The sequence below is a fragment of the Pleurodeles waltl genome, chromosome 4_1 (assembly GCF_031143425.1).
Source record: "Pleurodeles waltl isolate 20211129_DDA chromosome 4_1, aPleWal1.hap1.20221129, whole genome shotgun sequence".
NCBI lineage: Eukaryota > Metazoa > Chordata > Amphibia > Caudata > Salamandridae > Pleurodeles > Pleurodeles waltl.
The window spans coordinates 39,847,348-40,135,705 of NC_090442.1; the positions used below are offsets into that span (position 1 = coordinate 39,847,348).

At 40.7% G+C, this 288,358-nt stretch overlaps 56 non-coding genes across 56 annotated transcripts; all 56 read right to left on the bottom strand.

The window, feature by feature from the left end:
* Positions 1-8,512: 8,512 nt before the first annotated feature.
* TRNAR-UCG (transfer RNA arginine (anticodon UCG)) lies at positions 8,513-8,585 on the bottom strand. Its single transcript has one exon. It is a non-coding gene; the product is annotated as a tRNA-Arg (tRNA).
* Positions 8,586-10,336: 1,751 nt separating this feature from the next.
* On the bottom strand, positions 10,337-10,409 carry TRNAR-UCG (transfer RNA arginine (anticodon UCG)). The gene has a single exon. It is a non-coding gene; the product is annotated as a tRNA-Arg (tRNA).
* A 5,246-nt stretch (positions 10,410-15,655) lies between these two features.
* TRNAR-UCG (transfer RNA arginine (anticodon UCG)) lies at positions 15,656-15,728 on the bottom strand. The gene has a single exon. It is a non-coding gene; the product is annotated as a tRNA-Arg (tRNA).
* A 1,745-nt stretch (positions 15,729-17,473) lies between these two features.
* Positions 17,474-17,546, bottom strand: TRNAR-UCG (transfer RNA arginine (anticodon UCG)). Its single transcript has one exon. It is a non-coding gene; the product is annotated as a tRNA-Arg (tRNA).
* Positions 17,547-19,292: 1,746 nt separating this feature from the next.
* On the bottom strand, positions 19,293-19,365 carry TRNAR-UCG (transfer RNA arginine (anticodon UCG)). The gene has a single exon. It is a non-coding gene; the product is annotated as a tRNA-Arg (tRNA).
* Positions 19,366-21,120: 1,755 nt separating this feature from the next.
* On the bottom strand, positions 21,121-21,193 carry TRNAR-UCG (transfer RNA arginine (anticodon UCG)). The gene has a single exon. It is a non-coding gene; the product is annotated as a tRNA-Arg (tRNA).
* A 1,752-nt stretch (positions 21,194-22,945) lies between these two features.
* TRNAR-UCG (transfer RNA arginine (anticodon UCG)) lies at positions 22,946-23,018 on the bottom strand. The gene has a single exon. It is a non-coding gene; the product is annotated as a tRNA-Arg (tRNA).
* A 13,478-nt stretch (positions 23,019-36,496) lies between these two features.
* TRNAR-UCG (transfer RNA arginine (anticodon UCG)) lies at positions 36,497-36,569 on the bottom strand. Its single transcript has one exon. It is a non-coding gene; the product is annotated as a tRNA-Arg (tRNA).
* A 1,750-nt stretch (positions 36,570-38,319) lies between these two features.
* TRNAR-UCG (transfer RNA arginine (anticodon UCG)) lies at positions 38,320-38,392 on the bottom strand. Its single transcript has one exon. It is a non-coding gene; the product is annotated as a tRNA-Arg (tRNA).
* A 1,751-nt stretch (positions 38,393-40,143) lies between these two features.
* Positions 40,144-40,216, bottom strand: TRNAR-UCG (transfer RNA arginine (anticodon UCG)). Its single transcript has one exon. It is a non-coding gene; the product is annotated as a tRNA-Arg (tRNA).
* Positions 40,217-41,968: 1,752 nt separating this feature from the next.
* On the bottom strand, positions 41,969-42,041 carry TRNAR-UCG (transfer RNA arginine (anticodon UCG)). The gene has a single exon. It is a non-coding gene; the product is annotated as a tRNA-Arg (tRNA).
* Positions 42,042-43,793: 1,752 nt separating this feature from the next.
* On the bottom strand, positions 43,794-43,866 carry TRNAR-UCG (transfer RNA arginine (anticodon UCG)). Its single transcript has one exon. It is a non-coding gene; the product is annotated as a tRNA-Arg (tRNA).
* Positions 43,867-47,438: 3,572 nt separating this feature from the next.
* TRNAR-UCG (transfer RNA arginine (anticodon UCG)) lies at positions 47,439-47,511 on the bottom strand. The gene has a single exon. It is a non-coding gene; the product is annotated as a tRNA-Arg (tRNA).
* A 1,751-nt stretch (positions 47,512-49,262) lies between these two features.
* On the bottom strand, positions 49,263-49,335 carry TRNAR-UCG (transfer RNA arginine (anticodon UCG)). The gene has a single exon. It is a non-coding gene; the product is annotated as a tRNA-Arg (tRNA).
* A 1,752-nt stretch (positions 49,336-51,087) lies between these two features.
* Positions 51,088-51,160, bottom strand: TRNAR-UCG (transfer RNA arginine (anticodon UCG)). The gene has a single exon. It is a non-coding gene; the product is annotated as a tRNA-Arg (tRNA).
* Positions 51,161-52,912: 1,752 nt separating this feature from the next.
* TRNAR-UCG (transfer RNA arginine (anticodon UCG)) lies at positions 52,913-52,985 on the bottom strand. Its single transcript has one exon. It is a non-coding gene; the product is annotated as a tRNA-Arg (tRNA).
* A 1,752-nt stretch (positions 52,986-54,737) lies between these two features.
* Positions 54,738-54,810, bottom strand: TRNAR-UCG (transfer RNA arginine (anticodon UCG)). The gene has a single exon. It is a non-coding gene; the product is annotated as a tRNA-Arg (tRNA).
* Positions 54,811-62,029: 7,219 nt separating this feature from the next.
* Positions 62,030-62,102, bottom strand: TRNAR-UCG (transfer RNA arginine (anticodon UCG)). The gene has a single exon. It is a non-coding gene; the product is annotated as a tRNA-Arg (tRNA).
* A 1,752-nt stretch (positions 62,103-63,854) lies between these two features.
* TRNAR-UCG (transfer RNA arginine (anticodon UCG)) lies at positions 63,855-63,927 on the bottom strand. The gene has a single exon. It is a non-coding gene; the product is annotated as a tRNA-Arg (tRNA).
* Positions 63,928-65,679: 1,752 nt separating this feature from the next.
* TRNAR-UCG (transfer RNA arginine (anticodon UCG)) lies at positions 65,680-65,752 on the bottom strand. The gene has a single exon. It is a non-coding gene; the product is annotated as a tRNA-Arg (tRNA).
* A 1,745-nt stretch (positions 65,753-67,497) lies between these two features.
* On the bottom strand, positions 67,498-67,570 carry TRNAR-UCG (transfer RNA arginine (anticodon UCG)). The gene has a single exon. It is a non-coding gene; the product is annotated as a tRNA-Arg (tRNA).
* Positions 67,571-71,148: 3,578 nt separating this feature from the next.
* Positions 71,149-71,221, bottom strand: TRNAR-UCG (transfer RNA arginine (anticodon UCG)). The gene has a single exon. It is a non-coding gene; the product is annotated as a tRNA-Arg (tRNA).
* A 5,393-nt stretch (positions 71,222-76,614) lies between these two features.
* TRNAR-UCG (transfer RNA arginine (anticodon UCG)) lies at positions 76,615-76,687 on the bottom strand. The gene has a single exon. It is a non-coding gene; the product is annotated as a tRNA-Arg (tRNA).
* A 6,417-nt stretch (positions 76,688-83,104) lies between these two features.
* On the bottom strand, positions 83,105-83,177 carry TRNAQ-UUG (transfer RNA glutamine (anticodon UUG)). The gene has a single exon. It is a non-coding gene; the product is annotated as a tRNA-Gln (tRNA).
* A 3,581-nt stretch (positions 83,178-86,758) lies between these two features.
* Positions 86,759-86,831, bottom strand: TRNAR-UCG (transfer RNA arginine (anticodon UCG)). Its single transcript has one exon. It is a non-coding gene; the product is annotated as a tRNA-Arg (tRNA).
* An 8,242-nt stretch (positions 86,832-95,073) lies between these two features.
* On the bottom strand, positions 95,074-95,146 carry TRNAQ-UUG (transfer RNA glutamine (anticodon UUG)). The gene has a single exon. It is a non-coding gene; the product is annotated as a tRNA-Gln (tRNA).
* A 3,581-nt stretch (positions 95,147-98,727) lies between these two features.
* On the bottom strand, positions 98,728-98,800 carry TRNAR-UCG (transfer RNA arginine (anticodon UCG)). The gene has a single exon. It is a non-coding gene; the product is annotated as a tRNA-Arg (tRNA).
* An 8,242-nt stretch (positions 98,801-107,042) lies between these two features.
* On the bottom strand, positions 107,043-107,115 carry TRNAQ-UUG (transfer RNA glutamine (anticodon UUG)). Its single transcript has one exon. It is a non-coding gene; the product is annotated as a tRNA-Gln (tRNA).
* Positions 107,116-110,696: 3,581 nt separating this feature from the next.
* On the bottom strand, positions 110,697-110,769 carry TRNAR-UCG (transfer RNA arginine (anticodon UCG)). Its single transcript has one exon. It is a non-coding gene; the product is annotated as a tRNA-Arg (tRNA).
* Positions 110,770-116,171: 5,402 nt separating this feature from the next.
* TRNAR-UCG (transfer RNA arginine (anticodon UCG)) lies at positions 116,172-116,244 on the bottom strand. Its single transcript has one exon. It is a non-coding gene; the product is annotated as a tRNA-Arg (tRNA).
* Positions 116,245-130,726: 14,482 nt separating this feature from the next.
* Positions 130,727-130,799, bottom strand: TRNAQ-UUG (transfer RNA glutamine (anticodon UUG)). The gene has a single exon. It is a non-coding gene; the product is annotated as a tRNA-Gln (tRNA).
* A 3,576-nt stretch (positions 130,800-134,375) lies between these two features.
* Positions 134,376-134,448, bottom strand: TRNAQ-UUG (transfer RNA glutamine (anticodon UUG)). The gene has a single exon. It is a non-coding gene; the product is annotated as a tRNA-Gln (tRNA).
* A 7,228-nt stretch (positions 134,449-141,676) lies between these two features.
* TRNAR-UCG (transfer RNA arginine (anticodon UCG)) lies at positions 141,677-141,749 on the bottom strand. The gene has a single exon. It is a non-coding gene; the product is annotated as a tRNA-Arg (tRNA).
* Positions 141,750-143,501: 1,752 nt separating this feature from the next.
* On the bottom strand, positions 143,502-143,574 carry TRNAR-UCG (transfer RNA arginine (anticodon UCG)). The gene has a single exon. It is a non-coding gene; the product is annotated as a tRNA-Arg (tRNA).
* A 1,735-nt stretch (positions 143,575-145,309) lies between these two features.
* On the bottom strand, positions 145,310-145,382 carry TRNAR-UCG (transfer RNA arginine (anticodon UCG)). Its single transcript has one exon. It is a non-coding gene; the product is annotated as a tRNA-Arg (tRNA).
* A 1,735-nt stretch (positions 145,383-147,117) lies between these two features.
* Positions 147,118-147,190, bottom strand: TRNAR-UCG (transfer RNA arginine (anticodon UCG)). The gene has a single exon. It is a non-coding gene; the product is annotated as a tRNA-Arg (tRNA).
* A 5,384-nt stretch (positions 147,191-152,574) lies between these two features.
* Positions 152,575-152,647, bottom strand: TRNAR-UCG (transfer RNA arginine (anticodon UCG)). The gene has a single exon. It is a non-coding gene; the product is annotated as a tRNA-Arg (tRNA).
* A 9,036-nt stretch (positions 152,648-161,683) lies between these two features.
* On the bottom strand, positions 161,684-161,756 carry TRNAR-UCG (transfer RNA arginine (anticodon UCG)). The gene has a single exon. It is a non-coding gene; the product is annotated as a tRNA-Arg (tRNA).
* Positions 161,757-168,970: 7,214 nt separating this feature from the next.
* Positions 168,971-169,043, bottom strand: TRNAR-UCG (transfer RNA arginine (anticodon UCG)). Its single transcript has one exon. It is a non-coding gene; the product is annotated as a tRNA-Arg (tRNA).
* Positions 169,044-170,795: 1,752 nt separating this feature from the next.
* Positions 170,796-170,868, bottom strand: TRNAR-GCG (transfer RNA arginine (anticodon GCG)). Its single transcript has one exon. It is a non-coding gene; the product is annotated as a tRNA-Arg (tRNA).
* A 1,752-nt stretch (positions 170,869-172,620) lies between these two features.
* On the bottom strand, positions 172,621-172,693 carry TRNAR-UCG (transfer RNA arginine (anticodon UCG)). The gene has a single exon. It is a non-coding gene; the product is annotated as a tRNA-Arg (tRNA).
* A 14,510-nt stretch (positions 172,694-187,203) lies between these two features.
* Positions 187,204-187,276, bottom strand: TRNAR-UCG (transfer RNA arginine (anticodon UCG)). The gene has a single exon. It is a non-coding gene; the product is annotated as a tRNA-Arg (tRNA).
* Positions 187,277-190,848: 3,572 nt separating this feature from the next.
* Positions 190,849-190,921, bottom strand: TRNAR-UCG (transfer RNA arginine (anticodon UCG)). Its single transcript has one exon. It is a non-coding gene; the product is annotated as a tRNA-Arg (tRNA).
* A 1,752-nt stretch (positions 190,922-192,673) lies between these two features.
* TRNAR-UCG (transfer RNA arginine (anticodon UCG)) lies at positions 192,674-192,746 on the bottom strand. The gene has a single exon. It is a non-coding gene; the product is annotated as a tRNA-Arg (tRNA).
* Positions 192,747-194,498: 1,752 nt separating this feature from the next.
* TRNAR-UCG (transfer RNA arginine (anticodon UCG)) lies at positions 194,499-194,571 on the bottom strand. Its single transcript has one exon. It is a non-coding gene; the product is annotated as a tRNA-Arg (tRNA).
* Positions 194,572-196,323: 1,752 nt separating this feature from the next.
* On the bottom strand, positions 196,324-196,396 carry TRNAR-UCG (transfer RNA arginine (anticodon UCG)). Its single transcript has one exon. It is a non-coding gene; the product is annotated as a tRNA-Arg (tRNA).
* A 3,575-nt stretch (positions 196,397-199,971) lies between these two features.
* Positions 199,972-200,044, bottom strand: TRNAR-UCG (transfer RNA arginine (anticodon UCG)). The gene has a single exon. It is a non-coding gene; the product is annotated as a tRNA-Arg (tRNA).
* A 1,749-nt stretch (positions 200,045-201,793) lies between these two features.
* TRNAR-UCG (transfer RNA arginine (anticodon UCG)) lies at positions 201,794-201,866 on the bottom strand. Its single transcript has one exon. It is a non-coding gene; the product is annotated as a tRNA-Arg (tRNA).
* Positions 201,867-210,901: 9,035 nt separating this feature from the next.
* TRNAR-UCG (transfer RNA arginine (anticodon UCG)) lies at positions 210,902-210,974 on the bottom strand. The gene has a single exon. It is a non-coding gene; the product is annotated as a tRNA-Arg (tRNA).
* A 1,752-nt stretch (positions 210,975-212,726) lies between these two features.
* TRNAR-UCG (transfer RNA arginine (anticodon UCG)) lies at positions 212,727-212,799 on the bottom strand. The gene has a single exon. It is a non-coding gene; the product is annotated as a tRNA-Arg (tRNA).
* A 1,749-nt stretch (positions 212,800-214,548) lies between these two features.
* On the bottom strand, positions 214,549-214,621 carry TRNAR-UCG (transfer RNA arginine (anticodon UCG)). Its single transcript has one exon. It is a non-coding gene; the product is annotated as a tRNA-Arg (tRNA).
* Positions 214,622-223,656: 9,035 nt separating this feature from the next.
* On the bottom strand, positions 223,657-223,729 carry TRNAR-UCG (transfer RNA arginine (anticodon UCG)). Its single transcript has one exon. It is a non-coding gene; the product is annotated as a tRNA-Arg (tRNA).
* Positions 223,730-229,126: 5,397 nt separating this feature from the next.
* Positions 229,127-229,199, bottom strand: TRNAQ-UUG (transfer RNA glutamine (anticodon UUG)). Its single transcript has one exon. It is a non-coding gene; the product is annotated as a tRNA-Gln (tRNA).
* A 3,535-nt stretch (positions 229,200-232,734) lies between these two features.
* TRNAR-UCG (transfer RNA arginine (anticodon UCG)) lies at positions 232,735-232,807 on the bottom strand. The gene has a single exon. It is a non-coding gene; the product is annotated as a tRNA-Arg (tRNA).
* Positions 232,808-240,925: 8,118 nt separating this feature from the next.
* TRNAQ-UUG (transfer RNA glutamine (anticodon UUG)) lies at positions 240,926-240,998 on the bottom strand. The gene has a single exon. It is a non-coding gene; the product is annotated as a tRNA-Gln (tRNA).
* Positions 240,999-256,365: 15,367 nt separating this feature from the next.
* Positions 256,366-256,438, bottom strand: TRNAR-UCG (transfer RNA arginine (anticodon UCG)). Its single transcript has one exon. It is a non-coding gene; the product is annotated as a tRNA-Arg (tRNA).
* Between the last annotated feature and the right edge of the window lie 31,920 nt (positions 256,439-288,358).

The window sequence follows — 288,358 nt, forward strand, 5'->3', positions numbered from 1 at the left end:
ATTTTCGGTCCCCTCATTGTCTGGAATGCATTGACATCGTTGTTTTTCTGACCAACACCTGCACCTTCCTGCACCACCATCGGGCACTCGCGTTTCCAATGACCGACGATTCCGCACGCGTGACACGGCATCACCCTTTTCATTGCCTGCACACCATTCGGAATCGCAACAGTGTTCAAATCCGGACCATTACTCCCAAAGCCTCCTCTGCCTCTGCCTCTCGCCTGTGGCTGAAACACCATATTTCCCTGTGGCTGCGGCTGCGGTATCTGCTGTTGGAACCCTTGCAACCCTTGCAGACCTGTCTGAGCTGCTTTAAGTTGCATCACCATCACTTTCTCTTTCAACCTTTTCTGTTTCACTTCAATTTCGTCGCTACAGTATTTCGCATAATTCAACACCTCATCAATAGGTTTCGACTGCCAACAAATCAAATGCGTCTTTATCATCTGACTTATCTCTGGTCTCAGCCCTTCCACAAATCTAAACACAAAATGAAGCATGTCCTTCGCCTCTATTGTTTCCGTGCCACTGTAGTTCTTGAACGCCTTCAACAACCTCTCATAGTAACCATGAATCGACTCTTTAGCCTCTTGGGCAGTTCGATCAATCTTCTGCCAATCCACATTTTTCGCGGCAACCTTCGTCTTCAAATGCTCAATCACCTTATAGTACAAGCTCATTACCATAGGTGATGGTGCACCCGTATCCCTGTCTCTCTCTGGTTCACTTGTCGGCCAACCTACAGCCCTTTTGCAGTCTTCCCACAAATCTGCCGGAACCACAATCTCAAAGAGGGTGTTCAGGTCTTCCCAAAGACATTTTGCAAGCTTCACAAACCTATCAGTCTGTTGATACCATTCAATCGGTTTCTCTCTCAGTTTGGGAAAATCATCCGTAAAAGACTGAATGTCGCTTCTGTGCCACGGTACATGTATTAATTTTCCCCCTGCTGTCTCCCTCATTGGTAACATGGTTATTGCATCACTACTCTGTGATCTTTTCTCGTTGTGCTCTGGGACACTGTCTTTCCTCTTTTCCTTTTTCTTTGCCCATCTGCTTTCCCATTTGTCTAAGCACCCCCACACTTGTGCACTCTGCAGCAATTCTCTAAGGTGCGTTTTCATGCCTGCTGACCTCATGTGTTCAAAGTCTGTGGTCCCGAAATCCAATCTATAGCTCCTGCTCAAGTGTTTTGTCTTGTCTATCTCAACCCCGTTTTTGTCAGCTATTTCTTGCAACCTTCTATGTACCTTGTTCACTTCTCTCGTAATCCTAGGACATAGATACCTCAGCTCTTCTTCCGAGTAGGACTCTAACCTATTCAAACCCATAGTCCCTTCCACCAATTCTTCTGCTTCCATGTTCAACCTGACCCTATTCAGATAGTCTTCTCCCTTCCCACTGGCTGAGCTTTGTGTGGAATTCATACTGTTGAACCACTGTGTCAGCTGTTGCGCATTCAACCCCATCAGTGTAGCATTCACATCGACTGCCATTGATGGTTGCGGCAACTTTTCAGTGTTCGATGATAGCGGTATCATCAGTGGGGGACTCGACCTCACCACTGTTGACTGAGCACATATGGGACTAAACTCCATCAAGGACCCAGATCCAGTTGGCAGAGCCGCTGGAGTGTTTTGTATGCACCTCCTTTCCGTCCCACTCTGCACCATTGATCCTTGACCGCTCATACCTGAGTTAGGCTGAATGTACAAAGGTACCGGTGGACCTACAGAAATGGGTAGGGATATCGCATCTATGTTCTGTCCATTCCCCATGTTCTGAGGCATGTTCATTCCCACACTATGGGTCATCATTGCCGGCATGCCCGTCTGACTCCCCGTCATCTGAGCATGTGCGGTTCCCCCCTGCATCTGCTTTTGAGGCATCAAAAACTGGGTTGATTCAGCTTGTGCCAATGTTGGGTTGCGACCATTCTGTACTCCCATTACAGTTGGATCTAGGGTCATTCCCGTACTGTTGTCACTGCTGTAGTACCTTGGGACCTGCGGCTGATAATTTTCTGCTGTTTTCAATATAGGCACATCTGGATATATTCTCCTAACCTGCGGTATCTGCGGGGTGAACAGTAAACTCGGGTCCTTAGATCCCGATGGCGTTTCTGAACTCGGAGTTTCATTATTCTGTACCGGTGCCGGAGGGGCAGACCTGGTACTTGGACCTCGTCCACTCTCTGCATAAGGTGGTGGACGGTCGTTCAGCAATTGCATGATTAACTCCTCATCCTCTAACTCTTCTTCTCTCCTTAACTTTTCCTCGTCCTCTCTATCTTTGGAACACCTCCTGTTTGTCTTACAGGTAGCTTTCTTGCCTGTCGCCTCTTCTTCCTTAGCAATTGCGGGAAACAATTTTATCCCCTGCAATATATCTGACCTCCACACCTTCTGTGCATTATCCCACCTAGCGTCCGCTAGTGTCTTTTCTACCTTTCTTATCCTGGTCTCGAACTTCTTTTGCTGTTGCTGTCTAGCCATTAGTTCCCAAATCGCTAGAGCCTCAAACTGTGCTGGCCTTGGAGGTACCTTCATGTCGTACATCGCGAATCTCAAATTCTCTAGGATCCTTATATTGAATGTCCCATGGATCGGGAACGCTACGCTCCCATGTTTCTCTGTCAGCTTGTGCCATTGCTTTAGCCAAAGGCACGGAGCTACCCCTTTTTCCTCCATTACAATGTAAGCTGGTGTACCTTCGGGTGGCGTCTCCTCTCCTACGCTCGCTTTAATGTAAGACTCCCCCTTCATCGCACTCTTTAATGCTTTAAAAAATTTCATTTTCTCGTCTTTTATTTCACAAAGTTTGTAATCAATAAGTGACTTTAATTCCCGGAATACTCTTCGCCTGCCTTTCCCCTTCCAATCGAGCCCCACGGACTGCGTCCAATCCGTGCACGGCCCTTCTTTGCAACCAACCTATCCCAGCGCGGCTCCTAGTGACGTCACACTCACACACACTGCGGCTGACAAAGCCTCGCGGCTTGTCCTCCTTCACTCCGCTCCTCTCGTAACAACTTCTGGCATGTATCGCGAGCAACCAAATAATAATAAAACAGATCTGTCGGTTTACTACAGGAAGGGTAACACAATCGCTTCAGGACCTTAGTGATTTTTCACTAGCCTCGGCAGTTATTCCATCTTTCTCGGTCCCCACTTTCGCAAGCAAATCCTGACCCGCAGACTCTGCTCTCAACTTGTCAATGATCTATTCTAGTGCACTTAGAATTTGTCAAAGCCCGAAGTCGAAGTTTTCTTTCACTCCCTTAACACACGTACCGACTCGTTGACCACGCCCGGTCAACCTATTAAACCGACCAGACCACAACATAAAACAAGTGTCTCATACACTTTTCAACATACTCCGGAGTCTCTTGACCTCGCAGGGCCCGTCTCAACAACAACAACCACGTGGACCTTTTTCTGCACAAAGCGCCACATGCACATGAAGTTCGACGACTTCCCTACTCTCACACTCAGAGTCGCACCTCCGCTATTCTCTAAAATCCTCGCAACCTTTTCAAACAATCTGCGGCAATAAGCTGTGCAAGCGCAAAACCCTGACTTCACTCATACCGTCACTAGTACCGCCAACGCCGATTTCACACCTCCATTCTCTCCATTCGCAAGCTCCGAGATCCCGGGAAAGTCGCGGGGGACTTAGGGCATCATCATTCTCTCAATCTGTTTTACCCAAGAAAAAATCTAATTCAAAACCATATACCTCTCGAGTGGGGGTCCCAAAGGGCGTAACCGTTACCTCTCGAGCAGGGTCCCAAAGGGCAAAACCATTACCTCTCGAGTGGGGTCCCAAAGGGCGAAACCATTACCTCTCGAGTGGGGTCCCAAAGGGCGAAACCGTTACCTCTCAAGTGGGGTCCTACCATCTACTGATAGAGCGTTCCTTCCTAATAAATTACCTGTATTTGGACGCTCTTGGGTCGATGAATCTTTTGACCAAGTGGGGCTCTCTTCACCCGAGATTAATCAATTTAGTCAAATCAATAATCAATAACGAACATAAGCAATGCCCTGATCAACATAACACTTCACAATTAATCCAGAAAACATTTCGGCGAACCATGACCTTTCGGCCATGAATAACCACACCAGTTTATTCAAAGTTAATGAATTTATTTCCCTATATTAACAAAGCTAGCACGATATAAATGTGTCTCAACACCAAATGATAGATGTAAATGAACATTAATAGCTGTCCATAACGGCGAAAAAGATGCAATCTATGCAGCATTTGAATAACAATGCATTCGATAATAGCAACGCAAACCACTAAAACTATAATCTGTAATGAGCTAATTGCATACATTAGTCAGCATAACAAGGTCTCAAATTGCATCGTGCAACAAATGAATCCTCATCTAACCTCAAATTAGCATCTGCATGTGGGACTTCATGCAAAAACAATTTAGCAACATTGATTTGGAAAACTCCTAACTAGGGCTCTTATCAAAAATCAGCAGTTGGTTACCAAAAAAAGAAACACAATGCAATTGTACATTTTCCTTTCATATTTACCAAATTCAATCAGCATTCAAGGGTTTCCGATCAGCATGGGACGGGGCAAAGGGGCGGGGTGGACGGGGCAATTGCCTCACAGCGGCAAGATAAAAGGACAAAACTACTACTTTATGCAAAGGGACAGATCAAAGTTAAAGTCTCTAGGGCGAGAATTTCTTAAAGTCTCTTTCTCTCGATTAGAGAAAGCATCAAAGTCTCATTCAAAATGGCGTCGAACATCAATTGGCATCGTAGAAGATGGCAAAATGACGAGGTCGGTAAGATGGGCCATAATGGCTGCAATGTCCTGCCAATGGCGGGTAATGGCTAATGGGCAATAATGTCCTCCATGGGTGCAGTGGGTAATGGCCAAAGGCTGATGGCTAAAAATGGCAATGGCTGCTTTCTTCTTGTGCACCAGGTTTAAATAAACAACAGTTCAAATCCAGTAGGGTCTTCCATTGGAGGGCTCATAGGTTGGCTTCAAATTGTCCAATCAAAAACAACAATTCACAAGCTTCTACCTAGCCATACATTATCCTTGGAGTCGGGAACGTAAGTTGCAACATATTTTACCAATTAACTCACTTTCAGAGCTTCCATTGTCTGCACCTGCAGATTGACCTTGGAGCAAAGAAGAAGATGCCAGGCTGGCACGAAACCTTAAAGATAAGCATGTGAACCGATCTCACTGGAAAAGTACAGCTTCAAGCAGGAATACACGTTTATTAGCACATTAGAAAAACACGAGCATCTAAACCGTGAGACAAGGCAACTAGGCCGAAGCCTCCACTGAAGTTATGCTAAGTTAAAACATTTCAAACAAGCAAATCATGGCACACGTTTACGGTTATCTCAGATTAGTACAATTCTAATACATCACGTTATATAAAGCACGCTTATAAATGTTGGCGAACTACTCTGAGGGCACATTTGTCCCCGTACAATCTTTATTAGTTCGGTTAAAGTCACACTTGATTATTGCAGCACTACGTTTATGCGCTAATAAATGTAAAACCTTCATTTCTGCGTCATCAGCACCTCAGATAGACTTAAACTTACACACCCTGGTCTGTGAGAGTAGTGCCCTATCCATTGCGGCATTGAGGGTAATCTGCAAGACAGAGTTCCAAAATCATCCTTTCATCTCAGTTCATGGCCACATACAGTATTTCTGCAGTCATTCGATTCACTTTTCTGTCTTTAATTAAACTGACCATTTTAAACCTCCGGCACCCACCACTTCAATCTTACCGTTTTTGTGCTATCATAGGGCCTTGGAACTTTTGGCAAGTGGACAGAAGCAGTCAGAGAACCACATCACAATACATACTCCTTTGCCTGATACCTTTCACAACAAACTGCTCTTGGAAAAACACGTTAACCGGTCCTTGCTCTCAGACAGACACAGAAAGCCTATCACCACCTCTATGAACATATTTCAATCTAACCAATATATATCATTCAACAATTATGCCTCTGTATCAATATAACTACAACTAGAGACAGAAAGGAATTTAAAAAACAATCTGCCCATTTGAATAACCAGCATAGTTTTAAGGACGTACAAATTGGAATGTGACAATTTCAGAGTTCCTCATTCATAAGAAGTCTGTGAGATAGTATCTCAGAAAGATCTCAAGTTTATAGCAAAAATGGTTGTAAGGGTGATTTTTACCACACAATTGCAACTAGGTGCCTCAATCTGCAAGAGACCAGTCCTTGACAGATTACACAACTGGGGCAACAGCAAAGGCAGCAATTGTGTCAATCCTTTATGATTCTTCTCTAGTACTATACTTTTTCTGAGGGACAATTTGCATTATTCCTGGAGAAAATCATAGAGCTTCTACGCATGCATAGTTTCTGCTTTCTGCACGCACACACTCCCTGCACTGAATCTACCCACAGTTCTGTTCGGAATGATTGTGCCATGTCATATTGTTGTATACGTATTGCATATCCGTGGCATTTATGAAGAGGTACTTTGGTATGGCAGAAAGACAGAAAAGTAGCAATGCTGAAGGCATAACGTGACTGATTGTGCAGTTTGCATTGGGCTTTCTTAATGAGTGAGAGTGAAAGGAGTATTGTAAGAGTGTATTTCCAGTTTGTATGTAAAGATAAGTTGGGTGCTGTGATGAAAAGTCTCAACCATGAAGGTACTCAAACCCTCAATCTTCTGATCCGAAGTCAGACGCCTTATCCATTAGGCCACATGGTCACCGACAGCAATATGTTTATGTGTTTAGGGTTAGGTGGTATGAATGGATGTGGAACATATCAATTACAGGTGCGCAGGACAGGATCCCATACCGTTCTTCATCTTCTTTCCATCAAAGGAGTTTTTTCAAACAATATCTAGATAATTTCCAAAGTTTCATATCTTATGATGTGCTTTTTTGCTGTTAATCCTCCTTTCTTCTTTTATTGAATACTCTGTTTTATGCTGCAATGGTATTTTTGGATGATTTGAAAAGAGAATGAAACTGCTTTGACAGTAGTTCAGACTTCCCATTTCTTGACTTGCTAATTTGCTCCCTGAATTAGCTTATACAAGTGACATGAACAGGGCCTTGACCTAAGCACGTACCTGAAAGCCTGTCACCACCTCTAGAAATAAAATTCACAGCAGCTCAAAACATTCATTTTGAAAGAGAATATTTCAAGTGAGTCCAAGTTTAATTTCAATAAAGAAAGCTGTATAAGATGACACGCTGCACATTTGGGTAACCAGCATGACTCTTTTCAGTGAAGAAGTGGAATGGTTCTGTTGCAATATACTATCACCCTGGCAAGCTGCTACGAGGAAGAGTAAACAATATGATTAGGTTTCAGCAAAAATGTATTAGTTTAGGGTGTGCACCTCAGATAGACTTGAACTTACACACCCTGGTCTGTGAGAGTAGTACCCTATACATTGCGGCATTGAGGGTAATCTGCAAGACAGAGTTCCAAAATCATCCTTTCATCTCAGTTCATGGCCACATACAGTATTTCTGCAGTCATTCGTTTCACTTTTCTGTCTTTAATTAAACTGACCATTTTAAACCTCTGGCACCCACCACTTCAATCTTACCGTTTTTGTGCTATCATAGGGCCTTGGAACTTTTGGCAAGTGGACAAAAGCAGTCAGAGAACCACATCACAATACATACTCCTTTGCCTGATACCTTTCACAACAAACTGCTCTTGGAAAAAGACGTTGACCGGTCCTTGCTCTCAGACAGACACAGAAAGCCTATCACCACCTCTACGAACATATTTCAATCAAACCAATATATATCATTCAACAATTATGCCTCTGTATCAATATAACTACAACTCGAGACAGAAAGGAATTTCAAAAAACAATCTGCCCATTTGAATAACCAGCAGAGTTTTAAGGACGTACAAATTGGAATGTGACAATTTCAGAGTTCCTCATTCATAAGAAGTCTGTGAGATAGTATCTCAGAAAGATCTCACGTTTATAGCAAAAATGGTTGTAAGGGTGATTTTTACCACACAATTGCAACTAGGTGCCTCAATCTGCAAGAGACCAGTCCTTGACAGATTACACAACTGGGGCAACAGCAAAGGCAGCAATTGTGTCAATCCTTTATGATTCTTCTCTAGTACTATACTTTTTCTGAGTGACAATTTGCATTATTCCTGGAGAAAATCATAGAGCTTCAACCCATGCATAGTTTCTGCTTTCTGCACGCACACACTCCCTGCACTGAATCTACACACAGTTCTGTTCAGAATGATTGTGCCATGTCATATTGTTGTGTACGTATTGCATATCCGTGGCATTTATGAAGAGGTACTTTGATATGGCAGAAAGACAGAAAAGTAGCAATGCTGATGGCATAACGTGACTGATTGTGCAGTTTGCATTGGGCTTTCTTAATGAGTGAGAGTGAAAGGAGTATTGTAAGAGTGTGTTTCCAGTTTGTATGTGAAGATAAGTTGGGTGCTGTGAGAAAAAGACTCAACCATGAAGGGACTTGAACCCTCAATCTTCTGATCCGAAGTCAGACGCCTTATCCATTAGGCCACATGGTCACCGACTGCAATATGTTTGGGTGTTTAGGGTTAGGTGGTATGAATGGATGTGGAACATATCAATTACAGGTGCGCAGGACAGGATCCCATACCGTTCTTCATCTTCTTTCCATCAAAGGAGTTTTTTCAAACAATATCTAGATAATTTCCAAAGTTTCATATCTTATGCTGTGCTTTTTTGCCGTTAATCCTCCTTTCTTCTTTTATTGAATACTCTGTTTTATGCTGCAATGGTATTTTTGGATTATTTGAAAAGAGAATGAAACTGCTTTGACAGTAGTTCAGACTTCCCATTTCTTGACTTGCTAATTTGCTCCCTGAATTAGCTTATACAAGTGACATGAACAGGGCCTTGACCTAAGCACGTACCTGAAAGCCTGTCACCACCTCTAGAAATAAAATTCACAGCAGCTCAAACATTCATTTTGAAAGAGAATATTTCAAGTGAGTCCAAGTTTAATTTCAATAAAGAAAGCTGTATAAAATGACAAGCTGCATATTTGGGTAACCAGCATGACTCTTTTCAGTGAAGAAGTGGAATGGTTCTGTTGCAATATACTATCACCCTGGCAAGCTGCTACGAGGAAGAGTAAACAATATGATTAGGTTTCAGCAAAAATGTATTAGTTCAGGGTGTGCACCTCAGATAGACTTAAACTTACACACCCTGGTCTGTGAGAGTAGTGCCCTATCCATTGCGGCATTGAGGGTAATCTGCAAGACAGAGTTCCAAAATCATCCTTTCATCTCAGTTCATGGCCACATACAGTATTTCTGCAGTCATTCGTTTCACTTTTCTGTCTTTAATTAAACTGACCATTTTAAACCTCCGGCACCCACCACTTCAATCTTACCGTTTTTGTGCTATCATAGGGCCTTGGAACTTTTGGCAAGTGGACAGAAGCAGTCAGAGAACCACATCACAATACATACTCCTTTGCCTGATACCTTTCACAACAAACTGCTCTTGGAAAAAGACGTTAACCGGTCCTTGCTCTCAGACAGACACAGAAAGCCTATCACCACCTCTACGAACATATTTCAATCAAACCAATATATATCTTTCAACAATTATGCCTCTGTATCAATATAACTACAACTCGAGACAGAAAGGAATTTAAAAAACAATCTGCCCATTTGAATAACCAGCATAGTTTTAAGGACGTACAAATTGGAATGTGACAATTTCAGAGTTCCTCATTCATAAGAAGTCTGTGAGATAGTATCTCAGAAAGATCTCAAGTTTATAGGAAAAATGGTTGTAAGGGTGATTTTTACCACACAATTGCAACTAGGTGCCTCAATCTGCAAGAGACCAGTCCTTGACAGATTACACAACTGGGGCAACACCAAAGGCAGCAATTGTGTCAATCCTTTATGATTCTTCTCTAGTACTATACTTTTTCTGAGGGACAAATTGCATTATTCCTGGAGAAAATCATAGAGCTTCTACCCATGCATAGTTTCTGCTTTCTGCACGCACACACTCCCTGCACTGAATCTACCCACAGTTCTGTTCGGAATGATTGTGCCATGTCATATTGTTGTATACGTATTGCATATCCGTGGCATTTATGAAGAGGTACTTTGGTATGGCAGAAAGACAGAAAAGTAGCAATGCTGAAGGCATAACGTGACTGATTGTGCAGTTTGCATTGGGCTTTCTTAATGAGTGAGAGTGAAAGGAGTATTGTAAGAGTGTATTTCCAGTTTGAATGTAAAGATAAGTTGAGTGCTGTGAGAAAAAGACTCAACCATGAAGGGACTCGAACCCTCAATCTCCTGATCCGAAGTCAGACGCCGTATCCATTAGGCCACATGGTCACTGACAGCAATATGTTTGGTTGTTTAGGGTTAGGTGGTATGAATGGATGTGGAACATATCAATTACAGGTGCGCAGGACAGGATCCCATACCGTTCTTCATCTTCTTTCCATCAAAGGAGTTTTTTCAAACAATATCTAGATAATTTCCAAAGTTTCATATCTTATGCTGTGCTTTTTTGCCATTAATCCTCCTTTCTTCTTTTATTGAATACTCTGTTTTATGCTGCAATGGTATTTTTGGATTATTTGAAAAGAGAATGAAACTGCTTTGACAGTAGTTCAGACTTCCCATTTCTTGACTTGCTAATTTGCTCCCTGAATTAGCTTATACAAGTGACATGAACAGGGCCTTGACCTAAGCACGTACCTGAAAGCCTGTCACCACCTCTAGAAATAAAATTCACAGCAGCTCAAAACATTCATTTTGAAAGAGAATATTTCAAGTGAGTCCAAGTTTCATTTCAATAAAGAAAGTTGTATAAAATGACACGCTGCACATTTGGGTAACCAGCATGACTCTTTTCAGTGAAGAAGTGGAATGGTTCTGTTGCAATATACTATCACCCTGGTAAGCTGCTACGAGGAAGAGTAAACAATATGATTAGGTTTCAGCAAAAATGTATTAGTTCAGGGTGTGCACTGATAGAGCGTTCCTTCCTAATAAATTACCTGTATTTGGACGCTCTTGGGTCGATGAATCTTTTGACCAAGTGGGGCTCTCTTCACCCGAGATTAATCAATTTAATCAAATCAATAATCAATAACGAACATAAGCAATGCCCTGATCAACATAACACTTCACAATTAATCCAGAAAACATTTCGGCGAACCATGACCTTTCGGCCATGAATAACCACACCAGTTTATTCAAAGTTAATGAATTTATTTCCCTATATTCACAAAGCTAGCACAATATAAATGTGTCTCAACACCAAATGATAGATGTAAATGAACATTAATAGCTGTCCATAACGGCGAAAAAGATGCAATCTATGCAGCATTTGAATAACAATGCATTCGATAATAGCAACGCAAACCACTAAAACTATAATCTGTAATGAGCTAATTGCATACATTAGTCAGCATAACAAGGTCTCAAATTGCATCGTGCAACAAATGAATCCTCATCTAACCTCAAATTAGCATCTGCATGTGGGACTTCATGCAAAAACAATTTAGCAACATTGATTTGGAAAACTCCTAACTAGGGCTCTTATCAAAAATCAGCAGTTGGTTACCAAAAAAAGAAACACAATGCAATTGTACATTTTCCTTTCATATTTACCAAATTCAATCAGCATTCAAGGGTTTCCGATCAGCATGGGACGGGGCAAAGGGGCGGGGTGGACGGGGCAATTGCCTCACAGCGGCAAGATAAAAGGACAAAACTACTACTTTATGCAAAGGGACAGATCAAAGTTAAAGTCTCTAGGGCGAGAATTTCTTAAAGTCTCTTTCTCTCGATTAGAGAAAGCATCAAAGTCTCATTCAAAATGGCGTCGAACATCAATTGGCATCGTAGAAGATGGCAAAATGACGAGGTCGGTAAGATGGGCCATAATGGCTGCAATGTCCTGCAAATGGCGGGTAATGGCTAATGGGCAATAATGTCCTCCATGGGTGCAGTGGGTAATGGCCAAAGGCTGATGGCTAGAAATGGCAATGGCTGCTTTCTTCTTGTGCACCAGGTTTAAATAAACAACAGTTCAAATCCAGTAGGGTCTTCCATTGGAGGGTTCATAGGTTGGCTTCAAATTGTCCAATCAAAAACAACAATTCACAAGCTTCTACCTAGCCATACATTATCCTTGGAGTCGGGAACGTAAGTTGCAACATATTTTACCAATTAACTCACTTTCAGAGCTTCCATTGTCTGCACCTGCAGATTGACCTTGGAGCAAAGAAGAAGATGCCAGGCTGGCACGAAACCTTAAAGATAAGCATGTGAACCGATCTCACTGGAAAAGTACAGCTTCAAGCAGGAATACACGTTTATTAGCACATTAGAAAAACACGAGCATCTAAACCGTGAGACAAGGCAACTAGGCCGAAGCCTCCACTGAAGTTATGCTAAGTTAAAACATTTCAAACAAGCAAATCATGGCACACGTTTACGGTTATCTCAGATTAGTACAATTCTAATACATCACGTTATATAAAGCACGCTTATAAATGTTGGCGAACTACTCTGAGGGCACATTTGTCCCCGTACAATCTTTATTAGTTCGGTTAAAGTCACACTTGATTATTGCAGCACTACGTTTATGCGCTAATAAATGTAAAACCTTCATTTCTGCGTCATCAGCACCTCAGATAGACTTAAACTTACACACCCTGGTCTGTGAGAGTAGTGCCCTATCCATTGCGGCATTGAGGGTAATCTGCAAGACAGAGTTCCAAAATCATCCTTTCATCTCAGTTCATGGCCACATACAGTATTTCTGCAGTCATTCGATTCACTTTTCTGTCTTTAATTAAACTGACCATTTTAAACCTCCGGCACCCACCACTTCAATCTTACCGTTTTTGTGCTATCATAGGGCCTTGGAACTTTTGGCAAGTGGACAGAAGCAGTCAGAGAACCACATCACAATACATACTCCTTTGCCTGATACCTTTCACAACAAACTGCTCTTGGAAAAACACGTTAACCGGTCCTTGCTCTCAGACAGACACAGAAAGCCTATCACCACCTCTATGAACATATTTCAATCTAACCAATATATATCATTCAACAATTATGCCTCTGTATCAATATAACTACAACTAGAGACAGAAAGGAATTTAAAAAACAATCTGCCCATTTGAATAACCAGCATAGTTTTAAGGACGTACAAATTGGAATGTGACAATTTCAGAGTTCCTCATTCATAAGAAGTCTGTGAGATAGTATCTCAGAAAGATCTCAAGTTTATAGCAAAAATGGTTGTAAGGGTGATTTTTACCACACAATTGCAACTAGGTGCCTCAATCTGCAAGAGACCAGTCCTTGACAGATTACACAACTGGGGCAACAGCAAAGGCAGCAATTGTGTCAATCCTTTATGATTCTTCTCTAGTACTATACTTTTTCTGAGGGACAATTTGCATTATTCCTGGAGAAAATCATAGAGCTTCTACGCATGCATAGTTTCTGCTTTCTGCACGCACACACTCCCTGCACTGAATCTACCCACAGTTCTGTTCGGAATGATTGTGCCATGTCATATTGTTGTATACGTATTGCATATCCGTGGCATTTATGAAGAGGTACTTTGGTATGGCAGAAAGACAGAAAAGTAGCAATGCTGAAGGCATAACGTGACTGATTGTGCAGTTTGCATTGGGCTTTCTTAATGAGTGAGAGTGAAAGGAGTATTGTAAGAGTGTATTTCCAGTTTGTATGTAAAGATAAGTTGGGTGCTGTGATGAAAAGTCTCAACCATGAAGGTACTCAAACCCTCAATCTTCTGATCCGAAGTCAGACGCCTTATCCATTAGGCCACATGGTCACCGACAGCAGTATGTTTATGTGTTTAGGGTTAGGTGGTATGAATGGATGTGGAACATATCAATTACAGGTGCGCAGGACAGGATCCCATACCGTTCTTCATCTTCTTTCCATCAAAGGAGTTTTTTCAAACAATATCTAGATAATTTCCAAAGTTTCATATCTTATGATGTGCTTTTTTGCTGTTAATCCTCCTTTCTTCTTTTATTGAATACTCTGTTTTATGCTGCAATGGTATTTTTGGATGATTTGAAAAGAGAATGAAACTGCTTTGACAGTAGTTCAGACTTCCCATTTCTTGACTTGCTAATTTGCTCCCTGAATTAGCTTATACAAGTGACATGAACAGGGCCTTGACCTAAGCACGTACCTGAAAGCCTGTCACCACCTCTAGAAATAAAATTCACAGCAGCTCAAAACATTCATTTTGAAAGAGAATATTTCAAGTGAGTCCAAGTTTAATTTCAATAAAGAAAGCTGTATAAGATGACACGCTGCACATTTGGGTAACCAGCATGACTCTTTTCAGTGAAGAAGTGGAATGGTTCTGTTGCAATATACTATCACCCTGGCAAGCTGCTACGAGGAAGAGTAAACAATATGATTAGGTTTCAGCAAAAATGTATTAGTTTAGGGTGTGCACCTCAGATAGACTTGAACTTACACACCCTGGTCTGTGAGAGTAGTACCCTATACATTGCGGCATTGAGGGTAATCTGCAAGACAGAGTTCCAAAATCATCCTTTCATCTCAGTTCATGGCCACATACAGTATTTCTGCAGTCATTCGTTTCACTTTTCTGTCTTTAATTAAACTGACCATTTTAAACCTCTGGCACCCACCACTTCAATCTTACCGTTTTTGTGCTATCATAGGGCCTTGGAACTTTTGGCAAGTGGACAAAAGCAGTCAGAGAACCACATCACAATACATACTCCTTTGCCTGATACCTTTCACAACAAACTGCTCTTGGAAAAAGACGTTGACCGGTCCTTGCTCTCAGACAGACACAGAAAGCCTATCACCACCTCTACGAACATATTTCAATCAAACCAATATATATCATTCAACAATTATGCCTCTGTATCAATATAACTACAACTCGAGACAGAAAGGAATTTCAAAAAACAATCTGCCCATTTGAATAACCAGCAGAGTTTTAAGGACGTACAAATTGGAATGTGACAATTTCAGAGTTCCTCATTCATAAGAAGTCTGTGAGATAGTATCTCAGAAAGATCTCACGTTTATAGCAAAAATGGTTGTAAGGGTGATTTTTACCACACAATTGCAACTAGGTGCCTCAATCTGCAAGAGACCAGTCCTTGACAGATTACACAACTGGGGCAACAGCAAAGGCAGCAATTGTGTCAATCCTTTATGATTCTTCTCTAGTACTATACTTTTTCTGAGGGACAATTTGCATTATTCCTGGAGAAAATCATAGAGCTTCTACCCATGCATAGTTTCTGCTTTCTGCACGCACACACTCCCTGCACTGAATCTACACACAGTTCTGTTCAGAATGATTGTGCCATGTCATATTGTTGTGTACGTATTGCATATCCGTGGCATTTATGAAGAGGTACTTTGATATGGCAGAAAGACAGAAAAGTAGCAATGCTGATGGCATAACGTGACTGATTGTGCAGTTTGCATTGGGCTTTCTTAATGAGTGAGAGTGAAAGGAGTATTGTAAGAGTGTGTTTCCAGTTTGTATGTGAAGATAAGTTGGGTGCTGTGAGAAAAAGACTCAACCATGAAGGGACTTGAACCCTCAATCTTCTGATCCGAAGTCAGACGCCTTATCCATTAGGCCACATGGTCACCAACTGCAATATGTTTGGGTGTTTAGGGTTAGGTGGTATGAATGGATGTGGAACATATCAATTACAGGTGCGCAGGACAGGATCCCATACCGTTCTTCATCTTCTTTCCATCAAAGGAGTTTTTTCAAACAATATCTAGATAATTTCCAAAGTTTCATATCTTATGCTGTGCTTTTTTGCCGCTAATCCTCCTTTCTTCTTTTATTGAATACTCTGTTTTATGCTGCAATGGTATTTTTGGATTATTTGAAAAGAGAATGAACTGACAGTAGTTCAGACTTCCCATTTCTTGACTTGCTAATTTGCTCCCTGAATTAGCTTATACAAGTGACCTGAACAGGGCCTTGACCTAAGCACGTATCTGAAAGCCTGTCACCACCTCTAGAAATAAAATTCACAGCAGCTCAAAACATTCATTTTGAAAGAGAATATTTCAAGTGAGTCCAAGTTTAATTTCAATAAAGAAAGCTGTATAAATGACACGCTGCACATTTGGGTAACCAGCATGACACTTTTCAGTGAAGAAGTGGAATGGTTCTGTTGCAATATACTATCACCCTGGCAAGCTGCTACGAGGAAGAGTAAACAATATGATTAGGTTTCAGCAAAAATGTATTAGTTCAGGGTGTGCACCTCAGATAGACTTAAACTTACACACCTTGGTCTGTGAGAGTAGTGCCCTATCTATTGCGGCATTGAGGGTAATCTGCAAGACAGAGTTCCAAAATCATCCTTTCATCTCAGTTCATGGCCACATACAGTATTTCTGCAGTCATTCGTTTCACTTTTCTGTCTTTATTTAAACTGACCATTTTAAACCTCCGGCACCCACCACTTCAATCTTACTGTTTTTGTGCTATCATAGGGCCTTGGAACTTTTGGCAAGTGGGCAGAAGCAGTCAGAGAACCACATCACAATACATACTCCTTTGCCTGATACCTTTCACAATAAACTGCTCTTGGAAAAACACGTTAACCGGTCCTTGCTCTCAGACAGACACAGAAAGCCTATCACCACCTCTACGAACATATTTCAATCAAACCAATATATATCATGCAACAATTATGCCTCTGTATCAATATAACTACAACTCGAGACAGAAAGGAATTTAAAAAACAATCTGCCCATTTGAATAACCAGCATAGTTTTAAGGACGTACAAATTGGAATATGACAATTTCAGAGTTCCTCATTCATAAGAAGTCTGTGAGATAGTATCTCAGAAAGATCTCAAGTTTATAGCAAAAATGGTTGTAAGGGTGATTTTTACCACACAATTGCAACTAGGTGCCTCAATCTGCAAGAGACCAGTCCTTGACAGATTACACAACTGGGGCAACAGCAAAGGCAGCAATTGTGTCAATCCTTTATGATTCTTCTCTAGTACTATACTTTTTCTGAGGGACAATTTGCATTATTCCTGGAGAAAATCATAGAGCTTCTATCCATGCATAGTTTCTGCTTTCTGCACGCACACACTCCCTGCACTGAATCTACCCACAGTTCTGTTCAGAATGATTGTGCCATGTCATATTGTTGTATACGTATTGCATATCCAAGGCATTTATGAAGAGGTACTTTGGTATGGCAGAAAGACAGAAAAGTAGCAATGCTGAAGGCATAACGTGACTGATTGTGCAGTTTGCATTGGGCTTTCTTAATGAGTGAGAGTGAAAGGAGTATTGTAAGAGTGTGTTTCCAGTTTGTATGTAAAGATAAGTTGGGTGCTGTGAGAAAAAGACTCAACCATAAAGGGACTCGAACCCTCAATCTTCTGATCCGAAGTCAGACGCCTTATCCATTAGGCCACATGGTCACTGACTGCAACATGTTTGGGTGTTTAGGGTTAGGTGGTATGAATGGATGTGGAACATATCAATTACAGGTGCGCAGGACAGGATCCCATACCGTTCTTTATCTTCTTTCCATCAAAGGAGTTTTTTCAAACAATATCTAGATAATTTCCAAAGTTTCATATCTTATGCTGTGCTTTTTTGCCGTTAATCCTCCTTTCTTCTTTTATTGAATACTCTGTTTTATGCTGCAATGGTATTTTAGGATTATTTGAAAAGAGAATGAACTGACAGTAGTTCAGACTTCCCATTTCTTGACTTGCTAATTTGCTCCCTGAATTAGCTTATACAAGTGACCTGAACAGGGCCTTGACCTAAGCACGTATCTGAAAGCCTGTCACCACCTCTAGAAATAAAATTCACAGCAGCTCAAAACATTCATTTTGAAAGAGAATATTTCAAATGAGTCCAAGTTTAATTTCAATAAAGAAAGCTGTATAAATGACACGCTGCACATTTGGGTAACCAGCATGACACTTTTCAGTGAAGAAGTGGAATGGTTCTGTTGGAATATACTATCACCCTGGCAAGCTGCTACGAGGAAGAGTAAACAATATGATTAGGTTTCAGCAAAAATGTATTAGTTCAGGGTGTGCACCTCAGATAGACTTAAACTTACACACCCTGGTCTGTGAGAGTAGTGCCCTATCTATTGCGGCATTGAGGGTAATCTGCAAGACAGAGTTCCAAAATCATCCTTTCATCTCAGTTCATGGCCACATACAGTATTTCTGCAGTCATTCGTTTACCCTTTTCTGTCTTTAATTAAACTGACCATTTTAAACCTCCGGCACCCACCACTTCAATCTTACCGTTTTTGTGCAATCATAGGGCCTTGGAACTTTTGGCAAGTGGACAGAAGCAGTCAGAGAACCACATCACAATACATACTCCTTTGCCTGATACCTTTCACAATAAACTGCTCTTGGAAAAAGACGTTAACCGGTCCTTGCTCTCAGACAGACACAGAAAGCCTATCACCACCTCTACGAACATATTTCAATCAAACCAATATATATCATTCAACAATTATGCCTCTGTATCAATATAACTACAACTCGAGACAGAAAGGAATTAAAAAAACAATCTGCCCATTTGAATAACCAGCATAGTTTTAAGGACGTACAAATTGGAATATGACAATTTCAGAGTTCCTCATTCATAAGAAGTCTGTGAGATAGTATCTCAGAAAGATCTCAAGTTTATAGCAAAAATGGTTGTAAGGGTGATTTTTACCACACAATTGCAACTAGGTGCCTCAATCTGCAAGAGACCAGTCCTTGACAGATTACACAACTGGGGCAACAGCAAAGGCAGCAATTGTGTCAATCCTTTATGATTCTTCTCTAGTACTATACTTTTTCTGAGGGACAATTTGCATTATTCCTGGAGAAAATGATAGAGCTTCTATCCATGCATAGTTTCTGCTTTCTGCACGCACACACTCCCTGCACTGAATCTACCCACAGTTCTGTTCAGAATGATTGTGCCATGTCATATTGTTGTATACGTATTGCATATCCATGGCATTTATGAAGAGGTACTTTGGTATGGCAGAGAGACAGAAAAGTAGCAATGCTGAAGGCATAACGTGACTGATTGTGCAGTTTGCATTGGGCTTTCTTAATGAGTGAGAGTGAAAGGAGTATTGTAAGAGTGTGTTTCCAGTTTGTATGTAAAGATAAGTTGGGTGCTGTGAGAAAAAGACTCAACCATGAAGGGACTCGAACCCTCAATCTTCTGATCCGAAGTCAGACACCTTATCCATTAGGCCACATGGTCACTGACTGCAACATGTTTGGGTGTTTAGGTTTAGGTGGTATGAATGGATGTGGAACATATCAATTACAGGTGCGCAGGACAGGATCCCATACCGTTCTTCATCTTCTTTCCATCAAAGGAGTTTTTTCAAACAATATCTAGATAATTTCCAAAGTTTCATATCTTATGCTGTGCTTTTTTGCCGTTAATCCTCCTTTCTTCTTTTATTGAATACTCTGTTTTATGCTGCAATGGTATTTTTGGATTATTTGAAAAGAGAATGAAACTGCTTTGACAGTAGTTCAGACTACCCATTTCTTGACTTGCTAATTTGCTCCCTGAATTAGCTTATACAAGTGACATGAACAGGGCCTTGACCTAAGCACGTACCTGAAAGCCTGTCACCACCTCTAGAAATAAAATTCACAGCAGCTCAAACATTCATTTTGAAAGAGAATATTTCAAGTGAGTCCAAGTTTAATTTCAATAAAGAAAGCTGTATAAAATGACAAGCTGCATATTTGGGTAACCAGCATGACTCTTTTCAGTGAAGAAGTGGAATGGTTCTGTTGCAATATACTATCACCCTGGCAAGCTGCTACGAGGAAGAGTAAACAATATGATTAGGTTTCAGCAAAAATGTATTAGTTCAGGGTGTGCACCTCAGATAGACTTAAACTTACACACCCTGGTCTGTGAGAGTAGTGCCCTATCCATTGCGGCATTGAGGGTAATCTGCAAGACAGAGTTCCAAAATCATCCTTTCATCTCAGTTCATGGCCACATACAGTATTTCTGCAGTCATTCGTTTCACTTTTCTGTCTTTAATTAAACTGACCATTTTAAACCTCCGGCACCCACCACTTCAATCTTACCGTTTTTGTGCTATCATAGGGCCTTGGAACTTTTGGCAAGTGGACAGAAGCAGTCAGAGAACCACATCACAATACATACTCCTTTGCCTGATACCTTTCACAACAAACTGCTCTTGGAAAAAGACGTTAACCGGTCCTTGCTCTCAGACAGACACAGAAAGCCTCTCACCACCTCTACGAACATATTTCAATCAAACCAATATATATCTTTCAACAATTATGCCTCTGTATCAATATAACTACAACTCGAGACAGAAAGGAATTTAAAAAACAATCTGCCCATTTGAATAACCAGCATAGTTTTAAGGACGTACAAATTGGAATGTGACAATTTCAGAGTTCCTCATTCATAAGAAGTCTGTGAGATAGTATCTCAGAAAGATCTCAAGTTTATAGGAAAAATGGTTGTAAGGGTGATTTTTACCACACAATTGCAACTAGGTGCCTCAATCTGCAAGAGACCAGTCCTTGACAGATTACACAACTGGGGCAACAGCAAAGGCAGCAATTGTGTCAATCCTTTATGATTCTTCTCTAGTACTATACTTTTTTTTTCTGAGGGACAAATTGCATTATTCCTGGAGAAAATCATAGAGCTTCTACCCATGCATAGTTTCTGCTTTCTGCACGCACACACTCCCTGCACTGAATCTACCCACAGTTCTGTTCGGAATGATTGTGCCATGTCATATTGTTGTATACCTATTGCATATCCGTGGCATTTATGAAGAGGTACTTTGGTATGGCAGAAAGACAGAAAAGTAGCAATGCTGAAGGCATAACGTGACTGATTGTGCAGTTTGCATTGGGCTTTCTTAATGAGTGAGAGTGAAAGGAGTATTGTAAGAGTGTATTTCCAGTTTGTATGTAAAGATAAGTTGACTGCTGTGAGAAAAAGACTCAACCATGAAGGGACTCGAACCCTCAATCTCCTGATCCGAAGTCAGACGCCGTATCCATTAGGCCACATGGTCACTGACAGCAATATGTTTGGTTGTTTAGGGTTAGGTGGTATGAATGGATGTGGAACATATCAATTACAGGTGCGCAGGACAGGATCCCATACCGTTCTTCATCTTCTTTCCATCAAAGGAGTTTTTTCAAACAATATCTAGATAATTTCCAAAGTTTCATATCTTATGATGTGCTTTTTTGCTGTTAATCCTCCTTTCTTCTTTTATTGAATACTCTGTTTTATGCTGCAATGGTATTTTTGGATTATTTGAAAAGAGAATGAAACTGCTTTGACAGTAGTTCAGACTTCCCATTTCTTGACTTGCTAATTTGCTCCCTGAATTAGCTTATACAAGTGACATGAACAGGGCCTTGACCTAAGCACGTACCTGAAAGCCTGTCACCACCTCTAGAAATAAAAGTCACAGCAGCTCAAAACATTCATTTTGAAAGAGAATATTTCAAGTGAGTCCAAGTTTAATTTCAATAAAGAAAGCTGTATAAAATGACACGCTGCTCATTTGGGTAACCAGCATGACACTTTTCAGTGAAGAAGTGGAATGGTTCTGTTGCAATATACTATCACCCTGGCAAGCTGCTACGAGGAAGAGTAAACAATATGATTAAGTTTCAGCAAAAATGTATTAGTTCAGGGTGTGCACCTCAGATAGACTTAAACTTACACACCCTGGTCTGTGAGAGTAGTGCCCTATCTATTGCGGCATTGAGGGTAATCTGCAAGACAGAGTTCCAAAATCATCCTTTCATCTCAGTTCATGGCCACATACAGTATTTCTGCAGTCATTCGTTTCACTTTTCTGTCTTTAATTAAACTGACCATTTTAAACCTCCGGCACCCACCACTTCAATCTTACCGTTTTTGTGCAATCATAGGGCCTTGGAACTTTTAGCAAGTGGACAGAAGCAGTCAGAGAACCACATCACAATACATACTCCTTTGCCTGATACCTTTCACAATAAACTGCTCTTGGAAAAAGACGTTAACCGGTCCTTGCTCTCAGACAGACACAGAAAGCCTATCACCACCTCTACGAACATATTTCAATCAAACCAATATATATCATTCAACAATTATGCCTCTGTATCAATATAACTACAACTCGAGACAGAAAGGAATTTAAAAAACAATCTGCCCATTTGAATAACCAGCATAGTTTTAAGGACGTACAAATTGGAATATGACAATTTCAGAGTTCCTCATTCATAAGAAGTCTGTGAGATAGTATCTCAGAAAGATCTCAAGTTTATAGCAAAAATGGTTGTAAGGGTGATTTTTACCACACAATTGCAACTAGGTGCCTCAATCTGCAAGAGACCAGTCCTTGACAGATTACACAACTGGGGCAACAGCAAAGGCAGCAATTGTGTCAATCCTTTATGATTCTTCTCTAGTACTATACTTTTTCTGAGGGACAATTTGCATTATTCCTGGAGAAAATCATAGAGCTTCTATCCATGCATAGTTTCTGCTTTCTGCACGCACACACTCCCTGCACTGAATCTACCCACAGTTCTGTTCAGAATGATTGTGCCATGTCATATTGTTGTATACGTATTGCATATCCATGGCATTTATGAAGAGGTACTTTGGTATGGCAGAAAGACAGAAAAGTAGCAATGCTGAAGGCATAACGTGACTGATTGTGCAGTTTGCATTGGGCTTTCTTAATGAGTGAGAGTGAAAGGAGTATTGTAAGAGTGTGTTTCCAGTTTGTATGTAAAGATACGTTGGGTGCTGTGAGAAAAAGACTCAACCATGAAGGGACTCGAACCCTCAATCTTCTGATCCGAAGTCAGACGCCTTATCCATTAGGCCACATGGTCACTGACTGCAACATGTTTGGGTGTTTAGGGTTAGGTGGTATGAATGGATGTGGAACATATCAATTACAGGTGCGCAGGACAGGATCCCATACCGTTCTTCATCTTCTTTCCATCAAAGGAGTTTTTTCAAACAATATCTAGATAATTTCCAAAGTTTCATATCTTATGCTGTGCTTTTTTGCCGTTAATCCTCCTTTCTTCTTTTATTGAATACTCTGTTTTATGCTGCAATGGTATTTTTGGATTATTTGAAAAGAGAATGAAACTGCTTTGACAGTAGTTCAGACTTCCCATTTCTTGACTTGCTAATTTGCTCCCTGAATTAGCTTATACAAGTGACATGAACAGGGCCTTGACCTAAGCACGTACCTGAAAGCCTGTCACCACCTCTAGAAATAAAATTCACAGCAGCTCAAACATTCATTTTGAAAGAGAATATTTCAAGTGAGTCCAAGTTTAATTTCAATAAAGAAAGCTGTATAAAATGACAAGCTGCATATTTGGGTAACCAGCATGACTCTTTTCAGTGAAGAAGTGGAATGGTTCTGTTGCAATATACTATCACCCTGGCAAGCTGCTACGAGGAAGAGTAAACAATATGATTAGGTTTCAGCAAAAATGTATTAGTTCAGGGTGTGCACCTCAGATAGACTTAAACTTACACACCCTGGTCTGTGAGAGTAGTGCCCTATCCATTGCGGCATTGAGGGTAATCTGCAAGACAGAGTTCTAAAATCATCCTTTCATCTCAGTTCATGGCCACATACAGTATTTCTGCAGTCATTCGTTTCACTTTTCTGTCTTTAATTAAACTGACCATTTTAAACCTCCGGCACCCACCTCTTCAATCTTACCGTTTTTGTGCTATCATAGGGCCTTGGAACTTTTGGCAAGTGGACAGAAGCAGTCAGAGAACCACATCACAATACATACTCCTTTGCCTGATACCTTTCACAACAAACTGCTCTTGGAAAAAGACGTTAACCGGTCCTTGCTCTCAGACAGACACAGAAAGCCTATCACCACCTCTACGAACATATTTCAATCAAACCAATATATATCTTTCAACAATTATGCCTCTGTATCAATATAACTACAACTCGAGACAGAAAGGAATTTAAAAAACAATCTGCCCATTTGAATATTCAGCATAGTTTTAAGGACGTACAAATTGGAATGTGACAATTTCAGAGTTCCTCATTCATAAGAAGTCTGTGAGATAGTATCTCAGAAAGATCTCAAGTTTATAGCAAAAATGGTTGTAAGGGTGATTTTTACCACACAATTGCAACTAGGTGCCTCAATCTGCAAGAGACCAGTCCTTGACAGATTACACAACTGGGGCAACAGCAAAGGCAGCAATTGTGTCAATCCTTTATGATTCTTCTCTAGTACTATACTTTTTCTGAGGGACAATTTGCATTATTCCTGGAGAAAATCATAGAGCTTCTACCCATGCATAGTTTCTGCTTTCTGCACGCACACACTCCCTGCACTGAATCTACCCACAGTTCTGTTCGGAATGATTGTGCCATGTCATATTGTTGTATACGTATTGCATATCCGTGGCATTTATGAAGAGGTACTTTGGTATGGCAGAAAGACAGAAAAGTAGCAATGCTGAAGGCATAACGTGACTGATTGTGCAGTTTGCATTGGGCTTTCTTAATGAGTGAGAGTGAAAGGAGTATTGTAAGAGTGTATTTCCAGTTTGTATGTAAAGATAAGTTGAGTGCTGTGAGAAAAAGACTCAACCATGAAGGGACTCGAACCCTCAATCTCCTGATCTGAAGTCAGACGCTTTATCCATTAGGCCACATGGTCGCTGACAGCAATATGTTTGGTTGTTTAGGGTTAGGTGGTATGAATGGATGAGGAACATATCAATTACAGGTGCGCAGGACAGGATCCCTTACCGTTCTTCATCTTCTTTCCATCAAATGAGTTTTTTCAAACAATATCTAGATAATTTCCAAAGTTTCATATCTTATGATGTGCTTTTTTGCTGTTAATCCTCCTTTCTTCTTTTATTGAATACTCTGTTTTATGCTGCAATGGTATTTTTGGATTATTTGAAAAGAGAATGAAACTGCTTTGACAGTAGTTCAGACTTCCCATTTCTTGACTTGCTAATTTGCTCCCTGAATTAGCTTATACAAGTGACATGAACAGGGCCTTGACCTAAGCACGTACCTGAAAGCCTGTCACCACCTCTAGAAATAAAAGTCACAGCAGCTCAAAACATTCATTTTGAAAGAGAATATTTCAAGTGAGTCGAAGTTTAATTTCAATAAAGAAAGCTGTATAAAATGACACGCTGCTCATTTGGGTAACCAGCATGACACTTTTCAGTGAAGAAGTGGAATGGTTCTGTTGCAATATACTATCACCCTGGCAAGCTGCTACGAGGAAGAGTAAACAATATGATTAGGTTTCAGCAAAAATGTATTAGTTCAGGGTGTGCACCTCAGATAGTGAAGAACCAGAACCTTATGGGCCTGGCGGCGCAGGGTACGCCTGAAATCTCCTTGGATTCACCTGCCTCAACTAACAGAGACACGGGACACTCTGTCAGGCGTAAAAGATCAGATTTTATTAGCTGCAGCTAGTACAGTTGTCCAAGAAGTACACAAGGTATGTTCTCAGGAGACTGCCACTTTACTTTGTGGCGCACAATCTTATATACCGTATAAAAACCATTTATTAACTACATACACTCCCAGAACACATAGAAAGGAGCCAGTAAGAATAATGTAAAGATAGAACAGAGCCAATAGAAATGTCGGAAAACAAGACAGCACCAATAGAAGGAATTGGAAAACAAAGTATCAAGTGACTTAAGGTTGCCTCCCCTCCAGCTGTGTTTGTCACCCCTCCCTTGAACTAATTCATTAACCGATCCACAACGAAGTTGCATGTGGTGCGATAAGTTTGTGTGCGTTTGGAGGACAGTTGTGAAATGAGAGATTACTAGCAAAGGACAGCGAAGGCCAGACGATAAGATAAGATCGGCGGAGAATAGTGTGAGCCTACAGATAGTTGAAACAAGGATTAGAAAACCAGACAGGGATTAGTGTACTCGGTCAGACCTTAATACCAGCCTTGAAGAGATAGAGGCAGAAGGCTGTTTTGAACACCATGTTGCAGAATAAGCAGAAAAGGCAGAATGGACTTCGTTCGCTGTGCTGCCTGAGTGAAGGCAACATAAAATGGCGGCGGGCCACAAAATGGCGGGTCGATACGATCGTATTAAAAATCGAATTTCCTCAGACCCTCCTTTTGCCAGAACTCAGGCAAGAAACACAAACTCATGTTAATCTGAGTCGATGTCTATGGCCATGAGGTCATCAAGCTGTTGCTGTACCATCATTTTGATATTCTCTGCTCTTTGTGACTTGGGTTTGGGAATACATGCAGTAGCACATAGGTTGCAGATGGCAGGACCGCAGTGCATACAAAGACAACAAGAGAATATAAAAGCTAAAATTACTCCAAAGAATGTCAATACCTTCCAACCCCATTTGGACAGTAATCCCCAAAACCACTCTGAAAAGGACCAATCTCCTTCGTCCTGATGAATCGACTCGGAGATTATGTGTAACTTAGAGATAGCTTGGTATACTGTCGGAGCGTCATTAGGTATGAAAATACAGCAACTTGATCCGATCAATTTGCATACTCCACCACGGTCCGCAAGAACAAAGTCTAAGGCAACACGGTTCTGCAAGGTCATAAGACGATCAGCCTGTAGTTCAGCTGTAATGTTACTTAAAGCTCCTACAGTGATGTCTATGGTGGTTTCTACGACACGAACCAATTGCCTTATATTTCTGCTGTTGGCCATTGGACCCCAGAAGGGAAGAAATCCTTTGAGGAAATCTCCTCCCTCTTGTCCTGCTGTGTCTTTCGAATCCACAATCCCTCTGCCATATCTATTTTTATGATGGTTCGCAGGAGCGGTGTATGTAGGGGGAAGAAGAAAGGCTATATAACAAGTACCAGAGAAATCAGCTGGCAACCATGTATAAGCCCTATCGTGGCAAACGAAGTATGTACCTTGAGATGGTACTAACAGCAGTGAATTCAGGGCTGAATAAACATATGTATGGGAACATAAACTTTCTCTTTGTCCGGTGTTTGGAGTTCTACCATTTATTTGCAGACAGAAATTTCCTTGTTGGGGTATGACCCGTATCGGAGGAGATTTTCTTTGCTCAACCTTATCATTGAGGCTGGAAATGTAATTAGTTATGTTCCAATTGGTATATGCTTTTCTTTCATCTATGGAAGCTTCACTTTTTTCCATGATTTTAGCCATAGCTACCATTCCCTTTATCAATAAATTATGACTGAAATCTGAACCAACACTATGTGAACTGACAGGTTGTTTAATTTTACTTTGATATGCATTATTGAAAATGACAAAATAAGCCCAAGCGGAACCTTCATAGGAGAATGGAAGAACTAAATATGGCATTCCTTTTTCTACCGTATGTGGTATGAGTCCACACACCCAACAGTCAGTTGTATTGATCACTAACTGATGTTGATGTAACAACTGGACGAAGGAATTGTTAAAGTATTCAGTTCTTCTGATGAGTTCATGCTGGGGAAGAGTGTGAAATAGGTGCGGAGAGATAGTAGAAGAAGATGTAGAGGTAGGAGAAGAGACAACTTTTTGCTGCAGAGTAATAATGATCCAGTTTACAGATGCCAAAAGAATACACGCCAATATAATGACGCATAGAGCAATACTACAACGACTACATATTTCTTTACAATTATTCTTTACATTTTTACTTTCTCTTTTATCTAATGTAGCCTCCATCTTTCTAAGTGGATGCTCACGGCAATCTTCCTCAATCACTGTAGTCACGATTATCTACCGTCCTATGACACTGTGAGGTCCTGCAGGCCTATTGCCACTTACTCAGGTCGTAACTAAGACTCCTACCGTGACCCTGCAACCGGGATAGAGTACTACATAGGAGAGAAATTTACAAGTTCTTTGGTCTTGGTCTCAAATTATAGCGTTCCTGTCCAGAGGCAGTCTGGTTTTGAAACAATGTTCCTGGATTTGTCGTGTTCAAGCGACGATGCGATGGTATTGCTTCTTGAAGGATGTCGTCGTCCTCTTTCTCAGAAAGTGTTCCAATTAGACGCGCATCACTGAATGGTAAAAATTGCGGAACTTTCTCACTTTCAGAGTCACTGATGCCTCTACGGACCCACTGATCGAAAGGCAAGGGCAAAGGCACTTTCTTGCAGTGCACGGCATGCACCCAGTTTTTCTTTCCTTCGACTTTAACTGCTGTTCTTGTGGTCAAAAGAACCAGGCGTGGCTCTCTCCATCTGGGCTCCAAATTTCTCTGTTGTTGGAAATTTTTCGTGCAGACCCAGTCACCTGGTCGGATGGAATGACCTGGGTCTGTGGAAGCCTCTGGTAGAGCACTCTGAACCTGTTGATGAAGAACACGCAATTTAGTTGTAAGGTCATGCAAGTAGTCAATCAACATCGGGTATGGCAAGTCTGAGTATTTCTTAGGGCGAGGAACTCCCCATACATTAGCTGGGCGACCAAATATCACTTCGTAAGGGCTAAGCCCCAAACGAGAGTGTACTGCTGTTCTGGTGGACAGAAGAGCCAATGGTAAAGCATCAGGCCAATTAAGTCCTGTGCTAGCTTGCACCTTAGCAATTTTAAGCTTCAAAGTTCCATTGTAGCATTCTACTAAACCAGCCGACTGTGGGTGATTCGCCGCGTGGAACTTCTGTTTTATGCCAAGACCTGCACAAACTTTTTGCATGACTTGACCCACAAATTCGCTCCCATTGTCACTCCAGACAATGCGCGGCAAACCAAACCTAGGGAAGAATTCTTTCAAAAGTATTTTGGCAGTTGATAAAGCAGTATTGTCCTTCAGAGGGTAGGCTTCTACCCATCTAGAAAAAGCACATACTACCACCAGAACATATTTGAGGTTGTTGCATCGTTCCATGTGAATATAATCGATCTGCAACACCTCAAATGGATATGTTGGAGGAGCAAAATGACCTGCTGGAGTTGAGGTTCCCTTTCCTGGATTGTACATCAAGCAAACAATACAATGTTTTACTACATTATTTGCACACTTTGGGATCCCCTCATTTTGCCACACTGGAGCCAGAAGTTTACATATTCCTTTTGCACTTAGGTGAGCTGGACCATGTGCCATAGTAACTACAGGTAGTACATAAGCATCTGGTAACAGCCAACGTTGATGTTCTGATAATTCAACCCAACATCCCATCTCATCTAACATTCCTGTACTTTCCTTCCACTTTCTCAACTCATTCTCCGTAGTCTCTCCTTGAATTGATTTCACACTCTCTACTGTATCTTCACACATTCCCTTTTCTCTTACGCAGTTTGCGGGACCTGCAACATACATTCGACTTGTGTTGTCTCTGGCTGTCTTTTTCGCTACCTCATCTGCAAATGCATTTCCTCGACCAACATCGTCCACAATCTTTTTGTGTGCACTACACTTCACGATTGCTATCTGAGTAGGCATTGTAAGTGACTCAAGAAGTTCAGTCACTAATTGACCATGTTGTATCTTAGTACCATGGGAAGTAAAGAATCCTCTTTCCTTCCATAAGCGCCCAAAGTTAAACGCTACACCAAAAGCGTATTGGCTATCAGTGTACACGTTTACTCTTTTTCCTTTGGATAACACACACGCTCTAGTTAAGGCTATCAATTCAGCTGCCTGAGCTGAATTATGTCTAATGCGTGCTGTCTCCACAATCGTATGCAAAGTAGTAATAGCGTAGGCTGAAACTGTATCTCCATTCGGGAGCTTGAAACAAGAACCATCTACCCATAGTGTTCCATCTGGATTCACTAATGGCGTGTCTTTTAGGTCAATTCTACCCTTAGTCTCTTCTTCAGTACGGAGAAAACAATCATGCTGTTCAGAGACATCTCTCTCTTCTGGAAGAGGCAACAAAGTAGCTGGATTCAGGGTATTACATCGTTTGATGTGTATGTGACTAGCCAAAAGCGTCAGCTCATATCCGGACAACCGAGCACTCGTAAGATGCTGCGTTTTTGTCCTATTTAGTAAAGTATCCACTGCATGTGGCACCATAACAATGAGAGTATTATCTAGCACTACTCCAGCAGACTGTCGAATAGAAATTGCTGCTGCCGCTGTCGCCTTAAGACAACTAGGCAATGCTTTAGCTAGTGGATCTAACGTAGCTGAGAAATATGCGCATGGTCGCTGTTGATCTCCAAAACGCTGCGTTAAGACTGACAATGCACAACCCTCTCTTTCGTGGACATAGAGCGTAAAGGGCTTACTGTAATCAGGAGTACCCAATACAGGAGCAGAACACAAAGCAATACGCAAATCAGTAAAACTCTTCTGACACTCGTCAGTCCACGGAAGAGGCTGAGGCATATCTTTTAAAGTTAGCGCCAACAGCGGTTTAGCCAATAAAGAGAAACTCGGAATCCACTGTCTACAATAAGAAGTAATGCCCAAAAAGGCACGTACCTCTCTTTGTGTGGATGGCACTGACATTTGTGCAATTGCCTGAATTAGTTCGGGGGTCAATCGTCGTCCCTCCTTTGACAAGAGATGACCCAAATAAGTCACCTCGCGACAGACATATTGTAATTTAGAAGGAGAAACCTTGTGATTCAGATCAAACAAATGACGCAACAGTGCAACGGTCACGTTTTTGCAAATCTCCTCTGAATCAGCTGCAACTAATAAGTCATCCATGTACTGAATGAGAGCGGCACCGGACGGTAAGGAAAAGGCATCAAGATGACATTTTAGAGCTTGACTGTAAATAGAGGGACTTTCACAATAACCTTGAGGTGCGCGTTTAAACCGGAAGCTTCGGCCTCCGAGGGAAAAACCAAAAATATCTCTACTCTCTTCGGCGATGGGAATACTAAAGAAAGCATTCTTTAGATCAATAACTGAAAACCAAGTCGCTGTAGAAGGTATCATCGTCAACAGAGCAGTGATATCTGGGACTACAGGAAACTGCGGTACGACAATCTTGTTTACCTCCCGAAGATCAATTACAAAACGATAAACAGGAGGCTGAGAAGGATCAGTGCGTTTAAGAACCGGAAGAACAGGACTGTTACATGTATTTCCTCTCGTTTCCTCAACCACACCCTTCTGAATCAAATCATGGACAATTTCCAGAAGTGCTTTCTCACCTTCAGTAGAGATTCTGTATTGCGGAATACGTGGCATTTCAGCATTGGGCTTAAGAGTAACAACATAAGGTGGGATCTCAAGACAACCAACGTCATTCGGACCCGTAGCCCAAAGCGTTTCGGGAAGAGAAAGCAATTCAGGTGGGAATTGATCTTTTGATAAGTACATTGGACTAGTCATTTTCTGTCCTAGAGTGAGGTATACACCAGAAGGTGAACAATATATCGTAGCATGCATTCTTTTTAATAGATCTAAACCCAACAGATTTTCACCACAACCATTCGTCAGAAGAAGCGGAGCTTCTAAATCATAAGGGCCTATTGAAACAGGCAAAGGGCAAGAAACTGGATTGCGAACAGGGGCGCCAGAAAATCCTACAGATACATTCGTTAAGCCAGACAAAGGTGCGCCAGGGAGTTTAGAATGAATGATAGAGCTTCTCATGGCACCAGTATCTAAAAGAAATGGCTCTGAAACACCCATTGTAGTGACATTAACATAAGGTCCATTCTGATCCACTGGAATTGACGTAACCCCCTTACTTTGTCCATGGCTGTCCTATTCAAAATGAAGACTTTCATTCCCTCCTTCAATATACTGATCCTCACTGTAATACTGTGTAGACCTAACATTTTGCTGGTCAAAGTAATTTCCGGAATTTGGAGGAACAAAAGAACGCTGCTCTTGGGTTAACACACCTCGACCTCTACCTCTATTTGCTGACTGAGGACCACCACGACCTCGTGAAGCAGATGTTGCTCCATTACGCTGCAACAATGCCGGACAACTGTTCTTAAAATGACCTTCCTCCCTACAATAAGCACATTGATTTTTACCTAGCAAAGGTCTTGAAATGAATGGTTCAGGCTTTTGATACAACCTCTGAAACTGCGGAGGCTGTTGAAACTGAGGCTGAACATAACGAGGAGGATAAGCCTGTTGCAAGAGAACTTTAGTTTTTAATTCTTTCGTCTTTTTCTCTTGTTTTTCCCTTTCTTCTTTGTCTCTATTTTCATAATATTGTGCAGTAGCCAATATCTGGGCGGAAGAAGAAACTGCCCATGAACTCTCGGAGTCTTTTAGCTTGTGTGATAGTTCAGGAAGCAAGTTATATACGAACTTATCCACAAATAATCGCTGTCCCCCTTCTGTAGCCATATCTTGACCGCTGTGATCAATGAATGTCTCCTCGAATCGGGTAAAGAAATCGGAAACACTTTCATCTTTCTTTTGTTTACATGCTGCTAGCTTATCCCAATTAACTCTCAAAGCAGGCATCATTGTTTTCATTAATGTAATAATCCTACCAGGGAGTTCTGAGATCAAAGCGTCGGGCTTTGCACCACCTACTTGACCTCTATCTGCGGCAATAATAGCGTTCCAATCGCCGCCTAATTCTTGAGCGTGATCCTCTCTACGAATTTTAGCCCATATTGTCTGTGGAACTACATTTCCCATCAACATGTCAATATCTGCTAGATTCATAGTACATGCATCAACTGTTTGCGACAACTCTTTATAGTAACCAGCAGGATTTTTGCGTGAATCTGGTAGTGACTGTTTAAGTGCTAAAACTTCAGACCTTTTCCAGGGGACATGTATCCATATGCGCTGAAAATGCGCAGGAATAGCTGGATTAGCACCTGCTGCTGCAACTTCTTCCTTCCATATTGGAGAAACCTCTCTCATGGGATAGTTTTTCAGTGCTGTCCTAACTGAAGGATCAGAATCAGGAAAAGTCTGTGAGAACAATAGGGATCTGAAAGAAATAAGTGTTCTGACAGCGTTTTCAACCTTAGGACCCACAATAAGTCCTTTGTCAAAGTCAGCCTGAACATCTAACAGATCCTGTGGGACCGAACCCAAATTCATATCCTCCCATTCTTTAGCGAGAGTATCGCACATAACTTTAAAAACATATCTCTGCGTAGGTGCATTCCATTGCAGAAAGGTGGACATAATATCAGACGTACTATATTGAGGACCCTTCTTGATCCATCTATAAGCAAGTGAGTCCAATTTTTCTCGCTCTTCGGAGTCTGGGAATTGACTACGAGACTGTCTTCGAGAAAAAGCTGGAGACACATTTAAAGCTTCAAAGAAAGGTGATAAGAGACCAGAGACAGTATCTGCAAATTGCTTACGCATAGATGGAGAATTTGACATAAGGATAGGGGACAAGGTATTAGGTGAATTAACTAAAGGAGCATTAGGAATTGCCAAAGGAGCAGAAGGCAAAGGAGTTAAAGGCAAAGTTGGCATAGGCAATACTTGAGGAGGCAAATGTGGAAAAGCTGGAGCAGGCGGAAGCACAACTGGCGGCTGAACAGGCTGTAACATCGGGGGTGCATTAGCACCTTGTACATAGGGCGGAGGCAATTTCAATAAGTGGGACATTAAGGAATCTTCCTCAAAATCTTTTCTCTTATCAAGGGAAGAGATAGGCAACGTCGGATAGCATTTATCTATTGCCATTCGATGCTGTCTGTCTGAAATTTCCATTGCATTATCTATTTCATCATCTTTGAATTGCTGAGCAGCCTGTATAATCGTCATTCCCTGTGTTTTCCTATCTCGTTTCGCTTGTTTAATTTCTCTCTGTTTGGCTTCCTTACGCCAAAGGCGAAAAGAGTCAAACATTGCCGGCCGGGCTTTTCTTTTAAATAACGTTGCTTCTAAATTATCTAGCACATCAGTTTCGAAACTACCATTTTCTGGCCATTTTAAAACACCATCTTTCTTTGTATATCGGGTCCATGTCTTATTAAAGGCAATAGGACCAACACCATGTTTAGAATAGAGCTCATATGTGGGAGTTCCAACCGAAGGAATCGGACAGGAGTCCTCAAGCTGGGAGTCCCTATTACAACCAAAGCAACAAAGTTTTCCAAACTTAGTCAGACCAGACATCTCACGATTTTTACTGGCTGTTCACAAACATCAAGGGGGTAAAACTTTCAGTTTACACAGCACAAATGCACTTACCCCTCGGCTTTGGCCACTGCAATGGCCAAATCTAAGGACCTAAGGACAAAACAAAGACCAAAATTTGTGGGCGCGACCCACCAAATACTTAACTAAGGATGTCTTCTTACACCAACAGAGGCCCGTCTATCGTCTCGCTTTACCATACATCATCAAAGAAAGGGCCAAGGCAGGGCGGCAGTCAGGGCAGCAGTCGTCAGTAGCCGTCAGGAAGGAGTAACCGCGCTGAAAAAGACCTTCGGACCACTTCGACATACAGGGGTCGCTTGACGTGGCTCGCGATTCCTCCAGAATTTTCTTGCGGGGTTCCTCACGACCTTCAGGCAGAACCGGTACCGCTGAAGCCGCCCCACGTTGGGCGCCAGTTGAAGAACCAGAACCTTATGGGCCTGGCGGCGCAGGGTACGCCTGAAATCTCCTTGGATTCACCTGCCTCAACTAACAGAGACACGGGACACTCTGTCAGGCGTAAAAGATCAGATTTTATTAGCTGCAGCTAGTACAGTTGTCCAAGAAGTACACAAGGTATGTTCTCAGGAGACTGCCACTTTACTTTGTGGCGCACAATCTTATATACCGTATAAAAACCATTTATTAACTACATACACTCCCAGAACACATAGAAAGGAGCCAGTAAGAATAATGTAAAGATAGAACAGAGCCAATAGAAATGTCGGAAAACAAGACAGCACCAATAGAAGGAATTGGAAAACAAAGTATCAAGTGACTTAAGGTTGCCTCCCCTCCAGCTGTGTTTGTCACCCCTCCCTTGAACTAATTCATTAACCGATCCACAACGAAGTTGCATGTGGTGCGATAAGTTTGTGTGCGTTTGGAGGACAGTTGTGAAATGAGAGATTACTAGCAAAGGACAGCGAAGGCCAGACGATAAGATAAGATCGGCGGAGAATAGTGTGAGCCTACAGATAGTTGAAACAAGGATTAGAAAACCAGACAGGGATTAGTGTACTCGGTCAGACCTTAATACCAGCCTTGTAAAGATAGAGGCAGAAGGCTGTTTTGAACACCATGTTGCAGAATAAGCAGAAAAGGCAGAATGGACTTCGTTCGCTGTGCTGCCTGAGTGAAGGCAACATAAAATGGCGGCGGGCCACAAAATGGCGGGTCGATACGATCGTATTAAAAATCGAATTTCCTCAATAGACTTAAACTTACACACCCTGGTCTGTGAGAGTAGTGCCCTATCTATTGCGGCATTGAGGGTAATCTGCAAGACAGAGTTCCAAAATCATCCTTTCATCTCAGTTCATGGCCACATACAGTATTTCTGCAGTCATTCGTTTCACTTTTCTGTCTTTAATTAAACTGACCATTTTAAACCTCCGGCACCCACCACTTCAATCTTACCGTTTTTGTGCAGTCATAGGGCCTTGGAACTTTTGGCAAGTGGACAGAAGCAGTCAGAGAACCACATCACAATACATACTCCTTTGCCTGATACCTTTCACAATAAACTGCTCTTGGAAAAAGACGTTAACCGGTCCTTGCTCTCAGACAGACACAGAAAGCCTATCACCACCTCTACGAACATATTTCAATCAAACCAATATATATCATTCAACAATTATGCCTCTGTATCAATATAACTACAACTCGAGACAGAAAGGAATTTAAAAAACAATCTGCCCATTTGAATAACCAGCATAGTTTTAAGGACGTACAAATTGGAATATGACAATTTCAGAGTTCCTCATTCATAAGAAGTCTGTGAGATAGTATCTCAGAAAGATCTCAAGTTTATAGCAAAAATGGTTGTAAGGGTGATTTTTACCACACAATTGCAACTAGGTGCCTCAATCTGCAAGAGACCAGTCCTTGACAGATTACACAACTGGGGCAACAGCAAAGGCAGCAATTGTGTCAATCCTTTATGATTCTTCTCTAGTACTATACTTTTTCTGAGGGACAATTTGCATTATTCCTGGAGAAAATCATAGAGCTTCTATCCATGCATAGTTTCTGCTTTCTGCACGCACACACTCCCTGCACTGAATCTACCCACAGTTCTGTTCAGAATGATTGTGCCATGTCATATTGTTGTATACGTATTGCATATCCAAGGCATTTATGAAGAGGTACTTTGGTATGGCAGAAAGACAGAAAAGTAGCAATGCTGAAGGCATAACGTGACTGATTGTGCAGTTTGCATTGGGCTTTCTTAATGAGTGAGAGTGAAAGGAATATTGTAAGAGTGTGTTTCCAGTTTGTATGTAAAGATAAGTTGGGTGCTGTGAGAAAAAAACTCAACCATGAAGGGACTCGAACCCTCAATCTTCTGATCCGAAGTCAGATGCCTTTACCATTAGGCCACATGGTCACTGACTGCAATATGTTTGGGTGTTTAGGGTTAGGTGGTATGAATGGATGTGGAACATATCAATTACAGGTGCGCAGGACAGGATCCCATACCGTCCTTCATCTTCTTTCCACCAAAGGAGTTTTTTCAAACAATATCTAGATAATTTCCAAAGTTTCATATCTTATGCTGTGCTTTTTTGCCGTTAATCCTCCTTTCTTCTTTTATTGAATACTCTGTTTTATGCTGCAATGGTATTTTTGGATTATTTGAAAAGAGAATGAAACTGCTTTGACAGTAGTTCAGACTTCCCATTTCTTGACTTGCTAATTTGCTCCCTGAATTAGCTTATACAAGTGACATGAACAGGGCCTTGACCTAAGCACGTACCTGAAAGCCTGTCACCACCTCTAGAAATAAAATTCACAGCAGCTCAAACATTCATTTTGAAAGAGAATATTTCAAGTGAGTCCAAGTTTAATTTCAATAAAGAAAGTTGTATAAAATGACACGCTGCACATTTGGGTAACCAGCATGACTCTTTTCAGTGAAGAAGTGGAATGGTTCTGTTGCAATATGCTATCACCCTGGCAAGCTGCTACGAGGAAGAGTAAACAATATGATTAGGTTTCAGCAAAAATGTATTAGTTCAGGGTGTGCACCTCAGATAGACTTAAACTTACACCCCCTGGTCTGTGAGAGTAGTGCCCTATCCATTGCGGCATTGAGGGTAATCTGCAAGACAGAGTTCCAAAATCATCCTTTCATCTCAGTTCATGGCCACATACAGTGTTTCTGCAGTCATTCGTTTCACTTTTCTGTCTTTAATTAAACTGACCATTTTAAACCTCCGGCACCCACCACTTCAATCTTTCCGTTTTTGTGCTATCATAGGGCCTTGGAACTTTTGGCAAGTGGACAGAAGCAGTCAGAGAACCACATCACAATACATACTCCTTTGCCTGATACCTTTCACAACAAACTGCTCTTGGAAAAAGACGTTAACCGGTCCTTGCTCTCAGACAGACACAGAAAGCCTATCACCACCTCTACAAACATATTTCAATCAAACCAATATATATCTTTCAATAGTTATGCCTCTGTATCAATATAACTACAACTCGAGACAGAAAGGAATTTAAAAAACAATCTGCCCATTTGAATAACCAGCATAGTTTTAAGGACGTACAAATTGGAATGTGACAATTTCAGAGTTCCTCATTCATAAGAAGTCTGTGAGATAGTATCTCAGAAAGATCTCAAGTTTATAGCAAAAATGGTTGTAAGGGTGATTTTTACCACACAATTGCAACTAGGTGCCTCAATCTGCAAGAGACCAGTCCTTGACAGATTACACAACTGGGGCAACAGCAAAGGCAGCAATTGTGTCAATCCTTTATGATTCTTCTCTAGTACTATACTTTTTCTGAGGGACAATTTGCATTATTCCTGGAGAAAATCATAGAGCTTCTACCCATGCATAGTTTCTGCTTTCTGCACGCACACACTCCCTGCACTGAATCTACCCACAGTTCTGTTCGCAATGATTGTGCCATGTCATATTGTTGTATACGTATTGCTATCCGTGGCATTTATGAAGAGGTACATTGGTATGGCAGAAAGACAGAAAAGTAGCAATGCTGAAGGCATAACGTGACTGATTGTGCAGTTTGCATTGGGCTTTCTTAATGAGTGAGAGTGAAAGGAGTATTGTAAGAGTGTGTTTCCAGTTTGTATGTAAAGATAAGTTGAGTGCTGTGAGAAAAAGACTCAACCATGAAGGGACTCGAACCCTCAATCTTCTGATCCGAAGTCAGATGCCTTTACCATTAGGCCACATGGTCACTGACTGCAATATGTTTGGGTGTTTAGGGTTAGGTGGTATGAATGGATGTGGAACATATCAATTACAGGTGCGCAGGACAGGATCCCATACCGTTCTTCATCTTCTTTCCATCAAAGGAGTTTTTTCAAACAATATCTAGATAATTTCCAAAGTTTCATATCTTATGCTGTGCTTTTTTGCCGTTAATCCTCCTTTCTTCTTTTATTGAATTCTCTGTTTTATGCTGCAATGGTATTTTTGGATTATTTGAAAAGAGAATGAAACTGCTTTGACAGTAGTTCAGACTTCCCATTTCTTGACTTGCTAATTTGCTCCCTGAATTAGCTTATACAAGTGACATGAACAGGGCCTTGACCTAAGCACGTACCTGAAAGCCTGTCACCACCTCTAGAAATAAAATTCACAGCAGCTGAAAACATTCATTTTGAAAGAGAATATTTCAAGTGAGTCCAAGTTTAATTTCAATAAAGAAAGTTGTATAAAATGACACGCTGCACATTTGGGTAACCAGCATGACTCTTTTCAGTGAAGAAGTGGAATGGTTCTGTTGCAATATGCTATCACCCTGGCAAGCTGCTACGAGGAAGAGTAAACAATATGATTAGGTTTCAGCAAAAATGTATTAGTTCAGGGTGTGCACCTCAGATAGACTTAAACTTACACCCCCTGGTCTGTGAGAGTAGTGCCCTATCCATTGCGGCATTGAGGGTAATCTGCAAGACAGAGTTCCAAAATCATCCTTTCATCTCAGTTCATGGCCACATACAGTGTTTCTGCAGTCATTCGTTTCACTTTTCTGTCTTTAATTAAACTGACCATTTTAAACCTCCGGCACCCACCACTTCAATCTTTCCGTTTTTGTGCTATCATAGGGCCTTGGAACTTTTGGCAAGTGGACAGAAGCAGTCAGAGAACCACATCACAATACATACTCCTTTGCCTGATACCTTTCACAACAAACTGCTCTTGGAAAAAGACGTTAACCGGTCCTTGCTCTCAGACAGACACAGAAAGCCTATCACCACCTCTACAAACATATTTCAATCAAACCAATATATATCTTTCAATAATTATGCCTCTGTATCAATATAACTACAACTCGAGACAGAAAGGAATTTAAAAAACAATCTGCCCATTTGAATAACCAGCATAGTTTTAAGGACGTACAAATTGGAATGTGACAATTTCAGAGTTCCTCATTCATAAGAAGTCTGTGAGATAGTATCTCAGAAAGATCTCAAGTTTATAGCAAAAATGGTTGTAAGGGTGATTTTTACCACACAATTGCAACTAGGTGCCTCAATCTGCAAGAGACCAGTCCTTGACAGATTACACAACTGGGGCAACAGCAAAGGCAGCAATTGTGTCAATCCTTTATGATTCTTCTCTAGTACTATACTTTTTCTGAGGGACAATTTGCATTATTCCTGGAGAAAATCATAGAGCTTCTACCCATGCATAGTTTCTGCTTTCTGCACGCACACACTCCCTGCACTGAATCTACCCACAGTTCTGTTCGCAATGATTGTGCCATGTCATATTGTTGTATACGTATTGCTATCCGTGGCATTTATGAAGAGGTACATTGGTATGGCAGAAAGACAGAAAAGTAGCAATGCTGAAGGCATAACGTGACTGATTGTGCAGTTTGCATTGGGCTTTCTTAATGAGTGAGAGTGAAAGGAGTATTGTAAGAGTGTGTTTCCAGTTTGTATGTAAAGATAAGTTGAGTGCTGTGAGAAAAAGACTCAACCATGAAGGGACTCGAACCCTCAATCTTCTGATCCGAAGTCAGATGCCTTTACCATTAGGCCACATGGTCACTGACTGCAATATGTTTGGGTGTTTAGGGTTAGGTGGTATGAATGGATGTGGAACATATCAATTACAGGTGCGCAGGACAGGATCCCATACCGTTCTTCATCTTCTTTCCATCAAAGGAGTTTTTTCAAACAATATCTAGATAATTTCCAAAGTTTCATATCTTATGCTGTGCTTTTTTGCCGTTAATCCTCCTTTCTTCTTTTATTGAATACTCTGTTTTATGCTGCAATGGTATTTTTGGATTATTTGAAAAGAGAATGAAACTGCTTTGACAGTAGTTCAGACTTCCCATTTCTTGACTTGCTAATTTGCTCCCTGAATTAGCTTATACAAGTGACATGAACAGGGCCTTGACCTAAGCACGTACCTGAAAGCCTGTCACCACCTCTAGAAATAAAATTCACAGCAGCTGAAAACATTCATTTTGAAAGAGAATATTTCAAGTGAGTCCAAGTTTAATTTCAATAAAGAAAGTTGTATAAAATGACACGCTGCACATTTGGGTAACCAGCATGACTCTTTTCAGTGAAGAAGTGGAATGGTTCTGTTGCAATATGCTATCACCCTGGCAAGCTGCTACGAGGAAGAGTAAACAATATGATTAGGTTTCAGCAAAAATGTATTAGTTCAGGGTGTGCACCTCAGATAGACTTAAACTTACACCCCCTGGTCTGTGAGAGTAGTGCCCTATCCATTGCGGCATTGAGGGTAATCTGCAAGACAGAGTTCCAAAATCATCCTTTCATCTCAGTTCATGGCCACATACAGTGTTTCTGCAGTCATTCGTTTCACTTTTCTGTCTTTAATTAAACTGACCATTTTAAACCTCCGGCACCCACCACTTCAATCTTTCCGTTTTTGTGCTATCATAGGGCCTTGGAACTTTTGGCAAGTGGACAGAAGCAGTCAGAGAACCACATCACAATACATACTCCTTTGCCTGATACCTTTCACAACAAACTGCTCTTGGAAAAAGACGTTAACCGGTCCTTGCTCTCAGACAGACACAGAAAGCCTATCACCACCTCTACAAACATATTTCAATCAAACCAATATATATCTTTCAACAATTATGCCTCTGTATCAATATAACTACAACTCGAGACAGAAAGGAATTTAAAAAACAATCTGCCCATTTGAATAACCAGCATAGTTTTAAGGACGTACAAATTGGAATGTGACAATTTCAGAGTTCCTCATTCATAAGAAGTCTGTGAGATAGTATCTCAGAAAGATCTCAAGTTTATAGCAAAAATGGTTGTAAGGGTGATTTTTACCACACAATTGCAACTAGGTGCCTCAATCTGCAAGAGACCAGTCCTTGACAGATTACACAACTGGGGCAACAGCAAAGGCAGCAATTGTGTCAATCCTTTATGATTCTTCTCTAGTACTATACTTTTTCTGAGGGACAATTTGCATTATTCCTGGAGAAAATCATAGAGCTTCTACCCATGCATAGTTTCTGCTTTCTGCACGCACACACTCCCTGCACTGAATCTACCCACAGTTCTGTTCGCAATGATTGTGCCATGTCATATTGTTGTATACGTATTGCATATCCGTGGCATTTATGAAGAGGTACATTGGTATGGCAGAAAGACAGAAAAGTAGCAATGCTGAAGGCATAACGTGACTGATTGTGCAGTTTGCATTGGGCTTTCTTAATGAGTGAGAGTGAAAGGAGTATTGTAAGAGTGTATTTCCAGTTTGTATGTAAAGATAAGTTGAGTGCTGTGAGAAAAAGACTCAACCATGAAGGGACTCGAACCCTCAATCTCCTGATCCGAAGTCAGATGCCTTATCCATTAGGCCACATGGTCACTGACAGCAATATGTTTGGTTGTTTAGGGTTAGGTGGTATGAATGGATGTGGAACATATCAATTACAGGTGCGCCGGACAGGATCCCATACCGTTCTTCATCTTCTTTCCATCAAAGGAGTTTTTTCAAACAATATCTAGATAATTTCCAAAGTTTCATATCTTATGATGTGCTTTTTTGCTGTTAATCCTCCTTTCTTCTTTTATTGAATACTCTGTTTTATGCTGCAATGGTATTTTTGGATTATTTGAAAAGAGAATGAAACTGCTTTGACAGTAGTTCAGACTTCCCATTTCTTGACTTGCTAATTTGCTCCCTGAATTAGCTTATACAAGTGACATGAACAGGGCCTTGACCTAAGCACGTACCTGAAAGCCTGTCACCACCTCTAGAAATAAAAGTCACAGCAGCTCAAAACATTCATTTTGAAAGAGAATATTTCAAGTGAGTCCAAGTTTAATTTCAATAAAGAAAGCTGTATAAAATGACACGCTGCTCATTTGGGTAACCAGCATGACACTTTTCAGTGAAGAAGTGGAATGGTTCTGTTGCAATATACTATCACCCTGGCAAGCTGCTACGAGGAAGAGTAAACAATATGATTAGGTTTCAGCAAAAATGTATTAGTTCAGGGTGTGCACCTCAGATAGACTTAAACTTACACACCCTGGTCTGTGAGAGTAGTGCCCTATCTATTGCGGCATTGAGGGTAATCTGCAAGACAGAGTTCCAAAATCATCCTTTCATCTCAGTTCATGGCCACATACAGTATTTCTGCAGTCATTCGTTTCACTTTTCTGTCTTTAATTAAACTGACCATTTTAAACCTCCGGCACCCACCACTTCAATCTTACCGTTTTTGTGCAATCATAGGGCCTTGGAACTTTTGGCAAGTGGACAGAAGCAGTCAGAGAACCACATCACAATACATACTCCTTTGCCTGATACCTTTCACAATAAACTGCTCTTGGAAAAAGAGGTTAACCGGTCCTTGCTCTCAGACAGACACAGAAAGCCTATCACCACCTCTACGAACATATTTCAATCAAACCAATATATATCATTCAACAATTATGCCTCTGTATCAATATAACTACAACTCGAGACAGAAAGGAATTTAAAAAACAATCTGCCCATTTGAATAACCAGCATAGTTTTAAGGACGTACAAATTGGAATATGACAATTTCAGAGTTCCTCATTCATAAGAAGTCTGTGAGATAGTATCTCAGAAAGATCTCAAGTTTATAGCAAAAATGGTTGTTAGGGTGATTTTTACCACACAATTGCAACTAGGTGCCTCAATCTGCAAGAGACCAGTCCTTGACAGATTACACAACTGGGGCAACAGCAAAGGCAGCAATTGTGTCAATCCTTTATGATTCTTCTCTAGTACTATACTTTTTCTGAGGGACAATTTGCATTATTCCTGGAGAAAATCATAGAGCTTCTATCCATGCATAGTTTCTGCTTTCTGCACACACACACTCCCTGCACTGAATCTACCCACAGTTCTGTTCAGAATGATTGTGCCATGTCATATTGTTGTATACGTATTGCATATCCATGGCATTTATGAAGAGGTACTTTGGTATGGCAGAAAGACAGAAAAGTAGCAATGCTGAAGGCATAACGTGACTGATTGTGCAGTTTGCATTGGGCTTTCTTAATGAGTGAGAGTGAAAGGAGTATTGTAAGAGAGTGTTTCCAGTTTGTATGTAAAGATAAGTTGGGTGCTGTGAGAAAAAGACTAAACCATGAAGGGACTCGAACCCTCAATCTTCTGATCCGAAGTCAGACGCCTTTACCATTAGGCCACATGGTCACTGACTGCACTATGTTTGGGTGTTTAGGGTTAGGTGGTATGAATGGATGTGGAACATATCAATTACAGGTGCGCAGGACAGGATCCCATACCGTTCTTCATCTTCTTTCCATCAAAGTAGTTTTTTCAAATAATATCTAGATAATTTCCAAAGTTTCATATCTTATGCTGTGCTTTCTTGCCGTTAATCCTCCTTTCTTCTTTTATTGAATACTCTGTTTTATGCTGCAATGGTATTTTTGGATTATTTGAAAAGAGAATGAAACTGCTTTGACAGTAGTTCAGACTTCCCATTTCTTGACTTGCTAATTTGCTCCCTGAATTAGCTTATACAAGTGACATGAACAGGGCCTTGACCTAAGCACGTACCTGAAAGCCTGTCACCACCTCTAGAAATAAAATTCACAGCAGCTGAAAACATTCATTTTGAAAGAGAATATTTCAAGTGAGTCCAAGTTTAATTTCAATAAAGAAAGTTGTATAAAATGACACGCTGCACATTTGGGTAACCAGCATGACTCTTTTCAGTGAAGAAGTGGAATGGTTCTGTTGCAATATGCTATCACCCTGGCAAGCTGCTACGAGGAAGAGTAAACAATATGATTAGGTTTCAGCAAAAATGTATTAGTTAAGGGTGTGCACCTCAGATAGACTTAAACTTACACACCCTGGTCTGTGAGAGTAGTGCCCTATCCATTGCGGCATTGAGGGTAATCTGCAAGACAGAGTTCCAAAATCATCCTTTCATCTCAGTTCATGGCCACATACAGTGTTTCTGCAGTCATTCGTTTCACTTTTCTGTCTTTAATTAAACTGACCATTTTAAACCTCCGGCACCCACCACTTCAATCTTTCCGTTTTTGTGCTCTCATAGGGCCTTGGAACTTTTGGCAAGTGGACAGAAGCAGTCAGAGAACCACATCACAATACATACTCCTTTGCCTGATACCTTTCACAACAAACTGCTCTTGGAAAAAGACGTTAACCGGTTCTTGCTCTCAGACAGACACAGAAAGCCTATCACCACCTCTACAAACATATTTCAATCAAACCAATATATATCATTCAACAATTATACCTCTGTATCAATATAACTACAACTCGAGACAGAAAGGAATTTAAAAAACAATCTGCCCTTTTGAATAACCAGCAGAGTTTTAAGGACGTACAAATTGGAATGTGACAATTTCAGAGTTCCTCATTCATAAGAAGTCTGTGAGATAGTATCTCAGAAAGATCTCAAGTTTATAGCAAAAATGGTTGTAAGGGTGATTTTTACCACACAATTGCAACTAGGTGACTCAATCTGCAAGAGACCAGTCCTTGACAGATTACACAACTGGGGCAACAGCAAAGGCAGCAATTGTGTCAATCCTTTATGATTCTTCTCTAGTACTATACTTTTTCTGAGGGACAATTTGCATTATTCCTGGAGGAAATCATAGAGCTTCTACCCATGCATAGTTTCTGCTTTCTGCACGAACACACTCCCTGCACTGAATCTACCCACAGTTCTGTTCAGAATGATTGTGCCATGTCATATTGTTGTATACGTATTGCATATCCATGGCATTTATGAAGAGGTTCTTTGGTATGGCAGAAAGACAGAAAAGTAGCAATGCTGAAGGTATAACGTGACTGATTGTGCAGTTTGCATTGGGCTTTCTTAATGAGTGAGAGTGAAAGGAGTATTGTAAGAGTGTGTTTCCAGTTTGTATGTAAAGATAAGTTGGGTGCTGTGAGAAAAAGACTCAACCATAAAGGGACTCAAACCATCAATGTTCTGATCCGAAGTCAGACGCCTTATCCATTAGGCCACATGGTCACTGACTGCAACATGTTTGGGTGTTTAGGGTTAGGTGGTATGAATGGATGTGGAACATATCAATTACAGGTGCGCAGGACAGGATCCCATACCGTTCTTCATCTTCTTTCCATCAAAGGAGTTTTTTCAAACAATATCTAGATAATTTCCAAAGTTTCATATCTTATGCTGTGCTTTTTTGCCGTTAATCCTCCTTTCTTCTTTTATTGAATACTCTGTTTTATGCTGCAATGGTATTTTTGGATTATTTGAAAAGAGAATGAACTGACAGTAGTTCAGACTTCCCATTTCTTGACTTGCTAATTTGCTCCCTGAATTAGCTTATACAAGTGACCTGAACAGGGCCTTGACCTAAGCACGTACCTGAAAGCCTGTCACCACCTCTAGAAATAAAATTCACAGCAGCTCAAAACATTCATTTGGAAAGAGAATATTTCAAGTGAGTCCAAGTTTAATTTCAATAAAGAAAGCTGTATAAAATGACACGCTGCACATTTGGGTAACCAGCATGACACTTTTCAGTGAAGAAGTGGAATGGTTCTGTTGCAATATACTATCACCCTGGCAAGCTGCTACGAGGAAGAGTAAACAATATGATTAGGTTTCAGCAAAAATGTATTAGTTCAGGGTGTGCACCTCAGATAAACTTAAACTTACACACCCTGGTCTGTGAGAGTAGTGCCCTATCTATTGCGGCATTGAGGGTAATCTGTAAGACAGAGTTCCAAAATCATCCTTTCATCTCAGTTCATGGCCACATACAGTATTTCTGCAGTCATTCGTTTCACTTTTCTGTCTTTAATTAAACTGACCATTTTAAACCTCCGGCACCCACCACTTCAATCTTACTGTTTTTGTGCTACACATAGGGCCTTGGAACTTTTGGCAAGTGGGCAGAAGCAGTCAGAGAACCACATCACAATACATACTCCTTTGCCTGATACCTTTCACAATAAACTGCTCTTGGAAAAAGACGTTAACCGGTCCTTGCTCTCAGACAGACACAGAAAGCCTATCACCACCTCTACGAACATATTTCAATCAAACCAATATATATCATTCAACAATTATGCCTCTGTATCAATATAACTATAACTCGAGACAGAAAGGAATTTAAAAAACAATCTGCCCATTTGAATAACCAGCATAGTTTTAAGGACGTACAAATTGGAATGTGACAATTTCAGAGTTCCTCATTCATAAGAAGTCTGTGAGACAGTATCTCAGAAAGATCTCAAGTTTATAGCAAAAATGGTTGTAAGGGTGATTTTTACCACAAAATTGCAACTAGGTGCCTCAATCTGCAAGAGACCAGTCCTTGACAGATTACACAACTGGGGCAACAGCAAAGGCAGCAATTGTGTCAATCCTTTATGATTCTTCTCTAGTACTATACTTTTTCTGAGGGACAATTTGCATTATTACTGGAGAAAATCATAGAGCTTCTACCCATGCATAGTTTCTGCTTTCTGCACGCACACACTCCCTGCACTGAATCTACCCACAGTTCTGTTCAGAATGATTGTGCCATGTCATATTGTTGTATACGTATTGCATATCCGTGGCATTTATGAAGAGGTACTTTGGTATGGCAGAAAGACAGAAAAGTAGCAATGCTGATGGCAAAACGTGACTGATTGTGCAGTTTGCATTGGGCTTTCTTAATGAGTGAGAGTGAAAGGAGTATTGTAAGAGTGTATTTCCAGTTTGTATGTAAAGATAAGTTGAGTGCTGTGAGAAAAAGACTCAACCATGAAGGGACTCGAACCCTCAATCTCCTGATCCGAAGTCAGACGCCGTATCCATTAGGCCACATGGTCACTGACAGCAATATGTTTGGTTGTTTAGGGTTAGGTGGTATGAATGGATGTGGAACATATCAATTACAGGTGCGCAGGACAGGATCCCATACCGTTCTTCATCTTCTTTCCATCAAAGGAGTTTTTTCAAACAATATCTAGATAATTTCCAAAGTTTCATATCTTATGATGTGCTTTTTTGCTGTTAATCCTCCTTTCTTCTTTTATTGAATACTCTGTTTTATGCTGCAATGGTATTTTTGGATTATTTGAAAAGAGAATGAAACTGCTTTGACAGTAGTTCAGACTTCCCATTTCTTGACTTGCTAATTTGCTCCCTGAATTAGCTTATACAAGTGACATGAACAGGGCCTTGACCTAAGCACGTACCTGAAAGCCTGTCACCACCTCTAGAAATAAAATTCACAGCAGCTCAAACATTCATTTTGAAAGAGAATATTTCAAGTGAGTCCAAGTTTAATTTCAATAAAGAAAGCTGTATAAAATGACAAGCTGCATATTTGGGTAACCAGCATGACTCTTTTCAGTGAAGAAGTGGAATGGTTCTGTTGCAATATACTATCACCCTGGCAAGCTGCTACGAGGAAGAGTAAACAATATGATTAGGTTTCAGCAAAAATGTATTAGTTCAGGGTGTGCACCTCAGATAGACTTAAACTTACACACCCTGGTCTGTGAGAGTAGTGCCCTATCCATTGCGGCATTGAGGGTAATCTGCAAGACAGAGTTCCAAAATCATCCTTTCATCTCAGTTCATGGCCACATACAGTATTTCTGCAGTCATTCGTTTCACTTTTCTGTCTTTAATTAAACTGACCATTTTAAACCTCCGGCACCCACCTCTTCAATCTTACCGTTTTTGTGCTATCATAGGGCCTTGGAACTTTTGGCAAGTGGACAGAAGCAGTCAGAGAACCACATCACAATACATACTCCTTTGCCTGATACCTTTCACAACAAACTGCTCTTGGAAAAAGACGTTAACCGGTCCTTGCTCTCAGACAGACACAGAAAGCCTATCACCACCTCTACGAACATATTTCAATCAAACCAATATATATCTTTCAACAATTATGCCTCTGTATCAATATAACTACAACTCGAGACAGAAAGGAATTTAAAAAACAATCTGCCCATTTGAATAACCAGCATAGTTTTAAGGACGTACAAATTGGAATGTGACAATTTCAGAGTTCCTCATTCATAAGAAGTCTGTGAGATAGTATCTCAGAAAGATCTCAAGTTTATAGGAAAAATGGTTGTAAGGGTGATTTTTACCACACAATTGCAACTAGGTGCCTCAATCTGCAAGAGACCAGTCCTTGACAGATTACACAACTGGGGCAACAGCAAAGGCAGCAATTGTGTCAATCCTTTATGATTCTTCTCTAGTACTATACTTTTTCTGAGGGACAAATTGCATTATTCCTGGAGAAAATCATAGAGCTTCTATCCATGCATAGTTTCTGCTTTCTGCACGCACACACTCCCTGCACTGAATCTACCCACAGTTCTGTTCAGAATGATTGTGCCATGTCATATTGTTGTATACGTATTGCATATCCAAGGCATTTATGAAGAGGTACTTTGGTATGGCAGAAAGACAGAAAAGTAGCAATGCTGAAGGCATAACGTGACTGATTGTGCAGTTTGCATTGGGCTTTCTTAATGAGTGAGAGTGAAAGGAGTATTGTAAGAGTGTGTTTCCAGTTTGTATGTAAAGATAAGTTGGGTGCTGTGAGAAAAAGACTCAACCATGAAGGGACTCGAACCCTCAATCTTCTGATCCGAAGTCAGATGCCTTTACCATTAGGCCACATGGTCACTGACTGCAATATGTTTGAGTGTTTAGGGTTAGGTGGTATGAATGGATGTGGAACATATCAATTACAGGTGCGCAGGACAGGATCCCATACCGTTCTTCATCTTCTTTCCACCAAAGGAGTTTTTTCAAACAATATCTAGATAATTTCCAAAGTTTCATATCTTATGCTGTGCTTTTTTGCCGTTAATCCTCCTTTCTTCTTTTATTGAATACTCTGTTTTATGCTGCAATGGTATTTTTGGATTATTTGAAAAGAGAATGAAACTGCTTTGACAGTAGTTCAGACTTCCCATTTCTTGACTTGCTAATTTGCTCCCTGAATTAGCTTATACAAGTGACATGAACAGGGCCTTGACCTAAGCACGTACCTGAAAGCCTGTCACCACCTCTAGAAATAAAATTCACAGCAGCCGAAAAAATTCATTTTGAAAGAGAATATTTCAAGTGAGTCCAAGTTTAATTTCAATAAAGAAAGTTGTATAAAATGACACGCTGCACATTTGGGTAACCAGCATGACTCTTTTCAGTGAAGAAGTGGAATGGTTCTGTTGCAATATACTATCACCCTGGCAAGCTGCTACGAGGAAGAGTAAACAATATGATTAGGTTTCAGCAAAAATGTATTAGTTCAGGGTGTGCACCTCAGATAGACTTAAACTTACACCCCCTGGTCTGTGAGAGTAGTGCCCTATCCATTGCGGCATTGAGGGTAATCTGCAAGACAGAGTTCCAAAATCATCCTTTCATCTCAGTTCATGGCCACATACAGTGTTTCTGCAGTCATTCGTTTCACTTTTCTGTCTTTAATTAAACTGACCATTTTAAACCTCCGGCACCCACCACTTCAATCTTTCCGTTTTTGTGCTATCATAGGGCCTTGGAACTTTTGGCAAGTGGACAGAAGCAGTCAGAGAACCACATCACAATACATACTCCTTTGCCTGATACCTTTCACAACAAACTGCTCTTGGAAAAAGACGTTAACCGGTCCTTGCTCTCAGACAGACACAGAAAGCCTATCACCACCTCTACAAACATATTTCAATCAAACCAATATATATCTTTCAACAATTATGCCTCTGTATCAATATAACTACAACTCGAGACAGAAAGGAATTTAAAAAACAATCTGCCCATTTGAATAACCAGCATCGTTTTAAGGACGTACAAATTGGAATGTGACAATTTCAGAGTTCCTCATTCATAAGAAGTCTGTGAGATAGTATCTCAGAAAGATCTCAAGTTTATAGCAAAAATGGTTGTAAGGGTGATTTTTACCACACAATTGCAACTAGGTGCCTCAATCTGCAAGAGACCAGTCCTTGACAGATTACACAACTGGGGCAACAGCAAAGGCAGCAATTGTGTCAATCCTTTATGATTCTTCTCTAGTACTATACTTTTTCTGAGGGACAATTTGCATTATTCCTGGAGAAAATCATAGAGCTTCTACCCATGCACAGTTTCTGCTTTCTGCACGCACACACTCCCTGCACTGAATCTACCCACAGTTCTGTTCGCAATGATTGTGCCATGTCATATTGTTGTATACGTATTGCATATCCGTGGCATTTATGAAGAGGTACATTGGTATGGCAGAAAGATAGAAAAGTAGCAATGCTGAAGGCATAACGTGACTGATTGTGCAGTTTGCATTGGGCTTTCTTAATGAGTGAGAGTGAAAGGAGTATTGTAAGAGTGTGTTTCCAGTTTGTATGTAAAGATAAGTTGAGTGCTGTGAGAAAAAGACTCAACCATGAAGGGACTCGAACCCTCAATCTTCTGATCCGAAGTCAGATGCCTTTACCATTAGGCCACATGGTCACTGACTGCAATATGTTTGGGAGTTTAGGGTTAGGTGGTATGAATGGATGTGGAACATATCAATTACAGGTGCGCAGGACAGGATCCCATACCGTTCTTCATCTTCTTTCCATCAAAGGAGTTTTTTCAAACAATATCTAGATAATTTCCAAAGTTTCATATCTTATGCTGTGCTTTTTTGCCGTTAATCCTCCTTTCTTCTTTTATTGAATACTCTGTTTTATGCTGCAATGGTATTTTTGGATTATTTGAAAAGAGAATGAAACTGCTTTGACAGTAGTTCAGACTTCCCATTACTTGACTTGCTAATTTGCTCCCTGAATTAGCTTATACAAGTGACATGAACAGGGCCTTGACCTAAGCACGTACCTGAAAGCCTGTCACCACCTCTAGAAATAAAATTCACAGCAGCTGAAAACATTCATTTTGAAAGAGAATATTTCAAGTGAGTCCAAGTTTAATTTCAATAAAGAAAGTTGTATAAAATGACACGCTGCACATTTGGGTAACCAGCATGACTCTTTTCAGTGAAGAAGTGGAATGGTTCTGTTGCAATATGCTATCACCCTGGCAAGCTGCTACGAGGAAGAGTAAACAATATGATTAGGTTTCAGCAAAAATGTATTAGTTCAGGGTGTGCACCTCAGATAGACTTAAACTTACACCCCCTGGTCTGTGAGAGTAGTGCCCTATCCATTGCGGCATTGAGGGTAATCTGCAAGACAGAGTTCCAAAATCATCCTTTCATCTCAGTTCATGGCCACATACAGTGTTTCTGCAGTCATTCGTTTCACTTTTCTGTCTTTAATTAAACTGACCATTTTAATCCTCCGGCACCCACCACTTCAATCTTACAGTTTTTGTGCAATCATAGGGCCTTGGAACTTTTGGCAAGTGGACAGAAGCAGTCAGAGAACCACATCACAATACATACTCCTTTGCCTGATACCTTTCACAATAAACTGCTCTTGGAAAAAGACGTTAACCGGTCCTTGCTCTCAGACAGACACAGAAAGCCTATCACCACCTCTACGAACATATTTCAATCAAACCAATATATATCATTCAACAATTATGCCTCTGTATCAATATAACTACAACTCGAGACAGAAAGGAATTTAAAAAACAATCTGCCCATTTGAATAACCAGCATCGTTTTAAGGACGTACAAATTGGAATATGACAATTTCAGAGTTCCTCATTCATAAGAAGTCTGTGAGATAGTATCTCAGAAAGATCTCAAGTTTATAGCAAAAATGGTTGTAAGGGTGATTTTTACCACACAATTGCAACTAGGTGCCTCAATCTGCAAGAGACCAGTCCTTGACAGATTACACAACTGGGGCAACAGCAAAGGCAGCAATTGTGTCAATCCTTTATGATTCTTCTCTAGTACTATACTTTTTCTGAGGGACAATTTGCATTATTCCTGGAGAAAATCATAGAGCTTCTATCCATGCATAGTTTCTGCTTTCTGCACGCACACACTCCCTGCACTGAATCTACCCACAGTTCTGTTCAGAATGATTGTGCCATGTCATATTGTTGTATACGTATTGCATATCCAAGGCATTTATGAAGAGGTACTTTGGTATGGCAGAAAGACAGAAAAGTAGCAATGCTGAAGGAATAACGTGACTGATTGTGCAGTTTGCATTGGGCTTTCTTAATGAGTGAGAGTGAAAGGAGTATTGTAAGAGTGTGTTTCCAGTTTGTATGTAAAGATAAGTTGAGTGCTGTGAGAAAGAGACTCAACCATGAAGGGACTCGAACCCTCAATCTTCTGATCCGAAGTCAGATGCCTTTACCATTAGGCCACATGGTCACTGACAGCAATATGTTTGGGTGTTTAGGGTTAGGTGGTATGAATGGATGTGGAACATATCAATTACAGGTGCGCAGGACAGGATCCCATACCGTTCTTCATCTTCTTTCCACCAAAGGAGTTTTTTCAAACAATATCTAGATAATTTCCAAAGTTTCATATCTTATGCTGTGCTTTTTTGCCGTTAATCCTCCTTTCTTCTTTTATTGAATACTCTGTTTTATGCTGCAATGGTATTTTTGGATTATTTGAAAAGAGAATGAAACTGCTTTGACAGTAGTTCAGACTTCCCATTTCTTGACTTGCTAATTTGCTCCCTGAATTAGCTTATACAAGTGACATGAACAGGGCCTTGACCTAAGCACGTACCTGAAAGCCTGTCACCACCTCTAGAAATAAAATTCACAGCAGCTGAAAACATTCATTTTGAAAGAGAATATTTCAAGTGAGTCCAAGTTTAATTTCAATAAAGAAAGTTGTATAAAATGACACGCTGCACATTTGGGTAACCAGCATGACTCTTTTCAGTGAAGAAGTGGAATGGTTCTGTTGCAATATGCTATCACCCTGGCAAGCTGCTACGAGGAAGAGTAAACAATATGATTAGGTTTCAGCAAAAATGTATTAGTTCAGGGTGTGCACCTCAGATAGACTTAAACTTACACCCCCTGGTCTGTGAGAGTAGTGCCCTATCCATTGCGGCATTGAGGGTAATCTGCAAGACAGAGTTCCAAAATCATCCTTTCATCTCAGTTCATGGCCACATACAGTGTTTCTGCAGTCATTCGTTTCACTTTTCTGTCTTTAATTAAACTGACCATTTTAAACCTCCGGCACCCACCACTTCAATCTTTCCGTTTTTGTGCTATCATAGGGCCTTGGAACTTTTGGCAAGTGGACAGAAGCAGTCAGAGAACCACATCACAATACATACTCCTTTGCCTGATACCTTTCACAACAAACTGCTCTTGGAAAAAGACGTTAACCGGTCCTTGCTCTCAGACAGACACAGAAAGCCTATCACCACCTCTACAAACATATTTCAATCAAACCAATATATATCTTTCAACAATTATGCCTCTGTATCAATATAACTACAACTCGAGACAGAAAGGAATTTAAAAAACAATCTGCCCATTTGAATAACCAGCATAGTTTTAAGGACGTACAAATTGGAATGTGACAATTTCAGAGTTCCTCATTCATAAGAAGTCTGTGAGATAGTATCTCAGAAAGATCTCAAGTTTATAGCAAAAATGGTTGTAAGGGTGATTTTTACCACACAATTGCAACTAGGTGCCTCAATCTGCAAGAGACCAGTCCTTGACAGATTACACAACTGGGGCAACAGCAAAGGCAGCAATTGTGTCAATCCTTTATGATTCTTCTCTAGTACTATACTTTTTCTGAGGGACAATTTGCATTATTCCTGGAGAAAATCATAGAGCTTCTACCCATGCACAGTTTCTGCTTTCTGCACGCACACACTCCCTGCACTGAATCTACCCACAGTTCTGTTCGCAATGATTGTGCCATGTCATATTGTTGTATACGTATTGCATATCCGTGGCATTTATGAAGAGGTACATTGGTATGGCAGAAAGATAGAAAAGTAGCAATGCTGAAGGCATAACGTGACTGATTGTGCTGTTTGCATTGGGCTTTCTTAATGAGTGAGAGTGAAAGGAGTATTGTAAGAGTGTGTTTCCAGTTTGTATGTAAAGATAAGTTGAGTGCTGTGAGAAAGAGACTCAACCATGAAGGGACTCGAACCCTCAATCTTCTGATCCGAAGTCAGATGCCTTTACCATTAGGCCACATGGTCACTGACAGCAATATGTTTGGGTGTTTAGGGTTAGGTGGTATGAATGGATGTGGAACATATCAATTACAGGTGCGCAGGACAGGATCCTATACCGTTCTTCATCTTCTTTCCATCAAAGGAGTTTTTTCAAACAATATCTAGATAATTTCCAAAGTTTCATATCTTATGCTGTGCTTTTTTGCCGTTAATCCTCCTTTCTTCTTTTATTGAATACTCTGTTTTATGCTGCAATGGTATTTTTGGATTATTTGAAAAGAGAATGAAACTGCTTTGACAGTAGTTCAGACTTCCCATTTCTAGACTTGCTAATTTGCTCCCTGAATTAGCTTATACAAGTGACATGAACAGGGCCTTGACCTAAGCACGTACCTGAAAGCCTGTCACCACCTCTAGAAATAAAATTCACAGCAGCTGAAAACATTCATTTTGAAAGAGAATATTTCAAGTGAGTCCAAGTTTAATTTCAATAAAGAAAGTTGTATAAAATGACACGCTGCACATTTGGGTAACCAGCATGACTCTTTTCAGTGAAGAAGTGGAATGGTTCTGTTGCAATATGCTATCACCCTGGCAAGCTGCTACGAGGAAGAGTAAACAATATGATTAGGTTTCAGCAAAAATGTATTAGTTCAGGGTGTGCACCTCAGATAGACTTAAACTTACACCCCCTGGTCTGTGAGAGTAGTGCCCTATCCATTGCGGCATTGAGGGTAATCTGCAAGACAGAGTTCCAAAATCATCCTTTCATCTCAGTTCATGGCCACATACAGTGTTTCTGCAGTCATTCGTTTCACTTTTCTGTCTTTAATTAAACTGACCATTTTAAACCTCCGGCACCCACCACTTCAATCTTTCAGTTTTTGTGCTATCATAGGGCCTTGGAACTTTTGGCAAGTGGACAGAAGCAGTCAGAGAACCACATCACAATACATACTCCTTTGCCTGATACCTTTCACAACAAACTGCTCTTGGAAAAAGACGTTAACCGGTCCTTGCTCTCAGACAGACACAGAAAGCCTATCACCACCTCTACAAACATATTTCAATCAAACCAATATATATCTTTCAACAATTATGCCTCTGTATCAATATAACTACAACTCGAGACAGAAAGGAATTTAAAAAACAATCTGCCCATTTGAATAACCAGCATAGTTTTAAGGACGTACAAATTGGAATGTGACAATTTCAGAGTTCCTCATTCATAAGAAGTCTGTGAGATAGTATCTCAGAAAGATCTCAAGTTTATAGCAAAAATGGTTGTAAGGGTGATTTTTACCACACAATTGCAACTAGGTGCCTCAATCTGCAAGAGACCAGTCCTTGACAGATTACACAACTGGGGCAACAGCAAAGGCAGCAATTGTGTCAATCCTTTATGATTCTTCTCTAGTACTATACTTTTTCTGAGGGACAATTTGCATTATTCCTGGAGAAAATCATAGAGCGTCTACCCATGCATAGTTTCTGCTTTCTGCACGCACACACTCCCTGCACTGAATCTACCCACAGTTCTGTTCGCAATGATTGTGCCATGTCATATTGTTGTATACGTATTGCATATCCGTGGCATTTATGAAGAGGTACATTGGTATGGCAGAAAGACAGAAAAGTAGCAATGCTGAAGGCATAACGTGACTGATTGTGCAGTTTGCATTGGGCTTTCTTAATGAGTGAGAGTGAAAGGAGTATTGTAAGAGTGTATTTCCAGTTTGTATGTAAAGATAAGTTGAGTGCTGTGAGAAAAAGACTCAACCATGAAGGGACTCGAACCCTCAATCTGCTGATCCGAAGTCAGATGCCTTATCCATTAGGCCACATGGTCACTGACTGCAGTATGTTTGGGTGTTTAGGGTTAGGTGGTATCAATGGATGTGGAATATATCAATTACAGGTGCGCAGGACAGGATCCCATACCGTTCTTCATCTTCTTTCCATCAAAGGAGTTTTTTCAAACAATATCTAGATAATTTCCAAAGTTTCATATCTTATGATGTGCTTTTTTGCCGTTAATCCTCCTTCTTCTTTTATTGAATACTCTGTTTTATGCTGCAATGGTATTTTTGGATTATTTGAAAAGAGAATGAACTGACAGTAGTTCAGACTTTCCATTTCTTGACTTGCTAATTTGCTCCCTGAATTAGCTTATACAAGTGACATGAACAGGGCCTTGACCTAAGCACGTACCTGAAAGCCTGTCACCACCTCTAGAAATAAAATTCACAGCAGCTCAAACATTCATTTTGAAAGAGAATATTTCAAGTGAGTCCAAGTTTAATTTCAATAAAGAAAGCTGTATAAAATGACAAGCTGCATATTTGGGTAACCAGCATGACTCTTTTCAGTGAAGAAGTGGAATGGTTCTGTTGCAATATACTATCACCCTGGCAAGCTGCTACGAGGAAGAGTAAACAATATGATTAGGTTTCAGCAAAAATGTATTAGTTCAGGGTGTGCACCTCAGATAGACTTAAACTTACACACCCTGGTCTGTGAGAGTAGTGCCCTATCCATTGCGGCATTGAGGGTAATCTGCAAGACAGAGTTCCAAAATCATCCTTTCATCTCAGTTCATGGCCACATACAGTATTTCTGCAGTCATTCGTTTCACTTTTCTGTCTTTAATTAATCTGACCATTTTAAACCTCCGGCACCCACCACTTCAATCTTACAGTTTTTGTGCTATCATAGGGCCATGGAACTTTTGGCAAGTGGACAGAAGCAGTCAGAGAACCACATCACAATACATACTCATTTGCCTGATACCTTTCACAACAAACTGCTCTTGGAAAAAGACGTTAACCGGTCCTTGCTCTCAGACAGACACAGAAAGCCTATCACCACCTCTATGAACATATTTCAATCAAACCAATATATATAATTCAACAATTATGCCTCTGTATCAATATAACTACAACTAGAGACAGAAAGGAATTTAAAAAACAATCTGCCCATTTGAATAACCAGCATAGTTTTAAGGACGTACAAATTGGAATGTGACAATTTCAGAGTTCCTCATTCATAAGAAGTCTGTGAGATAGTATCTCAGAAAGATCTCAAGTTTATAGCAAAAATGGTTGTAAGGGTGATTTTTACCACACAATTGCAACTAGGTGCCTCAATCTGCAAGAGACCAGTCCTTGACAGATTACACAACTGGGGCAACAGCAAAGGCAGCAATTGTGTCAATACTTTATGATTCTTCTCTAGTACTATACTTTTTCTGAGGGACAATTTGCATTATTCCTGGAGAAAATCATAGAGCTTCTACCCATGCATAGTTTCTGCTTTCTGCACGCACACACTCCCTGCACTGAATCTACCCACAGTTCTGTTCGGAATGATTGTGCCATGTCATATTGTTGTATACGTATTGCATATCCGTGGCATTTATGAAGAGGTACTTTGGTATGGCAGAAAGACAGAAAAGTAGCAATGCTGAAGGCATAACGTGACTGATTGTGCAATTTGCATTGCGCTTTCTTAATGAGTGAGAGTGAAAGGAGTATTGTAATAGTGTATTTCCAGTTTGTATGTAAAGATAAGTTGGGTGCTGTGAGAAAAAGACTCAACCATGAAGGGACTCGAACCCACAATCTACTGATCCGAAGTCAGACGCCTTTTCCATTAGGCCACATGGTCACTGACAGCAATATGTTTGGGTGTTTAGGGTTAGGTGGTATGAATGGATGTGGAACATATCAATTACAGGTGCGCAGGACAGGATCCCATACCGTTCTTCATCTTCTTTCCATCAAAGGAGTTTTTTCAAACAATATCTAGATAATTTCCAAAGTTTCATATCTTATGATGTGCTTTTTTGCTGTTAATCCTCCTTTCTTCTTTTATTGAACACTCTGTTTTATGCTGCAATGGTATTTTTGGATTATTTGAAAAGAGAATGAAACTGCTTTGACAGTAGTTCAGACTTCACATTTCTTGACTTGCTAATTTGCTCCCTGAATTATCTTATACAAGTGACATGAACAGGGCCTTGACCTAAGCACGTACCTGAAAGCCTGTCACCACCTCTAGAAATAAAAGTCACAGCAGCTCAAAACATTCATTTTGAAAGAGAATATTTCAAGTGAGTCCAAGTTTAATTTCAATAAAGAAAGCTGTATAAAATGACACGCTGCTCATTTGGGTAACCAGCATGACACTTTTCAGTGAAGAAGTGGAATGGTTCTGTTGCAATATACTATCACCCTGGCAAGCTGCTACGAGGAAGAGTAAACAATATGATTAGGTTTCAGCAAAAATGTATTAGTTCAGGGTGTGCACCTCAGATAGACTTAAACTTACACACCCTGGTCTGTGAGAGTAGTGCCCTATCTATTGCGGCATTGAGGGTAATCTGCAAGACAGAGTTCCAAAATCATCCTTTCATCTCAGTTCATGGCCACATACAGTATTTCTGCAGTCATTCGTTTCACTTTTCTGTCTTTAATTAAACTGACCATTTTAAACCTCCGGCACCCACCACTTCAATCTTACCGTTTTTGTGCAATCATAGGGCCTTGGAACTTTTGGCAAGTGGACAGAAGCAGTCAGAGAACCACATCACAATAAATACTCCTTTGCCTGATACCTTTCACAATAAACTGCTCTTGGAAAAAGACGTTAACCGGTCCTTGCTCTCAGACAGACACAGAAAGCCTATCACCACCTCTACGAACATATTTCAATCAAACCAATATATATCATTCAACAATTATACCTCTGTATCAATATAACTACAACTCGAGACAGAAAGGAATTTAAAAAACAATCTGCCCATTTGAATAACCAGCATAGTTTTAAGGACGTACAAATTGGAATGTGACAATTTCAGAGTTCCTCATTCATAAGAAGTCTGTGAGATAGTATCTCAGAAAGATCTCAAGTTTATAGCAAAAATGGTTGTAAGGGTGATTTTTACCACACAATTGCAACTAGGTGCCTCAATCTGCAAGAGACCAGTCCTTGACAGATTACACAACTGGGGCAACAGCAAAGGCAGCAATTGTGTCAATCCTTTATGATTCTTCTCTAGTACTATACTTTTTCTGAGGGACAATTTGCATTATTCCTGGAGAAAATCATAGAGCTTCTATCCATGCATAGTTTCTGCTTTCTGCACGCACACACTCCCTGCACTGAATCTACCCACAGTTCTGTTCAGAATGATTGTGCCATGTCATATTGTTGTATACGTATTGCATATCCAAGGCATTTATGAAGAGGTACTTTGGTATGGCAGAAAGACAGAAAAGTAGCAATGCTGAAGGCATAACGTGACTGATTGTGCAGTTTGCATTGGGCTTTCTTAATGAGTGAGAGTGAAAGGAGTATTGTAAGAGTGTGTTTCCAGGTTGTATGTAAAGATAAGTTGGGTTCTGTGAGAAAAAGACTCAACCATGAAGGGACTCAAACCCTCAATCTTCTGATCCGAAGTCAGACACCTCATCCATTAGGCCACATGGTCACTGACTGCAATATGTTTGGGTGTTTAGGGTTAGGTGGTATGAATGGATGTGGAACATATCAATTACAGGTGCGCAGGACAGGATCCCATACCGTTCTTCATCTTCTTTCCATCAAAGGAGTTTTTTCAAATAATATCTAGATAATTTCCAAAGTTTCATATCTTATGCTGTGCTTTTTTGCCGTTAATCCTCCTTACTTCTTTTATTGAATACTCTGTTTTATGCTGCAATGGTATTTTTGGATTATTTGAAAAGAGAATGAAACTGCTTTGACAGTAGTTCAGACTTCCCATTTCTTGACTTGCTAATTTGCTCCCTGAATTAGCTTATACAAGTGACATGAACAGGGCCTTGACCGAAGCACGTACCTGAAAGCCTGTCACCACCTCTAGAAATAAAATTCACAGCAGCTCAAAACATTCATTTTGAAAGAGAATATTTCAAATGAGTCCAAGTTTAATTTCAATAAAGAAAGTTGTATAAAATGACACGCTGCACATTTGGGTAACCAGCATGACTCTTTTCAGTGAAGAAGTGGAATGGTTCTGTTGCAATATACTATCACCCTGGCAAGCTGCTACGAGGAAGAGTAAACAATATGATTAGGTTTCAGCAAAAATGTATTAGTTCAGGGTGTGCACCTCAGATAAACTTAAACTTACACACCCTGGTCTGTGAGAGTAGTGCCCTATCCATTGCGGCATTGAGGGTAATCTGCAAGACAGAGTTCCAAAATCATCCTTTCATCTCAGTTCATGGCCACATACAGTGTTTCTGCAGTCATTCGTTTCACTTTTCTGTCTTTAATTAAACTGACCATTTTAAACCTCCGGCACCCACCACTTCAATCTTTCCGTTTTTGTGCTATCATAGGGCCTTGGAACTTTTGGCAAGTGGACAGAAGCAGTCAGAGAACCACATCACAATACATACTCCTTTGCCTGATACCTTTCACAACAAACTGCTCTTGGAAAAAGACGTTAACCGGTCCTTGCTCTCAGACAGACACAGAAAGCCTATCACCACCTCTACGAACATATTTCAATCAAACCAATATATATCATTCAACAATTATGCCTCTGTATCAATATAACTACAACTCGAGACAGAAAGTAATTTAAAAAACAATCTGCCCATTTGAATAACCAGCAGAGTTTTAAGGACGTACAAATTGGAATGTGATAATTTCAGAGTTCCTCATTCATAAGAAGTCTGTGAGATAGTATCTCAGAAAGATCTCACGTTTATAGCAAAAATGGTTGTAAGGGTGATTTTTACCACACAATTGCAACTAGGTGCCTCAATCTGCAAGAGACCAGTCCTTGACAGATTACACAACTGGGGCAACAGCAAAGGCAGCAATTGTGTCAATCCTTTATGATTCTTCTCTAGTACTATACTTTTTCTGAGGGACAATTTGCATTATTCCTGGAGAAAATCATAGAGCTTCTACCCATGCATAGTTTCTGCTTTCTGCACGCACACACTCCCTGCACTGAATCTACCCACAGTTCTGTTCAGAATGATTGTGCCATGTCATATTGTTGTGTACGTATTGCATATCCGTGGCATTTATGAAGAGGTACTTTGGTATGGCAGAAAGACAGAAAAGTAGCAATGCTGAAGGCATAACGTGACTGATTGTGCAGTTTGCATTGGGCTTTCTTAATGAGTGAGAGTGAAAGGAGTATTGTAAGAGTGTGTTTCCAGTTTGTATGTAAAGATAAGTTGAGTGCTGTGAGAAAAAGACTCAACCATGAAAGGACTCGAACCCTCAATCTTCTGATCCGAAGTCAGATGCCTTTACCATTAGGCCACATGGTCACTGACTGCAATATGTTTGGGTGTTTAGGGTTAGGTGGTATGAATGGATGTGGAACATATCAATTACAGGTGCGCAGGACAGGATCCCATACCGTTCTTCATCTTCTTTCCATCAAAGGAGTTTTTTCAAACAATATCTAGATAATTTCCAAAGTTTCATATCTTATGCTGTGCTTTTTTGCCGTTAATCCTCCTTTCTTCTTTTATTGAATACTCTGTTTTATGCTGCAATGGTATTTTTGGATTATTTGAAAAGAGAATGAAACTGCTTTGACAGTAGTTCAGACTTCCCATTTCTTGACTTGCTAATTTGCTCCCTGAATTAGCTTATACAAGTGACATGAACAGGGCCTTGACCGAAGCACGTACCTGAAAGCCTGTCACCACCTCTAGAAATAAAATTCACAGCAGCTCAAAACATTCATTTTGAAAGAGAATATTTCAAATGAGTCCAAGTTTAATTTCAATAAAGAAAGTTGTATAAAATGACACGCTGCACATTTGGGTAACCAGCATGACTCTTTTCAGTGAAGAAGTGGAATGGTTCTGTTGCAATATACTATCACCCTGGCAAGCTGCTACGAGGAAGAGTAAACAATATGATTAGGTTTCAGCAAAAATGTATTAGTTCAGGGTGTGCACCTCAGATAAACTTAAACTTACACACCCTGGTCTGTGAGAGTAGTGCCCTATCCATTGCGGCATTGAGGGTAATCTGCAAGACAGAGTTCCAAAATCATCCTTTCATCTCAGTTCATGGCCACATACAGTGTTTCTGCAGTCATTCGTTTCACTTTTCTGTCTTTAATTAAACTGACCATTTTAAACCTCCGGCACCCACCACTTCAATCTTTCCGTTTTTGTGCTATCATAGGGCCTTGGAACTTTTGGCAAGTGGACAGAAGCAGTCAGAGAACCACATCACAATACATACTCCTTTGCCTGATACCTTTCACAACAAACTGCTCTTGGAAAAAGACGTTAACCGGTCCTTGCTCTCAGACAGACACAGAAAGCCTATCACCACCTCTACGAACATATTTCAATCAAACCAATATATATCATTCAACAATTATGCCTCTGTATCAATATAACTACAACTCGAGACAGAAAGTAATTTAAAAAACAATCTGCCCATTTGAATAACCAGCAGAGTTTTAAGGACGTACAAATTGGAATGTGATAATTTCAGAGTTCCTCATTCATAAGAAGTCTGTGAGATAGTATCTCAGAAAGATCTCACGTTTATAGCAAAAATGGTTGTAAGGGTGATTTTTACCACACAATTGCAACTAGGTGCCTCAATCTGCAAGAGACCAGTCCTTGACAGATTACACAACTGGGGCAACAGCAAAGGCAGCAATTGTGTCAATCCTTTATGATTCTTCTCTAGTACTATACTTTTTCTGAGGGACAATTTGCATTATTCCTGGAGAAAATCATAGAGCTTCTACCCATGCATAGTTTCTGCTTTCTGCACGCACACACTCCCTGCACTGAATCTACCCACAGTTCTGTTCAGAATGATTGTGCCATGTCATATTGTTGTGTACGTATTGAATATCCGTGGCATTTATGAAGAGGTACTTTGGTATGGCAGAAAGACAGAAAAGTAGCAATGCTGAAGGCATAACGTGACTGATTGTGCAGTTTGCATTGGGCTTTCTTAATGAGTGAGAGTGAAAGGAGTATTGTAAGAGTGTGTTTCCAGTTTGTATGTAAAGATAAGTTGAGTGCTGTGAGAAAAAGACTCAACCATGAAAGGACTCGAACCCTCAATCTTCTGATCCGAAGTCAGATGCCTTTACCATTAGGCCACATGGTCACTGACTGCAATATGTTTGGGTGTTTAGGGTTAGGTGGTATGAATGGATGTGGAACATATCAATTACAGGTGCGCAGGACAGGATCCCATACCGTTCTTCATCTTCTTTCCATCAAAGGAGTTTTTTCAAACAATATCTAGATAATTTCCAAAGTTTCATATCTTATGCTGTGCTTTTTTGCCGTTAATCCTCCTTTCTTCTTTTATTGAATACTCTGTTTTATGCTGCAATGGTATTTTTGGATTATTTGAAAAGAGAATGAAACTGCTTTGACAGTAGTTCAGACTTCCCATTTCTTGACTTGCTAATTTGCTCCCTGAATTAGCTTATACAAGTGACATGAACAGGGCCTTGACCTAAGCACGTACCTGAAAGCCTGTCACCACCTCTAGAAATAAAATTCACAGCACCTGAAAACATTCATTTTGAAAGAGAATATTTCAAGTGAGTCCAAGTTTAATTTCAATAAAGAAAGTTGTATAAAATGACACGCTGCACATTTGGGTAACCAGCATGACTCTTTTCAGTGAAGAAGTGGAATGGTTCTGTTGCAATATGCTATCACCCTGGCAAGCTGCTACGAGGAAGAGTAAACAATATGATTATGTTTCAGCAAAAATGTATTAGTTCAGGGTGTGCACCTCAGATAGACTTAAACTTACACCCCCTGGTCTGTGAGAGTAGTGCCCTAACCATTGCGGCATTGAGGGTAATCTGCAAGACAGAGTTCCAAAATCATCCTTTCATCTCAGTTCATGGCCACATACAGTGTTTCTGCAGTCATTCGTTTCACTTTTCTGTCTTTAATTAAACTGACCATTTTAAACCTCCGGCACCCACCACTTCAATCTTTCAGTTTTTGTGCTATCATAGGGCCTTGGAACTTTTGGCAAGTGGACAGAAGCAGTCAGAGAACCACATCACAATACATACTCCTTTGCCTGATACCTTTCACAACAAACTGCTCTTGGAAAAAGACGTTAACCGGTCCTTGCTCTCAGACAGACACAGAAAGCCTATCACCACCTCTACAAACATATTTCAATCAAACCAATATATATCTTTCAACAATTATGCCTCTGTATCAATATAACTACAACTCGAGACAGAAAGGAATTTAAAAAACAATCTGCCCATTTGAATAACCAGCATAGTTTTAAGGACGTACAAATTGGAATGTGACAATTTCAGAGTTCCTCATTCATAAGAAGTCTGTGAGATAGTATCTCAGAAAGATCTCAAGTTTATAGCAAAAATGGTTGTAAGGGTGATTTTTACCACACAATTGCAACTAGGTGCCTCAATCTGCAAGAGACCAGTCCTTGACAGATTACACAACTGGGGCAACAGCAAAGGCAGCAATTGTGTCAATCCTTTATGATTCTTCTCTAGTACTATACTTTTTCTGAGGGACAATTTGCATTATTCCTGGAGAAAATCATAGAGCTTCTACCCATGCATAGTTTCTGCTTTCTGCACGCACACACTCCCTGCACTGAATCTACCCACAGTTCTGTTCGCAATGATTGTGCCATGTCATATTGTTGTATACGTATTGCATATCCGTGGCATTTATGAAGAGGTACATTGGTATGGCAGAAAGACAGAAAAGTAGCAATGCTGAAGGCATAACGTGACTGATTGTGCAGTTTGCATTGGGCTTTCTTAATGAGTGAGAGTGAAAGGAGTATTGTAAGAGAGTGTTTCCAGTTTGTATGTAAAGATAAGTTGGGTGCTGTGAGAAAAATACTCAACCATGAAGGGACTCGAACCCTCAATCTTCTGATCCGAAGTCAGACGCCTTTACCATTAGGCCACATGGTCACTGACTGTGCTATGTTTGGGTGTTTAGGGTTAGGTGGTATGAATGGATGTGGAACATATCAATTACAGGTGCGCAGGACAGGATCCCATACCGTTCTTCATCTTCTTTCCATCAAAGGAGTTTTTTCAAATAATATCTAGATAATTTCCAAAGTTTCATATCTTATGCTGTGCTTTCTTGCCGTTAATCCTCCTTTCTTCTTTTATTGAATACTCTGTTTTATGCTGCAATGGTATTTTTGGATTATTTGAAAAGAGAATGAAACTGCTTTGACAGTAGTTCAGACTTCCCATTTCTTGACTTGCTAATTTGCTCCCTGAATTAGCTTATACAAGTGACATGAACAGGGCCTTGACCTAAGCACGTACCTGAAAGCCTGTCACCACCTCTAGAAATAAAATTCACAGCAGCTGAAAACATTCATTTTGAAAGAGAATATTTCAAGTGAGTCCAAGTTTAATTTCAATAAAGAAAGTTGTATAAAATGACACGCTGCACATTTGGGTAACCAGCATGACTCTTTTCAGTGAAGAAGTGGAATGGTTCTGTTGCAATATGCTATCACCCTGGCAAGCTGCTACGAGGAAGAGTAAACAATATGATTAGGTTTCAGCAAAAATGTATTAGTTCAGGGTGTGCACCTCAGATAGACTTAAACTTACACCCCCTGGTCTGTGAGAGTAGTGCCCTATCCATTGCGGCATTGAGGGTAATCTGCAAGACAGAGTTCCAAAATCATCCTTTCATCTCAGTTCATGGCCACAAACAGTGTTTCTGCAGTCATTCGTTTCACTTTTCTGTCTTTAATTAAACTGACCATTTTAAACCTCCGGCACCCACCACTTCAATCTTACCGTTTTTGTGCAATCATAGGGCCTTGGAACTTTTGGCAAGTGGACAGAAGCAGTCAGAGAACCACATCACAATACATACTCCTTTGCCTGATACCTTTCACAATAAACTGCTCTTGGAAAAAGAGGTTAACCGGTCCTTGCTCTCAGACAGACACAGAAAGCCTATCACCACCTCTACAAACATATTTCAATCAAACCAATATATATCATTCAACAATTATGCCTCTGTATCAATATAACTACAACTCGAGACAGAAAGGAATTTAAAAAACAATCTGCCCATTTGAATAACCAGCATAGTTTTAAGGACGTACAAATTGGAATATGACAATTTCAGAGTTCCTCATTCATAAGAAGTCTGTGAGATAGTATCTCAGAAAGATCTCAAGTTTATAGCAAAAATGGTTGTAAGGGTGATTTTTACCACACAATTGCAACTAGGTGCCTCAATCTGCAAGAGACCAGTCCTTGACAGATTACACAACTGGGGCAACAGCAAAGGCAGCAATAGTGTCAATCCTTTATAATTCTTCTCTAGTACTATACTTTTTCTGAGGGACAATTTGCATTATTCCTGGAGAAAATCATAGAGCTTCTATCCATGCATAGTTTCTGCACACACACACTCCCTGCACTGAATCTACCCACAGTTCTGTTCAGAATGATTGTGCCATGTCATATTGTTGTATACGTATTGCATATCCATGGCATTTATGAAGAGGTACTTTGGTATGGCAGAAAGACAGAAAAGTAGCAATGCTGAAGGCATAACGTGACTGATTGTGCAGTTTGCATTGGGCTTTCTTAATGAGTGAGAGTGAAAGGAGTATTGTAAGAGAGTGTTTCCAGTTTGTATGTAAAGATAAGTTGGGTGCTGTGAGAAAAATACTCAACCATGAAGGGACTCGAACCCTCAATCTTCTGATCCGAAGTCAGACGCCTTTACCATTAGGCCACATGGTCACTGACTGTGCTATGTTTGGGTGTTTAGGGTTAGGTGGTATGAATGGATGTGGAACATATCAATTACAGGTGCGCAGGACAGGATCCCATACCGTTCTTCATCTTCTTTCCATCAAAGGAGTTTTTTCAAATAATATCTAGATAATTTCCAAAGTTTCATATCTTATGCTGTGCTTTCTTGCCGTTAATCCTCCTTTCTTCTTTTATTGAATACTCTGTTTTATGCTGCAATGGTATTTTTGGATTATTTGAAAAGAGAATGAAACTGCTTTGACAGTAGTTCAGACTTCCCATTTCTTGACTTGCTAATTTGCTCCCTGAATTAGCTTATACAAGTGACATGAACAGGGCCTTGACCTAAGCACGTACCTGAAAGCCTGTCACCACCTCTAGAAATAAAATTCACAGCAGCTGAAAACATTCATTTTGAAAGAGAATATTTCAAGTGAGTCCAAGTTTAATTTCAATAAAGAAAGTTGTATAAAATGACACGCTGCACATTTGGGTAACCAGCATGACTCTTTTCAGTGAAGAAGTGGAATGGTTCTGTTGCAATATGCTATCACCCTGGCAAGCTGCTACGAGGAAGAGTAAACAATATGATTAGGTTTCAGCAAAAATGTATTAGTTCAGGGTGTGCACCTCAGATAGACTTAAACTTACACCCCCTGGTCTGTGAGAGTAGTGCCCTATCCATTGCGGCATTGAGGGTAATCTGCAAGACAGAGTTCCAAAATCATCCTTTCATCTCAGTTCATGGCCACAAACAGTGTTTCTGCAGTCATTCGTTTCACTTTTCTGTCTTTAATTAAACTGACCATTTTAAACCTCCGGCACCCACCACTTCAATCTTACTGTTTTTGTGCTACACATAGGGCCTTGGAACTTTTGGCAAGTGGGCAGAAGCAGTCAGAGAACCACCTCACAATACATACTCCTTTGCCTGATACCTTTCACAATAAACTGCTCTTGGAAAAAGACGTTAACCGGTCCTTGCTCTCAGACAGACACAGAAAGCCTATCACCACCTCTACGAACATATTTCAATCAAACCAATATATATCATTCAACAATTATGCCTCTGTATCAATATAACTATAACTCGAGACAGAAAGGAATTTAAAAAACAATCTGCCCATTTGAATAACCAGCATAGTTTTAAGGACGTACAAATTGGAATGTGACAATTTCAGAGTTCCTCATTCATAAGAAGTCTGTGAGATAGTATCTCAGAAAGATCTCAAGTTTATAGCAAAAATGGTTGTAAGGGTGATTTTTACCACAAAATTGCAACTAGGTGCCTCAATCTGCAAGAGACCAGTCCTTGACAGATTACACAACTGGGGCAACAGCAAAGGCAGCAATTGTGTCAATCCTTTATAATTCTTCTCTAGTACTATACTTTTTCTGAGGGACAATTTGCATTATTACTGGAGAAAATCATAGAGCTTCTACCCATGCATAGTTTCTGCTTTCTGCACGCACACACTCCCTGCACTGAATCTACCCACAGTTCTGTTCAGAATGATTGTGCCATGTCATATTGTTGTATACGTATTGCATATCCGTGGCATTTATGAAGAGGTACTTTGGTATGGCAGAAAGACTGAAAAGTAGCAATGCTGATGGCATAACGTGACTGATTGTGCAGTTTGCATTGGGCTTTCTGAATGAGTGAGAGTGAAAGGAGTATTGTAAGAGTGTATTTCCAGTTTGTATGTAAAGATAAGTTGAGTGCTGTGAGAAAAAGACTCAACCATGAAGGGACTCGAACCCTCAATCTCCTGATCCGAAGTCAGACGCTGTATCCATTAGGCCACATGGTCACTGACAGCAATATGTTTGGTTGTTTAGGGTTAGGTGGTATGAATGGATGTGGAACATATCAATTACAGGTGCGCAGGACAGGATCCCATACCGTTCTTCATCTTCTTTCCATCAAAGGAGTTTTTTCAAACAATATCTAGATAATTTCCAAAGTTTCATATCTTATGATGTGCTTTTTTGCTGTTAATCCTCCTTTCTTCTTTTATTGAATACTCTGTTTTATGCTGCAATGGTATTTTTGGATTATTTGAAAAGAGAATGAAACTGCTTTGACAGTAGTTCAGACTTCCCATTTCTTGACTTGCTAATTTGCTCCCTGAATTAGCTTATACAAGTGACATGAACAGGGCCTTGACCTAAGCACGTACCTGAAAGCCTGTCACCACCTCTAGAAATAAAAGTCACAGCAGCTCAAAACATTCATTTTGAAAGAGAATATTTCAAGTGAGTCCAAGTTTAATTTCAATAAAGAAAGCTGTATAAAATGACACGCTGCTCATTTGGGTAACCAGCATGACACTTTTCAGTGAAGAAGTGGAATGGTTCTGTTGCAATATACTATCACCCTGGCAAGCTGCTACGAGGAAGAGTAAACAATATGATTAGGCTTCAGCAAAAATGTATTAGTTCAGGGTGTGCACCTCAGATAGACTTAAACTTACACACCCTGGTCTGTGAGAGTAGTGCCCTATCTATTGCGGCATTGAGGGTAATCTGCAAGACAGAGTTCCAAAATCATCCTTTCATCTCAGTTCATGGCCACATACAGTATTTCTGCAGTCATTCGTTTCACTTTTCTGTCTTTAATTAAACTGACCATTTTAAACCTCCGGCACCCACCACTTCAATCTTACCGTTTTTGTGCAATCATAGGGCCTTGGAACTTTTGGCAAGTGGACAGAAGCAGTCAGAGAACCACATCACAATACATACTCCTTTGCCTGATACCTTTCACAATAAACTGCTCTTGGAAAAAGACGTTAACCGGTCCTTGCTCTCAGACAGACACAGAAAGCCTATCACCACCTCTACGAACATATTTCAATCAAACCAATATATATCATTCAACAATTATGCCTCTGTATCAATATAACTACAACTCGAGACAGAAAGGAATTTAAAAAACAATCTGCCCATTTGAATAACCAGCATAGTTTTAAGGACGTACAAATTGGAATATGACAATTTCAGAGTTCCTCATTCATAAGAAGTCTGTGAGATAGTATCTCAGAAAGATCTCAAGTTTATAGCAAAAATGGTTGTAAGGGTGATTTTTACCACACAATTGCAACTAGGTGCCTCAATCTGCAAGAGACCAGTCCTTGACAGATTACACAACTGGGGCAACAGCAAAGGCAGCAATTGTGTCAATCCTTTATGATTCTTCTCTAGTACTATACTTTTTCTGAGGGACAATTTGCATTATTCCTGGAGAAAATCATAGAGCTTCTATCCATGCATAGTTTCTGCTTTCTGAACGCACACACTCCCTGCACTGAATCTACCCACAGTTCTGTTCAGAATGATTGTGCCATGTCATATTGTTGTATACGTATTGCATATCCAAGGCATTTATGAAGAGGTACTTTGGTATGGCAGAAAGACAGAAAAGTAGCAATGCTGAAGGCATAACGTGACTGATTGTGCAGTTTGCATTGGGCTTTCTTAATGAGTGAGAGTGAAAGGAGTATTGTAAGAGTGTGTTTCCAGTTTGTATGTAAAGATAAGTTGGGTTCTGTGAGAAAAAGACTCAACCATGAAGGGACTCGAACCCTCAATCTTCTGACCCGAAGTCAGACGCCTTTACCATTAGGCCACATGGTCACTGACTGCAACATGTTTGGGTGTTTAGGGTTAGGTGGTATGAATGGATGTGGAACATATCAATTACAGGTGCGCAGGACAGGATCCCATACCGTTCTTCATCTTCTTTCCATCAAAGGAGTTTTTTCAAATAATATCTAGATAATTTCCAAAGTTTCATATCTTATGCTGTGCTTTTTTGCCGTTAATCCTCCTTTCTTCTTTTATTGAATACTCTGTTTTATGCTGCAATGGTATTTTTGGATTATTTGAAAAGAGAATGAAACTGCTTTGACAGTAGTTCAGACTTCCCATTTCTTGACTTGCTAATTTGCTCCCTGAATTAGCTTATACAAGTGACATGAACAGGGCCTTGACCTAAGCACGTACCTGAAAGCCTGTCACCACCTCTAGAAATAAAATTCACAGCAGCTCAAACATTCATTTTGAAAGAGAATATTTCAAGTGAGTCCAAGTTTAATTTCAATAAAGAAAGCTGTATAAAATGACAAGCTGCATATTTGGGTAACCAGCATGACTCTTTTCAGTGAAGAAGTGGAATGGTTCTGTTGCAATATACTATCACCCTGGCAAGCTCCTACGAGGAAGAGTAAACAATATGATTAGGTTTCAGCAAAAATGTATTAGTTCAGGGTGTGCACCTCAGATAGACTTAAACTTACACACCCTGGTCTGTGAGAGTAGTGCCCTATCCATTGCGGCATTGAGGGTAATCTGCAAGACAGAGTTCCAAAATCATCCTTTCATCTCAGTTCATGGCCACATACAGTATTTCTGCAGTCATTCGTTTCACTTTTCTGTCTTTAATTAAACTGACCATTTTGAACCTCCGGCACCCACCACTTCAATCTTACAGTTTTTGTGCTATCATAGGGCCATGGAACTTTTGGCAAGTGGACAGAAGCAGTCAGAGAACCACATCACAATACATACTCATTTGCCTGTTACCTTTCACAACAAACTGCTCTTGGAAAAAGACGTTAACCGGTCCTTGCTCTCAGACAGACACAGAAAGCCTATCACCACCTCTATGAACATATTTCAATCAAACCAATATATATCATTCAAGAATTATGCCTCTGTATCAATATAACTACAACTAGAGACAGAAAGGAATTTAAAAAACAATCTGCCCATTTGAATAACCAGCATAGTTTTAAGGACGTACAAATTGGAATGTGACAATTTCAGAGTTCCTCAGTCATAAGAAGTCTGTGAGATAGTATCTCAGAAAGATCTCAAGTTTATAGCAAAAATGGTTGTAAGGGTGATTTTTACCACACAATTGCAACTAGGTGCCTCAATCTGCAAGAGCCCAGTCCTTGACAGATTACACAACTGGGGCAACAGCAAAGGCAGCAATTGTGTCAATCCTTTATGATTCTTCTCTAGTACTATACTTTTTCTGAGGGACAATTTGCATTATTCCTGGAGAAAATCATAGAGCTTCTACCCATGCATAGTTTCTGCTTTCTGCACGCACACACTCCCTGCACTGAATCTACCCACAGTTCTGTTCAGAATGATTGTGCCATGTCATATTGTTGTGTACGTATTGCATATCCGTGGCATTTATGAAGAGGTACTTTGGTATGGCAGAAAGACAGAAAAGTAGCAATGCTGAAGGCATAACGTGACTGATTGTGCAGTTTGCATTGGGCTTTCTTAATGAGTGAGAGTGAAAGGAGTATTGTAAGAGTGTGTTTCCAGTTTGTATGTAAAGATAAGTTGGTGCTGTTAGATAAAGACTCAACCATGATGGGACTCGAACCCTCAACTTTTTGATCCGAAGTCAGACACCTTATCCACTAGGCCACATGGTCACTGACTGCAGTATGTTTGGGTGTTTAGGGTTAGGTGGTATGAATGGATGTGGAATATATCAATTACAGGTGCGCAGGACAGGATCCCATACCGTTCTTCATCTTCTTTCCATCAAAGGAGTTTTTTCAAACAATATCTAGATAATTTCCAAAGTTTCATATCTTATGATGTGCTTTTTTGCCGTTAATCCTCCTTCTTCTTTTATTGAATACTCTGTTTTATGCTGCAATGGTATTTTTGGATTATTTGAAAAGAGAATGAACTGACAGTAGTTCAGACTTCCCATTTCTTGACTTGCTAATTTGCTCCCTGAATTAGCTTATACAAGTGACATGAACAGGGCCTTGACCTAAGCACGTACCTGAAAGCCTGTCACCACCTCTAGAAATAAAATTCACAGCAGCTCAAAACATTCATTTTGAAAGAGAATATTTCAAGTGAGTCCAAGTTTAATTTCAATAAAGAAAGTTGTATAAAATGACACGCTGCACATTTGGGTAACCAGCATGACTCTTTTCAGTGAAGAAGTGGAATGGTTCTGTTGCAATATACTATCACCCTGGCAAGCTGCTACGAGGAAGAGTAAACAATATGATTAGGTTTCAGCAAAAATGTATTAGTTCAGGGTGTGCACCTCAGATAGACTTAAACTTACACACCCTGGTCTGTGAGAGTAGTGCCCTATCCATTGGGGCATTGAGGGTAATCTGCAAGACAGAGTTCCAAAATCATCCTTTCATCTCAGTTCATGGCCTCATACAGTATTTCTGCAGTCATTCGTTTCACTTTTCTGTCTTTAATTAAACTGACCATTTTAAACCTCCGGCACCCACCACTTCAATCTTACCGTTTTTGTGCTATCATAGGGCCTTGGAACTTTTGGCAAGTGGACAGAAGCAGTCAGAGAACCACATCACAATACATACTTCTTTGCCTGATACCTTTCACAACAAACTGCTCTTGGAAAAACACGTTAACCGGTCCTTGCTCTCAGACAGACACAGAAAGCCTATCACCACCTCTACGAACATATTTCAATCAAACCAATATATATAATTCAACAATTATTCCTCTGTATCAATATAACTACAACTCGAGACAGAAAGGAATTTAAAAAACAATCTGCCCATTTGAATAACCAGCAGAGTTTTAAGGACGTACAAATTGGAATGTGACAATTTCAGAGTTCCTCATTCATAAGAAGTCTGTGAGATAGTATCTCAGAAAGATCTCAAGTTTATAGGAAAAATGGTTGTAAGGGTGATTTTTACCACACAATTGCAACTAGGTGACTCAATCTGCAAGAGACCAGTCCTTGACAGATTACACAACTGGGGCAACAGCAAAGGCAGCAATTGTGTCAATCCTTTATGATTCTTCTCTAGTACTATACTTTTTCTGAGGGACAATTTGCATTATTCCTGGAGAAAATCATAGAGCTTCTACCCATGCATAGTTTCTGCTTTCTGCACGCACACACTCCCTGCACTGAATCTACCCACAGTTCTGTTCAGAATGATTGTGCCATGTCATATTGTTGTATACGTATTGCATATCCATGGCATTTATGAAGAGGTACTTTGGTATGGCAGAAAGACTGAAAAGTAGCAATGCTGAAGGCATAACGTGACTGATTGTGCAGTTTGCATTGGGCTTTCTTAATGAGTGAGAGTGAAAGGAGTATTGTAAGAGTGTGTTTCCAGTTTGTATGTAAAGATAAGTTGGGTGCTGTGAGAAAAAGACTCAACCATGAAGGGACTCGAATCCTCAAGCTTCTGATCCGAAGTCAAACGCCTTATCCATTAGGCCACATGGTCACTGACTGCAACATGTTTGGGTGTTTAGGGTTAGGTGGTATGAATGGATGTGGAACATATCAACTACAGGTGCGCAGGACAGGATCCCATACCGTTCTTCATCTTCTTTCCATCAAAGGAGTTTTTTCAAACAATATCTGGATAATTTCCAAAGTTTCATATCTTATGCTGTGCTTTTTTGCCGTTAATCCTCCTTTCTTCTTTTATTGAATACTCTGTTTTAGGCTGCAATGGAATTTTAGGATTATTTGAAAAGAGAATGAAACTGCTTTAACAGTAGTTCAGACTTCCCATTTCTTGATTTGCTAATTTGCTCCCTGAATTAGCTTATACAAGTGACATGAACAGTGCCTTGACCTAAGCACGTACCTGAAAGCCTGTCACCACCTCTAGAAATAAAAGTCACAGCAGCTCAAAACATTCATTTTGAAAGAGAATATTTCAAGTGAGTCCAAGTTTAATTTCAATAAAGAAAGCTGTATAAAATGACACGCTGCTCATTTGGGTAACCAGCATGACACTTTTCAGTGAAGAAGTGGAATGGTTCTGTTGCAATATACTATCACCCTGGCAAGCTGCTACGAGGAATAGTAAACAATATGATTAGGTTTCAGCAAAAATGTATTAGTTCAGGGTGTGCACCTCAGATAGACTTAAACTTACACACCCTGGTCTGTGAGAGTAGTGCCCTATCTATTGCGGCATTGAGGGTAATCTGCAAGACAGAGTTCCAAAATCATCCTTTCATCTCAGTTCATGGCCACATACAGTATTTCTGCAGTCATTCGTTTCACTTTTCTGTCTTTAATTAAACTGACCATTTTAAACCTCCGGCACCCACCACTTCAATCTTACCGTTTTTGTGCAATCATAGGGCCTTGGAACTTTTGGCAAGTGGACAGAAGCAGTCAGAGAACCACATCACAATAAATACTCCTTTGCCTGATACCTTTCACAATAAACTGCTCTTGGAAAAAGACGTTAACCGGTCCTTGCTCTCAGACAGACACAGAAAGCCTATCACCACCTCTACGAACATATTTCAATCAAACCAATATATATCATTCAACAATTATACCTCTGTATCAATATAACTACAACTCGAGACAGAAAGGAATTTAAAAAACAATCTGCCCATTTGAATAACCAGCATAGTTTTAAGGACGTACAAATTGGAATGTGACAATTTCAGAGTTCCTCATTCATAAGAAGTCTGTGAGATAGTATCTCAGAAAGATCTCAAGTTTATAGCAAAAATGGTTGTAAGGGTGATTTTTACCACACAATTGCAACTAGGTGCCTCAATCTGCAAGAGACCAGTCCTTGACAGATTACACAACTGGGGCAACAGCAAAGGCAGCAATTGTGTCAATCCTTTATGATTCTTCTCTAGTACTATACTTTTTCTGAGGGACAATTTGCATTATTCCTGGAGAAAATCATAGAGCTTCTATCCATGCATAGTTTCTGCTTTCTGCACGCACACACTCCCTGCACTGAATCTACCCACAGTTCTGTTCAGAATGATTGTGCCATGTCATATTGTTGTATACGTATTGCATATCCAAGGCATTTATGAAGAGGTACTTTGGTATGGCAGAAAGACAGAAAAGTAGCAATGCTGAAGGCATAACGTGACTGATTGTGCAGTTTGCATTGGGCTTTCTTAATGAGTGAGAGTGAAAGGAGTATTGTAAGAGTGTGTTTCCAGGTTGTATGTAAAGATAAGTTGGGTTCTGTGAGAAAAAGACTCAACCATGAAGGGACTCGAACCCTCAATCTTCTGATCCGAAGTCAGACGCCTTATCCATTAGGCCACATGGTCACTGACTGCAATATGTTTGGGTGTTTAGGGTTAGGTGGTATGAATGGATGTGGAACATATCAATTACAGGTGCGCAGGACAGGATCCCATACCGTTCTTCATCTTCTTTCCATCAAAGGAGTTTTTTCAAATAATATCTAGATAATTTCCAAAGTTTCATATCTTATGCTGTGCTTTTTTGCCGTTAATCCTCCTTTCTTCTTTTATTGAATACTCTGTTTTATGCTGCAATGGTATTTTTGGATTATTTGAAAAGAGAATGAAACTGCTTTGACAGTAGTTCAGACTTCCCATTTCTTGACTTGCTAATTTGCTCCCTGAATTAGCTTATACAAGTGACATGAACAGGGTCTTGACCGAAGCACGTACCTGAAAGCCTGTCACCACCTCTAGAAATAAAATTCACAGCAGCTCAAAACATTCATTTTGAAAGAGAATATTTCAAGTGAGTCCAAGTTTAATTTCAATAAAGAAAGTTGTATAAAATGACACGCTGCACATTTGGGTAACCAGCATGACTCTTTTCAGTGAAGAAGTGGAATGGTTCTGTTGCAATATACTATCACCCTGGCAAGCTGCTACGAGGAAGAGTAAACAATATGATTAGGTTTCAGCAAAAATGTATTAGTTCAGGGTGTGCACCTCAGATAAACTTAAACTTACACACCCTGGTCTGTGAGAGTAGTGCCCTATCCAGTGCGGCATTGAGGGTAATCTGCAAGACAGAGTTCCAAAATCATCCTTTCATCTCAGTTCATGGCCACATACAGTGTTTCTGCAGTCATTCGTTTCACTTTTCTGTCTTTAATTAAACTGACCATTTTAAACCTCCGGCACCCACCACTTCAATCTTTCCGTTTTTGTGCTATCATAGGGCCTTGGAACTTTTGGCAAGTGGACAGAAGCAGTCAGAGAACCACATCACAATACATACTCCTTTGCCTGATACCTTTCACAACAAACTGCTCTTGGAAAAAGACGTTAACCGGTCCTTGCTCTCAGACAGACACAGAAAGCCTATCACCACCTCTACGAACATATTTCAATCAAACCAATATATATCATTCAACAATTATGCCTCTGTATCAATATAACTACAACTCGAGACAGAAAGGAATTTAAAAAACAATCTGCCCATTTGAATAACCAGCAGAGTTTTAAGGACGTACAAATTGGAATGTGACAATTTCAGAGTTCCTCATTCATAAGAAGTCTGTGAGATAGTATCTCAGAAAGATCTCACGTTTATAGCAAAAATGGTTGTAAGGGTGATTTTTACCACACAATTGCAACTAGGTGCCTCAATCTGCAAGAGACCAGTCCTTGACAGATTACACAACTGGGGCAACAGCAAAGGCAGCAATTGTGTCAATCCTTTATGATTCTTCTCTAGTACTATACTTTTTCTGAGGGACAATTTGCATTATTCCTGGAGAAAATCATAGAGCTTCTACCCATGCATAGTTTCTGCTTTCTGCACGCACACACTCCCTGCACTGAATCTACCCACAGTTCTGTTCAGAATGATTGTGCCATGTCATATTGTTGTGTACGTATTGCATATCCGTGGCATTTATGAAGAGGTACTTTGGTATGGCAGAAAGACAGAAAAGTAGCAATGCTGAAGGCATAACGTGACTGATTGTGCAGTTTGCATTGGGCTTTCTTAATGAGTGAGAGTGAAAGGAGTATTGTAAGAGTGTGTTTCCAGTTTGTATGTAAAGATAAGTTGGTGCTGTTAGAAAAAGACTCAACCATGATGGGACTCGAACCCTCAACTTTTTGATCCGAGGTCAGACGCCTTATCCACTAGGCCACATGGTCACTGACTGCAACATGTTTGGGTGTTTAGGGTTAGGTGGTATGAATGGATGTGGAACATATCAATTACAGGTGTGCAGGACAGGATCCCATACCGTTCTTCATCTTCTTTCCATCAAAGGAGTTTTTTCAAACAATATCTAGATAATTTCCAAAGTTTCATATCTTATGCTGTGCTTTTTTGCCGTTAATCCTCCTTTCTTCTTTTATTGAATACTCTGTTTTATGCTGCAATGGTATTTTTGGATTATTTGAAAAGAGAATGAACTGACAGTAGTTCAGACTTCCCATTTCTTGACTTGCTAATTTGCTCCCTGAATTAGCTTATACAAGTGACCTGAACAGGGCCTTGACCTAAGCACGTACCTGAAAGCCTGTCACCACCTCTAGAAATAAAATTCACAGCAGCTCAAAACATTCATTTTGAAAGAGAATATTTCAAGTGAGTCCAAGTTTAATTTCAATAAAGAAAGCTGTATAAAATGACACGCTGCACATTTGGGTAACCAGCATGACTCTTTTCAGTGAAGAAGTGGAATGGTTCTGTTGCAATATACTATCACCCTGGCAAGCTGCTACGAGGAAGAGTAAACAATATGATTAGGTTTCAGCAAAAATGTATTAGTTCAGGGTGTGCACCTCAGATAGATTTAAACTTACACACCCTGGTCTGTGAGAGTAGTGCCCTATCCATTGCGGCATTGAGGTTAATCTGCAAGACAGAGTTCCAAAATCATCCTTTCATCTCAGTTCATGGCCACATACAGTATTTCTGCAGTCATTCGTTTCACTTTTCTGTCTTTAATTAAACTGACCATTTTAAACCTTCGGCACCCACCACTTCAATCTTACCGTTTTTGTGCTATCATAGGGCCTTGGAACTTTTGGCAAGTGGACAGAAGCAGTCATAGAACCACATCACAATACATACTCCTTTGCCTGATACCTTTCACAACAAACTGCTCTTGGAAAAACACGTTAACCGGTCCTTGCTCTCAGACAGACACAGAAAGCCTATCACCACCTCTACGAACATATTTCAATCAAACCAATATATATCATTCAACAATTATGCCTCTGTATCAATATAACTACAACTCGAGACAGAAAGGAATTTAAAAAACAATCTGCCCATTTGAATAACCAGCAGAGTTTTAAGGACGTACAAATTGGAATGTGACAATTTCAGAGTTCCTCACTCATAAGAAGTCTGTGAGATAGTATCTCAGAAAGATCTCAAGTTTATAGCAAAAATGGTTGTAAGGGTGATTTTTACCACACAATTGCAACTAGGTGACTTAATCTGCAAGAGACCAGTCCTTGACAGATTACACAACTGGGGCTACAGCAAAGGCAGCAATTGTGTCAATCCTTTATGATTCTTCTCTAGTACTATACTTTTTCTGAGGGACAATTTGCATTATTCCTGGAGAAAATCATAGAGCTTCTACCCATGCATAGTTTCTGCTTTCTGCACGCACACACTCCCTGCACTGAATCTACCCACAGTTCTGTTCAGAATGATTGTGCCATGTCATATTGTTGTATACTGTTAGAAATGGGGTTTCTGGTTGGCTAGGGTATGCACCTCAGCCAGGCAGAACTTACCCACTCTAGTCAGGGCAAGGGAGTTACACGTCCAAGATAACCCCTGCTCACCCCCTTGGTAGCTTGGCACGAGCAGTCAGGCTTAACCCGGAGGCAATGCGTAAAGCGTTTGCACAACACACACATACATGTGACGCAATATCCCCACCACAAAGGAAACACAACACCAGATTATATGAAAATACACTGTATTGTACACAACGTAATTATTATACCAACATCACATAACAGTACAATCCTGCTACCTTAGCAGTTGTCAGAACGTTACACATTAGTTACTCTGCAAACTAGCAGTAGTCACACATAACACACAGGTTACTCAGTATTCTGCAACATAAGCAGTAGTCAGGAAACACGTTATCACATTAGAACACTTGTCATAAGCATATCATAAAACGCCCATAGTAGGAACATTAGAAAACCTATGGCAAGTTAGGGAAACATATTAGCAAGTCATGCCCATAAAAGGAACATGTGCACACATATGTAAAAGCATCATAGTACAGGCAGGTAATATAACACAATTAAGAAAGTCTGTAGCAAGAACTTTTAAATCATAATTATATTTGTCCATTTAAAAGTACCTGGGAATGATGAAGAGGCACTTCCAGTGCCTAAAATGAATCATGGGGCCCCCGGCGCTCTTCTGCGCAAAACGGGGGCCTCCCTAACTTGGCAAATAGAGAGGGGCGGCACGCACCCTCTCTGCTTCCTTGACGGGCCCCTTCTGGGACCCGTGCTCATTGGAGGGCCCCCCGGGCCTCCACCGGCCCTCTCCAAGGGGGGCCCAAGTCAGGGAAATCCTTGGGTTCAGGAGGGGGGCACCACGCACCCCCTCCGATCTGCGAGCGGGCCCCCATTTGTGATGGTCTCGGGCCCACGAGGGGGCCCACCAGAGAGTTGGCGGCGGGGGCGAGCCTCCGATGAGGCTGTCTCCCCCGGCCGCGCACTGCAGAGCGAGCCCTCCGGGGCTGGAGCAGGGGAGGGAGAGGCGTCCTCCTCTCCCTCCTCCTCCGACGGCAACACCGGCACCAGGTCGGGCCGGCCGGTGCCCCGGGGGCGCTCCTTGGAGCGATCCCTACCCCGGGGGCACCGCTAGGAGCAGACTTGCTCCTCGTTATTTTGGAAAGGGGTTTCTTGTGCCCCGGGGGCACTGAGCTGAGCGCGATCCTCGCGCTCGGCAATAACTTGAAAACCCGGCTGCGGCGGTGATCCTAAACAGCAGGAGAGCGCTTTTCAGAGCGCTAGGACACATTTTAAATCCCGGGCTGCGGCGGTGATTTCCTTGCACGAAAGAAAAGCGCCTTCAAAGCGCTAGAGCACATCCACAAGCTCGGGCTGCGGCAGTGATTTTTCTGTTAGCAAAAGAAAAGCGCTTTCAAAGTGCAATGGCCCCTCAGCAGCCTCAGTCATTAAAAGAATGCCTTATTCCTCGTAAAAGCAGGATCGTAGCAGGGGTCAGGGGCCACAGCACCCTGCCCCTGGGAACAATTAAACAAGAAGGAGCACAGGGCTGGTGGGCCCAGCTACAGGCCAGCACAAGGGGTGCAGATGGTGGCAGTTCCTCCTAGTGACCAGGCAGGTCACAGGTCAGCACAGCAGCAGCAGTCCATGGCGGTTTCCTGGTGAGTCCATTCATCAGCGTTCTGTGTCCAGTTTCAAGTTCCAAGAGTGTTCAAATTGTGGGGAAAATTCCCCTGTACTTATAGTCCTTTTTTTACAGTGTTTTACAATGACAGGGAGAGGAGGTTCCAGCCAGTTACAACTGGTTCTGGGAGTGCCCCCTCTCTCCTTTCAGCACAGGCTCCAAACATCAGTGGGGGGTTAACGACCCTATTGTGTGAGGCCAGGGCACAGCCTTTACAAATGTAGGTGTGCCCCGCCTCTCCCTTCTCTCAGCCCAGGAAGACTATTCAGTATGTAGATGCACCTCAGTGACACCTCCACCCTCCCTGTGCACAGGCTGTCTGAAAAGTATGCACAAAGCCCCAACTGTCACTCTGCCCAGACGTGGATTGGAGTCAAGCTGCAAAACACCAGAATTATAAGCACAGATAAATGCGCACTTTCTAGAAGTGGCATTTCTGTGATAGTAATAAAAAATACACCCACACCAGTAAGCAGTATTTATTATCACCATCACAACCATACCAAACACGCCTACGCTACCCCTCATAAATCAGACAATACCCTTTACACATAAGGCAGGGCATTTCTAATGCAATCCTATGAGAAGGCAGCACTCACAGCAGTGAGACACCAAGTTAGGCTGTTTGTCACTACCAGGACAGGCCAGGCAATATGGCACATGTCCTGCCTTTCTACATACATGGCACCCTGCCCATAGGGCTAGCTAGGGCGTACTTTAGGGGTGACTTACATGTAGTAAAAGGGGGGTTCTGGGCCTGGCAAGTAAATTTAGATGCCAGGTCCCTGTGGCAGAAAACTGCGCACACAGGCCCTGCGCTAGCAGGCCTGAGACAGGTTTGAAAGTCTACTTCAGTGGGTGGCGCAAGCAGCGCTGCAGGCCCACTAGTAGCATTTAATTTACAGGCCCTGGGTATAGAGATACCACTGTACAAGGGACTTATAGGTAAATTAAATATGCCAATTAGGTATAAGCCAATCATACCAACTTTAGATGGGAGAGCACCTGCACTTTAGCACTGGTCAGCAGTGATAAAGTGCTCAGAGTCCTAGAGCCAACAGCGAGAGGTCAGAAAAACCAGGAGGAAGGAGGCAAAAAGACTAGGGATGACCATGCGTATGGCCAAAAGTCCAACATATACGTATTGCATATCCATGGCATTTATGAAGAGGTACTTTGGTATGGCAGAAAGACAGAAAAGTAGCAATGCTGAAGGCATAACGTGACTGATTGTGCAGTTTGGATTGGGCTTTCTTAATGAGTGAGAGTGAAAGGAGTATTGTAAGAGTGTGTTTCCAGTTTGTATGTAAAGATAAGTTGGGTGCTGTGAGAAAAAGACTCAACCATGAAGGGACTCGAACCCTCAATCTTCTGATCCAAAGTCAGACGCCTTATCCATTAGGCCACATGGTCACTGACTGCAACATGTTTGGGTGTTTAGGGTTAGGTGGTATGAATGGATGTGGAACATATCAATTACAGGTGCGCAGGACAGGATCCCATACCGTTCTTCATCTTCTTTCCATCAAAGGAGTTTTTTCAAACAATATCTAGATAATTTCCAAAGTTTCATATCTTATGCTGTGCTTTTTTGCCGTTAATCCTCCTTTCTTCTTTTATTGAATACTCTGTTTTATGCTGCAATGGTATTTTTGGATTATTTGAAAAGAGAATGAAACTGCTTTGACAGTAGTTCAGACTTCCCATTTCTTGACTTGCTAATTTGCTCCCTGAATTAGCTTATACAAGTGACATGAACAGGGCCTTGACCTAAGCACGTACCTGAAAGCCTGTCACCACCTCTAGAAATAAAATTCACAGCAGCTCAAACATTCATTTTGAAAGAGAATATTTCAAGTGAGTCCAAGTTTAATTTCAATAAAGAAAGTTGTATAAAATGACACGCTGCACATTTGGGTAACCAGCATGACTCTTTTCAGTGAAGAAGTGGAATGGTTCTGTTGCAATATACTATCACCCTGGCAAGCTGCTACGAGGAAGAGTAAACAATATGATTAGGTTTCAGCAAAAATGTATTAGTTCAGGGTGTGCACCTCAGATAGACTTAAACTTACACACCCTGGTCTGTGAGAGTAGTGCCCTATCCATTGCGGCATTGAGGGTAATCTGCAAGACAGAGTTCCAAAATCATCCTTTCATCTCAGTTCATGGCCTCATACAGTATTTGTGCAGTCATTCGTTTCACTTTTCTGTCTTTAATTAAACTGACCATTTTAAACCTCCGGCACCCACCACTTCAATCTTACCGTTTTTGTGCTATCATAGGGCCTTGGAACATTTGGCAAGTGGACAGAAGCAGTCAGAGAACCACATCACAATACATACTTCTTTGCCTGATACCTTTCACAACAAACTGCTCTTGGAAAAACACGTTAACCGGTCCTTGCTCTCAGACAGACACAGAAAGCCTATCACCACCTCTACAAACATATTTCAATCAAACCAATATATATCATTCAACAATTATGCCTCTGTATCAATATAACTACAACTCGAGACAGAAAGGAATTTAAAAAACGATCTGCCCATTTGAATAACCAGCAGAGTTTTAAGGACGTACAAATTGGAATGTGACAATTTCAGAGTTCCTCATTCATAAGAAGTCTGTGAGATAGTATCTCAGAAAGATCTCAAGTTTATAGCAAAAATGGTTGTAAGGGTGATTTTTACCACACAATTGCAACTAGGTGACTCAATCTGCAAGAGACCAGTCCTTGACAGATTACACAACTGGGGCAACAGCAAAGGCAGCAATTGTGTCAATCCTTTATGATTCTTCTCTAGTACTATACTTTTTCTGAGGGACAATTTGCATTATTCCTGGAGAAAATCATAGAGCTTCTACCCATGCATAGTTTCTGCTTTCTGCACGCACACACTCCCTGCACTGAATCTACCCACAGTTCTGTTCAGAATGATTGTGCCATGTCATATTGTTGTACTGTATACGTATTGCATATCCAAGGCATTTATGAAGAGGTACTTTAGTGTGGCAGAAAGACAGAAAAGTAGCAATGCTGAAGGCATAACGTGACTCATTGTGCAGTTTGCATTGGGCTTTCTTAATGAGTGAGAGTGAAAGGAGTATTGTAAGAGTGTGTTTCCAGTTTGTATGTAAAGATAAGTTGGGTGCTGTGAGAAAAAGATTCAACCACGAAGGGACTCGAACCCTCAATCTTCTGATCTGAAGTCAGACGCCTTATCCATTAGGCCACATGGTCACTGACTGCAATATGTTTGGGTGTTTAGGGTTAGGTGGTATGAATGGATGTGGAACATATCAATTACAGGTGCGCAGGACAGGATCCCATACCGTTCTTCATCTTCTTTCCATCAAAGGAGTTTTTTCAAACAATATCTAGATAATTTCCAAAGTTTCATATCTTATGATGTGCTTTTTTGCCGTTAATCCTCCTTTCTTCTTTTATTGAATACTCTGTTTTATGCTGCAATGGTATTTTTGGATTATTTGAAAAGAGAATGAAACTGCTTTGACAGTAGTTCAGACTTCCCATTTCTTGACTTGCTAATTTGCTCCCTGAATTAGCTTACACAAGTGACATGAACAGGGCCTTGACCTAAGCACGTACCTGAAAGCCTGTCACCACCTCTAGAAATAAAATTCACAGCAGCTCAAAACATTCATTTTGAAAGAGAATATTTCAAGTGAGTCCAAGTTTAATTTCAATAAAGAAAGCTGTATAAAATGACACGCTGCACATTTGGGTAACCAGCATGACTCTTTTCAGTGAAGAAGTGGAATGGTTCTGTTGCAATATACTATCACCCTGGCAAGCTGCTACGAGGAAGAGTAAACAATATGATTAGGTTTCAGCAAAAATGTATTAGTTCAGGGTGTGCACCTCAGATAGACTTAAACTTACACCCCCTGGTCTGTGAGAGTAGTGCCCTATCCATTGCGGCATTGAGGTTAATCTGCAAGACAGAGTTCCAAAATCATCCTTTCATCTCAGTTCATGGCCACATACAGTATTTCTGCAGTCATTCGTTTCACTTTTCTGTCTTTAATTAAACTGACCATTTTAAACCTCCGGCACCCACCACTTCAATCTTACCGTTTTTGTGCTATCATAGGGCCTTGGAACTTTTGGCAAGTGGACAGAAGCAGTCAGAGAACCACATCACAATACATACTCCTTTGCCTGATACCTTTCACAACAAACTGCTCTTGGAAAAAGACGTTAACCGGTCCTTGCTCTCAGACAGACACAGAAAGCCTATCACCACCTCTACGAACATATTTCAATCAAACCAATATATATAATTCAACAATTATGCCTCTGTATCAATATAACTACAACTCGAGACAGAAAGGAATTTAAAAAACAATCTGCCCATTTGAATAACCAGCATAGTTTTAAGGACGTACAAATTGGAAAGTGACAATTTCAGAGTTCCTCATTCATAAGAAGTCTGTGAGATAGTATCTCAGAAAGATCTCAAGTTTATAGCAAAAATGGTTGTAAGGGTGATTTTTACCACACAATTGCAACTAGGTGCCTCAATCTGCAAGAGACCAGTCCTTGACAGATTACACAACTGGGGCAACAGCAAAGGCAGCAATTGTGTCAATCCTTTATGATTCTTCTCTAGTACTATACTTTTTCTGAGGGACAATTTGCATTATTCCTGGAGAAAATCATAGAGCTTCTACCCATGCATAGTTTCTGCTTTCTGCACGCACACACTCCCTGCACTGAATCTACCCACAGTTCTGTTCGGAATGATTGTGCCATGTCATATTGTTGTATACGTATTGCATATCCGTGGCATTTATGAAGAGGTACTTTGGTATGGCAGAAAGACAGAAAAGTAGCAATGCTGAAGGCATAACGTGACTGATTGTGCAGTTTGCATTGGGCTTTCTTAATGAGTGAGAGTGAAAGGAGTATTGTAAGAGTGTATTTCCAGTTTGTATGTAAAGATATGTTCGGTGCTGTGAGAAAAAGACTCAACCACGAAGGGACTCGAACCCTCAATCTTATGAACCGAAGTCAGACGCCTTATCCATTAGGCCACATGGTCACTGACTGCAATATGTTTGGGTGTTTGGGGTTAGGTGGTATGAATGGATGTGGAACATATCAATTACAGGTGCGCAGGACAGGATCCCATACCGTTCTTCATCTTCTTTCCATCAAACGAGTTTTTTCAAACAATATCTAGATAATTTCCAAAGTTTCATATCTTATGCTGTGCTTTTTTGCCGTTAATCCTCCTTTCTTCTTTTATTGAATACTCTGTTTTATGCTGCAATGGTATTTTTGGATTATTTGAAAAGAGAATGAAACTGCTTTGACAGTAGTTCAGACTTCCCATTTCTTGACTTGCTAATTTGCTCCCTGAATTAGCTTATACAAGTGACATGAACAGGGCCTTGACCTAAGCACATACCTGAAAGCCTGTCACCACCTCTAGAAATAAAATTCACAGCAGCTCAAAACATTCATTTTGAAAGAGAATATTTCAAGTGAGTCCAAGTTTAATTTCAATAAAGAAAGTAGTATAAAATGACACGCTGCACATTTGTGTAACCAGCTTGACTCTTTTCAGTGAAGAAGTGGAATGGTTCTGTTGTAATATACTATCACCCTGGCAAGCTGCTACGAGGAAGAGTAAACAATATGATTAGGTTTCAGCTAAAATGTATTAGTTCAGGGTGTGCACCTCACATAGACTTAAACTTACACACCCTGGTCTGTGAGAGTAGTGCCCTATCCATTGCGGCATTGAGGGTAATCTGCAAGACAGAGTTCCAAAATCATCCTTTCATCTCAGTTCATGGCCACATACAGTATTTCTGCAGTCATTCGTTTCACTTTTCTGTCTTTAATTAAACTGACCATTTTAAACCTCCGGCACCCACCACTTCAATCTTACCGTTTCTGTGCTATCATAGGGCCTTAGAACTTTTGGCAAGTGGACAGAAGCAGTCAGAGAACCACATCACAATACATACTCCTTTGCCTGATACCTTTCACAACAAACTGCTCTTGGAAAAAGACGTTAACCGGTCCTTGCTCTCAGACAGACACAGAAAGCCTATCACCACCTCAACGAACATATTTCAATCAAACCAATATATATCATTCAACAATTATGCCTCTGTATCAATATAACTACAACTCGAGACAGAAAGGAATTTAAAAAACAATCTGCCCATTTGAATAACCAGCAGAGTTTTAAGGACGTACAAATTGAAATGTGACAATTTCAGAGTTCCTCATTCATAAGAAGTCTGTGAGATAGTATCTCAGAAAGATCTCAAGTTTATAGCAAAAATGGTTGTAAGGGTGATTTTTACCACACAATTGCAACTAGGTGCCTCAATCTGCAAGAGACCAGTCCTTGACAGATTACACAACTGGGGCAACAGCAAAGGCAGCAATTGTGTCAATCCTTTATGATTCTTCTCTAGTACTATACTTTTTCTGAGGGACAATTTGCATTATTCCTGGAGAAAATCATAGAGCTTCTACCCATGCATAGTTTCTGCTTTCTGCACGCACACACTCCCTGCACTGAATCTACCCACAGTTCTGTTCGGAATGATTGTGCCTTGTCATATTGTTGTATACATATTGCATATCCGTGGCATTTATGAAGAGGTACTTTGGTATGGCAAAAAGACAGAAAAGTAGCAATGCTGAAGGCATAACATGACTGATTGTGCAGTTTGCATTGGGCTTTCTTAATGAGTGAGAGTGAAAGGAGTATTGTAAGAGTGTATTTCCAGTTTGTATGTAAAGATAAGTTGGGTGCTGTGAGAGAAAGACTCAACCATGAAGGGACTTGAACCCTCAATCTTCTGATCCGAAGTCAGACGCCTTATGCATTAGGCCACATGGTCACTGACTGCTATATGTTTGGGTGTTTAGGGTTAGGTGGTATGAATGGATGTGGAACATATCAATTACAGGTGCGCAGGACAGGATCCCATACCGTTCTTCATCTTCTTTCCATCAAAGGAGTTTTTTCAAATAATATCTAGATAATTTCCAAAGTTTCATATCTTATGATGTGCTTTTTTGCCGTTAATCCTCCTTTCTTCTTTTATTGAATACTCTGTTTTATGCTGCAATGGTATTTTTGGATTATTTGAAAAGAGAATGAAACTGCTTTGACAGTAGTTCAGACTTCCCATTTCTTGACTTGCTAATTTGCTCCCTGAATTAGCTTATACAAGTGACATGAACAGGGTCTTGACCGAAGCACGTACCTGAAAGCCTGTCACCACCTCTAGAAATAAAATTCACAGCAGCTCAAAACATTCATTTTGAAAGAGAATATTTCAAGTGAGTCCAAGTTTAATTTCAATAAAGAAAGTTGTATAAAATGACACGCTGCACATTTGGGTAACCAGCATGACTCTTTTCAGTGAAGAAGTGGAATGGTTCTGTTGCAATATACTATCACCCTGGCAAGCTGCTACGAGGAAGAGTAAACAATATGATTAGGTTTCAGCAAAAATGTATTAGTTCAGGGTGTGCACCTCAGATAAACTTAAACTTACACACCCTGGTCTGTGAGAGTAGTGCCCTATCCAGTGCGGCATTGAGGGTAATCTGCAAGACAGAGTTCCAAAATCATCCTTTCATCTCAGTTCATGGCCACATACAGTGTTTCTGCAGTCATTCGTTTCACTTTTCTGTCTTTAATTAAACTGACCATTTTAAACCTCCGGCACCCACCACTTCAATCTTTCCGTTTTTGTGCTATCATAGGGCCTTGGAACTTTTGGCAAGTGGACAGAAGCAGTCAGAGAACCACATCACAATACATACTCCTTTGCCTGATACCTTTCACAACAAACTGCTCTTGGAAAAAGACGTTAACCGGTCCTTGCTCTCAGACAGACACAGAAAGCCTATCACCACCTCTACGAACATATTTCAATCAAACCAATATATATCATTCAACAATTATGCCTCTGTATCAATATAACTACAACTCGAGACAGAAAGGAATTTAAAAAACAATCTGCCCATTTGAATAACCAGCAGAGTTTTAAGGACGTACAAATTGGAATGTGACAATTTCAGAGTTCCTCATTCATAAGAAGTCTGTGAGATAGTATCTCAGAAAGATCTCACGTTTATAGCAAAAATGGTTGTAAGGGTGATTTTTACCACACAATTGCAACTAGGTGCCTCAATCTGCAAGAGACCAGTCCTTGACAGATTACACAACTGGGGCAACAGCAAAGGCAGCAATTGTGTCAATCCTTTATGATTCTTCTCTAGTACTATACTTTTTCTGAGGGACAATTTGCATTATTCCTGGAGAAAATCATAGAGCTTCTACCCATGCATAGTTTCTGCTTTCTGCACGCACACACTCCCTGCACTGAATCTACCCACAGTTCTGTTCAGAATGATTGTGCCATGTCATATTGTTGTGTACGTATTGCATATCCGTGGCATTTATGAAGAGGTACTTTGGTATGGCAGAAAGACAGAAAAGTAGCAATGCTGAAGGCATAACGTGACTGATTGTGCAGTTTGCATTGGGCTTTCTTAATGAGTGAGAGTGAAAGGAGTATTGTAAGAGTGTGTTTCCAGTTTGTATGTAAAGATAAGTTGGTGCTGTTAGAAAAAGACTCAACCATGATGGGACTCGAACCCTCAACTTTTTGATCCGAGGTCAGACGCCTTATCCACTAGGCCACATGGTCACTGACTGCAACATGTTTGGGTGTTTAGGGTTAGGTGGTATGAATGGATGTGGAACATATCAATTACAGGTGTGCAGGACAGGATCCCATACCGTTCTTCATCTTCTTTCCATCAAAGGAGTTTTTTCAAACAATATCTAGATAATTTCCAAAGTTTCATATCTTATGCTGTGCTTTTTTGCCGTTAATCCTCCTTTCTTCTTTTATTGAATACTCTGTTTTATGCTGCAATGGTATTTTTGGATTATTTGAAAAGAGAATGAACTGACAGTAGTTCAGACTTCCCATTTCTTGACTTGCTAATTTGCTCCCTGAATTAGCTTATACAAGTGACCTGAACAGGGCCTTGACCTAAGCACGTACCTGAAAGCCTGTCACCACCTCTAGAAATAAAATTCACAGCAGCTCAAAACATTCATTTTGAAAGAGAATATTTCAAGTGAGTCCAAGTTTAATTTCAATAAAGAAAGCTGTATAAAATGACACGCTGCACATTTGGGTAACCAGCATGACTCTTTTCAGTGAAGAAGTGGAATGGTTCTGTTGCAATATACTATCACCCTGGCAAGCTGCTACGAGGAAGAGTAAACAATATGATTAGGTTTCAGCAAAAATGTATTAGTTCAGGGTGTGCACCTCAGATAGATTTAAACTTACACACCCTGGTCTGTGAGAGTAGTGCCCTATCCATTGCGGCATTGAGGTTAATCTGCAAGACAGAGTTCCAAAATCATCCTTTCATCTCAGTTCATGGCCACATACAGTATTTCTGCAGTCATTCGTTTCACTTTTCTGTCTTTAATTAAACTGACCATTTTAAACCTTCGGCACCCACCACTTCAATCTTACCGTTTTTGTGCTATCATAGGGCCTTGGAACTTTTGGCAAGTGGACAGAAGCAGTCATAGAACCACATCACAATACATACTCCTTTGCCTGATACCTTTCACAACAAACTGCTCTTGGAAAAACACGTTAACCGGTCCTTGCTCTCAGACAGACACAGAAAGCCTATCACCACCTCTACGAACATATTTCAATCAAACCAATATATATCATTCAACAATTATGCCTCTGTATCAATATAACTACAACTCGAGACAGAAAGGAATTTAAAAAACAATCTGCCCATTTGAATAACCAGCAGAGTTTTAAGGACGTACAAATTGGAATGTGACAATTTCAGAGTTCCTCACTCATAAGAAGTCTGTGAGATAGTATCTCAGAAAGATCTCAAGTTTATAGCAAAAATGGTTGTAAGGGTGATTTTTACCACACAATTGCAACTAGGTGACTTAATCTGCAAGAGACCAGTCCTTGACAGATTACACAACTGGGGCTACAGCAAAGGCAGCAATTGTGTCAATCCTTTATGATTCTTCTCTAGTACTATACTTTTTCTGAGGGACAATTTGCATTATTCCTGGAGAAAATCATAGAGCTTCTACCCATGCATAGTTTCTGCTTTCTGCACGCACACACTCCCTGCACTGAATCTACCCACAGTTCTGTTCAGAATGATTGTGCCATGTCATATTGTTGTATACTGTTAGAAATGGGGTTTCTGGTTGGCTAGGGTATGCACCTCAGCCAGGCAGAACTTACCCACTCTAGTCAGGGCAAGGGAGTTACACGTCCAAGATAACCCCTGCTCACCCCCTTGGTAGCTTGGCACGAGCAGTCAGGCTTAACCCGGAGGCAATGCGTAAAGCGTTTGCACAACACACACATACATGTGACGCAATATCCCCACCACAAAGGAAACACAACACCAGATTATATGAAAATACACTGTATTGTACACAACGTAATTATTATACCAACATCACATAACAGTACAATCCTGCTACCTTAGCAGTTGTCAGAACGTTACACATTAGTTACTCTGCAAACTAGCAGTAGTCACACATAACACACAGGTTACTCAGTATTCTGCAACATAAGCAGTAGTCAGGAAACACGTTATCACATTAGAACACTTGTCATAAGCATATCATAAAACGCCCATAGTAGGAACATTAGAAAACCTATGGCAAGTTAGGGAAACATATTAGCAAGTCATGCCCATAAAAGGAACATGTGCACACATATGTAAAAGCATCATAGTACAGGCAGGTAATATAACACAATTAAGAAAGTCTGTAGCAAGAACTTTTAAATCATAATTATATTTGTCCATTTAAAAGTACCTGGGAATGATGAAGAGGCACTTCCAGTGCCTAAAATGAATCATGGGGCCCCCGGCGCTCTTCTGCGCAAAACGGGGGCCTCCCTAACTTGGCAAATAGAGAGGGGCGGCACGCACCCTCTCTGCTTCCTTGACGGGCCCCTTCTGGGACCCGTGCTCATTGGAGGGCCCCCCGGGCCTCCACCGGCCCTCTCCAAGGGGGGCCCAAGTCAGGGAAATCCTTGGGTTCAGGAGGGGGGCACCACGCACCCCCTCCGATCTGCGAGCGGGCCCCCATTTGTGATGGTCTCGGGCCCACGAGGGGGCCCACCAGAGAGTTGGCGGCGGGGGCGAGCCTCCGATGAGGCTGTCTCCCCCGGCCGCGCACTGCAGAGCGAGCCCTCCGGGGCTGGAGCAGGGGAGGGAGAGGCGTCCTCCTCTCCCTCCTCCTCCGACGGCAACACCGGCACCAGGTCGGGCCGGCCGGTGCCCCGGGGGCGCTCCTTGGAGCGATCCCTACCCCGGGGGCACCGCTAGGAGCAGACTTGCTCCTCGTTATTTTGGAAAGGGGTTTCTTGTGCCCCGGGGGCACTGAGCTGAGCGCGATCCTCGCGCTCGGCAATAACTTGAAAACCCGGCTGCGGCGGTGATCCTAAACAGCAGGAGAGCGCTTTTCAGAGCGCTAGGACACATTTTAAATCCCGGGCTGCGGCGGTGATTTCCTTGCACGAAAGAAAAGCGCCTTCAAAGCGCTAGAGCACATCCACAAGCTCGGGCTGCGGCAGTGATTTTTCTGTTAGCAAAAGAAAAGCGCTTTCAAAGTGCAATGGCCCCTCAGCAGCCTCAGTCATTAAAAGAATGCCTTATTCCTCGTAAAAGCAGGATCGTAGCAGGGGTCAGGGGCCACAGCACCCTGCCCCTGGGAACAATTAAACAAGAAGGAGCACAGGGCTGGTGGGCCCAGCTACAGGCCAGCACAAGGGGTGCAGATGGTGGCAGTTCCTCCTAGTGACCAGGCAGGTCACAGGTCAGCACAGCAGCAGCAGTCCATGGCGGTTTCCTGGTGAGTCCATTCATCAGCGTTCTGTGTCCAGTTTCAAGTTCCAAGAGTGTTCAAATTGTGGGGAAAATTCCCCTGTACTTATAGTCCTTTTTTTACAGTGTTTTACAATGACAGGGAGAGGAGGTTCCAGCCAGTTACAACTGGTTCTGGGAGTGCCCCCTCTCTCCTTTCAGCACAGGCTCCAAACATCAGTGGGGGGTTAACGACCCTATTGTGTGAGGCCAGGGCACAGCCTTTACAAATGTAGGTGTGCCCCGCCTCTCCCTTCTCTCAGCCCAGGAAGACTATTCAGTATGTAGATGCACCTCAGTGACACCTCCACCCTCCCTGTGCACAGGCTGTCTGAAAAGTATGCACAAAGCCCCAACTGTCACTCTGCCCAGACGTGGATTGGAGTCAAGCTGCAAAACACCAGAATTATAAGCACAGATAAATGCGCACTTTCTAGAAGTGGCATTTCTGTGATAGTAATAAAAAATACACCCACACCAGTAAGCAGTATTTATTATCACCATCACAACCATACCAAACACGCCTACGCTACCCCTCATAAATCAGACAATACCCTTTACACATAAGGCAGGGCATTTCTAATGCAATCCTATGAGAAGGCAGCACTCACAGCAGTGAGACACCAAGTTAGGCTGTTTGTCACTACCAGGACAGGCCAGGCAATATGGCACATGTCCTGCCTTTCTACATACATGGCACCCTGCCCATAGGGCTAGCTAGGGCGTACTTTAGGGGTGACTTACATGTAGTAAAAGGGGGGTTCTGGGCCTGGCAAGTAAATTTAGATGCCAGGTCCCTGTGGCAGAAAACTGCGCACACAGGCCCTGCGCTAGCAGGCCTGAGACAGGTTTGAAAGTCTACTTCAGTGGGTGGCGCAAGCAGCGCTGCAGGCCCACTAGTAGCATTTAATTTACAGGCCCTGGGTATAGAGATACCACTGTACAAGGGACTTATAGGTAAATTAAATATGCCAATTAGGTATAAGCCAATCATACCAACTTTAGATGGGAGAGCACCTGCACTTTAGCACTGGTCAGCAGTGATAAAGTGCTCAGAGTCCTAGAGCCAACAGCGAGAGGTCAGAAAAACCAGGAGGAAGGAGGCAAAAAGACTAGGGATGACCATGCGTATGGCCAAAAGTCCAACATATACGTATTGCATATCCATGGCATTTATGAAGAGGTACTTTGGTATGGCAGAAAGACAGAAAAGTAGCAATGCTGAAGGCATAACGTGACTGATTGTGCAGTTTGGATTGGGCTTTCTTAATGAGTGAGAGTGAAAGGAGTATTGTAAGAGTGTGTTTCCAGTTTGTATGTAAAGATAAGTTGGGTGCTGTGAGAAAAAGACTCAACCATGAAGGGACTCGAACCCTCAATCTTCTGATCCAAAGTCAGACGCCTTATCCATTAGGCCACATGGTCACTGACTGCAACATGTTTGGGTGTTTAGGGTTAGGTGGTATGAATGGATGTGGAACATATCAATTACAGGTGCGCAGGACAGGATCCCATACCGTTCTTCATCTTCTTTCCATCAAAGGAGTTTTTTCAAACAATATCTAGATAATTTCCAAAGTTTCATATCTTATGCTGTGCTTTTTTGCCGTTAATCCTCCTTTCTTCTTTTATTGAATACTCTGTTTTATGCTGCAATGGTATTTTTGGATTATTTGAAAAGAGAATGAAACTGCTTTGACAGTAGTTCAGACTTCCCATTTCTTGACTTGCTAATTTGCTCCCTGAATTAGCTTATACAAGTGACATGAACAGGGCCTTGACCTAAGCACGTACCTGAAAGCCTGTCACCACCTCTAGAAATAAAATTCACAGCAGCTCAAACATTCATTTTGAAAGAGAATATTTCAAGTGAGTCCAAGTTTAATTTCAATAAAGAAAGTTGTATAAAATGACACGCTGCACATTTGGGTAACCAGCATGACTCTTTTCAGTGAAGAAGTGGAATGGTTCTGTTGCAATATACTATCACCCTGGCAAGCTGCTACGAGGAAGAGTAAACAATATGATTAGGTTTCAGCAAAAATGTATTAGTTCAGGGTGTGCACCTCAGATAGACTTAAACTTACACACCCTGGTCTGTGAGAGTAGTGCCCTATCCATTGCGGCATTGAGGGTAATCTGCAAGACAGAGTTCCAAAATCATCCTTTCATCTCAGTTCATGGCCTCATACAGTATTTGTGCAGTCATTCGTTTCACTTTTCTGTCTTTAATTAAACTGACCATTTTAAACCTCCGGCACCCACCACTTCAATCTTACCGTTTTTGTGCTATCATAGGGCCTTGGAACATTTGGCAAGTGGACAGAAGCAGTCAGAGAACCACATCACAATACATACTTCTTTGCCTGATACCTTTCACAACAAACTGCTCTTGGAAAAACACGTTAACCGGTCCTTGCTCTCAGACAGACACAGAAAGCCTATCACCACCTCTACAAACATATTTCAATCAAACCAATATATATCATTCAACAATTATGCCTCTGTATCAATATAACTACAACTCGAGACAGAAAGGAATTTAAAAAACGATCTGCCCATTTGAATAACCAGCAGAGTTTTAAGGACGTACAAATTGGAATGTGACAATTTCAGAGTTCCTCATTCATAAGAAGTCTGTGAGATAGTATCTCAGAAAGATCTCAAGTTTATAGCAAAAATGGTTGTAAGGGTGATTTTTACCACACAATTGCAACTAGGTGACTCAATCTGCAAGAGACCAGTCCTTGACAGATTACACAACTGGGGCAACAGCAAAGGCAGCAATTGTGTCAATCCTTTATGATTCTTCTCTAGTACTATACTTTTTCTGAGGGACAATTTGCATTATTCCTGGAGAAAATCATAGAGCTTCTACCCATGCATAGTTTCTGCTTTCTGCACGCACACACTCCCTGCACTGAATCTACCCACAGTTCTGTTCAGAATGATTGTGCCATGTCATATTGTTGTACTGTATACGTATTGCATATCCAAGGCATTTATGAAGAGGTACTTTAGTGTGGCAGAAAGACAGAAAAGTAGCAATGCTGAAGGCATAACGTGACTCATTGTGCAGTTTGCATTGGGCTTTCTTAATGAGTGAGAGTGAAAGGAGTATTGTAAGAGTGTGTTTCCAGTTTGTATGTAAAGATAAGTTGGGTGCTGTGAGAAAAAGATTCAACCACGAAGGGACTCGAACCCTCAATCTTCTGATCTGAAGTCAGACGCCTTATCCATTAGGCCACATGGTCACTGACTGCAATATGTTTGGGTGTTTAGGGTTAGGTGGTATGAATGGATGTGGAACATATCAATTACAGGTGCGCAGGACAGGATCCCATACCGTTCTTCATCTTCTTTCCATCAAAGGAGTTTTTTCAAACAATATCTAGATAATTTCCAAAGTTTCATATCTTATGATGTGCTTTTTTGCCGTTAATCCTCCTTTCTTCTTTTATTGAATACTCTGTTTTATGCTGCAATGGTATTTTTGGATTATTTGAAAAGAGAATGAAACTGCTTTGACAGTAGTTCAGACTTCCCATTTCTTGACTTGCTAATTTGCTCCCTGAATTAGCTTACACAAGTGACATGAACAGGGCCTTGACCTAAGCACGTACCTGAAAGCCTGTCACCACCTCTAGAAATAAAATTCACAGCAGCTCAAAACATTCATTTTGAAAGAGAATATTTCAAGTGAGTCCAAGTTTAATTTCAATAAAGAAAGCTGTATAAAATGACACGCTGCACATTTGGGTAACCAGCATGACTCTTTTCAGTGAAGAAGTGGAATGGTTCTGTTGCAATATACTATCACCCTGGCAAGCTGCTACGAGGAAGAGTAAACAATATGATTAGGTTTCAGCAAAAATGTATTAGTTCAGGGTGTGCACCTCAGATAGACTTAAACTTACACCCCCTGGTCTGTGAGAGTAGTGCCCTATCCATTGCGGCATTGAGGTTAATCTGCAAGACAGAGTTCCAAAATCATCCTTTCATCTCAGTTCATGGCCACATACAGTATTTCTGCAGTCATTCGTTTCACTTTTCTGTCTTTAATTAAACTGACCATTTTAAACCTCCGGCACCCACCACTTCAATCTTACCGTTTTTGTGCTATCATAGGGCCTTGGAACTTTTGGCAAGTGGACAGAAGCAGTCAGAGAACCACATCACAATACATACTCCTTTGCCTGATACCTTTCACAACAAACTGCTCTTGGAAAAAGACGTTAACCGGTCCTTGCTCTCAGACAGACACAGAAAGCCTATCACCACCTCTACGAACATATTTCAATCAAACCAATATATATAATTCAACAATTATGCCTCTGTATCAATATAACTACAACTCGAGACAGAAAGGAATTTAAAAAACAATCTGCCCATTTGAATAACCAGCATAGTTTTAAGGACGTACAAATTGGAAAGTGACAATTTCAGAGTTCCTCATTCATAAGAAGTCTGTGAGATAGTATCTCAGAAAGATCTCAAGTTTATAGCAAAAATGGTTGTAAGGGTGATTTTTACCACACAATTGCAACTAGGTGCCTCAATCTGCAAGAGACCAGTCCTTGACAGATTACACAACTGGGGCAACAGCAAAGGCAGCAATTGTGTCAATCCTTTATGATTCTTCTCTAGTACTATACTTTTTCTGAGGGACAATTTGCATTATTCCTGGAGAAAATCATAGAGCTTCTACCCATGCATAGTTTCTGCTTTCTGCACGCACACACTCCCTGCACTGAATCTACCCACAGTTCTGTTCGGAATGATTGTGCCATGTCATATTGTTGTATACGTATTGCATATCCGTGGCATTTATGAAGAGGTACTTTGGTATGGCAGAAAGACAGAAAAGTAGCAATGCTGAAGGCATAACGTGACTGATTGTGCAGTTTGCATTGGGCTTTCTTAATGAGTGAGAGTGAAAGGAGTATTGTAAGAGTGTATTTCCAGTTTGTATGTAAAGATATGTTCGGTGCTGTGAGAAAAAGACTCAACCACGAAGGGACTCGAACCCTCAATCTTATGAACCGAAGTCAGACGCCTTATCCATTAGGCCACATGGTCACTGACTGCAATATGTTTGGGTGTTTGGGGTTAGGTGGTATGAATGGATGTGGAACATATCAATTACAGGTGCGCAGGACAGGATCCCATACCGTTCTTCATCTTCTTTCCATCAAACGAGTTTTTTCAAACAATATCTAGATAATTTCCAAAGTTTCATATCTTATGCTGTGCTTTTTTGCCGTTAATCCTCCTTTCTTCTTTTATTGAATACTCTGTTTTATGCTGCAATGGTATTTTTGGATTATTTGAAAAGAGAATGAAACTGCTTTGACAGTAGTTCAGACTTCCCATTTCTTGACTTGCTAATTTGCTCCCTGAATTAGCTTATACAAGTGACATGAACAGGGCCTTGACCTAAGCACATACCTGAAAGCCTGTCACCACCTCTAGAAATAAAATTCACAGCAGCTCAAAACATTCATTTTGAAAGAGAATATTTCAAGTGAGTCCAAGTTTAATTTCAATAAAGAAAGTAGTATAAAATGACACGCTGCACATTTGTGTAACCAGCTTGACTCTTTTCAGTGAAGAAGTGGAATGGTTCTGTTGTAATATACTATCACCCTGGCAAGCTGCTACGAGGAAGAGTAAACAATATGATTAGGTTTCAGCTAAAATGTATTAGTTCAGGGTGTGCACCTCACATAGACTTAAACTTACACACCCTGGTCTGTGAGAGTAGTGCCCTATCCATTGCGGCATTGAGGGTAATCTGCAAGACAGAGTTCCAAAATCATCCTTTCATCTCAGTTCATGGCCACATACAGTATTTCTGCAGTCATTCGTTTCACTTTTCTGTCTTTAATTAAACTGACCATTTTAAACCTCCGGCACCCACCACTTCAATCTTACCGTTTCTGTGCTATCATAGGGCCTTAGAACTTTTGGCAAGTGGACAGAAGCAGTCAGAGAACCACATCACAATACATACTCCTTTGCCTGATACCTTTCACAACAAACTGCTCTTGGAAAAAGACGTTAACCGGTCCTTGCTCTCAGACAGACACAGAAAGCCTATCACCACCTCAACGAACATATTTCAATCAAACCAATATATATCATTCAACAATTATGCCTCTGTATCAATATAACTACAACTCGAGACAGAAAGGAATTTAAAAAACAATCTGCCCATTTGAATAACCAGCAGAGTTTTAAGGACGTACAAATTGAAATGTGACAATTTCAGAGTTCCTCATTCATAAGAAGTCTGTGAGATAGTATCTCAGAAAGATCTCAAGTTTATAGCAAAAATGGTTGTAAGGGTGATTTTTACCACACAATTGCAACTAGGTGCCTCAATCTGCAAGAGACCAGTCCTTGACAGATTACACAACTGGGGCAACAGCAAAGGCAGCAATTGTGTCAATCCTTTATGATTCTTCTCTAGTACTATACTTTTTCTGAGGGACAATTTGCATTATTCCTGGAGAAAATCATAGAGCTTCTACCCATGCATAGTTTCTGCTTTCTGCACGCACACACTCCCTGCACTGAATCTACCCACAGTTCTGTTCGGAATGATTGTGCCTTGTCATATTGTTGTATACATATTGCATATCCGTGGCATTTATGAAGAGGTACTTTGGTATGGCAAAAAGACAGAAAAGTAGCAATGCTGAAGGCATAACATGACTGATTGTGCAGTTTGCATTGGGCTTTCTTAATGAGTGAGAGTGAAAGGAGTATTGTAAGAGTGTATTTCCAGTTTGTATGTAAAGATAAGTTGGGTGCTGTGAGAGAAAGACTCAACCATGAAGGGACTTGAACCCTCAATCTTCTGATCCGAAGTCAGACGCCTTATGCATTAGGCCACATGGTCACTGACTGCTATATGTTTGGGTGTTTAGGGTTAGGTGGTATGAATGGATGTGGAACATATCAATTACAGGTGCGCAGGACAGGATCCCATACCGTTCTTCATCTTCTTTCCATCAAAGGAGTTTTTTCAAATAATATCTAGATAATTTCCAAAGTTTCATATCTTATGATGTGCTTTTTTGCCGTTAATCCTCCTTTCTTCTTTTATTGAATACTCTGTTTTATGCTGCAATGGTATTTTTGGATTATTTGAAAAGAGAATGAAACTGCTTTGACAGTAGTTCAGACTTCCCATTTCTTGACTTGCTAATTTGCTCCCTGAATTAGCTTATACAAGTGACATGAACAGGGTCTTGACCGAAGCACGTACCTGAAAGCCTGTCACCACCTCTAGAAATAAAATTCACAGCAGCTCAAAACATTCATTTTGAAAGAGAATATTTCAAGTGAGTCCAAGTTTAATTTCAATAAAGAAAGTTGTATAAAATGACACGCTGCACATTTGGGTAACCAGCATGACTCTTTTCAGTGAAGAAGTGGAATGGTTCTGTTGCAATATACTATCACCCTGGCAAGCTGCTACGAGGAAGAGTAAACAATATGATTAGGTTTCAGCAAAAATGTATTAGTTCAGGGTGTGCACCTCAGATAAACTTAAACTTACACACCCTGGTCTGTGAGAGTAGTGCCCTATCCAGTGCGGCATTGAGGGTAATCTGCAAGACAGAGTTCCAAAATCATCCTTTCATCTCAGTTCATGGCCACATACAGTGTTTCTGCAGTCATTCGTTTCACTTTTCTGTCTTTAATTAAACTGACCATTTTAAACCTCCGGCACCCACCACTTCAATCTTTCCGTTTTTGTGCTATCATAGGGCCTTGGAACTTTTGGCAAGTGGACAGAAGCAGTCAGAGAACCACATCACAATACATACTCCTTTGCCTGATACCTTTCACAACAAACTGCTCTTGGAAAAAGACGTTAACCGGTCCTTGCTCTCAGACAGACACAGAAAGCCTATCACCACCTCTACGAACATATTTCAATCAAACCAATATATATCATTCAACAATTATGCCTCTGTATCAATATAACTACAACTCGAGACAGAAAGGAATTTAAAAAACAATCTGCCCATTTGAATAACCAGCAGAGTTTTAAGGACGTACAAATTGGAATGTGACAATTTCAGAGTTCCTCATTCATAAGAAGTCTGTGAGATAGTATCTCAGAAAGATCTCACGTTTATAGCAAAAATGGTTGTAAGGGTGATTTTTACCACACAATTGCAACTAGGTGCCTCAATCTGCAAGAGACCAGTCCTTGACAGATTACACAACTGGGGCAACAGCAAAGGCAGCAATTGTGTCAATCCTTTATGATTCTTCTCTAGTACTATACTTTTTCTGAGGGACAATTTGCATTATTCCTGGAGAAAATCATAGAGCTTCTACCCATGCATAGTTTCTGCTTTCTGCACGCACACACTCCCTGCACTGAATCTACCCACAGTTCTGTTCAGAATGATTGTGCCATGTCATATTGTTGTGTACGTATTGCATATCCGTGGCATTTATGAAGAGGTACTTTGGTATGGCAGAAAGACAGAAAAGTAGCAATGCTGAAGGCATAACGTGACTGATTGTGCAGTTTGCATTGGGCTTTCTTAATGAGTGAGAGTGAAAGGAGTATTGTAAGAGTGTGTTTCCAGTTTGTATGTAAAGATAAGTTGGTGCTGTTAGAAAAAGACTCAACCATGATGGGACTCGAACCCTCAACTTTTTGATCCGAGGTCAGACGCCTTATCCACTAGGCCACATGGTCACTGACTGCAACATGTTTGGGTGTTTAGGGTTAGGTGGTATGAATGGATGTGGAACATATCAATTACAGGTGTGCAGGACAGGATCCCATACCGTTCTTCATCTTCTTTCCATCAAAGGAGTTTTTTCAAACAATATCTAGATAATTTCCAAAGTTTCATATCTTATGCTGTGCTTTTTTGCCGTTAATCCTCCTTTCTTCTTTTATTGAATACTCTGTTTTATGCTGCAATGGTATTTTTGGATTATTTGAAAAGAGAATGAACTGACAGTAGTTCAGACTTCCCATTTCTTGACTTGCTAATTTGCTCCCTGAATTAGCTTATACAAGTGACCTGAACAGGGCCTTGACCTAAGCACGTACCTGAAAGCCTGTCACCACCTCTAGAAATAAAATTCACAGCAGCTCAAAACATTCATTTTGAAAGAGAATATTTCAAGTGAGTCCAAGTTTAATTTCAATAAAGAAAGCTGTATAAAATGACACGCTGCACATTTGGGTAACCAGCATGACTCTTTTCAGTGAAGAAGTGGAATGGTTCTGTTGCAATATACTATCACCCTGGCAAGCTGCTACGAGGAAGAGTAAACAATATGATTAGGTTTCAGCAAAAATGTATTAGTTCAGGGTGTGCACCTCAGATAGATTTAAACTTACACACCCTGGTCTGTGAGAGTAGTGCCCTATCCATTGCGGCATTGAGGTTAATCTGCAAGACAGAGTTCCAAAATCATCCTTTCATCTCAGTTCATGGCCACATACAGTATTTCTGCAGTCATTCGTTTCACTTTTCTGTCTTTAATTAAACTGACCATTTTAAACCTTCGGCACCCACCACTTCAATCTTACCGTTTTTGTGCTATCATAGGGCCTTGGAACTTTTGGCAAGTGGACAGAAGCAGTCATAGAACCACATCACAATACATACTCCTTTGCCTGATACCTTTCACAACAAACTGCTCTTGGAAAAACACGTTAACCGGTCCTTGCTCTCAGACAGACACAGAAAGCCTATCACCACCTCTACGAACATATTTCAATCAAACCAATATATATCATTCAACAATTATGCCTCTGTATCAATATAACTACAACTCGAGACAGAAAGGAATTTAAAAAACAATCTGCCCATTTGAATAACCAGCAGAGTTTTAAGGACGTACAAATTGGAATGTGACAATTTCAGAGTTCCTCACTCATAAGAAGTCTGTGAGATAGTATCTCAGAAAGATCTCAAGTTTATAGCAAAAATGGTTGTAAGGGTGATTTTTACCACACAATTGCAACTAGGTGACTTAATCTGCAAGAGACCAGTCCTTGACAGATTACACAACTGGGGCTACAGCAAAGGCAGCAATTGTGTCAATCCTTTATGATTCTTCTCTAGTACTATACTTTTTCTGAGGGACAATTTGCATTATTCCTGGAGAAAATCATAGAGCTTCTACCCATGCATAGTTTCTGCTTTCTGCACGCACACACTCCCTGCACTGAATCTACCCACAGTTCTGTTCAGAATGATTGTGCCATGTCATATTGTTGTATACTGTTAGAAATGGGGTTTCTGGTTGGCTAGGGTATGCACCTCAGCCAGGCAGAACTTACCCACTCTAGTCAGGGCAAGGGAGTTACACGTCCAAGATAACCCCTGCTCACCCCCTTGGTAGCTTGGCACGAGCAGTCAGGCTTAACCCGGAGGCAATGCGTAAAGCGTTTGCACAACACACACATACATGTGACGCAATATCCCCACCACAAAGGAAACACAACACCAGATTATATGAAAATACACTGTATTGTACACAACGTAATTATTATACCAACATCACATAACAGTACAATCCTGCTACCTTAGCAGTTGTCAGAACGTTACACATTAGTTACTCTGCAAACTAGCAGTAGTCACACATAACACACAGGTTACTCAGTATTCTGCAACATAAGCAGTAGTCAGGAAACACGTTATCACATTAGAACACTTGTCATAAGCATATCATAAAACGCCCATAGTAGGAACATTAGAAAACCTATGGCAAGTTAGGGAAACATATTAGCAAGTCATGCCCATAAAAGGAACATGTGCACACATATGTAAAAGCATCATAGTACAGGCAGGTAATATAACACAATTAAGAAAGTCTGTAGCAAGAACTTTTAAATCATAATTATATTTGTCCATTTAAAAGTACCTGGGAATGATGAAGAGGCACTTCCAGTGCCTAAAATGAATCATGGGGCCCCCGGCGCTCTTCTGCGCAAAACGGGGGCCTCCCTAACTTGGCAAATAGAGAGGGGCGGCACGCACCCTCTCTGCTTCCTTGACGGGCCCCTTCTGGGACCCGTGCTCATTGGAGGGCCCCCCGGGCCTCCACCGGCCCTCTCCAAGGGGGGCCCAAGTCAGGGAAATCCTTGGGTTCAGGAGGGGGGCACCACGCACCCCCTCCGATCTGCGAGCGGGCCCCCATTTGTGATGGTCTCGGGCCCACGAGGGGGCCCACCAGAGAGTTGGCGGCGGGGGCGAGCCTCCGATGAGGCTGTCTCCCCCGGCCGCGCACTGCAGAGCGAGCCCTCCGGGGCTGGAGCAGGGGAGGGAGAGGCGTCCTCCTCTCCCTCCTCCTCCGACGGCAACACCGGCACCAGGTCGGGCCGGCCGGTGCCCCGGGGGCGCTCCTTGGAGCGATCCCTACCCCGGGGGCACCGCTAGGAGCAGACTTGCTCCTCGTTATTTTGGAAAGGGGTTTCTTGTGCCCCGGGGGCACTGAGCTGAGCGCGATCCTCGCGCTCGGCAATAACTTGAAAACCCGGCTGCGGCGGTGATCCTAAACAGCAGGAGAGCGCTTTTCAGAGCGCTAGGACACATTTTAAATCCCGGGCTGCGGCGGTGATTTCCTTGCACGAAAGAAAAGCGCCTTCAAAGCGCTAGAGCACATCCACAAGCTCGGGCTGCGGCAGTGATTTTTCTGTTAGCAAAAGAAAAGCGCTTTCAAAGTGCAATGGCCCCTCAGCAGCCTCAGTCATTAAAAGAATGCCTTATTCCTCGTAAAAGCAGGATCGTAGCAGGGGTCAGGGGCCACAGCACCCTGCCCCTGGGAACAATTAAACAAGAAGGAGCACAGGGCTGGTGGGCCCAGCTACAGGCCAGCACAAGGGGTGCAGATGGTGGCAGTTCCTCCTAGTGACCAGGCAGGTCACAGGTCAGCACAGCAGCAGCAGTCCATGGCGGTTTCCTGGTGAGTCCATTCATCAGCGTTCTGTGTCCAGTTTCAAGTTCCAAGAGTGTTCAAATTGTGGGGAAAATTCCCCTGTACTTATAGTCCTTTTTTTACAGTGTTTTACAATGACAGGGAGAGGAGGTTCCAGCCAGTTACAACTGGTTCTGGGAGTGCCCCCTCTCTCCTTTCAGCACAGGCTCCAAACATCAGTGGGGGGTTAACGACCCTATTGTGTGAGGCCAGGGCACAGCCTTTACAAATGTAGGTGTGCCCCGCCTCTCCCTTCTCTCAGCCCAGGAAGACTATTCAGTATGTAGATGCACCTCAGTGACACCTCCACCCTCCCTGTGCACAGGCTGTCTGAAAAGTATGCACAAAGCCCCAACTGTCACTCTGCCCAGACGTGGATTGGAGTCAAGCTGCAAAACACCAGAATTATAAGCACAGATAAATGCGCACTTTCTAGAAGTGGCATTTCTGTGATAGTAATAAAAAATACACCCACACCAGTAAGCAGTATTTATTATCACCATCACAACCATACCAAACACGCCTACGCTACCCCTCATAAATCAGACAATACCCTTTACACATAAGGCAGGGCATTTCTAATGCAATCCTATGAGAAGGCAGCACTCACAGCAGTGAGACACCAAGTTAGGCTGTTTGTCACTACCAGGACAGGCCAGGCAATATGGCACATGTCCTGCCTTTCTACATACATGGCACCCTGCCCATAGGGCTAGCTAGGGCGTACTTTAGGGGTGACTTACATGTAGTAAAAGGGGGGTTCTGGGCCTGGCAAGTAAATTTAGATGCCAGGTCCCTGTGGCAGAAAACTGCGCACACAGGCCCTGCGCTAGCAGGCCTGAGACAGGTTTGAAAGTCTACTTCAGTGGGTGGCGCAAGCAGCGCTGCAGGCCCACTAGTAGCATTTAATTTACAGGCCCTGGGTATAGAGATACCACTGTACAAGGGACTTATAGGTAAATTAAATATGCCAATTAGGTATAAGCCAATCATACCAACTTTAGATGGGAGAGCACCTGCACTTTAGCACTGGTCAGCAGTGATAAAGTGCTCAGAGTCCTAGAGCCAACAGCGAGAGGTCAGAAAAACCAGGAGGAAGGAGGCAAAAAGACTAGGGATGACCATGCGTATGGCCAAAAGTCCAACATATACGTATTGCATATCCATGGCATTTATGAAGAGGTACTTTGGTATGGCAGAAAGACAGAAAAGTAGCAATGCTGAAGGCATAACGTGACTGATTGTGCAGTTTGGATTGGGCTTTCTTAATGAGTGAGAGTGAAAGGAGTATTGTAAGAGTGTGTTTCCAGTTTGTATGTAAAGATAAGTTGGGTGCTGTGAGAAAAAGACTCAACCATGAAGGGACTCGAACCCTCAATCTTCTGATCCAAAGTCAGACGCCTTATCCATTAGGCCACATGGTCACTGACTGCAACATGTTTGGGTGTTTAGGGTTAGGTGGTATGAATGGATGTGGAACATATCAATTACAGGTGCGCAGGACAGGATCCCATACCGTTCTTCATCTTCTTTCCATCAAAGGAGTTTTTTCAAACAATATCTAGATAATTTCCAAAGTTTCATATCTTATGCTGTGCTTTTTTGCCGTTAATCCTCCTTTCTTCTTTTATTGAATACTCTGTTTTATGCTGCAATGGTATTTTTGGATTATTTGAAAAGAGAATGAAACTGCTTTGACAGTAGTTCAGACTTCCCATTTCTTGACTTGCTAATTTGCTCCCTGAATTAGCTTATACAAGTGACATGAACAGGGCCTTGACCTAAGCACGTACCTGAAAGCCTGTCACCACCTCTAGAAATAAAATTCACAGCAGCTCAAACATTCATTTTGAAAGAGAATATTTCAAGTGAGTCCAAGTTTAATTTCAATAAAGAAAGTTGTATAAAATGACACGCTGCACATTTGGGTAACCAGCATGACTCTTTTCAGTGAAGAAGTGGAATGGTTCTGTTGCAATATACTATCACCCTGGCAAGCTGCTACGAGGAAGAGTAAACAATATGATTAGGTTTCAGCAAAAATGTATTAGTTCAGGGTGTGCACCTCAGATAGACTTAAACTTACACACCCTGGTCTGTGAGAGTAGTGCCCTATCCATTGCGGCATTGAGGGTAATCTGCAAGACAGAGTTCCAAAATCATCCTTTCATCTCAGTTCATGGCCTCATACAGTATTTGTGCAGTCATTCGTTTCACTTTTCTGTCTTTAATTAAACTGACCATTTTAAACCTCCGGCACCCACCACTTCAATCTTACCGTTTTTGTGCTATCATAGGGCCTTGGAACATTTGGCAAGTGGACAGAAGCAGTCAGAGAACCACATCACAATACATACTTCTTTGCCTGATACCTTTCACAACAAACTGCTCTTGGAAAAACACGTTAACCGGTCCTTGCTCTCAGACAGACACAGAAAGCCTATCACCACCTCTACAAACATATTTCAATCAAACCAATATATATCATTCAACAATTATGCCTCTGTATCAATATAACTACAACTCGAGACAGAAAGGAATTTAAAAAACGATCTGCCCATTTGAATAACCAGCAGAGTTTTAAGGACGTACAAATTGGAATGTGACAATTTCAGAGTTCCTCATTCATAAGAAGTCTGTGAGATAGTATCTCAGAAAGATCTCAAGTTTATAGCAAAAATGGTTGTAAGGGTGATTTTTACCACACAATTGCAACTAGGTGACTCAATCTGCAAGAGACCAGTCCTTGACAGATTACACAACTGGGGCAACAGCAAAGGCAGCAATTGTGTCAATCCTTTATGATTCTTCTCTAGTACTATACTTTTTCTGAGGGACAATTTGCATTATTCCTGGAGAAAATCATAGAGCTTCTACCCATGCATAGTTTCTGCTTTCTGCACGCACACACTCCCTGCACTGAATCTACCCACAGTTCTGTTCAGAATGATTGTGCCATGTCATATTGTTGTACTGTATACGTATTGCATATCCAAGGCATTTATGAAGAGGTACTTTAGTGTGGCAGAAAGACAGAAAAGTAGCAATGCTGAAGGCATAACGTGACTCATTGTGCAGTTTGCATTGGGCTTTCTTAATGAGTGAGAGTGAAAGGAGTATTGTAAGAGTGTGTTTCCAGTTTGTATGTAAAGATAAGTTGGGTGCTGTGAGAAAAAGATTCAACCACGAAGGGACTCGAACCCTCAATCTTCTGATCTGAAGTCAGACGCCTTATCCATTAGGCCACATGGTCACTGACTGCAATATGTTTGGGTGTTTAGGGTTAGGTGGTATGAATGGATGTGGAACATATCAATTACAGGTGCGCAGGACAGGATCCCATACCGTTCTTCATCTTCTTTCCATCAAAGGAGTTTTTTCAAACAATATCTAGATAATTTCCAAAGTTTCATATCTTATGATGTGCTTTTTTGCCGTTAATCCTCCTTTCTTCTTTTATTGAATACTCTGTTTTATGCTGCAATGGTATTTTTGGATTATTTGAAAAGAGAATGAAACTGCTTTGACAGTAGTTCAGACTTCCCATTTCTTGACTTGCTAATTTGCTCCCTGAATTAGCTTACACAAGTGACATGAACAGGGCCTTGACCTAAGCACGTACCTGAAAGCCTGTCACCACCTCTAGAAATAAAATTCACAGCAGCTCAAAACATTCATTTTGAAAGAGAATATTTCAAGTGAGTCCAAGTTTAATTTCAATAAAGAAAGCTGTATAAAATGACACGCTGCACATTTGGGTAACCAGCATGACTCTTTTCAGTGAAGAAGTGGAATGGTTCTGTTGCAATATACTATCACCCTGGCAAGCTGCTACGAGGAAGAGTAAACAATATGATTAGGTTTCAGCAAAAATGTATTAGTTCAGGGTGTGCACCTCAGATAGACTTAAACTTACACCCCCTGGTCTGTGAGAGTAGTGCCCTATCCATTGCGGCATTGAGGTTAATCTGCAAGACAGAGTTCCAAAATCATCCTTTCATCTCAGTTCATGGCCACATACAGTATTTCTGCAGTCATTCGTTTCACTTTTCTGTCTTTAATTAAACTGACCATTTTAAACCTCCGGCACCCACCACTTCAATCTTACCGTTTTTGTGCTATCATAGGGCCTTGGAACTTTTGGCAAGTGGACAGAAGCAGTCAGAGAACCACATCACAATACATACTCCTTTGCCTGATACCTTTCACAACAAACTGCTCTTGGAAAAAGACGTTAACCGGTCCTTGCTCTCAGACAGACACAGAAAGCCTATCACCACCTCTACGAACATATTTCAATCAAACCAATATATATAATTCAACAATTATGCCTCTGTATCAATATAACTACAACTCGAGACAGAAAGGAATTTAAAAAACAATCTGCCCATTTGAATAACCAGCATAGTTTTAAGGACGTACAAATTGGAAAGTGACAATTTCAGAGTTCCTCATTCATAAGAAGTCTGTGAGATAGTATCTCAGAAAGATCTCAAGTTTATAGCAAAAATGGTTGTAAGGGTGATTTTTACCACACAATTGCAACTAGGTGCCTCAATCTGCAAGAGACCAGTCCTTGACAGATTACACAACTGGGGCAACAGCAAAGGCAGCAATTGTGTCAATCCTTTATGATTCTTCTCTAGTACTATACTTTTTCTGAGGGACAATTTGCATTATTCCTGGAGAAAATCATAGAGCTTCTACCCATGCATAGTTTCTGCTTTCTGCACGCACACACTCCCTGCACTGAATCTACCCACAGTTCTGTTCGGAATGATTGTGCCATGTCATATTGTTGTATACGTATTGCATATCCGTGGCATTTATGAAGAGGTACTTTGGTATGGCAGAAAGACAGAAAAGTAGCAATGCTGAAGGCATAACGTGACTGATTGTGCAGTTTGCATTGGGCTTTCTTAATGAGTGAGAGTGAAAGGAGTATTGTAAGAGTGTATTTCCAGTTTGTATGTAAAGATATGTTCGGTGCTGTGAGAAAAAGACTCAACCACGAAGGGACTCGAACCCTCAATCTTATGAACCGAAGTCAGACGCCTTATCCATTAGGCCACATGGTCACTGACTGCAATATGTTTGGGTGTTTGGGGTTAGGTGGTATGAATGGATGTGGAACATATCAATTACAGGTGCGCAGGACAGGATCCCATACCGTTCTTCATCTTCTTTCCATCAAACGAGTTTTTTCAAACAATATCTAGATAATTTCCAAAGTTTCATATCTTATGCTGTGCTTTTTTGCCGTTAATCCTCCTTTCTTCTTTTATTGAATACTCTGTTTTATGCTGCAATGGTATTTTTGGATTATTTGAAAAGAGAATGAAACTGCTTTGACAGTAGTTCAGACTTCCCATTTCTTGACTTGCTAATTTGCTCCCTGAATTAGCTTATACAAGTGACATGAACAGGGCCTTGACCTAAGCACATACCTGAAAGCCTGTCACCACCTCTAGAAATAAAATTCACAGCAGCTCAAAACATTCATTTTGAAAGAGAATATTTCAAGTGAGTCCAAGTTTAATTTCAATAAAGAAAGTAGTATAAAATGACACGCTGCACATTTGTGTAACCAGCTTGACTCTTTTCAGTGAAGAAGTGGAATGGTTCTGTTGTAATATACTATCACCCTGGCAAGCTGCTACGAGGAAGAGTAAACAATATGATTAGGTTTCAGCTAAAATGTATTAGTTCAGGGTGTGCACCTCACATAGACTTAAACTTACACACCCTGGTCTGTGAGAGTAGTGCCCTATCCATTGCGGCATTGAGGGTAATCTGCAAGACAGAGTTCCAAAATCATCCTTTCATCTCAGTTCATGGCCACATACAGTATTTCTGCAGTCATTCGTTTCACTTTTCTGTCTTTAATTAAACTGACCATTTTAAACCTCCGGCACCCACCACTTCAATCTTACCGTTTCTGTGCTATCATAGGGCCTTAGAACTTTTGGCAAGTGGACAGAAGCAGTCAGAGAACCACATCACAATACATACTCCTTTGCCTGATACCTTTCACAACAAACTGCTCTTGGAAAAAGACGTTAACCGGTCCTTGCTCTCAGACAGACACAGAAAGCCTATCACCACCTCAACGAACATATTTCAATCAAACCAATATATATCATTCAACAATTATGCCTCTGTATCAATATAACTACAACTCGAGACAGAAAGGAATTTAAAAAACAATCTGCCCATTTGAATAACCAGCAGAGTTTTAAGGACGTACAAATTGAAATGTGACAATTTCAGAGTTCCTCATTCATAAGAAGTCTGTGAGATAGTATCTCAGAAAGATCTCAAGTTTATAGCAAAAATGGTTGTAAGGGTGATTTTTACCACACAATTGCAACTAGGTGCCTCAATCTGCAAGAGACCAGTCCTTGACAGATTACACAACTGGGGCAACAGCAAAGGCAGCAATTGTGTCAATCCTTTATGATTCTTCTCTAGTACTATACTTTTTCTGAGGGACAATTTGCATTATTCCTGGAGAAAATCATAGAGCTTCTACCCATGCATAGTTTCTGCTTTCTGCACGCACACACTCCCTGCACTGAATCTACCCACAGTTCTGTTCGGAATGATTGTGCCTTGTCATATTGTTGTATACATATTGCATATCCGTGGCATTTATGAAGAGGTACTTTGGTATGGCAAAAAGACAGAAAAGTAGCAATGCTGAAGGCATAACATGACTGATTGTGCAGTTTGCATTGGGCTTTCTTAATGAGTGAGAGTGAAAGGAGTATTGTAAGAGTGTATTTCCAGTTTGTATGTAAAGATAAGTTGGGTGCTGTGAGAGAAAGACTCAACCATGAAGGGACTTGAACCCTCAATCTTCTGATCCGAAGTCAGACGCCTTATGCATTAGGCCACATGGTCACTGACTGCTATATGTTTGGGTGTTTAGGGTTAGGTGGTATGAATGGATGTGGAACATATCAATTACAGGTGCGCAGGACAGGATCCCATACCGTTCTTCATCTTCTTTCCATCAAAGGAGTTTTTTCAAACAATATCTAGATAATTTCCAAAGTTTCATATCTTATGATGTGCTTTTTTGCCGTTAATCCTCCTTTCTTCTTTTATTGAATACTCTGTTTTATGCTGCAATGGTATTTTTGGATTATTTGAAAGGAGAATGAAACTGCTTTGACAGTAGTTCAGACATCCCATTTCTTGACTTGCTAAATTGCTCCCTGAATTAGCTTATACAAGTGACATGAACAGGGCCTTGACCTAAGCACGTACCTGAAAGCCTGTCACCACCTCTAGAAATAAAATTCACAGCAGCTCAAAACATTCATTTTGAAAGAGAATATTTCAAGTGAGTCCAAGTTTAATTTCAATAAAGAAAGCTGTATAAAATGACACGCTGCACATTTGGGTAACCAGTATGACTCTTTTCAGTGAAGAAGTGGAATGGTTCTGTTGCAATATACTATCACCCTGGCAAGCTGCTACGAGGAAGAGTAAACAATATGATTAGGTTTCAGCAAAAATGTATTAGTTCAGGGTGTGCACCTCAGATAGACTTAAACTTACACACCCTGGTCTGTGAGAGTAGTGCCCTATCCATTGCGGCATTGAGGGTAAATCTGCAAGACAGAGTTCCAAAATCATCCTTTCATTTCAGTTCATGGCCACATACAGTATTTCTGCAGTCATTCGTTTCACTTTTCTGTCTTTAATTAAACTGACCATTTTAAACCTTCGGCACCCACCACTTCAATCTTACCATTTTTGTGCTATCATAGGCTCTTGGAACTTTTGGCAAGTGGACAGAAGCAGTCAGAGAACCACATCACAATACATACTCCTTTGCCTGATACCTTTCACAACAAACTGCTCTTGGAAAAAGACGTTAACCCGTCCTTGCTCTCAGACAGACACAGAAAGCCTATCACCACCTCTACGAACATATTTCAATCAAACAAATATATATCATTCAACAATTATGCCTCTGTATCAATATAACTACAACTCGAGACAGAAAGGAATTTAAAAAACAATCTGCCCATTTGAATAACCAGCAGAGTTTTAAGGACGTACAAATTGGAATGTGACAATTTCAGAGTTCCTCATTCATAAGAAGTCTGTGAGATAGTATCTCAGAAAGATCTCAAGTTTATAGCAAAAATGGTTGTAAGGGTGATTTTTACCACACAATTGCAACTAGGTGCCTCAATCTGCAAGAGACCAGTCCTTGACAGATTACACAACTGGGGCAACAGCAAAGGCAGCAATTGTGTCAATCCTTTATGATTCTTCTCTAGTACTATACTTTTTCTGAGGGACAATTTGCATTATTCCTGGAGAAAATCATAGAGCTTCTACCCATGCATAGTTTCTGCTTTCTGCACGCACACACTCCCTGCACTGAATCTACCCACAGTTCTGTTCAGAATGATTGTGCCATGTCATATTGTTGTATACGTATTGCATATCCAAGGCATTTATGAAGAGGTACTTTGGTATGGCAGAAAGACAGAAAAGTAGCAATGCTGAAGGCATAACGTGACTGATTGTGCAGTTTGTATTGGGCTTTCTTAATGAGTGAGAGTGAAAGGAGTATTGTAAGAGTGTGCCTCCAGTTTGTATGTAAAGATAAGTTGGGTGCTGTGAGAAAAAGACTCAACCACGAAGGGACTCGAACTCTCAATCTTCTGATCCGAAGTCAGACGCCTTATCCATTAGGCCACATGGTGACTGACTGCAATATGTTTGGGTGTTTAAGGTTAGGTGTATGATTGGATGTGGAACATATCCATTACAGGTGCGCAGGACAGGATCCCATACCGTTCTTCATCTTCTTTCCATCAAAGGAGTTTTTTCAAACAATATCTAGATAATTTCCAAAGTTTCATATCTTATGCTGTGCTTTTTTGCCGTTAATCCTCCTTTCTTCTTTTATTGAATACTCTGTTTTATGCTGCAATGGTATTTTTGGATTATTTGAAAAGAGAATGAAACTGCTTTGACATTAGTTCAGACTTCCCATTTCTTGACTTGCTAATTTGCTCCCTGAATTAGCTTATTCAAGTGACATGAACAGGGCCTTGACCTAAGCACGTACCTGAAAGCCTGTCACCACCTCTAGAAATAAAATTCACAGCAGCTCAAAACATTAATTTTGAAAGAGAATATTTCAAGTGAGTCCAAGTTTAATTTCAATAAAGAAAGCTGTATAAAATGACACGCTGCACATTTGGGTAACCAGCATGACTCTTTTCAGTGAAGAAGTGGAATGGTTCTGTTGCAATATACTATCACCCTGGCAAGCTGCTACGAGGAAGAGTAAACAATATGATTAGGTTTCAGCAAAAATGAATTAGTTCAGGGTGTGCACCTCAGATAGACTTAAACTTACACACCCTGGTCTGTGAGAGTAGTGCCCTATCCATTGCGGCATTGAGGGTAATCTGCAAGACAGAGTTGCAAAATCATCCTTTCATCTCAGTTCATGGCCACATACAGTATTTCTGCAGTCATTCGTTTCACTTTTCTGTCTTTAATTAAACTGACCATTTTAAACCTCCGGCACCCACCACTTCAATCTCACCGTTTTTGTGCTATCATAGGGCCTTGGAACTTTTGGCAAGTGGACAGAAGCAGTCAGAGAACCACACCACAATGCATACCCCTTTGCCTGATACCTTTCACAACAAACTGCTCTTGGAAAAAGACGTTAACCGGTCCTTGCTCTCAGACAGACACAGAAAGCCTATCACCACCTCTACGGACATATTTCAATCAAACCAATATATATCATTCAACAATTATGCCTCTGTATCAATATAACTACAACTCGAGACAGAAAGGAATTTAAAAAACAATCTGCCCATTTGAATAACCAGCAGAGTTTTAAGGACGTACAAATTGGAATGTGACAATTTCAGAGTTCCTCATTCATAAGAAGTCTCTGAGATAGTATCTCAGAAAGATCTCAAGTTTTTAGCAAAAATGGTTGTAAGGGTGATTTTTACCACACAATTGCAACTAGGTGCCTCAATCTGCAAGAGCCCAGTCTTTGACAGATTACACAACTGGGGCAACAGCAAAGGCAGCAATTGTGTCAATCCTTTATGATTCTTCTCTAGTACTATACTTTTTCTGAGGGACAATTTGCATTATTCCTGGAGAAAATCATAGAGCTTCTACCCATGCATAGTTTCTGCTTTCTGCACGCACACACTCCCTGCACTGAATCTACCCACAGTTCTGTTCGGAATGATTGTGCCATGTCATATTGTTGTATACGTATTGCATATCCGTGGCATTTATGAAGAGGTACTTTGGTATGGCAGAAAGACAGAAAAGTAGCAATGCTGAAGGCATAACGTGACTGATTGTGCAGTTTGCATTGGGCTTTCTTAATGAGTGAGAGTGAAAGGAGTATTGTAAGAGTGTATTTCCAGTTTGTATGTAAAGATAAGTTGGGTGCTGTGAGAAAAAGATTCAACCACGAAGGGACTCGAACCCTCAATCTTCTGATCCGAAGTCAGACGCCTTATCCATTAGGCCACATGGTCACTGACTGCAATATGTTTGGGTGTTTAGGGTTAGGTGGTATGAATGGATGTGGAACATATCAATTACAGGTGCGCAGGACAGGATCCCATACCGTTCTTCATCTTCTTTCCATCAAAAGAGTTTTTTCAAACAATATCTAGATAATTTCCAAAGTTTCATATCTTATGATGTGCTTTTTTGCCGTTAATCCTCCTATCTTCTTTTATTGAATACTCTGTTTTATGGTGCAATGGTATTTTTGGATTATTTGAAAAGAGAATGAAACTGCTTTGACAGTAGTTCAGACTTCCCATTTCTTGACTTGCTAATTTGCTCCCTGAATTAGCTTTTACAAGTGAAATGAACAGGGCCTTGACCTAAGCACGTACCTGAAAGCCTGTCACCACCTCTAGAAATAAAATTCACAGCAGCTCAAAACATTCATTTTGAAAGAGAATATTTCAAGTGAGTCCAAGTTTAATTTCAATGAAGAAAGCTGTATAAAATGACACGCTGCACATTTGGGTAACCAGCATGACTCTTTTCAGTGAAGAAGTGGAATGGCTCTGTTGCAATATACTATCACCCTGGAAAGCTGCTACGAGGAAGAGTAAACAATATGATTAGGTTTCAGCAAAAATGTATTAGTTCAGGGTGTGCACCTCAGATAGACTTAAACTTACACACCCTGGTCTGTGAGAGTAGTGCCCTATCCATTGCGGCATTGAGGGTAATCTGCAAGACAGAGTTCCAAAATCATCCTTTCATCTCAGTTCATGGCCACATAGAGTATTTCTGCAGTCATTCGTTTCACTTTTCTGTCTTTAATTAAACTGACCATTTTTAACCTCCGGCACCCACCACTTCAATCTTACCATTTTTGTGCTATCATAGGGCCTTGGAACTTTTGGCAAGTGGACAGAAACAGTCAGAGAACCACATCACAATACATACTCCTTTGCCTGATACCTTTCACAACAAATTGCTCTTGGAAAAAGACGTTAACCGGTCCTTTCTCTCAGACAGACACAGAAAGCCTATCACCACCTCTACGAACATATTTCAATGAAACCAATATATATCATTCAACAATTATGCCTCTGTATCAATATAACTACAACTCAAGACAGAAAGGAATTTAAAAAACAATCTGCCCATTTGAATAACCCGCAGAGTTTTAAGGACGTACAAATTGGAATGTGACAATTTCAGAGTTCCTCATTCATAAGAAGTCTGTGAGATAGTATCTCAGAAAGATCTCAAGTTTATAGCAAAAATGGTTGTAAGGGTGATTTTTACCACACAATTGCAACTAGGTGCCTCAATCTGCAAGAGACCAGTCCTTGACAGATTACACAACTGGGGCAACAGCAAAGGCAGCAATTGTGTCAATCCTTTATGATTCTTCTCTAGTACTATACTTTTTCTGAGGGACAATTTGCATTGTTCCTGGAGAAAATCATAGAGCTTCTACCCATGCATAGTTTCTGCTTTCTGCACGCACACACTCCCTGCACTGAATCTACCCACAGTTCTATTCAGAATGATTGTGCCACGTCATGTTATTGCATACGTATTGCATATCCATGGCATTTATGAAGAGGTACTTTGGTATGGCAGAAAGACAGAAAAGTAGCAATGCTGAAGGCATAACGTGACTGATTGTGCAGTTTGCATTGGGCTTTCTTAATGAGTGAGCGTGAAAGGAGTATTGTAAGAGTGTGCCTCGAGTTTGTATGTAAAGATAGGTTGGGTGCTGTGAGAAAAAGTCTCAACTATGAAGGGACTCGAACCCTCAATCTTCTGATCCAAAGTCAGACGCCTTATCCATTATGCCACATGGCCACTGACTGCAATATGTTTGGGTGTTTAGGGTTAGGTGGTATGAATGGATGTGGAAAATATCAATTACAGGTGCGCAGGACAGGATCCCATACCGTACTTCATCTTCTTTCCATCAAAGGAGTTTTTTCCAACAATATCTAGATAATTTCCAAAGTTTCATATCTTATGCTGCGCTTTTTTCCCGTTAATCCTCCTTTCTTCTTTTATTGAATACTCTGTTTTATGCTGCAATGGTATTTTTGGATTATTTGAAAAGAGAATGAAACTGCTTTGGCAGTAGTTAAGACTTCCCATTTCTTGACTTGCTAATTTGCTCCCTCAATTAGCTTATACAAGTGACATGAACAGGGCCTTGACCTAAGCACGTACCTGAAAGCCTGTCACCACCTCTAGAAATAAAATTCACAGCAGCTCAAAACGTTAATTTTGAAAGAGAATATTTCAAGTGAGTCCAAGTTTAATTTCAATAAAGAAAGCTGTATAAAATGACACGCTGCACATTTGGGTAACCAGCATGACTCTTTTCAGTGAAGAAGTGGAATGGTTCTGTTGCAATATACTATCACCCTGGCAAGCTGCTACGAGGAAGAGTAAACAATATGATTAGGTTTCAGCAAAAATGTATTAGTTCAGGGTGTGCACCTCAGATAGACTTAAACTTACACACCCTGGTCTGTGAGAGTAGTGCCCTATCCATTGCGCATTGAGGGTAATCTGCAAGACAGAGTTCCAAAATCATCCTTTCATCTCAGTTCATGGCCACATACAGTATTTCTGCAGTCATTCGTTTCACTTTTCTGTCTTTAATTAAACTGACCATTTTAAACCTCCGGCACCCACCACTTCAATCTTACCGTTTTTGTGCTATCATAGGGCCTTGGAACTTTTGGCAAGTGGACAGAAGCAGTCAGAGAACCACATCACAATACATACTCCTTTGCCTGATACCTTTCACAACAAATTGCTCTTGGAAAAAGACGTTAACCGGTCCTTGCTCTCAGACAGACACAGAAAGCCTATCACCACCTCTACGAACATATTTCAATCAAACCAATATATATCATTCAACAATTATGCCTCAGTATCAATATAACTACAACTCGAGACAGAAAGGAATTTAAAAAACAATCTGCCCATTTGAATAACCAGCAGAGTTTTAAAGACATACAAATTGGAATGTGACAATTTCAGAGTTCCTCATTCAAAAGAAGTATGTGAGATAGTATCTCAGAAAGATCTCAAGTTTATAACAAAAATGGTTGTAAGGATGATTTATACCACAGAATTGCAACTAGGTGCCTCAATCTGCAAGAGACAAGTCCTTGACAGATTACACAATTGGGGCAACAGCAAAGGCAGCAATTGTGTCAATCCTTTATGATTCTTATCCAGTACTATATTTTTTCTGAGGGACAATTTGCATTATTCCTGACGAAAATCATAGAGTTTCTACACATGCCTAGTTTCTGCTTTCTGCACGCACACACTCCCTGCACTGCATCTAACCACAGTTCTGTTAAGAATGATTGTGCCGTGTCATATTGTTGCATACGTATTGCATATCCGTGGCATTTATGAAGATGTACTTTGGTATGGCAGAAAGACAGAAAAGTAGCAATGCTGAAGGCATAACGTGTCTGATTGTGCAGTTTGTATTGGGCTTTCTTAATGAGTGAGAGTGAGAGTGAAAGGAGTATTGTAAGAGTGTGTTTCCAGTTTGTATGTAAAGATAAGTTGGGTGCTGTGAGAAAAAGACTCAACCATGAAAGGACTCGAACCCTCAATTTTCTGATCTGATGTCAGACGCCTTATCCATTAGGCCACATGGTCACTGACTGCAACATGTTTGGGTGTTTAGGGTTAGGTGGTATGAATGGATGTGGAATATATCAATTACAGGTGCGCAGGACAGGATCCCATACCGTTCTTCATCTTCTTTCCATCAAAGGAGTTTTTTCAAACAATATCTAGATAATTTCCAAAGTTTCATATCTTATGATGTGCTTTTTTGCCGTTAATCCTCCTTTCTTCTTTTATTGAATACTCTGTTTTATGCTGCAATGGTATTTTTGGATTATTTGAAAAGAGAATGAAACTGCTTTAACAGTAGTTCAGACTTCCCATTTCTTGACTTGCTAATTTGCTCCCTGAATTAGCTTATACAAGTAACATGAACAGGGCCTTGACCTAAGCACGTACCTGAAAGCCTGTCACCACCTCTAGAAATAAAATTCACAGCAGCTCAAAACATTAATTTTGAAAGAGAATATTTCAAGTGAGTCCAAGTTTAATTTCAATAAAGAAAGCTGTATAAAATGACACGCTGCACATTTGGGTAACCAGCATGACACTTTTCAGTGAAGAAGTGGAATGGTTCTGTTGCAATATACTATCACCCTGGCAAGCTGCTACGAGGAAGAGTAAACAATATGATTAGGTTTCAGCAAAAATGTATTAGTTCAGGGTGTGCACCTCAGATAGACTTAAACTTACACACCCTGGTCTGTGAGAGTAGTGCCCTATCCATTGCGGCATTGAGGGTAATCTGCAAGACAGAGTTCCAAAATCATCCTTTCATCTCAGTTCATGGCCACAAACAGTATTTCTGCAGTCATTCGTTTCACTTTTCTGTCTTTAATTAAACTGTCCATTTTAAATCTCCGGCACCCACCACTTCAATCTTACCGTTTTTGTGCTATCATAGGGCCTTGGAACTTTTGGCAAGTGGACAGAAGCAGTCAGAGAACCACATCACAATACATACTCCTTTGCCTGATACCTTTCACAACAAATTGCTCTTGGAAAAAGACGTTAACCGGTCCTTGCTCTCAGACAGACACAGAAAGCCTATCACCACCTCTACGAACATATTTCAATCAAACCAATATATATCATTCAACAATTATGCCTCTGTATCAATATAACTACAACTCGAGACAGAAAGGAATTTAAAAAACAATCTGCCCATTTGAATAACTCGCAGAGTTTTAAGGACGTACAAATTGGAATGTGACAATTTCAGAGTTCCTCATTCATAAGAAGTATGTGAGATAGTATCTCAGAAAGATCTCAAGTTTATAGCAAAAATGGTTGTAAGGGTGATTTTTACCACACAATTGCAACTAGGTACCTCAATCTGCAAGAGACCAGTCCTTGACAGATTACACAACTGGGGTAACAGCAAAGGCAGCAATTGTGTCAATCCTTTATGATTCTTCTCTAGTACTATACTTTTTCTGAGGGACAATTTGCATTGTTCCTGGAGAAAATCATAGAGCTTCTACCCATGCATAGTTTCTGCTTTCTGCACGCACACACTCCCTGCACTGAATCTACCCACAGTTCTATTCAGAATGATTGTGCCATGTCATATTATTGCATACGTATTGCATATCCATGGCATTTATGAAGAGGTACTTTGGTATGGCAGAAAGACAGAAAAGTAGCAATGCTGAAGGCATAACGTGACTGATTGTGCAGTTTGCATTGGGCTTTCTTAATGAGTGAGAGTGAAAGAAGTATTGTAAGAGTGTGTTTCCAGTTTGTATGTAAAGATAAGTTGGGTGCTGTGAGAAATAGACTCAACCATGAAGAGAATCGAACCCTCAATTTTCTGATCCGAAGTCAGACGCCGTATCCATTAGGCCACATGGTCACTAACTGCAATATGTTTGGGTGTTTAGGGTTAGGTGGTATGAATGGATGTGGCACATATCAATTACAGGTGCGCAGGACAGGATCCCATACCGTTCTTCATCTTCTTTCCATCAAAGGAGTTTTTTCAAACAATATCTAGATAATTTCCAAAAATTCATATCTTATGATGTGCTTTTTTGCCGTTAATCCTCCTTTCTTCTTTTATTGAATACTCTGTTTTATGCTGCAATGGTATTTTTGGATTATTTGAAAAGAGAATGAAACTGCTTTGACAGTAGTTCAGACTTCCCATTTCTTGACTTGCTAATTTGCTCCCTGAATTAGCTTATACAAGTGACATGAACAGGGCCTTGACCTAAGCACGTACCTGAAAGCCTGTCACCACCTCTAGAAATAAAATTCACAGCAGCTCAAAACATTCATTTTGAAAGAGAATATTTCAAGTGAGTCCAAGTTTAATTTCAATAAAGAAAGCTGTATAAAATGACACTCTGCATATTTGGGTAACCAGCATGACTCTTTTCAGTGAAGAAGTGGAATGGTTCTGTTGCAATATACTATCACCCTGGCAAGCTGCTACGAGGAAGAGTAAACAATATGATTAGGTTTCAGCAAAAATATATTAGTTCAGGGTGTGCACCTCAGATAGACTTAAACTTACACACCCTCGTCTGTGAGAGTAGTGCCCTATCCATTGCGGCATTGAGGGTAATCTGCAAGACAGAGTTCCAAAATCATCCTTTCATCTCAGTTCATGGCCACAAACAGTATTTCTGCAGTCATTCGTTTCACTTTTCTGTCTTTAATTAAACTGACCATTTTAAACCTCCGGCACCCACCACTTCAATCTTACCGTTTTTGTGCTATCATAGGGCCTTTGACCTTTTGGCAAGTGGACAGAAGCAGTCAGAGAACCACATCACAATACATACTCCTTTGCCTGATACCTTTCACAACAAACTGCTCTTGGAAAAAGACGTTAACCGGTCCTTGCTCTCAGACAGACACAGAAAGCCTATCACCACCTCTACGAACATATTTCAATCAAACCAATATATATCATTCAACAATTATGCCTCTGTATCAATATAACTACAACTAGAGACAGAAAGGAAATTAAAAAACAATCTGCCCATTTGAATAACCAGCAGAGTTTTAAGGACGTACAAATTCAAATGTGACAATTTCAGAGTTCCTCATTCATAAGAAGTCTGTGAGATAGTATCTCAGAAAGATCTCAAGTTTATAGCAAAAATGGTTGTAAGGGTGATTTTTACCACACAATTGCAACTAGGTGACTCAATCTGCAAGAGACCAGTCCTTGACAGATTACACAACTGGGGCAACAGCAAAGGCAGCAATTGTGTCAATCCTTTATGATTCTTCTCCAGTACTATATTTTTTCTGAGGGACAATTTGCATTATTCCTGGAGAAAATCATAGAGTTTCTACGCATGCATAGTTTCTGCTTTCTGCACGCACACACTCCCTGCACTGCATCTAACCACAGTTCTGTTAAGAATGATTGTGCTGTGTCATATTGTTGCATACGTATTGCATATCCATGGCATTTATGAAGAGGTACTTTGGTATGACAGAAAGACAGAAAAGTAGCAATGCTGAAGGCATAACGTGACTGATTGTGCAGTTTGTATTGGGCTTTCTTAATGAGTGAGAGTGAAAGGAGTATTGTAAGAGCGTGCCTCCAGTTTGTATGTAAAGATAAGTTGGGTGCTGTGAGAAAAAGACTCAACCATGAAGGCACTCGAACCCTGAATCTTCTGATCCGAAGTCAGACGCCTTATCCATTAGGCCACATGGTCACTAACTGCAATATGTTTGGGTGTTTAGGGTTAGGTGGTATGAATGGATGTGGAACATATCAATTACAGGTGCGCAGGACAGGATCCCATACCGTTCTTCATCTTCTTTCTATCAAAGGAGTTTTTTCAAACAATATCTAGATAATTTCCTTATGATGTGCTTTTTTGCCGTTAATCCTCCTTTCTTCTTTTAATGAATACTCTGTTTTATGCTGCAATGGTATTTTTGGATTATTTGAAAAGAGAATGAAACTGCTTTGACAGTAGTTCAGACTTCCCCTTTCTTGACTTGCTAATTTGCTCCCTGAATTAGCTTATACAAGTGATATGAACAGGGCCTTGACCTAAGCACGTACCTGAAAGGCTGTCACCACCTATAGAAATAAAATAAACAGCAGCTCAAAACATTCATTTTGAAAGAGAATATTTCAAGTGAGTCCAAGTTTAATTTCAATTAAGAAAGCTGTTGCTGCACATTTGGGTAACCAGCATGACTCTTTTCAGTGAAGAAGTGGAATGGTTCTGTTGCAATATACTATCACCCTGGCAAGCTGCTACGAGGAAGAGTAAACAATATGATTAGGTTTCAACAAAAATGTATTAGTTCAGGGTTTGCACCTCAGATAGACTTAAACTTACACACCCTGGTCTGTGAGAGTAGTGCCCTATCCATTGCGGCATTGAGGGTAATCTGCAAGACAGAGTTCCAAAATCATCCTTTCATCTCAGTTCATGGCCACATACAGTATTTCTGCAGTCATTCGTTTCACTTTTCTGTCTTTAATTAAACTGACCATTTTAAACCTCCGGTACCCACCACTTCAATCTTACAGTTTTTGTGCTATCATAGGGCCTTGGAACTTTTGGCAAGTGGACAGAAGCTGTCAGAGAACCACATCACAATACATACTCCTTTGCCTGATACCTTTCACAACAAACTGCTCTTGGAAAAAGACGTTAACCGGTTCTTGCTCTCAGACAGACACAGAAAGCCTATCACCACCTCTACGAACATATTTCAATCAAACCAATATATATCATTCAACAATTATGCCTCTGTATCAATATAACTACAACTCGAGACAGAAAGGAATTTAAAAAACAATCTGCCCATTTGAATAACCAGCATAGTTTTAAGGACGTACAAATTGGAATGTGACAATTTCAGAGTTCCTCATTCATAAGAAGTCTGTGAGATAGTATCTCAGAAAGATCTCAAGTTTATAGCAAAAATGGTTGTAAGGGTGATTTTTACCACATAATTGCAACTAGGTGCCTCAATCTGCAAGAGACCAGTCCTTGACAGATTACACAACTGGGGCAACAGCAAAGGCAGCAATTGTGTCAATCGTTTATGATTCTTCTCTAGTACTATACTTTTTCTGAGGGACAATTTGCATTATTCCTGGAGAAAATCATAGAGCTTCTACCCATGCATAGTTTCTGCTTTCTGCACGCACACACTCCCTGCACTGAGTCTACCCACAGTTCTGTTCGGAATGATCGTGCCATGACATATTGTTGTATACGTATTGCATATCCGTGGCATTTATGAAGAGGTACTTTGGTATGGCAGAAAGACAGAAAAGTAGCAATGCTGAAGGCATAACATGACTGATTGTGCAGTTTGCATTGGGCTTTCTTAATGAGTGAGAGTGAAATGAGTATTGTAAGAGTGTATTTCCAGTTTGTATGTAAAGATAAGTTGGGTGCTGTGACAAAAAGACTCAACCACGAAGGGACTCGAACCCTCAATCTTCTGATCCGAAGTCAGCTGCCTTATCCATTAGGCCACATGGCCACTGACTGCAATATGTTTGGGTGTTTAGGGTTAGGTGGTATGAATGGATGTGGAACATATCAATTACAGGTGCGCAGGACAGGATCCCATACCGTTCTTCATCTTCTTTCCATCAAAGGAGTTTTTTCAAACAATATCTAGATAATTTCCAAAGTTTCATATCTTATGATGTGCTTTTTTGCCATTAATCCTCCTTCTTCTTTTATTGAATACTCTGTTTTATGCTGCAATGGTATTTTTGGATTATTTGAAAAGAGAATGAAACTGCTTTGACAGTAGTTCAGACTTCCCATTTCTTGACTTGCTAATTTGCTCCCTGAATTAGCTTATACAAGTGACATGAACAGGGCCTTGACCTAAGCACGTACCTGAAAGCCTGTCACCACCTCTAGAAATAAAATTCACAGCAGCTCAAAACATTCATTTTGAAAGAGAATATTTCAAGTGAGTCCAAGTTTAATTTCAATAAAGAAAGCTGTATAAAATGACACTCTGCATATTTGGGTAACCAGCATGACTCTTTTCAGTGAAGAAGTGGAATGGTTCTGTTGCAATATACTATCACCCTGGCAAGCTGCTACGAGGAAGAGTAAACAATATGATTAGGTTTCAGCAAAAATATATTAGTTCAGGGTGTGCACCTCAGATAGACTTAAACTTACACACCCTCGTCTGTGAGAGTAGTGCCCTATCCATTGCGGCATTGAGGGTAATCTGCAAGACAGAGTTCCAAAATCATCCTTTCATCTCAGTTCATGGCCACAAACAGTATTTCTGCAGTCATTCGTTTCACTTTTCTGTCTTTAATTAAACTGACCATTTTAAACCTCCGGCACCCACCACTTCAATCTTACCGTTTTTGTGCTATCATAGGGCCTTTGACCTTTTGGCAAGTGGACAGAAGCAGTCAGAGAACCACATCACAATACATACTCCTTTGCCTGATACCTTTCACAACAAACTGCTCTTGGAAAAAGACGTTAACCGGTCCTTGCTCTCAGACAGACACAGAAAGCCTATCACCACCTCTACGAACATATTTCAATCAAACCAATATATATCATTCAACAATTATGCCTCTGTATCAATATAACTACAACTAGAGACAGAAAGGAAATTAAAAAACAATCTGCCCATTTGAATAACCAGCAGAGTTTTAAGGACGTACAAATTCAAATGTGACAATTTCAGAGTTCCTCATTCATAAGAAGTCTGTGAGATAGTATCTCAGAAAGATCTCAAGTTTATAGCAAAAATGGTTGTAAGGGTGATTTTTACCACACAATTGCAACTAGGTGACTCAATCTGCAAGAGACCAGTCCTTGACAGATTACACAACTGGGGCAACAACAAAGGCAGCAATTGTGTCAATCCTTTATGATTCTTCTCCAGTACTATATTTTTTCTGAGGGACAATTTGCATTATTCCTGGAGAAAATCATAGAGTTTCTACGCATGCATAGTTTCTGCTTTCTGCACGCACACACTCCCTGCACTGCATCTAACCACAGTTCTGTTAAGAATGATTGTGCTGTGTCATATTGTTGCATACGTATTGCATATCCATGGCATTTATGAAGAGGTACTTTGGTATGACAGAAAGACAGAAAAGTAGCAATGCTGAAGGCATAACGTGACTGATTGTGCAGTTTGTATTGGGCTTTCTTAATGAGTGAGAGTGAAAGGAGTATTGTAAGAGCGTGCCTCCAGTTTGTATGTAAAGATAAGTTGGGTGCTGTGAGAAAAAGACTCAACCATGAAGGCACTCGAACCCTGAATCTTCTGATCCGAAGTCAGACGCCTTATCCCTTAGGCCACATGGTCACTAACTGCAATATGTTTGGGTGTTTAGGGTTAGGTGGTATGAATGGATGTGGAACATATCAATTACAGGTGCGCAGGACAGGATCCCATACCGTTCTTCATCTTCTTTCTATCAAAGGAGTTTTTTCAAACAATATCTAGATAATTTCCTTATGATGTGCTTTTTTGCCGTTAATCCTCCTTTCTCCTTTTAATGAATACTCTGTTTTATGCTGCAATGGTATTTTTGGATTATTTGAAAAGAGAATGAAACTGCTTTGACAGTAGTTCAGACTTCCCCTTTCTTGACTTGCTAATTTGCTCCCTGAATTAGCTTATACAAGTGACATGAACAGGGCCTTGACCTAAGCACGTACCTGAAAGGCTGTCACCACCTATAGAAATAAAATAAACAGCAGCTCACAACATTCATTTTGAAAGAGAATATTTCAAGTGAGTCCAAGTTTAATTTCAATTAAGAAAGCTGTTGCTGCACATTTGGGTAACCAGCATGACTCTTTTCAGTGAAGAAGTGGAATGGTTCTGTTGCAATATACTATCACCCTGGCAAGCTGCTACGAGGAAGAGTAAACAATATGATTAGGTTTCAACAAAAATGTATTAGTTCAGGGTTTGCACCTCAGATAGACTTAAACTTACACACCCTGGTCTGTGAGAGTAGTGCCCTATCCATTGCGGCATTGAGGGTAATCTGCAAGACAGAGTTCCAAAATCATCCTTTCATCTCAGTTCATGGCCACATACAGTATTTCTGCAGTCATTCGTTTCACTTTTCTGTCTTTAATTAAACTGACCATTTTAAACCTCCGGCACCCACCACTTCAATCTTACAGTTTTTGTGCTATCATAGGGCCTTGGAACTTTTGGCAAGTGGACAGAAGCAGTCAGAGAACCACATCACAATACATACTCCTTTGCCTGATACCTTTCACAACAAACTGCTCTTGGAAAAAGACGTTAACCGGTTCTTGCTCTCAGACAGACACAGAAAGCCTATCACCACCTCTACGAACATATTTCAATCAAACCAATATTTATCATTCAACAATTATGCCTCTGTATCAATATAACTACAACTCGAGACAGAAAGGAATTTAAAAAACAATCTGCCCATTTGAATAACCAGCATAGTTTTAAGGACGTACAAATTGGAATGTGACAATTTCAGAGTTCCTCATTCATAAGAAGTCTGTGAGATAGTATCTCAGAAAGATCTCAAGTTTATAGCAAAAATGGTTGTAAGGGTGATTTTTACCACATAATTGCAACTAGGTGCCTCAATCTGCAAGAGACCAGTCCTTGACAGATTACACAACTGGGGCAACAGCAAAGGCAGCAATTGAGTCAATCGTTTATGATTCTTCTCTAGTACTATACTTTTTCTGAGGGACAATTTGCATTATTCCTGGAGAAAATCATAGAGCTTCTACCCATGCATAGTTTCTGCTTTCTGCACGCACACACTCCCTGCACTGAGTCTACCCACAGTTCTGTTCGGAATGATCGTGCCATGACATATTGTTGTATACGTATTGCATATCCGTGGCATTTATGAAGAGGTACTTTGGTATGGCAGAAAGACAGAAAAGTAGCAATGCTGAAGGCATAACATGACTGATTGTGCAGTTTGCATTGGGCTTTCTTAATGAGTGAGAGTGAAATGAGTATTGTAAGAGTGTATTTCCAGTTTGTATGTAAAGATAAGTTGGGTGCTGTGACAAAAAGACTCAACCACGAAGGGACTTGAACCCTCAATCTTCTGATCCGAAGTCAGCTGCCTTATCCATTAGGCCACATGGTCACTGACTGCAATATGTTTGGGTGTTTAGGGTTAGGTGGTATGAATGGATGTGGAACATATCAATTGCAGGTGCGCAGGACAGGATCCCATACCGTTCTTCATCTTCTTTCCATCAAAGGAGTTTTTTCAAACAATATCTAGATAATTTCCAAAGTTTCATATCTTATGATGTGCTTTTTTGCCATTAATCCTCCTTCTTCTTTTATTGAATACTCTGTTTTATGCTGCAATGGTATTTTTGGATTATTTGAAAAGAGAATGAAACTGCTTTGACAGTAGTTCAGACTTCCCATTTCTTGACTTGCTAATTTGCTCCCTGAATTAGCTTATACAAGTGACATGAACAGGGCCTTGACCTAATCACGTACCTGAAAGCCTGTCACCACCTCTAGAAATAAAATTCACAGCAGCTCAAAACATTAATTTTGAAAGAGAATATTTGAAGTGAGTCCAAGTTTAATTTCAATAAAGAAAGCTGTATAAAATGACACGCTGCACATTTGGGTAACCAGCATGACTCTTTTCAGTGAAGAAGTGGAATGGTTCTGTTGCAATATACTATCACCCTGGCAAGCTGCTACGAGGAAGAGTAAACAATATGATTAGGTTTCAGCAAAAATGTATTAGTTCAGGGTGTGCACCTCAGATAGACTTAAACTTACACACCCTGGTCTGTGAGAGTAGTGCCCTATCCATTGCGGCATTGAGGGTAATCTGCAAGACAGAGTTCCAAAATCATCCTTTCATCTCAGTTCATGGCCACATACAGTATTTCTGCAGTCATTCGTTTCACTTTTCTGTCTTTAATTAAACTGACCATTTTAAACCTCCGGCACCCACCACTTCAATCTCACCGTTTTTGTGCTATCATAGGGCCTTGGAACTTTAGGCAAGTGGACAGAAGCAGTCAGAGAACCACACCACAATGCATACCCCTTTGCCTGATACCTTTCACAACAAACTGCTCTTGGAAAAAGACGTTAACCGGTCCTTGCTCTCAGACAGACACAGAAAGCCTATCACCACCTCTACGAACATATTTCAATCAAACCAATATATATCATTCAACAATTATGCCTCTGTATCAATATAACTACAACTCGAGACAGAAAGGAATTTAAAAAACAATCTGCCAATTTGAATAACCAGCAGAGTTTTAAGGACGTACAAATTGGAATGTGACAATTTCAGAGTTCCTCATTCATAAGAAGTCTGTGAGATAGTATCTCAGAAAGATCTCAAGTTTATAGCAAAAATGGTTGTAAGGGTGATTTTTACCACACAATTGCAACTAGGTGCCTCAATCTGCAAGAGACCAGTCCTTGACAGATTACACAACTGGGGCAACAGAAAAGGCAGCAATTGTGTCAATTGTTTATGATTCTTCTCTAGTACTATACTTTTTCTGAGGGACAATTTGCATTATTCCTGGAGAAAATCATAGAGCTTCTACCCATGCATAGTTTCTGCTTTCTGCACGCACACACTCCCTGCACTGAGTCTACCCACATTTCTGTTCGGAATGATTGTGCCATGACATATTGTTGTATACGTATTGCATATCCGTGGCATTTATGAAGAGGTACTTTGGTATGGCAGAAAGACAGAAAAGTAGCAATGCTGAAGGCATAACGTTACTGATTGTGCAGTTTGCAGTGGGCTTTCTTAATGAGTGAGAGTGAAAGGAGTATTTTAAGAGTGTGTTTCCAGTTTGTATGTAAAGATAAGTTGGGTGCTGTGACAAAAAGACTCAACCATGAAGGGACTCGAACCCTCAATCTTCTGATCCAAAGTCAGACACCTTATCCATTAGGCCACATGGTCACTGACTGCAATATGTTTGGGTGTTTAGGGTTAGGTGGTATGAATGGATGTGGAACATATCAATTACAGGTGCGCAGGACAGGATCCCATACCGTTCTTCATCTTCTTTCCATCAAAGGAGTTTTTTCAAACAATATCTAGATAATTTCCAAAGTTTCATATCTTATGATGTGCTTTTTTGCCGTTAATCCTCCTTCTTCTTTTATTGAATACTCTGTTTTATGCTGCAATGGTATTTTTTGATTATTTGAAAAGAGAATGAAACTGCTTTGACAGTAGTTCAGACTTCCCATTTATTGACTTGCTAATTTGCTCCCTGAATTAGCTTATACAAGTGACATGAACAGGGCCTTGACCTAAGCACATACCTGAAAGGCTGTCACCACCTCTGGAAATAAAATTCACAGCAGCTCAAAACATTCATTTTGAAAGAGAATATTTCAAGTGAGTCCAAGTTTAATTTCAATAAAGAAAGCTGTATAAAATGACACGCTGCACATTTGGGTAACCAACATGACACTTTTCAGTGAAGAAGTGGAATGGCTCTGTTGCAATATACTATCACCCTGGCAAGCTGCTATGAGGAAGAGTAAACAATATGATTAGGTTTCAGCAAAAATGTATTAATTCAGGGTGTGCACCTCAGATAGACTTAAACTTACACACCCTGGTCTGTGAGAGTAGTGCCCTATCCATTGCGGCATTGAGGGTAATCTGCAAGACAGAGTTCCAAAATCATCCTTTCATCTCAGTTCATGGCCACATACAGTATTTCTGCAGTCATTCGTTTCACTTTTCTGTCTTTAATTAAACTGACCATTTTAAACCTCCGGCACCCACCACTTCAATCTCACCGTTTTTGTGCTATCATAGGGCCTTGGAACTTTAGGCAAGTGGACAGAAGCAGTCAGAGAACCACACCACAATGCATACCCCTTTGCCTGATACCTTTCACAACAAACTGCTCTTGGAAAAAGACGTTAACCGGTCCTTGCTCTCAGACAGACACAGAAAGCCTATCACCACCTCTACGAACATATTTCAATCAAACCAATATATATCATTCAACAATTATGCCTCTGTATCAATATAACTACAACTCGAGACAGAAAGGAATTTAAAAAACAATCTGCCAATTTGAATAACCAGCAGAGTTTTAAGGACGTACAAATTGGAATGTGACAATTTCAGAGTTCCTCATTCATAAGAAGTCTGTGAGATAGTATCTCAGAAAGATCTCAAGTTTATAGCAAAAATGGTTGTAAGGGTGATTTTTACCACACAATTGCAACTAGGTGCCTCAATCTGCAAGAGACCAGTCTTTGACAGATTACACAACTGGGGCAACAGCAAAGGCAGCAATTGTGTCAATCCTTTATGATTCTTCTCTAGTACTATACTTTTTCTGAGGGACAATTTGCATTATTCCTGGAGAAAATCATAGAGCTTCTACCCATGCATAGTTTCTGCTTTCTGCACGCACACACTCCCTGCACTGAATCTACCCACAGTTCTGTTCGGAATGATTGTGCCATGTCATATTGTTGTATACGTATTGCATATCCGTGGCATTTATGAAGAGGTACTTTGGTATGGCAGAAAGACAGAAAAGTAGCAATGCTGAAGGCGTAACGTGACTGATTGTGCAGTTTGCATTGGGCTTTCTTAATGAGTGAGAGTGAAAGGAGTATTGTAAGAGTGTATTTCCAGTTCGTATGTAAAGATAAGTTGGGTGCTGTGAGAAAAAGACTCAACCATGAAGGGACTCGAACCCTCAATCTTCTGATCCGAAGTCCGACGCCTTATCCATTAGGCCACATGGTGACTGACTGCAATATGTTTGGGTGTTTAGGGTTAGGTGGTATGAATGGATGTGGAACATATCAATTACAGGTGCGCAGGACAGGATCCCATACCGTTCTTCATCTTCTTTCCATCAAAGGAGTTTTTTCAAACAATATCTAGATCATTTCCAAAGTTTCATATCTTATGATGTGCTTTTTTGCCGTTAATCCTCCTATCTTCTTTTATTGAATACTCTGTTTTATGGTGCAATGGTATTTTTGGATTATTTGAAAAGAGAATGAAACTGCTTTGACAGTAGTTAAGACTTCCCATTTATTGACTTGCTAATTTGTTCCCTGAATTAGCTTATACAAGTGACATGAACAGGGCCTTGACCTAAGCACGTACTTGAAAGCCTGTCACCACCTCTAGAAATAAAATTCACAGCAGCTCAAGACATTCATTTTGCAAGAGAATATTTCAAGTGAGTCCAAGTTTAATTTCAATAAAGAAAGCTGTATAAAATGACACGCTGCACATTTGGGTAACCAGCATGACACTTTTCAGTGAAGAAGTGGAATGGTTCTGTTGCAATATACTATCACCCTGGCAAGCTGCTATGAGGAAGAGTAAACAATATGATTAGGTTTCAGCAAAAATGTATTAGTTCAGGGTGTGCACCTCAGATAGACTTAAACTTACACACCCTGGTCTGTGAGAGTAGTGCCCTATCCATTGCGGCATTGAGGGTAATCTGCAAGACAGAGTTCCAAAATCATCCTTTCATCTCAGTTCTTGGCCACATACAGTATTTCTGCAGTCATTCGTTTCACTTTTCTGTCTTTAATTAAACTGACCATTTTAAACCTCCGGCAGCCACCACTTCAATCTTACCGTTTTTGTGCTATCATAGGGCCTTGGACCTTTTGGCAAGTGGACAGAAGCAGTCAGAGAACCACATCACAATACATTCTCCTTTGCCTGATACCTTTCACAACAAACTGCTCTTGGAAAAAGACGTTAACCGGTCCTTGCTCTCAGACAGACACAGAAAGCCTATCACCACCTCTACGAACATATTTCAATCAAACCAATATATATCATTCAACAATTATGCCTCTGTATCAATATAACTACAACTCGAGACAGAAAGGAATTTAAAAAACAATCTGCCCATTTGAATAACCAGCAGAGTTTTAAGGACGTACAAATTGGAATGTGACAATTTCAGAGTTCCTCATTCATAAGAAGTCTGTGAGATAGTATCTCAGAAAGATCTCAAGTTTATAGCAAAAATGGTTGTAAGGGTGATTTTTACCACACAATTGCAACTAGGTGCCTCAATCTGCAAGAGACCAGTCCTTGACAGATTACACAACTGGGGCAACAGAAAAGGCAGCAATTGTGTCAATTGTTTATGATTCTTCTCTAGTACTATACTTTTTCTGAGGGACAATTTGCATTATTCCTGGAGAAAATCATAGAGCTTCTACCCATGCATAGTTTCTGCTTTCTGCACGCAAACACTCCCTGCACTGAATCTACCCACAGTTCTGTTCGGAATGATTGTGCCATGTCATATTGTTGTATACGTATTGTATATCCGTGGCATTTATGAAGAGGTACTTTGGTATGGCAGAAAGACAGAAAAGTAGCAATGCTGAAGGCATAACGTGACTGATTGTGCAGTTTGCATTGGGCTTTCTTAATGAGTGAGAGTGAAAGGAGTATTTTAAGAGTGTGTTTCCAGTTTGTATGTAAAGATAAGTTGGGTGCTGTGACAAAAAGACTCAACCATGAAGGGACTCGAACCCTCAATCTTCTGATCCAAAGTCAAACGCCTTATCCATTAGGCCACATGGTCACTGACTGCAATATGTTTGGGTGTTTAGGGTTAGGTGGTATGAATGGATGTGGAACAGATCAATTACAGGTGCGCAGGACAGGATCCCATACCGTTCTTCATCTTCTTTCCATCAAAGGAGGTTTTTCAAACAATATCTAGATAATTTCCAAAGTTTCATATCTTATGCTGTGCTTTTTTGCCATTAATCCTCCTTTCTTCTTTTATTTAATACTCTGTTTTATGCTGCAATGGTATTTTTGGATTATTTGAAAAGAGAATGAAACTGCTTTGACAGTAGTTCAGACTTCCCATTTCTTGACTTGCTAATTTGCTCCCTGAATTAGCTTATACAAGTGACATGAACAGGGCCTTGACCTAAGCACGTACCTGAAAGCCTGTCACCACCTCTAGAAATAAAATTCACAGCAGCTCAAAACATTCATTTTGAAAGAGAATATTTCAAGTGAGTCTAAGTTTAATTTCAATAAAGAAAGCTGTATAAAATGACACGCTGCACATTTGGGTAACCAACATGACACTTTTCAGTGAAGAAGTGGAATGGTTCTGTTGCAATATACTATCACCCTGGCAAGCTGCTACGAGGAAGAGTAAACAATATGATTAGGTTTCAGCAAAAATGTATTAGTTCAGGGTGTGCACCTCCGATAGACTTAAACTTACACACCCTGGTCTGTGAGAGTAGTGCCCTATCCATTGCGGCATTGAGGGTAATCTGCAAGACAGAGTTCCAAAATCATCCTTTCATCTCAGTTCATGGCCACATACAGTATTTCTGCAGTCATTCATTTCACTTTTCTGTCTTTAATTAAACTGACCATTTTAAACCTCCGGCACCCACCACTTCAATCTTACCGTTTTTGTGCTATCATAGGGCCTTGGAACTTTTGGCAAGTGGACAGAAGCAGTCAGAGAACCACATCACAATACATACTCCTTTGCCTGATACCTTTCACAACAAACTGCTCTTGGAAAAAGACGTTAACCGGTCCTTGCTCTCAGACAGACACAGAAAGCCTATCACCACCTCTACGAACATATTTCAATCAAACCAATATATATCATTCAACAATTATGCCTCTGTATCAATATAACTACAACTCGAGACAGAAAGGAATTTAAAAAACAATCTGCCCATTTGAATAACCAGCATAGTTTTAAGGACGTACAAATTGGAATGTGACAATTTCAGAGTTCCTCATTCATAAGAAGTCTGTGAGATAGTATCTCAGAAAGATCTCAAGTTTATAGCAAAAATGGTTGTAAGGGTGATTTTTACCACACAATTGCAACTAGGTGCCTCAATCTGCAAGAGACCAATCCTTGACAGATTACACAACTGGGGCAACAGCAAAGGCAGCAATTGTGTCAATCCTTTATGATTCTTCTCTAGTACTATACTTTTTCTGAGGGACAATTTGCATTATTCCTGGAGAAAATCATAGAGCTTCTACCCATGCATAGTTTCTGCTTTCTGCATGCACACACTCCCTGCACTGAATCTACCCACAGTTCTGTTCAGAATGATTGTGCCATGTCATATTGTTGTATACGTATTGCATATCCGTGGCATTTATGAAGAGGTACTTTGGTATGGCAGAAAGACAGAAAAGTAGCAATGCTGAAGGCATAACGTGACTGATTGTGCAGTTTGCAGTGGGCTTTCTTAATGAGTGAGAGTGAAAGGAGTATTTTAAGAGTGTGTTTCCAGATTGTATGTAAAGATAAGTTGGGTGCTGTGAGAAAAAGACACAACCATGAAGGGACTCGAACCCTCAATCCTCTGATCCGAAGTCAGACTCATTATCCATTAGGCCACATGGTCACTGACTTCAACTTGTTTGGGTGTTTAGGGTTAGGTGGTATGAATGGATGTGGAACATATCAATTACAGGTGCGCAGGACAGGATCCCATACCGTTCTTCATCTTCTTTCCATCAAAGGAGTTTTTTCAAACAATATCTAGATAATTTCCAAAGTTTCATATCTCATGCTGTGCTTTTTTGCCGTTAATCCTCCTTTCTTCTTTTATTGAATACTCTGTTTCATGCTGCAATGGTATTTTGGGATTATTTGAAAAGAGAATGAAACTGCTTTGACAGTAGTTCAGACTTCCCATTTCTTGACTTGCTAATTTGCTCCCTGAATTAGCTTATACAAGTGACATGAACAGGGCCTTGACCTAAGCACGTACCTGAAAGCCTGTCACCACCTCTGGAAATAAAATTCACAGCAGCTCAAAACATTCATTTTGAAAGAGAATATTTGAAGTGAGTCCAAGTTTAATTTCAATAAAGAAAGCTGTATAAAATGACACGCTGCACATTTGGGTAACCAGCATGACTCTTTTCAGTGAAGAAGTGGAATGGTTCTGTTGCAATATACTATCACCCTAGCAAGCTGCTACGAGGAAGAGTAAACAATATGATTAGGTTTCAACAAAAATGTATTAGTTCAGGGTGTGCACCTCAGATAGACTTAAACTTACACACCCTGGTCTGTGAGAGTAGTGCCCTATCCGTTGTGGCATTGAGGGTAATCTGCAAGACAGAGTTCCAAAATCATCCTTTCATCTCAGTTCATGGCCACATACAGTATTTCTGCAGTCATTCGTTTCCCTTTTCTGTCTTTAATTAAACTGACCATTTTAAACCTCCGGCACCCACCACTTCAATCTTACAGTTTTTGTGCTATCATAGGGCCTTGGAACTTTTGGCAAGTGGACAGAAGCAGTCAGAGAACCACATCACAATACATACTCCTTTGCCTGATACCTTCCACAACAAACTGCTCTTGGAAAAAGACGTTAACCGGTTCTTGCTCTCAGACAGACACAGAAAGCCTATCACCACCTCTACGAACATATTTCAATCAAACCAATATATATATCATTCAACAATTATGCCTCTGTATCAATATAACTACAACTCGAGACAGAAAGGAATTTAAAAAACAATCTGCCTATTTCAATAACCAGCATAATTTTAAGGACGTACAAATTGGAATGTGACAATTTCAGAGTTCCTCATTCATAAGAAGTCTGTGAGATAGTATCTCAGAAAGATCTCAAGTTTATAGCAAAAATGGTTGTAAGGGTGATTTTTACCACACAATTGCAACTAGGTGCCTCAATCTGCAAGAGACCAGTCCTTGACAGATTACACAACTGGGGCAACAGCAAAGGCAGCAATTGTGTCAATCGTTTATGATTCCTCTCTAGGACTAAACTTTTTCTGAGGGACAATTTGCATTATTCCTGGAGAAAATCATAGAGCTTCTACCCATGCATAGTTTCTGCTTTCTGCACGCACACACTCCCTGCACTGAGTCTACCCACAGTTCTGTTCGGAATGATTGTGCCATGACATATTGTTGTATACGTATTGCATATCCGTGGCATTTATGAAGAGGTACTTTGGTATGGCAGAAAGACAGAAAAGTAGCAATGCTGAAGGCATAACATGACTGATCGTGCAGTTTGCATTGGTCTTTCTTAATGAGTGAGAGTGAAATGAGTATTTTAAGAGTGTATTTCCAGTTTGTATGTAAAGATAAGTTGGGTGCTGTGACAAAAAGACTCAATCATGAAGGGACTCGAACCCTCAATCTTCTGATCCGAAGTCAGACGGCTTATCCTTTAGGCCACATGGTCACTGACTGCAATATGTTTGGGTGTTTAGGGTTAGGTGGTATGAATGGATGTGGAACATATCAATTACAGGTGCGCAGGACAGGATCCCATACCGTTCTTCATCTTCTTTCCATCAAAGGAGTTTTTTCAAACAATATCTAGATAATTTCCAAAGTTTCATATCTTATGATGTGCTTTTTTGCCGTTAATCCTCCTTCTTCTTTTATTGAATACTCTGTTTTATGCTGCAATGGTATTTTTGGATTATTTGAAAAGAGAATGAAACTGCTTTGACAGTAGTTCAGACTTTCCATTTATTGACTTGCTAATTTGCTCCCTGAATTAGCTTATACAAGTGACATGAACAGGGCCTTGACCTAAGCACGTACCTGAAAGGCTGTCACCACCTCTGGAAATAAAATTCACAGCAGCTCAAAACATTCATTTTGAAAGAGAATATTTCAAGTGAGTCCAAGTTTAATTTCAATAAAGAAAGCTGTATAAAATGACACGCTGCACATTTGGGTAACCAACATGACACTTTTCAGTGAAGAAGTGGAATGGTTCTGTTGCAATATACTATCACCCTGGCAAGCTGCTACGAGGAAGAGTAAACAATATGATTAGGTTTCAGCAAAAATGTATTAGTTCAGGGTGTGCACCTCAGATAGACTTAAACTTACACACCCTGGTCTGTGAGAGTAGTGCCCTATCCATTGCGGCATTGAGGGTAATCTGCAAGACAGAGTTCCAAAATCATCCTTTCATCTCAGTTCATGGCTACATACAGTATTTCTGCAGTCATTCGTTTCACTTTTCTGTCTTTAATTAAACTGACCATTTTAAACCTCCTGCACCCACCACTTCAATCTTACCGTTTTTGTGCTATCATAGGGCCTTGGAACTTTTGGCAAGTGGACAGAAGCAGTCAGAGAACCACATCACAATACATACTCCTTTGCCTGATACCTTTCACAACAAACTGCTCTTGGAAAAAGACGTTAACCGGTCCTTGCTCTGAGACAGACACAGAAAGCCTATCACCACCTCTACGAACATATTTCAATCAAACCAATATATATCATTCAACAATTATGCCTCTGTATCAATATAACTACAACTCGAGACAGAAAGGAATTTAAAAAACAATCTGCCCATTTGAATAACCAGCAGAGTTTTAAGGACGTACAAATTGGAATGTGACAATTTCAGAGTTCCTCATTCATAAGAAGTCTGTGAGATAGTATCTCAGAAAGATCTCAAGTTTATAGCAAAAATGGTTGTAAGGGTGATTTTTACCACACAATTGCAACTAGGTGCCTCAATCTGCAAGAGACCAGTCCTTGACAGATTACACAACTGGGGCAACAGCAAAGGCAGCAATTGTGTCAATCCTTTATGATTCTTCTCTAGTACTATACTTTTTCTGAGGGACAATTTGCATTATTCCTGGAGAAAATCATAGAGCTTCTACCCATGCATAGTTTCTGCTTTCTGCACGCACACACTCCCTGCACTGAATCTACCCACAGTTCTGTTCAGAATGATTGTGCCATGTCATATTGTTGTATACGTATTGCATATCCGTGGCATTTATGAAGAGGTACTTTGGTATGGCAGAAAGACAGAAAAGTAGCAATGCTGAAGGCATAACGTGACTGATTGTGCAGTTTGCAGTGGGCTTTCTTAATGAGTGAGAGTGAAAGGAGTATTTTAAGAGTGTGTTTCCAGTTTGTATGTAAAGATAAGTTGGGTGCTGTGAGAAAAAGACTCAACCATGAAGGGACTCGAACCCTCGAGCCTCTGATCCGAAGTCAGACGCATTATCCATTAGGCCACATGGTCACTGACTTCAATTTGTTTGGGTGTTTAGGGTTAGATGGTATGAATGGATGTGGAACATATCAATTACAGGTGCGCAGGATATGATCCCATACCGTTCTTCATCTTCTTTCCATCAAAGGAGTTTTTTCAAACAATATCTAGATAATTTCCAAAGTTTCATATCTTATGCTGTGCTTTTTTGCCGTTAATCCTCCTTTCTTCTTTTATTGAATACTCTGTTTCATGCTGCAATGGTATTTTTGGATTATTTGAAAAGAGAATGAAACTGCTTTGACAGTAGTTCAGACTTCCCATTTCTTGACTTGCTAATTTGCTCCCTGAATTAGCTTATACAAGTGACATGAACAGGGCCTTGACCTAAGCACGTACCTGAAAGCCTGTCACCACCTCAAGAAATAAAATTCACAGCAGCTCAAAACATTCATTTTGAAAGAGAATATTTGAAGTGAGTCCAAGTTTAATTTCAATAAAGAAAGCTGTATAAAATGACATGCTGCACATTTGGGTAACCAGCATGACTCTTTTCAGTGAAGAAGTGGAATGGTTCTGTTGCAATATACTATCACCCTGGCAAGCTGCTACGAGGAAGAGTAAACAATATGATTAGGTTTCAACAAAAATGTATTAGTTCAGGGTGTGCACCTCAGATAGACTTAAATTTACACACCCTGGTCTGTGAGAGTAGTGCCCTATCCATTGCGGCATTGAGGGTAATCTGCAAGACAGAGTTCCAAAATCATCCTTTCATCTCAGTTCATGGCCACATACAGTATTTCTGCAGTCATTCGTTTCACTTTTCTGTCTTTAATTAAACTGACCATTTTAAACCTCCGGCATCCACCACTTCAATCTTACCGTTTTTGTGCTATCATAGGGCCTTGGAACTTTTGGCAAGTGGACAGAAGCAGTCAGAGAACCACATCACAATACATACTCCTTTGCCTGATACCTTTCACAACAAACTGCTCTTGGAAAAAGACGTTAACCGGTCCTTGCTCTCAGACAGACACAGAAAGCCTATCACCACCTCTACGAACATATTTCAATCAAACCAATATATATCATTCAACAATTATGCCTCTGTATCAATATAACTACAACTCGAGACAGAAAGGAATTTAAAAAACAATCTGCCCATTTGAATAACCAGCAGAGTTTTAAGGACGTACAAATTGGAATGTGACAATTTCAGAGTTCCTCATTCATAAGAAGTCTGTGAGATAATATCTCAGAAAGATCTCAAGTTTATAGCAGAAATGGTTGTAAGGGTGATTTTTACCACACAATTGCAACTAGGTGCCTCAATCTGCAAGAGACCAGTCCTTGACAGATTGCACAACTGGGGCAACAGCAAAGGCAGCAATTGTGTCAATCCTTTATGATTCTTCTCTAGTACTATACTTTTTCTGAGGGACAATTTGCATTATTCCTGGAGAAAATCATAGAGCTTCTACCCATGCATAGTTTCTGCTTTCTGCACGCACACACTCCCTGCACTGAATCTACCCACAGTTCTGTTCAGAATGATTGTGCCATGTCATATTGTTGTATACGTATTGCATATCCGTGGCATTTATGAAGAGGTACTTTGGTATGGCAGAAAGACAGAAAAGTAGCAATGCTGAAGGCATAACGTGACTGATTGTGCAGTTTGCATTGGGCTTTCTTAATGAGTGAGAGTGAAAGGAGTATTTTAAGAGTGTGTTTCCAGTTTGTATGTAAAGATAAGTTGGGTGCTGTGAGAAAAAGATTCAACCATGAAGGGACTCCAACCCTCAATCTTCTGATCCGAAGTCAGACGCCTTATCCATTAGGCCACATGGTCACTGACTGCAACATGTTTGGGTGTTTAGGGTTAGGTGGTATGAATGGATGTGGAACATATCAATTACAGGTGCGCAGGACAGGATCCCATACCGTTCTTCATCTTCTTTCCATCAAAGGAGTTTTTTCAAACAATATCTAGATAATTTCCAAAGTTTCATATCTTATGATGTGCTTTTTTGCCGTTAATCCTCCTTTCTTCTTTTATTGAATACTCTGTTTTATGCTGCAATGGTATTTTTGGATTATTTGAAAAGAGAATGAAACTGCTTTGACAGTAGTTCAGACTTTCCATTTATTGACTTGCTAATTTGCTCCCTGAATTAGCTTATACAAGTGACATGAACAGGGCCTTGACCTAAGCACGTACCTGAAAGGCTGTCACCACCTCTGGAAATAAAATTCACAGCAGCTCAAAACATTCATTTTGAAAGAGAATATTTCAAGTGAGTCCAAGTTTAATTTCAATAAAGAAAGCTGTATAAAATGACACGCTGCACATTTGGGTAACCAACATGACACTTTTCAGTGAAGAAGTGGAATGGTTCTGTTGCAATATACTATCACCCTGGCAAGCTGCTACGAGGAAGAGTAAACAATATGATTAGGTTTCAGCAAAAATGTATTAGTTCAGGGTGTGCACCTCAGATAGACTTAAACTTACACACCCTGGTCTGTGAGAGTAGTGCCCTATCCATTGCGGCATTGAGGGTAATCTGCAAGACAGAGTTCCAAAATCATCCTTTCATCTCAGTTCATGGCTACATACAGTATTTCTGCAGTCATTCGTTTCACTTTTCTGTCTTTAATTAAACTGACCATTTTAAACCTCCTGCACCCACCACTTCAATCTTACCGTTTTTGTGCTATCATAGGGCCTTGGAACTTTTGGCAAGTGGACAGAAGCAGTCAGAGAACCACATCACAATACATACTCCTTTGCCTGATACCTTTCACAACAAACTGCTCTTGGAAAAAGACGTTAACCGGTCCTTGCTCTCAGACAGACACAGAAAGCCTATCACCACCTCTACGAACATATTTCAATCAAACCAATATATATCATTCAACAATTATGCCTCTGTATCAATATAACTACAACTCGAGACAGAAAGGAATTTAAAAAACAATCTGCCCATTTGAATAACCAGCAGAGTTTTAAGGACGTACAAATTGGAATGTGACAATTTCAGAGTTCCTCATTCATAAGAAGTCTGTGAGATAGTATCTCAGAAAGATCTCAAGTTTATAGCAAAAATGGTTGTAAGGGTGATTTTTACCACACAATTGCAACTAGGTGCCTCAATCTGCAAGAGACCAGTCCTTGACAGATTACACAACTGGGGCAACAGCAAAGGCAGCAATTGTGTCAATCCTTTATGATTCTTCTCTAGTACTATACTTTTTCTGAGGGACAATTTGCATTATTCCTGGAGAAAATCATAGAGCTTCTACCCATGCATAGTTTCTGCTTTCTGCACGCACACACTCCCTGCACTGAATCTACCCACAGTTCTGTTCAGAATGATTGTGCCATGTCATATTGTTGTATACGTATTGCATATCCGTGGCATTTATGAAGAGGTACTTTGGTATGGCAGAAAGAAAGAAAAGTAGCAATGCTGAAGGCATAACGTGACTGATTGTGCAGTTTGCAGTGGGCTTTCTTAATGAGTGAGAGTGAAAGGAGTATTTTAAGAGTGTGTTTCCAGTTTGTATGTAAAGATAAGTTGGGTGCTGTGAGAAAAAGATTCAACCATGAAGGGACTCGAACCCTCAATCTTCTGATCCGAAGTCAGACGCCTTATCCATTAGGCCACATGGTCACTGACTGCAACATGTTTGGGTGTTTAGGGTTAGGTGGTATGAATGGATGTGGAACATATCAATTACAGGTGCGCAGGACAGGATCCCATACCGTTCTTCATCTTCTTTCCATCAAAGGAGTTTTTTCAAACAATATCTAGATAATTTCCAAAGTTTCATATCTTATGATGTGCTTTTTTGCCGTTAATCCTCCTTTCTTCTTTTATTGAATACTCTGTTTTATGCTGCAATGGTATTTTTGGATTATTTGAAAAGAGAATGTTTCAGACTTCCCATTTCTTGACTTGCTAATTTGCTCCCTGAATTAGCTTTTACAAGTGACATGAACAGGGCCTTGACCTAAGCACGTACCTGAAAGCCTGTCACCACCTCTAGAAATAAAATTCACAGCAGCTCAAAACATTCATTTTGAAAGAGAATATTTCAAGTGAGTCCAAGTTTAATTTCAATAAAGAAAGCTGTATAAAATGACACGCTGCACATTTGGGTAACCAACATGACACTTTTCAGTGAAGAAGTGGAATGGTTCTGTTGCAATATACTATCACCCTGGCAAGCTGCTACGAGGAAGAGTAAACAATATGATTAGGTTTCAGCAAAAATGTATTAGTTCAGGGTGTGCACCTCAGATAGACTTAAACTTACACACCCTGGTCTGTGAGAGTAGTGCCCTATCCATTGCGGCATTGAGGGTAATCTGCAAGACAGAGTTCCAAAATCATCCTTTCATCTCAGTTCATGGCCACATACAGTATTTCTGCAGTCATTCGTTTCACTTTTCTGTCTTTAATTAAACTGACCATTTTAAACCTCCGGCATCCACCACTTCAATCTTACCGTTTTTGTGCTATCATAGGGCCTTGGAACTTTTGGCAAGTGGACAGAAGCAGTCAGAGAACCACATCACAATACATACTCCTTTGCCTGATACCTTTCACAACAAACTGCTCTTTGAAAAAGACGTTAACAGGTCCTTGCTCTCAGACAGACACAGAAAGCCGATCACCACCTCTACGAACATATTTCAATCAAACCAATATATATCATTCAACAATTATGCCTCTGTATCAATATAACTACAACTCGAGACAGAAAGGAATTTAAAAAACAATCTGCCCATTTGAATAACCAGCATAGTTTTAAGGACGTACAAATTGGAATGTGACAATTTCAGAGTTTCTCATTCATAAGAAGTCTGTGAGATAGTATCTCAGAAAGATCTCAAGTTTATAGCAGAAATGGTTGTAAGGGTGATTTTTACCACACAATTGCAACTAGGTGCCTCAATCTGCAAGAGACCAGTCCTTGACAGATTGCACAACTGGGGCAACAGCAAAGGCAGCAATTGTGTCAATCCTTTATGATTCTTCTCTAGTACTATACTTTTTCTGAGGGACAATTTGCATTATTCCTGGAGAAAATCATAGAGCTTCTACCCATGCATAGTTTCTGCTTTCTGCACGCACACACTCCCTGCACTGAATCTACCCACAGTTCTGTTCAGAATGATTGTGCCATGTCATATTGTTGTATACGTATTGCATATCCGTGGCATTTATGAAGAGGTACTTTGGTATGGCAGAAAGACAGAAAAGTAGCAATGCTGAAGGCATAACGTGACTGATTGTGCAGTTTGCATTGGGCTTTCTTAATGAGTGAGAGTGAAAGGAGTATTTTAAGAGTGTGTTTCCAGTTTGTATGTAAAGATAAGTTGGGTGCTGTGAGAAAAAGATTCAACCATGAAGGGACTCGAACCCTCAATCTTCTGATCCGAAGTCAGACGCCTTATCCATTAGGCCACATGGTCACTGACTGCAACATGTTTGGGTGTTTAGGGTTAGGTGGTATGAATGGATGTGGAACATATCAATTACAGGTGCGCAGGACAGGATCCCATACCGTTCTTCATCTTCTTTCCATCAAAGGAGTTTTTTCAAACAATATCTAGATAATTTCCAAAGTTTCATATCTTATGATGTGCTTTTTTGCCGTTAATCCTCCTTTCTTCTTTTATTGAATACTCTGTTTTATGCTGCAATGGTATTTTTGGATTATTTGAAAAGAGAATGTTTCAGACTTCCCATTTCTTGACTTGCTAATTTGCTCCCTGAATTAGCTTTTACAAGTGACATGAACAGGGCCTTGACCTAAGCACGTACCTGAAAGCCTGTCACCACCTCTAGAAATAAAATTCACAGCAGCTCAAAACATTCATTTTGAAAGAGAATATTTCAAGTGAGTCCAAGTTTAATTTCAATAAAGAAAGCTGTATAAAATGACACGCTGCACATTTGGGTAACCAACATGACACTTTTCAGTGAAGAAGTGGAATGGTTCTGTTGCAATATACTATCACCCTGGCAAGCTGCTACGAGGAAGAGTAAACAATATGATTAGGTTTCAGCAAAAATGTATTAGTTCAGGGTGTGCACCTCAGATAGACTTAAACTTACACACCCTGGTCTGTGAGAGTAGTGCCCTATCCATTGCGGCATTGAGGGTAATCTGCAAGACAGAGTTCCAAAATCATCCTTTCATCTCAGTTCATGGCCACATACAGTATTTCTGCAGTCATTCGTTTCACTTTTCTGTCTTTAATTAAACTGACCATTTTAAACCTCCGGCATCCACCACTTCAATCTTACCGTTTTTGTGCTATCATAGGGCCTTGGAACTTTTGGCAAGTGGACAGAAGCAGTCAGAGAACCACATCACAATACATACTCCTTTGCCTGATACCTTTCACAACAAACTGCTCTTGGAAAAAGACGTTAACCGGTCCTTGCTCTCAGACAGACACAGAAAGCCTATCACCACCTCTACGAACATATTTCAATCAAACCAATATATATCATTCAACAATTATGCCTCTGTATCAATATAACTACAACTCGAGACAGAAAGGAATTTAAAAAACAATCTGCCCATTTGAATAACCAGCATAGTTTTAAGGACGTACAAATTGGAATGTGACAATTTCAGAGTTCCTCATTCATAAGAAGTCTGTGAGATAGTATCTCAGAAAGATCTCAAGTTTATAGCAGAAATGGTTGTAAGGGTGATTTTTACCACACAATTGCAACTAGGTGCCTCAATCTGCAAGAGACCAGTCCTTGACAGATTGCACAACTGGGGCAACAGCAAAGGCAGCAATTGTGTCAATCCTTTATGATTCTTCTCTAGTACTATACTTTTTCTGAGGGACAATTTGCATTATTCCTGGAGAAAATCATAGAGCTTCTACCCATGCATAGTTTCTGCTTTCTGCACGCACACACTCCCTGCACTGAATCTACCCACAGTTCTGTTCAGAATGATTGTGCCATGTCATATTGTTGTATACGTATTGCATATCCGTGGCATTTATGAAGAGGTACTTTGGTATGGCAGAAAGACAGAAAAGTAGCAATGCTGAAGGCATAACGTGACTGATTGTGCAGTTTGCATTGGGCTTTCTTAATGAGTGAGAGTGAAAGGAGTATTTTAAGAGTGTGTTTCCAGTTTGTATGTAAAGATAAGTTGGGTGCTGTGAGAAAAAGATTCAACCATGAAGGGACTCGAACCCTCAATCTTCTGATCCGAAGTCAGACGCCTTATCCATTAGGCCACATGGTCACTGACTGCAACATGTTTGGGTGTTTAGGGTTAGGTGGTATGAATGGATGTGGAACATATCAATTACAGGTGCGCAGGACAGGATCCCATACCGTTCTTCATCTTCTTTCCATCAAAGGAGTTTTTTCAAACAATATCTAGATAATTTCCAAAGTTTCATATCTTATGATGTGCTTTTTTGCCGTTAATCCTCCTTTCTTCTTTTATTGAATACTCTGTTTTATGCTGCAATGGTATTTTTGGATTATTTGAAAAGAGAATGTTTCAGACTTCCCATTTCTTGACTTGCTAATTTGCTCCCTGAATTAGCTTTTACAAGTGACATGAACAGGGCCTTGACCTAAGCACGTACCTGAAAGCCTGTCACCACCTCTAGAAATAAAATTCACAGCAGCTCAAAACATTCATTTTGAAAGAGAATATTTCAAGTGAGTCCAAGTTTAATTTCAATGAAGAAAGCTGTATAAAATGACACGCTGCACATTTGGGTAACCAGCATGACTCTTTTCAGTGAAGAAGTGGAATGGCTCTGTTGCAATATACTATCACCCTGGCAAGCTGCTACGAGGAAGAGTAAACTATATTATTAGGTTTCAGCAAAAATGTATTAGTTCAGGGTGTGCACCTCTGATAGACTTAAACTTACACACCCTGGTCTGTGAGAGTAGTGCCCTATCCATTGCGGCATTGAGGGTAATCTGCAAGACAGAGTTCTAAAATCATCCTTTCATCTCAGTTCATGGCCACATACAGTATTTCTGCAGTCATTCGTTTCACTTTTCTGTCTTTAATTAAACTGACCATTTTAAACCTCCGGCACCCACCACTTCAATCTTACCGTTTTTGTGCTATCATAGGGCATTGGAACTTTTGGCAAGTGAACAGAAGCAGTCAGAGAACCACATCACAATACATACTCCTTTGCCTCATACCTTTCACAACAAACTGCTCTTGGAAAAAGACGTTAAGCGGCCCTTGCTCTCAGACAGACTGAGAAAGCCTATCACCACCTCTACGAACATTTTTCAATCAAACCAATATACATCATTCAACAATTATGCCTCTGTATCAATATAACTACAACTAGAGACAGAAAGGATTTTAAAAGCAATCTGCCCATTTGAATAACCAGCATAGTTTTAAGGACGTACAAATTGGAATGTGACAATTTCAGAGTTCCTCATTCATAAGAATTCTGTGAGATAGTATCTCAGAAAGATCTCAAGTTTATAGCAAAAATGGTTGTAAAGGTGATTTATACCACACAATTGCAACTAGGTGCCTCAATCTGCAAGAGACCAGTCCTTGACAGATTACACAATTTGGGCAACAGCAAAGGCAGCAATTGTGTCAATCCTTTATGATTCTTATCCAGTACTATATTTTTTCTGAGGGACAATTAGCATTATTCCTGGAGAAAATCATAGAGCTTCTACGCATGCATAGTTTATGCTTTCTGCACGCACACACTCCCTGCACTGTATCTACCCACAGTTCTGTTAAGAATGATTGTGCCGTGTCATATTGTTGCATACGTATTGCATATCCGTGGCATTTATGAAGAGGTACTTTGGTATGGCAGAAAGACAGAAAAGTAGCAATGCTGAAGGCATAACGTGACTGATTGTGCAGTTTGCATTGGGCTTTCTTAATGAGTGAGAGTGAAAGGAGTATTGTAAGAGTGTGTTTCCAGTTTGTATGTAAAGATAAGTTGGGTGCTGTGAGAAAAAGACTCAACCATGAAGGGAATCGAACCATCAATCTTCTGATCCGAAGTCAGGCGCCTTATCCATTAGGCCACATGGTCACTGACTGCAATATGTTTGGGTGTTTAGGGTTAGGTGGTATGAATGGATGTGGAACATATCAATTACAGGTGCGCAGGACAGGATCCCATACCGTTCTTCATCTTCTTTCCATCAAAGGAGTTTTTTCAAACAATATCTAGATAATTTCCAAAGTTTCATATCTTATGCTGTGGTTTTTTGCCGTTAATCCTCCTTTCTTCTTTTATTGAATACTCTGTTTTATGCTGCAATGGTATTTTTGGATTATTTGAAAAGAGAATGAAACTGCTTTGACAGTAGTTCAGACTTCCCATTTCTTGACTTGCTAATTTGCTCCCTGAATTAGCTTATACAAGTGACATGAACAGGGCCTTGACCTAAGCACGTACCTGAAAGCCTGTCACCACCTCTAGAAATAAAATTCACAGCAGCTCAAAACATTCATTTTGAAAGAGAATATTTCAAGTGAGTCCAAGTTTAATTTCAATAAAGAAAGCTGAATAAAATGACACGCTGCACATTTGGGTAACGAGCATGACTCTTTTCAGTGAAGAAGTGGAATGGTTCTGTTGCAATATACTATCACCCTGGCAAGCTGCTACGAGGAAGAGTAAACAATATGATTAGGTTTCAGCAACAATGTATTAGTTCAGGGTGTGCATCTCAGATAGACTTAAACTTACACCCCCTGGTCTGTGAGAGTAGTGCCCTATCCATTGCGGCATTGAGGGTAATCTGCAAGACATAGTTCCAAAATCATCCTTTCATCTCAGTTCATGGCCACATACAGTATTTCAGCAGTCATTTGTCTCACTTTTTTGTCTTTAATTAAACTGACCATTTTAAACCTCCGGCACCCACCACTTCAATCTTACCGTTTTTGTGCTATCATAGGGCCTTGGAACTTTTGGCAAGTGGACAGAAGCAGTCAGAGAACCACATCACAATACATACTCCTTTGCCTGATACCTTTCACAAGAAACTGCTCTTGGAAAAAGACGTTAACCGGTCCTTGCTCTGAGACAGACACAGAAAGCCTATCACCACCTCTACGAACATATTTCAATCAAACCAATATATATCATTCAACAATTATGGCTCTGTATCAATATAACTACAACTCGAGACAGAAAGGAATTTAAAAAACAATCTGCCATTTTGAATAACCAGCATAGTTTTAAGGACGTACAAATTGGAATGTGACAATTTCAGAGTTCCTCATTCATAAGAAGTCTGTGAGATAGTATCTCAGAAAGATCTCAAGTTTATAGCAAAAATGGTTGTAAGAGTGATTTTTACCACACAATTGCAACTAGGTGCCTCAATCTGCAAGAGACCAGTCCTTGACAGATTACACAACTGGGGCAACAGCAAAGGCATCAATTGTGTCAATCCTTTATGATTCTTCTCTAGTACTATCCTTTTTCTGAGGGACAATTTGCATTATTCCTGGAGAAAATCATAGAGTTTCTACGCATGCATAGTTTCTGCTTTCTGCACGCACACACTCCCTGCACTGAATCTACCCACAGTTCTGTTCGGAATGATTGTGCCATGTCATATTGTTGTATACGTATTGCATATCCATGGCATTTATGAAGAGGTACTTTGGTATGGCAGAAAGACAGAAAAGTAGCAATGCTGAAGGCATAACGTGACTGATTTTGCAGTTTGCATTGGGCTTTCTTAATGAGTGAGAGTGAAAGGAGTATTGTAAGAGTGTGTTCCCAGTTTGTATGTAAAGATAAGTTGGGTGCTGTGAGAAAAAGACTCAACCATGAAGGGACTCGAACCCTCAATCTTCTGATTCGAAGTCAGACGCCTTATCCATTAGGCCATTTGGTCACTGACTGCAATATGTTTGGGTGTTAAGGGTTAGGTGGTATGAATGGATGTGGAACATATCAATTACAGGTGCGCAGGACAGGATCCCATACCGTTCTTCATCTTCTTTCCATCAAAGGAGTTTTTTCAAACAATATCTAGATAATTTCCAAAGTTTCTTATCTTATGCTGTGCTTTTTTGCCGTTAATCCTCCTTTCTTCTTTTATTGAATACTCTGTTTTATGCTGCAATGGTATTTTTGGAATTTTTGAAAAGAGAATGAAACTGCTTTGACAGTAGTTCAGACTTCCCATTTCTTGACTTGCTAATTTGCTCCCTGAATTAGCTTATACAAGTGACATGAACAGGGCCTTGACCTAAGCACGTACCTGAAAGCCTGTCACCACCTCTAGAAATAAAATTGACAGCAGCTCAAAACATTCATTTTGAAAGAGAATATTTCAAGTGAGTCCAAGTTTAATTTCAATAAAGAAAGCTGTATAAAATGACACGCTGCACATTTGGGTAACCAGCATGAAACTTTTCATTGAAGAAGTGGAATGGTTCTGTTGCAATATACTATCACCCTGGCAAGCTGCTACGAGGAAGAGTAAACAATATGATTAGGTTTCAGCAAAAATGCATTAGTTCAGGGTGTGCACCTCAGAGAGACTTAAACTTACACCCCCTGGTCTGTGAGAGTAGTGCCCTATCCATTGCGGCATTGAGGGTAATCTGCAAGAAAGAGTTCCAAAGTCATCCTTTCATCTCAGTTCATGGCCACATACAGTATTTCTGCAGTCATTCGTTTCACTTTTCTGTCTTTAATTAAACTGACCATTTTAAACCTCCGGCACCCACCACTTCAATCTTACCGTTTTTGTGCTATCATAGGGCCTTGGAACTTTTGGCAAGTGGACAGAAGCAGTCAGAGAACCACATCACAATACATACTCCTTTGCCTGATACCTTTCACAACAAATTGCTCTTGGAAAAAGACGTTAACCGGTCCTTGCTCTCAGACAGACACAGAAAGCCTATCACCACCTCTACGAACATATTTCAATCAAACCAATAAATATAATTCAACAATTATGCCTCTGTATCAATATAACTACATCTCGAGACAGAAAGGAATTTAAAAAACAATCTGCCCATTTGAATAACCAGCAGAGTTTTAAGGACGTACAAATTGGAATGTGACAATTTCAGAGTTCCTCATTCATAAGAAGTCTGTGAGATAGTATCTCAGAAAGATCTCAAGTTTATAGCAAAAATGGTTGTAAGGATGATTTTTACCACACAATTGCAACTAGGTGCCTCAATCTGCAAGAGACCAGTCCTTGACAGATTACTCAACTGGGGCAACAGCAAAGGCAGCAATTGTGTCAATCCTTTATGATTGTTTTCTAGTGCTATACTTTTTCTGAGGTACAATTTGCATTATTCCTGGAGAAAATCATAGAGCTTCTACCCATGCATAGTTTCTGCTTTCTGCACGCACACTCTCCCTGCACTGAATCTACCCACAGTTCTGTTCGGAATGATTGTGCCATGTCATATTGTTGTATACGTATTGCATATCCATGGCATTTATGAAGAGGTACTTTGGTATGGCAGAAAGACAGAAAAGTAGCAATGCTGAAGGCATAACGTGACTGATTTTGCAGTTTGCATTGGGCTTTCTTAATGAGTGAGAGTGAAAGGAGTATTGTAAGAGTGTGTTCCCAGTTTGTATGTAAAGATAAGTTGGGTGCTGTGAGAAAAAGACTCAACCATGAAGGGACTCGAACCCTCAATCTTCTGATTCGAAGTCAGACGCCTTATCCATTAGGCCATATGGTCACTGACTGCAATATGTTTGGGTGTTTAGGGTTAGGTGGTATGAATGGATGTGGAACATATCAATTACAGGTGCGCAGGACAGGATCCCATACCGTTCTTCATCTTCTTTCCATCAAAGGAGTTTTTTCAAACAATATCTAGATAATTTCCAAAGTTTCTTATCTTATGCTGTGCTTTTTTGCCGTTAATCCTCCTTTCTTCTTTTATTGAATACTCTGTTTTATGCTGCAATGGTATTTTTGGAATTTTTGAAAAGAGAATGAAACTGCTTTGACAGTAGTTCAGACTTCCCATTTCTTGACTTGCTAATTTGCTCCCTGAATTAGCTTATACAAGTGACATGAACAGGGCCTTGACCTAAGCACGTACCTGAAAGCCTGTCACCACCTCTAGAAATAAAATTGACAGCAGCTCAAAACATTCATTTTGAAAGAGAATATTTCAAGTGAGTCCAAGTTTAATTTCAATAAAGAAAGCTGTATAAAATGACACGCTGCACATTTGGGTAACCAGCATGAAACTTTTCATTGAAGAAGTGGAATGGTTCTGTTGCAATATACTATCACCCTGGCAAGCTGCTACGAGGAAGAGTAAACAATATGATTAGGTTTCAGCAAAAATGCATTAGTTCAGGGTGTGCACCTCAGAGAGACTTAAACTTACACCCCCTGGTCTGTGAGAGTAGTGCCCTATCCATTGCGGCATTGAGGGTAATCTGCAAGAAAGAGTTCCAAAGTCATCCTTTCATCTCAGTTCATGGCCACATACAGTATTTCTGCAGTCATTCGTTTCACTTTTCTGTCTTTAATTAAACTGACCATTGTAAACCTCCGGCACCCACCACTTCAATCTTACCGTTTTTGTGCTATCATAGGGCCTTGGAACTTTTGGCAAGTGGACAGAAGCAGTCAGAGAACCACATCACAATACATACTCCTTTGCCTGATACCTTTCACAACAAATTGCTCTTGGAAAAAGACGTTAACCGGTCCTTGCTCTCAGACAGACACAGAAAGCCTATCACCACCTCTACGAACATATTTCAATCAAACCAATAAATATAATTCAACAGTTATGCCTCTGTATCAATATAACTACATCTCGAGACAGAAAGGAATTTAAAAAACAATCTGCCCATTTGAATAACCAGCAGAGTTTTAAGGACGTACAAATTGGAATGTGACAATTTCAGAGTTCCTCATTCATAAGAAGTCTGTGAGATAGTATCTCAGAAAGATCTCAAGTTTATAGCAAAAATGGTTGTAAGGATGATTTTTACCACACAATTGCAACTAGGTGCCTCAATCTGCAAGAGACCAGTCCTTGACAGATTACTCAACTGGGGCAACAGCAAAGGCAGCAATTGTGTCAATCCTTTATGATTGTTTTCTAGTGCTATACTTTTTCTGAGGTACAATTTGCATTATTCCTGGAGAAAATCATAGAGCTTCTACCCATGCATAGTTTCTGCTTTCTGCACGCACACTCTCCCTGCACTGAATCTACCCACAGTTCTGTTCGGAATGATTGTGCCATGTCATATTGTTGTATACGTATTGCATATCCATGGCATTTATGAAGAGGTACTTTGGTATGGCAGAAAGACAGAAAAGTAGCAATGCTGAAGGCATAACGTGACTGATTTTGCAGTTTGCATTGGGCTTTCTTAATGAGTGAGAGTGAAAGGAGTATTGTAAGAGTGTGTTCCCAGTTTGTATGTAAAGATAAGTTGGGTGCTGTGAGAAAAAGACTCAACCATGAAGGGACTCGAACCCTCAATCTTGTGATTCGAAGTGAGACGCCTTATCCATTAGGCCATATGGTCACTGACTGCAATATGTTTGGGTGTTTAGGGTTAGGTGGTATGAATGGATGTGGAACATATCAATTACAGGTGCGCAGGACAGGATCCCATACCGTTCTTCATCTTCTTTCCATCAAAGGAGTTTTTTCAAACAATATCTAGATAATTTCCAAAGTTTCTTATCTTATGCTGTGCTTTTTTGCCGTTAATCCTCCTTTCTTCTTTTATTGAATACTCTGTTTTATGCTGCAATGGTATTTTTGGAATTTTTGAAAAGAGAATGAAACTGCTTTGACAGTAGTTCAGACTTCCCATTTCTTGACTTGCTAATTTGCTCCCTGAATTAGCTTATACAAGTGACATGAACAGGGCCTTGACCTAAGCACGTACCTGAAAGCCTGTCACCACCTCTAGAAATAAAATTGACAGCAGCTCAAAACATTCATTTTGAAAGAGAATATTTCAAGTGAGTCCAAGTTTAATTTCAATAAAGAAAGCTGTATAAAATGACACGCTGCACATTTGGGTAACCAGCATGAAACTTTTCATTGAAGAAGTGGAATGGTTCTGTTGCAATATACTATCACCCTGGCAAGCTGCTACGAGGAAGAGTAAACAATATGATTAGGTTTCAGCAAAAATGCATTAGTTCAGGGTGTGCACCTCAGAGAGACTTAAACTTACACCCCCTGGTCTGTGAGAGTAGTGCCCTATCCATTGCGGCATTGAGGGTAATCTGCAAGAAAGAGTTCCAAAGTCATCCTTTCATCTCAGTTCATGGCCACATACAGTATTTCTGCAGTCATTCGTTTCACTTTTCTGTCTTTAATTAAACTGACCATTTTAAACCTCCGGCACCCACCACTTCAATCTTACCGTTTTTGTGCTATCATAGGGCCTTGGAACTTTTGGCAAGTGGACAGAAGCAGTCAGAGAACCACATCACAATACATACTCCTTTGCCTGATACCTTTCACAACAAATTGCTCTTGGAAAAAGACGTTAACCGGTCCTTGCTCTCAGACAGACACAGAAAGCCTATCACCACCTCTACGAACATATTTCAATCAAACCAATAAATATAATTCAACAATTATGCCTCTGTATCAATATAACTACATCTCGAGACAGAAAGGAATTTAAAAAACAATCTGCCCATTTGAATAACCAGCAGAGTTTTAAGGACGTACAAATTGGAATGTGACAATTTCAGAGTTCCTCATTCATAAGAACTCTGTGAGATAGTATCTCAGAAAGATCTCAAGTTTATAGCAAAAATGGTTGTAAGGATGATTTTTACCACACAATTGCAACTAGGTGCCTCAATCTGCAAGAGACCAGTCCTTGACAGATTACTCAACTGGGGTAACAGCAAAGGCAGCAATTGTGTCAATCCTTTATGATTCTTTTCTAGTGCTATACTTTTTCTGAGGTACAATTTGCATTATTCCTGGAGAAAATCATAGAGCTTCTACCCATGCATAGTTTCTGCTTTCTGCACGCACACACTCCCTGCACTGAATCTACCCACAGTTCTGTTCGGAATGATTGTGCCATGTCATATTGTTGTATACGTATTGCATATCCGTGGCATTTATGAAGAGGTACTTTGGTATGGCAGAAAGACAGAAAAGTAGCAATGCTGAAGGCATAACGTGACTGATTGTGCAGTTTGCATTGGGCTTTCTTAATGAGTGAGAGTGAAAGGAGTATTGTAAGAGTGTTTTTCCAGTTTGTATGTAAAGATAAGTTGGGTGCTGTGAGAAAAAGACTCAACTATGAAGGGACTTGAACACTCAATCTTCTGATCCGAAGCCAGACGCCTTTTCCATTAGGCCACATGGTCACTGACTGCAATATGTTTGGGTGTTTAGGGTTAGGTGGTATGAATGGATGTGGAACATATCAATTACAGGTGCGCTGGACAGGATCCCACACCGTTCTTCATCTTCTTTCCATCAAAGGAGTTTTTTCAAACAATATCTAGATAATTTCCAAAGTTTCATATCTTATGATGTGCTTTTTTGCCGTTAATCCTCCTTTCTTCTTTTATTGAATACTCTGTTTTATGCTGCAATGGTATTTTTGGATTATTTGAAAAGAGAATGAAACTGCTTTGACAGTAGTTCAGACTTCCCATTTCTTGACTTGCTAATTTGCTCCCTGAATTAGCTTATACAAGTGACATGAACAGGGCCTTGACCTAAGCACGTACCTGAAAGCCTGTCACCACCTCACAGCAAAATTCACAGCAGCTCAAACTTTCATTTTGAAAGAGAATATTTCAAGTGAGTCCAAGTTTAATTTCAATAAAGAAAGCTGTATAAAATGACACGCTGCACATTTGGGTAACCAGCATGACTCTTTTCAGTGAAGAAGTGGAATGGTTCTGTTGCAATATACTATCACCCTGGCAAGCTGCTACGAGGAAGAGTAAACAATATGATTAGGTTTCAGCAAAAATGTATTAGTTCAGGGTGTGCACATCAGATAGACTTAAACTTACACACCCTGGTCTGTGAGAGTAGTGCCCTATCCATTGCGGCATTGAGGGTAATCCGCAAGACAGAGTTCCAAAATCATCCTTTCATCTTAGTTCATGGCCACATACAGTATTTCTGCAGTCATTCGTTTCACTTTTCTGTCTTTAATTAAACTGACCATTTTAAACCTCCGGCACCCACCACTTCAATCTTACCGTTTTAGGGCCTTGGAACGTTTGGCAAGTGGACAGAAGCAGTCAGAGAACCACATCACAATACATACTCCTTTGCCTGATACCTTTCACAACAAACTGCTCTTGGAAAAAGACGTTAACCGGTCCTTGCTCTCAGACAGACACAGAAAGCCTATCACCACCTCTACGAACATATTTCAATCAAACCAATATATATCATTCAACAATTATGCCTCTGTATCAATATAACTACAACTCGAGACAGAAAGGAATTTAAAAAACAATCTGCCCATTTGAATAACCAGCAGAGTTTTAAGGACGTACAAATTGGAATGTGACAATTTCAGAGTTCCTCATTCATAAGAAGTCTGTGAGATAGTATCTCAGAAAGATCTCAAGTTTATAGCAAAAATGGTTGTAAGGGTGATTTTTACCACACAATTGCAACTAAGTGCCTCAATCTGCAAGAGACCAGTCCTTGACAGATTACACAACTGGGGCAACAGCAAAGGCAGCAATTGTGTCAATCCTTTATGATTCTTCTCTAGTACTATACTTTTTCTGAGGGACAATTTGCATTATTCCTGGAGAAAATCATAGAGCTTCTACCCATGCATAGTTTCTGCTTTCTGCACGCACACACTCCCTGCACTGAATCTATCCACAGTTCTGTTCGGAATGATTGTGCCATGTCATATTGTTGTATACGTATTGCATATCCGTGGCATTTATGAAGAGGTACTTTGGTATGGCAGAAAGACAGAAAAGTAGCAATGCTCAAGGCATAACGTGACTGATTGTGCAGTTTGCATTGGGCTTTCTTAATAAGTGAGAGTGAAAGGAGTATTGTAAGAGTGTGTTTCCAGTTTGTATGTAAAGATAAGTTGGGTGCTGTGAGAAAAAGACTCAACCATGAAGGGACTCGAACCCTCAATCTTCTGATCCGAAGTCAGACGCCTTATCCATTAGGCACATGGTCACTGACTGCAATATGTTTGGGTGTTTAGGGTTAGGTGGTATGAATGGATGTGGAACATATCAATTACAGGTGCGCAGGACAGGATCCCATACCGTTCTTCATCTTCTTTCCATCAAAGGAGTTTTTTCAAACAATATCTAGATAATTTCCAAAGTTTCATATCTTATGATGTGCTTTTTTGCCGTTAATCCTCCTTTCTTCTTTTATTGAATACTCTGTTTTATGCTGCAATGGTATTTTTGGATTATTTGAAAAGAGAATGAAACTGCTTTGACAGTAGTTCAGACTTCCCATTTCTTGACTTGCTAATTTGCTCCCTGAATTAGCTTATACAAGTGACATGAACAGGGCCTTGACCTAAGCACGTACCTGAAAGCCTGTCACCACCTCTAGAAATAAAATTCACAGCAGCTCAAAACATTCATTTTGAAAGAGAATATTTCAAGTGAGTCCAAGTTTAATTTCAATAAAGAAAGCTGTATAAAATGACACGCTGCACATTTGGGTAACCAGCATGACTCTTTTCAGTGAAGAAGTGGAATGGTTCTGTTGCAATATACTATCACCCTGGCAAGCTGCTACGAGGAAGGGTAAACAATATGATTAGGTTTCAGCAAAAATGTATTAGTTCAGGGTGTGCACCTCAGATAGACTTAAACTTACACACCCTGGTCTGTGAGAGTAGTGCCCTATCCATTGCGGCATTGAGGGTAATCTGCAAGACAGAGTTCCAAAATCATCCTTTCATCTCAGTTCATGGCCACATACAGTATTTCTGCAGTCATTCGTTTCACTTTTCTGTCTTTAACTAAACTGACCATTTTAAACCTCCGGCACCCACTACTTCAATCTTACAGTTTTTGTGCTATCATAGGGCCTTGGAACTTTTGGCAAGTGGACAGAAGCAGTCAGAGAACCACATCACAATACATACTCCTTTGCCTGATACCTTTCACAACAAACTGCTCTTGGAAAAAGACGTTAACCGGTCCTTGCTCTCAGACAGACACAGAAAGCCTATCACCACCTCTACGAACATATTTCAATCAAACCAATATATATCATTCAACAATTATGCCTCTGTATCAATATAACTACAACTCGAGACAGAAAGGAATTTAAAAAACAATCTGCCCATTTGAATAACCAGCAGAGTTTTAAGGACGTACAAATTGGAATGTGACAATTTCAGAGTTCCTCATTCATAAGAAGTCTGTGAGATAGTATCTCAGAAAGATCTCAAGTTTATAGCAAAAATGGTTGTAAGGGTGATTTTTACCAAACAATTGCAACTAGGTGCCTCAATCTGCAAGAGACCAGTCCTTGACAGATTACACAACTGGGGCAACAGCAAAGGCAGCAATTGTGTCAATCCTTTATGATTCTTCTCTAGTACTATACTTTTTATGAGGGACAATTTGCATTATTCCTGGAGAAAATCATAGAGCTTCTACCCATGCATAGTTTCTGCTTTCTGCACGCACACACTCCCTGCACTGAATCTACCCACAGTTCTGTTCAGAATGATTGTGCCATGTCATATTGTTGTATACGTATTGCATATCCATGGCATTTATGAAGAGGTACTTTGGTATGGCAGAAAGACAGAAAAGTAGCAATGCTGAAGGCATAACGTGACTGATTGTGCAGTTTGCATTAGGCTTTCTTAATGAGTGAGAGTGAAAGGAGTATTGTAAGAGTGTTTTTCCAGTTTGTATGTAAATATAAGTTGAGTGCTTTGAGATAAAGACTCAACCAGGAAGGGACTCGAACCCTCAATCTTCTGATCCAAAGTCAGACACCTTATCCATTAGGCCACATTGTCACTGACTGCATTATCTTTGGGTGTTTAGGGTTAGGTGGTATGAATGGATGTGGAACATATCAATTACAGGTGCGCAGGACAGGATCCCATACCGTTCTTCATCTTCTTTCCATCAAAGGAGTTTTTTCAAACAATATCTAGATAATTTCCAAAGTTTCATATCTTATGCTGTGCTTTTTTGCCGTTAATCCTCCTTTCTTCTTTTATTGAATACTCTGTTTTATGCTGCAATGGTATTTTTGGATTATTTGAAAAGAGAATGAAACTGCTTTGACAGTAGTTCAGACTTCCCATTTCTTGACTTGCTAATTTGCTCCCTGAATTAGCTTATACAAGTGACATGAACAGGGCCTTGACCTATGCACGTACCTGAAAGCCTGTCACCACCTCTAGAAATAAAATTGACAGCAGCTCAAAACATTCATTTTGAAAGAGAATATTTCAAGTGAGTCCAAGTTTAATTTCAATAAAGAAAGCTGTATAAAATGACACGCTGCACATTTGGGTAACCAGCATGAAACTTTTCAGTGAAGAAGTGGAATGGTTCTGTTGCAATATACTATCACCCTGGCAAGCTGCTACGAGGAAGAGTAAACAATATGATTAGGTTTCAGCAAAAATGCATTAGTTCAGGGTGTGCACCTCAGAGAGACTTAAACTTACACCCCCTGGTCTGTGAGAGTAGTGCCCTATCCATTGCGGCATTGAGGGTAATCTGCAAGAAAGAGTTCCAAAATCATCCTTTCATCTCAGTTCATGGCCACATACAGTATTTCTGCAATCATTCGTTTCACTTTTCTGTCTTTAATTAAACTGACCATTTTAAACCTCCGGCACCCACCACTTCAATCTTACCATTTTTGTGCTATCATACGGCCTTGGAACTTTTGGCAAGTGGACAGAAGCAGTCAGAGAACCACATCACAATACATACTCCTTTGCCTGATACCTTTCACAACAAACTGCTCTTGGAAAAAGACGTTAACCGGTCCTTCCTCTCAGACAGACACATAAAGCCTATCACCACCTCTACGAACATATTTCAATCAAACCAATATATATCATTCAACAATTATGCCTCTGTATCAATATAATACAACTCGAGACAGAAAGGAATTTAAAAAACAATCTGCCCATTTGAATAACCAGCAGAGTTTTAAGGACGTACAAATTGGAATGTGACAATTTCAGAGTTCCTCATTCATAAGAAGTCTGTGAGATAGTATCTCAGAAAGATCTCAAGTTTATAGCAAAAATGGTTGTAAGGGTGATCTTTACCACACAATTGCAACTAGGTGCCTCAATCTGCAAGAGACCAGTCCTTGACAGATTACACAACTGGGGCAGCAGCAAAGGCAGCAATTGTGTCAATCCTTTATGATTCTTCTCTAGTACTATACTTTTTCTGAGGGACAATTAGCATTATTCCTAGAGAAAATCATAGAGTTTCTACGCATGCATAGTTTCTGCTTTCTGCACGCACACACTCCCTGCACTGCATCTACCCACAGTTCTGTTAAGAATGATTGTGCCGTGTCATATTGTTGCATACGTATTGCATATCCGTGGCATTTATGAAGAGGTACTTTGGTATGGCAGAAAGACAGAAAAGTAGCAATGCTGAAGGCATAACGTGACTGATTGTGCAGTTTGTATTGGGCTTTCTTAATGAGTGAGAGTGAAAGGAGTATTGTAAGAGTGTGCCTCCAGTTTGTATGTAAAGATAAGTTGGGTGCTGTGAGAAAAAGACTCAACCACGAAGGGACTCGAACCCTCAATCTTCTGATCCGAAGTTAGACGCCTTATCCATTAGGCCACATGGTCACTGACTGCAGTATGTTTGGGTGTTTAGGGTTAGGTGGTATGAATGGATGTGGAACATATCAATTACAGGTGCGCAGGACAGGATCCCATACCGTTCTTCATCTTCTTTCCATCAAAGGAGTTTTTTCAAACAATATCTAGATAATTTCCAAAGTTTCATATCTTATGATGTGATTTTTTGCCGTTAATCCTCCTTTCTTCTTTTATTGAATACTCTGTTTTATGCTGCAATGGTATTTTTGGATTATTTGAAAAGAGAATGAAACTGCTTTGACAGTAGGTCAGACTTCCCATTTCTTGACTTGCTAATTTGCTCCCTGAATTAGCTTATACAAGTGACATGAACAGGGCCTTGACCTAAGCACGTACCTGAAAGCCTGTCACCACCTCTAGAAATAAAATTCACAGCAGCTCAAAACATTCATTTTGAAAGAGAATATTTCAAGTGAGTCCAAGTTTAATTTCAATAAAGAAAGCTGTATAAAATGACATGCTGCACATTTGGGTAACCAGCATGACTCTTTTCAGTGAAGAAGTGGAATGGTTCTGTTGCAATATACTATCACCCTGGCAAGCTGCTACGAGGAAGAGTAAACAATATGATTAGGATTCAGGAAAAATGTATTAGTTCAGGGTGTGCACCTCAGATAGACTTAAACTTACACACCCTGGTCTGTGAGAGTAGTGCCCTATCCATTGCAGCATTGAGGGTAATCTGCAAGACAGAGTTCCAAAATCATCCTTTCATCTCAGTTCATGGCCACATACAGTATTTCTGCAGTCATTCGTTTCACTTTTCTGTCTTTAATTAAACTGACCATTTTAAACCTCCGGCACCCACCACTTCAATCTTACCGTTTTAGGGCCTTGGAACGTTTGGCAAGTGGACAGAAGCAGTCAGAGAACCACATCACAATACATACTCCTTTGCCTGATACCTTTCACAACAAACTGCTCTTGGAAAAAGACGTTAACCGGTCCTTGCTCTCAGACAGACACAGAAAGCCTATCACCACCTCTACGAACATATTTCAATCAAACCAATATATATCATTCAACAATTATGCCTCTGTATCAATATAACTACAACTCGAGACAGAAAGGAATTTAAAAAACAATCTGCCCATTTGAATAACCAGCAGAGTTTTAAGGATGTACAAATTGGAATGTGACAATTTCAGAGTTCCTCATTCATAAGAAGTCTGTGAGATAGTATCTCAGAAAGATCTCAAGTTTATAGCAAAAATGGTTGTAAGGGTGATTTTTACCACACAATTGCAACTAAGTGCCTCAATCTGCAAGAGACCAGTCCTTGACAGATTACACAACTGGGGCAACAGCAAAGGCAGCAATTGTGTCAATCCTTTATGATTCTTCTCTAGTACTATACTTTTTCTGAGGGACAATTTGCATTATTCCTGGAGAAAATCATAGAGCTTCTACCCATGCATAGTTTCTGCTTTCTGCACGCACACACTCCCTGCACTGAATCTACCCACAGTTCTGTTCGGAATGATTGTGCCATGTCATATTGTTGTATACGTATTGCATATCCGTGGCATTTATGAAGAGGTACTTTGGTATGGCAGAAAGACAGAAAAGTAGCAATGCTCAAGGCATAACGTGACTGATTGTGCAGTTTGCATTGGGCTTTCTTAATAAGTGAGAGTGAAAGGAGTATTGTAAGAGTGTGTTTCCAGTTTGTATGTAAAGATTAGTTGGGTGCTGTGAGAAAAAGACTCAACCATGAAGAGACTCGAACCCTCAATCTTCTGATCCGAAGTCAGACACCTCATCCATTAGGCACATGGTCACTGACTGCAATATGTTTGGGTGTTTAGGGTTAGGTGGTATGAATGGATGTGGAACATATCAATTACAGGTGCGCAGGACAGGATCCCATACCGTTCTTCATCTTCTTTCCATCAAAGGAGTTTTTTCAAACAATATCTAGATAATTTCCAAAGTTTCATATCTTATGCTGTGCTTTTTTGCCGTTAATCCTCCTTTCTTCTTTTATTGAATACTCTGTTTTATGCTGCAATGGTATTTTTGGATTATTTGAAAAGAGAATGAAACTGCTTTGACAGTAGTTCAGACTTCCCATTTCTTGACTTGCTAATTTGCTCCCTGAATTAGCTTATACAAGTGACATGAACAGGGCCTTGACCTAAGCACGTACCTGAAAGCCTGTCACCAACTCTAGAAATAAAATTCACAGCAGCTCAAACATTCATTTTGAAAGAGAATATTTCAAGTGAGTCCAAGTTTAATTTCAATAAAGAAAGCTGTATAAAATGACACGCTGCACATTTGGGTAACCAGCATGACTCTTTTCAGTGAAGAAGTGGAATGGTTCTGTTGCAATATACTATCACCCTGGCAAGCTGCTACGAGGAAGAGTAAACAATATGATTAGGTTTCAGCAAAAATGTATTAGTTCAGGGTGTGCACCTCAGATAGACTTAAACTTACACACCCTGGTCTGTGAGAGTAGTGCCCTATCCATTGCGGCATTGAGGGTAATCTGCAAGACAGAGTTCCAAAATCATCCTTTCATCTCAGTTCATGGCCACATACAGTATTTCTGCAGTCATTCGTTTCACTTTTCTGTCTTTAATTAAACTGACCATTTTAAACCTCCGGCACCCACCACTTCAATCTTACAGTTTTTGTGCTATCATAGGGCCTTGGAACTTTTGGCAAGTGGACAGAAGCAGTCAGAGAACCACATGACAATACATACTCCTTTGCCTGATACCTTTCACAACAAACTGCTCTTGGAAAAAGACGTTAACCGGTCCTTGCTCTCAGACAGACACAGAAAGCCTATCACCACCTCTACGAACATATTTCAATCAAACCAATATATATCATTCAACAATTATGCCTCTGTATCAATATAACTACAACTCGAGACAGAAAGGAATTTAAAAAACAATCTGCCCATTTGAATAACCAGCAGAGTTTTAAGGACGTACAAATTGGAATGTGACAATTTCAGAGTTCCTCATTCATAAGAAGTCTGTGAGATAGTGTCTCAGAAAGATCTCAAGTTTATAGCAAAAATGGTTGTAAGGGTGATTTTTACCACACAATTGCAACGAGGTGCCTCAATCTGCAAGAGACCAGTCCTTGACAGATTACACAACTGGGGCAACAGCAAAGGCAGCAATTGTGTCAATCCTTTATGATTCTTCTCTAGTACTATACTTTTTCTGAGGGACAATTTGCATTATTCCTGGAGAAAATCATAGAGCTTCTACCCATGCATAGTTTCTGCTTTCTGCACGCACACACTCCCTGCACTGAATCTACCCACAGTTCTGTTCGGAATGATTGTGCCATGTCATATTGTTGTATACGTATTGCATATCCGTGGCATTTATGAAGAGGTACTTTGGTATGGCAGAAAGACAGAAAAGTAGCAATGCTGAAGGCATAACGTGACTGATTGTGCAGTTTGCATTGGGCTTTCTTAATGAGTGATAGTGAAAGGAGTATTGTAAGAGTGCATTTCCAGTTTGTATGTAAAGATAAGTTGGGTGCTGCGAGAAAAAGACTCTACCATGTAGGGACTTGAACCCTCAATCTTCTGATGCGAAGTCAGACACCTTATCCATTAGGCCACATGGTCACTGACTGCAATATGATTGGGTGTTTAGGGTTAGGTGGTATGAATGGATGTGGAACATATCAATTACAGGTGCGCAGGACAGGATCCCATACCGTTCTTCATCTTCTTTCCATCAAAGGAGTTTTTTCAAACAATATCTAGATAATTTCCAAAGTTTCATATCTTATGATGTGCTTTTTTGCCGTTAATCCTCCTTTCTTCTTTTATTGAATACTCTGTTTTATGCTGCAATGGTATTTTTGGATTATTTGAAAAGAGAATGAAACTGCTTCGACAGTAGTTCAGACTTCCCATTTCTTGACTTGCTAATTTGCTCCCTGAATTAGCTTATACAAGTGACATGAACAGGGCCTTGACCTAAGCACGTACCTGAAAGCCTGTCACCACCTCTAGAAATAAAATTGACAGCAGCTCAAAACATTCATTTTGAAAGAGAATATTTCAAGTGAGTCCAAGTTTAATTTCAATAAAGAAAGCTGTATAAAATGACACGCTGCACATTTGGGTAACCAGCATGAAACTGTTCATTGAAGAAGTGGAATGGTTCTGTTGCAATATACTATCACCCTGGCAAGCTGCTACGAGGAAGAGTAAACAATATGATTAGGTTTCAGCAAAAATGCATTAGTTCAGGGTGTGCACCTCAGAGAGACTTAAACTTACACCCCCTGGTCTGTGAGAGTAGTGCCCTATCCATTGCGGCATTGAGGGTAATCTGCAAGAAAGAGTTCCAAAATCATCCTTTCATCTCAGTTCATGGCCACATACAGTATTTCTGCAGTCATTCGTTTCACTTTTCTGTCTTTAATTAAACTGACCATTTTAAACCTCCGGCACCCACCACTTCAATCTTACCGTTTTTGTGCTATCATAGGGCCTTGGAACTTTTGGCAAGTGGACAGAAGCAGTCAGAGAACCACATCACAATACATACTCCTTTGCCTGATACCTTTCACAACAAATTGCTCTTGGAAAAAGACGTTAACCGGTCCTTGCTCTCAGACAGACACAGAAAGCCTATCACCACCTCTACGAACATATTTCAATCAAACCAATAAATATAATTCAACAATTATGCCTCTGTATCAATATAACTACATCTCGAGACAGAAAGGAATTTAAAAAACAATCTGCCCATTTGAATAACCAGCAGAGTTTTAAGGACGTACAAATTGGAATGTGACAATTTCAGAGTTCCTCATTCATAAGAAGTCTGTGAGATAGTATCTCAGAAAGATCTCAAGTTTATAGCAAAAATGGTTGTAAGGATGATTTTTACCACACAATTGCAACTAGGTGCCTCAATCTGCAAGAGACCAGTCCTTGACAGATTACTCAACTGGGGCAACAGCAAAGGCAGCAATTGTGTCAATCCTTTATGATTGTTTTCTAGTGCTATACTTTTTCTGAGGTACAATTTGCATTATTCCTGGAGAAAATCATAGAGCTTCTACCCATGCATAGTTTCTGCTTTCTGCACGCACACTCTCCCTGCACTGAATCTACCCACAGTTCTGTTCGGAATGATTGTGCCATGTCATATTGTTGTATACGTATTGCATATCCATGGCATTTATGAAGAGGTACTTTGGTATGGCAGAAAGACAGAAAAGTAGCAATGCTGAAGGCATAACGTGACTGATTTTGCAGTTTGCATTGGGCTTTCTTAATGAGTGAGAGTGAAAGGAGTATTGTAAGAGTGTGTTCCCAGTTTGTATGTAAAGATAAGTTGGGTGCTGTGAGAAAAAGACTCAACCATGAAGGGACTCGAACCCTCAATTTTCTGATTCGAAGTCAGACGCCTTATCCATTAGACCATATGGTCACTGACTGCAATATGTTTGGGTGTTTAGGGTTAGGTGGTATGAATGGATGTGGAACATATCAATTACAGGTGCGCAGGACAGGATCCCATACCGTTCTTCATCTTCTTTCCATCAAAGGAGTTTTTTCAAACAATATCTAGATAATTTCCAAAGTTTCTTATCTTATGCTGTGCTTTTTTGCCGTTAATCCTCCTTTCTTCTTTTATTGAATACTCTGTTTTATGCTGCAATGGTATTTTTGGAATTTTTGAAAAGAGAATGAAACTGCTTTGACAGTAGTTCAGACTTCCCATTTCTTGACTTGCTAATTTGCTCCCTGAATTAGCTTATACAAGTGACATGAACAGGGCCTTGACCTAAGCACGTACCTGAAAGCCTGTCACCACCTCTAGAAATAAAATTGACAGCAGCTCAAAACATTCATTTTGAAAGAGAATATTTCAAGTGAGTCCAAGTTTAATTTCAATAAAGAAAGCTGTATAAAATGACACGCTGCACATTTGGGTAACCAGCATGAAACTTTTCATTGAAGAAGTGGAATGGTTCTGTTGCAATATACTATCACCCTGGCAAGCTGCTACGAGGAAGAGTAAACAATATGATTAGGTTTCAGCAAAAATGCATTAGTTCAGGGTGTGCACCTCAGAGAGACTTAAACTTACACCCCCTGGTCTGTGAGAGTAGTGCCCTATCCATTGCGGCATTGAGGGTAATCTGCAAGAAAGAGTTCCAAAGTCATCCTTTCATCTCAGTTCATGGCCACATACAGTATTTCTGCAGTCATTCGTTTCACTTTTCTGTCTTTAATTAAACTGACCATTTTAAACCTCCGGCACCCACCACTTCAATCTTACCGTTTTTGTGCTATCATAGGGCCTTGGAACTTTTGGCAAGTGGACAGAAGCAGTCAGAGAACCACATCACAATACATACTCCTTTGCCTGATACCTTTCACAACAAATTGCTCTTGGAAAAAGACGTTAACCGGTCCTTGCTCTCAGACAGACACAGAAAGCCTATCACCACCTCTACGAACATATTTCAATCAAACCAATAAATATAATTCAACAATTATGCCTCTGTATCAATATAACTACATCTCGAGACAGAAAGGAATTTAAAAAACAATCTGCCCATTTGAATAACCAGCAGAGTTTTAAGGACGTACAAATTGGAATGTGACAATTTCAGAGTTCCTCATTCATAAGAAGTCTGTGAGATAGTATCTCAGAAAGATCTCAAGTTTATAGCAAAAATGGTTGTAAGGATGATTTTTACCACACAATTGCAACTAGGTGCCTCAGTCTGCAAGAGACCAGTCCTTGACAGATTACTCAACTGGGGTAACAGCAAAGGCAGCAATTGTGTCAATCCTTTATGATTCTTTTCTAGTGCTATACTTTTTCTGAGGTACAATTTGCATTATTCCTGGAGAAAATCATAGAGCTTCTACCCATGCATAGTTTCTGCTTTCTGCACGCACACTCTCCCTGCACTGAATCTACCCACAGTTCTGTTCGGAATGATTGTGCCATGTCATATTGTTGTATACGTATTGCATATCCATGGCATTTATGAAGAGGTACTTTGGTATGGCAGAAAGACAGAAAAGTAGCAATGCTGAAGGCATAACGTGACTGATTTTGCAGTTTGCATTGGGCTTTCTTAATGAGTGAGAGTGAAAGGAGTATTGTAAGAGTGTGTTCCCAGTTTGTATGTAAAGATAAGTTGGGTGCTGTGAGAAAAAGACTCAACCATGAAGGGACTCGAACCCTCAATCTTCTGATTCGAAGTCAGACGCCTTATCCATTAGGCCATATGGTCACTGACTGCAATATGTTTGGGTGTTTAGGGTTAGGTGGTATGAATGGATGTGGAACATATCAATTACAGGTGCGCAGGACAGGATCCCATACCGTTCTTCATCTTCTTTCCATCAAAGGAGTTTTTTCAAACAATATCTAGATAATTTCCAAAGTTTCTTATCTTATGCTGTGCTTTTTTGCCGTTAATCCTCCTTTCTTCTTTTATTGAATACTCTGTTTTATGCTGCAATGGTATTTTTGGAATTTTTGAAAAGAGAATGAAACTGCTTTGACAGTAGTTCAGACTTCCCATTTCTTGACTTGCTAATTTGCTCCCTGAATTAGCTTATACAAGTGACATGAACAGGGCCTTGACCTAAGCACGTACCTGAAAGCCTGTCACCACCTCTAGAAATAAAATTGACAGCAGCTCAAAACATTCATTTTGAAAGAGAATATTTCAAGTGAGTCCAAGTTTAATTTCAATAAAGAAAGCTGTATAAAATGACACGCTGCACATTTGGGTAACCAGCATGAAACTTTTCATTGAAGAAGTGGAATGGTTCTGTTGCAATATACTATCACCCTGGCAAGCTGCTACGAGGAAGAGTAAACAATATGATTAGGTTTCAGCAAAAATGCATTAGTTCAGGGTGTGCACCTCAGAGAGACTTAAACTTACACCCCCTGGTCTGTGAGAGTAGTGCCCTATCCATTGCGGCATTGAGGGTAATCTGCAAGAAAGAGTTCCAAAATCATCCTTTCATCTCAGTTCATGGCCACATACAGTATTTCTGCAGTCATTCGTTTCACTTTTCTGTCTTTAATTAAACTGACCATTTTAAACCTCCGGCACCCACCACTTCAATCTTACCGTTTTTGTGCTATCATAGGGCCTTGGAACTTTTGGCAAGTGGACAGAAGCAGTCAGAGAACCACATCACAATACATACTCCTTTGCCTGATACCTTTCACAACAAATTGCTCTTGGAAAAAGACGTTAACCGGTCCTTGCTCTCAGACAGACACAGAAAGCCTATCACCACCTCTACGAACATATTTCAATCAAACCAATAAATATAATTCAACAATTATGCCTCTGTATCAATATAACTACATCTCGAGACAGAAAGGAATTTAAAAAACAATCTGCCCATTTGAATAACCAGCAGAGTTTTAAGGACGTACAAATTGGAATGTGACAATTTCAGAGCTCCTCATTCATAAGAAGTCTGTGAGATAGTATCTCAGAAAGATCTCAAGTTTATAGCAAAAATGGTTGTAAGGGTGATTTTTACCACACAATTGCAACTAGGTGCCTCAATCTGCAAGAGACCAGTCCTTGACAGATTACTCAACTGGGGCAACAGCAAAGGCAGCAATTGTGTCAATCCTTTATGATTCTTTTCTAGTACTATACTTTTTCTGAGGTACAATTTGCATTATTCCTGGAGAAAATCATAGAGCTTCTACCCATGCATAGTTTCTGCTTTCTGCACGCACACTCTCCCTGCACTGAATCTACCCACAGTTCTGTTCGGAATGATTGTGCCATGTCATATTGTTGTATACGTATTGCATATCCATGGCATTTATGAAGAGGTACTTTGGTATGGCAGAAAGACAGAAAAGTAGCAATGCTGAAGGCATAACGTGACTGATTTTGCAGTTTGCATTGGGCTTTCTTAATGAGTGAGAGTGAAAGGAGTATTGTAAGAGTGTGTTCCCAGTTTGTATGTAAAGATAAGTTGGGTGCTGTGAGAAAAAGACTCAACCATGAAGGGACTCGAACCCTCAATCTTCTGATCCGCAGTCAGATGCCTTATCCATTAGGCCATATGGTCACTGACTGCAATATGTTTGGGTGTTTAGGGTTAGGTGGTATGAATGGATGTGGAACATATCAATTACAGGTGCGCAGGACAGGATCCCATACCGTTCTTCATCTTCTTTCCATCAATGGAGTTTTTTCAAACAATATCTAGATAATTTCCAAAGTTTCTTATCTTATGCTGTGCTTTTTTGCCGTTAATCCTCCTTTCTTCTTTTATTGAATACTCTGTTTTATGCTGCAATGGTATTTTTGGAATTTTTGAAAAGAGAATGAAACTGCTTTGACAGTAGTTCAGACTTCCCATTTCTTGACTTGCTAATTTGCTCCCTGAATTAGCTTATACAAGTGACATGAACAGGGCCTTGACCTAAGCACGTACCTGAAAGCCTGTCACCACCTCTAGAAATAAAATTCACAGCAGCTCAAAACATTCATTTTGAAAGAGAATATTTCAAGTGAGTCCAAGTTTAATTTCAATAAAGAAAGCTGTATAAAATGACACGCTGCACATTTGGGTAACCAGCATGAAACTTTTCATTGAAGAAGTGGAATGGTTCTGTTGCAATATACTATCACCCTGGCAAGCTGCTACGAGGAAGAGTAAACAATATGATTAGGTTTCAGCAAAAATGCATTAGTTCAGGGTGTGCACCTCAGAGAGACTTAAACTTACACCCCCTGGTCTGTGAGAGTAGTGCCCTATCCATTGCGGCATTGAGGGTAATCTGCAAGAAAGAGTTCCAAAATCATCCTTTCATCTCAGTTCATGGCCACATACAGTATTTCTGCAGTCATTCGTTTCACTTTTCTGTCTTTAATTAAACTGACCATTTTAAACCTCCGGCACCCACCACTTCAATCTTACCGTTTTTGTGCTATCATAGGGCCTTGGAACTTTTGGCAAGTGGACAGAAGCAGTCAGAGAACCACATCACAATACATACTCCTTTGCCTGATACCTTTCACAACAAATTGCTCTTGGAAAAAGACGTTAACCGGTCCTTGCTCTCAGACAGACACAGAAAGCCTATCACCACCTCTACGAACATATTTCAATCAAACCAATAAATATAATTCAACAATTATGCCTCTGTATCAATATAACTACATCTCGAGACAGAAAGGAATTTAAAAAACAATCTGCCCATTTGAATAACCAGCAGAGTTTTAAGGACGTACAAATTGGAATGTGACAATTTCAGAGCTCCTCATTCATAAGAAGTCTGTGAGATAGTATCTCAGAAAGATCTCAAGTTTATAGCAAAAATGGTTGTAAGGGTGATTTTTACCACACAATTGCAACTAGGTGCCTCAATCTGCAAGAGACCAGTCCTTGACAGATTACTCAACTGGGGCAACAGCAAAGGCAGCAATTGTGTCAATCCTTTATGATTCTTTTCTAGTACTATACTTTTTCTGAGGTACAATTTGCATTATTCCTGGAGAAAATCATAGAGCTTCTACCCATGCATAGTTTCTGCTTTCTGCACGCACACTCTCCCTGCACTGAATCTACCCACAGTTCTGTTCGGAATGATTGTGCCATGTCATATTGTTGTATACGTATTGCATATCCATGGCATTTATGAAGAGGTACTTTGGTATGGCAGAAAGACAGAAAAGTAGCAATGCTGAAGGCATAACGTGACTGATTTTGCAGTTTGCATTGGGCTTTCTTAATGAGTGAGAGTGAAAGGAGTATTGTAAGAGTGTGTTCCCAGTTTGTATGTAAAGATAAGTTGGGTGCTGTGAGAAAAAGACTCAACCATGAAGGGACTCGAACCCTCAATCTTCTGATCCGAAGTCAGACGCCTTATCCATTAGGCCATATGGTCACTGACTGCAATATGTTTGGGTGTTTAGGGTTAGGTGGTATGAATGGATGTGGAACATATCAATTACAGGTGCGCAGGACAGGATCCCATACCGTTCTTCATCTTCTTTCCATCAAAGGAGTTTTTTCAAACAATATCTAGATAATTTCCAAAGTTTCTTATCTTATGCTGTGCTTTTTTGCCGTTAATCCTCCTTTCTTCTTTTATTGAATACTCTGTTTTATGCTGCAATGGTATTTTTGGAATTTTTGAAAAGAGAATGAAACTGCTTTGACAGTAGTTCAGACTTCCCATTTCTTGATTTGCTAATTTGCTCCCTGAATTAGCTTATACAAGTGACATGAACAGGGCCTTGACCTAAGCACGTACCTGAAAGCCTGTCACCACCTCTAGAAATAAAATTCACAGCAGCTCAAACATTCATTTTGAAAGAGAATATTTCAAGTGAGTCCAAGTTTAATTTCAATAAAGAAAGCTGTATAAAATGACACGCTGCACATTTGGGTAACCAGCATGACTCTTTTCAGTGAAGAAGTGGAATGGTTCTGTTGCAATATACTATCACCCTGGCAAGCTGCTACGAGGAAGAGTAAACAATATGATTAGGTTTCAGCAAAAATGTATTAGTTCAGGGTGTGCACCTCAGATAGACTTAAACTTACACACCCTGGTCTGTGAGAGTAGTGCCCTATCCATTGCGGCATTGAGGGTAATCTGCAAGACAGAGTTCCAAAATCATCCTTTCATCTCAGTTCATGGCCACATACAGTATTTCTGCAGTCACTCGTTTCACTTTTCTGTCTTTAATTAAACTGACCATTTTAAACCTCCGGCACCCACCACTTCAATCTTACAGTTTTTGTGCTATCATAGGGCCTTGGAACTTTTGGCAAGTGGACAAAAGCAGTCAGAGAACCACATCACAATACATACTCCTTTGCCTGATACCTTTCACAACAAACTGCTCCTTGAAAAAGACGTTAACCGGTCCTTGCTCTCAGACAGACACAGAAAGCCTATCACCACCTCTACGAACATATTTCAATCAAACCAATATATATCATTCAACAATTATGCCTCTGTATCAATATAACTACAACTCGAGACAGAAAGGAATTTAAAAAACAATCTGCCCATTTGAATAACCAGCAGAGTTTTAAGGACGTACAAATTGGAATGTGACAATTTCAGAGTTCCTCATTCATAAGAAGTCTGTGAGATAGTATCTCAGAAAGATCTGAAGTTAATAGCAAAAATGGTTGTAAGCTTGATTTTTACCACACAATTGCAACTAGGTGCCTCAATCTGCAAGAGACCAGTCCTTGACAGATTACACAACTGGGGCAACAGCAAAGGCAGCAATTGTGTCAATCCTTTATGATTCTTGTCTAGTACTATATTTTTTCTGAGGGACAATTTGCATTATTCCTGGAGAAAATCATAGAGCTTCTACCCATGCATAGTTTCTGCTTTCTGCACGCACACACTCCCTGCACTGAATCTACCCACAGTTCTGTTCGGAATGATTGTGCCATGTCATATTGTTGTATACGTATTGCATATCCGTGGCATTTATGAAGAGGTACTTTGGTATGGCAGAAAGACAGAAAAGTAGCAATGCTGAAGGCATAACGTGACTGACTGTGCAGTTTGCATTGGGCTTTCTTAATGAGAGATAGTGAAAGGAGTATTGTAAGAGTGTGTTTCCAGTTTGTATGTAAAGATAAGTTGGGTGCTGTGAGAAAAAGACTCAACCATGAAGGGACTTGAACCCTCAATCTTATGATGCGAAGTCACACGCCTTACCCATTAGGCCACATGGTCACTGACTGCAATATGTTTGGGTGTTTAGGGTTAGGTGGTATGAATGGATGTGGAACATATCAATTACAGGTGCGCAGGACAGGATCCCATACCGTTCTTCATCTTCTTTCCATCAAAGCAGTTTTTTCAAACAATATCTAGATAATTTCCAAAGTTTCATATCTTATGATGTGCTTTTTTGCCGTTAATCCTCCTTTCTTCTTTTATTGAATACTCTGTTTTATGCTGCAATGGTATTTTTGGATTATTTGAAAAGAGAATGAAACTGCTTCGACAGTAGTTCAGACTTCCCATTTCTTGACTTGCTAATTTGCTCCCTGAAATAGCTTATAAAAGTGACATGAACAGGGCCTTGACCTAAGCACGTACCTGAAAGCCTGTCACCACCTCTAGAAATAAAATTCACAGCAGCTCAAAACATTCATTTTGAAAGAGAATATTTCAAGTGAGTCCAAGTTTAATTTCAATAAAGAAAGCTGTATAAAATGACATGCTGCACATTTGGGTAACCAGCATGAAACTTTTCAGTGAAGAAGTGGAATGGTTCTGTTGCAATATACTATCACCCTGGCAAGCTGCTACGAGGAAGAGTAAACAATATGATTAGGTTTCAGCAAAAATTTATTAGTTCAGGGTGTGCACCTCAGATAGACTTAAACTTACACACCCTGGTCTGTGAGAGTAGTGCCGTATCCATTGCGGCATTGAGGGTAATCTGCAAGAAAGAGTTCCAAAATCATCCTTTCATCTCAGTTCATGGCCACATACAGTATTTCTGCAGTCATTCGTTTCACTTTTTTGTCTTTAATTAAACTAACCATTTTAAACCTCCGGCACCCACCACTTCAATCTTACCGTTTTTGTGCTATCATAGGGCCTTGGAACTTTTGGCAAGTGGACAGAAGCAGTCAGAGAACCACATCACAATACATACTCCTTAGCCTGATACCTTTCACAACAAACTGCTCTTGGAAAAAGACGTTAACCGGTCCTTGCTCTCAGACAGACACAGAAAGCCTATCACCACCTCTACGAACATATTTCAATCAAACCAATATATATCATTCAACAATTATGCCTCTGTATCAATATAACTACAACTCGAGACAGAAAGGAATTTAAAAAACAATCTGCCCATTTGAATAACCAGCAGAGTTTTAAGGACGTACAAATTGGAATGTGACAATTTCAGAGTTCCTCATTCATAAGAAGTCTGTGAGATAGTATCTCAGAAAGATCTCAAGATTATAGCAAAAATGGTTGTAAGGGTGATTGATACCACACAAATGCAACTAGGTGCCTCAATCTGCAAGAGACCAGTCCTTGACAGATTACACAATTTGGGCAACAGCAAAGACTGCAATTGTTTCAAACCTTTATGATTCTTCTCCAGTACTATATTTTTTCTGAGGGACAATTAGCATTATTCCTGGAGAAAATCATAGAGCTTCAACGCATGCATAGTTTCTGCTTTCTGCACGCACACACTCCCTGCACTTCATCTACCCACAGTTCTGTTAAGAATGATTGTGCCGTGTCATATTGTTGGATACGTATTGCATATCCATGGCATTTATGAAGTGGTACTTTGGTATGGCAGAAAGACAGAAAAATAGCAATGCTGAAGGCATAACGTGACTGATTGTGCAGTTTGCATTGGGCTTTCTTAATGAGTGAGAGTGAAAGGAGTATTGTAAGAGTGTGTTTCCAGTTTGTTTGTAAAGATAAGTTGGGTGCTGTGAGAAAAAGACTCAACCATGAAGGGACTCGAACGCTCAATCTTCTGATCTGAAGTCAGACGCCTTATCTATTAGGCCACATGGTCACTGACTGTAATATGTTTGGGTGTTTAGGGTTAGGTGGTATGAATGGATGTGGAACATATCAATTACAGGTGCGCTGGACAGGATACCATACCGTTCTTCATCTTCTTTCCATCAAAGGAGTTTTTTCAAACAATATCTAGATAATTTCCAAAGTTTCATATCTTATGATGTGCTTTTTTGCCGTTAATCCTCCTTTCTTCTTTTATTGAATACTCTGTTTTATGCTGCAATGGTATTTTTGGATTATTTGAAAAGAGAATGAAACTGCTTTGACAGTAGTTCAGACTTCCCATTTCTTGACTTGCTAATTTGCTCCCTGAATTAGCTTATACAAGTGACATGAACAGGGCCTTGACCTAAGCACGTACCTGAAAGCCTGTCACCACCTCACAGCAAAATTCACAGCAGCTCAAACTTTCATTTTGAAAGAGAATATTTCAAGTGAGTCCAAGTTTAATTTCAATAAAGAAAGCTGTATAAAATGACACGCTGCACATTTGGGTAACCAGCATGACTCTTTTCAGTGAAGAAGTGGAATGGTTCTGTTGCAATATACTATCACCCTGGCAAGCTGCTACGAGGAAGAGTAAACAATATGATTAGGTTTCAGCAAAAATGTATTAGTTCAGGGTGTGCACATCAGATAGACTTAAACTTACACACCCTGGTCTGTGAGAGTAGTGCCCTATCCATTGCGGCATTGAGGGTAATCCGCAAGACAGTTCCAAAATCATCCTTTCATCTTAGTTCACGGCCACATACAGTATTTCTGCAGTCATTCGTTTCACTTTTCTGTCTTTAATTAAACTGACCATTTTAAACCTCCGGCACCCACCACTTCAATCTTACCGTTTTTGTGCTATCATAGGGCCTTTGAACTTTTGGCAAGTGGACAGAAGCAGTCAGAGAACCACATCACAATACATACTCCTTTGCCTGATACCTTTCACAACAAACTGCTCTTGGAAAAAGACGTTAACCGGTCCTTGCTCTCAGACAGACACAGAAAGCCTATCACCACCTCTATGAACATATTTCAATCAAACCAATATATATCATTCAACAATTATGCCTCTGTATCAATATAACTACAACTCGAGACAGAAAGGATTTTAAAAAACAATCTGCCCATTTGAATAACCAGCATAGTTTTAAGGACGTACAAATTGGAATGTGACAATTTCAGAGTTCTTCATTCATAAGAAGTTTGTGAGATAGTATCTCAGAAAGATCTCAAGTTTATAGCAAAAATGGTTGTAAGGGTGATTTTTACCACACAAATGCAACTAGGTGCCTCAATCTGCAAGAGACCAGTCCTTGACAGATTACACAATTTGGGCAACAGCAAAGGCTGCAATTGTTTCAAACCTTTATGGTTCTTCTCCAGTACTATATTTTTTCTGAGGGACAATTAGCATTATTCCTGGAGAAAATCATAGAGCTTCTACCCATGCATAGTTTCTGCTTTCTGCACGCACACACTCCCTGCACTGAATCTACCCACAGTTCTGTTCGGAATGATTGTGCCATGTCATATTGTTGTATACGTATTGCATATCCGTGGCATTTATGAAGAGGTACTTTGGTATGGCAGAAAGACAGAAAAGTAGCAATGCTGAAGGCATAACGTGACTGATTGTGCAGTTTGCATTGGGCTTTCTTAATGAGTGAGAGTGAAAGGAGTATTGTAATAGTGTTTTTCCAGTTTGTATGTAAAGATAAGTTGGGTGCTGTGAGAAAAAGACTCAACTATGAAGGGACTTGAACCCTCAATCTTCTGATCCGAAGCCAGACGCCTTTTCCATTAGGCCACATGGTCACTGACTGCAATATGTTTGGGTGTTTAGGGTTAGGTGGTATGAATGGATGTGGAACATATCAATTACAGGTGCGCTGGACAGGATCCCATACCGTTCTTCATCTTCTTTCCATCAAAGGAGTTTTTTCAAACAATATCTAGATAATTTCCAAAGTTTCATATCTTATGATGTGCTTTTTTGCCGTTAATCCTCCTTTCTTCTTTTATTGAATACTCTGTTTTATGCTGCAATGGTATTTTTGGATTATTTGAAAAGAGAATGAAACTGGTTTGACAGTAGTTCAGACTTCCCATTTCTTGACTTGCTAATTTGCTCCCTGAATTAGCTTATACAAGTGACATGAACAGGGCCTTGACCTAAGCACGTACCTGAAAGCCTGTCACCACCTCACAGCAAAATTCACAGCAGCTCAAACTTTCATTTTGAAAGAGAATATTTCAAGTGAGTCCAAGTTTAATTTCAATAAAGAAAGCTGTATAAAATGACACGCTGCACATTTGGGTAACCAGCATGACTCTTTTCAGTGAAGAAGTGGAATGGTTCTGTTGCAATATACTATCACCCTGGCAAGCTGCTACGAGGAAGAGTAAACAATATGATTAGGTTTCAGCAAAAATGTATTAGTTCAGGGTGTGCACATCAGATAGACTTAAACTTACACACCCTGGTCTGTGAGAGTAGTGCCCTATCCATTGCGGCATTGAGGGTAATCCGCAAGACAGAGTTCCAAAATCATCCTTTCATCTTAGTTCATGGCCACATACAGTATTTCTGCAGTCATTCGTTTCACTTTTCTGTCTTTAATTAAACTGACCATTTTAAACCTCCGGCACCCACCACTTCAATCTTACCGTTTTTGTGCTATCATAGGGCCTTTGAACTTTTGGCAAGTGGACAGAAGCAGTCAGAGAACCACATCACAATACATACTCCTTTGCCTGATACCTTTCACAACAAACTGCTCTTGGAAAAAGACGTTAACCGGTCCTTGCTCTCAGACAGACACAGAAAGCCTATCACCACCTCTACGAACATATTTCAATCAAACCAATATATATCATTCAACAATTATGCCTCTGTATCAATATAACTACAACTCGAGACAGAAAGGATTTTAAAAAACAATCTGCCCATTTGAATAACCAGCATAGTTTTAAGGACGTACAAATTGGAATGTGACAATTTCAGAGTTCCTCATTCATAAGAAGTTTGTGAGATAGTATCTCAGAAAGATCTCAAGTTTATAGCAAAAATGGTTGTAAGGGTGATTTTTACCACACAAATGCAACTAGGTGCCTCAATCTGCAAGAGACCAGTCCTTGACAGATTACACAATTTGGGCAACAGCAAAGGCTGCAATTGTTTCAAACCTTTATGGTTCTTCTCCAGTACTATATTTTTTCTGAGGGACAATTAGCATTATTCCTGGAGAAAATCATAGAGCTTCTACCCATGCATAGTTTCTGCTTTCTGCACGCACACACTCCCTGCACTGAATCTACCCACAGTTCTGTTCGGAATGATTGTGCCATGTCATATTGTTGTATACGTATTGCATATCCGTGGCATTTATGAAGAGGTACTTTGGTATGGCAGAAAGACAGAAAAGTAGCAATGCTGAAGGCATAACGTGACTGATTGTGCAGTTTGCATTGGGCTTTCTTAATGAGTGAGAGTGAAAGGAGTATTGTAAGAGTGTTTTTCCAGTTTGTATGTAAAGATAAGTTGGGTGCTGTGAGAAAAAGACTCAACTATGAAGGGACTTGAACCCTCAATCTTCTGATCCGAAGCCAGACGCCTTTTCCATTAGGCCACATGGTCACTGACTGCAATATGTTTGGGTGTTTAGGGTTAGGTGGTATGAATGGATGTGGAACATATCAATTACAGGTGCGCAGGACAGGATCCCATACCGTTCTTCATCTTCTTTCCATCAAAGGAGTTTTTTCAAACAATATCTAGAAAATTTCCAAAGTTTCATATCTTATGATGTGCTTTTTTGCCGTTAATCCTCCTTTCTTCTTTTATTGAATACTCTGTTTTATGCTGCAATGGTATTTTTGGATTATTGGAAAAGAGAATGAAACTGCTTCGACAGTAGTTCAGACTTCCCATTTCTTGACTTGCTAATTTGCTCCCTGAAATAGCTTATAAAAGTGACATGAACAGGGCCTTGACCTAAGCACGTACCTGAAAGCCTGTCACCACCTCTAGAAATAAAATTCACAGCAGCTCAAAACATTCATTTTGAAAGAGAATATTTCAAGTGAGTCCAAGTTTAATTTCAATAAAGAAAGCTGTATAAAATGACATGCTGCACATTTGGGTAACCAGCATGAAACTTTTCAGTGAAGAAGTGGAATGGTTCTGTTGCAATATACTATCACCCTGGCAAGCTGCTACGAGGAAGAGTAAACAATATGATTAGGTTTCAGCAAAAATTTATTAGTTCAGGGTGTGCACCTCAGATAGACTTAAACTTACACACCCTGGTCTGTGAGAGTAGTGCCGTATCCATTGCGGCATTGAGGGTAATCTGCAAGAAAGAGTTCCAAAATCATCCTTTCATCTCAGTTCATGGCCACATACAGTATTTCTGCAGTCATTCGTTTCACTTTTTTGTCTTTAATTAAACTAACCATTTTAAACCTCCGGCACCCACCACTTCAATCTTACCGTTTTTGTGCTATCATAGGGCCTTGGAACTTTTGGCAAGTGGACAGAAGCAGTCAGAGAACCACATCACAATACATACTCCTTAGCCTGATACCTTTCACAACAAACTGCTCTTGGAAAAAGACGTTAACCGGTCCTTGCTCTCAGACAGACACAGAAAGCCTATCACCACCTCTACGAACATATTTCAATCAAACCAATATATATCATTCAACAATTATGCCTCTGTATCAATATAACTACAACTCGAGACAGAAAGGAATTTAAAAAACAATCTGCCCATTTGAATAACCAGCAGAGTTTTAAGGACGTACAAATTGGAATGTGACAATTTCAGAGTTCCTCATTCATAAGAAGTCTGTGAGATAGTATCTCAGAAAGATCTCAAGATTATAGCAAAAATGGTTGTAAGGGTGATTGATACCACACAAATGCAACTAGGTGCCTCAATCTGCAAGAGACCAGTCCTTGACAGATTACACAATTTGGGCAACAGCAAAGGCTGCAATTGTTTCAAACCTTTATGATTCTTCTCCAGTACTATATTTTTTCTGAGGGACAATTAGCATTATTCCTGGAGAAAATCATAGAGCTTCAACGCATGCATAGTTTCTGCTTTCTGCACGCACACACTCCCTGCACTTCATCTACCCACAGTTCTGTTAAGAATGATTGTGCCGTGTCATATTGTTGGATACGTATTGCATATCCATGGCATTTATGAAGTGGTACTTTGGTATGGCAGAAAGACAGAAAAATAGCAATGCTGAAGGCATAACGTGACTGATTGTGCAGTTTGCATTGGGCTTTCTTAATGAGTGAGAGTGAAAGGAGTATTGTAAGAGTGTGTTTCCAGTTTGTTTGTAAAGATAAGTTGGGTGCTGTGAGAAAAAGACTCAACCATGAAGGGACTCGAACGCTCAATCTTCTGATCCGAAGTCAGACGCCTTATCTATTAGGCCACATGGTCACTGACTGTAATATGTTTGGGTGTTTAGGGTTAGGTGGTATGAATGGATGTGGAACATATCAATTACAGGTGCGCTGGACAGGATACCATACCGTTCTTCATCTTCTTTCCATCAAAGGAGTTTTTTCAAACAATATCTAGATAATTTCCAAAGTTTCATATCTTATGATGTGCTTTTTTGCCGTTAATCCTCCTTTCTTCTTTTATTGAATACTCTGTTTTATGCTGCAATGGTATTTTTGGATTATTTGAAAAGAGAATGAAACTGCTTTGACAGTAGTTCAGACTTCCCATTTCTTGACTTGCTAATTTGCTCCCTGAATTAGCTTATACAAGTGACATGAACAGGGCCTTGACCTAAGCACGTACCTGAAAGCCTGTCACCACCTCACAGCAAAATTCACAGCAGCTCAAACTTTCATTTTGAAAGAGAATATTTCAAGTGAGTCCAAGTTTAATTTCAATAAAGAAACCTGTATAAAATGACACGCTGCACATTTGGGTAACCAGCATGACTCTTTTCAGTGAAGAAGTGGAATGGTTCTGTTGCAATATACTATCACCCTGGCAAGCTGCTACGAGGAAGAGTAAACAATATGATTAGGTTTCAGCAAAAATGTATTAGTTCAGGGTGTGCACATCAGATAGACTTAAACTTACACACCCTGGTCTGTGAGAGTAGTGCCCTATCCATTGCGGCATTGAGGGTAATCCGCAAGACAGTTCCAAAATCATCCTTTCATCTTAGTTCACGGCCACATACAGTATTTCTGCAGTCATTCGTTTCACTTTTCTGTCTTTAATTAAACTGACCATTTTAAACCTCCGGCACCCACCACTTCAATCTTACCGTTTTTGTGCTATCATAGGGCCTTTGAACTTTTGGCAAGTGGACAGAAGCAGTCAGAGAACCACATCACAATACATACTCCTTTGCCTGATACCTTTCACAACAAACTGCTCTTGGAAAAAGACGTTAACCGGTCCTTGCTCTCAGACAGACACAGAAAGCCTATCACCACCTCTATGAACATATTTCAATCAAACCAATATATATCATTCAACAATTATGCCTCTGTATCAATATAACTACAACTCGAGACAGAAAGGATTTTAAAAAACAATCTGCCCATTTGAATAACCAGCATAGTTTTAAGGACGTACAAATTGGAATGTGACAATTTCAGAGTTCTTCATTCATAAGAAGTTTGTGAGATAGTATCTCAGAAAGATCTCAAGTTTATAGCAAAAATGGTTGTAAGGGTGATTTTTACCACACAAATGCAACTAGGTGCCTCAATCTGCAAGAGACCAGTCCTTGACAGATTACACAATTTGGGCAACAGCAAAGGCTGCAATTGTTTCAAACCTTTATGGTTCTTCTCCAGTACTATATTTTTTCTGAGGGACAATTAGCATTATTCCTGGAGAAAATCATAGAGCTTCTACCCATGCATAGTTTCTGCTTTCTGCACGCACACACTCCCTGCACTGAATCTACCCACAGTTCTGTTCGGAATGATTGTGCCATGTCATATTGTTGTATACGTATTGCATATCCGTGGCATTTATGAAGAGGTACTTTGGTATGGCAGAAAGACAGAAAAGTAGCAATGCTGAAGGCATAACGTGACTGATTGTGCAGTTTGCATTGGGCTTTCTTAATGAGTGAGAGTGAAAGGAGTATTGTAATAGTGTTTTTCCAGTTTGTATGTAAAGATAAGTTGGGTGCTGTGAGAAAAAGACTCAACTATGAAGGGACTTGAACCCTCAATCTTCTGATCCGAAGCCAGACGCCTTTTCCATTAGGCCACATGGTCACTGACTGCAATATGTTTGGGTGTTTAGGGTTAGGTGGTATCAATGGATGTGGAACATATCAATTACAGGTGCGCTGGACAGGATCCCATACCGTTCTTCATCTTCTTTCCATCAAAGGAGTTTTTTCAAACAATATCTAGATAATTTCCAAAGTTTCATATCTTATGATGTGCTTTTTTGCCGTTAATCCTCCTTTCTTCTTTTATTGAATACTCTGTTTTATGCTGCAATGGTATTTTTGGATTATTTGAAAAGAGAATGAAACTGGTTTGACAGTAGTTCAGACTTCCCATTTCTTGACTTGCTAATTTGCTCCCTGAATTAGCTTATACAAGTGACATGAACAGGGCCTTGACCTAAGCACGTACCTGAAAGCCTGTCACCACCTCACAGCAAAATTCTCAGCAGCTCAAACTTTCATTTTGAAAGAGAATATTTCAAGTGAGTCCAAGTTTAATTTCAATAAAGAAAGCTGTATAAAATGACACGCTGCACATTTGGGTAACCAGCATGACTCTTTTCAGTGAAGAAGTGGAATGGTTCTGTTGCAATATACTATCACCCTGGCAAGCTGCTACGAGGAAGAGTAAACAATATGATTAGGTTTCAGCAAAAATGTATTAGTTCAGGGTGTGCACATCAGATAGACTTAAACTTACACACCCTGGTCTGTGAGAGTAGTGCCCTATCCATTGCGGCATTGAGGGTAATCCGCAAGACAGAGTTCCAAAATCATCCTTTCATCTTAGTTCATGGCCACATACAGTATTTCTGCAGTCATTCGTTTCACTTTTCTGTCTTTAATTAAACTGACCATTTTAAACCTCCGGCACCCACCACTTCAATCTTACCGTTTTTGTGCTATCATAGGGCCTTTGAACTTTTGGCAAGTGGACAGAAGCAGTCAGAGAACCACATCACAATACATACTCCTTTGCCTGATACCTTTCACAACAAACTGCTCTTGGAAAAAGACGTTAACCGGTCCTTGCTCTCAGACAGACACAGAAAGCCTATCACCACCTCTACGAACATATTTCAATCAAACCAATATATATCATTCAACAATTATGCCTCTGTATCAATATAACTACAACTCGAGACAGAAAGGATTTTAAAAAACAATCTGCCCATTTGAATAACCAGCATAGTTTTAAGGACGTACAAATTGGAATGTGACAATTTCAGAGTTCCTCATTCATAAGAAGTTTGTGAGATAGTATCTCAGAAAGATCTCAAGTTTATAGCAAAAATGGTTGTAAGGGTGATTTTTACCACACAAATGCAACTAGGTGCCTCAATCTGCAAGAGACCAGTCCTTGACAGATTACACAATTTGGGCAACAGCAAAGGCTGCAATTGTTTCAAACCTTTATGGTTCTTCTCCAGTACTATATTTTTTCTGAGGGACAATTAGCATTATTCCTGGAGAAAATCATAGAGCTTCTACCCATGCATAGTTTCTGCTTTCTGCACGCACACACTCCCTGCACTGAATCTACCCACAGTTCTGTTCGGAATGATTGTGCCATGTCATATTGTTGTATACGTATTGCATATCCGTGGCATTTATGAAGAGGTACTTTGGTATGGCAGAAAGACAGAAAAGTAGCAATGCTGAAGGCATAACGTGACTGATTGTGCAGTTTGCATTGGGCTTTCTTAATGAGTGAGAGTGAAAGGAGTATTGTAAGAGTGTTTTTCCAGTTTGTATGTAAAGATAAGTTGGGTGCTGTGAGAAAAAGACTCAACTATGAAGGGACTTGAACCCTCAATCTTCTGATCCGAAGCCAGACGCCTTTTCCATTAGGCCACATGGTCACTGACTGCAATATGTTTGGGTGTTTAGGGTTAGGTGGTATGAATGGATGTGGAACATATCAATTACAGGTGCGCAGGACAGGATCCCATACCGTTCTTCATCTTCTTTCCATCAAAGGAGTTTTTTCAAACAATATCTAGAAAATTTCCAAAGTTTCATATCTTATGATGTGCTTTTTTGCCGTTAATCCTCCTTTCTTCTTTTATTGAATACTCTGTTTTATGCTGCAATGGTATTTTTGGATTATTGGAAAAGAGAATGAAACTGCTTTGACAGTAGTTCAGACTTCCCATTTCTTGACTTGCTAATTTGCTCCCTGAATTAGCTTATACAAGTTACATGAACAGGGCCTTGACCTAAGCACGTACCTGAAAGCCTGTCACCACCTCTAGAAATAAAATTCACACCAGCTCAAAACATTCATTTTGAAAGAGAATATTTCAAGTGAGTCCAAGTTTAATTTCAATAAAGAAAGCTGTATAAAATGTCACGCTGCACATTTGGGTAACCAGCATGACTCTTTTCAGTGAAGAAGTGGAATGGTTCTGTTGCAATATGCTATCACCCTGGCAAGCTGCTACGAGGAAGAGTAAACAATATGATTAGGATTCAGCAAAAATGTATTAGTTCAGGGTGTGCACCTGAGATAGACTTAAACTTACACACCCTGGTCTGTGAGAGTAGTGCCCTATCCATTGCGGCATTGAGGGTAATCTGCAAGACAGAGTTCCAAAATCATCCTTTCATCTCAGTTCATGGCCACATACAGTATTTCTGCAGTCATTCGTTTCACTTTTCTGTCTTTAATTAAACTGACCATTTTAAACCTCCGGCACCCACCACTTCAATCTTACAGTTTTTGTGCTATCATACGGCCTTGGAACTTTTGGCAAGTGGACAGAAGCAGTCAGAGAACCACATCACAATACATACTCCTTTGCCTGATACCTTTCACAACAAACTGCTCTTGGAAAAAGACGTTAACCGGTCCTTGCTCTCAGACAGACACAGAAAGCCTATCACCACCTCTACGAACATATTTCAATCAAACCAATATAAATCATTCAACAATTATGCCTCTGTATCAATATAACTACAACTCGAGACAGAAAGGAATTTAAAAAACAATCTGCCCATTTGAATAACCAGCAGAGTTTTAAGGACGTACAAATTGGAATGTGACAATTTCAGAGTTCCTCATTCATAAGAAGTCTGTGGGATAGTATCTCAGAAAGATCTCAGGATTATAGCAAAAATGTTTGTAAGGGTGATTTATACCACACAATTGCAACTAGGTGCCTCAATCTGCAAGAGATCAGTCCTTGACAGATTACACAATTGGGGCAACAGCAAAGGCAGCAATTGTGTCAATCCTTTATGATTCTTCTCCAGTACTATATTTTTTCTGAGGGACAATTAGCATTATTCCTAGAGAAAATCATAGAGATTCTACGCATGCATAGTTTCTGCTTTCTGCACGCACACACTCCCTGCACTGCATCTATCCACAGTTCTGGTAAGAATGATTGTGCGGTGTCATATTGTTGCATACGTATTGCATATCCATGGCATTTATGAAGAGGTAGTTTGGTATGGCAGAAAGACAGAAAAGTAGCAATTCTGAAGGCATAACGTGACTGATTGTGCAGTTTGCCTTGGGCTTTCTTAATGAGTGAGAGTGAAAGGAGTATTGTAAGAGTGTTTTTCCAGTTTGTATGTAAAGATAAGTTGGGTGCTGTGAGAAAAAGACTCTACCATGAAGGGATTTGAACCCTCAATCTTCTGATTCGAAGTCAGACGCCTTATCCATTAGGCCACATGGTCACTGACTGCAATATGTTTGGGTGTTTAGGGTTAGGTGGTATGAATGGATGTGGAACATATCAATTACAGGTGCGCAGGACAGGATCCCATACCGTTCTTCATCTTCTTTCCATCAAAGGAGTTTTTTCAAACAATATCTAGATAATTTCCAAAGTTTCATATCTTTTGATGTGCTTTTTTGCCGTTAATCCTCCTTTCTTTTTTATTGAATACTCTGTTTTATGCTGCAATGGTATTTTTGGATTATTTGAAAAGAGAATGAAACTGCTTTGACAGTAGTTCAGACTTCCCATTTCTTGACTTGCTAATTTGCTCCCTGAATTAGCATATACAAGTGACATGAACAGGGCCTTGACCTAAGCACATACCTGAAAGCCTGTCACCACCTCTAGAAATAAAATTCACAGCAGCTCAAAACATTCATTTTGAAAGAGAATATTTCAAGTGAGTCCAAGTTTAATTTCAATAAAGAAAGCTATATAAAATGACACGCTGCACATTTGGGTAACCAGCATGACTCTTTTCAGTGAAGAAGTGGAATGGTTCTGTTGCAATATACTATCACCCTGGCAAGCTGCTACGAGGAAGAGTAAACAATATGATTAGGTTTCAGCAAAAATGTATTAGTTCAAGGTGTGCACCTCAGATAGACTTAAACTTACACACCCTGGTCTGTGAGAGTAGTGCCCTATCCATTGCGGCATTGAGGGTAATCTGCAAGACAGAGTTCCAAAATCATCCTTTCATCTCAGTTCATGGCCACATACAGTATTTCTGCAGTCATTCGTTTCCCTTTTCTGTATTTAATTAAACTGACCATTTTAAACCTCCGGCACCCACCACTTCAATCTTACAGTTTTTGTGCTATCATAGGGCCTTGGAACTTTTGTCAAGTGGACAGATGCAGTCAGAGAACCACATCACAATACATACTCCTTTGCCTGATACCTTTCACAACAAACTGCTCTTGGAAAAAGACGTTAACCGGTCCTTGCTCTCAGACAGACACAGAAAGCCTATCACCACCTCTACGAACATATTTAAATCAAACCAATATATATCATTCAACAATTATGCCTCTGTATGAATGTAACTACAACTAGAGACAGAAAGGAATTTAAAAAACAATCTGCCCATTTGAATAACCAGCAGAGTTTTAAGGACGTACAAATTGGAATGTGACAATTTCAGAGTTCCTCATTCATAAGAAGTCTGTGAGATAGTATCTCAGAAAGATCTCAAGATTATAGCAAAAATGGTTGTAAGGGTGATTGATACCACACAAATGCAACTAGGTCCTCAATCTGCAAGAGACCAGTCCTTGACAGATTACACAATTTGGGCAACAGCAAAGGCTGCAATTGTGTCAATCCTTTATGATTCTTCTCCAGTACTATATTTTTTCTGAGGGACAATTAGCATTATTCCTGGAGAAAATCATGGAGCTTCTACGCATGTATAGTTTCTGCTTTCTGCACTCACACACTCCCTGCACTGCATCTACCCACAGTTCTGTTAAGAATGATTGTGCCGTGTCATATTGTTGCATACGTATTGCATATCCATGGCATTTATGAAGAGGTACCTTGGTATGGAAGAAAGACAGAAAAGTAGCAATGCTGAAGGCATAACGTGACTGATTGTGCAGTTTGCATTGGGCTTTCTTAATGAGTGAGAGTGAAAGGAATATTGTAAGAGTGTGTTTCCAGTTTGTATGTAAAGATAAGTTGGGTGCTGTGAGAAAAAGACTCAACCATGAAGGGACTCGAACCCTCAATGTTTTGATCCAAAGTCAGACGCCTTATCCATTAGGCCACATGGTCACTGACTGTAATATGTTTGGGTGTTTAGGGTTAGGTGGTATGAATAGATGTGGAACATATCAATTACAGGTGCGCAGGACAGGATCCCATACCGTTCTTCATCTTCTTTCCATCAAAGGAGTTTTTTCAAACAATATCTAGATAATTTCCAAAGTTTCATATCTTATGATGTGCTTTTTTGCCGTTAATCCTCCTTTCTTCTTTTATTGAATACTCTGTTTTATGCTGCAATGGTATTTTTGGATTATTTGAAAAGAGAATGAAACTGCTTTGACAGTAGTTCAGACTTCCCATTTCTTGACTTGCTAATTTGCTCCCTGAATTAGCTTATACAAGTGACATGAACAGGGCCTTGACCTAAGCACGTACCTGAAAGCCTGTCACCACCTCACAGCAAAATTCACAGCAGCTCAAAACTTTCATTTTGAAAGAGAATATTTCAAGTGAGTCCAAGTTTAATTTCAATAAAGAAAGCTGTATAAAATGACACGCTGCACATTTGGGTAACCAGCATGACTCTTTTCAGTGAAGAAGTGGAATGGTTCTGTTGCAATATACTATCACCCTGGCAAGCTGCTACGAGTAAGAGTAAACAATATGATTAGTTTTCAGCAAAAATGTATTAGTTCAGGGTGTGCACATCAGATAGACTTAAACTTACACACCCTGGTCGTGAGAGTAGTGCCCTATCCATTGCGGCATTGAGGGTAATCTGCAAGACAGAGTTCCAAAATCATCCTTTCATCTCAGTTCATGGCCACATACAGTATTTCTGCAGTCATTCGTTTCACTTTTCTGTCTTTAATTAAACTGACCATTTTAAACCTCCGGCACCCACCACTTCAATCTTACCGTTTTTGTGCTATCATAGGGCCTTGGAACTTTTGGCAAGTGGACAGAAGCAGTCAGAGAACCACATCACAATACATACTCCTTTGCCTGATACCTTTCACAACAAACTGCTCTTGGAAAAAGACGTTAACCGGTCCTTGCTCTCAGACAGACACAGAAAGCCTATCACCACCTCTACGAACATATTTCAATCAAACCAATATATATCATTCAACAATTATGCCTCTGTATCAATATAACTACAACTCGAGACAGAAAGGATTTTAAAAAACAATCTGCCCATGTGAATAACCAGTATAGTTTTAAGGACGTACAAATTGGAATGTGACAATTTCAGAGTTCCTCATTCATAAGAAGTCTGTGAGATAGTATCTCAGAAAGATCTCAAGTTTATAGCAAAAATGGTTGTAAGGGTGATTTTTACCACACAATTGCAACTAGGTGCCTCAATCTGCAAGAGACCAGTCCTTGACAGATTACACAACTGGGGCAACAGCAAAGGCAGCAATTGTGTCAATCCTTTATGATTCTTCTCTAGTACTATACTTTTTCTGAGGGACAATTTGCATTTTTCCTGGAGAAAATCATAGAGCTTCTACCCATGCATAGTTTCTGCTTTCTGCACGCACACACTCCCTGCACTGAATCTACCCACAGTTCTGTTCGGAATGATTGTGCCATGTCATATTGTTGTATACGTATTGCATATCCGTGGCATTTATGAAGAGGTACTTTGGTATGGCAGAAAGACAGAAAAGTAGCAATGCTGAAGGCATAACGTGACTGATTGTGCAGTTTGCATTGGGCTTTCTTAATGAGTGAGAGTGAAAGGAGTATTGTAAGAGTGTTTTTCCAGTTTGTATGTAAAGATAAGTTGGGTGCTGTGAGAAAAAGACTCAACCATGAAGGGACTCGAACCCTCAATCTTCTGATCCGAAGTCGGACGCCTTTTCCATTAGGCCACATGGTCACTGACTGCAATATGTTTGGGTGTTTAGGGTTAGGTGGTATGAATGGATGTGGAACATATGAATTACAGGTGCGCAGGACAGGATCCCATACCGTTCTTCATCTTCTTTCCATCAAAGGAGTTTTTTCAAAGAATATCTAGAAAATGTCCAAAGTTTCATATCTTATGATGTGCTTTTTTGCCGTTAATCCTCCTTTCTTCTTTTATTGAATACTCTGTTTTATGCTGCAATGGTATTTTTGGATTATTTGAAAAGAGAATGAAACTGCTTTGACAGTAGTTCAGACTTCCCATTTCTTGACTTGCTAATTTGCTCCCTGAATTAGCATATACAAGTGACATGAACAGGGCCTTGACCTAAGCACGTACCTGAAAGCCTGTCACCACCTCTAGAAATAAAATTCACAGCAGCTCAAAACATTCATTTTGAAAGAGAATATTTCAAGTGAGTCCAAGTTTAATTTCAATAAAGAAAGCTATATAAAATGACACGCTGCACATTTGGGTAACCAGCATGACTCTTTTCAGTGAAGAAGTGGAATGGTTCTGTTGCAATATACTATCACCCTGGCAAGCTGCTACGAGGAAGAGTAAACAATATGATTAGGTTTCAGCAAAAATTTATTAGTTCAGGGTGTGCACCTCAGATAGACTTAAACTTACACACCCTGGTCTGTGAGAGTAGTGCCCTATCCATTGCGGCATTGAGGGTAATCTGCAAGACAGAGTTCCAAAATCATCCTTTCATCTCAGTTCATGGCCACATACAGTATTTCTGCAGTCATTCGTTTCCCTTTTCTGTATTTAATTAAACTGACCATTTTAAACCTCCGGCACCCACCACTTCAATCTTACAGTTTTTGTGCTATCATAGGGCCTTGGAACTTTTGTCAAGTGGACAGATGCAGTCAGAGAACCACATCACAATACATACTCCTTTGCCTGATACCTTTCACAACAAACTGCTCTTGGAAAAAGACGTTAACCGGTCCTTGCTCTCAGACAGACACAGAAAGCCTATCACCACCTCTACGAACATATTTCAATCAAACCAATATATATCATTCAACAATTATGCCTCTGTATCAATGTAACTACAACTAGAGACAGAAAGGAATTTAAAAAACAATCTGCCCATTTGAATAACCAGCAGAGTTTTAAGGACGTACAAATTGGAATGTGACAATTTCAGAGTTCCTCATTCATAAGAAGTCTGTGAGATAGTATCTCAGAAAGATCTCAAGATTATAGCAAAAATGGTTGTAAGGATGATTGATACCACACAAATGCAACTAGGTGCCTCAATCTGCAAGAGACCAGTCCTTGACAGATTACACAATTTGGGCAACAGCAAAGGCTGCAATTGTGTCAATCCTTTATGATTCTTCTCCAGTACTATATTTTTTCTGAGGGACAATTAGCATTATTCCTGGAGAAAATCATGGAGCTTCTACGCATGTATAGTTTCTGCTTTCTGCACTCACACACTCCCTGCACTGCATCTACCCACAGTTCTGTTAAGAATGATTGTGCCGTGTCATATTGTTGCATACGTATTGTATATCCATGGCATTTATGAAGAGGTACCTTGGTATGGCAGAAAGACAGAAAAGTAGCAATGCTGAAGGCATAACGTGACTGATTGTGCAGTTTGCATTGGGCTTTCTTAATGAGTGAGAGTGAAAGGAGTATTGTAAGAGTGTTTTTCCAGTTTGTATGTAAAGATAAGTTGGGTGCTGTGAGAAAAAGACTCAACCATGAAGGGATTCGAACCCTCAATCTTCTGATTCGAAGTCAGACGCCTTATCCATTAGGCCACATGGTCACTGATTGCAATATGTTTGGGTGTTTAGGGTTAGGTGGTATGAATGGATGTGGAACATATCAATTACAGGTGCGCAGGACAGGATCCCATACCGTTCTTCATCTTCTTTCCATCAAAGGAGTTTTTTCAAACAATATCTAGATTATTTCCAAAGTTTCATATCTTATGATGTGCCTTTTTGCCGTTAATCCTCCTTTCTTCTTTTATTGAATACTCTGTTTTATGCTGCAATGGTATTTTTGGATTATTTGAAAAGAGAATGAAACTGCTTTGACAGTAGTTCAGACTTCCCATTTCTTGACTTGCTAATTTGCTCCCTGAATTAGCATATACAAGTGACATGAACAGGGCCTTGACCTAAGCACGTACCTGAAAGCCTGTCACCACCTCTAGAAATAAAATTCACAGCAGCTCAAAACATTCATTTTGAAAGAGAATATTTCAAGTGAGTCCAAGTTTAATTTCAATAAAGAAAGCTATATAAAATGACACGCTGCACATTTGGGTAACCAGCATGACTCTTTTCAGTGAAGAAGTGGAATGGTTCTGTTGCAATATACTATCACCCTGGCAAGCTGCTACGAGGAAGAGTAAACAATATGATTAGGTTTCAGCAAAAATTTATTAGTTCAGGGTGTGCACCTCAGATAGACTTAAACTTACACACCCTGGTCTGTGAGAGTAGTGCCCTATCCATTGCGGCATTGAGGGTAATCTGCAAGACAGAGTTCCAAAATCATCCTTTCATCTCAGTTCATGGCCACATACAGTATTTCTGCAGTCATTCGTTTCCCTTTTCTGTATTTAATTAAACTGACCATTTTAAACCTCCGGCACCCACCACTTCAATCTTACAGTTTTTGTGCTATCATAGGGCCTTGGAACTTTTGTCAAGTGGACAGATGCAGTCAGAGAACCACATCACAATACATACTCCTTTGCCTGATACCTTTCACAACAAACTGCTCTTGGAAAAAGACGTTAACCGGTCCTTGCTCTCAGACAGACACAGAAAGCCTATCACCACCTCTACGAACATATTTCAATCAAACCAATATATATCATTCAACAATTATGCCTCTGTATCAATGTAACTACAACTAGAGACAGAAAGGAATTTAAAAAACAATCTGCCCATTTGAATAACCAGCAGAGTTTTAAGGACGTACAAATTGGAATGTGACAATTTCAGAGTACCTCATTCATAAGAAGTCTGTGAGATAGTATCTCAGAAAGATCTCAAGATTATAGCAAAAATGGTTGTAAGGATGATTGATACCACACAAATGCAACTAGGTGCCTCAATCTGCAAGAGACCAGTCCTTGACAGATTACACAATTTGGGCAACAGCAAAGGCTGCAATTGTGTCAATCCTTTATGATTCTTCTCCAGTACTATATTTTTTCTGAGGGACAATTAGCATTATTCCTGGAGAAAATCATGTAGCTTCTACGCATGTATAGTTTCTGCTTTCTGCACTCACACACTCCCTGCACTGCATCTACCCACAGTTCTGTTAAGAATGATTGTGCCGTGTCATATTGTTGCATACGTATTGCATATCCATGGCATTTATGAAGAGGTACCTTGGTATGGCAAAAAGACAGAAAAGTAGCAATGCTGAAGGCATAACGTGACTGATTGTGCAGTTTGCATTGGGCTTTCTTAATGAGTGAGAGTGAAAGGAGTATTGTAAGAGTGTTTTTCCAGTTTGTATGTAAAGATAAGTTGGGTGCTGTGAGAAAAAGACTCAACCATGAAGGGATTCGAACCCTCAATCTTCTGATTCGAAGTCAGACGCCTTATCCATTAGGCCACATGGTCACTGATTGCAATATGTTTGGGTGTTTAGGGTTAGGTGGTATGAATGGATGTGGAACATATCAATTACAGGTGCGCAGGACAGGATCCCATACCGTTCTTCATCTTCTTTCCATCAAAGGAGTTTTTTCAAACAATATCTAGATTATTTCCAAAGTTTCATATCTTATGATGTGCCTTTTTGCCGTTAATCCTCCTTTCTTCTTTTATTGAATACTCTGTTTTATGCTGCAATGGTATTTTTGGATTATTTGAAAAGAGAATGAAACTGCTTTGACAGTAGTTCAGACTTCCCATTTCTTGACTTGCTAATTTGCTCCCTGAATTAGCATATACAAGTGACATGAACAGGGCCTTGACCTAAGCACGTACCTGAAAGCCTGTCACCACCTCTAGAAATAAAATTCACAGCAGCTCAAAACATTCATTTTGAAAGAGAATATTTCAAGTGAGTCCAAGTTTAATTTCAATAAAGAAAGCTATATAAAATGACACGCTGCACATTTGGGTAACCAGCATGACTCTTTTCAGTGAAGAAGTGGAATGGTTCTGTTGCAATATACTATCACCCTGGCAAGCTGCTACGAGGAAGAGTAAACAATATGATTAGGTTTCAGCAAAAATTTATTAGTTCAGGGTGTGCACCTCAGATAGACTTAAACTTACACACCCTGGTCTGTGAGAGTAGTGCCCTATCCATTGCGGCATTGAGGGTAATCTGCAAGACAGAGTTCCAAAATCATCCTTTCATCTCAGTTCATGGCCACATACAGTATTTCTGCAGTCATTCGTTTCCCTTTTCTGTATTTAATTAAACTGACCATTTTAAACCTCCGGCACCCACCACTTCAATCTTACAGTTTTTGTGCTATCATAGGGCCTTGGAACTTTTGTCAAGTGGACAGATGCAGTCAGAGAACCACATCACAATACATACTCCTTTGCCTGATACCTTTCACAACAAACTGCTCTTGGAAAAAGACGTTAACCGGTCCTTGCTCTCAGACAGACACAGAAAGCCTATCACCACCTCTACGAACATATTTCAATCAAACCAATATATATCATTCAACAATTATGCCTCTGTATCAATGTAACTACAACTAGAGACAGAAAGGAATTTAAAAAACAATCTGCCCATTTGAATAACCAGCAGAGTTTTAAGGACGTACAAATTGGAATGTGACAATTTCAGAGTACCTCATTCATAAGAAGTCTGTGAGATAGTATCTCAGAAAGATCTCAAGATTATAGCAAAAATGGTTGTAAGGATGATTGATACCACACAAATGCAACTAGGTGCCTCAATCTGCAAGAGACCAGTCCTTGACAGATTACACAATTTGGGCAACAGCAAAGGCTGCAATTGTGTCAATCCTTTATGATTCTTCTCCAGTACTATATTTTTTCTGAGGGACAATTAGCATTATTCCTGGAGAAAATCATGTAGCTTCTACGCATGTATAGTTTCTGCTTTCTGCACTCACACACTCCCTGCACTGCATCTACCCACAGTTCTGTTAAGAATGATTGTGCCGTGTCATATTGTTGCATACGTATTGCATATCCATGGCATTTATGAAGAGGTACCTTGGTATGGCAAAAAGACAGAAAAGTAGCAATGCTGAAGGCATAACGTGACTGATTGTGCAGTTTGCATTGGGCTTTCTTAATGAGTGAGAGTGAAAGGAGTATTGTAAGAGTGTGTTTCCAGTTTGTATGTAAAGATAAGTTGGGTGCTGTGAGAAAAAGACTCAACCATGAAGGGCCTCGAACCCTCAATCTTCTGATCCGAAGTCAGATGCCTTATCCATTAGGCCACATGGTCACTGACTGTAATATATTTGGGTGTTTAGGGTTAGGTGGTATGAATAGATGTGGAACATATCAATTACAGGTGCGCAGGACAGGATCCCATACCGTTCTTCATCTTCTTTCCATCAAAGGAGTTTTTTCAAACAATATCTAGATAATTTCCAAAGTTTCATATCTTATGATGTGCTTTTTTGCCGTTAATCCTCCTTTCTTCTTTTATTGAATACTCTGTTTTATGCTGCAATGGTATTTTTGGATTATTTGAAAAGAGAATGAAACTGCTTTGACAGTAGTTCAGACTTCCCATTTCTTGACTCGCTAATTTGCTCCCTGAATTAGCTTATACAAGTGACATGAACAGGGCCTTGACCGAAGCACGTACCTGAAAGCCTGTCACCACCTCACAGCAAAATTCACAGCAGCTCAAAACATTCATTTTGAAAGAGAATATTTCAAGTGAGTCCAAGTTTAATTTCAATAAAGAAAGCTGTATAAAATGACACGCTGCACATTTGGGTAACCAGCATGACTCTTTTCAGTGAAGAAGTGGAATGGTTCTGTTGCAATATACTATCACCCTGGCAAGCTGCTACGAGGAAGAGTAAACAATATGATTAGGTTTCAGCAAAAATGTATTAGTTCAGGGTGTGCACCTCAGATAGACTTAAACTTACACACCCTGGTCTGTGAGAGTAGTGCCCTATCCATTGCGGCATTGAGGGTAATCTGCAAGACAGAGTTCCAAAATCATCCTTTCATCTCAGTTCATGGCCACATACAGTATTTCTGCAGTCATTCTTTTCCCTTTTCTGTCTTTAATTAAACTGACCATTTTAAACCTCCGGCACCCACCACTTCAATCTTACAGTTTTTGTGCTATCATAGGGCCTTGGAACTTTTGTAAAGTGGACAGAAGCAGTCAGAGAACGACATCACAATACATACTCCTTTGCCTGATACCTTTCACAACAAACTGCTCTTGGAAAAAGACGTTAACCGGTCCTTGCTCTCAGACAGACACAGAAAGCCTATCACCACCTCTACAAACATATTTCAATCAAACCAATATATATCATTCAACAATTATGCCTCTGTATCAATATAACTACAACTAGAGACAGAAAGGAATTTAAAAAACAATCTGCCCATTTGAATAACCAGCAGAGTTTTAAGGACGTACAAATTGGAATGTGACAATTTCAGAGTTCCTCATTCATAAGAAGTCTGTGAGATAGTATCTCAGAAAGATCTCAAGATTATAGCAAAAATGGTTGTAAGGGTGATTGATACCACAAATATGCAACTAGGTGCCTCAATCTGCAAGAGACCAGTCCTTGACAGATTACACAATTTGGGCAACAGCAAAGGCTGCAATTGTGTCAATCCTTTATGATTCTTCTCCAGTACTATATTTTTTCTGAGGGACAATTAGCATTATTCCTGGAGAAAATCATGGAGCTTCTACGCATGCATAGTTTCTGCTTTCTGCACTCACACACTCCCTGCACTGCATCTACCCACAGTTCTGTTAAGAATGATTGTGCCGTGTCATATTGTTGCATACGTATTGCATATCCATGGCATTTATGAAGAGGTACCTTGGTATGGCAGAAAGACAGAAAAGTAGCAATGCTGAAGGCATAACGTGACTGATTGTGCAGTTTGCATTGGGCTTTCTTAATGAGTGAGAGTGAAAGGAGTATTGTAAGAGTTTGTTTCCAGTTTGTATGTAAAGATAAGTTGGGTGCTGTGAGAAAAAGACTCAACCATGAAGGGACTCGAACCCTCAATCTTCTGATCTGAAGTCAGACGCCTTATCCATTAAGCCACATGGTCACTGACTGTAATATGTTTGGGTGTTTAGGGTTAGGTGGTATGAATGGATGTGGAACATGTCAATTACAGGTGCGCAGGACAGGATCCCATACCGTTCTTCATCTTCTTTCCATCAAAGGAGTTTTTTCAAACAATATCTAGATAATTTCCAAACTTTCATATCTTATGATGTGCTTTTTTGCCGTTAATCCTCCTTTCTTCTTTTACTGAATACTCTGTTTTATGCTGCAATGGTATTTTTGGATTATTTGAAAAGAGAATGAAACTGCTTTGACAGTAGTTCAGACTTCCCATTTCTTGACTTGCTAATTTGCTCCCTGAATTAGCTTATACAAGTGACATGAACAGGGCCTTGACCGAAGCACGTACCTGAAAGCCTGTCACCACCTCTAGAAATAAAATTCACAGCAGCTCAAAACATTCATTTTGAAAGAGAATATTTCAAGTGAGTCCAAGTTTAATTTCAATAAAGAAAGTTGTATAAAATGACACGCTGCACATTTGGGTAACCAGCATGACTCTTTTCAGTGAAGAAGTGGAATGGTTCTGTTGCAATATACTATCACCCTGGCAAGCTGCTACGAGGAAGAGTAAACAATATGATTAGGTTTGAGCAAAAATGTATTAGTTCAGGGTGTGCACTTCAGATAGACTTAAACTTACACACCCTGGTCTGTGAGAGTAGTGCCCTATCCATTGCGGCATTGAGGGTAATCTGCAAGACAGAGTTCCAAAATCATCCTTTCATCTCAGTTCATGGCCACATACAGTATTTCTGCAGTCATTCGTTTAACTTTTCTGTCTTTAATTAAACTGACCATTTTAAACCTCCGGCACCCACCACTTCAATCTTACAGTTTTTGTGCTATCATAGGGCCTTGGAACTTTTGTCAAGTGGACAGAAGCAGTCGGAGAACCACATCACAATACATACTCCTTTGCCTGATACCTTTCACAACAAACTGCTCTTGGAAAAAGACGTTAACCGGTCCTTGCTCTCAGACAGACACAGAAAGCCTATCACCACCTCTACGAACATATTTCAATCAAACCAATATATATCATTCAACAATTATGCCTCTGTATCAATATAACTACAACTAGAGACAGAAAGGAATTTAAAAAACAATCTGCCCATTTGAATAACCAGCAGAGTTTTAAGGACGTACAACTTGGAATGTGACAATTTCAGAGTTCCTCATTCATAAGAAGTCTGTGAGATAGTATCTCAGAAAGATCTCAAGATTATAGCAAAAATGGTTGTAAGGGTGATTGATACCACACAAATGCAACTAGGTGCCTCAATCTGCAAGAGACCAGTCCTTGACAGATTACACAATTTGGGCAACAGCAAAGGCTGCAATTGTGTCAATCCTTTATGATTCTTCTCCAGTACTATATTTTTTCTGAGGGACAATTAGCATTATTCCTGGAGAAAATCATGGAGCTTCTACGCATGCATAGTTTCTGCTTTCTGCACTCACACACTCCCTGCACTGCATCTACCCACAGTTCTGTTAAGAATGATTGTGCTGTGTCATATTGTTGCATACGTATTGCATATCCATGGCATTTATGAAGAGGTACCTTGGTATGGCAGAAAGACAGAAAAGTAGCAATGCTGAAGGCATAACGTGACTGATTGTGCAGTTTGCATTGGGCTTTCTTAATGAGTGAGAGTGAAAGGAGTATTGTAAGAGTGTGTTTCCAGTTTGTATGTAAAGATAAGTTGGGTGCTGTGAGAAAAAGACTCAACCATGAAGGGACTCGAACCCTCAATCTTCTGATCCGAAGTCAGACGCCTTATCCATTAGGCCACATGGTCACTGACTGTAATATGTTTGGGTGTTTAGGGTTAGGTGGTATGAATGGATGTGGAACATATCAATTACAGGTGCGCAGGACAGGATCCCATACCGTTCTTCATCTTCTTTCCATCAAAGGAGTTTTTTCAAACAATATCTAGATAATTTCCAAAGTTTCATATCTTATGATGTTCTTTTTTGCCGTTAATCCTCCTTTCTTCTTTTATTGAATACTCTGTTTTATGCTGCAATGGTATTTTTGGATTATTTGAAAAGAGAATGAAACTGCTTTGACAGTAGTTCAGACTTCCCATTTCTTGACTTGCTAATTTGCTCCCTGAATTAGCTTATACAAGTGACATGAACAGGGCCTTGACCGAAGCACGTATCTGAAAGCCTGTCACCACCTCACAGCAAAATTCACTGCAGCTCAAAACATTCATTTTGAAAGAGAATATTTCAAGTGAGTCCAAGTTTAATTTCAATAAAGAAAGCTGTATAAAATGACACGCTGCACATTTGGGTAACCAGCATGACTCTTTTCAGTGAAGAAGTGGAATGGTTCTGTTGCAATATACTATCACCCTGGCAAGCTGCTACGAGGAAGAGTAAACAATATGATTAGGTTTCAGCAAAAATGTATTAGTTCAGGGTGTGCACCTCAGATAGACTTAAACTTACACACCCTGGTCTGTGAGAGTAGTGCCCTATCCATTGCGGCATTGAGGGTAATGTGCAAGACAGAGTTCCAAAATCATCCTTTCATCTCAGTTCATGGCCACATACAGTATTTCTGCAGTCATTCGTTTCACTTTTCTGTCTTTAATTAAACTGACCATTTTAAACCTCCGGCACCCACCACTTCAATCTTACAGTTTCTGTGCTATCATAGGGCCTTGGAACTTTTGGCAAGTGGACAGAAGCAGTCAGAGAACCACATCACAATACATACTCCTTTGCCTGATACCTTTCACAACAAATTGCTGTTGGAAAAAGACGTTAACCAGTCCTTGCTCTCAGACAGACACAGAAAGCCTATCACCACCTCTACGAACATATTTCAATCAAACCAATATATATCATTCAACAATTATGCCTTGTATCAATATAACTACAACTCGAGACAGAAAGGAATTTAAAAAACAATCTGCCCATTTGAATAACCAGCATAGTTTTAAGGACGTACAAATTGGAATGTGACAATTTCAGAGTTCCTCATTCATAACAAGTCTGTGGGACAGTATCTCAGAAATATCTCAAGTTTATAGCAAAAATGGTTGTAAGGGTGATTTATACCACACAATTGCAACTAGGTGCCTCAATCTGCAAGAGACCAGTCCTTGACAGATTACACAATTTGGGCAACAGCAAAGGCTGCAATTGTGTCAATCCCTTATGATTCTTCTCCAGTACTATATTTTTTCTGAGGGACAATTAGCATTATTCCTGGAGAAAATCATAGAGCTTCTACGCATGCATAGTTTCTGCTTTCTGCACGCACACACTTCCTGCACTGCATCTACCCACAGTTCTGTTAAGAATGATTGTGCTGTGTCATATTGTTGCATACGTATTGCATATCCATGGCATTTAAGAAGAGGTACTTTGGTATGGCAGAAAGACAGAAAAGTAGCAATGCTGAAGGCATAACGTGACTGATTGTGCAGTTTGCATTGGGCTTTCTTAATGAGTGAGAGTGAAAGGAGTATTTTAAGAATGTGTTTCCAGTTTGTATGTAAAGATAAGTTGGGTGCTGTGAGAAAAAGACTCAACCATGAAGGGAGTCGAACCCTCAATCTTCTGATCCGAAGTCAGACGCCTTATCCATTAGGCCACATGGTCACTGACTGTAATATGTTTGGGTGTTTAGGGTTAGGTGGTATGAATGGATGTGCAACATATCAATTAGAGGTGCGCAGGACAGGATCCCATACCGTTCTTCATCTTCTTTCCATCAAAGGAGTTTTTTCAAACAATATCTAGATAATTTCCAAAGTTTCATATCTTATGATGTGCTTTTTTGCCGTTAATCCTCCTTTCTTCTTTTATTGAATACTCTGTTTTATGCTGCAATGGTATTTTTGGATTCTTTGAAAAGAGAATGAAACTGCTTTGACAGTAGTTCAGACTTCCCATTTCTTGACTTGCTAATTTGCTCCCTGAATTAGCTTATACAAGTGACATGAACAGGGCCTTGACCTAAGCACGTACCTGAAAGCCTGTCACCACCTCACAGCAAAATTCACAGCAGCTCAAAACATTCATTTTGAAAGAGAATATTTCAAGTGAGTCCAAGTTTAATTTCAATAAAGAAAGCTGTATAAAATGACACGCTGCACATTTGGGTAACCAGCATGACTCTTTTCAGTGAAGAAGTGGAATGGTTCTGTTGCAATATACTATCACTCTGGCAAGCTGCTACGAGGAAGAGTAAACAATATGATTAGGTTTCAGCAAAAATGTATTAGTTCAGGGTGTGCACCTCAGATAGACTTAAACTTACACACCCTGGTCTGTGAGAGTAGTGCCCTATCCATTGCGGCATTGAGGGTAATGTGCAAGACAGAGTTCCAAAATCATCCTTTCATCTCATTTCATGGCCACATACAGTATTTCTGCAGTCATTCGTTTCACTTTTCTGTCTTTAATTAAACTGACCATTTTAAACCTCCTGCACCCACCACTTCAATCTTACCGTTTTTGTGCTATCATAGGGCCTTGGAACTTTTGGCAAGTGGACAGAAGCAGTCAGAGAACCACATCACAATACATACTCCTTTGCCTGATACCTTTCACAACAAACTGCTCTTGGAAAAAGACGTTAACCGGTCATTGCTCTCAGACAGACACAGAAAGCCTTTCACCACCTCTACGAACATATTTCAATCAAACCAATATATATAATTCAACAATTATGCCTCTGTATCAATATAACTACAACTCGAGACAGAAAGGAATTTAAAAAACAATCTGCCCATTTGAATAACCAGCAGAGTTTTAAGGACGTACAAATTGGAATGTGACAATTTCAGATTTCCTCATTCATAAGTAGTCTGTGAGATAGTATCTCAGAAAGATCTCAAGTTTATAGCAAAAATGGTTGTAAGGGTGATCTTTACCACACAATTGCAACTAGGTGCCTCAATCTGCAAGAGACCAGTCCTTGACAGATTACACAACTGGGGCAACTGCAAAGGCAGCAATTGTGTCAATCCTTTATGATTCTTCTCTAGTACTATACTTTTTCTGAGGGACAATTAGCATTATTCCTGGAGAAAATCATAGAGCTTCTACGCATGCATAGTTTCTGCTTTCTGCACGCACACACTTCCTGCACTGCATCTACCCACAGTTCTGTTAAGAATGATTGTGCCATGTCATATTGTTGCATACGTATTGCATATCCATGGCATTTAAGAAGAGGTACTTTGGTATGGCAGAAAAACAGAAAAGTAGCAATGCTGAAGGCATAACGTGACTGATTGTGCAGTTTGCATTGGGCTTTCTTAATGAGTGAGAGTGAAAGGAGTATTTTAAGAATGTGTTTCCAGTTTGTATGTAAAGATAAGTTGGGTGCTCTGAGAAAAAGACTCAACCATGAAGGGACTCGAACCCTCAAGCTTCTGATCTGAAGTCAGACGCCTTATCCATTAGGCCACATGGTCACTGACTGTATTATGTTTGGGTGTTTAGGGTTAGGTGGTATGAATGGATGTGGAACATATCAATTACAGGTGCGCAGGACAGGATCCCATACCGTTCTTCATCTTCTTTCCATCAAAGGAGTTTTACAAACAATATCTAGATAATTTCCAAAGTTTCATATCTTATGATGTGCTTTTTTGCCGTTAATCCTCCTTTGTTCTTTTATTGAATACTCTGTTTTATGCTGCAATGGTATTTTTGGATTATTTGAAAAGAGAATGAAACTGCTTTGACAGTAGTTCAGACTTCCCATTTCTTGACTTGCTAATTTGCTCCCTGAATTAGCTTATACAAGTGACATGAACAGGGCCTTAACCTAAGCACGCACCTGAAAGCCTGTCACCACCTCTAGAAATAAAATTCACAGCAGCTCAAAACTTTCATTTTGAAAGAGAATATTTCAAGTGAGTCCAAGTTTAATTTCAATAAAGAAAGCTGTATAAAATGACACGCTGCACATTTGGGTAACCAGCATGACTCTTTTCAGTGAAGAAGTGGAATGGTTCTGTTGCAATATACTATCACCCTGGCAAGCTGCTACGAGGAAGAGTAAACAATATGATTAGGTTTCAGCAAAAATGTATTAGTTCAGGGTGCGCACCTCAGATAGACTTAAACTTACACACCCTGGTCTGTGAGAGTAGTGCCCTATCCATTGCGGCATTGAGGGTAATGTGCAAGACAGAGTTCCAAAATCATCCTTTCATCTCAGTTCATGGCCACATACAGTATTTCTGCAGTCATTCGTTTCACTTTTCTGTCTTTAATTAAACTGACCATTTTAAACCTCCGGCACCCACCACTTCAATCTTACCGTTTTTGTGCTATCATAGGGCCTTGGAACTTTTGGCAAGTGGACAGAAGCAGTCAGAGAACCACATCACAATACATACTCCTTTGCCTGATACCTTTCACAACAAACTGCTCTTGGAAAAAGACGTTAACCGGTCATTGCTCTCAGACAGACACAGAAAGCCTTTCACCACCTCTACGAACATATTTCAATCAAACCAATATATATAATTCAACAATTATGCCTCTGTATCAATATAACTACAACTCGAGACAGAAAGGAATTAAAAAAACAATCTGCCCATTTGAATAACCAGCATAGTTTTAAGGACGTACACAATGGAATGTGACAATTTCGAGTTCCTCATTCATAAGAAGTCTGTGGGATAGTATCTCAGAAAGATCTCAGGATTATAGCAAAAATGGTTGTAAGGGTGATTTATACCACACAATTGCAACTAGGTGCCTCAATCTGCAAGAGACCAGTCCTTGACAGATTACACAATTGGGGCAACAGCAAAGGCAGCAATTGTGTCAATCCTTTATGATTCTTCTCCAGTACTATATTTTTTCTGAGGGACAATTTGCATTATTCCTGGAGAAAATCATAGAGTTTCTACGCATGCATAGTTTCTGCTTTCTGCACGCCCACACTCCATCTACCCACAGTTCTGTTAAGAATGATTGTGCTGTGTCATATTGTTGCATACGTATTGCATATCCGTGGCAGTTATGATGAGGTACTTTGGTATGGCAGAAAGACAGAAAAGTAGCAATGCTGAAGGCATAACGTGACTGATTGTGCAGTTTGTATTGGGCTTTCTTAATGAGTGAGAGTGAAAGGAGTATTGTAAGAGTGTGCCTCCAGTTTGTATGTAAAGATAAGTTGGGTGCTGTGAGAAAAAGACTCAACCATGAAGGGACTCGAATCCTCAATTTTCTGATCCGAAGTCAGACGCCTTATCCATTAGGCCACATGGTCACTGACTGCAATATGTTCGGGTGTTTAGGGTTAGGTGTATGATTGGATGTGGAACATATCACTTACAGGTGCACAGGACAGGATCCCATACCGTTCTTCATCTTCTTTCCATCAAAGGAGTTTTTTCAAACAATATCTAGATAATTTCCAAAGTTTCATATCTTATGCTGTGCTTTTTTGCCGTTAATCCTCCTTTCTTCTTTTATTGAATACTATTTTTTATGCTGCAATGGCATTTTTGGATTATTTGAAAAGAGAATGAAACTGCTTTGACAGTAGCTCAGACTTCCCATTTCTTGACTTGCTAATTTGCTCCCTGAATTAGCTTATACAAGTGACATGAACAGGGCCTTGACCAAAGCACGTACCTGAAAGCCTGTCACCACCTCTAGAAATAAAATTCACAGCAGCACAAAACATTCATTTTGAAAGAGAATATTTCAAGTGAGTCCAAGTTTAATTTCAATAAAGAAAGCTGTATAAAATGACACGCTGCACATTTGGGTAACCAGCATGACTCTTTTCAGTGAAGAAGTGGAATGGTTCTGTTGCAATATACTATCACCCTGGCAAGCTGCTACGAGGAAGAGTAAACAATATGATTAGGTTTCAGCAAAAATGTATTAGTTCAGGGTGTGCACCTCAGATAGACTTAAACTTACACACCCTGGTTTGTGAGAGTAGTGCCCTATCCATTGCGGCATTGAGGGTAATCTGCAAGACAGAGTTCCAAAATCATCCTTTCATCTCAGTTCATGGCCACATACAGTATTTCTGCAGTCATTCGTTTCACTTTTCTGTCTTTAATTAAACTGACCATTTTAAACCTCCGGCACCCACCACTTCAATCTTACAGTTTTTGTGCTATCATAGGGCCTTGGAACTTTTGGCAAGTGGACAGAAGCAGTCAGAGAACCACATCACAATACATACTCCTTTGCCTGATACCTTTCACAACAAACTGCTCTTGGAAAAATACGTTAACCGGTCCTTGCTCTCAGACAGACACAGAAAGCCTATCACCACCTCTACGAACATATTTCAATCAAACCAATATATATCATTCAACAATTATGCCTCTGTATCAATATAACTACAACTCGAGACAGAAAGGAATTTAAAAAACAATCTGCATATTTGAATAACCAGCAGAGTTTTAAGGACGTACAAATTGGAGTGTGACAATTTCAGAGTTCCTCATTCATAAGAAGTCTGTGAGATAGTATCTCAGAAAGATCTCAAGTTTATAGCAAAAATGGTTGTAAGGGTGATTTTTACCACACAATTGCAACTAGGTGCCTCAATCTGCAAGAGACCAGTCCTTGACAGATTACACAACTGGGGCAACATCAAAGGTAGCAATTGTGTCAATCCTTTATGATTCTTCTCTAGTACTATACTTTTTCTGAGGGACAATTTGCATTATTCCTGGAGAAAATCATAGAGCTTCTACCCATGCATAGTTTCTGCTTTCTGCACGCACACACTCCCTGCACTGAATCTACCCACAGTTCTGTTCGGAATGATTGTGCCATGTCATACTGTTGTATACGTATTGCATATCCGTAGCATTTATGAAGAGGTACTTTGGTATGGCAGAAAGACAGAAAAGTAGCAATGCTGAAGGCATAACGTGACTGATTGTGCAGTTTGCATTGGGCTTTCTTAATGAGTGAGAGTGAAAGGAGTATTGTAAGAGTGTGTTTCCAGTTTGTATGTAAAGATAAGTTGGGTGCTGTGAGAAAAAGACTCAACCATGAACGGACTCGAACCCTCAATCTTCTGACCCGAAGTCAGATGCCTTATCCATTAGGCCACATGGTCACTGACTGTAATATGTTTGGGTGTTTAGGGTTAGGTGGTATGAATGGATGTGGAACATATCAATTACAGGTGCGCAGGACAGGACCCCATACCGTTCTTCATCTTCTTTCCATCAAAGGAGTTTTTTCAAACAATATCTAGATAATTTCCAAAGTTTCATATCTTATGATGTGCTTTTTTGCCGTTAATCCTCCTTTCTTCTTTTATTGAATACTCTGTTTTATGCTGCAATGGTATTTTTTGATTATTTGAAAAGAGAATGAAACTGCTTTGACAGTAGTTCAGACTTCCCATTTCTTGATTTGCTAATTTGCTCCCTGAATTAGCTTATACAAGTGACATGAACAGGGCCTTGACCGAAGCACGTACCTGAAAGCCTGTCACCACCTCACAGCAAAATTCACAGCAGCTCAAAACATTCATTTTGAAAGAGAATATTTCAAGTGAGTCCAAGTTTAATTTCAATAAAGAAAGCTGTATAAAATGACACGCTGCACATTTGGGTAACCAGCATGACTCTTTTCAGTGAAGAAGTGGAATGGTTCTGTTGCAATATACTATCACCCTGGCAAGCTGCTACGAGGAAGAGTAAACAATATGATTAGGTTTCAGCAAAAATGTATTAGTTCAGGGTGTGCACCTCAGATAGACTTAAACTTACACACCCTGGTCTGTGAGAGTAGTGCCCTATCCATTGCGGCATTGAGGGTAATGTGCAAGACAGAGTTCCAAAATCATCCTTTCATCTCAGTTCATGGCCACATACAGTATTTCTGCAGTCATTCGTTTCACTTTTCTGTCTTTAATTAAACTGACCATTTTAAACCTCCGGCACCCACCACTTCAATCTTACAGTTTTTGTGCTATCATAGGGCCTTGGAACTTTTGGCAAGTGGACAGAAGCAGTCAGAGAACCACATCACAATACATACTCCTTTGCCTGATACCTTTCACAACAAATTGCTCTTGGAAAAAGACGTTAACCGGTCCTTGCTCTCAGACAGACACAGAAAGCCTATCACCACCTCTACGAACATATTTCAATCAAACCATTATATATCATTCAACAATTATGCCTTGTATCAATATAACTACAACTCGAGACAGAAAGGAATTTAAAAAACAATCTGCCCATTTGAATAACCAGCATAGTTTTAAGGACGTACAAATTGGAATGTGACAATTTCAGAGTTCCTCATTCATAAGAAGTCTTTGAGATAGTATCTCAGAAAGATCTCAAGTTTATAGCAAAAATGGTTGTAAGGGTGATTTATACCACACAATTGCAACTAGGTGCCTCAATCTGCAAGAGACCAGTCCTTGACAGATTACACAATTGGGGCAACAGCAAAGGAAGCAATTGTGTCAATCCTTTATGATTCTTCTCCAGTACTAAATTTTTTCTGAGGGACAATTTGCATTATTCCTGGAGAAAATCATAGAGTTTCTACGCATGCATAGTTTCTGCTTTCTGCACGCACACACTCCCTGCACTGCATCTAACCACAGTTCTGTTAAGAATGATTGTGCCGTGTCATATTGTTGCATACGTATTGCATATCCGTGGCATTTATGAAGAGGTACTTTGGTATGGCAGAAAGACAGAAAAGTAGCAATGCTGAAGGCATAACGTGACTGATTGTGCAGTTTGTATTGGGCTTTCTTACTGAGTGAGAGTGAAAGGAGTATTATAAGAGTGTGCCTCCAGTTTGTATGTAAAGATAAGTTGGGTGCTGTGAGAAAAAGACTCAACCACGAAGGAACTCCAAACCTCAATCTCCTGATCCGAAGTCAGACACGTTATCCATTAGGCCACATTGTCACTGACTGCAATATGTTTGGGTGTTTAGGGTTAGGTGGTATGATTGGATGTGGAACATATCAATTACAGGTGCTCAGGACAGGATCCCATACCGTTCATCATCTTCTTTCCATCAAAGGAGTTTTTTCAAACAATATCTAGATAATTTCCAAAGTTTCATATCTTATGATGTGCTTTTTTGCCGTTAATCCTCCTTTCTTCTTTTATTGAATACTCTGTTTTATGCTGCAATGGTATTTTTGGATTATTTGAAAAGAGAATGAAACTGCTTTGACAGTAGTTCAGACTTCCCATTTCTTGACTTGCTGATTTGCTCCCTGAATTAGCTTATACAAGTGACATGAACAGGGCCTTCACCTAAGCACGTACCTGAAAGCCTGTCACCACCTCTAGAAATAAAATTCACAGCAGCTCAAAACATTCATTTTGAAAGAGAATATTTCAAGTGAGTCCAAGTTTAATTTCAATAAAGAAAGCTGTATAAAATGACACGCTGCACATTTGGGTAACCAGCATGACTCTTTTCAGTGAAGAAGTGGAATGGTTCTATTGCAATATACTATCACCCTGGCAAGCTGCTACGAGGAAGAGTAAACAATATGATTAGGATTCAGGAAAAATGTATTAGTTCAGGGTGTGCACCTCAGATAGACTTAAACTTACACACCCTGGTCTGTGAGAGTAGTGCCCTATCCATTGCGGCATTGAGGGTAATCTGCAAGACAGAGTTCCAAAATCATCCTTTCATCTCAGTTCATGACCACATACAGTATTTCTGCAGTCATTCGTTTCACTTTTCTGTCTTTAATTAAACTGACCATTTTAAACCTCCGGCACCCACCACTTCAATCTTACCGTTTTTGTGCTATCATAGGGCCTTGGAACTTTTGGCAAGTGGACAGAAGCAGTCAGAGAACCACATCACAATACATACTCCTTTGCCTGATACCTTTCACAACAAACTGCTCTTGGAAAAAGACGTTAACCAGTCCTTGCTCTCAGACAGACACAGAAAGCCTATCACCACCTCTACAAACATATTTCAATCAAACCAATATATATCATTCAACAATTATGCCTTTGTATCAATATAACTACAACTCGAGACAGAAAGGAATTTAAAAAACAATCTGCCCATTTGAATAACCAGCAGAGTTTTAAGGACGTACAAATTGGAATGTGACAATTTCAGAGTTCCTCATTCATAAGAAGTCTGTGAGATAGTATCTCAGGAAGATCTCAAGATTATAGAAAAAATGGTTGTAAGGGTGATTTATACCACACAATTGCAACTAGGTGCCTCAATCTGCAAGAGACCAGTCCTTGACAGATTACACAATTTGGGCAACAGCAAAGGCTGCAATTGTGTCAATCCTTTATGATTCTTCTCCAGTACTATATTTTTTCTGAGGGACAATTAGCATAATTCCTGGAGAAAATCATAGAGCTTCTACGCATGCATAGTTTCTGCTTTCTGCACGCACACACTTCCTGCACTGCATCTACCCACAGTTCTGTTAAGAATGAGTTTGCCGTGTCATATTGTTGCATACGTATTGCATATCCATGGCATTTATGAAGAGGTACTTTGGTATGGCAGAAAGACAGAAAAGTAGCAATGCTGAAGGCATAACGTGACTGATTGTGCAGTTTGCATTGGGCTTTCTTAATGAGTGAGAGTGAAAGGAGTATTGTAAGAGTGTGTTTCCAGTTTGTATGTAAAGATAAGTTGGGTGCTGTGAGAAAAAGACTCAACCATGAAGGGACTCGAACCCTCAATCTTCTGATCCGAAGTCAGACGCCTTATCCATTAGGCCACATGGTCACTGACTGTAATATGTTTGGGTGTTTAGGGTTAGGTGGTATGATTGGATGTGGAACATATCAATTACAGGTGCGCAGGACAGGATCCCATACCATTCTTCATCTTCCCTCCATCAAAGGAGTTTTTTCAAACAATATCCAGATAATTTCCAAAGTTTCATATCTTATGATGTGCTTTTTTGCCGTTAATCCTCCTTTCTTCTTTTATTGAATACTCTGTTTTATGCTGCAATGGTATTTTTGGATTATTTGAAAAGAGAATGAAACTGCTTTGACAGTAGTTCAGACTTCCCATTTCTTGACTTGCTAATTTGCTCCCTGAATTAGCTTATACAAGTGACATGAACAGGGCCTTGACCTAAGCACGTACCGGAAAGCCTGTCACCACCTCTAGAAATAAAATTCACAGCAGCTCAAAACATTCATTTTGAAAGAGAATATTTCAAGTGAGTCCAAGTTTAATTTCAATAAAGAAAGCTGTATAAAATGACACGCTGCACATTTGGGTAACCTGCATGACTCTTTTCAGTGAAGAAGTGGAATGGTTCTGTTGCAATATACTATCACCCTGGCAAGCTGCTACGAGGAAGAGTAAACAATATGATTAGGTTTCAGCAAAAATGTATTAGTTCAGGGTGTGCACCTCAGATAGACTTAAACTTACACACCCTGGTCTGTGAGAGTAGTGCCCTATCCAATGCGGCATTGAGGGTAATCTGCAAGACAGAGTTCCAAAATCATCCTTTCATCTCAGTTCATGGCCGCATACAGTATTTCTGCAGTCATTCGTTTCACTTTTCTGTCTTTAATTAAACTGACCATTTTAAACCTCCGGCACCCACCACTTCAATCTTACCGTTTTTGTGCTATCATAGGGCCTTGGAACTTTTGTCAAGTGGACAGAAGCAGTCGGAGAACCACATCACAATACATACTCCTTTGCCTGATACCTTTCACAACAAACTGCTCTTGGAAAAAGACGTTAACCGGTCCTTGCTCTCAGACAGACACAGAAAGCCTATCACCACCTCTACGAACATATTTCAATCAAACCAATATATATCATTCAACAATTATGCCTCTGTATCAATATAACTACAACTAGAGACAGAAAGGAATTTAAAAAACAATCTGCCCATTTGAATAACCAGCAGAGTTTTAAGGACGTACAACTTGGAATGTGACAATTTCAGAGTTCCTCATTCATAAGAAGTCTGTGAGATAGTATCTCAGAAAGATCTCAAGATTATAGCAAAAATGGTTGTAAGGGTGATTGATACCACACAAATGCAACTAGGTGCCTCAATCTGCAAGAGACCAGTCCTTGACAGATTACACAATTTGGGCAACAGCAAAGGCTGCAATTGTGTCAATCCTTTATGATTCTTCTCCAGTACTATATTTTTTCTGAGGGACAATTAGCATTATTCCTGGAGAAAATCATGGAGCTTCTACGCATGCATAGTTTCTGCTTTCTGCACTCACACACTCCCTGCACTGCATCTACCCACAGTTCTGTTAAGAATGATTGTGCTGTGTCATATTGTTGCATACGTATTGCATATCCATGGCATTTATGAAGAGGTACCTTGGTATGGCAGAAAGACAGAAAAGTAGCAATGCTGAAGGCATAACGTGACTGATTGTGCAGTTTGCATTGGGCTTTCTTAATGAGTGAGAGTGAAAGGAGTATTGTAAGAGTGTGTTTCCAGTTTGTATGTAAAGATAAGTTGGGTGCTGTGAGAAAAAGACTCAACCATGAAGGGACTCGAACCCTCAATCTTCTGATCCGAAGTCAGACGCCTTATCCATTAGGCCACATGGTCACTGACTGTAATATGTTTGGGTGTTTAGGGTTAGGTGGTATGAATGGATGTGGAACATATCAATTACAGGTGCGCAGGACAGGATCCCATACCGTTCTTCATCTTCTTTCCATCAAAGGAGTTTTTTCAAACAATATCTAGATAATTTCCAAAGTTTCATATCTTATGATGTTCTTTTTTGCCGTTAATCCTCCTTTCTTCTTTTATTGAATACTCTGTTTTATGCTGCAATGGTATTTTTGGATTATTTGAAAAGAGAATGAAACTGCTTTGACAGTAGTTCAGACTTCCCATTTCTTGACTTGCTAATTTGCTCCCTGAATTAGCTTATACAAGTGACATGAACAGGGCCTTGACCGAAGCACGTATCTGAAAGCCTGTCACCACCTCACAGCAAAATTCACTGCAGCTCAAAACATTCATTTTGAAAGAGAATATTTCAAGTGAGTCCAAGTTTAATTTCAATAAAGAAAGCTGTATAAAATGACACGCTGCACATTTGGGTAACCAGCATGACTCTTTTCAGTGAAGAAGTGGAATGGTTCTGTTGCAATATACTATCACCCTGGCAAGCTGCTACGAGGAAGAGTAAACAATATGATTAGGTTTCAGCAAAAATGTATTAGTTCAGGGTGTGCACCTCAGATAGACTTAAACTTACACACCCTGGTCTGTGAGAGTAGTGCCCTATCCATTGCGGCATTGAGGGTAATGTGCAAGACAGAGTTCCAAAATCATCCTTTCATCTCAGTTCATGGCCACATACAGTATTTCTGCAGTCATTCGTTTCACTTTTCTGTCTTTAATTAAACTGACCATTTTAAACCTCCGGCACCCACCACTTCAATCTTACAGTTTCTGTGCTATCATAGGGCCTTGGAACTTTTGGCAAGTGGACAGAAGCAGTCAGAGAACCACATCACAATACATACTCCTTTGCCTGATACCTTTCACAACAAATTGCTGTTGGAAAAAGACGTTAACCAGTCCTTGCTCTCAGACAGACACAGAAAGCCTATCACCACCTCTACGAACATATTTCAATCAAACCAATATATATCATTCAACAATTATGCCTTGTATCAATATAACTACAACTCGAGACAGAAAGGAATTTAAAAAACAATCTGCCCATTTGAATAACCAGCATAGTTTTAAGGACGTACAAATTGGAATGTGACAATTTCAGAGTTCCTCATTCATAACAAGTCTGTGGGACAGTATCTCAGAAATATCTCAAGTTTATAGCAAAAATGGTTGTAAGGGTGATTTATACCACACAATTGCAACTAGGTGCCTCAATCTGCAAGAGACCAGTCCTTGACAGATTACACAATTTGGGCAACAGCAAAGGCTGCAATTGTGTCAATCCCTTATGATTCTTCTCCAGTACTATATTTTTTCTGAGGGACAATTAGCATTATTCCTGGAGAAAATCATAGAGCTTCTACGCATGCATAGTTTCTGCTTTCTGCACGCACACACTTCCTGCACTGCATCTACCCACAGTTCTGTTAAGAATGATTGTGCTGTGTCATATTGTTGCATACGTATTGCATATCCATGGCATTTAAGAAGAGGTACTTTGGTATGGCAGAAAGACAGAAAAGTAGCAATGCTGAAGGCATAACGTGACTGATTGTGCAGTTTGCATTGGGCTTTCTTAATGAGTGAGAGTGAAAGGAGTATTTTAAGAATGTGTTTCCAGTTTGTATGTAAAGATAAGTTGGGTGCTGTGAGAAAAAGACTCAACCATGAAGGGAGTCGAACCCTCAATCTTCTGATCCGAAGTCAGACGCCTTATCCATTAGGCCACATGGTCACTGACTGTAATATGTTTGGGTGTTTAGGGTTAGGTGGTATGAATGGATGTGCAACATATCAATTAGAGGTGCGCAGGACAGGATCCCATACCGTTCTTCATCTTCTTTCCATCAAAGGAGTTTTTTCAAACAATATCTAGATAATTTCCAAAGTTTCATATCTTATGATGTGCTTTTTTGCCGTTAATCCTCCTTTCTTCTTTTATTGAATACTCTGTTTTATGCTGCAATGGTATTTTTGGATTCTTTGAAAAGAGAATGAAACTGCTTTGACAGTAGTTCAGACTTCCCATTTCTTGACTTGCTAATTTGCTCCCTGAATTAGCTTATACAAGTGACATGAACAGGGCCTTGACCTAAGCACGTACCTGAAAGCCTGTCACCACCTCACAGCAAAATTCACAGCAGCTCAAAACATTCATTTTGAAAGAGAATATTTCAAGTGAGTCCAAGTTTAATTTCAATAAAGAAAGCTGTATAAAATGACACGCTGCACATTTGGGTAACCAGCATGACTCTTTTCAGTGAAGAAGTGGAATGGTTCTGTTGCAATATACTATCACTCTGGCAAGCTGCTACGAGGAAGAGTAAACAATATGATTAGGTTTCAGCAAAAATGTATTAGTTCAGGGTGTGCACCTCAGATAGACTTAAACTTACACACCCTGGTCTGTGAGAGTAGTGCCCTATCCATTGCGGCATTGAGGGTAATGTGCAAGACAGAGTTCCAAAATCATCCTTTCATCTCATTTCATGGCCACATACAGTATTTCTGCAGTCATTCGTTTCACTTTTCTGTCTTTAATTAAACTGACCATTTTAAACCTCCTGCACCCACCACTTCAATCTTACCGTTTTTGTGCTATCATAGGGCCTTGGAACTTTTGGCAAGTGGACAGAAGCAGTCAGAGAACCACATCACAATACATACTCCTTTGCCTGATACCTTTCACAACAAACTGCTCTTGGAAAAAGACGTTAACCGGTCATTGCTCTCAGACAGACACAGAAAGCCTTTCACCACCTCTACGAACATATTTCAATCAAACCAATATATATAATTCAACAATTATGCCTCTGTATCAATATAACTACAACTCGAGACAGAAAGGAATTTAAAAAACAATCTGCCCATTTGAATAACCAGCAGAGTTTTAAGGACGTACAAATTGGAATGTGACAATTTCAGATTTCCTCATTCATAAGTAGTCTGTGAGATAGTATCTCAGAAAGATCTCAAGTTTATAGCAAAAATGGTTGTAAGGGTGATCTTTACCACACAATTGCAACTAGGTGCCTCAATCTGCAAGAGACCAGTCCTTGACAGATTACACAACTGGGGCAACTGCAAAGGCAGCAATTGTGTCAATCCTTTATGATTCTTCTCTAGTACTATACTTTTTCTGAGGGACAATTAGCATTATTCCTGGAGAAAATCATAGAGCTTCTACGCATGCATAGTTTCTGCTTTCTGCACGCACACACTTCCTGCACTGCATCTACCCACAGTTCTGTTAAGAATGATTGTGCCATGTCATATTGTTGCATACGTATTGCATATCCATGGCATTTAAGAAGAGGTACTTTGGTATGGCAGAAAAACAGAAAAGTAGCAATGCTGAAGGCATAACGTGACTGATTGTGCAGTTTGCATTGGGCTTTCTTAATGAGTGAGAGTGAAAGGAGTATTTTAAGAATGTGTTTCCAGTTTGTATGTAAAGATAAGTTGGGTGCTCTGAGAAAAAGACTCAACCATGAAGGGACTCGAACCCTCAAGCTTCTGATCTGAAGTCAGACGCCTTATCCATTAGGCCACATGGTCACTGACTGTATTATGTTTGGGTGTTTAGGGTTAGGTGGTATGAATGGATGTGGAACATATCAATTACAGGTGCGCAGGACAGGATCCCATACCGTTCTTCATCTTCTTTCCATCAAAGGAGTTTTACAAACAATATCTAGATAATTTCCAAAGTTTCATATCTTATGATGTGCTTTTTTGCCGTTAATCCTCCTTTGTTCTTTTATTGAATACTCTGTTTTATGCTGCAATGGTATTTTTGGATTATTTGAAAAGAGAATGAAACTGCTTTGACAGTAGTTCAGACTTCCCATTTCTTGACTTGCTAATTTGCTCCCTGAATTAGCTTATACAAGTGACATGAACAGGGCCTTAACCTAAGCACGCACCTGAAAGCCTGTCACCACCTCTAGAAATAAAATTCACAGCAGCTCAAAACTTTCATTTTGAAAGAGAATATTTCAAGTGAGTCCAAGTTTAATTTCAATAAAGAAAGCTGTATAAAATGACACGCTGCACATTTGGGTAACCAGCATGACTCTTTTCAGTGAAGAAGTGGAATGGTTCTGTTGCAATATACTATCACCCTGGCAAGCTGCTACGAGGAAGAGTAAACAATATGATTAGGTTTCAGCAAAAATGTATTAGTTCAGGGTGCGCACCTCAGATAGACTTAAACTTACACACCCTGGTCTGTGAGAGTAGTGCCCTATCCATTGCGGCATTGAGGGTAATGTGCAAGACAGAGTTCCAAAATCATCCTTTCATCTCAGTTCATGGCCACATACAGTATTTCTGCAGTCATTCGTTTCACTTTTCTGTCTTTAATTAAACTGACCATTTTAAACCTCCGGCACCCACCACTTCAATCTTACCGTTTTTGTGCTATCATAGGGCCTTGGAACTTTTGGCAAGTGGACAGAAGCAGTCAGAGAACCACATCACAATACATACTCCTTTGCCTGATACCTTTCACAACAAACTGCTCTTGGAAAAAGACGTTAACCGGTCATTGCTCTCAGACAGACACAGAAAGCCTTTCACCACCTCTACGAACATATTTCAATCAAACCAATATATATAATTCAACAATTATGCCTCTGTATCAATATAACTACAACTCGAGACAGAAAGGAATTTAAAAAACAATCTGCCCATTTGAATAACCAGCATAGTTTTAAGGACGTACACAATGGAATGTGACAATTTCGAGTTCCTCATTCATAAGAAGTCTGTGGGATAGTATCTCAGAAAGATCTCAGGATTATAGCAAAAATGGTTGTAAGGGTGATTTATACCACACAATTGCAACTAGGTGCCTCAATCTGCAAGAGACCAGTCCTTGACAGATTACACAATTGGGGCAACAGCAAAGGCAGCAATTGTGTCAATCCTTTATGATTCTTCTCCAGTACTATATTTTTTCTGAGGGACAATTTGCATTATTCCTGGAGAAAATCATAGAGTTTCTACGCATGCATAGTTTCTGCTTTCTGCACGCCCACACTCCATCTACCCACAGTTCTGTTAAGAATGATTGTGCTGTGTCATATTGTTGCATACGTATTGCATATCCGTGGCAGTTATGATGAGGTACTTTGGTATGGCAGAAAGACAGAAAAGTAGCAATGCTGAAGGCATAACGTGACTGATTGTGCAGTTTGTATTGGGCTTTCTTAATGAGTGAGAGTGAAAGGAGTATTGTAAGAGTGTGCCTCCAGTTTGTATGTAAAGATAAGTTGGGTGCTGTGAGAAAAAGACTCAACCATGAAGGGACTCGAATCCTCAATTTTCTGATCCGAAGTCAGACGCCTTATCCATTAGGCCACATGGTCACTGACTGCAATATGTTCGGGTGTTTAGGGTTAGGTGTATGATTGGATGTGGAACATATCACTTACAGGTGCACAGGACAGGATCCCATACCGTTCTTCATCTTCTTTCCATCAAAGGAGTTTTTTCAAACAATATCTAGATAATTTCCAAAGTTTCATATCTTATGCTGTGCTTTTTTGCCGTTAATCCTCCTTTCTTCTTTTATTGAATACTATTTTTTATGCTGCAATGGCATTTTTGGATTATTTGAAAAGAGAATGAAACTGCTTTGACAGTAGCTCAGACTTCCCATTTCTTGACTTGCTAATTTGCTCCCTGAATTAGCTTATACAAGTGACATGAACAGGGCCTTGACCAAAGCACGTACCTGAAAGCCTGTCACCACCTCTAGAAATAAAATTCACAGCAGCACAAAACATTCATTTTGAAAGAGAATATTTCAAGTGAGTCCAAGTTTAATTTCAATAAAGAAAGCTGTATAAAATGACACGCTGCACATTTGGGTAACCAGCATGACTCTTTTCAGTGAAGAAGTGGAATGGTTCTGTTGCAATATACTATCACCCTGGCAAGCTGCTACGAGGAAGAGTAAACAATATGATTAGGTTTCAGCAAAAATGTATTAGTTCAGGGTGTGCACCTCAGATAGACTTAAACTTACACACCCTGGTTTGTGAGAGTAGTGCCCTATCCATTGCGGCATTGAGGGTAATCTGCAAGACAGAGTTCCAAAATCATCCTTTCATCTCAGTTCATGGCCACATACAGTATTTCTGCAGTCATTCGTTTCACTTTTCTGTCTTTAATTAAACTGACCATTTTAAACCTCCGGCACCCACCACTTCAATCTTACAGTTTTTGTGCTATCATAGGGCCTTGGAACTTTTGGCAAGTGGACAGAAGCAGTCAGAGAACCACATCACAATACATACTCCTTTGCCTGATACCTTTCACAACAAACTGCTCTTGGAAAAATACGTTAACCGGTCCTTGCTCTCAGACAGACACAGAAAGCCTATCACCACCTCTACGAACATATTTCAATCAAACCAATATATATCATTCAACAATTATGCCTCTGTATCAATATAACTACAACTCGAGACAGAAAGGAATTTAAAAAACAATCTGCATATTTGAATAACCAGCAGAGTTTTAAGGACGTACAAATTGGAGTGTGACAATTTCAGAGTTCCTCATTCATAAGAAGTCTGTGAGATAGTATCTCAGAAAGATCTCAAGTTTATAGCAAAAATGGTTGTAAGGGTGATTTTTACCACACAATTGCAACTAGGTGCCTCAATCTGCAAGAGACCAGTCCTTGACAGATTACACAACTGGGGCAACATCAAAGGTAGCAATTGTGTCAATCCTTTATGATTCTTCTCTAGTACTATACTTTTTCTGAGGGACAATTTGCATTATTCCTGGAGAAAATCATAGAGCTTCTACCCATGCATAGTTTCTGCTTTCTGCACGCACACACTCCCTGCACTGAATCTACCCACAGTTCTGTTCGGAATGATTGTGCCATGTCATACTGTTGTATACGTATTGCATATCCGTAGCATTTATGAAGAGGTACTTTGGTATGGCAGAAAGACAGAAAAGTAGCAATGCTGAAGGCATAACGTGACTGATTGTGCAGTTTGCATTGGGCTTTCTTAATGAGTGAGAGTGAAAGGAGTATTGTAAGAGTGTGTTTCCAGTTTGTATGTAAAGATAAGTTGGGTGCTGTGAGAAAAAGACTCAACCATGAACGGACTCGAACCCTCAATCTTCTGACCCGAAGTCAGATGCCTTATCCATTAGGCCACATGGTCACTGACTGTAATATGTTTGGGTGTTTAGGGTTAGGTGGTATGAATGGATGTGGAACATATCAATTACAGGTGCGCAGGACAGGACCCCATACCGTTCTTCATCTTCTTTCCATCAAAGGAGTTTTTTCAAACAATATCTAGATAATTTCCAAAGTTTCATATCTTATGATGTGCTTTTTTGCCGTTAATCCTCCTTTCTTCTTTTATTGAATACTCTGTTTTATGCTGCAATGGTATTTTTTGATTATTTGAAAAGAGAATGAAACTGCTTTGACAGTAGTTCAGACTTCCCATTTCTTGATTTGCTAATTTGCTCCCTGAATTAGCTTATACAAGTGACATGAACAGGGCCTTGACCGAAGCACGTACCTGAAAGCCTGTCACCACCTCACAGCAAAATTCACAGCAGCTCAAAACATTCATTTTGAAAGAGAATATTTCAAGTGAGTCCAAGTTTAATTTCAATAAAGAAAGCTGTATAAAATGACACGCTGCACATTTGGGTAACCAGCATGACTCTTTTCAGTGAAGAAGTGGAATGGTTCTGTTGCAATATACTATCACCCTGGCAAGCTGCTACGAGGAAGAGTAAACAATATGATTAGGTTTCAGCAAAAATGTATTAGTTCAGGGTGTGCACCTCAGATAGACTTAAACTTACACACCCTGGTCTGTGAGAGTAGTGCCCTATCCATTGCGGCATTGAGGGTAATGTGCAAGACAGAGTTCCAAAATCATCCTTTCATCTCAGTTCATGGCCACATACAGTATTTCTGCAGTCATTCGTTTCACTTTTCTGTCTTTAATTAAACTGACCATTTTAAACCTCCGGCACCCACCACTTCAATCTTACAGTTTTTGTGCTATCATAGGGCCTTGGAACTTTTGGCAAGTGGACAGAAGCAGTCAGAGAACCACATCACAATACATACTCCTTTGCCTGATACCTTTCACAACAAATTGCTCTTGGAAAAAGACGTTAACCGGTCCTTGCTCTCAGACAGACACAGAAAGCCTATCACCACCTCTACGAACATATTTCAATCAAACCATTATATATCATTCAACAATTATGCCTTGTATCAATATAACTACAACTCGAGACAGAAAGGAATTTAAAAAACAATCTGCCCATTTGAATAACCAGCATAGTTTTAAGGACGTACAAATTGGAATGTGACAATTTCAGAGTTCCTCATTCATAAGAAGTCTTTGAGATAGTATCTCAGAAAGATCTCAAGTTTATAGCAAAAATGGTTGTAAGGGTGATTTATACCACACAATTGCAACTAGGTGCCTCAATCTGCAAGAGACCAGTCCTTGACAGATTACACAATTGGGGCAACAGCAAAGGCAGCAATTGTGTCAATCCTTTATGATTCTTCTCCAGTACTAAATTTTTTCTGAGGGACAATTTGCATTATTCCTGGAGAAAATCATAGAGTTTCTACGCATGCATAGTTTCTGCTTTCTGCACGCACACACTCCCTGCACTGCATCTAACCACAGTTCTGTTAAGAATGATTGTGCCGTGTCATATTGTTGCATACGTATTGCATATCCGTGGCATTTAGGAAGAGGTACTTTGGTATGGCAGAAAGACAGAAAAGTAGCAATGCTGAAGGCATAACGTGACTGATTGTGCAGTTTGTATTGGGCTTTCTTACTGAGTGAGAGTGAAAGGAGTATTATAAGAGTGTGCCTCCAGTTTGTATGTAAAGATAAGTTGGGTGCTGTGAGAAAAAGACTCAACCACGAAGGAACTCCAAACCTCAATCTCCTGATCCGAAGTCAGACACGTTATCCATTAGGCCACATTGTCACTGACTGCAATATGTTTGGGTGTTTAGGGTTAGGTGGTATGATTGGATGTGGAACATATCAATTACAGGTGCTCAGGACAGGATCCCATACCGTTCATCATCTTCTTTCCATCAAAGGAGTTTTTTCAAACAATATCTAGATAATTTCCAAAGTTTCATATCTTATGATGTGCTTTTTTGCCGTTAATCCTCCTTTCTTCTTTTATTGAATACTCTGTTTTATGCTGCAATGGTATTTTTGGATTATTTGAAAAGAGAATGAAACTGCTTTGACAGTAGTTCAGACTTCCCATTTCTTGACTTGCTGATTTGCTCCCTGAATTAGCTTATACAAGTGACATGAACAGGGCCTTCACCTAAGCACGTACCTGAAAGCCTGTCACCACCTCTAGAAATAAAATTCACAGCAGCTCAAAACATTCATTTTGAAAGAGAATATTTCAAGTGAGTCCAAGTTTAATTTCAATAAAGAAAGCTGTATAAAATGACACGCTGCACATTTGGGTAACCAGCATGACTCTTTTCAGTGAAGAAGTGGAATGGTTCTATTGCAATATACTATCACCCTGGCAAGCTGCTACGAGGAAGAGTAAACAATATGATTAGGATTCAGGAAAAATGTATTAGTTCAGGGTGTGCACCTCAGATAGACTTAAACTTACACACCCTGGTCTGTGAGAGTAGTGCCCTATCCATTGCGGCATTGAGGGTAATCTGCAAGACAGAGTTCCAAAATCATCCTTTCATCTCAGTTCATGACCACATACAGTATTTCTGCAGTCATTCGTTTCACTTTTCTGTCTTTAATTAAACTGACCATTTTAAACCTCCGGCACCCACCACTTCAATCTTACCGTTTTTGTGCTATCATAGGGCCTTGGAACTTTTGGCAAGTGGACAGAAGCAGTCAGAGAACCACATCACAATACATACTCCTTTGCCTGATACCTTTCACAACAAACTGCTCTTGGAAAAAGACGTTAACCAGTCCTTGCTCTCAGACAGACACAGAAAGCCTATCACCACCTCTACAAACATATTTCAATCAAACCAATATATATCATTCAACAATTATGCCTTTGTATCAATATAACTACAACTCGAGACAGAAAGGAATTTAAAAAACAATCTGCCCATTTGAATAACCAGCAGAGTTTTAAGGACGTACAAATTGGAATGTGACAATTTCAGAGTTCCTCATTCATAAGAAGTCTGTGAGATAGTATCTCAGGAAGATCTCAAGATTATAGAAAAAATGGTTGTAAGGGTGATTTATACCACACAATTGCAACTAGGTGCCTCAATCTGCAAGAGACCAGTCCTTGACAGATTACACAATTTGGGCAACAGCAAAGGCTGCAATTGTGTCAATCCTTTATGATTCTTCTCCAGTACTATATTTTTTCTGAGGGACAATTAGCATAATTCCTGGAGAAAATCATAGAGCTTCTACGCATGCATAGTTTCTGCTTTCTGCACGCACACACTTCCTGCACTGCATCTACCCACAGTTCTGTTAAGAATGAGTTTGCTGTGTCATATTGTTGCATACGTATTGCATATCCATGGCATTTATGAAGAGGTACTTTGGTATGGCAGAAAGACAGAAAAGTAGCAATGCTGAAGGCATAACGTGACTGATTGTGCAGTTTGCATTGGGCTTTCTTAATGAGTGAGAGTGAAAGGAGTATTGTAAGAGTGTGTTTCCAGTTTGTATGTAAAGATAAGTTGGGTGCTGTGAGAAAAAGACTCAACCATGAAGGGACTCGAACCCTCAATCTTCTGATCCGAAGTCAGACGCCTTATCCATTAGGCCACATGGTCACTGACTGTAATATGTTTGGGTGTTTAGGGTTAGGTGGTATGATTGGATGTGGAACATATCAATTACAGGTGCGCAGGACAGGATCCCATACCATTCTTCATCTTCCCTCCATCAAAGGAGTTTTTTCAAACAATATCCAGATAATTTCCAAAGTTTCATATCTTATGATGTGCTTTTTTGCCGTTAATCCTCCTTTCTTCTTTTATTGAATACTCTGTTTTATGCTGCAATGGTATTTTTGGATTATTTGAAAAGAGAATGAAACTGCTTTGACAGTAGTTCAGACTTCCCATTTCTTGACTTGCTAATTTGCTCCCTGAATTAGCTTATACAAGTGACATGAACAGGGCCTTGACCTAAGCACGTACCGGAAAGCCTGTCACCACCTCTAGAAATAAAATTCACAGCAGCTCAAAACATTCATTTTGAAAGAGAATATTTCAAGTGAGTCCAAGTTTAATTTCAATAAAGAAAGCTGTATAAAATGACACGCTGCACATTTGGGTAACCTGCATGACTCTTTTCAGTGAAGAAGTGGAATGGTTCTGTTGCAATATACTATCACCCTGGCAAGCTGCTACGAGGAAGAGTAAACAATATGATTAGGTTTCAGCAAAAATGTATTAGTTCAGGGTGTGCACCTCAGATAGACTTAAACTTACACACCCTGGTCTGTGAGAGTAGTGCCCTATCCAATGCGGCATTGAGGGTAATCTGCAAGACAGAGTTCCAAAATCATCCTTTCATCTCAGTTCATGGCCGCATACAGTATTTCTGCAGTCATTCGTTTCACTTTTCTGTCTTTAATTAAACTGACCATTTTAAACCTCCGGCACCCACCACTTCAATCTTACCGTTTTTGTGCTATCATAGGGCCTTGGAACTTTTGGCAAGTGGACAGAAGCAGTCAGAGAACCACATCACAATACATACTCCTTTGCCTGATACCTTTCACAACAACTGCTCTTGGAAAAAGACGTTAACCGGTCCTTGCTCTCAGACAGACACAGAAAGCCTATCACCACCTCTACGAACATATTTCAATCAAACCAATATATATCATTCAACAATTATGCCTTTGTATCAATATAACTACAACTAGAGACAGAAAGGAATTTAAAAAACAATATGCCCATTTGAATAACCAGTAGAGTTTTAAGGACGTACAAATTGGAATGTTACAATTTCAGAGTTCCTCATTCATAAGAAGTCTGTGAGATAGTATCTCAGGAAGATCTCAAGATTATACCAAAAATGGTTGTAAGGGTGATTTATACCACACAATTGCAACTAGGTGCCTCAATCTGCAAGAGACCAGTCCTTGACAGATTACACAATTTGGGCAACAGCAAAGGCTGCAATTGTGTAAATCCTTTATGATTCTTCTCCAGTACTATATTTTTCTGAGGGACAATTAGCATTATTCCTGGAGAAAATCATAGAGCTTCTACGCATGCATAGTTTCTGCTTTCTGCACGCACACACTTCCTGCACTGCATCTACCCACAGTTCTGTTAAGAATGATTGTGCCATGTCATGTTGTTGCATACGTATTGCATATCCATGGCATTTATGAAGAGGTACTTTGGTATGGCAGAAAGACAGAAAAGTAGCAATGCTGAAGGCATAACGTGACTGATTGTGCAGTTTGTATTGGGCTTTCTTAATGAGTGAGAGTGAAAGGAGTATTGTAAGAGTGTGTTTCCAGTTTGTATGTAAAGATAAGTTGGGTGCTGTGAGAAAAAGACTCAACCATGAACGGACTCGAACCCTCAATCTTCTGATCCGAAGTCAGATGCCTTATCCATTAGGCCACATGGTCACTGACTGTAATATGTTTGGGTGTTTAGGGTTAGGTGGTATGAATGGATGTGGAACATATCAATTACAGGTGCGCAGGACAGGATCCCATACCGTTCTTCATCTTCTTTCCATCAAAGGAGTTTTTTCAAACAATATCTAGATAATTTCCAAAGTTTCATATCTTATGATGTGCTTTTTTGCCGTTAATCCTCCTTTCTTCTTTTATTGAATACTCTGTTTTATGCTGCAATGGTATTTTTGGATTATTTGAAAAGAGAATGAAACTGCTTTGACAGTAGTTCAGACTTCCCATTTCTTGATTTGCTAATTTGATCCCTTAATTAGCTTATACAAATGACATGAACAGGGCCTTGACCGAAGCACGTACCTGAAAGCCTGTCACCACCTCACAGCAAAATTCACAGCAGCTCAAAACATTCATTTTGAAAGAGAATATTTCAAGTGAGTCCAAGTTTAATTTCAATAAAGAAAGCTGTATAAAATGACACGCTGCATATTTGGGTAACCAGCATGACTCTTTTCAGTGAAGAAGTGGAATGGTTCTGTTGCAATATACTATCACCCTGGCAAGCTGCTACGAGGAAGAGTAAACAATATGATTAGGTTTCAGCAAAAATGTATTAGTTCAGGGTGTGCACCTCAGATAGACTTAAACTTACACACCCTGGTCTGTGAGAGTAGTGCCCTATCCATTGCGGCATTGAGGGTAATGTGCAAGACAGAGTTCCAAAATCATCCTTTCATCTCAGTTCATGGCCACATACAGTATTTCTGCAGTCATTCGTTTCACTTTTCTGTCTTTAATTAAACTGACCATTTTAAACCTCCGGCACCCACCACTTCAATCTTACCGTTTTTGTGCTATCATAGGGCCTTGGAACTTTTGGCAAGTGGACAGAAGCAGTCAGAGAACCACATCACAATACATACTCCTTTGCCTGATACCTTTCACAACAAATTGCTCTTGGAAAAAGACGTTAACCGGTCCTTGCTCTCAGACAGACACAGAAAGCCTATCACCACCTCTACGAACATATTTCAATCAAACCAATATATATCATTCAACAATTATGCCTTGTATCAATATAACTACAACTCGAGACAGAAAGGAATTTAAAAAACAATCTGCCCATTTGAATAGCCAGCAGAGTTTTAAGGACGTACAAATTGGAATGTGACAATTTCAGAGTTCCTCATTCATAAGAAGTCTTTGAGATAGTATCTTAGAAAGATCTCAAGTTTATAGCAAAAATGGTTGTAAGGGTGATTTATACCACACAATTGCAACTAGGTGCCTCAATCTGCAAGAGACCAGTCCTTGACAGATTACACATTTGGGGCAACAGCAAAGGCAGCAATTGTGTCAATCCTTTATGATTCTTCTCCAGTACAAAATTTTTTCTGAGGGACAACTTGCATTATTCCTGGAGAAAATCATAGAGTTTCTACGCATGCATAGTTTCTGCTTTCTGCACGCACACACTCCCTGCACTGCATCTAACCACAGTTCTGTTAAGAATGATTGTGCCGTGTCATATTGTTGCATACGTATTGCATACCCGTGGCATTTATGAAGAGGTACTTTGGTATGGCAGAAAGACAGAAAAGTAGCAATGCTGAAGGCATAACGTGACTGATTGTGCAGTTTGTATTGGGCTTTCTTACTGAGTGAGAGTGAAAGGAGTATTGTAAGAGTGTGCCTCCAGTTTGTATGTAAAGATAAGTTGGGTGCTGTGAGAAAAAGACTCAACCACGAAGGAACTCAAAACCTCAATCTCCTGATCCGAAGTCAGACACGTTATCCATTAGGCCACATTGTCACTGACTGCAATATGTTTGGGTGTTTAGGGTTAGGTGGTATGATTGGATGTGGAACATATCAATTACAGGTGCGCAGGACAGGATCCCATACCGTTCTTCATCTTCTTTCCATCAAAGGAGTTTTTTCAAACAATATCCAGATAATTTCCAAAGTTTCATATCTTATGATGTGCTTTTTTGCCGTTAATCCTCCTTTCTTCTTTTATTGAATACTCTGTTTTATGCTGCAATGGTATTTTTGGATTATTTGAAAAGAGAATGAAACTGCTTTGACAGTAGTTCAGACTTCCCATTTCTTGACTTGCTAATTTGCTCCCTGAATTAGCTTATACAAGTGACATGAACAGGGCCTTGACCTAAGCACGTACCGGAAAGCCTGTCACCACCTCTAGAAATTAAATTCACAGCAGCTCAAAACATTCATTTTGAAAGAGAATATTTCAAGTGAGTCCAAGTTTAATTTCAATAAAGAAAGCTGTATAAAATGACACGCTGCACATTTGGGTAACCAGCATGACTCTTTTCAGTGAAGAAGTGGAATGGTTCTGTTGCAATATACTATCACCCTGGCAAGCTGCTACGAGGAAGAGTAAACAATATGATTAGGTTTCAGCAAAAATGTATTAGTTCAGGGTGCGCACCTCAGATAGACTTAAACTTACACACCCTGGTCTGTGAGAGTAGTGCCCTATCCATTGCGGCATTGAGGGTAATCTGCAAGACAGAGTTCCAAAATCATCCTTTCATCTCAGTTCATGGCCACATACAGTATTTCTGCAGTCATTCGTTTCACTTTTCTGTCTTTAATTAAACTGACCATTTTAAACCTCTGGCACCCACCACTTCAATCTTACCGTTTTTGTGCTATCATAGGGCCTTGGAACTTTTGGCAAGTGGACAGAAACAGTCAGAGAACCACATCGCAATACATACTCCTTTGCCTGATACCTTTCACAACAAACTGCTCTTGGAAAAAGACTTTAACCGGTCCTTGCTCTCAGACAGACACAGAAAGCCTATCACCACCTCTACGAACATATTTCAATCAAACCAATATATATCATTCAACAATTATGCCTCTGTATCAATATAACTACAACTCGAGACAGAAAGGAATTTAAAAAACAATCTGCCCATTTGAATAACCAGCAGAGTTTTAAGGACGTACAAATTGGAATGTGACAATTTCAGAGTTCCTCATTCATAAGAAGTCTGTGAGATAGTATCTCAGAAAGATCTCAAGTTTATAGCAAAAATGGTTGTAAGGGTGATTTTTACCACACAATTGCAACTAGGTGCCTCAATCTGCAAGAGACCAGTCCTTGACAGATTACACAACTGGGGCAACAGCAAAGGCAGCAATTGTGTCAATCCTTTATGATTCTTCTCTAGTACTATACTTTTTCTGAGGGACAATTTGCATTATTCCTGGAGAAAATCATAGAGCTTCTACGCATGCATAGTTTCTGCTTTCTGCACGCACACACTCCCTGCACTGAATCTACCCACAGTTCTGTTCGGAATGATTGTGCCATGTCATATTGTTATATATGTATTGCATATCCGTAGCATTTATGAAGAGGTACTTTGGTATGGCAGAAAGACAGAAAAGTAGCAATGCTGAAGGCATAACGTGACTGATTGTGCAGTTTGCATTGGGCTTTCTTAATGAGTGAGAATGAAAGGAGTATTGTAAGAGTGTGATTCCAGTTTGACTGTAAAGATAAGTTGGGTGCTGTGAGAAAAAGACTCAACCATGAAGGGACTCGAACCCTCAATCTTCTGATCCAAAGTCAGACACCTTATCCATTAGGCCACATGGTCACTGACTGCAATATGTTTGGGTGTTTAGGGTTAGGTGGTATGAATGGATGTGGAACATATCAATTACAGGTGCGCAGGACAGGATCCCATACCGTTCTTCATCTTCTTTCCATCAAAGGAGTTTTTTCAAACAATATCTAGATAATTTCCAATTTTCAATATAACTACAACTCGAGACAGAAAGGAATTTAAAAAACAATCTGCCCATTTGAATAACCAGCAGAGTTTTAAGGACGTACAAATTGGAATGTGACAATTTCAGAGTTCCTCATTCATAAGAAGTCTTTGAGATAGTATCTCAGAAAGATCTCAAGTTTATAGCAAAAATGGTTGTAAGGGTGATTTATACCACACAATTGCAACTAGGTGCCTCAATCTGCAAGAGACCAGTCCTTGACAGATTACACAATTGGGGCAACAGCAAAGGCAGCAATTGTGTCAATCCTTTATGATTCTTCTCCAGTACTATATTTTTTCTGAGGGACAATTTGCATTATTCCTGGAGAAAATCATAGAGTTTCTACGCATGCATAGTTTCTGCTTTCTGCTCGCACACACTCCCTGCACTGAATCTACCCACAGTTCTGTTCGGAATGATTGTGCCATGTCATATTGTTATATATGTATTGCATATCCGTAGCATTTATGAAGAGGTACTTTGGTATGGCAGAAAGACAGAAAAGTAGCAATGCTGAAGGCATAACGTGACTGATTGTGCAGTTTGCATTGGGCTTTCTTAATGAGTGAGAATGAAAGGAGTATTGTAAGAGTGTATTTCCAGTTTGTATGTAAAGATAAGTTGTGTGCTGTGAGAAAAAGACTCAACCGTGAAGGTACTCGAACCCTCAATCTTCTGATCCAAAGTCAGACACCTTATCCATTAGGCCACATGGTCACTGACTGCAATATGTTTGGGTGTTTAGGGTTAGGTGGTATGAATGGATGTGGAACATATCAATTACAGGTGCGCAGGACAGGATCCCATACCGTTCTTCATCTTCTTTCCATCAAAGGAGTTTTTTCAAACAATATCTAGATAATTTCCAATTTTCAATATAACTACAACTCGAGACAGAAAGGAATTTAAAAAACAATCTGCCCATTTGAATAACCAGCAGAGTTTTAAGGACGTACAAATTGGAATGTGACAATTTCAGAGTTCCTCATTCATAAGAAGTCTGTGAGATAGTATCTCAGAAAGATCTCAAGTTTATAGCAAAAATGGTTGTAAGGGTGATTTTTACCACACAATTGCAACTAGGTGCCTCAATCTGCAAGAGACCAGTCCTTGACAGATTACTCAATTGGGGCAACAGCAAAGGCAGCAATTGTGTCAATCCTTTATGATTCTTCTCCAGTACTATATTTTTTTTGAGCGACAATTAGCATTATTCCTGGAGAAAATCATAGAGCTTCTACGCATACATAGTTTCTGCTTTCTGCACGCACACACTCCCTGCACTGCATCTATCCACAGTTCTGTTAAGAATGATTGTGCGGTGTTATATTGTTGCATACGTATTGCATATCCATTGCATTTATGAAGAGGTACTTTGGTATGGTAGAAAGACAGAAAAGTAGCAATGCTGAAGGCATAACGTGACTGATTGTGCAGTTTGCATTGGGCTTTCTTAATGAGTGAGAGTGAAAGGAGTATTGTAAGAGTGTGTTTCCAGTTTGTATGTAAAGATAAGTTGGGTGCTGTGAGAAAAAGATTCAACCATGAAGGGACTCGAACCCTCAATCTTCTGATCCAAAGTCAGAAGTCTTACCCATCAGGCCACATGGTCACTGACTGCAATATATTTGGGTGTTTAGGGTTAGGTGGTATGATTGGATGTGGAACATATCAATTACAGGTGCGCAGGACAGGATCCCATACCATTCTTCATATTCCCTCCATCAAAGGAGTTTTTTCAAACAATATCCAGATAATTTCCAAAGTTTCATATCTTATGATGTGCTTTTTTGCCGTTAATCCTCCTTTCTTCTTTTATTGAATACTCTATTTTATGCTGCAATGGTATTTTTGGATTATTTGAAAAGAGAATGAAACTGCTTTGACAATAGTTCAGACTTGCCATTTCTTGACTTGCTAATTTGCTCCCTGAATTAGCTTATACAAGTGACATGAACAGGGCCTTGACCTAAGCACGTACCGGAAAGCCTGTCACCACCTCTAGAAATAAAATTCACAGCAGCTCAAAACATTAATTTTGAAAGAGAATATTTCAAGTGAGTCCAAGTTTAATTTCAATAAAGAAAGCTGTATAAAATGACACGCTGCACATTTGGGTAACCAGCATGACTCTTTTCAGTGAAGAAGTGGAATGGTTCTGTTGCAATATACTATCACCCTGGCAAGCTGCTACGAGGAAGAGTAAACAATATGATTAGGTTTCAGCAAAAATGTATTAGTTCAGGGTGCGCACCTCAGATAGACTTAAACTTACACACCCTGGTCTGTGAGAGTAGTGCCCGATCCATTGCGGCATTGAGGGTAATCTGCAAGACAGTGTTCCAAAATCATCCTTTCATCTCAGTTCATGGCCACATACAGTATTTCTGCAGTCATTCGTTTCACTTTTCTGTCTTTAATTAAACTGACCATTTTAAACCTCTGGCACCCACCACTTCAATCTTACCGTTTTTGTGCTATCATAGGGCCTTGGAACTTTTGGCAAGTGGACAGAAGCAGTCAGAGAACCACATCACAATACATACTCCTTTGCCTGATACCTTTCACAACAAACTGCTCTTGGAAAAATCCGTTAACCGGTCCATGCTCTCAGACAGACACAGAAAGCCTATCACCACCTCTACGAACATATTTCAATCAAACCAATATATATCATTCAACAATTATGCCTCTGTATCAATATAACTACAACTCGAGACAGAAAGGAATTTAAAAAACAATCTGCCCATTTGAATAACCAGCAGAGTTTTAAGGACGTACAAATTGGAATGTGACAATTTCAGAGTTCCTCATTCATAAGAAGTCTGTGAGATAGTATCTCAGAAAGATCTCAAGTGTATAGCAAAAATGGTTGTAAGGGTGATTTTTACCACACAATTGCAACTAGGTGCCTCAATCTGCAAGAGACCAGTCCTTAACAGATTACACAACTGGGGCAACAGCAAAGGCAGCAATTGTGTCAATCCTTTATGATTCTTCTCTAGTACTATACTTTTTCTGAGGGACAATTTGCATTATTCCTGGAGAAAATCATAGAGCTTGTACCCATGCATAGTTTCTGCACGCACACACTCCCTGCACTGAATCTACCCACAGTTCTGTTCAGAATGATTGTGCCATGTCATATTGTTGTATACGTATTGCATATCCGTGGCATTTATGAAGAGGTACTTTGGTATGGCAGAAAGACAGAAAAGTAGCAATGCTGAAGGCATAACGTGACTGATTGTGCAGTTTGCATTGGGCTTTCTTAATGAGTGAGAGTGAAAGGAGTATTTTAAGAGTGTATTTCCAGTATGTATGTAAAGATAAGTTGGGTGCTGTGAGAAAAAGACCAAACCATGAAGGGACTCGAACCCTCAATCTTCTGATCCGAAGTCAGACACCTTATCCATTAGGCCACATGGTCACTGACTGCAATATGTTTTGGTGTTTAGGGTTAGGTGGTATGAATGGATGTGGAACATATCAATTACAGGTGCGCAGGACAGGATCCCATACAGTTCTTCATCTTCTTTCCATCAAAGGAGTTTTTTCAAACAATATCTAGATAATTTCCAAAGTTTCATATCTTATGATGTCCTTTTTTGCCGTTAATCCTCCTTCTTCTTTTATTGAATACTCTGTTTTATGCTGCAATGGTATTTTTGGATTATTTGAATAGAGAATGAAACTGCTTTGACAGTAGTTCAGACTTCCCATTTCTTGACTTGCTAATTTGCTCCCTGAATTAGCTTATACAAGTGACAGGAACAGGGCCTTGACCTAAGCACATACCTGAAAGCCTGTCACCACCTCTAGAAATAAAATTCACAGCAGCTCAAAACATTCATTCTGAAAGAGAATATTTCAAGTGAGTCCAAGTTTAATTTCAATTAAGAAAGCTGTGTAAAATGACACGCTGCACATTTGGGTAACCAGCATGACACTTTTGAGTGAAGAAGTGGAATTTTTCTATTGCAATATACTATCACCCTGGCAAGCTGCTACGAGGAAGAGTAAACAATATGATTAGGTTTCAGCAAAAATGTATTAGTTCAGGGTGTGCACCTCAGATAGACTTAAACTTACACCCCCTGGTCTGTGAGAGTAGTGCCCTATCCATTGCGGCATTGAGGGTAATCTGCAAGACAGAGTTCCAAAATCATCCTTTCATCTCAGTTCATGGCCACATACAGTATTTCTGCAGTCATTCGTTTCACTTTTCTGTCTTTAATTAAACTGACCATTTTAAACCTCCGGCACCCAACACTTCAATCTTACCGTTTTTGTGCTATCCTAGGGCCTTGGAACTTTTGGCAACTGGACAGAAGCAGTCAGAGAACCACATCACAATACATACTCCTTTGCCTGATACCTTTCACAACAAACTGCTCTTGGAAAAAGACGTTAACCGGTCCTTGCTCTCAGACAGACACAGAAAGCCTATCACCACCTCTACGAACATATTTCAATCAAACCAATATATATCATTCAGCAATTATGCCTCTGTATCAATATAACTACAACTCGAGACAGAAAGGAATTAAAAAAACAATCTGCCCATTTGAATAACCAGCATAGTTTTAAGGACGTACAAATTGGAATGTGACAATTTCAGAGTTCCTCATTCATAAGAAGTCTGTGAGATTGTATCTCAGAAAGATCTCAAGTTTATAGCAAAAATGGTTGTAAGGGTGATTTTTACCACACAATTGCAACTAGGTGCCTCAATCTGCAAGAGACCAGTCCTTGACAGATTACACAACTGGGGCAACAGCAAAGGCAGCAATTGTGTCAACCCTTTATGATTCTTCTCTAGTACTATATTTTTTCTGAGGGACAATTTGCATTATTCCTGGAGAAAATCATAGAGCTTCTACCCATGCATAGTTTCTGCTTTCTGCACGCACACACTCCCTGCACTGAATCTACCCACAGTTCTGATCAGAATGATTGTGCCATGTCATATTGTTGTATACGTATTGCATATCCGTGGCATTTATGAAGAGGTACTTTGGTATGGCAGAAAGACAGAAAAGTAGCAATGCTGAAGGCATAACGTGACTGATTGTGCAGTTTGCATTGGGCTTTCTTAATGAGTGAGAGTGAAAGGAGTATTGTAAGAGTGTGTTTCCAGTTTGTATGTAAAGATAAGTTAGGTGCTGTGAGAAAAAGACTCAACCACGAAGGGACTGGAACCCTCAATCTTCTGATCTGAAGTCAGACGCCTTATCCATTAGGCCACATGGTCACTGACTGCAATATGTTTGGGTGTTTAGGGTTAGGTGGTATGAATGGATGTGGAACATATCAATTACAGGTGCGCAGGACAGGATCCCATACCGTTCTTCATCTTCTTTCCATCAAAGGAGTTTTTTCAAACAATATCTAGATAATTTCCAATTTTCAATATAACTACAACTCGAGACAGAAAGGAATTTAAAAAACAATCTGCCCATTTGAATAACCAGCAGAGTTTTAAGGACGTACAAATTGGAATGTGACAATTTCAGAGTTCCTCATTCATAAGAAGTCTGTGAGATAGTATCATAGAAAGATCTCAAGTTTATAGCAGAAATGGTTGTAAGGGTGATTTATACCACACAATTGCAACTAGGTGCCTCAATCTGCAAGAGGCCAGTCCTTGACAGATTACTCAATTGGGGCAACAGCAAAGGCAGCAATTGTGTCAATCCTTTATGATTCTTCTCCAGTACTATATTTTTTCTGAGCGACAATTAGCATTATTCCTGGAGAAAATCATAGAGCTTCTACGCATACATAGTTTCTGCTTTCTGCACGCACACACTCCCTGCACTGCATCTATCCACAGTTCTGTTAAGAATGATTGTGCGGTGTTATATTGTTGCATACGTATTGCATATCCATTGCATTTATGAAGAGGTACTTTGGTATGGTAGAAAGACAGAAAAGTAGCAATGCTGAAGGCATAACGTGACTGATTGTGCAGTTTGCATTGGGCTTTCTTAATGAGTGAGAGTGAAAGGAGTATTGTAAGAGTGTGTTTCCAGTTTGTATGTAAAGATAAGTTGGGTGCTGTGAGAAAAAGATTCAACCATGAAGGAACTCGAACCCTCAATCTTCTGATCCAAAGTCAGACGTCATACCCATCAGGCCACATGGTCACTGACTGCAATATATTTGGGTGTTTAGGGTTAGGTGGTATGATTGGATGTGGAACATATCAATTACAGGTGCGCAGGATAGGATCCCATACCATTCTTCATCTTCCCTCCATCAAAGGAGTTTTTTCAAACAATATCCAGATAATTTCCAAAGTTTCATATCTTATGATGTGCTTTTTTGCCGTTAATCCTCCTTTCTTCTTTTATTGAATACTCTGTTTTATGCTGCAATGGTATTTTTGGATTATTTGAAAAGAGAATGAAACTGCTTTGACAGTAGTTCAGACTTCCCATTTCTTGACTTGCTAATTTGCTCCCTGAATTAGCTTATACAAGTGACATGAACAGGGCCTTGACCTAAGCACGTACCGGAAAGCCTGTCACCACCTCTAGAAATAAAATTCACAGCAGCTCAAAACATTCATTTTGAAAGAGAATATTTCAAGTGAGTCCAAGTTTAATTTCAATAAAGAAAGCTGTATAAAATGACACGCTGCACATTTGGGTAACCAGCATGACTCTTTTCAGTGAATAAGTGGAATGGTTCTGTTGCAATATACTATCACCCTGGCAAGCTGCTACGAGGAAGAGTAAACAATATGATTAGGTTTCAGCAAAAATGTATTAGTTCAGGGTGCGCACCTCAGATAGACTTAAACTTACACACCCTGGTCTGTGAGAGTAGTGCCCTATCCATTGCGGCATTGAGGGTAATCTGCAAGACAGTGTTCCAAAATCATCCTTTCATCTCAGTTCATGGCCACATACAGTATTTCTGCAGTCATTCGTTTCACTTTTCTGTCTTTAATTAAACTGACCATTTTAAACCTCTGGCACCCACCACTTCACTTACCGTTTTTGTGCTATCATAGGGCCTTGGAACTTTTGGCAAGTGGACAGAAGCAGTCAGAGAACCACATCACAATACATACTCCTTTGCCTGATACCTTTCACAACAAACTGCTCTTGGAAAAATACGTTAACCGGTCCATGCTCTCAGACAGACACAGAAAGCCTATCACCACCTCTACGAACATATTTCAATCAAACCAATATATATCATTCAACAATTATGCCTCTGTATCAATATAACTACAACTCGAGACAGAAAGGAATTTAAAAAACAATCTGCCCATTTGAATAACCAGCAGAGTTTTAAGGACGTACAAATTGGAATGTGACAATTTCAGAGTTCCTCATTCATAAGAAGTCTGTGAGATAGTATCTCAGAAAGATCTCAAGTTTATAGCAAAAATGGTTGTAAGGGTGATTTTTACCACACAATTGCAACTAGGTGCCTCAATCTGCAAGAGACCAGTCCTTAACAGATTACACAACTGGGGCAACAGCAAAGGCAGCAATTGTGTCAATCCTTTATGATTCTTCTCTAGTACTATACTTTTTCTGAGGGACAATTTGCATTATTCCTGGAGAAAATCATAGAGCTTCTGCCCATGCATAGTTTCTGCTTTCTGCACGCACACACTCCCTGCACTGAATCTACCCACAGTTCTGTTCAGAATGATTGTGCCATGTCATATTGTTGTATACGTATTGCATATCCGTGGCATTTATGAAGAGGTACTTTGGTATGGCAGAAAGACAGAAAAGTAGCAATGCTGAAGGCATAACGTGACTGATTGTGCAGTTTGCATTGGGCTTTCTTAATGAGTGAGAGTGAAAGGAGTATTTTAAGAGTGTATTTCCAGTATGTATGTAAAGATAAGTTGGGTGCTGTGAGAAAAAGACCAAACCATGAAGGGACTCGAACCCTCAATCTTCTGATTCGAACTCAGACACCTTATCCATTAGGCCACATGGTCACTGACTACAATATGTTTGGGTGTTTAGGGTTAGGTAGTATGAATGGATGTGGAACATATCAATTACAGGTGCGCAGGACAGGATCCCATACAGTTCTTCATCTTCTTTCCATCAAAGGAGTTTTTTCAAACAATATCTAGATAATTTCCAAAGTTTCATATCTTATGATGTCCTTTTTTGCCGTTAATCCTCCTTCTTCTTTTATTGAATACTCTGTTTTATGCTGCAATGGTATTTTTGGATTATTTGAATAGAGAATGAAACTGCTTTGACAGTAGTTCAGACTTCCCATTTCTTGACTTGCTAATTTGCTCCCTGAATTAGCTTATACAAGTGACATGAACAGGGCCTTGACCTAAGCACGTACCTGAAAGCCTGTCACCACCTCTAGAAATAAAATTCACAGCAGCTCAAAACATTCATTCTGAAAGAGAATATTTCAAGTGAGTCCAAGTTTAATTTCAATTAAGAAAGCTGTGTAAAATGACACGCTGCACATTTGGGTAACCAGCATGACACTTTTGAGTGAAGAAGTGGAATGGTTCTATTGCAATATACTATCACCCTGGCAAGCTGCTACGAGGAAGAGTAAACTATATGATTAGGTTTCAGCAAAAATGTATTAGTTCAGGGTGTGCACCTCAGATAGACTTAAACTTACACCCCCTGGTCTGTGAGAGTAGTGCCCTATCCATTGCGGCATTGAGGGTAATCTGCAAGACAGAGTTCCAAAATCATCCTTTCATCTCAGTTCATGGCCACATACAGTATTTCTGCAGTCATTCGTTTCACTTTTCTGTCTTTAATTAAACTGACCATTTTAAACCTCCGGCACCCACCACTTCAATCTTACCGTTTTTCTGCTATCATAGGGCCTTGGAACTTTTGGCAACTGGACAGAAGCAGTCAGAGAACCACATCACAATACATACTCCTTTGCCTGATACCTTTCACAACAAACTGCTCTTGGAAAAAGACGTTAACCGGTCCTTGCTCTCAGACAGACACAGAAAGCCCATCACCACCTCTACGAACATATTTCAATCAAACCAATATATATCATTCAGCAATTATGCCTCTGTATCAATATAACTACAACTCGAGACAGAAAGGAATTAAAAAAACAATCTGCCCATTTGAATAACCAGCATAGTTTTAAGGACGTACAAATTGGAATGTGACAATTTCAGAGTTCCTCATTCATAAGAAGTCTGTGAGATTGTATCTCAGAAAGATCTCAAGTTTATAGCAAAAATGGTTGTAAGGGTGATTTTTACCACACAATTGCAACTAGGTGCCTCAATCTGCAAGAGACCAGTCCTTGACAGATTACACAACTGGGGCAACAGCAAAGGCAGCAATTGTGTCAACCCTTTATGATTCTTCTCTAGTACTATATTTTTTCTGAGGGACAATTTGCATTATTCCTGGAGAACATCATAGAGCTTCTACCCATGCATAGTTTCTGCTTTCTGCACGCACACACTCCCTGCACTGAATCTACCCACAGTTCTGTTCAGAATGATTGTGCCATGTCATATTGTTGTATACGTATTGCATATCCGTGGCATTTATGAAGAGGTACTTTGGTATGGCAGAAAGACAGAAAAGTAGCAATGCTGAAGGCATAACGTGACTGATTGTGCAGTTTGCATTGGGCTTTCTTAATGAGTGAGAGTGAAAGGAGTATTGTAAGAGTGTGCCTCCAGTTTGTATGTAAAGATAAGTTGGGTGCTGTGAGAAAAAGACTCAACCACGAAGGGACTGGAACCCTCAATCTTCTGATCTGAAGTCAGACGCCTTATCCATTAGGCCACATGGTCACTGACTGCAATATGTTTGGGTGTTTAGGGTTAGGTGGTATGAATGGATGTGGAACATATCAATTACAGGTGCGCAGGACAGGATCCCATACCGTTCTTCATCTTCTTTCCATCAAAGGAGTTTTTTCAAACAATATCTAGATAATTTCCAAAGTTTCAAATCTTATGATGTGCTTTTTTGCCGTTAATCCTCCTTTCTTCTTTTATTGAATACTCTGTTTTATGCTGCAATGGTATTTTTGGATTATTTGAAAAGAGAATGAAACTGCTTTGACAGTAGTTCAGACTTCCCATTTCTTGACTTGCTAATTTGCTCCCTGAATTAGCTTATACAAGTGACATGAACAGGGCCTTGACCTAAGCACGTACCTGAAAGCCTGTCACCACCTCTAGAAATAAAATTCACAGCAGCTCAAAACATTCATTTTGAAAGAGAATATTTCAAGTGAGTCCAAGTTTAATTTCAATAAAGAAAGCTGTATAAAATGACACGCTGCACATTTGGGTAACCAGCATGACTCTTTTCAGTGAAGAAGTGGAATGGTTCTGTTGCAATATACTATCACCCTGGCAAGCTGCTACGAGGAAGAGTAAACAATATGATTAGGTTTCAGCAAAAATTTATTAGTTCAGGGTGTGCACCTCAGATAGACTTAAACTTACACCCCCTGGTCTGTGAGAGTAGTGCCCTGTCCATTGCCGCATTGAGGGTAATCTGCAAGACAGAGTTCCAAAATCATCCTTTCATCTCAGTTCATGGCCACATACAGTATTTCTGCAGTCATTCGTTTCACTTTTCTGTCTTTAATTAAACTGACCATTTTAAACCTCCGGCACCCACAACTTCAATCTTACAGTTTTTGTGCTATCATAGGGCCTTGGAACTTTTGGCAAGTGGACAGAAGCAGTCAGAGAACCACATCACAATACATACTCCTTTGCCTGATACCTTTCACAACAAATTGCTCTTGGAAAAAGACGTTAACCGGTCCTTGCTCTCAGACAGACACAGAAAGCCTATCACCACCTCTACAAACATATTTCAATCAAACCAATATATATCAATCAACAATTATGCCTCTGTATCAATATAACTACAACTCGAGACAAAAAGGAATTTAAAAAACAATCTGCCCATTTGAATAACCAGCAGAGCTTTAAGGACGTACAAATTTCAATGTGACAATTTCAGAGTTCCTCATTCATAAGAAGTCTGTGGGATAGAATCTGAGAAAGATCTCAAGTTTATAGCAAAAATGGTTGTAAGGGTGATTTATACCACACAATTGCAACTAGATGCCTCAATCTGCAAGAGACCAGTCCTTGACAGATTACACAATTGGGGCAACAGCAAAGGCAGCAATTGTGTCAATCCTTTATGATTCTTCTCCAGTACTATATTTTTTCTGTGGGACAATTTGCATTATTCCTGGAGAAAATCATAGAGTTTCTACGCATGCATAGTTTCTGCTTTCTGCACGCACACACTCCCTGCACTGCATCTACCCACAGTTCTGTTAAGAATGATTGTGCCATGTCATATTGTTGCATACGTATTGCATATCCGTGGCATTTATGAAGAGGTACTTTGGTATGGCAGAAAGACAGAAAAGTAGCAATGCTGAAGGCATAACGTGACTGATTGTGCAGTTTGTATTGGGCTTTCTTAATGAGTGAGAGTGAAAGGAGTATTGTAAGAGTGTGCCTCCAGTTTTTATGTAAAGATAAGTTGTGTGCTGTGAGAAAAAGACTCAACCACGAAGGGACTCGAACCCTCAATCTTCTGATCCAAAGTCAGACGCCTTATCCATTAGGCCACATGGTCACTGACTGCAATATGTTTGGGTGTTTAGGGTTAGGTGTATGATTGGATGTGGAACATATCAATTACAGGTGCGCAGGACAGGATCCCATACCGTTCTTCATCTTCTTTCCATCAAAGGAGTTTTTTCAAACAATATCTAGATAATTTCCAAAGTTTCATATCTTATGATGTGCTTTTTTGCCGTTAATCCTCCTTTCTTCTTTTATTGAATACTCTGTTTTATGCTGCAATGGTATTTTTGGATTATTTGAAAAGAGAATGAAACTGCTTTGACAGTAGTTCAGACTTCCTGTTGGACTTTTGCTTATGCAGGGTCATCCCCAGTCTTTTTCGCCTCCTGCCTCCTATTTTTTTCTGACATGTTGCTGTTGGCTTTTCAACTCTGAGCACTTTACCACTGCTAACCAGTGCTAAAGTGCATATGCTCTCCTGTTTAAATTGTATGTAAGTGGTTTATCCATGATTGGCATATTTGATTTACTAGTAAGTCCCTAGTAAGGTGCACTAGAGGTGCCAGGGCCTGTAAATCAAATGCTACTAGTGGGCCTGCAGCACTGGTTGTGCCACCCACATAAGTAGCTCTGTAATCATGTCTCAGACCTGCCACTGCAGTGTCTGTGTGTGTATTCTTACACTGTAAATTCGACTTGGCAAGTGTACCCACTTGCCAGGCCTAAACCTTCCCTTTCCTTACATGTAAGGCACCCCTAAGGTAGGCCCTAGGTAGCCCCAAGGGCAGGGTGCAGTGTATGGATAAGGTAGGACATATAGTAATGTGGTTTATATGTCCTGACAGTGAAATACTGCCAATTTCGTTTTCACTGTTGCAAGGTCTGTCTCTCTCTCATAGGATAATATGGGGGCTACCTTTAAATATGATTAAAGTGTAGATTCCCCTAGAGAGTAGATGGACATGTGGAGTTTGGGATCCCTGAACTCACAATTTAAAAATACATCTTTTAGTAAAGTTGATTTTAAGATTGTGCGTTTGGAAATGCCACTTTTAGAAAGTGAGCATTTTCTTGCTTAAACCATTCTGTGACTCTGCCTGGTTTGTGGATTCCCTGTCTGGGTCAGTTTGACAGTTGGGTTGTTTTTCACCTCACACCAGACAGTGACACAAAGGGAGCTGGGGTGTGATCTGCATTTCCTGATTAGCCATCTCTGCTAGGAGGGAGGGGTGGAGTGGTCACTCTCATCTGAAAGGACTGTGCCTGCCTCTGACAATGCTGTCTCCAGCCCCCTGGTGTGTGTCTGAGGCCTTGCCTGGGCAAGGCAGGATTTCACAAGAAGGTGTGAGTCCCCTTTGAAGAAAGGTGACTTCAAAGACTAAAATGGGTATAAGAAGGGCACCCAAACTTACAAACTTTAGAAACACTTCTGGAACCAAGAGGAACCTCTGCCTGGAGAAGAGCTGATAGCTGAGGAAAAAGTGCTGCCCTGCCTGTGACTGTGCTTTGTGGAGCTTTCCTGCAGTGCTGCTTCTGCCAGAGTAAGAGGGCAAAGACTGGACTTTGTGTGCCTTCCATCTTGAAGAAGAAATCTCCAAGGGCTTGATGTAGAGCTTGCCTCCTGTTGTTGAAGTCTCAGGGATAGCAAAGACTTCTTCCTGCCAGCACCTGGAGTCTCTGGAGAGACCCCTACTCTGCTCTGTGGTGCCCTTCCAGTTCCTGGGACCCTGAAAGGAGAGGCTGGCAGCCTAAGGACAAAAATACACGCACCGAGCGCTGTGCGGAGAAAAGATGGACGCGAATCCGATCGCGGCTGAGAAAACGACGCGACGCCGGTTCCGCAGCTGAGAAACGACGCCGCAGGAAACGCGACCGAAAAACCGACGCCCGGAGCAGGAGAAACGACGCGCAGCATCGCTGACGGAGGCTGAGAGATCGCACCCTGCGCCGCGGGACTTTCGGATCGTCGTGTGGCTGGCTTTTTCAACACGCACCGCCGTGCCGAGTTGTTTTCGACGCACACAGCCGTGCAGGGTTACTTTCGACGCACACCGCCCGTGCGGGGTTATTTTTGACGCAAACCAGGTACATTTTCACGCTAGCAGCGCTAGTGTGGTGTTACAACTACCTAAAGACTCTTTTTTATTTTTAAACCTTTAAAAAAATCATAACTTGACTTGTGTATGTTGGATTTTTGTCGTTTTGGTCTTGTTTTGTCTAGATAAATATTTCCTATTTTTCTAAACTGGTGTTGTGTCATTTTGTAGTGTTTTCATTAAGTTACTGTGTGTGTTGGTACAAATACTTTACACCTAGCACTCTGAGGTTAAGCCTACTGCTCTGCCAAGCTACCAAGGGGGTAAGCAGGGGTTAGCTGAGGGTGATTCTCTTTTATCCTAACTAGAGTGAGGGTCCTTGCTTGAACAGGGGGTAACCAGACTGTCAACCAAAGACCCCATTTCTAACATTGGTGACCAGCGGTCGGGATTGGACTTGTATTTGTACTTGACATACAGTAATTAAGTGTACACTACTGTTTTGATCTCAGACCACTACGTGACCACTTACTACTTGTTTGGTGATCTTTTGATTTTTCTCTTAAGGACTCTTTTTATTCTACTTCCATGATTTTGCTGATCCCTTGACTGATTCTTTTTACTTCATTGGGAAATTATTTTTTTCTGCCTTTTGGAACTTTGCACTTGTGACCATCATGTCTCAATCTGGAGATGCAACAGCTGGAGCTGTGTTTGAAATGGAGAAACTGAAGGAGTACTCAGTTGCTCAATTGAAACAGTTCCTTAAAGATCTTGACTGTCCCACTGAGAGCGCCACCAGGGAGGGGGAGCTGCAACAGGCACAGAGGGCTTGGGTGACAATCAAGAAGGCTGGAGGGCACACAGAGGAGGAGAATATGGGTGGAGAAGTGCAGAGGATACACAGTGGTGTAGTGGAGGAACCTGTTACGCCTGGGGGGAGGGTCCCCAGGAGGGGTGGCAGGGTGTCACCCAAGGGTCTGACTCCTGAAGAGTTACAGGACAGACAGGCAGAGAGGGAGTACCAATGGGAGCTGAAAAAGCTCGATTGGGAGTTGGAAGAAAGGAGGAGGAACTTAGAGATTAAAAAAATGATTTATGCTTACGAGCTTAAATTGAAAGAGCTGGAAGTCATGAGGGCTGAGTCCAGCTGGAATGGTGGCAGCAACAATTGTATATCCAGTGATGCTGCAGAAGTGCACATGCCCAGAGAGGTGGTGCCCTACTTGAAGGAGGGAGTTAACACACGCCAGGAGGTTCAGGGGTATGAGGTAGCTCCAGTGATGCACAGGGTCCCTGAGGTGGATTGGGGAACTGGCATGGGGAGTCATATTCCTACTGGTGGGAGGGACACTCTACTGACTCTAGGTGAGAGTGACAGGGAGAGGGGTTCCCCCCAGGTAGAAGTCCTGGTTATGGAGTGTGAAAACATCCCAGAAGAGTGTGGGTTGAGTGTCAGGGACAGTCAGGTACTGTCTCACCAGCCTCAGGAGGGTGATGTGGGGTGCTTTTTCAAGGCAGAGTCACTGGATGGTTGGGTGAAGGGTACTTTGGTTAATTCATGTGAGGGGCTGAGTGATGTAATTGCTGGAGAGCATATGTCTAGTCCTTATTTTCCAGAGCTATGCCAACACCAGGTGGAGTGTGAGTTCTCTGACCCCAGGGAGCTTACAATGGAGGCAGACTTCTGGGTGAGTACCAGAGAGTCTGAAGAGGCATTTGGGGGTGCTCCTGAGAGGAGTGGTCTAGGTAGTTCCCAACCAGGTGAGGTAGGGAAGGATTGTAGTGTCCCAGGTAGGTCCCAGTGTAGTGGGATGGGTGAGGGACCCCATGTCCAGTCTCAGAGGAGAGGGAATGGGGATGGGTTGAGGCCCAAGGTGCCCGAGATCCGGTCCCAGGTCCTGGAGGGTTCCCTGCGGGAACACCAGGAGGGGAGCCTAGCCTGTACCATAGGGCCATCTGTTGAGGGAGACCCCACAGTGTCAGGAGAACTTGGGGGGGCGGCTGTAGCCAGCGTCCCACCAGTTCTGGTGTCTGGCAGTACCACTCCTAGTGAGGGGGTGCAGAAGTCCAGACAGAGGGTTGAGAGGGGGTTGCGGACCCCAGTGGAGAACCTGGAGGGTCAGGGGCCAGCTCTGAGAGCAGAGCCCCCCATGAATGACCTTGGTAAGACCATTTCTGGGTTGGGGGGAATCCAGACTCTGTCAGATGGGCAGAGGTCAGGAGACCTGCGCCAGCCAGACTCTTGTGTGGCCCTTCGGGACAGTGTGTCCCTTGAGGGGGGTAAGTGTGCCCCCCTGGAAGTCCTGGTGTGCCAGGCAATGGTTCAACCGCAGGGTGGTGACTCTGGGTTGAATGATCAGGTTCAGGCGGTAAACTCTGACCTGATGGGGGGTAAGTGTGCTCCCAAGGAAGTCCTGGTGTGCCAGGCAGTGGTTCAACCGCAGGGTGGTGACCCTGGGTTGGATGACCAGGTTCAGAGGGTAAACTCTGACCTGGTAGGGGGTAGGTATGCCCCCCAGGAAGTCCTGGTTTGCCAGGCAGTGATCCAGTCTGTGGGTACAGACCCTGGATTGGGAGGCCAGGTTAAGGGTGTCCCCCCTGACCTGGAGGAAGGGGCTACTGCTAACAGTGCCCCTACCATGTTGTCTTCTGGGGGGGCCACTCCTAGTTGGGTGGTCCAGGACCCCAGAGGAGAGGGCAGGGGGAGGGAAGCCTCACCCCTGGCCCTGGTCCAACCTGAAGGTACAGACCCCAGGTTGGAGGATCAGTTGCAGGTTAACATCCCTGCAATGGTGGAAGAATTGTGCAGGACTGCTTCTACAAGCACCCTGACAGTTTTTGACTCTGGGGGTGCTGCGTCTGCCGGGAGGTTACAGAGCCCCAGAGGGGAGGACCAGGGTCAGGTTGTCATCCCTGACCTGGTGGAAGAGAGAGTGGTCAAAGGGTGCAAGGCACCTGGGGCTACCACCCCCCACTCTCCACAGTCACAGTGGTTAGAGAGGCCTGAGGTCGGGCTCTCATCCCTGACAGTTGTCTGGGGCCACTGTGGCTTGCTGTCCTGGTGGACAGAGTTGCCCCTGGGGGGGGGAGGACGAGAGTCACACCCCGGGGGTGGAGTGGGCAACACCACTGTGTTGGCCCTGGTGGTACTATCTGCCCATTGCAATACATCTGTGAGCAAAGTAAAGTTAGGTGTTGCACAGATGGTGTCTGTAGATGTGGAGAAGGGTTCCCCATGGGTTAGCTTAGTGGGCCCTGAGAGTATGGACAGAGGGATCCAACTGGAGTCAGGAAGGCGTAGAACTGGAACATGCCCCTGCTGTTGTGGGCCTGGGTCCCTGTTCTATCGCCCCAATCAGGGAAGTACATCAAGGTATTGATTGTTCTCCCCTGGCTTTAGGCTGGTAGGGGGTCGTGTTGGACTTTTGCTTATGCAGGGTCATCCCCAGTCTTTTTCGCCTCCTGCCTCCTATTTTTTTCTGACATGTTGCTGTTGGCTTTTCAACTCTGAGCACTTTACCACTGCTAACCAGTGCTAAAGTGCATATGCTCTCCTGTTTAAATTGTATGTAAGTGGTTTATCCATGATTGGCATATTTGATTTACTAGTAAGTCCCTAGTAAGGTGCACTAGAGGTGCCAGGGCCTGTAAATCAAATGCTACTAGTGGGCCTGCAGCACTGGTTGTGCCACCCACATAAGTAGCTCTGTAATCATGTCTCAGACCTGCCACTGCAGTGTCTGTGTGTGTATTCTTACACTGTAAATTCGACTTGGCAAGTGTACCCACTTGCCAGGCCTAAACCTTCCCTTTCCTTACATGTAAGGCACCCCTAAGGTAGGCCCTAGGTAGCCCCAAGGGCAGGGTGCAGTGTATGGATAAGGTAGGACATATAGTAATGTGGTTTATATGTCCTGACAGTGAAATACTGCCAATTTCGTTTTCACTGTTGCAAGGTCTGTCTCTCTCTCATAGGATAATATGGGGGCTACCTTTAAATATGATTAAAGTGTAGATTCCCCTAGAGAGTAGATGGACATGTGGAGTTTGGGATCCCTGAACTCACAATTTAAAAATACATCTTTTAGTAAAGTTGATTTTAAGATTGTGCGTTTGGAAATGCCACTTTTAGAAAGTGAGCATTTTCTTGCTTAAACCATTCTGTGACTCTGCCTGGTTTGTGGATTCCCTGTCTGGGTCAGTTTGACAGTTGGGTTGTTTTTCACCTCACACCAGACAGTGACACAAAGGGAGCTGGGGTGTGATCTGCATTTCCTGATTAGCCATCTCTGCTAGGAGGGAGGGGTGGAGTGGTCACTCTCATCTGAAAGGACTGTGCCTGCCTCTGACAATGCTGTCTCCAGCCCCCTGGTGTGTGTCTGAGGCCTTGCCTGGGCAAGGCAGGATTTCACAAGAAGGTGTGAGTCCCCTTTGAAGAAAGGTGACTTCAAAGACTAAAATGGGTATAAGAAGGGCACCCAAACTTACAAACTTTAGAAACACTTCTGGAACCAAGAGGAACCTCTGCCTGGAGAAGAGCTGATAGCTGAGGAAAAAGTGCTGCCCTGCCTGTGACTGTGCTTTGTGGAGCTTTCCTGCAGTGCTGCTTCTGCCAGAGTAAGAGGGCAAAGACTGGACTTTGTGTGCCTTCCATCTTGAAGAAGAAATCTCCAAGGGCTTGATGTAGAGCTTGCCTCCTGTTGTTGAAGTCTCAGGGATAGCAAAGACTTCTTCCTGCCAGCACCTGGAGTCTCTGGAGAGACCCCTACTCTGCTCTGTGGTGCCCTTCCAGTTCCTGGGACCCTGAAAGGAGAGGCTGGCAGCCTAAGGACAAAAATACACGCACCGAGCGCTGTGCGGAGAAAAGATGGACGCGAATCCGATCGCGGCTGAGAAAACGACGCGACGCCGGTTCCGCAGCTGAGAAACGACGCCGCAGGAAACGCGACCGAAAAACCGACGCCCGGAGCAGGAGAAACGACGCGCAGCATCGCTGACGGAGGCTGAGAGATCGCACCCTGCGCCGCGGGACTTTCGGATCGTCGTGTGGCTGGCTTTTTCAACACGCACCGCCGTGCCGAGTTGTTTTCGACGCACACAGCCGTGCAGGGTTACTTTCGACGCACACCGCCCGTGCGGGGTTATTTTTGACGCAAACCAGGTACATTTTCACGCTAGCAGCGCTAGTGTGGTGTTACAACTACCTAAAGACTCTTTTTTATTTTTAAACCTTTAAAAAAATCATAACTTGACTTGTGTATGTTGGATTTTTGTCGTTTTGGTCTTGTTTTGTCTAGATAAATATTTCCTATTTTTCTAAACTGGTGTTGTGTCATTTTGTAGTGTTTTCATTAAGTTACTGTGTGTGTTGGTACAAATACTTTACACCTAGCACTCTGAGGTTAAGCCTACTGCTCTGCCAAGCTACCAAGGGGGTAAGCAGGGGTTAGCTGAGGGTGATTCTCTTTTATCCTAACTAGAGTGAGGGTCCTTGCTTGAACAGGGGGTAACCAGACTGTCAACCAAAGACCCCATTTCTAACACTTCCCATTTCTTGACTTGCTAATTTGCTCCCTTAATTAGCTTATACAAGTGACATGAACAGGGCCTTGACCTAAGCACGTACCTGAAAGCCTGTCACCACCTCTAGAAATAAAATTCACAGCAGCTCAAAACATTCATTTTGAAAGAGAATATTTCAAGTGAGTCCAAGTTTAATTTCAATAAAGAAAGCTGTTTAAAATGACACGCTGCACATTTGGGTAACCAGCATGACTCTTTTCAGTGAAGAAGTGGAATGGTTCTGTTGCAATATACTATCACCCTGGCAAGCTGCTACGAGGAAGAGTAAACTATATGATTAGGTTTCAGCAAAAATGTATTAGTTCAGGGTGTGCACCTCAGATAGACTTAAACTTACACCCCCTGGTCTGTGAGAGTAGTGCCCTATCCATTGCGGCATTGAGGGTAATCTGCAAGACAGAGTTCCAAAATCATCCTTTTATCTCAGTTCATGGCCACATACAGTATTTCTGCAGTCATTCGTTTCACTTTTCTGTCTTTAATTAAACTGACCATTTTAAACCTCCGGCACCCACTACTTCAATCTTACCATTTTTGTGCTATCATAGGGCCTTGGAACTTTTGGCAAGTGGACAGAAGCAGTCAGAGAACCACATCACAATACATACTCCTTTGCCTGATACCTTTCACAACAAACTTCTCTTGGAAAAAGACGTTAACCGGTCCTTGCTCTCAGACAGACACAGAAAGCCTATCACCACCTCTACGAACATATTTCAATCAAACCAATATATATAATTCAACAATTATGCCTCTGTATCAATATAACTACAACTCGAGACAGAAAGGAATTTAAAAAACAATCTGCCCACTTGAATAACCAGCATAGTTTTAAGGACGTACAAATTAGAATGTGACAATTTCAGAGTTCCTCATTCATAAGAAGTCTGTGAGATAGTATCTCAGAAAGATCTCAAGTTTATAGCAAAAATAGTTGTAAGGGTGATTTATACCACACAATTGCAACTAGGTGCCTCAATCTGCAAGAGACCAGTCCTTGACAGATTACACAATTGGGGCAACAGCAAAGGCAGCAATTGTGTCAATCCTTTATGATTCTTCTCCAGTACTATATTTTTTCTGAGGGACAATTTGCATTATTCCTGGAGAAAATCATAGAGTTTCTACGCATGCATAGTTTCTGCTTTCTGCACGCACACACTCCCTGCACTGCATCTACCCACAGTTCTGTTAAGAATGATTGTGCCGTGTCATATTGTTGCATACGTATTGCATATCCGTGGCATTTATGGAGAGGTACTTTGGTATGGCAGAAAGACAGAAAAGTAGCAATGCTGAAGGCATAACGTGACTGATTGTGCAGTTTGCATTGGGCTTTCTTCATGAGTGAGAGTGAAAGGAGTATTTTAAGAGTGTATTTCCAGTATGTATGTAAAGATAAGTTGGGTGCTGTGAGAAAAAGACCAAACCATGAAGGGACTCGAACCCTCAATCTTCTGATTCAAACTCAGACACCTTATCCATTAGGCCACATGGTCACTGACTCCAATATGTTTGGGTGTTTAGGGTTAGGTAGTATGAATGGATGTGGAACATATCAATTACAGGTGCGCAGGACAGGATCCCATACAGTTCTTCATCTTCTTTCCATCAAAGGAGTTTTTTCAAACAATATCTAGATAATTTCCAAAGTTTCATATCTTATGATGTCCTTTTTTGCCGTTAATCCTCCTTCTTCTTTTATTGAATACTCTGTTTTATGCTGCAATGGTATTTTTGGATTATTTGAATAGAGAATGAAACTGCTTTGACAGTAGTTCAGACTTCCCATTTCTTGACTTGCTAATTTGCTCCCTGAATTAGCTTATACAAGTGACATGAACAGGGCCTTGACCTAAGCACGTACCTGAAAGCCTGTCACCACCTCTAGAAATAAAATTCACAGCAGCTCAAAACATTCATTTTGAAAGAGAATATTTCAAGTGAGTCCAAGTTTAATTTCAATAAAGAAAGCTGTATAAAATGACACGCTGCAAATTTGGGTAACCAGCATGACTCTTTTCAGTGAAGAAGTGGAATGGTTCTGTTGCAATATACTATCACCCTGGCAAGCTGCTACGAGGCAGAGTAAACAATATGATTAGGTTTCAGCAAAAATGTATCAGTTCAGGGTGTGCACCTCAGATAGACTTAAACTTACACACCCTGGTCTGTGAGAGTAGTGCCCTATCCATTGCGGCATTGAGGGTAATCTGCAAGACAGAGTTCCAAAATCATCCTTTCATCTCAGTTCATGGTCACATACAGTATTTCTGAAGTCATTTGTTTAACTTTTCTGTCTTTAATTAAACTGACCATTTTAAACCTCTGGCACCCACCACTTCAATCTTACAGTTTTTGTGCTATCATAGGGCCTTGGAACTTTTGGCAAGTGGACAGAAGCAGTCAGAGAACCACATCACAATACATACTCCTTTGCCTGATACCTTTCACAAGAAACTGCTCTTGGAAAAAGACGTTAACCGGTCCTTGCTCTCAGACAGACACAGAAAGCCTATCACCACCTCTACGAACATATTTCAATCAAACCAATATATATAATTCAACAATTATGCCTCTGTATCAATATAACTACAACTCGAGACAGAAAGGAATTTAAAAAACAATCTGCCCATTTGAATAACCAGCAGAGTTTTAAGGACGTACAAATTGGAATGTGACAATTTCAGAGTTCCTCATTCATAAGAAGTCTGTGAGATAGTATCTCAGAAAGATCTCAAGTTTATAGCAAAAATGGTTGTAAGGGTGATTTTTACCACACAATTGCAACTAGGTGCCTCAATCTGCAAGAGACCAGTCCTTGACAGATTACACAACTGGGGCAACAGCAAAGGCAGCAATTGTGTCAATCCTTTATGATTCTTCTCTAGTACTATACTTTTTCTGATGGACAATTTGCATTATTCCTGGAGAAAATCATAGAGCTTCTACCCATGCATAGTTTCTGCTTTCTGCACGCACACACTCCCTGCACTGAATCTACCCACAGTTCTGTTCAGAATGATTGTGCCATGTCATATTGTTGTATACGTATTGCATATCCGTGGCATTTATGAAGAGGTACTTTGGTATGGCAGAAAGACAGAAAAGTAGCAATGCTGAAGGCATAACGTGACTGATTGTGCAGTTTGCATTGGGCTTTCTTAATGAGTGAGAGTGAAAGGAGTATTTTAAGAGTGTATTTCCAGTATGTATGTAAAGATAAGTTGGGTGCTGTGAGAAAAAGACCAAACCATGAAGGGACTCGAACCCTCAATCTTCTGATCTGAAGTCAGACACCTTATCCATTAGGCCACATGGTCACTGACTGCAATATGTTTGGGTGTTTAGGGTTAGGTGGTATGAATGGATGTGGAACATATCAATTACAGGTGCGCAGGACAGGATCCCATACAGTTCTTCATCTTCTTTCCATCAAAGGAGTTTTTTCAAACAATATCTAGATAATTTCCAAAGTTTCATATCTTATGATGTCCTTTTTTGCCGTTAATCCTCCTTCTTCTTTTATTGAATACTCTGTTTTATGCTGCAATGGTATTTTTGGATTATTTGAATAGAGAATGAAACTGCTTTGACAGTAGTTCAGACTTCCCATTTCTTGACTTGCTAATTTGCTCCCTGAATTAGCTTATACAAGTGACAGGAACAGGGCCTTGACCTAAGCACATACCTGAAAGCCTGTCACCACCTCTAGAAATAAAATTCACAGCAGCTCAAAACATTCATTCTGAAAGAGAATATTTCAAGTGAGTCCAAGTTTAATTTCAATTAAGAAAGCTGTGTAAAATGACACGCTGCACATTTGGGTAACCAGCATGACACTTTTGAGTGAAGAAGTGGAATGGTTCTATTGCAATATACTATCACCCTGGCAAGCTGCTACGAGGAAGAGTAAACAATATGATTAGGTTTCAGCAAAAATGTATTAGTTCAGGGTGTGCACCTCAGATAGACTTAAACTTACACCCCCTGGTCTGTGAGAGTAGTGCCCTATCCATTGCGGCATTGAGGGTAATCTGCAAGACAGAGTTCCAAAATCATCCTTTCATCTCAGTTCATGGCCACATACAGTATTTCTGCAGTCATTCGTTTCACTTTTCTGTCTTTAATTAAACTGACCATTTTAAACCTCCGGCACCCACCACTTCAATCTTACCGTTTTTGTGCTATCATAGGGCCTTGGAACTTTTGGCAACTGGACAGAAGCAGTCAGAGAACCACATCACAATACATACTCCTTTGCCTGATACCTTTCACAACAAACTGCTCTTGGAAAAAGACGTTAACCGGTCCTTGCTCTCAGACAGACACAGAAAGCCTATCACCACCTCTACGAACATATTTCAATCAAACCAATATATATCATTCAGCAATTATGCCTCTGTATCAATATAACTACAACTCGAGACAGAAAGGAATTAAAAAAACAATCTGCCCATTTGAATAACCAGCATAGTTTTAAGGACGTACAAATTGGAATGTGACAATTTCAGAGTTCCTCATTCATAAGAAGTCTGTGAGATTGTATCTCAGAAAGATCTCAAGTTTATAGCAAAAATGGTTGTAAGGGTGATTTTTACCACACAATTGCAACTAGGTGCCTCAATCTGCAAGAGACCAGTCCTTGACAGATTACACAACTGGGGCAACAGCAAAGGCAGCAATTGTGTCAACCCTTTATGATTCTTCTCTAGTACTATATTTTTTCTGAGGGACAATTTGCATTATTCCTGGAGAAAATCATAGAGCTTCTACCCATGCATAGTTTCTGCTTTCTGCACGCACACACTCCCTGCACTGAATCTACCCACAGTTCTGATCAGAATGATTGTGCCATGTCATATTGTTGTATACGTATTGCATATCCGTGGCATTTATGAAGAGGTACTTTGGTATGGCAGAAAGACAGAAAAGTAGCAATGCTGAAGGCATAACGTGACTGATTGTGCAGTTTGCATTGGGCTTTCTTAATGAGTGAGAGTGAAAGGAGTATTGTAAGAGTGTGCCTCCAGTTTGTATGTAAAGATAAGTTGGGTGCTGTGAGAAAAAGACTCAACCACGAAGGGACTGGAACCCTCAATCTTCTGATCTGAAGTCAGACGCCTTATCCATTAGGCCACATGGTCACTGACTGCAATATGTTTGGGTGTTTAGGGTTAGGTGGTATGAATGGATGTGGAACATATCAATTACAGGTGCGCAGGACAGGATCCCATACCGTTCTTCATCTTCTTTCCATCAAAGGAGTTTTTTCAAACAATATCTAGATAATTTCCAATTTTCAATATAACTACAACTCGAGACAGAAAGGAATTTAAAAAACAATCTGCCCATTTGAATAACCAGCAGAGTTTTAAGGACGTACAAATTGGAATGTGACAATTTCAGAGTTCCTCATTCATAAGAAGTCTGTGAGATAGTATCATAGAAAGATCTCAAGTTTATAGCAGAAATGGTTGTAAGGGTGATTTATACCACACAATTGCAACTAGGTGCCTCAATCTGCAAGAGGCCAGTCCTTGACAGATTACTCAATTGGGGCAACACCAAAGGCAGCAATTGTGTCAATCCTTTATGATTCTTCTCCAGTACTATATTTTTTCTGAGCGACAATTAGCATTATTCCTGGAGAAAATCATAGAGCTTCTACGCATACATAGTTTCTGCTTTCTGCACGCACACACTCCCTGCACTGCATCTATCCACAGTTCTGTTAAGAATGATTGTGCGGTGTTATATTGTTGCATACGTATTGCATATCCATTGCATTTATGAAGAGGTACTTTGGTATGGTAGAAAGACAGAAAAGTAGCAATGCTGAAGGCATAACGTGACTGATTGTGCAGTTTGCATTTGGCTTTCTTAATGAGTGAGAGTGAAAGGAGTATTGTAAGAGTGTGTTTCCAGTTTCTATGTAAAGATAAGTTGGGTGCTGTGAGAAAAAGATTCAACCATGAAGGGACTCGAACCCTCAATCTTCTGATCCAAAGTCAGACGTCATACCCATCAGGCCACATAGTCACTGACTGCAAAATATTTGGGTGTTTAGGGTTAGGTGGTATGATTGGATGTGGAACATATCAATTACAGGTGCGCAGGACAGGATCCCATACCATTCTTCATCTTCCCTCCATCAAAGGAGTTTTTTCAAACAATATCCAGATAATTTCCAAAGTTTCATATCTTATGATGTGCTTTTTTGCCGTTAATCCTCCTTTCTTCTTTTATTGAATACTCTGTTTTATGCTGCAATGGTATTTTTGGATTATTTGAAAAGAGAATGAAACTGCTTTGACAGTAGTTCAGACTTCCCATTTCTTGACTTGCTAATTTGCTCCCTGAATTAGCTTATACAAGTGACATGAACAGGGCCTTGACCTAAGCACGTACCGGAAAGCCTGTCACCACCTCTAGAAATAAAATTCACAGCAGCTCAAAACATTCATTTTGAAAGAGAATATTTCAAGTGAGTCCAAGTTTAATTTCAATAAAGAAAGCTGTATAAAATGACACGCTGCATATTTGGGTAACCAGCATGACTCTTTTCAGTGAAGAAGTGGAATGGTTCTGTTGCAATATACTATCACCCTGGCAAGCTGCTACGAGGAAGAGTAAACAATATGATTAGGTTTCAGCAAAAATGTATTAGTTCAGGGTGCGCACCTCAGATAGACTTAAACTTACACACCCTGGTCTGTGAGAGTAGTGCCCTATCCATTGCGGCATTGAGGGTAATCTGCAAGACAGTGTTCCAAAATCATCCTTTCATCTCAGTTCATGGCCACATACAGTATTTCTGCAGTCATTCGTTTCACTTTTCTGTCTTTAATTAAACTGACCATTTTAAACCTCTGGCACCCACCACTTCACTCTTACCGTTTTTGTGCTATCATAGGGCCTTGGAACTTTTGGCAAGTGGACAGAAGCAGTCAGAGAACCACATCACAATACATACTCCTTTGCCTGATACCTTTCACAACAAATTGCTCTTGGAAAAAGACGTTAACCGGTCCTTGCTCTCAGACAGACACAGAAAGCCTATCACCACCTCTACGAACATATTTCAATCAAACCAATATATATCATTCAACAATTATGCCTCTGTATCAATATAACTACAACTCGAGACAAAAAGGAATTTAAAAAACAATCTGCCCATTTGAATAACCAGCAGAGCTTTAAGGACGTACAAATTTCAATGTGACAATTTCAGAGTTCCTCATTCATAAGAAGTCTGTGGGATAGAATCTGAGAAAGATCTCAAGTTTATAGCAAAAATGGTTGTAAGGGTGATTTATACCACACAATTGCAACTAGATGCCTCAATCTGCAAGAGACCAGTCCTTGACAGATTACACAATTGGGGCAACAGCAAAGGCAGCAATTGTGTCAATCCTTTATGATTCTTCTCCAGTACTATATTTTTTCTGTGGGACAATTTGCATTATTCCTGGAGAAAATCATAGAGTTTCTACGCATGCATAGTTTCTGCTTTCTGCACGCACACACTCCCTGCACTGCATCTACCCACAGTTCTGTTAAGAATGATTGTGCCATGTCATATTGTTGCATACGTATTGCATATCCGTGGCATTTATGAAGAGGTACTTTGGTATGGCAGAAAGACAGAAAAGTAGCAATGCTGAAGGCATAACGTAACTGATTGTGCAGTTTGTATTGGGCTTTCTTAATGAGTGAGAGTGAAAGGAGTATTGTAAGAGTGTGCCTCCAGTTTTTATGTAAAGATAAGTTGTGTGCTGTGAGAAAAAGACTCTACCACGAAGGGACTCGAACCCTCAATCTTCTGATCCGAAGTCAGACGCCTTATCCATTAGGCCACATGGTCACTGACTGCAATATGTTTGGGTGTTTAGGGTTAGGTGTATGATTGGATGTGGAACATATCAATTACAGGTGCGCAGGACAGGATCCCATACCGTTCTTCATCTTCTTTCCATCAAAGGAGTTTTTTCAAACAATATCTAGATAATTTCCAAAGTTTCATATCTTATGATGTGCTTTTTTGCCGTTAATCCTCCTTTCTTCTTTTATTGAATACTCTGTTTTATGCTGCAATGGTATTTTTGGATTATTTGAAAAGAGAATGAAACTGCTTTGACAGTAGTTCAGACTTCCCATTTCTTGACTTGCTAATTTGCTCCCTTAATTAGCTTATACAAGTGACATGAACAGGGCCTTGACCTAAGCACGTACCTGAAAGCCTGTCACCACCTCTAGAAATAAAATTCACAGCAGCTCAAAACATTCATTTTGAAAGAGAATATTTCAAGTGAGTCCAAGTTTAATTTCAATAAAGAAAGCTGTTTAAAATGACACGCTGCACATTTGGGTAACCAGCATGACTCTTTTCAGTGAAGAAGTGGAATGGTTCCGTTGCAATATACTATCACCCTGGCAAGCTGCTACGAGGAAGAGTAAACTATATGATTAGGTTTCAGCAAAAATGTATTAGTTCAGGGTGTGCACCTCAGATAGACTTAAACTTACACCCCCTGGTCTGTGAGAGTAGTGCCCTATCCATTGCGGCATTGAGGGTAATCTGCAAGACAGAGTTCCAAAATCATCCTTTTATCTCAGTTCATGGCCACATACAGTATTTCTGCAGTCATTCGTTTCACTTTTCTGTCTTTAATTAAACTGACCATTTTAAACCTCCGGCACCCACTACTTCAATCTTACCATTTTTGTGCTATCATAGGGCCTTGGAACTTTTGGCAAGTGGACAGAAGCAGTCAGAGAACCACATCACAATACATACTCCTTTGCCTGATACCTTTCACAACAAACTTCTCTTGGAAAAAGACGTTAACCGGTCCTTGCTCTCAGACAGACACAGAAAGCCTATCACCACCTCTACGAACATATTTCAATCAAACCAATATATATAATTCAACAATTATGCCTCTGTATCAATATAACTACAACTCGAGACAGAAAGGAATTTAAAAAACAATCTGCCCACTTGAATAACCAGCATAGTTTTAAGGACGTACAAATTAGAATGTGACAATTTCAGAGTTCCTCATTCATAAGAAGTCTGTGAGATAGTATCTCAGAAAGATCTCAAGTTTATAGCAAAAATAGTTGTAAGGGTGATTTATACCACACAATTGCAACTAGGTGCCTCAATCTGCAAGAGACCAGTCCTTGACAGATTACACAATTGGGGCAACAGCAAAGGCAGCAATTGTGTCAATCCTTTATGATTCTTCTCCAGTACTATATTTTTTCTGAGGGACAATTTGCATTATTCCTGGAGAAAATCATAGAGTTTCTACGCATGCATAGTTTCTGCTTTCTGCACGCACACACTCCCTGCACTGCATCTACCCACAGTTCTGTTAAGAATGATTGTGCCGTGTCATATTGTTGCATACGTATTGCATATCCGTGGCATTTATGGAGAGGTACTTTGGTATGGCAGAAAGACAGAAAAGTAGCAATGCTGAAGGCATAACGTGACTGATTGTGCAGTTTGCATTGGGCTTTCTTAATGAGTGAGAGTGAAAGGAGTATTTTAAGAGTGTATTTCCAGTATGTATGTAAAGATAAGTTGGGTGCTGTGAGAAAAAGACCAAACCATGAAGGGACTCGAACCCTCAATCTTCTGATTCGAACTCAGACACCTTATCCATTAGGCCACATGGTCACTGACTGCAATATGTTTGGGTGTTTAGGGTTAGGTAGTATGAATGGATGTGGAACATATCAATTACAGGTGCGCAGGACAGGATCCCATACAGTTCTTCATCTTCTTTCCATCAAAGGAGTTTTTTCAAACAATATCTAGATAATTTCCAAAGTTTCATATCTTATGATGTCCTTTTTTGCCGTTAATCCTCCTTCTTCTTTTATTGAATACTCTGTTTTATGCTGCAATGGTATTTTTGGATTATTTGAATAGAGAATGAAACTGCTTTGACAGTAGTTCAGACTTCCCATTTCTTGACTTGCTAATTTGCTCCCTGAATTAGCTTATACAAGTGACATGAACAGGGCCTTGACCTAAGCACGTACCTGAAAGCCTGTCACCACCTCTAGAAATAAAATTCACAGCAGCTCAAAACATTCATTTTGAAAGAGAATATTTCAAGTGAGTCCAAGTTTAATTTCAATAAAGAAAGCTGTATAAAATGACACGCTGCACATTTGGGTAACCAGCATGACTCTTTTCAGTGAAGAAGTGGAATGGTTCTGTTGCAATATACTATCACCCTGGCAAGCTGCTACGAGGCAGAGTAAACAATATGATTAGGTTTCAGCAAAAATGTATCAGTTCAGGGTGTGCACCTCAGATAGACTTAAACTTACACACCCTGGTCTGTGAGAGTAGTGCCCTATCCATTGCGGCATTGAGGGTAATCTGCAAGACAGAGTTCCAAAATCATCCTTTCATCTCAGTTCATGGTCACATACAGTATTTCTGAAGTCATTTGTTTAACTTTTCTGTCTTTAATTAAACTGACCATTTTAAACCTCCGGCACCCACCACTTCAATCTTACAGTTTTTGTGCTATCATAGGGCCTTGGAACTTTTGGCAAGTGGACAGAAGCAGTCAGAGAACCACATCACAATACATACTCCTTTGCCTGATACCTTTCACAAGAAACTGCTCTTGGAAAAAGACGTTAACCGGTCCTTGCTCTCAGACAGACACAGAAAGCCTATCACCACCTCTACGAACATATTTCAATCAAACCAATATATATAATTCAACAATTATGCCTCTGTATCAATATAACTACAACTCGAGACAGAAAGGAATTTAAAAAACAATCTGCCCATTTGAATAACCAGCAGAGTTTTAAGGACGTACAAATTGGAATGTGACAATTTCAGAGTTCCTCATTCATAAGAAGTCTGTGAGATAGTATCTCAGAAAGATCTCAAGTTTATAGCAAAAATGGTTGTAAGGGTGATTTTTACCACACAATTGCAACTAGGTGCCTCAATCTGCAAGAGACCAGTCCTTGACAGATTACACAACTGGGGCAACAGCAAAGGCAGCAATTGTGTCAATCCTTTATGATTCTTCTCTAGTACTATACTTTTTCTGATGGACAATTTGCATTATTCCTGGAGAAAATCATAGAGCTTCTACCCATGCATAGTTTCTGCTTTCTGCACGCACACACTCCCTGCACTGAATCTACCCACAGTTCTGTTCAGAATGATTGTGCCATGTCATATTGTTGTATACGTATTGCATATCCGTGGCATTTATGAAGAGGTACTTTGGTATGGCAGAAAGACAGAAAAGTAGCAATGTTGAAGGCATAACGTGACTGATTGTGCAGTTTGCATTGGGCTTTCTTAATGAGTGAGAGTGAAAGGAGTATTTTAAGAGTGTATTTCCAGTATGTATGTAAAGATAAGTTGGGTGCTGTGAGAAAAAGACCAAACCATGAAGGGACTCGAACCCTCAATCTTCTGATTCGAACTCAGACACCTTATCCATTAGGCCACATGGTCACTGACTACAATATGTTTGGGTGTTTAGGGTTAGGTAGTATGAATGGATGTGGAACATATCAATTACAGGTGCGCAGGACAGGATCCCATACAGTTCTTCATCTTCTTTCCATCAAAGGAGTTTTTTCAAACAATATCTAGATAATTTCCAAAGTTTCATATCTTATGATGTCCTTTTTTGCCGTTAATCCTCCTTCTTCTTTTATTGAATACTCTGTTTTATGCTGCAATGGTATTTTTGGATTATTTGAATAGAGAATGAAACTGCTTTGACAGTAGTTCAGACTTCCCATTTCTTGACTTGCTAATTTGCTCCCTGAATTAGCTTATACAAGTGACATGAACAGGGCCTTGACCTAAGCACGTACCTGAAAGCCTGTCACCACCTCTAGAAATAAAATTCACAGCAGCTCAAAACATTCATTCTGAAAGAGAATATTTCAAGTGAGTCCAAGTTTAATTTCAATTAAGAAAGCTGTGTAAAATGACACGCTGCACATTTGGGTAACCAGCATGACACTTTTGAGTGAAGAAGTGGAATGGTTCTATTGCAATATACTATCACCCTGGCAAGCTGCTACGAGGAAGAGTAAACTATATGATTAGGTTTCAGCAAAAATGTATTAGTTCAGGGTGTGCACCTCAGATAGACTTAAACTTACACCCCCTGGTCTGTGAGAGTAGTGCCCTATCCATTGCGGCATTGAGGGTAATCTGCAAGACAGAGTTCCAAAATCATCCTTTCATCTCAGTTCATGGCCACATACAGTATTTCTGCAGTCATTCGTTTCACTTTTCTGTCTTTAATTAAACTGACCATTTTAAACCTCCGGCACCCACCACTTCAATCTTACCGTTTTTCTGCTATCATAGGGCCTTGGAACTTTTGGCAAGTGGACAGAAGCAGTCAGAGAACCACATCACAATACATACTCCTTTGCCTGATACCTTTCACAACAAACTGCTCTTGGAAAAAGACGTTAACCGGTCCTTGCTCTCAGACAGACACAGAAAGCCTATCACCACCTCTACGAACATATTTCAATCAAACCAATATATATCATTCAGCAATTATGCCTCTGTATCAATATAACTACAACTCGAGACAGAAATGAATTAAAAAAACAATCTGCCCATTTGAATAACCAGCATAGTTTTAAGGACGTACAAATTGGAATGTGACAATTTCAGAGTTCCTCATTCATAAGAAGTCTGTGAGATTGTATCTCAGAAAGATCTCAAGTTTATAGCAAAAATGGTTGTAAGGGTGATTTTTACCACACAATTGCAACTAGGTGCCTCAATCTGCAAGAGACCAGTCCTTGACAGATTACACAACTGGGGCAACAGCAAAGGCAGCAATTGTGTCAACCCTTTATGATTCTTCTCTAGTACTATATTTTTTCTGAGGGACAATTTGCATTATTCCTGGAGAACATCATAGAGCTTCTACCCATGCATAGTTTCTGCTTTCTGCACGCACACACTCCCTGCACTGAATCTACCCACAGTTCTGTTCAGAATGATTGTGCCATGTCATATTGTTGTATACGTATTGCATATCCGTGGCATTTATGAAGAGGTACTTTGGTATGGCAGAAAGACAGAAAAGTAGCAATGCTGAAGGCATAACGTGACTGATTGTGCAGTTTGCATTGGGCTTTCTTAATGAGTGAGAGTGAAAGGAGTATTGTAAGAGTGTGCCTCCAGTTTGTATGTAAAGATAAGTTGGGTGCTGTGAGAAAAAGACTCAACCACGAAGGGACTGGAACCCTCAATCTTCTGATCTGAAGTCAAACGCCTTAGCCATTAGGCCACATGGTCACTGACTGCAATATGTTTGGGTGTTTAGGGTTAGGTGGTATGAATGGATGTGGAACATATCAATTACAGGTGCGCAGGACAGGATCCCATACCGTTCTTCATCTTCTTTCCATCAAAGGAGTTTTTTCAAACAATATCTAGATAATTTCCAAAGTTTCATATCTTATGATGTGCTTTTTTGCCGTTAATCCTCCTTTCTTCTTTTATTGAATACTCTGTTTTATGCTGCAATGGTATTTTTGGATTATTTGAAAAGAGAATGAAACTGCTTTGACAGTAGTTCAGACTTCCCATTTCTTGACTTGCTAATTTGCTCCCTGAATTAGCTTATACAAGTGACATGAACAGGGCCTTGACCTAAGCACGTACCTGAAAGCCTGTCACCACCTCTAGAAATAAAATTCACACCAGCTCAAAACATTAATTTTGAAAGAGAATATTTCAAGTGAGTCCAAGTTTAATTTCAATAAAGAAAGCTGTATAAAATGACACGCTGCACATTTGGGTAACCAGCATGACTCTTTTCAGTGAAGAAGTGGAATGGTTCTGTTGCAATATACTATCACCCTGGCAAGCTGCTACGAGGAAGAGTAAACAATATGATTAGGTTTCAGCAAAAATGTATTAGTTCAGGGTGTGCACCTCAGATAGACTTAAACTTACACCCCCTGGTCTGTGAGAGTAGTGCCCTGTCCATTGCCGCATTGAGGGTAATCTGCAAGACAGAGTTCCAAAATCATCCTTTCATCTCAGTTCATGGCCACATACAGTATTTCTGCAGTCATTCGTTTCACTTTTCTGTCTTTAATTAAACTGACCATTTTAAACCTCCGGCACCCACAACTTCAATCTTACAGTTTTTGTGCTATCATAGGGCCTTGGAACTTTTGGCAAGTGGACAGAAGCAGTCAGAGAACCACATCACAATACATTCTCCTTTGCCTGATACCTTTCACAACAAATTGCTCTTGGAAAAAGACGTTAACCGGTCCTTGCTCTCAGACAGACACAGAAAGCCTATCACCACCTCTACGAACATATTTCAATCAAACCAATATATATCATTCAACAATTATGCCTCTGTATCAATATAACTACAACTCGAGACAAAAAGGAATTTAAAAAACAATCTGCCCATTTGAATAACCAGCAGAGCTTTAAGGACGTACAAATTTCAATGTGACAATTTCAGAGTTCCTCATTCATAAGAAGTCTCTGGGATAGAATCTGAGAAAGATCTCAAGTTTATAGCAAAAATGGTTGTAAGGGTGATTTATACCACACAATTGCAACTAGATGCCTCAATCTGCAAGAGACCAGTCCTTGACAGATTACACAATTGGGGCAACAGCAAAGGCAGCAATTGTGTCAATCCTTTATGATTCTTCTCCAGTACTATATTTTTTCTGTGGGACAATTTGCATTATTCCTGGAGAAAATCATAGAGTTTCTACGCATGCATAGTTTCTGCTTTCTGCACGCACACACTCCCTGCACTGCATCTACCCACAGTTCTGTTAAGAATGATTGTGCCATGTCATATTGTTGCATACGTATTGCATATCCGTGGCATTTATGAAGAGGTACTTTGGTATGGCAGAAAGACAGAAAAGTAGCAATGCTGAAGGCATAACGTGACTGATTGTGCAGTTTGTATTGGGCTTTCTTAATGAGTGAGAGTGAAAGGAGTATTGTAAGAGTGTGCCTCCAGTTTTTATGTAAAGATAAGTTGTGTGCTGTGAGAAAAAGACTCAACCACGAAGGGACTCGAACCCTCAATCTTCTGATTCGAACTCAGACACCTTATCCATTAGGCCACATGGTCACTGACTGCAATATGTTTGGGTGTTTAGGGTTAGGTAGTATGAATGGATGTGGAACATATCAATTACAGGTGCGCAGGACAGGATCCCATACAGTTCTTCATCTTCTTTCCATCAAAGGAGTTTTTTCAAACAATATCTAGATAATTTCCAAAGTTTCATATCTTATGATGTCCTTTTTTGCCGTTAATCCTCCTTCTTTTTTTATTGAATACTCTGTTTTATGCTGCAATGGTATTTTTGGATTAATTGAATAGAGAATGAAACTGCTTTGACAGTAGTTCAGACTTCCCATTTCTTGACTTGCTAATTTGCTCCCTGAATTAGCTTATACAAGTGACATGAACAGGGCCTTGACCTAAGCACGTACCTGAAAGCCTGTCACCACCTCTAGAAATAAAATTCACAGCAGCTCAAAACATTCATTTTGAAAGAGAATATTTCAAGTGAGTCCAAGTTTAATTTCAATAAAGAAAGCTGTATAAAATGACACGCTGCACATTTGGGTAACCAGCATGACTCTTTTCAGTGAAGAAGTGGAATGGTTCTGTTGCAATATACTATCACCCTGGCAAGCTGCTACAAGGCAGAGTAAACAATATGATTAGGTTTCAGCAAAAATGTATCAGTTCAGGGTGTGCACCTCAGATAGACTTAAACTTACACACCCTGGTCTGTGAGAGTAGTGCCCTATCCATTGCGGCATTGAGGGTAATCTGCAAGACAGAGTTCCAAAATCATCCTTTCATCTCAGTTCATGGTCACATACAGTATTTCTGAAGTCATTCGTTTAACTTTTCTGTCTTTAATTAAACTGACCATTTTAAACCTCCGGCACCCACCACTTCAATCTTACAGTTTTTGTGCTATCATAGGGCCTTGGAACTTTTGGCAAGTGGACAGAAGCAGTCAGAGAACCACATCACAATACATACTCCTTTGCCTGATACCTTTCACAAGAAACTGCTCTTGGAAAAAGACGTTAACTGGTCCTTGCTCTCAGACAGACACAGAAAGCCTATCACCACCTCTACGAACATATTTCAATCAAACCAATATATATAATTCAACAATTATGCCTCTGTATCAATATAACTACAACTCGAGACAGAAAGGAATTTAAAAAACAATCTGCCCATTTGAATAACCAGCAGAGTTTTAAGGACGTACAAATTGGAATGTGACAATTTCAGAGTTCCTCATTCATAAGAAGTCTGTGAGATAGTATCTCAGAAAGATCTCAAGTTTATAGCAAAAATGGTTGTAAGGGTGATTTTTACCACACAATTGCAACTAGGTGCCTCAATCTGCAAGAGACCAGTCCTTGACAGATTACACAACTGGGGCAACAGCAAAGGCAGCAATTGTGTCAATCCTTTATGATTCTTCTCTAGTACTATACTTTTTCTGATGGACAATTTGCATTATTCCTGGAGAAAATCATAGAGCTTCTACCCATGCATAGTTTCTGCTTTCTGCACGCACACACTCCCTGCATTGAATCTACCCACAGTTCTGTTCAAAATAATTGTGCCATGTCATATTGTTGTATACGTATTGCATATCCAAGGCATTTATGAAGAGGTACTTTGGTATGGCAGAAAGACAGAAAAGTAGCAATGCTGAAGGCATAACGTGACTGATTGTGCAGTTAGCATTGGGCTTTCTTAACCCCTTCGCTGCCAGGCCTTTTCCCCCTCCTGTGCCGAGCCTTTTTTTAGCTATTTGGAGCAGTTCGCGCTTAGGCCCTCATAACTTTTTGTTCACATAAGCTACCCACGCCAAATTTGCGTCCTTTTTTTCCAACATCCTAGGGATTCTAGAGGTACCCAGACTTTGTGGATTCCCCAGAAGGAGGCCAAGAAATTAGCCAAAAAACAGTGAAAATTTCGTTGTTTTCAAAAAAATTGGAAAAATGGGCTGCAGAAGAAGGCTTGTGGTTTTTTCCCTGAAAAGGGCATCAACAAAGGGTTTGCGGTGATAAAATCACCAGCTTCCCAGGTTTCAGGAACAGGAAGACTTGAATCAGAAAACCCAATTTTTCAACACAATTTTGGCATTTTACGGGGACATACCCCATTTTTAGGTTTTTTTGTGCTTTCAGCCTCCTTCCAGTCAGTGACAGAAATGGGCATGAAACCAATGCTGGATCCCAGAAACCGCAACATTTTTGAAAAGTAGACAAAAATCTGAATTCAGCAAGGGGTCATTTGTGTAGATCCTACAAGGGTTTCCTACAGAAAATAACAACTGAAAAAGAAAAATATTGAAATTGAGGTGAAAAAAACATAAATTTTTCTCTACGTTTTACTCTGTAACTTTTTCCAGCAATGTCAGAATTTCGAAAGCAATATACCGTTACGTCTGCTGGACTCTTCTGGTTGCGGGGATATACAGGGCTTATAGGTTCATCAAGAACTCTAGGTACCCAGAGCCAATAAATGACCTGCACCCTGCAGTGGGTTTTCAATCTATGCCGGGTATACAGCAATTCATTTGCTGAAATATAAAGAGTAAGAAATAGCTATCAAGAAAACCTTTGTATTTCCAAAATGGGCACAAGATAAGGTGTTGAGAAGCAGTGGTTATTTGCACATCTCTGAATTCCGGGGTGCCCATACTAGCATGTGAATTACAGGGCATTTCTCAAATAGACGTCTTTTTTACACACTGTCTTACATTTGGAAGGAAAAAATGTAGAGAAAGACAAGGGGCAATAACACTTGTTTTGCTATTCTATGTTCCCCCAAGTCTCCCGATAAAAATGATACCTCACCTGTGTGGGTAGGCCTAGCGCCCGCGACAGGATATGCCCCAAAACACAACGTGGACACATCACAGAAAACAGAGGTGTTTTTTGCAAAGTGCCTACCTGTATATTTTGGCCTGTAGCTCAGCCGCCACCTAGGGAAACCTACCAAACCTGTGCATTTCTGAAAACTAGAGACCTAGGGGAATCCAAGATGGGGTGACTTGTGTGGCTCGGACCAGGTTCTGTTACCCAGAATCCTTTGCAAACCTCAAAATGTGGCTAAAAAAACACATGTTCCTCACATTTCTGTGGCAGAAAGTTCTGGAATCTGAGAGGAGCCACGAATTTCCTTCCACCCAGCGTTCCCCCACGTCTCCCGATAAAAATGATACCTCACTTGTGTGGGTAGGCCTAGCGCCCGCGACAGGAAAGGCCCCAAAGCGCAACGTGGACACAGCCAAATTGGTGAAGGAAAACAGAGGTGTTTTTTGCAAAGTGCCTACCTGTAGATTTTGTCCTGTAGCTCAGCCGCCACATAGGGAAACCTACCAAACCTGTGCATTTCTGAAAACTAGAGACCTAGGGGAATCCAAGATGGGGTGACTTGTGTGGCTCGGACCAGGTTCTGTTACCCAGAATCCTTTGCAAACCTCAAAATTTGGCTAAAAAAACACATGTTCCTCACATTTCTGTGGCAGAAAGTTCTGGAATCTGAGAGGAGCCACAAATTTCCTTCCACCCAGCGTTCCCCCACGTCTCCCGATAAAAATGATACCTCACTTGTGTGGGTAGGCCTAGCGCCCGCGACAGGAAAGGCCCCAAAGCGCAACGTGGACACAGCCAAATTGGTGAAGGAAAACAGAGGTGTTTTTTGCAAAGTGCCTACCTGTAGATTTTGGCCTGTAGCTCAGCCGCCACCTAGGGAAACCTACCAAACCTGTGCATTTCTGAAAACTAGAGACCTAGGGGAATCCAAGATGGGGTGACTTGTGTGGCTCGGACCAGGTTCTGTTACCCAGAATCCTTTGCAAACCTCAAAATTTGGCTAAAAAAACACATGTTTCTCACATTTCTGTGGCAGAAAGTTCTGGAATCTGAGAGGAGCCACGAATTTCCTTCCACCCAGCGTTCCCCCACGTCTCCCGATAAAAATGATACCTCACTTGTGTGGGTAGGCCTAGCGCCCGCGACAGGAAATGCCCCAAAGCGCAACGTGGACACAGCCAAATTGGTGAAGGAAAACAGAGGTGTTTTTAGCAAAGTGCCTACCTGTAGATTTTGGCCTGTAGCTCAGCCGCCACCTAGGGAAACCTACCAAACCTGTGCATTTCTGAAAACTAGAGACCTAGGGGAATCCAAGATGGGGTGACTTGTGTGGCTCGGACCAGGTTCTGTTACCCAGAATCCTTTGCAAACCTCAAAATTTGGCTAAAAATACACATGTTCCTCACATTTCTGTGGCAGAAAGTTCTGGAATCTGAGAGGAGCCACGAATTTCCTTCCACCCAGCGTTCCCCCACGTCTCCCGATAAAAATGATACCTCACTTGTGTGGGTAGGCCTAGCGCCCGCGACAGGAAATGCCCCAAAGCGCAACGTGGACACAGCCAAATTGGTGAAGGAAAACAGAGGTGTTTTTTGCAAAGTGCCTACCTGTAGATTTTGGCCTGTAGCTCAGCCGCCACCTAGGGAAACCTACCAAACCTGTGCATTTCTGAAAACTAGAGACCTAGGGGAATCCAAGATGGGGTGACTTGTGTGGCCCGGACCAGGTTCTGTTACCCAGAATCCTTTGCAAATCTCAAAATTTGGCTAAAAAAACACATGTTCCTCACATTTCTGTGGCAGAAAGTTCTGGAATCTGAGAGGAGCCACGAATTTCCTTCCACCCAGCGTTCCCCCACGTCTCCCGATAAAAATGATACCTCACTTGTGTGGGTAGGCCTAGCGCCCGCGACAGGAAATGCCCCAAAGCGCAACGTGGACACAGCCAAATTGGTGAAGGAAAACAGAGGTGTTTTTTGCAAAGTGCCTACCTGTAGATTTTGGCCTGTAGCTCAGCCGCCACCTAGGGAAACCTACCAAACCTGTGCATTTCTGAAAACTAGAGACCTAGGGGAATCCAAGATGGGGTGACTTGTGTGGCTCGGACCAGGTTCTGTTACCCAGAATCCTTTGCAAACCTCAAAATTTGGCTAAAAATACACATGTTTCTCACATTTCTGTGGCAGAAAGTTCTGGAATCTGACAGGAGCCACGAATTTCCTTCCACCCAGCGTTCCCCCACGTCTCCCGATAAAAATGATACCTCACTTGTGTGGGTAGGCCTAGCGCCCGCGACAGGAAATGCCCCAAAGCGCAACGTGGACACAGCCAAATTGGTGAAGGAAAACAGAGGTGTTTTTTGCAAAGTGCCTACCTGTATATTTTGGCCTGTAGCTCAGCCGCCACCTAGGGAAACCTACCAAACCTGTGCATTTCTGAAAACTAGAGACCTAGAGGAATCCAAGATGGGGTGACTTGTGTGGCCCGGACCAGGTTCTGTTACCCAGAATCCTTTGCAAACTTCAAAATTTGGCTAAAAAAACACATGTTCCTCACATTTCTGTGGCAGAAAGTTCTGGAATCTGAGAGGAGCCACGAATTTCCTTCCACCCAGCGTTCCCCCACGTCTCCCGATAAAAATGATACCTCACTTGTGTGGGTAGGCCTAGCGCCCGCGACAGGAAATGCCCCAAAGCGCAACGTGGACACAGCCAAATTGGTGAAGGAAAACAGAGGTGTTTTTTGCAAAGTGCCTACCTGTAGATTTTGGCCTGTAGCTCAGCCGCCACCTAGGGAAACCTACCAAACCTGTGCATTTCTGAAAACTAGAGACCTAGGGGAATCCAAGATGGGGTGACTTGTGTGGCTCGGACCAGGTTCTGTTACCCAGAATCCTTTGCAAACCTCAAAATTTTGCTAAAAATACACATGTTCCTCACATTTCTGTGGCAGAAAGTTCTGGAATCTGAGAGGAGCCACGAATTTCCTTCCACCCAGCGTTCCCCCACGTCTCCCGATAAAAATGATACCTCACTTGTGTGGGTAGGCCTAGCGCCCGCGACAGGAAATGCCCCAAAGCGCAACGTGGACACAGCCAAATTGGTGAAGGAAAACAGAGGTGTTTTTTGCAAAGTGCCTACCTGTGGATTTTGGCCTGTAGCTCAGCCGCCACCTAGGGAAACCTACCAAACCTGTGCATTTCTGAAAACTAGAGACCTAGGGGAATCCAAGATGGGGTGACTTGTGTGGCCCGGACCAGGTTCTGTTACCCAGAATCCTTTGCAAATCTCAAAATTTGGCTAAAAAAACACATGTTCCTCACATTTCTGTGGCAGAAAGTTCTGGAATCTGAGAGGAGCCACGAATTTCCTTCCACCCAGCGTTCCCCCACGTCTCCCGATAAAAATGATACCTCACTTGTGTGGGTAGGCCTAGCGCCCGCAACAGGAAATGCCCCAAAGCGCAACGTGGACACAGCCAAATTGGTGAAGGAAAACAGAGGTGTTTTTTGCAAAGTGCCTACCTGTAGATTTTGGCCTGTAGCTCAGCCGCCACCTAGGGAAACCTACCAAACCTGTGCATTTCTGAAAACTAGAGACCTAGGGGAATCCAAGATGGGGTGACTTGTGTGGCTCGGACCAGGTTCTGTTACCCAGAATCCTTTGCAAACCTCAAAATTTGGCTAAAAATACACATGTTTCTCACATTTCTGTGGCAGAAAGTTCTGGAATCTGAGAGGAGCCACGAATTTCCTTCCACCCAGCGTTCCCCCACGTCTCCCGATAAAAATGATACCTCACTTGTGTGGGTAGGCCTAGCGCCCGCGACAGGAAATGCCCCAAAGCGCAACGTGGACACAGCCAAATTGGTGAAGGAAAACAGAGGTGTTTTTTGCAAAGTGCCTACCTGTATATTTTGGCCTGTAGCTCAGCCGCCACCTAGGGAAACCTACCAAACCTGTGCATTTCTGAAAACTAGAGACCTAGGGGAATCCAAGATGGGGTGACTTGTGTGGCCCGGACCAGGTTCTGTTACCCAGAATCCTTTGCAAACTTCAAAATTTGGCTAAAAAAACACATGTTCCTCACATTTCTGTGGCAGAAAGTTCTGGAATCTGAGAGGAGCCACAAATTTCCTTCCACCCAGCGTTCCCCCACGTCTCCCGATAAAAATGATACCTCACTTGTGTGGGTAGGCCTAGCGCCCGCAACAGGAAATGCCCCAAAGCGCAACGTGGACACAGCCAAATTGGTGAAGGAAAACAGAGGTGTTTTTTGCAAAGTGCCTACCTGTAGATTTTGGCCTGTAGCTCAGCCGCCACCTAGGGAAACCTACCAAACCTGTGCATTTCTGAAAACTAGAGACCTAGGGGAATCCAAGATGGGGTGACTTGTGTGGCTCGGACCAGGTTCTGTTACCCAGAATCCTTTGCAAACCTCAAAATTTGGCTAAAAAAACACTTGTTCCTCACATTTCTGTGGCAGAAAGTTCTGGAATCTGAGAGGAGCCACGAATTTCTTTCCACCCAGCGTTTCCCCACGTCTCCCGATAAAAATGATACCTCACTTGTGTGGGTAGGCCTAGCGCCCGCGACAGGAAATGCCCCAAAGCGCAACGTGGACACAGCCAAATTGGTGAAGGAAAACAGAGGTGTTTTTTACAAAGTGCCTACCTGTAGATTTTGGCCTGTAGCTCAGCCGCCACCTAGGGAAACCTACCAAACCTGTGCATTTCTGAAAACTAGAGACCTAGGGGAATCCAAGATGGGGTGACTTGTGTGGCTCGGACCAGGTTCTGTTACCCAGAATCCTTTGCAAACCTCAAAATTTGGCTAAAAAAACACTTGTTCCTCACATTTCTGTGGCAGAAAGTTCTGGAATCTGAGAGGAGCCACGAATTTCTTTCCACCCAGCGTTCCCCCACGTCTCCCGATAAAAATGATACCTCACTTGTGTGGGTAGGCCTAGCGCCCACGACAGGAAAGGCCCCAAAGCGCAACGTGGACACAGCCAAATTGGTGAAGGAAAACAGAGGTGTTTTTTGCAAAGTGCCTACCTGTAGATTTTGGCCTGTAGCTCAGCCGCCACCTAGGGAAACCTACCAAACCTGTGCATTTCTGAAAACTAGAGACCTAGGGGAATCCAAGATGGGGTGACTTGTGTGGCTCGGACCAGGTTCTGTTACCCAGAATCCTTTGCAAACCTCAAAATTTGGCTAAAAAAACACATGTTCCTCACATTTCTGTGGCAGAAAGTTCTGGAATCTGAGAGGAGCCACGAATTTCCTTCCACCCACGTTCCCCCACGTCTCCCGATAAAAATGATACCTCACTTGTGTGGGTAGGCCTAGCGCCCGCGACAGGAAACGCCCCAAAGCGCAACGTGGACACAGCCAAATTGGTGAAGGAAAACAGAGGTGTTTTTTGCAAAGTGCCTACCTGTAGATTTTGGCCTGTAGCTCAGCCGCCACCTAGGGAAACCTACCAAACCTGTGCATTTCTGAAAACTAGAGACCTAGGGGAATCCAAGATGGGGTGACTTGTGTGGCTCGGACCAGGTTTTGTTACCCAGAATCCTTTGCAAACCTCAAAATTTGGCTAAAAAAACACATGTTCCTCACATTTCTGTGGCAGAAAGTGCTGGAATCTGAGAGGAGCCACAAATTTCCTTCCACCCAGCCTTCCCCCACGTCTCCCGATAAAAATGATACCTCACTTGTGTGGGTAGGCCTAGCGCCCGCGACAGGAAACGCCCCAAAGCGCAACGTGGACACATCACATTTTTTCATTGAAAACAGTGCCTACCTGTAGATTTTGGCCTCTAGCTCAGCCGGCACCTAGGGAAACCTACCAAACCTGTGCATTTCTGAAAACTAGAGACCTAGGGGAATCCAAGATGGGGTGACTTGTGTGGCTCGGACCAGGTTCTGTTACCCAGAATCCTTTGCAAACCTCAAATTCTGTCTAAAAAAAAACATTCTCCACACATTTCGGTGACAGAAAGTTCTGGAATCTGAGTGGAGCCACAAATTTCCTTCCACCCAGCGTTCCCCCAAGTCTCCTGATAAAAATGATAGCTCACTTGTGTGGGTGGGCCAGGTGCCTGCAACAGAATAAGGCCCAAAACTTGTAGAGATAGAGGGGATAGCACAGCAAGTTTATAAGGACATATTCTTTTATACATCTTTAGACTGACTCTGCTTTGGGGACCCACATAAGTGAGGTGTCATTTTACTTGGGAGGCTGAGGGGAACACTGGGGAGTAGGAATTTTGTGCTGGAGTGGTGATCCTACGAAGAAAAGTCAGGAAAATATGCTTTTTTTAAGCACATTGAGGTTTACAGAGGAGTCTGGGTAAAAAAATGTTGGGGGATCCACGCAAGCCACACCTCCCTGGACTCCTTGGGGTGTCTAGTTTTATAAAATGCCTGGGTTTGGTAGGTTTCCCTAGATGAAGGCCGCACACAGGACCAAAAACATAGGTGCCCTCTCCCCCACAAACACAGGTAGTTTTGTAATATATCGTTTTGATGTGCCCACATACGTCTGTGATGTGCCAAACACTAAAATTTTGAAAAGAAACACAGTTAGGTTATGTGAAAAAGACCCCTCACCCACCAACCAAGTTGGGTGCATGCTTCATCATCGGGGTCCCACCTGAGGCACCTAGCGTGTCACAGGTGTGCTGCGACGCATGATTACAGCGGAGCAGGTTTTGTCATTTTTACCACACATACTGGTTGGATTTGGCACGAGGGTGAGTGATGGTTCAGTGGATCAAATTTTACTAACAAGAGCTTTCACAAAAATGAAATGCACTGTTAGTAACTGAAAGGCAAAAAACTGAACCAATGACTCACAGCTCGTGAGCTGTAAAGCCGCGACAAGGCACCAACCGCTTTACAGTCCATTCACACAACTTTCATACATGACACACACAAGGCCATTCACACCGCCAGCCACGGGCCCAGCACATTACAACACTCACATCGACAGACAGCGCCACTCAAGGGCCCATCACTTACATACGCCCACATGCCTGATACAACAATCACACCAGCTGATGGGAGTGTGTGGACTGGTGTTTGGCTGGCAGTGTGTTGCAGTAGCCAACAGCAAGTCAATATGTACACTCTCAGCCAAGCCCCACTCCACCCACAATGGCATCTTTTTTTTTTTTTTTTTAACAGAGGATCCCCTAACTAAGTAGAAAGAATTACAAAACTACAATCACAAAAGCTCTAACTAAGAGCATGACAGAAATGCTAACCATGAAACTAAACACATGAAAATACAAAACAGACATGAGTTTACACTCATGGTTGTTCCCAGAAATTCTTCTGGGTGTGGTAATTCTTAAAACAAGCACCGACACACAGCCCAGGCTTTGAAGGACAATCTGGGCAGTACATTCGAGACTCCCTCCGGATACCTCTTCGAAAACACACTCTACATTTCTTAGCTGGAAAGTCTTTTTTGGGTGTGGGAGGAATGTGCTCAGCAAAGTGGCGATCTTTCAATCTAGCCACATCCTCCACCACTGCTTCTCTAGGAACTCTGGCCTGTTCCACCACAATAAGGCTCTCTATCACTGACTCCTGAAATTTCACAAATGTCATCTTTGACTCTGGAGACCTATCCCTAAACACAATAAAAGCATTGAAGGTTGCTAAGTGGAAGAGGTGAAGTGCTAACTTCTTATACCAAACGTAAGACTTACGAATAGCAGTATAAGGTTCCAACCTCTGGTCAACTCTATCTACACCTCCCATGTGCTTATTATAATCTAAAATGCACACAGGTTTGCGCACTTCAGCAACCTGGCCCCAAACAGTCACAGGGGAAGTACTCTCATCATGGATGGTACTTAGCATGTCGACATCCCTCTTATCTGAAAATTTCAAAGCTAGCAGCTCCTCGTTCCGCAAGGCACAGCACTGTCCTCTCTCAAGTTTTTTACAGACAAGCTCCCTTGGATAGCCTTTCCGGTTAGAACGGATTGTGCCACAAGCAACTGTGTCCACTCTAAACAATTCCTTGAACAATTGCACACCAGTGTAGAAGTTATCTACATACAAATGGTGACCTTTGTTGAACAGTCGTCTACCAAGATCCCACACAATTTTCTCAGTAACTCCAAAAGTGGGAGGACAACCAGGGGGGTCAATATTGGAATCCCTACCAGTGTACACACGGAAACTATACACATATCCTGTCCTACTTTCAGACAGCATATAAATTTAATTCCATATCGTGCCCTTTTGCTAGGAATGTACTGCCTAAAAACCAAACGACCCTTGAAGAGGACCAAAGACTCGTCCACACTTAACTCTTTGCCTGGAACATAGACCTCCGAAAAACGATCTACAAAATGATCAAGGACAGGCCTAATCTTAAAAAGACGGTCAGAATCTGGGTGATCTCGTGGCAAGGCTAATGCATTGTCAACAAAATGCAGCATCCTAAGAAGAAGCAAATACCGATTACGACTCATGGTCGCTGGAAATATAGCTGTTGCCATCAAGGGACTAGTAGACCAATAAGAAGCCAGTAACGGCTTCCTTATCAACCCCATCAAAAAAGTCAAACCCAAAAACTTTTTTAACTCCTCCAAATTTGTGGGAATCCACTGGGCAGCTCTAGAGTGTGGCCTAAGTCTAGCAGCGTTGTCCCTCAAATGCTGCTCCGCATACAAGTTAGTCTGCTCAACAATCTCTTCCAAAAACACATCATCCATGAATAACTCAAAGAAATTGATAGGCATAAAGTTCTCTGTATTGGCGTTACACCCCGGGAGACCAGTAAAGGCAGGCAACTCTGGCTGCTCCATGTTTGGGGCAACCCAGACATCAGGTCTTATAACGGGAAACCTTTCAGCCCCAGGTTGCTGCACTATTGGCACATCAATGTTCTCCTCTAAAACAGGCCCTTCATCTGCACTGAGTGTGGCTTCATCATCAGAAGATTCCCCTCCAAGAGAAACATCACTGCCAGAATCTCTGACTTCCTCCTCTGCCTCAGATGCAGAGTCTGTCTCATAGTCATGATCAGACTGTGACTCAAAAAGCATACCAACCACCTGCTGAGCGGTCATCCTGCGGCTAGCCATGATCTCTCCTGCTAAAATTAACTGGACAAATTCACCACCAACAACCAGCACTGTGTAAGACAAGTGACAAAGTGTAGCTTTGTTAGTAAGAGTTATAAACTCAAAAACTATACCGCTCACTTGCCTGAAAAAGCTTGATTCACCAGCAACTACACAGCAATCACCAATGATATCCCACTAAAAATAAATAAAGAAAGGCAAATTAGAAATAAGACAAAACAAATATCATTGTGCACAAACCTAAGGACAATTTCACACACAATCCTGCATTTAGTACACCCCCTACAAACATGTCATTCATGCATGGCAACAATACTCCTTTGGAGTAAATTGTTTTTACTTACCTAAAACATGCAACTGTGCAAACTGCAGGTCAACCACCGCCAAAACCGCAAGGAGCCACAGCAAATAAAGCAAAAGCTTTGAACTAAAACAAAAAGGAGGAAAACATTTTTTATCACAAATGCAAAGACTTCTTCAGTTGACAAACACCCCACCATCAAACATTTAGAAATTGGTGCCTAAGTGGATTCTGCCATAGGGGCAGATGGGCCTACTAATAAAATAGACCTGTCTACCCCAAGGAAGCCAGAAAATACCTTTAGTAGTGTGTCCCCATGGAGAGCGACCCTTGCCAAAGGGGACAGCCCTCAAAAAAAAAAAAAAAAACACACACAACACTATCCCTGGTGCCTAAGTGGCTTCTGCCCCCCTTGGGGGCAGGTGGGCCTAAGAAAATAGGCCCATCTGCCCCCAGCGGGTGTAGAAATGGGCAACAGGTCAATGCCCCCCTTCGGGGGGCGCCCCGTGACCAAGGGGATGCCCCCCCACAAAAATAAACAAATAAAAAAAAATCCCTGCCGTTCTAGTAGTTTCTGCCCCCCTTGGGGGCAGACCAGCCTAAAAATAATAGGCTGATCTGTCTCCAAGGGGTGCAGAAATGGCCTGGGTACATGTGCCCCCAAAGTGGGGGGCGACCCTTGCCCAAGGCCCCACCCATCCACTAACACACACACACACACACACACAATCCCTGGTGCCTAAGTGGCTTCTGCCCCCCTTGGGGGCAGATGGACCTAAAAAAAATAGGCCGATCTGCCTTCAAGGGGGGCAGAAAAGGCCAACAGTTCTCTGCCCCCTTGGGGGGGGCGCCCCTTGCCCAAGGGGGCACCCCCCTCCACATAAATGCACATAAAAATATAAAACCCTGGTGATCTAGTGTTTTCTGCCCCCCTTGGGGGCAGATCTGCCTAAAAAGTAGGCCAATCTGCCCCCAAGGGGGGCAGAAATGGCCGTAAGTAATTGCCCCCAAAAGGAGAGCGACCCTTGCCCAAGGGGCCGCTCCCCGCATGCCAGAAACACAGAAGTAAAACAAAAAAAACAAATCCCTGGTGTCTAGTGGGCATTCCTGCTGCCCGATCGCAATGCGATCGGGCAGCAGGAATGCTCAAAGAGACACCGGGGAAAAAGAAAAGCCTTTCCTTTTCCCCGGTGCCTCTTTAGCCCCAACCCCCCACCCACCGGGAAGAGGAACTCACCTCTTCTCTCGTCGCCGCACAGGAAGCAAATGGCTTCCTGTGCGTCGATATCCCCATAATGAAGTCAGCGCGCGATCGCGCGCTGACGTCATTATGGGGGGGTGGGGGGGTCGGGGGTGGAAGGGGAAGGGCTTCCCCTTCCATCCCCGACTTTGGGGGGTGGGCGGGAAGCACACAGAGGGAGCGAGAGCGCTCCCTCTGGGCTGTGTGCCGAGGACGTAGTGGTTACGTCCTCGGCACAGCAGCACTGTGCCGCGGGACGTAACCACTACGTCCGCGGCACAGAAGGGGTTAATGAGTGAGAGTGAAAGGAGTATTGTAAGAGTGTGTTTCCAGTTTGTATGTAAAGATAAGTTGGTTGCTGTGAGAAAAAGACTCAACCATGAAGGGACTTGAACCCTCAATCTTCTGATCCAAAGTCAGACGCATTAGGCCACATGGTCACTGACTGCAATATGTTTGGGTGTTTAGGGTTAGGTGGTATGAATGGATGTGGAACATATCAATTACAGGTGCGCCGGACAGGATCCCATACCGTTCTTCATCTTCTTTCCATCAAAGGAGTTTTTTCAAACAATATCTAGATAATTTCCAAAGTTTCATATCTTATGATGTGCTTTTTTGCCGTTAATCCTCCTTTCTTCTTTTATTGAATACTCTGTTTTATGCTGCAATGGTATTTTTGGATTATTTGAAAAGAGAATGAAACTGCTTTGACAGTAGTTCAGACTTCCCATTTCTTGACTTGCTAATTTGCTCCCTGAATTAGCTTACACAAGTGACATGAACAGGGCCTTGACCTAAGCACGTACCTGAAAGCCTGTCACCACCTCTAGAAATAAAATTCACAGCAGCTCAAAACATTCATTTTGAAAGAGAATATTTCAAGTGAGTCCAAGTTTAATTTCAATAAAGAAAGCTGTATAAACTGACACGCTGCACATTTGGGTAACCAGCATGACTCTTTTCAGTGAAGAAGTGGAATGGTTCTGTTGCAATATACTATCACCCTGGCAAGATGCTGCGAGGAAGAGTAAACAATATGATTAGGTTTCAGCAAAAATGTATTAGTTCAGGGTGTGCACCTCAGATAGACTTAAACTTACACACCCTGGTCTGTGAGAGTAGTGCCCTATCCATTGCGGCATTGAGGGTAATCTGCAAGACAGAGTTCCAAAATCATCCTTTCATCTCAGTTCATGGCCACATACAGTATTTCTGCAGTCATTCGTTTCACTTTTCTGTCTTTAATTAAACTGACCATTTTAAACCTCCGGCACCCACCACTTCAATCTTACAGTTTTTGTGCTATCATAGGGCCTTGGAACTTTTGGCAAGTGGACAGAAGCAGTCAGAGAACCACATCACAATACATACTCCTTTGCCTGATACCTTTCACAACAAATTGCTCTTGGAAAAAGACGTTAACCGGTCCTTGCTCTCAGACAGACACAGAAAGCCTATCACCACCTCTACGAACATATTTCAATCAAACCAATATATATCATTCAACAATTATGCCTCTGTATCAATATAACTACAACTCGAGACAGAAAGGAACTTAAAAAACAATCTGCCCATTTGAATAACCAGCAGAGTTTTAAGGACGTACAAATTGGAATGTGACAATTTCAGAGTTCCTTATTCATAACAAGTCTGTGAGATAGTATCTCAGAAAGATCTCAAGTTTATAGCAAAAATGGTTGTAAGGGTGATTTATACCACACAATTGCAACTAGGTGCCTCAATCTGCAAGAGACCAGTCCTTGACAGATTACACAATTGGGGCAACAGCAAAGGCAGCAATTGTGTCAATCATTTATGATTCTTCTCCAGTACTATATTTTTTCTGAGCGACAATTTGCATTATTCCTGGAGAAAATCATAGAGTTTCTATGCATGCATAGTGTCTGCTTTCTGCACGCACACACTCCCTGCACTGCATCTACCCACAGTTCTGTTAAGAATGATTGTGCCGTGTCATATTGTTGCATACTTATTGCATATCCGTGGCATTTATGAAGAGGTACTTTGGTATGGCAGAAAGACAGAAAAGTAGCAATGCTGAAGGCATAACGTGACTGATTGTGCAATTTGCATTGGGCTTTCTTAATGAGTGAGAGTGAAAGGAGTATTGTAAGAGTGTGTTTCCAGTTTTTATGTAAAGATAAGTTGGGTGCTGTGAGAAAAAGACTCAACTATGAAGGGACTCGAACCCTCAATCTTCTGATCCAAAGTCAGAGGCCTTATCCATTAGGCCACATGGTCACTGACAGGAATATGTTTGGGTGTTTAGGGTTAGGTGGTATGAATGGATGTGGAACATATCAATTTCAGGTGTGCAGGACAGGATCCCATACCGTTCTTCATCTTCTTTCCATCAAAGGAGTTTTTTCAAGCAATATCTAGATAATTTCCAAAGTTTCATATCTTATGCTGTGCTTTTTTGCCGTTAATCCTCCTTTCTTCTTTGATTGAATACTCTGTTTTATGCGGCAATGGTATTTTTGGATTATTTGAAAAGAGAATGAAACTGCTTTGACAGTAGTTCAGACTTCCCATTTCTTGACTTGCTAATTTGCTCCCTGAATTAGCTTATACAAGTGACATGAACAGGGCCTTGACCTAAGCACGTATCTGAAAGCCTGTCACCACCTCTAGATATAAAATTCACAGCAGCTCAAAACATTCATTTTGAAAGAGAATATTTCAAGTGAGTCCAAGTTTAATTTCAATAAAGAAAGCTGTATAAAATGACACGCTGCACATTTGGGTAACCAGCATGACTCTTTTCAGTGAAGAAGTGGAATGGTTCTGTTGCAATATACTATCACCCTGGCAAGCTGCTACGAGGAAGAGTAAACAATATGATTAGGTTTCAGCAAAAACGTATTAGTTCAGGGTGTGCACCTCAGATAGACTTAAACTTACACTCCCTGGTCTGTGAGAGTAGTGCCCTATCCACTGCGGCATTGAGGGTAATCTGCAAGACAGAGTTCCAAAATCATCCTTTCATCTCAGTTCATGGCCACATACAGTATTTCTGCAGTCATTCGTTTCACTTTTCTGTCTTTAATTAAACTGACCATTTTAAACCTCCGGCACCCACCACTTCAATCTTACAGTTTTTGTGCTATCATAGGGCCTTGGAACTTTTGGCAAGTGGACAGAAGCAGTCAGAGAACCACATCACAATACATACTCCTTTGCCTGATACCTTTCACAACAAACTGCTCTTGGAAAAATACGTTAACCGGTCCTTGCTCTCAGACAGACACAGAAAGCCTATCACCACCTCTGCGAACATATTTCAGTCAAACCAATATATATCATTCAACAATTATGCCTCTGTATCAATATAACTACAACTCGAGACAGAAAGGAATTTAAAAAACAATCTGCCCATTTGAATAACCAGCAGAGTTTTAAGGACGTACAAATTGGAATGTGACAATTTCAGAGTTCCTCATTCATAAGATGTCTGTGAGATAGTATCTCAGAAAGATCTCAAGTTTATAGCAAAAATGGTTGTAAGGGTGATTTTTAGCACACAATTGCAACTAGGTGCCTCAATCTGCAAGAGACCAGTCCTTGACAGATTACACAACTGGGGCAACAGCAAAGGCAGCAATTGTGTCAATCCTTTATGATTCTTCTCTAGTACTATACTTTTTCTGAGGGACAATTTGCATTATTCCTGGAGAAAATCATAGAGCTTCTACCCATGCATAGTTTCTGCTTTCTGCACGCACACACTCCCTGCACTGAATCTACCCACAGTTCTGTTCAGAATGATTGAGCCATGTCATATTGTTGTATACGTATTGAATATCCGTGGCATTTATGGAGAGGTACTTTGGTATGGCAGAAAGACAGAAAAGTAGCAATGCGGAAGGCATAACGTGACTGATTATGCAGTTTGCATTGGGCTTTCTTAATGAGTGAGAGTGAAAGGAGTATTGTAAGAGTGTGTTTCCAGTTTGTATGTAAAGATAAGTTGGGTGCTGTGAGAAAAAGACTCAACCATGAAGGGACTTGAACCCTCAATCTTCTGATCTGAAGTCAGACACCTTATCCATTAGGCCACATGGTCACTGACTGCAACATGTTTGGGTGTTCAGGGTTAGGTGGTATGAATGGATGTGGAACATATCAATTACAGGCGCGCAGGACAGGATCCCATACCGTTCTTCATCTTCTTTCCATGAAAGGAGTTTTTTCAAACAATATCTAGATAATTTCCAAAGTTTCATATCTTATGCTGTGCTTTTTTGCCGTTAATCCTCCTTTCTTCTTTTATTGAATACTCTGTTTTATGCTGCAATGGTATTTTTGGATTATTTGAAAAGAGAATGAAACTGCTTTGACAGCAGTTCAGACTTCCCATTTCTTGACTTGCTAATTTGCTCCCTGAATTAGCTTATACAAGTGACATGAACAGGGCCTTGACCTAAGCACGTACCTGAAAGCCGGTCACCACCTCTAGAAATAAAATTCACAGCAGCTCAAACATTCATTTTGAAAGAGAATATTTCAAGTGAGTCCAAGTTTAATTTCAATAAAGAAAGCTGTATAAAATGACACGCTGCACATTTGGGTTACCCGGAATGACTCGTTTCAGTGAAGAGGTGGAATGGTTCTGTTGCAATATACTATCACCCTGGCAAGCTGCTACGAGGAAGAGTAAACAATATGATTAGGTTTCAGCAAAAATGTATTAGTTCTGGGTGTGCACCTCAGATAGACTTAAACTTACACACCCTGGTCTGTGAGAGTAGTGCCCTATCCATTGCGGCATTGAGGGTAATCTGCAAGACAGAGTTCCAAAATCATCCTTTCATCTCAGTTCATGGCCACATACAGTATTTCTGCAGTCATTCGTTTCACTTTTCTGTCTTTAATTAAACTGACCATTTTAAACCTCTGGCACCCACCACTTCAATCTTACAGTTTTTGTGCTATCATAGGGCCTTGGAACTTTTGGCAAGTGGACAGTAGCAGTCAGAGAACCACATCACAATACATACTCCTTTGCCTGATACCTTTCACAACAAACTGCTCTTGGAAAAAGACGTTGACCGGTCCTTGCTCTCAGACAGACACAGAAAGCCTATCACCACCTCTACGAACATATTTCAATCAAACCAATATATATCATTCAACAATTATGCCTCTGTATCAATATAACTACAACTCGAGACAGAAAGGAATTTAAAAAACAATCTGCCCATTTGAATAACCAGCAGAGTTTTAAGGACGTACAATTTGGAATGTGACAATTTCAGAGTTCCTCATTCATAAGAAGTCTGTGAGACAGTATCTCAGAAAGATCTCAAGTTTATAGCAAAAATGGTTGTAAGGGTGATTTTTACCACACAATTGCAACTAGGTGCCTCAATCTGCAAGAGACCAGTTCTTGACAGATTACACAACTGGGGCAACAGCAAAGGCAGCAATTGTGTCAATCCTTTATGATTCTTCTCTAGTACTATTCTTTTTCTGAGGGACAATTTGCATTATTCCTGGAGAAAATCATAGAGCTTCTACCCATGCATAGTTTCTGCTTTCTGCACGCACACACTCCCTGCACTGAATCTACCCACAGTTCTGTTCAGAATGATTGTGCCATGTCATAGTGTTGTATACGTATTGCATATCCGTGGCATTTATGAAGAGGTACTTTGGTATGGCAGAAAGACAGAAAAGTAGCAATGCGGAAGGCATAACGTGACTGATTGTGCAGTTTGTATTGGGCTTTCTTAATGAGTGAGATTGATGAAGCAGAAAATGAAGGTTTTACATTTATTAACACGTAAACGTAGTGTGAAATAATCATGTGTGACTTTAACCGAACTAATAAAGATTGTACGGGGACAAAATGTGCCCTCAGAGTAGTTTGCCAACATTTATAAGCGTGCTTTATATGACGTGGTGTATTAGAATTGCACTAATCCGACATAATCGTAAACGTGTGCTATGATTTGCTTGTTTGAAATGTTTTAGCTTAGCATTACTTTAGTGGAGGCTTTGGCCTAGTGGCCTGGTCTCACGGTTTAGATGCTCGTATTTTTCCAATGTGCTAATAAACGTGTATTTCTGCTTGAAGCTGTACTTTTCCACTGAGATCGTTCACATGCTTATCTTAAGGTTTCGTGCCAGACTGGCATATTTTCTCTTTACTCCAAGGTCGATCTGCAGGTGCGGACAATGGAAGCTCTGAAAGTGAGTTAATTGGTATAAAATGTTGCAACTTGCGTACCCATCTCCAAGGATAATGTATGCTTAAGTAAAAGCTTGAGAACTGTCGTTTTTGATTGGACAATTTGAAGCTAACCTATGAACCCTCCAATGGAAGACCCTACTGGATTCGAACTGTTGTCTATTTAAACCAGGTGCACGAGAAGGAAGTAGCCATTACAGCTATTATCAGCCATTACCAGCTATTGCCCGACATCGCGTCATTCCGTAGCTATTATGGCCCACTTTGCTGCGACGCCATTTTGAAAGATACTCTGATGCTTTCTCTAATCGAGAGAAAGAGACTTTAAATGATTCTTGCCCTAGAGACTTTAACTCTGATCCCTTTACATGAAGTAGTAGTTTTATTTTGCCGCCGTGAGGCAATTGCCCCGTCCACCCCTGCCCCTTAGTCCCGTCCCATGCTGATCGAAACAGTACCCATGCAGATCGAGAAACGGTACCTGTGAGACAAAGACTTCCTTGTATGCTGATCGTAATTGGTAAATATGAAAGGAAATTGTACAATTGCATTGTGTTTCCTTTAGGTAACCAACTGCTGATTTTGATAAGAGCCCTAGTTAGGAGTTTTTCTAAATTAATGTTGCTAAATTGTTTTTGCATGAAGTCCCACATGCCAATGCTAATTTGAGGTTAGACGAGGATTCCTTTTGTCGCACGATGCAATTTGAGATCTTGATATGCTGACTAAATGTATGCAATTAGCTCGTTACAGGTTATAGTTTTAGTGATTTGCATTGCTATTATCGAATGCCTTGTTATTCAAATGCTGCATAGATTGCACCTGTTTCGCCGTTATGGGCAGCTATTAATGTCCATATATGTTTATCATTTGGTGTTGAGACACATCTATATTGTGCTAGCTTTGTTAATATAGGGAAATAAAATTCACTAACTTTGAATAAACTGGTGTGGTTATTCCTGACTGAAAGGTCAGGGTTCGCCGAAATGTATTCTGGATTAATTGTCAAGTGTTATGTTGATCAAGGTATTGCTTATGTTCGTTATTAATTATTGATTTAAGGAAGTTGACCGATATAGAGTACAGAGAGTCCAACTTAGTCAAAAGATTCATCGGCCTAAAGAGCGTCCGAACACAGGTAAAATTATTAGTACGGACCGCTCTATCAGTAGATGGTAGCAGAGGATGGTTGCGTCTTTTGGGACCCTGTACTCTTAAAGTACATGGTGTTGAATTAACGGTTACGCATTTTGAGACCCCACTCGAGAAGTTGAATTAGATTTTTTTCTTGGATAAAATAGATTGACAGAATGATGATGGGCTAGGTCCACCGCGACTTTCCGGGATCTCGGAGCTTGCGAATGGAGAGAATGGAGGTGTGGATTCGGCGTTGGCGGTACTAGTGATGGTATGAGTGAAGTTAGGGTTTTGCGCTTGCACAGCTTATTGCCGCAGGGTGTGTGAAAAGGTTGCAAGGATTTTTCTTTTAGAAGATAGGGGAGGTGCGACTCCGAGGGTAGAAGTAGAGAAGTCGTCGAACTTCATAGAAATAGCGGAGGTGCGACTCCGAGCGTGAGAGTAGGGAAGTCGTCGAACTTCATGTGCGTGTGGCGCTTTGTGCATAAAAAGGTCCACGTGGTTGTTGTTGTTGAGACGGGCCCTGCGAGGTCAAGAGACTCCGGAGTATGTTGTTTTATATTGTGGTCTGGGCGGTTTAGTAGGTTGATCGGGCGTGGTCAACGAGTCGGTACGTGTGTAAGGGAGTGAAAGAAACTTCGACTTCGGGCTTTGACAAGATTCTAAGTGCACTAGAACAGATCATTGACAAGTTGAGAGTAGGTCTGCGGGTCAGATTTGCTTGCGAACGTGGGGACCGAGAAAGATGGAATAACTGCCGAGGCTAGTGAAAAATCCCTAAGGTCCTGAAGCGATTGTGTTACCCTTCCTGTAGTAAACCGACAGATCTGTTTTAGTTTTTGGTAGCTCGCGATACATGCAAGAAGTTGTTACGAGAGGAGGTGAGTGAAGGAAGACTAGCCGCGAGGCTTTGTCAACCGCAGTGTGTGTGAGTGTGACGTCACTAGGAGCCGCGCTGGGATAGGTTGGTTGCAGAGAAGGGTCGCGCACGGATTGGACGCAGTCCGTGGGACTCGATTGGAAGGGGAAAGGCAAGCGAAGAGTATTCCGGGAATTAAAGTCACCTATTGATTACAAACTTTGTGACATAAAAGACGAGAAAATGAAATTCTTTAAAGCATTTAGGAGTGCGATGAAGGGGGAGTCTTACATTAAAGCGAGCGTAGGAGAGGAGACGCCGCCCGAGGGCACACCAGCTTACATTGTAATGGAAGAGAAGGGGGTAGCTCCGTGTCTTTGGCTAAAGCAATGGCACAAACTGACAGAGAAACATGGGAGCGTAGCGTTCCCGATACATGGGACATTCAATATAAGGATCCTAGAGAATTTGAGATTCACGATGTACGACATGAAGGTGCCTCCAAGGCCAGCCCAGTTTGAGGCTCTAGCGATTTGGGAACTAATGGCCAGACAGCAACAGCAGAAGAAGTTTGAGACCAGGATGAGAAAGGTAGAAAAGACACTAGCGGATGCTAGGTGGGATAATGCACAGAAGGTGTGGAGGTCAGATGTATTGCAGGGGATAAAATTGTTTCCCGCAATTACTAAGGAAGAAGGGGAGGCAGGTAAGAAAGCTACCGGTAAGACAGACAGGAAGTGTTCCAAGGATAGAGAGGACGAGGAAAAGTTGAGAAGAGAAGAGGAGTTAGAGGATGAGGAGTTAATAATGCAATTGCTGAACGACCGTCCACCACCTTATGCGGAGAATGGACAAGGTCCAAGTACCAGTTCTGCCCCTCCGGCAACGGTACGGAACAGTGAAACCCAGAGTTCAGGAGCGTCATCGGGATCTAAGGACCCGAGTTTATTGTTCACCCCGCAGATACCGCAGGTTAGGAGAATATATCCAGATGTGCCCATGTTGAAACCAGCAGAAAATTATCAGCCGCAGATGCCAGGGTACTACAGCAGTGACAACAGTGGAGGAATGATTCTAGAACAAACCGTAAGGGGAGTACAGAATGGTCACAACCAGACATTGGCACAAGCTGAATCAACTCAGTTTTTGATGCCCCAAAAGCAGATGCAGGGGGGAAACGCACATGCTCAAATGACGGGGAGTCAGATGGGCATGCCGGCAATGATGACCCATGGTGTGGGAATTAACATGCCTCAGAACATGGGAAATGGACAAAACCCAGATGCGATATCACTACCCATTACTGTAGGTCCACCGGTACCTTTGTATAGTCAGCCTAACTTAGGTATGAGCGGTCAGGGATCAATGCTGCAGAATGGGACAGAAAGGAGGTGAATAGAAAACACTCCAGGGATAACTCCGATAGCGGCTCAGCCAAATGGATCTGGGTCCTTGATGGAGTTTAGTCCCATGTGTGCTCAGTCAACACTGGTGAGGTCGAGCCCCCCCCCGATAATACCTCTAACATCGAACACTGAAAAGTTGCCGCAACCATCAATGGCAGTCGATGTGAACGCTACACTGATGGGGGTGAATGCGCAACAGCTGACACAGTGGTTCAACAGTTTGAATTCCACACAGGGCTCAGCCAGTGGGAAAGGAGAAGATTATCTGAATAGGATGAGGTTAAACATGGAAGCACAAGAATTGGTGGAAGGGACTATGGGTGTGAATAGGTTAGAGTCCTACTCGGAAGAAGAGTTGAGGTATCTATGTCCAAAGATTACGAAGGAAGTGAACAAGGTACATAAAAGCTTGCAGGAAATAGCCGACAAAAATGGGGTTGACATAGACAAGACAAAACATTTGAGCAGGAGCTACAGGCTGGATTTTGGGGTCACAGATTTTGAACACATGAGGTCAGCAGGCATGAAGGCACATCTTAGAGAATTGTTGCAGAGTGCACAAGTGTGGAGGTGTTTAGACAAATGGGAAAGCAGGTGGGTAAAGAGAAAGGAAAAGAGGAGGGACAGCGCTACAGAGCACAATGAGAAAAGACCACAGAGCAGTGATACAGTAACTATGTTACCAATGAGGGAGACAGCAGGGGGAAAATTAATACATGTACCATGGCACAGAAGTGACATTCAGTCTTTTACGGACGATTTTCCCAAACTGAGAGAGAAACCGATCGAATGGTATCAACAGACTGATAGGTTTGTGAAGCTTGCAAAATGTCTCTGGGAAGACCTGAACACTCTCTTTGAGATTGTGGTTCCGGCAGATTTGTGGGAGGATTGCAAAAGAGCTGTAGGTTGGCCGACAAGTGAACCAGAGAGAGACAGGGAGACGGGTGCACCATCACCTATGGTGATGAGCTTGTACTATAAGGTGATTGAGCATTTGAAGACGAAGGTTGCCGCGAAAAATGTGGATTGGCAGAAGATTGATCGAACCGCCCAAGAGGCTAAAGAATCGATTCATAGTTACTATGAGAGGTTGTTGAAGGTGTTTAAGAACTACAGTGGCACGGAAACAATAGAGGCGAAGGACATGCTTCATTTTGTGTTTAGATTTGTGGAAGGGCTGAGGCCAGAGATAAGTCAGATGATAAAGTCGCATTTGATTTGCTGGCAGTCTAAACCGATTGACGAAGTCTTGAATTATGCGAAATACTGTAGCGACGAAATTGAAGTGAAACAGAAAAAGTTGAAAGAGAAGGTGATGATGATGCAGCTTAAGGCAGCTCAGACAGGTTTGCAAGGTCTGCAAGGGTTGCAAGGGTTCCAACAGCAGATACCGCAACCGCAGCCGCAGTTACAGGGAAACACGGCGTTTCAGCCACAGGCCAGAGGCAGAGGCAGAGGAGGATTTGCAAATAATGGTCTGGATTTGAACACTGTTGTGACGGGTGTGCAGGCAATGAAGAAGGTGATGCTGTGTCACGCGTGCGGAATCGTAGGTCATT